Here is a 288,358-nt window from a genome sequence, read left to right on the forward strand (position 1 = left end):
TCATCGATGTCCAAAGTGCACAATTAAAGCTAGAAACCTAAAAACTAGGGAGCGTGGTGAGGAGGGGTTACTTTGCAATTTTTTTTTACTGAAGAACCATCATTACATGTTATGTATAGCCCAAAATGAAGTGTTTTTAAAATAGGAAAAACATTTTAATATGACCCCTTTAAGTTATTTTATGTCCAAGGCCCCGTGATACGTGGGGGGCCCCGTTTTCGTGCGAATAACCTGAATGACAGGGTGCTTCATATTAACCGTTTTCTGTCACTTATAAGTATATAAAGGCACATTTCCCCTGCCATTTACTAGGTCCCATGCGGTGTGCCGTGTTAGTGCTAGTCATGAAAGCAGAAGTTCTGGCTTCGAACCTGGCCCAATATTTTTCAGGTAGATATGTAAATGTATTATTTAATTACATACAATTATTGAACAATGTAGTTCCTATGAATTCGTTTTAGTACGAAACATGCATCAAATTGAATTAACGTTTGATTAAAAAAGTATAGAAGTAGTTTTGAAAAAAAAAAAAAGTTTTTTGAAAAATCCTGTCATTTCAAATAACAAAATATGCTGCAGAAAATCAGTTTTTGTGTAATATATGCAAGACTCCGGCCGTCTTATGTCCTCATTTAGGCTCACTTTCCACATTAAAAAACATCTGATTGAAAATGTCTGATGTTTGTCCAGTACAGAATGAAATTAATTCCGCATCTTATTGATTGTGAAGGTAGTGGCTCTATTCACGTGACCAAAAAAGTATTTTTTAGGCTACTTTTACAGCAGTCATGCATAACCCTCACCTTAATCTTTTCAACACTGCTGAAAAGAGCCTTAAACTTATAATATCATGTGCCTTTCTTCGACTGTTCCATGTCATTTATTGTAAATACAGTCACTGTTTTTAGAATTAGTGTTAAAAAATGCTATGACAAAATCGATAACCGATAACACACATGTCCTTTGTAGTGGACATTTGTTTTGGGGCTATTTGTTTTTGGAGGAAATAGCACTCTTATGCAAAACACAAATGTCCACTGCAGAGGACTCTCAGGAGGATATACAGTTTAAAATGGGCTATACTGTGAAACAGACTTTTTATGGAACTCCTGTATCACATCCTTAAGGTTGACTTAAACTAACTTTTAATAGTGTAGAGTCTGTGCACTACCTCAAAAGTATCTCCGTCTTAATGAATGTGTGCGCTGGGACCTAATTGTTTATAGAGTATTCTGGACAAATATGGCGCTTCATTCACTTTGATATGTGAGGCATGAATGTGTCGTTAAATGATATGTTTTGTACTGTATTACTTCTCTCAATAAAAATAATGTTTCTTTAACAAGGGGGTGTGAATTCATCGGGATTTTACTGCAAAGTGAATACTGACACTGGTCTTGATGAGACTATTTTGGGCCCACAAATACCTCTAATGCCAGGTAATCCTTTCTGTTTCCCTTTTCCTGCTCTCTCTTTCTAAGAAGACGAAGTAGACAAAGGTGACGAGAGGTAAGAAGAGACACAGGAGAGTAAGACTTGGAAGGACACAGCCACACCTTTTGATTTGATCAACATTTTGGGTCAGTCTGTGATAGAAATGAGTGCCTTTGACATTTGCACCAATACGGTACCAACTCTCGATACCTGGCAATTTGTATCGGTACTTAGTCAACAGTATTTGATTTTTATTTATATGTTATCTATATTATTCCTAATAAAAAAAAATTAATTTTTTTTGCAATGTATATTATTTTTATTTTTAACTTAAAAGTCAACAGTATCAACTTTTCTGTGTATTCATGTGATAATGTTCATTTGTTCCACCATCTAGGGACATTTGATTTTAATGATCTTTAAAGTTGAAATGAAGTGAATTATATTTATATAGCGCTTTTCTTTAGTGACTCAAAGCGCTTTACATGGTGAAACCCAATATCTAAGTTACATTTAAACCAGTGTTGATGGCACTGGGAGAAGGTGGGTAAAGGGTCTTGCCCAAGGACACAACGGCAGTGACTCGGATGGCGGAAGCGGGGATCGAACCTGGAACCCTCAAGTTGCTGGCACGGCCACTCTTCCAACAGAGCTATACCGTTGAACAAGAAATAAAAATCCTTAAGTTTTTGAAGGGCATAAAAACATTATGGATTCATATATAGGTTTTATTTTAGTCCAAATTTTCAAACTTAAATCCTAAAAAAAAATCATGTAATATTTTTTTAAATTATTATTTTTAACCTTCTGAAGGTCTTTTGATCAGATAATGTTAAAGGTTTAAAATAGTTGAATAATGACATTTTATGCAAATCTATATTATAATTTAAAATTGTGACATCATTTGATCAAATGCCTTCAAAGGAACTTGAGATAATAACAAAAAAGAGTAAAAAAAAATAATTTGAAAGATGAATGCCCTGTTTGGTATTGTCAAACAACTGCCAGTGTATAGTAAACCTGTGAACGAATTGGACATTTATGTTTTAAAGTGTAACAAGATAATTATGGCCAAACACAATGAGCAAAATGAACAATTTCCCTTGTAGATCATTAAAGTTTGCCTAAGTCTAGGTATAAAATACAGCAAAAAAATTATTGAAAGGATAAAAAGTCAGCCTTTATCCCCGAGGGGTAATAATGGAATCACATTTTTTAACATGGAGTGATAATTATAACTATGCTGTGCAGTCGTTTCAATGTATTTTGGGTTCTTACACATTTGCAAGTATGCATAAGATACCTTCAAGTTTGTCCTAGATGAGCTGCCATAGTCAGGAAGTATATACCATTGCCACTCGACTTTTGTTAAGCCCTACAAAATGTTTACGTTGTAACTTGTAAGTATTGTACTTGTTAATCATCAGCTGTTAGATTGTAACGTGCAACTTAGTTGAAGTTTGTATTACCAAATTTGGAGACGGTAAAATCGCCGTGTAAAATCGTTAATGCTAATCATTATCATGTTTATGACATATCCAATATAAATTAGCATCGAGCTAACCGTCCTTGTTTGAAGTGACGTCACATACTACAACCCAGGTCAGGTTGGTAATGTTTCGATGAAATAACTTATAATATGCAGTATTGGCCCACATTGGATTGGTTTAAGCATATTTAACGCACAAAATGTATAAAAAATGTGGACAAGTTTGGAGTTCATTGTAATCCACTAATACATGGATTACATTAGCTCACCAATGCTAGCTCACCCCATGCTAGCTCACACCAGGAAGTGCACATGTTTATAGACACTTAAAAAGCAGAGGCTTAAACCTGTTGGTTCCCTTAAATGACATTTATTTATTTCTCTATCTTGTTTTGCAGTAAACATGAGCAAAAATATACATACAGTAAGAGCGTAAAATAAAGATCCAGAGTAGATTCATCATCCATTTGGGCAACAAACTGATCTGATTCCTCTCCTTTCACCACATTCATGATTAGGATGAAATATAAGGAAGGTGTAGGGTAGGTTGTTTTGTTTCTTTTCTTTTTGTTTTAGACATACTTCCATCATTTTTGGTCAGAACACACTGTGGCGTTGTTTGGGAAAAGTTTACACACAACCTGAAAAGCATTTTTAAGGGGAAAAAGTGAAAATGTCACCAAATAAAAACGACAACCGAGCAGGTTACTTCTCTTGAAATAATGATTTAAAAAAAACCTGCCACGTAAATCATCTGACGTGATACAATCCCAGCTGATACATTCTCTAACCTTTACCACAAAATTGCAATGAAAAATAATCAGTCGAAAACAATACTTGACTTCTTTTCATCCTTAAAAAAACGTCTCTGCACAACCTTTTTCCATAAATACGTCACACAGCCACACAAGATGGAAATATATTGCTTTCCGAGGACATCTCCTAATGATCAGGGAGTATTGATAAATTGAGACACTCTTAGAGGGAAAAATTATTCCTGGGCACTGGCAATAACATTTTCTGTCCACCAGGAGGCACTGTTATGTATTTGAGAAGCATGCTCCTTTTGTTACTGTTATATAAGAGTAAGCCTTTTTATAACACTGCTTTATGCAGCCTGCATTGTTTATGCATCTCTCTGCTCTCATACGGTGTGTGTTGGTGGACATTTTTATCTTTGGTTCAAGACTTCACATGCAGAAAGGCTGAAGCAAGAATTCGGAGATGAATTTGAATCTAATATTTGGGATTGAACGCGGTGCCAACACGTGGAAACAAATTAATGATCTTTCTTTGGAGTCTGGTTGGACAATTCGGAGAGGGCCAAGGAGGAGAAGCGGCAAAGTGGGGCCAAAGAAGTTCAGCGTGCAGGGCTAGTGGATTAGCCCACCAGATTAAGAGATTAGAGTGAAATTAAGCAAGTGTTGCAGCAACGCAAGCAGAGGGCCGTGCATGTGAATAGAGTGGAAAAAAAGATGCTCTGAAATGTCTGAGTTTGAATGACTTTTTAACCAATCAGTCAAAGCACGTCCTCATTAGCACCAAACACTTTGTTAGCGGTTGTGTTGTCTGACTGTCTTTAGCATAAATGGAGGAAAATGTGCCACAAAAATAAAATTGTGGGTAAAATAAGTTTTATAACAAGGTACTTCTAGTCTGGTTTGATTCATTTGAGTCTAAGTAGTAACAGCTAGCTGATACAAGATGTAAATAAAATAGGCTCGAACGAAAAGTATCGCCACTGTACGATAATAATTCTTACTATTATTTGACCCCTTCGACACACGGCAAACACAAACAGGTTGCGCTCTGCATCCTGCATCTCATGTTGAGCATTGTGTCGCCTGCCTCTTTACAGCAAGGTGGGGGCGCTGTTCTGACAGTTTTTATTTCCCAACAATGCTTTTAGTTTATTTAAAGGTAAAATGACAAGATAGGGGTTTTCCGCCGAGGCCCCCATACTGAAAAATGAAAGAATGTAACTTTGATACATTTTGTGCATTAAAAAGGCTAAAACCAATACTCTATATGGTAATCTTAGCTTTTGGTTTATAAGTGTTATTAGGGGTGCTCAAAAAATCGATTCACATCCGTATGACAATTGTTATTTATTCCATTTCTAAATCGATCCATCATTTTCAAAAATTGATTTTTAATTTTTTTTAAGAATCCCATTTTTCGGCCATCTCCATGCTTACACGCTGTGCATATACCTTAGCAACCTAAAAGAGGTTTTGTAAGCTGTTTTGAAAAGGTTGTATTATAATTATTATACCAAATAATACATTGTGAGGATCAGTTTGAATCAACAATCGTGTTGACTCCAGTATCGATTCTGAATCAAATTGTCACCGGATCGAATTGTGACATCCCCAAAGATTCCCACCTCTAGTTGTTAATATTGTATATCAGGGGTCGGCAACCTTCAGCATACAAATAGCCTTTTGAGCTCATTTCCCACCAAATAAAACCCACCTCCAGACGCAAACTTTGTTTGATCCCTAAAACGACAATAGCACCACTTATAGTTTTATTACGCTTATGCTATAGCATTTTTTAAATCAAATCAAGTATTTTTGCTCTGATCAGCTTTCTGCGCGCAGGACTTCCGAAACTGCTCTTTTTTGGTCTCCAGCTGGGTATTCCACCGCGAATGCTGTGTGTTTGTCCAGGAAATGTCTTTCAACATGTTTTGTTGTTTGCTATTTTCACCTCACATATTAAGCACACAGGTGAACCAGCCTTGTCAACATTGAACTAAATGATTCTGTCCATGAAGCGTTAAATGTTCTACTTTCATCATAAATTGTTTTCTCTTTTGATCGGTCTATTGTTAGCTTACCAGGGGTTGAAGGCTAAAAACAATACAATTGCTTGCCAGCTAAAGATGACATACAGGGGGATGTGACGTACATTTCGATCGAGAAAATATTAAAATATGTTTTATTTTTACATTACAAGATGACCGAATTCTACAAAATAACAACGGTTTCATCAAAATAAAATAACTAAATCAAATTAAATACATTGAAATGACTGATGAATGAATTTTGTTTTAAAGCCAAAGGCAGCCACGGCGGACTCATGAAAGAGCCGCATGCACCTCCGAGAGCTGCGGGTTGCAGACCCCTGTTATATATTATCCATCCATCCGTCCATCCATCCATTTTCTATACACCCCATTAATAATAAATTATTTTAATTTTCAGAAAGTGACAAGGGCGTACAGAAAACCAACTGCACGCCAAAAATGACTCCCGGGCCGCACTTTGGACACCCCTGCTATACATGGTCAAATTAGGTATGTACAATCATTTGTCATTTCCCATCTGGCAACACAAATTAGTCGCCTCTATAGTAACCTTCTGTGTATGAATTCAAGCCATCTTCACACACACAAAGCACAGCGAGTGCAAATCAATACAAAATATTAATTGCCATCCATTTCTGAAGTCAGATATATCAATGCAATACAAACAAACACAACTAAATATGTCACTATTAACAAAAATGCCTCCCGTGATGATTTCATTGATTGTTTGAGCTCTTTGTCAACTCTATTGGGACAAAAACAAGACCTCTCACGCAATAAAAAACGCACAACTTTCAGTAGGTGGAGGTGAAATAATGCGCGGAAGACCATATAGCATGTAGATTATATGCAGGGATTAGCCTGCAGACGTCCCACAATAGGATCAAGCATTCATAATGTTTAGTTTGAATAAGTATTGCACAAAGTATGCAACTTCCCGACCTATGATATGAAAAGTGTCAATAAATGGATCAAACACGCTAACATCCAAGCCACAAACTATCATTGTGTTTATAAAACAAGTGTATAATTTTTTTTGTAGCGTACATGGCGGTCCCTCCTGGTGGTCAGGGCTTTCACAGAACTGTTTTTTTTCTGAGAGGTGGGACATTTGGGGCGGGGCCTCGTAACACGCTAAGGACAACACACACATGCAAAAGGGCTTCATCTCGGCATCCATCCTTTAAGATATATACTGTTGGATTAATTTTTTTGTGTGTAATTAGTTAAATGGATTAGGGATGAGCATATGATTTGTAGGAATTCTGCGCAAAGTGGTTAATAATAGAGTGCCATACTCGGCCGCAACCAGCAGAGGCACTGTTGAGTCAGTCTCAAGAAGCATGGTGAAGAAAAGGGACGTTATAGATAGACCTCATACATCCATGCAGACACTTTTCTTAGTATTATCTACCATCTCAAGTAAATAAAAGGACGGATTAATTCAGTTGTGGAGGATAATGGAATGTTTTAAATGCCCATCCCTACTATGGTTATATTATATTGTAGGAACAAAAACTGCAGATATACACATTTTGTATTGGTGTGTAATCACATATGGAGAAAGGCTCTATATTGAGGCAGCAGGACAGCAGCAGCAATAGAGTTAATGTTACTGGTCCTAAACACACGTTTATATCCTTCACATCCCCTAGTTTGTTTGTCATGCAGTATAAATAGACGTCACCTCAAATTAATTTACAGAAACAAATTTGTCCCCAAGCTCACTGACAGAAATAATTACAGGATTATCACCCTTTATTCTTGCCTGATCTCATCACACACCTGGACACACAATGTCTGCACCCGCCAATTGATTGGTTTTGGGGAGGGATTGGTTGTAAACAAAAGCCACAAAGGGTGGGAATGCCGCAATGTGTTTCTGTGCATGTGTCCATGTTGCAGAGCGTTAGGTTTTCAGAGGAGGAAGGGGAGGAAAAAAAGGCTTTAAAACCTAGTTAATGGTGTTGATCCTCAGCTTGAAAGACACCCGTCCGGCAAACTTGTCTCTTTCGTTTCCGTTGGGAATGTTGTTGGCGTTGATCCTGCACTCGATGTTGACGTCGGCGTTGGCGGTGAGGTTGAGGAACTTGACGGCAACCAAAGGCTGCGAGTAATTCACCTGGAAAGGACAGCACATGACGTTTTAACATAGGAATACATTCCCTTTCTATTCAAAGAAAGCGATGTTACCTGAGCTTTCTTGCCATAGTAAGGGTAGTACATCAGGTTGAATGTGCCATTGGAAGGAAAGTACATCAACTCTCCAATTTTGTCAGTGTCTTCTCTCTGTGGGTGTGAAACAATTTCATCGGTTATGGCCTAAAAATGCCTCGTTTATGTAGGCAAGGGAGGAGGTGAGCCTCATTAATCTCCTTCCTTTCTGCAAATCTCATTATCCAACATGCCCACCATCTATTTCAATACTCCATTAAACACCCAAAACTATAATGATGCATGATTATATCTATCAGCTACAACAGTGATTCTCTCCTATATTCAAAGACAGTGTTACTGTTCAAATTGTGTGTAATGTCAAAGTATCCAAAAATATTAAACATAGTTGTTAAATAAAAACTCTGCTATGTTTTTAATTAGGGATGTCCAATAATGGCTTTTTGCCGATATCCGATATTCCGATATTGTCCAACTCTTTAATTACCGATACCGATATCAACCGATACCGATATCAACCGATATATACAGTCGTGGAATTAACACATTATTATGCCTAATTTGGACAACCAGGTATAGTGAAGATAATGTACTTTAAAAAAAAAAAAATAAAATAAAATAAGTTAAATAAATTAAAAACATTTTCTTGAATAAAAAATAAAGTAAAACAATATAAAAACAGTTACATTGAAACTAGTAATTAATGAAAATTAGTAACATTAACTGTTAAAGGTTAGTACTATTAGTGGACCAGCAGCACACACAATCATGTCTGCTTACGGATTGTATCCCTTGCAGACTGTATTGATATATATTAACTTATAATGTAGGAACCAGAATATTAATAACAGAAAGAAACAACCCTTTTGTGTGAATGAGTGGAATGGGGGAGGAAGTTTTTTTGGGTTGGTGCACTAATTGTAAGTGTATCTTGTGTTTTTTATGTTGATTTATTAAAAAAAAAAAAAAAAAAAAAATAAAATTAAAAAAAACGATACCGATAATAAAAAAAACGATACCGATCATTTCCAATATTACATTTTAACGCATTTATCGGCCGATAATATCGGCAGGCCGATATTATCGGACATCTCTATTTTTAATGAATACTTAGTTCTACCACTCTATTGTATTTTAATGTTGGTTATTATGGTGGTACTTGGAGAGTCAAGTGTTTTGGTACACCTCGGTGAAAAAAGTTTGAGAACCACTGATCTACAACATTCAGCTCTGGGTCGTCAATAGTAAATAAAAATATGTTCATTTTATAAATAAAAAACACATTTATTATGAATAAAATACAAATTATATGCATATATTTGCATAACTTTCTGTAAATTTGAGTTGTTTATCAAATGTTTTCTACTGTACTGTCAAAATTAGGGATGTCCCAATACAGCTTTTTTACTTCCGATACGATACTGATAATAAAGCCTTGTATAATGGCCGATTCCGATAACCGATCAAATCTTACATACTTTTACTATTTTATAGTGTGGATTGTTTGAAAATTACTCAAACAGAGAACAACGGTAGATATGAAAACACTAACCAATTTATTATTAACCATCTGGAATGGACTTACACTGCCTTAAATTAAGCTCAAATTGTTGTTTGGATACTTGTTACGCTTGTTAATGGATACTTTCTAATACATGTCTGCCTTGGAGACTTTATATTTGTAAGTAATATACAACTGTAACTATTTGATATTGATTTATTTTGACAAATGTGGGGTTTTAAATATTCAATTAAGGACACTAACTCTGTAGTACAATACATATGTCAAGCTACGTGCTGTTGTGTGTGCTATTGGGTGCTTAGCAGGTGGGTAGCTGCTAGCGCCTATTGCCTACCATGTTTACCTTTTGTAAATGACTTTACTAAAATACAAGAAATGCTCAAAGGTGTGTGCTTATTGGAGGACATTTAGATGTTAACTGGTGAACAGTAAACACGCTGCAGGACTGCTCATATCGGGGCGCCTACATTGTCTCCAGACTTCCCCCCACATTCGACCCATACCAGTTTGCTTATCGCCCTAACCGCTCCACATAGGACGCCATCTCCTCTGCACTCCACCTAAGCTTAGAACATCTGGAAGGAAAGGACACACACGTGCGGATGTTGTTTCTGGACTTCAGCTCGGCATTCAACACCATCATCCCACAGCATTTGGTGAGCAAACTGGCCCCCCTTGGATTCAGTACCCCCCTATGCAACTGGCTGCTTGACCTCCTCACAGACAGACTCAAGTCTGTGAGAGTGGGCAACAACACCTCCAGTGCCATCTCCCTGAGCACCGGCTCCCCCCAGGGCTGTGTCCTGAGTCCGCTGCTGTTCACGTTGATGATCCATGACTGCTGCGCTAGGTCCACTACTAACCACATTGTGAAGTATGCGGACGACACGACAGTAGTGGGCTTCATCCGTGACAACAACGATATGGACTACAGGGAGGAGGTGAAACATCTGGTTGACTGGTGCAGAACCAACAACCTGGTCCTGAACGTCGACAAGACCAAGGAGATCATCGTTGACTTCAGGAAGCACCAGTCAGGCCACGCTCCACTCTTCATCAACGGCACAGCAAAGGAGATGTTAAGCAGCACCAAGTTCCTGGGGGTGCAGATGACCGACAATATAACCTGGTCCCTACACACCGGAGCTCTTGTAAAAAGAGCTCAGCAGCGCATGTACTTTTTGCATCGGATGAAAAGAGCACAGCTCCCTCCCCCCATTCTCACCACATTCTACAGAGGCACTATAGAGAGCCTGTTGACCAACAGCATCTCTGTCTGGACTGGAGCCTGCAGTGCCTCAGACTGGAAGTCTCTCCAGAGAGTGGTGAGGACGGCGGGAAAGCTCATCAGGACTCCTCTTTCTACTATCCAGGAGATCGCAAAAAGCCGATGCCTGACCAGGGCTCAGAAAATCTGCAGAGACTCCTCCCACCCCCACCAAGGACTGTTTTCACTGCTGGACTCTAGAAAGAGGTTCCGCAGCCTCCGTAGCAGAACCTCCAGGTTCTGTAACAGCTTTTTACCTCAGGCCGTAAGACTCTTGAACGCATCATAATTATCCCCTCAATCCATCCATCCATCCCATCCATTTTCTACCGATTATTCCCTTCAATTCCACCCAAAAATGGATTAACTCGCTGGAATATAAAGAAAATATAACATACATCCATAAACCTAGATGTATATGCAAAAGTGCAATATATTTATCTTTACAGTAATCTATTTATTTATATCTGCACCTCATAGCTTTTTTATCCTGCACTACCATGAGTCCGTTCTTATCTGTACTGTAAAGTTCAAATTTGAATGACAATAAAAAGGAAGTCTAGGTCTACGTCTAAGTCTACGTCAGAGATTTTAGATGCAAGCTGTTGTAATCCGACTTTTTGCTGATATTGGACAGATATTTAATTTAAAAATATGTTGCTGCTCGCCGTCGCTTTTTTGCCGCTTAAAACCTAAGTGCTATCGTTGTATCTGTGTGCTTCTAATTGTTTTACAGCTTTCTTTATTCTTTCTCCAACATATGTAGTAGTCTTATCAAACTTACAAAGCACCCACTCTCTGTTTCACAGCCTCACTCTCAGTGAGCTAGCTGCTAAGCTAGCGAAGCTAAGCTAGTCCCACTCCAAAGCTATTGTGCTGTTCGCTGCTCAAAAGCTAAGTGCTATCTTTCTATCTGTGTGCTTCTAATTGTTTTACAGCTTTCTTTATTCCTTCTGCAACATATTAAGCTGTCTTATTAAACTTAACAAAGTACCCACTTTCTGTTTCACCGATGCACTTTCAGCTAGCCAGCTGCTAAGCTATCAAAGCTAAGGTAGTCCCGGTCCAAAGCTACTGTGCTCCGAAGGCAGCAAGCACTCGACTCGGTGAAAGAAACAACAGAGTCCGGTTACCCCCCTGCTGCTACTTGCTCCTGCTGCTGCGGTTCGCTGTTCAAAGCTAAGTGCTATCTTTCTATCTGTGTGCTTCTAATTGTTTTTGGGACGGCGTGGCGCAGTGGGAGAGTGGCCGTGCGCAACCCAAGGGTCCCTGGTTCAATCCCCACCTAGTACCAACCTTGTCATGTCCGTTGTGTCCTGAGCAAGACACTTCACCCTTGCTCCTGATGGGTGCTGGTTAGCGCCTTGCATGGCAGCTCCCTCCATCAGTGTGTGAATGTGTGTGTGAATGGGTAAATGTGGAAGTAGTGTCAAAGCGCTTTGAGTACCTTGAAGGTAGAAAAGCGCTATACAAGTACAACCCATTTATTTTAGAGCTTTCTTTAATCCTTCTCCAACACATTTAGTAGTCTTATCAAACTTACCAAGCACCCACTCTCTGTTTCACCGCCTCACTTTCAGCTAGCTAGTTGCTAAGCTAGCAAAGCTAAGCTAGTCCTGTTCCAAAGCCACTGCGCTCTGAAGACAGCAAGAACTTGACTTGTAGAAAGAAACAAGGTGAGCATGGCTCCCTGTTCTTTGTGCACCTTATTCATGGATAGATGGGCTCTACTAGAGGGCCGTGTCCGCCAGTGACAGCAGTATAACTTCGTAACTTTAGGCGCTGCGTACACGTTTGCTAGCCTTAGCTGTAGCGAGCTGATTAGCCCAGCTTGTAGCAGCCCTAAGCGGCCTACAAGCCACGGTGAACCGCTTAAGGCACATTAAAGATTTAGCAATTTAACTAGTCCTACACTCCAGTCTACCGGACACCACACCTTAGTCATAGGGGACTCCCATCACCCGGAACATACAGCTTAGTAAACCAGCCATATTTAGGTGTATTCTCAGGGCCTGAGCACCAGACATTGAAGCTAGTCTTAGGGAGCTGACTCGCAACAGGCCTAGTAAACATGTACAACAGGCAAATCGCACCACTAGCTACGCGAACATAGTTGTACATGTCGGCTCCAATGACACTAGGATGAGACAGCCAGAGATTACAAAGAGGAACAGAGCTCGGACTTGTAATCTTGCTAGAAAGATGTCTCGGCATCGAGTACTTGTCTCTGGCCCCCTGCCTGCATGACAGATTGGTCTCGCTTAACAAAGGGCTGGCTAGTTTTTGTAGAGAACAGGGACTTACGTTTATTGATAATTGGCCCTCTTTCCGGGGCAAACCGGGCTTGCTGAGGAGGGATGGCCTTCATCCTAAACCGGAAAGCGCAATCACTCTATCTAGAAACATAGATTACTAGTTAAGTCACACTTGACTTACTACACTAGAGTAAGCTCGGACAAAAGCAATTACAGTCCCTATCAGCCCGGGTGAGGAGCCCGTAAAGCTAGAACTAACCAGCGGCAGGCTGGAAAATTCCTGCACACATAGCATTTCTCGTAGAATAATACATGACTCACATAATGTTTTTTCTGTAGTGACTGTGCCAGACGTGGACATGCATTCTACTGAAGTGGCAAATTATGAAGCATTAAATCTATCGCAGACCAAGCAAATAATCTCAAGATCCCCAACATATCAATTCCTAGATATGATTAAAATTATTTAAGACGCACCATGCAAAATAGACGTAACGTTATCAATATCAGTACTATGGATACCATTAACAAAAATGCCTCAAAACAGTCCACTACCTATAATATGGGCCTTTTAAACATCTGATCATTGTCTCCCAAAGCGCTATTACTTAATGAGGTCATTAGAGACAACAATCTTAACGTCATTGATCTCAGTGAAAGGAACAAGGCATCTCCTCCAAACTTTCCGAATGCACATATTGCCCGTCCCCTTAAAAGGGGTGGAGGGGTGGCACTAATATTTGATGAAAACCTTAACATTAGCCCTAACCTAAGTAATAAATATAAATAATTTGAGGTGCTTACTATGAGGTCTATCACACCGCTACCTCCCCATCTAGCTGTTATGTATCGCCCCCCTGGGTCCTATTCGGACTTTATCAGTAAATATTCATAGTTTGTTGCTGATCTAGTGACGCACGCAGATAATATAATGGGGAATTTTAATATCCATATGAATACCCCGTCAGACCCTCTGTGCGTGGCGCTCCAGACTTTAATTGATAGCTGTGGTCTTACACAAATATTAAATATTAAATGAACCCATGCATCGCAACGGTAATATGATACATCTAGTCCTGCAATGGTAATACGATAGATCTAGTCGTTGTCCGGGGTGTCACCACCTCCAAAGTTGTTGTACTGCCTTACACAGTGGCGGGCCGTGCGTTTCCCACCTAGGCCTTCAGTGATCTCCGACTTCAATGATTATCTCTCAAAATACCATAATTCATGTCACGACATGATCATTGCTGGATAAATACTATACAGGAACACATTTACATCACACTGGGCTTTGAATCACATCAACAGTATACAAAACAGGTTATTTTCTGGCGCATTTAAAAATCAATTAAAACGCATCAGCAATTAAAACATATACCGTAAATTTCTCTGCTTGGCTTATGCAACTTCCGGTCAATAAAGTTTGATTCAAAGTACACACTTGTAAAATATATATTAACTGCCCTAACCACATGATGGCGACAAATATACATGGAACAATGTTAATTAAATGACAAGCATGACACACTTTAACAACAAGAGTTTACAACTTCTAGTTGTAACAGAACAGCTACTGTCTACAACTTGTGATCTGATTGGCTATCGCAACTGTCTCTCAACTCTATGTGTTCTCAAATTAATCCGCTAACGATCCCGGTAAGTATCCAATCACAGGACGCGTAAATGTCACGTTCAACGTGAGGCCATCTAGAAGATTTTACTGACAACAACTCGTGATCTGATTGGCTATGGCAACTGTCTATTGTCAGAATAATTGTATATAAGTTATCACACAACTTGTTTGCTTGCAGCTCAGGTTGCCCTGCGGCCTGTGGTTACTATCCATTTGTGCTCACAAAGCTGTCTTTGATCTTATCAAGCAAAAGGCGGACAGTTGTGAATCTCCACTGTGTGCGATGGAATGCGCCGTAGAGGTGTCGGTTTCTCAGATCTGGACAGCCACGGGAAGGGCCTTATCAGGACCCGAAATCTATGAGCAGAGAGGGGGCAAACCTGACAGCGCTCCAAGCATCTTTTGTTTTAACTGTTTATGACCCAGTGCAGCTGCTGCATAATGAGACCCCTCCCCTTAGAAGCAGCTGCAGCTATGTAATCAGGGAATGCCCAAATAAATAGGGAGGCGTGGAACTTTTTCCTCAGAGCGTGGGGTGACACTATACAAGGGTGCAGGTCCACGCGCTCTCCTCATGAGCTAAATTGAATCCTGTCTCTGTTTGATTCCTTGCTTCTTGTCCTGTTTAATAGATAGTTCGGTGTTTGAACCTGACATCTGTCACTGTATGTTCTCGTTCACTTACAGTGCACGGACGCCTGTATTGTTGATTTTGAAGGCGTCGGGCAGATTTCGTACAGCATGGCAACATAAGATAGCTGAGTTCTGATTGGATACAAACTAAAACTAAAAACAACAGCACTGGAACGAGCATAATATGACATGGAGAGAATATGAATACTTTTAGATATTTAGGGAAAGTCAATAAAAAAATAATTGTATCTTTAATTATGATCATGATTTCTGGTTATGTTAGGCCAGCAGAGAAGGCCTTGCTGGCCCTGACGGCACACCACTGGCCTTACACTAAAGTAATGTCAACAAACTACTAATAACAAATGCTTCAGCAGCCGCCAAATTAATGCTGTCACAACTATTACTCTTGCTTGCCTGTTGCCCTCGGTATTGGCACCATTCCCAAATGATTGTGGGCTCTATCGGTAACCTGACTAACAACTTTAACGAGGCCCTGCGCAACGCCATTGATAGTATAGCGCCGCTAAAGCTAAAAAAAGGCCCCTAAAAGACATATCTCCTAGTTCACAGAAGAAACCGGAGCTCCTACGCAAATACGGCGTTAGCTTTCACTGTTATGCTGATGACATTCAACTTTACATTCCCCTAAAGCTGACCAACACGCCAGATTGTGGTCACCTCAGGGCGTGTCCAAATTAAATCAAACAATGGATGTCCAGCAACGTTTTGCATCTTAACAATAAGAAAAAGGAAATGTTGATTATCGGTCCTGCTAGACACCGGCGCTTATTTAATAATACCACCTTAACATTTGACAACAAAACAATTATACAAAGCGACTTGGTAAAGAATGTATGTGTTATCTTCGACCCAACTCTCTCGTTTGAGTCACACATTAAGTGTGTTACTAAAACAGCCTTCTTTAATCTCCATTATATCACAAAAATGTGTCCAATTTTGTCCACTTCAGACACCGAGATCATTCTTCATGCATCCGTTACGTCTCGTCTCCATTACTGTAACGTATTATTTCCGATGGTACAAAATGCGGCTGCTAGACCTCTGACAAGAACAAGAAAATTTAATCATATTACGCGTATACTGGCTCACCTGCACTGGTTTCCTATACACTTAGGATGCAACTTTAACAGGTTTTACTACTTACGCATAAAATAATAAACGGTCTAGCTCCATCTTATCTTGCTGATTGTATTGTACCATATGTCCCGGCCAGAAATCTGCATTTTAACATCTCCGGCTTCTTAGTGATTCCCAAAAAAAGTCTGCGGGTTATGGAGTGTTTTCTATTCGGGCTCCAATACTCTGTAATGTCCTACCTGTAACAGTTAGAGATTCTACCTCAGTAGAAGCATTTAAGTCCCATCTTAAAACTCATTTGTAAACTCTAAACCTTTTTAGACCAGTTGATCTGCCGTCAGTAATGCGGACACTGTATCGATCCGTTGTGGTAAAGAAGGAGCTGAGCCGGAAGGCAAAGCTCTCAATTTACCGGTCGATCTTCGTTCCCATCCTTACCAATGGTCATGAGGTTTGGGTTTTGATTGAAAGGACAAGATCACGGGTACAAGCGGCCGAAATGAGTTTCCTCTGTCGGGTGGCGGGACTCTCCCTTAGAGATAGGGTGAGAAGCTCTGTCATCCGGGAGGAGCTCAAAGTAAAGCCGCTGCTCCTGCACATCGAGAGGAGCCAGATGAGGTTGTTTGGGCATCTGGTCAGGATGCCACCCGGACGCGTCCCTGGCGAGGTGTTTAGGGCACGTCCGACCGGTAGGAGGCCACAGGGAAGACCCAGGACACGTTGGGAAGACTATGTCTTCCAGCTGACCTGGGAATGCCTCGGGATCCCCCGGGAGGAGCTGGACAGAGTGGCCGGGGAGAGGGAAGTCTGGGCCTCTCTGCTCAGGCTGCTGCCGCCGCGACCCGACCTCGGATAAGCGGAAGAAAATGGATGGATCCGCCATCTCGCTTTTCTGCTCTGCTCCCCTCTCAGGTGGCCACAGATCAGCTTCCATGGAGGAGCTGTTCCAAGTTGGGACCCGGGATGGACCACTCCTCTGTGCATCATTTGGTGACGTCTCGGCGTTGTCTTCTTGTCTACATACGAGAGGATCCAGTACTGGCCTCACTATGAACTGGACTCTCACCTTATTGACTGCATCCACTTAGCATCCATTCCACCGGTCACCCAAGGAGGTGTCCCCACATCTGCGGTACCTTGCAAGGTTTCTCGTTTTTCCCATCGGGTTGAGTTTTTTCTTGCCCTGATGTGGGATCTGAGCCAAGGAGGTCGTTGTGGCTTGTGCAGCCCTTTGAGACATTTGGGATAATGGCTATATAAGTCAACTTTGATTGATATTGGATTGGGTCACCCCTAGTCAAAATGTAACAATAATTTGTCTTATTAGCTACAGTATAAACACAGAATATACTGATCAGTGATCTGAATAATACATAAAAATAATATATAATGTGTTTTAATATAATATATACAATACTATATGACCTAATTTTTAACTTAGATTGTTCATGTTTTTTGTTTTGCATAGGCTCCAGCACCCCCGCGACCTTGAAAGGGACAAGCGGTAGAAAATAGATGGATGGATTTATAAAAAAAAATGTTTTTCTATTATACTGTTCTAATACATAATCCTGGATGTTATCACTGTGTGCAGCTGTACCTCAAACTGAAATTAAAATCGTAAATCTAATAAAATGATTTAATTTGATGATAATTGTTATTATATAAATAAATATTGAAAAAACAAATAGAAATTAAATATATAAATAATAAATAAATACATTGAAAAAAAAAATCATTGTTATACAGTGTAAATAAAACCCTACAATGAAGTACAGTGGTGGGGTTGTCATATGCTACTGCGATAGGATGACAAAGCTAGAGAGCTACCGTCTACTTGTACAGTATGTACTATAGGACTCTACACTACAAAACAGCCAGTCTTACCCATTCATTTTTGCCAACCTTATACCTCTGAGAGTGAAGATGTTTGGGCAAACAAAGAAATGCATGAAGTTGAAACAGTGTGATGACGATGAGCAATAAAATGGTTGTTTTGGGCTCCTTTTTTGATTACCTTTGCACCACAGGTGACATAAGGAGCCTGGCCATCCTTTCCTGGCAGCAGTCCAATCACCTACAGGGAAAGAAAGACAACATTCCTGTTTTTACTGTGAATTCAACAACCCTTTTGTAACTGGGAACCCCCCCAGTCCTGTTTTCTGTATCGCAGGCACTGACTCTCATGTCTCCTAGCAACAGCATCCCTTTCCTTCCCCTCCTCGTTCATACCCGATTCATCTTGATAATGATGCATGGCTTGCCCTCCTGGTATCCATAGTAACGGTCATTCATTCCCGAGCAGTCCTCCAGAAGGGCACGTTGGAATTGACAGGAGCGCTTGGGGTTGTTCTTCACGTCACCGCTGTCCTCCTGCATGAAGTATTGGTCCGGTTTGCATTCGTCGTTTTTCTGGGCCTGGACTGTGCTGTTGTAGGCTGCTCGGAAAAGAAGTGAGGGCGTGGCTTAAAATGTGTTTGTAGGGGCTTATAGTGCAAAGCAATGTCCTTCACACTGACAAAATGAATTATTAAAGACTGTGGGATGATCTGCAATAGTAAGCAAATCTGAGACATACGTTCCAGGAACTTGTCCAGGGCCTGAGCGTACATGTCCCAGCTCTCAGTTTTGTGGATGTCATACACAATCTCAAAGGTCTCGTCGGCCTTGGGTCTAATCACCATGCCTGTGAGTGCCAGAGGAAATTGAGGGATATCACAACACTGCGCCACAGACTGTGCCAGTGTGGCTCTCCTGTGACGGTTACAACACTGCACCTGGTGTGGAGAGCCGGTCCTGCCAGGTAGGCTTGTGGTCATCCAGCGTCTGCAGCATGACGTACATGGTGAGAGCAAACAGGCCGGCCAGGAAGATGTAGAAAACTAAATAGAAGAGAAGGATGAGACCTGTGGATGAAGAAAGAGGGTGGTCACAATCAGTGGGACTACGGACACAGAAGCCAGATTATATAAAAACAAAAATATTGATCTAGCTCAATTCAGACTAATGTCAGGTAGTCTGAAAGGTATTACCAACGTGACCCGAACCTAAGACGACCCCTCTTTTTTCAACAATTGACTGCTTCATAGGTCACCAAGCTCTTAAAAATAACATCATAATACCTCTTGTTGCTTTTTCTAGTATCGTGGCTGAGTCTCTCAAGGTAACTAGTGTGCGTGAGTGGCCGGGTGAAAAGCTCTCTTTGAAAAGAAGTAATTTAGCACCAACTGTTTGTCTTTTGGACATTTCTTTCATTGGTAGAAAATAGAGATTGAAGGATATGCCTTTTTCAGGGCCTATACCAATACCGATTCTTAGTAGTCAAGAAGGCCTATAACCGATATTTGGAGACGATATTAATTTGCAGTAGACATTATTTAAACCTAAATAGTATATGTCAGCAAACAGCTGGACAAAGTTTTAAGTTGTTTTTTAACATTATTTTTTAGGAAATGTTGAACCGGTAGCGACATAATGTTTTATGTGGCGTTAATGTTGTGGTTAATTTAGCACCAAAAAATATCAGAGGATTTAACAAACATCTGTATTACATGTGTCTAAGAGGAGCATCAACATTTGTATCTCAAAATATGGGAAATCCCCTGAAAATTGGTAAATATATGGGATTTTTCTACATCACAATAACTTGCAAACTAATCAATAACTTTTCAGTTTATGGATTTATTAGATTGTAAGGTTTCCTCGTGAGAAACCCTGAAATATTGATTGGCTTGTAGGTGAAAGTTTATTTTGAACAGTTTTACAGTTTCAATGATACATCACATATTTCACATATTTCATTTTCTTTACAACATGTCCTCAAAAGGAGTAGAAAGAAGCAAAGCTTATGTATTTCTACCCCTTTTCCACTTCATAGCAATTACTAACACATAGGTTCACTTCCTGTTCTCAATTTGTAATGCAATAGTCCTCAATGATATCTAAATGGTATGATTGATATGAAGTATATGATTTCTAAATATGGCAAACCTTTAAGGAAAACTCATTTTGGGATGCTTCATGTAGCTTATAGGTGAGATATTTTTCAAGCTGGCTGACGATTTCTTCATCAATGTTACAGCAATTAGCTGCTGCCTGCTCTTCCTTACATATTATATGGGTCCCCTGCAATTTACACAAAGTGTGAATTTTTGGTGGATATATATTTTCTATCATCTTCATGTCCATCTGTCTCTGTCGGGTAATTGAATTGAATCACCTAACATAAAAACTCGCCTCGCTCCTTTAATGATCCCATGCACGCTGCGAGTGTTACGAACAGAAGCCTGCTGTACGATTGTTGCAGTAGCGAAAACACACATAACGGGTGGAGGAAGGAAAGAAGGAACGCCAAGAAAGAGCGCTAAAAACATCATATGTGTATATATTGTATCTGCTGATGTATTCCTGTTGTAGTTACCGATGAAAGAAGGCCGAATATCAATATATATCAAAATGCCAAATATTGATCATGGTGGAAAATATTGTCTTATATTTGGGTCAATATCTTTCTTAAGTAAGTCCTAAGCAGTGTTGGGCAAATTACTTTTTTAAAAGTTACTAGTTACTTTCCCCCCCAAAAATAATGAATTAGTAACTGAATTACGCTTTCATAAATTGATCTAGTTACCAGGGAAACTAATTAAATATTTTTTGGAAAATAAAAACATCAAATATGTGGAGTGTGTCATTGAGAGCTGTTGTGTTTTGTGTTGATATTCGGACTTCTGATGTCGGTGAATGTGATTGGTGGAGAATGAGGTAGTTTTGTGTGAATGAGCAGCGCGCAATTTGTCGATGCACGGTGTTGGAACTGTGCACTGATGGTGACGTGTTAAGGTCAGAATAAAGTAAAAATAATATAATTAATAATTAAGAGCGTAACTCTGTGACTATGATTGTAACGATCACATTCAATAATGGGAACGGCATTGTAACATTTGAAATAGTAATTCATTAGATTATCCAGAGTGGCGTTAGGTACTCTTAACACTGGTCCTTAGAAAAAAGTAGTCACACATTTTTCTAGCTAGCATTGAATTCCTTTTATAGCACATTATTTTAAGAAAGGAAATCAGGACATTCAAAAACATACAGGTAAAACAAACGTTAGTTTATCACCTCTATCGCTAGCGCCCAATCAGATTGCCCTATGGTGCGCAAAGCCACTAGAAGTTCTGTTTACACAGTTCTTGATGTACTGGGTTGTAGTATCATGCGCGAACAATACACAGGCATCCAGTTAGGTGGCAGCAGTGTTCGAACTAATCAACAAGCTGACCAGGAAATATGATGAAGTACACCTATTTCTTGGGTTTACTCCTAGGTGATGAAGACATAATATTCTCAAGCAGTATAAGGTCTTGATTTGGAGCAAGTGCGAGTCAACAACTACCTTGACACATAATGATGGATAAATACATATGATCAGGTTCTAAATAGTAGGGGCAGGCAGGGAGAAACATATTATAATATAATAAAACGACAATACATTTTCTTGCTTTTCAGCTAAATGACATGCATGGTTTTCCTCTATTGTTAGCCTTTTGTCTACCAACTTTAAAGTGTCCACTTATTGAGCTTCTTATGCATTGGAGTGCATGCTTAATGCACAAGAGATGCAATAGGCCAATCTCTCTTAGTTGATATAAAATCTGTACACGCCATCTTCACTGTCATGCACTCTGCTAGTTGGAATAAATAAATCTGCGTGCCGTGAAGTCATCATAAAAAAATATATTTATATGTTGCCTTCACAGTAAATCCTCTTTCTATTTGCAACATCTCTCTGGTTTATCATATATATCACTAATCACTCAAATCGGCAAATTGAAAGGCACGTTGTTGGTCCTGTGGCGCTAAACAGCGTTAATTAAACAGCCAAGCAATGGCCGCTATCCAACCACTTTCATTATAGGCTAGCACTGACTACAGGGGGTGAGGCAGGAGGTCCGTTCATTAATTAAACACTACAAGGGAGACTATAGTGATACTGTTACATCATGCTATATAAATATATAACTGTCTAACTATCTTTTAGCATCACTGGGGGGAATACTTGCATGGTGTCTGGAGATTGAAGTGATATGCTGTGATGAATTAACCCAATTGCAAGTGCATGTTGGCATGGGAACTGCGTCTCTGCAGTAAGCATTGTCATGCTGTTTCTGTAGAATGTTCGGTTTTGACTGTTGAATATGTTTATTATTTCTGGCGTTGAGTCTTCAAAGTCCGCTAATTTTCGGCCTGCACCTAATTTTTTTATTAGCCTGAGGAGTATTCTAAAAAAAATACAAATAATTCATTGATTTACATTTGCACTGTTATACAATACCCTAATTATTATTACTCGGGATGTTAATCTTACAACAACTCACGATTCGATTCCGATTCTTGGGGTGACGATTCGATTTCGAACGGATTCTTTAGTCAACACGATTCTTAATTAAAAGCGATTTTTGCAATATATTCTTTGATATTAAAAAGTATAATAAAACCTTTTCAAAACAGGTCGCAGTGAGTAAGCACAGATATCCATCCATTTTCTACCGCTTGTCCCTCTCGGTGCCTATCCCAGCTGCATTTGGGCGGAAGGCGGTGTACACCCTGGACAAGTCGCCATCTCATCACAGGGCCAACACAGATAGACAGACAACATTCACACTCACATTCACACACTAGGGCCAATTTAGTGTTGCCAATCAACCTATCCCCAGGTGCATGTCTTTGGAGGTGGGAGGAAGCCGGAGTACCAGGAAGGATCCCACGCAGTCAAGGGAAGAACAAACTCCACACGAGCCCGGGGATTGAAGACTTATGATTTCAAAGCCATTTAGTTATCCATCAACATTTAATGATAATAGATTGTACGGCTAAAAAAAAAACCTGGCAGCTTATTTTCCAGAATTTTACTGTAAAAAAACAGTGGTACTGTTTTTAAATTTTACAGTAATATGCCCGAATGCAGCTGAGATAGGCTCCAGCACCCCCCGCGACCCCGAAAGGTATAAGCGGAAGAAAATGGATGGATGCAGGAAAAAACCTATATTATATTTTACGGTAAAAATCTGGCGACTGAGGTGCCAGGTTTTTTTTTAGCCGTACAATCTATTATCATTAAATGTAAAAATAAACTGGAAAAAAAAAAAAAAATGTATTTTTAAATCGATTCTTAAAAATTAGGAATCAATTTAGAATTGAAATAAATATGCATTGAGATTTGGATTTAGATTTTTTTAGCACCCCTAATTATTACTTACAACTATATTATTGATATCATATTATTATTATTATCATCACTTTTTTTCAGCATTCCTTTTTTTATTTACTTTTTTGTAGATTTTGTTTTATTTTTCACTATGCAGTGCCAAACAGGTTTTAGGGGGTTCAGCTGAGTTCCCGTTGAAGTTCTTGCACAAGCAGTACAGTTTTTTTGTACATTATTATATATTATATACAGTGCATTCGACGCTTCACTTTTTCCACATTTTGTTATGGTACAGCCTTATTCCAAAATGGAACTAATTAAGTTTTGTCCTCAAAATTCTGAAGACAATACCACATAATAACGTGAAAGTTTTGTTTTTTTCCAAAGCAAATAAAAACAAAAACAAAAAAACATCACATTTACATAAGTATTCGCAGCCTTTGCTCAATAGATTGTTGAGGCACCTTTGGTAGCAAATACAGCCTCAAGACTTTTTGAATATGACGCCACAAGCGTGGCACACCTATCTTTGGGCAGTTTCATCCAATCCTCTTTGCCCATTCCTCTTTGCAGCACCTCTTAAGCTCCATCAGGTTGTATGAGAAGTGTTGGTTTTCATCCAGGATGTCTCTGTATTCATCTTAGTCTAGTCCGAGAGATGACCAAGAACCCGATGGTCACCCCGTCAGAGCTACAGCTTTCCTCTGTGGAGAGAGGAGAACCTTCTAGAAGGACAACCATCTCGGCAGCAATCCTGGATGATATAGTGGTCAGGCGGAAGCCATTTATTTGAAAAACGTTTGCCAACTTGCTCCTGAAAGACTCTCAGAACATGAGAAACAAAATTATCTGGTCTGACGAGACTAGGATTGAACTATTTGGCGTGAATGCCTGGCATCATGTTTGGAGGAAACCAGGCACCACTCATCACCAGGCCAATACCATCCCTACAGTGAAGCATGGTGGTGGCAGCATCATGCTGTGGGGTTGTTTTTCAACGGCAGCAACTGGGAGACTAGTCAGATTGAGGGAAATATGAATGCAGCAATGTACAGAGACACCCTGTATGAAAACCAACGCTTTTCATTCAACCTAATGGAGCTTGAGAAGTGCTGCAAAGAACAATGGGCAAAACTGCCCAAAGATTGGTGTGCAAAGTTTGTGGCATTATATTTAAAAACAACTTGAAGTTTTTAGTGCTGCCAAAGGCACATCAACAAAGTATTGAGCCAAGAGTCTAAATACTTATGTACATGTATTTTTATTTTTATTTTTTTACTTTTATGGAGTAATGTGTGTAGAATTTTGAAGACACAAATGAATGTATCCCATTTTGGAATAAGGCTGTAACATAACAAAATGTGAAGCGCTGTGAATACTGACTGGATATCTATGTATCCTGCCTCATGCCTGAAGTCAGCTGGGATAGGATCCAGCTCACCAGTGACTTAATAATGATGCGTGATAGAAAATGGGTGGATTGATGGATTATTATTACATAACTTGCTTTCTCACCTACGGTATAACACAAAGTTAAGATGCTAATGTTTTGTTCAGATAGCTTGATGTTGACCCACATTGCATTGTTTTTGGCATCTTCAAAAGCCCAAACTATCAAAGTGGCCCACTCATTCTTAAATTTTTTATATGCGACCTCACTGGACAAAGTTTCATTCAATGTAATCCAATCTCAACAATCTACCATTATATGCTATATGTGTTTCTACCTTATTAGAGGTAAGAGAAGTCTCATTAAGGTGCTATAACCACAACATCCTAACCTATCCATCTATCCATCTTTCCTATTCTAGCTTAACCGTGACATTCCTGCTGAGAGTAATAAATATAGCATCTTCAATGACACATCCCCCATTTTTGGCATCAACACCTGGGGCCTGTGCAGGGTAGCAGCTGAGCGCCCTGACCCTTGTGCCTCTGCTGTATGGCCTCCCAGCGTGAAGGCTGCATCTGCATCGCTTCACTGGAATCCACAACAAGACAATGTCGAGCGGAAGACGCTCCACGGGGCTATGTATTGTGTGTATATAAATATATATATATATATATATATATATATATGTATATATATCAGATTGCACGTTGAATAATTTGCGTGGGGGCAGTTCATGTATTGAGTTCATGTATTGAATGGCACGTGCATATTGGCACAGACAACTGACTCATTAAATATAAACAAGGAGCGAGACAAAGTATTTAAGTGATTTGCTGTCATTCAGTGGTGATAAACACAAATATGACACCACCCCAGGGAGACTGCATGTGTGGCTCAAGTGTCTGCCCCCAGTAGAGAGGGTGTTGGGTTTACAGTCAATAAAAAGAGGTCTACTTTTCAGTCGACGATTGAAAGCAAACAACACAGGGTTGGTTTCGCTTTTTTGTTCGGGTTCTTTCGGATGAAACAGCGGCTATTGAATTTGGTGATCAAAGACAGTGAAAGCTTTGAGGTGCGTTTAGGAACAACTGCATCATTTTTTTTTAGTCCTCACCTGCTCTGTTATGTGTAGTGAGGAGCAACACAACACAGAAGAAAATAATAAAACCTAAAACAAAATTCTTAATTAGGTCCATATAGCAATTTTGCAGTTTCTTATTGAGTGTTTTAGTGTTGCATGCAATACAATATCTATAAGGATTGGGGTTAAATTAGCTATGTTGAGTTGTGCATATTCCTTAATGTAACCTGTTAAGTATGTTCCAAACTAAAAACATTACATCATTTTCAGCTTTTAGGGCGCACTGGGCAGAACACCTTTGACGTCAAGGCATGCTGGGTAGCAGCAACTCTTGCCGACCATACAATATTGTATACAAAACCCAAAACCACTGAAGTTGGCACGTTGTGTAAATCCTAAATAAAAACAGAATACAATGATTTGCAAATCCTTTTCAACCTATATTCAATTGAATACACTGCAAAGACAAGATATTTAATGTTCGAACTGAGAAACTAAATTTACTTCTTGCAAATAATCATTAACTTAGAATTTAATGGCAGCAACACATTGCAAAAAAGTTGGCACAGGGGCATTTTTACCACTGTGTCACATCGCCTTTCCTTTTAACAACACACAGTAAACGTTTGGGAAATGAGGAGACCAATTTTGGAAGCTGTTCAGGTGGAATTCTTTCCCATTCAACAGTCTGGGGTCTCCGTTGTTGTATTTTAGGCTTCATAATGCGCCACACATTTTCAATGGGAGACAGGTCTGGACTACAGGCTGGCTGTTGTAACACGTGCAGAATGTGACTTGGCATTGTCTTCCTGAAATAAGCAGGGGCGTCCATGGAAAAAACCTTGCTTGGATGGCAACATCCAAAACCTGTATGTACATTTCAGCATTAATGGTGCCTTCACAGATGTGTAAGTTACTCATGCCTTGGGCACTAATACACCCCCATACCATCACAGATGCTGGCTTTTGAACTTTGCGCCTATAACAGTCCGGATGGTTCTTTTCCTCTTTGGTTCGGAGGACACAAAGTCCACAGTTTCCAAAAACAATTTGAAATGTGGACTCGTCAGACCACAGAACACTTTTACACTTTGCATCAGTCCATCTTAGATGGGTGTTGTTGATAAATGGCTTTCGCTTTGCATAGTAGGGTTTTAACTTGCACTTACAGATGTAGTCACGAACTGTAGTTCCAGACAGTGGTTTTCTGAAGTGTTCCTGAGCCCATGTGGTGATATCCTTTACACACTGATGTCGGTTTTTGATGCAGTACTGCCTGAGGGATCGAAGGTCACGGGCATTCAATGTTGGTTTTCGGCCGTGCAATGATTTCTCCAGATTCTCTGAACCTTTTGATGATATTACGGACCGTGGATGGTGAAATCCCTAAATTCCTTGCAATAGCTCGTCGAGAAATGTTGTTCTTAAACTGTTGAACAATTTTCTCACGCATTTGTTCACAAAGTGGTGACCCTCACCCCATCCTTGTTTGTGAATGACTGAGCATTTCATGGAGAATGCTTTTATACCCAATAATGACACCCACCTGTTCCCAATTAGCCTGCACACCTGTGGGATGTTCCAAATAAGTGTTTGATGAGCATTCCTCAACGTTCTCAGTCTGTTTTGCCACTTGTGCCAGCTTTTTTAAAACATGTTGCAGGCAACAAATTCCAAATGAACTAATATTTGCAAAAAACATTAAATATCTTGTATTTGCAGTCTATTCAATTGAATATAGGTTGAAAAGAATTTGCAAATCATTGTATTCTGTTTTTATTTTCAATTTACACAACGTGCCAACTTCACTGGTTTTGGGTTTTGTACAAAAAGTGATGACATAGGCACAAACTAGTTTTTGTTAAAAAAAAAATGTTTTAACATTGTCGTAGTGCAGGCGTGTCAAACTTTTATTGAGTGCCACATCGCAATTATGACTGCCCTCAGAAGGCCTCTCGTAACTGAATATACATAAATAATTGTACACAGTAATAGCCTTGTTACAAAATTAACTGTTTTCATTATTATATTTTTTACTAACAGATTGTTGGATAACTTTGTCCACATAAAATGATGTGGCGGGCCAGATTAAATGACACGGCGGATCACACTAAATGATGTGGCGGGCCGATTTTAATGACGTGATGGGCCAAATTAAACGATGTGGTGGACCACATTAGACGACATGGTGGAACAAATAAAATTATGTGGTGGATTGCACTAAATTATGTTGCAGGCTGCATTCAATGAAATGGCGGGCCTCTTTAAATGTTATTGTGGACCACATTAATCGACGTGATGGACCACTATAAACGACATGGCGGACAAAATACAATGATTTGGCAGGCAAGTTTAAATGACGTAGTGGACCACATTAACCGACGTGGCAGATCAAACAAAAAGTGATGTGGCGGGCCAGTTGAAATGAGGTGGCAGATCGCACTAAAAGATGTGTTGGGCTGCATTTAACGACATGGCGGGCCAAATTAAACGAATTGGCGGACCACTATTAAACCACATGGCGGACCACATAGACGAATTGATGGACCAAATTAAACGATGTGGCGGACCACTTAAACGACGTGGCGCGCCAAATTAAATGAATTGGTGGGCCAAATTAAACAATGTTGCGGACCACGTTAAATTATGTGGCGGACCAGATCTGGCCTCTGAGCCTTAAATTTGACACGTGTCATATTGGAATAACATAACATGCCATTTGCAAGGGCTTCCCAGCATGCCTTGCATTAGTGCTGATCAGATCGTGAGTGACATATCAATCAATGTCAATCAATCAATGTTTATTTATATAGCCCTAAATCACAAGTGTCTCAAAGGGCTGCACAAGCCACAACGACATACTCGGTACAGAGCCCACATAAGGGCAAGGAAAAACTCACCCCAGTGGGACGTCGATGTGAATGACTATGAGAAACCTTGGAGAGGACCGCATATGTGGGTAACCCTCCCCCTCTAGGGGAGACCGAATGCAATGGATGTCGAGTGGGTCTGACATAATATTGTGAGAGTCCAGTCCATAGTGGATCCAGCATAATAGTAAGAGTCCAGTCCATAGTGGGGCCAGCAGTACACCATCCGGAGGGAAGACGAGTCAGCAGCGCAGAGATGTTCCCAACCAATGCACAGGCGAGCGGTCCACCCCGGGTGCCGACTCTGGACAGCCAGCACTTCATCCACACATAGTGATCTATGTTGAAACTAGCAATATTAAGGGTACCACCTGTATATTCAAATGAGCGCCAAATATAAATGAATATTAATCTGAAAAGAAATTGCACCTTCATGGCTCATATCTAAAAGCACCACTGTTTGTCCTGTAAAGAACAGACACAGTGGAGAATGCACATTTGGTTAGGAGCGTGCAATAAGCTGGAAAGTCTTGCTGTGCGCCATGTACAGTATAGTAGCTTGTTACAGAAATAGCCCAATTAGGCGGCCTTAAGAGAGCACGGCTTAAAAAGGCCACCAGACCTTAAAAGCGCCTGGGACACACTGAGCTGGATTAACTAGCACAGCGCCGGAGGATTGTGACAGAACAGAAGCTAACGTCCATCATTCCTGAAAGAATAGTAGTGCTCCTAGTGGCTTCTTCACAAGGAATCACCACAGCTGTCAATGTGGGACCTCAAATGTTTTGAAAGAAACCCTGAAATGCTGCTTTTACAGGAGCCAATGAAGTCATTAGATTAGGGTTGAAATCCCTCATTATTCACAGTGGGCTGGGCCAGGGTTGAGGTGATACAAATAGCATTTGACCCTCGGCTTTACCAGATTATAACATTCTGGTGTCATCGTGGTGCAGCAGTACAGTACCGGGACTTCTTATTGTTACAGAAATGAATGACATCAGTGTGTCCAACATGCCGGAGTCTTCCCTCAATGGAGGATGACTCTTTGCATCAAGCCTCACTTGATGAATATTGTAACATGTAGCGCCATGGGCCTCCACCCTTATGCTGAGCGCATTGCGCAATGGAAGCGGTGCCATGAATTCATAAATAAATAAATAAAGCCGGAGAGGGAGGGATAATATCTGCAAGGCGAGGTGTCGCATTGAGGCAATGACAGAGAAGATGTTCAAATGCTCGATTGTTACAGCAGGCATACAGTAGACAGATACTGTACTCACCCCAGCTGCTGGCCGTCCTGCCCAGAAACTCCCTCGTCCTGGGGTTCCATATAAACTCCTTCCACTCGCTTTTTTCTCCATCCTTTGCCATTTTGTCATACAAGATAAGCCTCCCTGAGAAAAAAAAAACCTGGAATAAATGCACCCTAAGGCGGATGAGAAAGAGAGAGAGAGAAGGGAGTCCTTTTTTTCTAGCAGTGATGGAACATAAAAGAGAAGCCTATCTAAGGATGGAGAAAGACAGACTAAAAGTAAGAGGTAGCCCGGTCCGAGTGAGTGCCCTCCCCCTCGGCTCTTGTCTTCATGCCGCAGAGTTTTGATGAGTGCTGCAGAAATGTAGTGATACTGCGGTAAAGCGCACCCCCGCCCTCTCGCAACCTCCATCCGCTCTCATCAGGCTGTTCCCTCCCTCCCTCGCTGACTCCCTCCCTCTGCTGCAGCCACAGCCAATCGTCTGCCCCCCACTCCCTCCACCCCTTAACTTCCCCCACCCCTCCTCTTCCTCCTACTCCTCTTCACCGGCCCGCAGCGTCAACCACAGGCCTGGAATCGCAGGGTGTTCTGTAACAGCCTCATTGATTGGCTCGCACGTCATCATGTTAAAAGAAGGGAAATTATCTCATGTAACACCGAATCGCTTCATTTTGCTTGTTAAAACTCTAAAAATAAATTCAAAATGTGTTTTTTTCCCCACTGTAAATATGACAATACACACATTGAACTACTCAAAATGTGTATTGTATACATTTTGAATACAGCTCTGTGTGCATGTTTTATATTTCATACAGAGTGCAAAGTTAATGTTAAATAATCTTTATATATTCATTTCTATTGTCTATGGTGTTTCTTTACATTAGGGCCAATGTTCTGCTTCCATTCCAATATGAAATGTATATTTATTACAGAATAAAGACTCCATTATATAAATTAACTTATTCCTAACTGCACTTTTTTATTTATTTTGCCCATCGTTCACAATCATTATGAGAGACAAAAAGACAAAATGTTTTTTTTTTTGCATTCTAACATGTACAAATCAGCTCGTTCTTGGTAGCTCGCAATGCAGGTAATGGCAGGAATCGATTCTACCTCTAAATCACTTTAAAAATGTCACAGATACTTCATTTACCTTCCGTAACCTGTGTAATAACCAAGCTGTAGCAACATTGTTATTGTAAGAGTGAACACTGAGGAACTCTTTTTCTATCGTAGTAACACATCGGCGTAAAAGCTAACTACGGCAAGAGATAAGCTAGCTTTTACGTCAGCACGAAACGCGATTGAGTTTGTAATGCACAACACAATGCGATATGACACCAATTTGTACTGATTGAAAAACATGAACAATCATATTACAGTATCTGTAAAGTATTAGCCCACATTTTATGTTTAGTTTTTACACAGCTAGCCAGACAGCGTATGTACTGTAGTTGTAATAACATGTAATGACATGCATGATGTGCTGTGTGTATCATGATCAATATAAAGTGTGACTCACTCGACGGACAGTTGTCTCTCAGGTCCAGCTTCAAAAATATAAGGTTGTAAATCCTCATCTGTCCAAAAATAGTCGTCTTTGTTGTTTGTTACCAAGTCTGCCATGATCAGAACACACACAAGCGGTTTGTAACGGGAAGTAGGAACACACATTTGTTGCTGGAAGTCAGACTGTCTGCTGCTATGGAAACGGAAATAAAATGCACCGAAGAAGTCAGTCCCGGTATTGATTAAAATGATCAAAATATGGTAAATATTGAACATATTACATATTATTATGAACGTGTCTGTTACTAAATTATATATAGACTTACAGTGTGTGTATAAAACGTTGAAGGGTTTTGATGTTTTTTTAGAGGGCTTTGAAGGTTACAACGGTGACTCCCATTAGCCGCATCTTCCAAGCGTTGTTTTTTATCATCTTTAAAATCCTAATATAAAAAAAAAAGACATGGGTTCTTTACTTTCATGATGATTGTGAACGATAGGCAAAATTCCCCAAAAAGTGCAGTTCCCTTTTAAGTCACTGGTGCCTATTTTTCCATATGTACCGTATTTTTCGGACTATAAGTCGCAGTTTTTTTCATAGTTTACTTATACTCAGGAGCGACTTATGTGTGAAATTATTAACACATTAACAAATAATATTATTTAGCTCATTCACGTAAGAGACTAGACGTATAAGATTTCATGGGATTTAGCGATTAGGAGTGACAGATTGTTTGGTAAACGTATAGCATGTTCTATATGTTATAGTTATTTGAATGACTCTTACCATAATATGTTACGTTAACATACCAGGCACGTTCTCAGTTGGTTATTTATGCCTCATATAACGTACACTTATTCAGCCTGTTGTTCACTATTCTTTATTTATTTTAAATTGCCTTTCAAATATCTATTCTTGGTGTTGGGTTATATCAAATAAATTTCCCCAAAAAATGCGACTTATACTCCAGTGCGACTTATATGTTTTTTTCCTTCTTTATTATGCATTTTCGGCAGGTGCGACTTATACTCCGAAAAATACGGTATTTCGTATTTTATACAGAGTAAATATTTCTAAATAAATCGATAGATTATGTTTTATATTATGTGTTCAGGCATGTCATTTATATTTAATACAAATATAAATGACAAGATAATTTCCAAACTATTGTTTCTCATGTTTCTTAAGCTCACTGATGACTGTATATGGGGCAAGTATAGCAGTGCCCCTCCACATTCAAGAGTAGCCACTCTTTCATTTTTGCCAGTGGTGACATTCCATCAATTATACTTTTTGCATCGTGTAATTTATATTTAATACAGACTGAAATTATACATAATTTTCTCATATTTTGGGGGGTCATTGATGACCGATATAGCAGCATAGCAATGCCCCACTAAATTTAGCAGTCCAGCTTTAGTTTCATTTTTTCAATGTGTAATTCAAGTTTAATACAGAGCAAAGCATACCATTTCTAAACTAACTGCAATATATAAACTTTCTTATGACACTGCCCCCACCACACGCAGCAATTATGGAATTTGTATTTAATACAGAGTGAAGATTTTCAAACTAATGTTTACTGATGACTACATAATACAGAGCAAAGCATGCCATTTTCAAACTAAGTTTAGTATATAAACTTGCCTCGTGATTGTTTTTTGCTAGTTGTGACAGTACCCCCCGACCCCTACCACCACATGTAGCAGTTTCCCGAGCTGTATTTTATACAGGTGAAACTCAAAAAATGTGAATATTGTGCAAAAGTTCATTCATGTCAGCAATTCACCTTCAAATGTGAAACTACTATGTAATATAAACTCATGCAAACATGCAAAGTGAAATATGTCACGCCTTCATTTGTTATCATTTTGATGATCATGGCTTACACCAGTTATTGAAAACCGCAAATATTTGAAGGTTTTCATAAATTAAACCATCTAATCATTAAAATTATATCAAGTGAAAGCTTGAAATATATTGAGTTGCGTGTGAAGAAAATATGTCATATTAGTTTTACCTTGTAAATCTAATTGTTGGAATAAACAACCCTTTGCACAATATTTTTTAATTTCACCTATAATTATTGAAGATTTCCAAACTAATGTTTACAAACTTCTCATATTTCTTAAGGTCATCGAGAACTAATAACTGCATTAGAGGCATGTATAAAAATGGCCCACCATAGTCAGCAGTCGCCGCTGATTTTCATTTTTTAATACGCCATTTATATCAAATACTGAGCAAAGCATTCATTACCAAATTACTTTTTATTGATAAACTTGCCCTGTGATGGTGATCATGAGTGATTGAATGCCCGTAGAGTGACCTCGTGGTCATTTTTGCCAGTAGTGATGGGTAAGTGATGCCTTAGTGAGCGTATGGCACACTCACTACCTGTATTTACACTATACTAATAATGTACCTTTCACCTGCAAATTATTTTTTTAGTTCCATTTCTTCAACAAATAGTTGCACAGATAGGAATAAGAAACGTGCAGCTCATTACCTTATTTGGCGCTGTAAGATCAAAATTATCCCGTATGTAGGATTTTTTTCTTTTTCTTAGTTCCATTTCGATGGATAAAGCCCCTCTTCTGACTTCTTGCAGTACGAGCTGTAACTTGTGAGCCAAAAGAAGCGCTTCCTGATAAACAGTTTGGCCTTCATGTTTAAATGAAACAGCAACTGTATCATTCACGTGTTTTTTTTCTTAAAGTGGTACACACACCAAGGGACACAGTATCACTCCTTAAGTTTCATGAGGCATCGATGCTTCAGTTTTGTTTGACTCATCACTCAGTGACAATACGCCACCGCATCCAGCATTTTAATCCCGATAGTGTGATTTCTATTTAATACAGAATAAACAGCTCCCATTAAAACAGCTTATTGGTTTGGTGGTTGATGTCTATATATGGGCATAAGTGGGCTAATGGACAGTCTTGAATGAGTCCTGTGAAGTCTGCCTGGCAACAAATTATCTTGTAAGTAAAAAAAAAAGTAAAAATCCTGATTGAAAATGAATTCAGTTTAGAAATTGTATAATAGATAATGAGATGAGAAGAGAGAATACTGTAGTTTTCCTACAGAACACCACTGGATAATCAATTATCACCGTGTAAATGATCCCTTTTTTGAGTTTCACTTGAAATAGGAGATTTAACTGTCAAAAGCATATTTCCAGTGTTCATCCTCAGATAATGACTGGATTATTCAAGGCTGGAAGAAGGGGGAGGATGGAGCTCAATAGGAGCCTAAATTTGTAACTGCAGGGATTTGTTGGCATTTATACTCGGGCTACTAGTGGGGGAATAAAGCAGCCATTGTACATTTTTTGGGGGGTTATTTATCAGAAAATAACTAAGAAAGAAACTATTATATTGTTGGAGGAAGTGTTCAATTGATGGAGCGCTGCATGTAGAGTGAACAGTGTGCCCTCATTTGGACGCTTTGAGTGTTGCAACATGTGCTGCAGCATTGCAGGGGAACATCATGTCCACTGCACACACACACACACACACACACACACACGCACACACAGCAAAAGATGTAAAAAAATCCTGTTTGTTTTGTAAAGTTCATATATAAAATTTATTTGAATGACAATATCAATGCAAATAGAGCACTACAGTGATTTCCAAGGTACACCGTATCTTACCATATCAATATATTATGGCACTCATATAACGGCCACTGTTTTTAGTAGACACACAAAACCCACAGCTTCTGTAAACTATTTTTGGAAACGATCCCTATAGGGTTTGTTATCAGTCGGTGGAAAAGGAGCCATAGTAAGGTGATTCATTGGTGTTTGAAATAAAACGGGGCACAATATTGAGGATCATTTTTTGAGTGTAAAGAGTCTCTGCATGCATTGCACTTGCCCATTTCCTTCAACCTGGCTTGTGTTTGTTTGAAGATGGCCGCCCATTAGTCAAATAACAAGAAAACATGCGCAGGTGAAACGCAAACAAAAAAGGCCGAGCAGTGACTCTCCAACACTTAGGTAGGTCTATTTCTCACCGTGTGTACATTTTGGTGCTATCTATCATAGAACAACAACGACCAAGAGACATTCAAGCGCCTTAATACTTGTGGGTTTTTTTTTTTCTTTGTTTTTTGTTTTTATAGTAGGGCTCACTCTTCAAAAGTACAAACTCCAGTGCACGTGGCTTTCAGAGATTAAAAGAAAAAAGTGACAATAAGCACTAGAATATAAACCTTGTTACCTACATGTACAGTTGAATGAACAACATCAGTAGTTCAAGATAGCAGCAACGAGACGACAAGCTGTTCAAATCTGTCCACAAATAAACAGTATTGTGAAAAAAAACAACTGATCTTAAAGGGAATCTTGCATAAATAAACGTTTGGACTGTATCTTTCTTTTCGAGGACGTTTACGGTTTTTCGGAACTCTAAGTAACGCGAGCACTGGCTGCAGCAGAAGATAAAATACTCCTAGAAAAAACAAACAATTTTGTACAGTATTATGCTACATCATATGTATCGAGTACAAGTATGAAAATGGAAATAATTGCTACATTTTCAATACAACTGTACATAACTATTTACAGTACATTAGGGTTTGATTTCTCCCAAGTGTTGTGCAGATTGTTCCAGCATTCTGTTTGAGGTGATCAACACTCACGGCCCTTTTAAGTCGTACCTTCAGTGAGGACCTTTATCTACCCTTTTGTACCTAAAATGTGTCACAACATCTTTATACACGCACAGCGACATTTGTACAGCACTGTATGTCTATTGTGACATGCAGAGAATGACGCAGTAAATATGACTCATTCAAGTCTTAAGATATGTATGTTTATAGGCTAGGAGTTATGTCGCCCCCCCGGCGCTGGGAGCATATTGCTATAAAATTGAAAAAAAAAAAGGATGATTTTACAAAGATTATGCGAACATACAGTAGGTAGCTTTTACACCTCGGCAATGATTATTTGCATCCACGACAACAATCTATTGACACCGAGACATCTGGGAAAAACACTTTCACGATGAGTCCAAACCTGTACTCGCCCACAGAGCAGCTCTTTCTCTGCCTGGTTCCTTTCTGGGAGTTGGAGAGACAAAAATAAGAACTCTATGTGTCAAGTAGTCAGGAGGACATTTGGCAATTCTCACCTCACTCATTACTAATAGTGGTAACAATATTGGCAATCAGAACCCACGGAAAGGGACTTTATAGCAAGTTTAACATTGAAATTGTCCGACTGGCTCCACAATTTGTGGAGGTGATGCAAGCAGCCACCATCTTGTCTAACAGCACAAGCACATTCAGCTGGTCTGCATCAGATAGCAGTGTCCCAAACGACGGCCTGCGGCCTCTGGCAAGGTGGCGTGCCGGTCTTGCGCGGCTCGGGTGTCCGTCTCCAGCTAGGGAGGATGGGCATGCTGTCCTGCTTGCACAGGCTTTTGTCAGGGCGCCGGTGGGCCTTGATCTCCTTGCAGAGGCAGCGTTTGCGCTCGATGACTTCCAGGAGCTTGCCGTCTCTCTGGGTCTGCATGGCGGACGGGGTGGAGCCGGCGCCGGCCGAGGCGGGCTGACCCTGAGCCAGCTGGGCCAGCTGCTGGAACTGCAGCTGCAGGTGGTGCTGTTGCTGGAGCTGCTGGAGCTGCTGCTTCAACTGCAACTGCTGCTGGTGGAGCTGAAGCTGCTGCTGCTGGCGGGACATGCTGGGGCTGCTGGGCTTGCAGGATGCTTGAGACTGCGCCAGACCGTGCAGCTAATGACACAATGAAAGGGGTTTCATCAGTGAACACAGTCTACAGCACTGATTCCCAACCACTTGGCACTGCCTCTGCAATTATCCCATTTCACTTAATTAGTAGGCAGAGCAATGAAATGCCCTCCCACTAGATGGCAGAAGGTACATAATCAACCTGATGTCTGTTGTCATTCAACACAAGTGCTGTGAGATTATCCATAGATATTTGCCTTGGCTCAATTAACACTGGTCTACAGAGTAGGTCTTCTATGGACAGAATGTGCTCTGGATCTAGGCCCAGATGACATACTCTGAACTAGGGCTGGACAATTGATGAACTTTTGATTTCGATCATGGCTTCTCACAGTCATAAAAATATTATCCATCCATTCATCCATTTTCTATCGCTTGTCCCTTTTAATAATAAAAAAACAAACATCATGGGCCCGCACAAGTTGCACGCAAAAACCTGCGCTTGTGACAGTGAAACGAATGAGACCAAAAATAGATCACTCAGTCTGGGATCTCACCATGGTTGCTACTTTTGATTTGACACAGCGCTAGTATGCCTAATTAATAATCACTAAAGTCAACAAAAAAAGTAAGGTCATATGATTTCTGTGTTAACATAGCCATGGACGCCGTCACAGATCAAACCAAAATTCGCTGTTAAACGCTGAATATCAGAGGAATTTACATAAATTTGAGTGAAATGTTGTCATTGTGTGGACAAGAAACATCGCTCATTTATCCCCAAAACATTCAACCGCCCTCTCTTGAGCTAAACAAAGTGGAGACGACCACTTGAAACTACCAAGCTAAAGCTAACAAGAACAATCCATACACCCACTACACATATCATCTGCTTATATTGTTGTGAACGACATCATCGATGTAAGACAGGGTTCTCAAACTCCATTTACTTGGGGACCGCTGGAGGCAGAGTCTGTGAGAATGGGCCGCATCAGGCATTCCACAAGAAAAGCTTTTTCTTAAATGTTATTATTTTTACTTTTAAACACAAAGTAAGATAAAAAAAAAAAAAAAAAAAGTAAATACTTTACTACTCTAATAGTTTTTGGGGTGTGGAATATATTTTAGATCCACTTGGTGTCACTGTCGTGCTTAGCCGAGGCAAGGAGAACTTAATTTTCGCTTCTTTTTTCTGTAACAGCAGCACGGTGGTCGGCAGATAATAGCCCGGTAGGAGTCTTCTTTGTTTTTTGCTCGATGCTCATGTCTTTCATGATGACATGAACACCGTGGCATCTGTAGATGCTACAAAGTACCGGGATAGTGAGTGCAAAAAGGCGATTATCTGCCGTGTGAAAAGAAGCGGAAATGACACTGTGCTTTTCTAAATGTAGTCATAGAAACAGAAAAAAAAACAACTAATGACATCAAATAGAAATATATGTAGTGTTCATGGCGCGAGACAATGCAAATACAATGCAAAATAATGCAAATAATGACCCACAAATAACGGTCGTGACCCTATAATTGATCCGGGTTATCGGGGACTGTTATTGCCGACGGACAGGTGTCGCTATGTGACTGCAGACTACATTAGGCTACATTGAGTTCCTTACTTTTTTGTCAGACAGAGACATATACAGTACATGTGTAAAGACCCCCGGGCAAAAACTTCAAACATTTGTTTTTTTTCAAGTGTTGTTAACACAGCATGCTCGCATGAATGTGTGCCCAATAGAAACGAAGCAGCCAGCTGGGCACGGAAAAAAAAACTTTCCACGGCAATGCTGCTGTAACTTTTACTCAATGACTAATGTTTCTCTGCTTGCATCGAGCCCGGTCAATGTCCCGCCCGGAGAGACATATGCCCCATCGTGATTGGTAGGTTCGTGCAACCCTGCACACAACACTGTAACGTGCCATTCATATAAAACTTGCAACCCCAACTAACAATAAACGTTCATAATAAGGTGGGGGGCCACACAATATTGTCTTGGGGGCCACAATTGGCCCACGGGCCGCAAGTTTGAGACCACTGATGTAAGATCAATGTACATACAGGACAGCAGGTTTTGTCTCTTTTTTTATGAGCCTCACATAGTCTCCCCCAACAACTCACTTCCCCACTTCACAATAACAGCACTTTGTGCAACATCCGGTCTGACTGTTCTAACAAAATAAAGGTTTCAAAAAAAGTACCTTACACAAGTATAATGTATAATGCTTAAAGCAAGTATTATAACATTTATCAAATGATTATGCTTTGACTTAAAATATTGGTCAAACGTGTCCAAAGATGGATTGCACCAATAAATGTGAGGATTTTTGCATTTGTTTAGTTTTTTTCTTTTTGCATTAGGAAACACTCTATAAAGTTATATTTGACATAAAAAGTGCACACTCTATGGTGGTAAAATAAGTGTGAAAGGTAAAAACGGAATAAAAAAACGAAAAAACTGTTTTTTTTTTTTATATTACTATTGTTTTTTTAATTTATTACTGTTACTAATATTATTTTACTTGTTGTTTATTTGTTTGTCATTTATATCCATTGTTCTTTTGAATTATATTTAAAGTTGCGTTTTTGCAGTGCAATAAATATTTATGTTTTCAATTTAATGAATGTTGTTGTTAATTGTGATTCCAATATCAGTCAAAAAAATATGATTATTATTTTTGCCATAGTCATCCAGCCCTACCCTGAACTATTATTTGGTCATTGTGACTTAGAGGTGGCACTTCATGGTTACGAAAGGAGGCTTCCATGAATGTTATGGTTAAGTAAACCCGTATATCGCTGGAGAAGTACTTACAGCAGGTGTGGCAGAAGAACCAGTAGCTTGTGTGTGTGCAGTGTGTTCCTTGCATGTGGAAGAACCACTTTGCTTATTCCTTAACTTTTTTCTCTTCATTGTGTCTCTTAAGAGTAAGACAGACCCTTCTGATGGCTGTGTCATGAATGATTAAAAAGTGATGTGTTTATGGCCAGTAAGTGGCTGAGTTTTTCTCACTCTCTTTTATGTGCTTTGTGTGAAGCACATACAGAGTGAGAGACTTAAGTGGTCATTTAGGTATGGATTCCGACTTGTATTGTGTTGTGGATGCGGAACCTGAGGACCACCTATACCAGGGGTAGGGAACCTATGGCTCTGGAGCCAGATGTGGCTCTTTTGATGACTGCATCTGGCTCTCAGATAAATCTTAGCTGACATTGCTTAACACGATAAGTAATGAATAATTACGCTGGTAATCACAGTGTTAAAAATAACGTTCAAAATATAAAACATTCTCACGCATTTTAATCCATTCATCCGTTTTCTACCGCACATGTTCAAGAAGTCGCATTAATGGTAAGAAGTATTTTATTTATTATTGGTTAGCTTCAGAATAACAATGTTATTAAAAAGAATAAGAGACATATTATATTCTAAAAATGTTGGTCTTACTTAAAAATGCACGCATTTGTTGTATTCAGTGTTAAAAAATATTAAATGGCTCTCACGGAAATACATTTTAAAATATTTGGCTTTCATGGCTCTCTCAGCCAAAAAGGTTCCCGACCCCTGACCTATACACTTAAATCGCTTGGCAGAACTGTTCACAAAATTTAAAAATATATATATTTTTACATGGCTTATGTGTCAACCATCTACAAGGTTTGGTGGAAATGTGTTTTGTGTTTCTAGTGTAATCCTGCTAATTGTCTCTAGTCTTTTACTTACTGCACTGTTAGAAGAAGTTGTTAAACAACAACAAAAAGGTCATTAAAACTATTAAATTGGGCACAGGCTTAGACGTTTGCTCAGTACTGTACCTCTTCATCAACATGACTACATAGGACTTGTTACTTCAATCGTAATTTGGGAAGGGCCTTTCTGTTCCAGCATGCCTTTAAAAGGGTTTGCCTTTTTAACATTTGAAGGGGTCCACAAAGCCATGGTTAGATGAGTATGGTGTGTATTGGCCCCACCCCCACAGCATGTTGAATTGGAATTACAGGAAGTGGAATTCAATTTGTTGCATTTCAGAGAAATTCCTTATCGTAGGCACCATAGAACTTGGCGCCTGTGTTGGCCACTAGGCTGCGTCAAGGCGGCCGACATCTTGCAACAGTCACACTGGCCCAGTCTACTAGTACAAGTCAGAGTGACAGCGGTTATTTTATTTAGGTATACCTGTCAAGAATCGTAGTATTTATAGCGTAGCACACTCATAGTAGCAATCATCAAGAGAGAAGAGGAAAAATATTTTTATTAAATGGTGACACAGTAGCATCACCTTTTAGAGCAGTTATATTACAGTATGCACTTAATTGAAAAAAAAAAAAAAAAAGATACGGTATTGCTGATAATAGTAAGTCTTGGCAAATGACTGCCGCAAGATGGCCGGCAGCTTGACGCATGATCCGGCCAATCTGTGTGTCTGTTGGTTACGTTCCATTTGTACTGGCAAGTCAGAATTTTCCAGTTCCTAGTCATAAATTTAACACCCCCAAGGTCGGATTTCCTACTCTGAAAGTTGTAGAGTCTCCCCACCCCTGAGTTGGCTTCAAAGATGGCGGCTCTGAGTGTGAACAATAATAGAAGTTTCTGTAATGCCCATTATTAGCACTTCTTGCAGCACTATTTATTGTCGCACTAAATCCGCCATATACATATGTTGGATTTTTATACACGGTAATGTCATTGTGGTGTCGATTATTTTTTATTAAAGTGTTTTATACATTCTACATTGCTAGAAATAAAGTCTTTGTGTTTCCTCGCCATCCACCGTGTTTGATGGTTGCAGACGTAGTGCATATTTTTCCATAAGTTGTTTGCATTCAGATAAGGCAAGCACAAAAATAGCTTTCGTGGATGTAACTGTAAGTTAACTGTAAATTCCCAAATTCCGAGGTTAATGGAATGCACCATATGTTCCTTACAGCCAAGGAACAGGAAGAATTGTCATGTTTAACAAAACATACTTAATAAAAAGTAAAATGAAACACAAATTCTCTTGAATTTGACTTATTCTTTTTTACCATTTTCCATAATTTGAAAGTAACAATATCCATGACATTGACTTTTATACTTACACATTGGCTCAGATGCTAGCATGCAAAATAGCACCAAGTATCAATATCCATGACTTTGAGTTCTATGCCAAAAAAAATTGCTAAAATGCTATCATTCTAACAGTTAGTATGATCAGCTCCTCTCTCATGTCCAACATTAGTGACGTTTCATATTATTTTCTATTTTAATCTTGTAGTTTTATACTAGGGCTCTAACTATATAAACATTTCATATCAAGGTTATTGTCACCAAAATGATCACAGTTAACATTATTATCATGGTATTGTTGAATGTGCTCAAAAAGTAATTATACACACTTATAACCATGTTTTATCTAAATAAAAAAATAAATAGCACACAAAATTATTTCTTGGCAGACGAAATATATGTTATATATTAAAATTGTTCTGGCTACTTAAGAGCCATGTTATTTTATTGGAGTGGATAAATATGTTTATTCTGTTTTAATTTGTAAAGTTTGTGGAGTTTTTTTAATGATGAAAAAAAAAACATGAGTTGGGCGCGTCTCGTTGGTTTCAGAGTCGAATATAAAGAGAGTATGACCAACTGAACAAGAGGCACCATCTTTGCCACCAAGAATGTGTGCAGCTGTGCCCAGAAGGATGCATTGTGGTCGTTCTGCCATTAGTTTTCCTGACAAGATAAACTATAATAATACGTTAAAATGTAGTTTTAAACATACTGCAGCTCATAAACTTACAATAAAATCAATTTATATTCATCTTGTTAATATTGGCAAAAAACTCTTCAATTAAAAAAGATGTCCAATAAGGAAGTGCAGAGTACGCATAGCTCCAGCTGTGGCCAGCTCAAAGTTGGAAGCAAACATGGCGCCCTGGAGTCACGCGCGTGCGTTTTGACCAATCATTTATGACAGTGGTTCTCAAATGGGGGTACGTGTACCCCTGGGGGTACTTGAAGGTATGCCAAGGGGTACTTGAGATTTTTTTTAAATATTCTAAAAATAGCAACAATTCAAAAATCCTTTATAAATATATTTATTGAATAATACTTCAACAAAATATGAATGTAAGTTCATAAACTGAACATCAAATCAAGTAGGATATTCCATTCATTACAATGCAACAATGCAATATTAAGTGTTGACAGCTAGATTTTTTTGTGGACATGTTCCATAAATATTGATGTTAAAGATTTCTTCTTTTGTGAAGAAATGTTTAGAATGAAGTTCATGAATCCAGATGGATCTCTATTACAATCCCCAAAGAGGGCACTTTAAGTTGATGATTATTTCTATGTGTAGAAATCTTTATTTATAATTGAATCACTTGTTTATTTTTCAACAAGTTTTTAGTTATTTTTATATCTTTTTTTTCCAAATAGTTCAAGAAAGACCACTACAAATGAGCAATATTTTGCACTGTTATACAATTTAATAAATCAGAAACTGATGACTTAGTGCTGTATTTTACTTCTTTATCTCTTTTTTTCAACCAAAAATGCTTTGCTCTGATTAGGGGGTACTTGAATTAAAAAAATGTTCACAGAGGATACATCACTGAAAAAAGGTTGAGAACCACTGATTTATGAGATGGTCTGAAACCAAGTTGGCCATTCTCTCTTTATACACGATTATTTATGTGACTTCACGCAAATTCACTTCCGGTTTTCACATTCCTTGGAGTATCGATCCGTCTAGCTGACCAAGAGAGCACATGTAGGTTTAACGTGCACAGTGGAAGTTCTGGGTTGCTCAGACAGCAATGTGTTTACACAAGTTTAGATTTGGGTATGTCATTTTTAATGGGGGAAGAGGTTAATGTCTCTTGTACTCGTGCTAGCATTTAAGCTTGCTTCTCCAATAAATTAGCATTGTCACTGGTCCGTGAGTTCATCAAAGTGTTAAAATCACGGTTTTAAGATCATTTTAATTTAAAACGGTAATACTAACCGTGGGGAGTTTCATCGTGGTTTATTATGTTAGCGTTTAGCATTACATCCCTATTATATTCTGTAGGCCATATTGGCAGCTTTGAACAGGACAAGCCACTGTGAAACCTTATTGACCACAACTGCAGTTCCTGCTTCCATCCACCAGGATGTAGCACCACTTCATCTGTTCCACAAGGAAGCAGAGCCAAGCAGACGCATGCAGACGTCTCTGCAGCACACTCAACGTGCGTCAGCAATTGCCACGCCGCCAGAATCCAGCTATATATGCTGCAAGACAACTGCAGCCCACCACACTGAAACAGCGTGTTCTCGCCACCACTATTCTCACACATTTGAGCGCTTACGCGGCAGCCTGCGTCATACACCTGCTCTTATTCTCTTGCAACCAGGCTAGAACATTATTCTGCTCAGTGGGCATATCTAGCAGCTATAAATAGACCTGCAGGAGCACTGTCTCCAAAAGGAGGGGAGGCAATAATGAGGACAATATTAATGTTCTCTCGGAATAAACTTAATAGAGTCTGGAGTTATAAGGCACTCATATATTCACCTGGTTCAAGGCTTCTCGTGCTGGTAGACTGCTCTGCCTCTGGACGTCTCCTCCGCCTACCTGTCTCATTCCAGCAGCAGAGGAGGAACGGCCCAGCCGCCCCACTTCTGTAACAGACAACCATGTTACACTGCGTGCCTGCTAATGAAAACACTGGAATATTATTATTCTCTTTAACACATGAGAGTGTGATTGTTTGGCTATACACCCATGTGGGCTGTGTTCGTGTTATAGATGTTATATTAGACCATAATACATTTGCACAATGCGTACATTGTCATTGCGATTTGATTGTATGACAATGTAGTATCAACTCTCCTTTAGTTAGCCTTTCATGTACAATAGTTACAGTGGAAAGGAAAGGCTAAATGCACCTGAAGTCAAGTACAATGTAGGACAAAATGTGCCCCCTCAGTAGACCTCAGGAATAATTGCAGTCATCTTCGAAGTGAGACTCCTGCCTGGGATACATAATAAACATTTGACAACATGGATATTTTGTAAATTAGTGGAATCTAGGGATGTCGTTGTGGTTTGTGCAGCCCTTTGAGACACTTGTGATTAAGTGCTATATAAATAAACTTTCATTGATGGTTGATTAGTAACTCATTTTACACAGTTTATTTTTTGTAGTAAATTAGTTCAAATAACAAACCCAACCGGTCTAATATGAAAGAATATGAAAAAAATATGGAAAGAGCTCTTTTTAGTAAACCGAACCATAAGAGTTGGACTTTCCATAGTTAAAAATCGGAGGAGTTTGGCATTTTTATTTCTTGTTTTTTGGCTTTTTATTACATATAGTTTGGGGGTGTCCTGATACAAGTTTTTCACTTCCGATAAAATACTCACATTGGAGTCTTGAGTATTGGCCGATACTGATATTAATCTGATAGAAATCATAGCATATACTTGTATTATTTTGCGGTTTAGAATGTTAGAAAAAGCCTGATCAAGAGTAATTATTTAGAGAACAATAGTAGGTATAAATACACTAACCTTATGTCATATTGATTCTTTTGTGTGTGTGTGTGTGTGTGTGTGTGTGTGTGTGTGTGTGTGTGTGTGTGTGTGTGTGTGTGTGTGTGTGTGTGTGTGTGCGTGTTATAATTTGTTTTTGCCGCAAATTGTTTGTTTTGGTCACAATAATTAATTTAATTAAAAGTATGACGCAGTAAGTTGAATGATGCGGTCACGTTTGTTACTGGACACTTTTTAATATGCTTTGTATGTGTAAATAATATGCAACAATAATTATTTGAAACTTGTTTATGTTAACAAACGTGGTGTTTTAGACTGCAATATTGTTTAATTAAGGACGCTTATTATGTATGTTGAGCTTGTGTGCTAGTGTGTGCTTAGCTGGTGTGTAGCTGCTAGCTCGTAGTAGCCTACAGCCTACCATGTTTACCTTTTTTAAATGACTTCACTAAAATACAATAAAAGACCAGCTATGTGTGGTTATAGGAGGACATTTAGATGTTAATTGGCTGTCCAGCTTTGCACAAGTAAACACTGCAGGACTGCTTGTATCAGAGCTTATATCAAAGATTGTGGATGCAAGCTGATATCATTTGATATTTTTTTTTTTTTTTTTTTACTGGTATCACACCAATATCAACATCGGATCGGGACACTTCTAACATATTTCAAAGGAAACAAATGGAAGGTAAGATAGGAAACAAGTCAAAACAGAAGAAGAAATCAAAACAAACACCATAATGGCAGGAAAAAAGTGAGTAAGTACGTTTTTTCCACGTCTTTTGGAGTTGTTCAAACTCTGTTAGGCAAACAAGGAGCCAACAAAGACTAATTTGGTAGAAATTATGTTCCAGAACGTTATATTTTTAAGTGTAAATATAAGGAGGATGAGCTACAAGTTTTAGAAGCTAAGTGACAAACAGATCCAGCAAGTAGCACTATTGCTAAGTGATAAACTAGAAATACAAACTACAAACATAATAAAACCTTTCTCTTACTGTACAATGTCGGCTCTCACTCGGATGTAGACTTACGGGATGTTTATAACTTCCTCTTTAGATGAAGAACTAATCATCATCCCAACAGAGGTTGAAAAAAAAAGGTGGTCCAAACAAGTGTTTGACAACTTTTACCAACTCAGAAGCGATGCAGCAGCTCAGTATGTTAATAGCTGCATAAGTTCTCTATGATCGCGGCGCTGCTAAAAGTAGTTCCCCAGTGTTTGTGCTTATAATAACAATATTGCTAATACTTAATATAGAATAATCTCGCCACACCTAGTGTGTGTGTGACAATCATTGGTACTTTAACTTTAACTTTAACTATATTAAGATATCTATTTACATATTAAGTAATTTAGTTGATATTCAGATCACGACATGTAAATGGAGTATTTTTGGAAGTTTTTTTTAGAGGGTGTAACGGGTGCAATAGATCTGTCACATTCGCTACATTGGTAGCAACCTTGCACTTGCTGTACATAACAAAATAGGATGCATTAAAAAAAAAGAAAGAAAGATATGTGTTCTTGTCACACATAGGGATTGTGAATGATAAACAAAATTCCAAAAAAAGTGCAGTTTCCCTTTAAGCTAGAAGCCAGCAAAAAAATCCCCATTAAAATCCCTGGAACAACAGATTCCGTCTGTGTAGTGAACATCAAGTATAGAATATAACACGTTCTCTATTGTGTATCTCATTATCTGTTTTTATGGCTTCTTATTTTTGTTTAATAAAGGTGAGGTGGACCAATGTGTTATGACTGCAGCAACTAAAAATGGAAGCTAAATACTCAGCTATTAGTCATTTATATCAGAAAACAAATGTGAAATTAAATTGTTGCTCCTATGCTAAAATTAAGCAAGTTATTGTATTTACAGGGAGAAAGAGGGCACTATTGGATCCACTAAACACTGTAGGACCACGTTAACTAATAAGGTAGTTGTATATGTCAGAAATAGTATACTGTAGATACTATAGTTATGGCCGGCATAAAAGACGTAAAAAGCATACTGGATACACAGAATAATAAAAGTTGGACACGTTTCAAAAATCAAGTTTTGTGTTGTATTGTTTGATATCTGTGTTATTAAAATGTATAGCAAACTCTGAAGGCTTGAAGTAGACACTGGTATTCGATTTAGCTGCAGCTTCTCCTGCCAACATGGCGGTGTAAACAAAAGTAGTCGCTTGACGTCCGTTTTCCATCGTCTGTCCATACACAAGATGTTGGCAGACTTCATTCAAAGCAGTACACAATGTTTTACTTTTAACAGCGGTTTACTTTTATTTACACTTTTATGGCTAGTAAGAATGTTTCAAAAATTAAATGCAAGATGTTCTTCTGCAACAGAAATCACATTACACCTTCGTCCTTTACAGTTTTTTGTTTTTGTTTTACTATTAACACCGGTTAACTTATTTTTACACTTTTATTCTGCTTAAAATGTGATGATCAGTTTTAGCCAGATTATTATAGGGGTACCCAAAGTGGGACCTGCTGAGTCGTTTGGCTTGGCCTGCCAAATGTGTTGATGCATATTCATTCTGACCTACATCAGACTCACACAATTGACAGCATGTCTGCAAGACTAACTCGTCCCTATTTATTTAATAACATTTCATGTTATGTGGCCCCTAAAAATCTGAAAATAATGTGTCAATAAAGCACTTCATCTTTCTGGCTAAATGTATTGTTTCTTTCAATTTTGATAAGAAGAATATATTTTGAGTGGTTATCAAAAATACTTGATATCTGCTCATCTTCTTGACTTAGATTTCAAAGCAAGCAAAAATATGTTAGTAAAAAATATAATAATCAAATGCATAAGCAGTTGTGTATAATGAGCTGTTGCGTAGCACTAAGTTCTGGGTCCCAATACACAAGACTCCTAAAGGACCCCCTATCTCACCCTAATCAAAACATTGCTGCCCCATACATATAAACATGGTATGTTTACATGCACTAAAAAACAATTATTGCATTGATTTGGTTAAAAATTTAGTTTTTAACTTTCTAAAGGTGGGATTAGCATGTCTAGAACATATCTTGATATACAGTACATTCGAAATGATTTGGATTTGTTTTTTAAAAAAAGGTTGTTTATACAAAAAGGGCAACAATTCAATTTAAAATGGCCAGATTGTGAATTTAAATAATCATATAACCTGTCATTATTAATTTAAATATGATTATACATCTGTCAAGTTTTCCGTTACTTCAGAAAAAATATATACCTTTCATTAAAAATTAGTGACGACTCTGTGTTTAACTTTTATCAAGGGTCTTTGAATGCACCACAGTTATGGGCAATGAGATGCAAAAGTGAAACTTCTACATACATTTCTCCTATGCTGCCACACATAGATGTATTGTATGTTTACCTTTCTTCTATCATCTCATTATTGTTCCAAAATTCTGGAGCTGTGTTGGAATGTTTAAAGGGGGATCTTTGATGACGTCGTGACGTCTGTGTTGAGTGAAGTGTTCAAAATTAGGGTTGCTGCTATCCAGATGGAACAAATAATTTCATATTTTTTTATAGGGGGTGTAGGTAGACTTAGACATTCTTAATTTCGATTAACTTATTATTGAACTTTTTATATTTCTTCTATATCAACATTTATGACTGTTTTTTTTTTTTTTAATAATTTATAACTTACATATTTAAATGGCAGAAAACAGATCTTCAAACTTTTTACTTAGGACCCCACTTCGACAACCTGATAATGAAGCTATTATTTGTGTAATAAATTAATATACATTTACTTCACTGTTACTAGTGGCCCTCTAAAGGCAGCCATGATTGCGTTGTGGCCTTCAATGAAAATGAGTTTAACAGCCCTAATCTAATTTCATAATCTCTACTACCTTACAGTATGGGGCTAAAGCTCTCACTCATGCTGTTGCTGTGCGCTTAAAATCACTGTGTTTGTCCCGCGGCCCATTGGCACATTTTCACTTCGGTTTTTTGCGGACTCAGAAATGTGTCCTTTCCTGGCTCTGCGTGAAGAAAAGCATTGCTCTCATTGTCAAGGTACAGTAAGTAGCGTGTCGATATGAGGAGGATATAGAAAGATGTGCAGAATGACAAAGAGACTCGGAGGATTTAGAGTTGTTCGACTTTTATGACGGAAGAAAGACTTGCTGCTTGTTAAATGCTCCTTTAAATCAAGTTGAGTTTCATATGATCTCAAATAAAAGCAGACCAAAAAAACTGCGTATAAAAGAGCGTAAGTAAACGCTGATTTGAGTTTTTTGGGATTTAATGACTAGGAACACGACTCACCTCCATTGCGACAGGCAGGAAACGTCTGGCAGGGAAGAGGCATCCCAGCTCTGGGCAAGGCTCTAAATCCAGAGTTGCTGTCTGCGCCCGCCAACCACTCACTGTGACCAAGAGTCCTGCTGGTGGCGCCACTGAAGTGCACTGGGATGCTTGAAGGCCCCCTACGCAGCCCCACTGCAAACTCTTCCTTATCCATCCTCAATAAGGCATCAGCGCTGCCATTCCAAGTCCGTGCTTCTTCTTCTGGCATAGAGAGGACAAGAGTGAGCACGGAAATAATCTTTTACGGATACTGCATCAAAAGAAAATGACCTCTGACTTACTTTCACTTTCTCTGCTTCCATGGCTGAAGGATAATTTCCTCTGCATGGGCCAGTAAGCGCCTTCATCAGCAGCTAAGCTAGCGCTGCTGTCCCATGGCATGAAGCCAGATTTGGACTCGTTACCCTTGGATAGCCCCTCGCTAGCGCCGGTGAGACTGGAGGGCTGCTGCAGAGACGGCGTGTGGGAGCTTCCTCTCAAGCTCTCGTAAGCCGGCGGTCTCCGAAAGCCTCCGGAGGGGTAAGTCCACAGCAGGGGGCTGTCGGAGGATGGCGGCTTGTAAGCTGGAAGGCTGTGAGGTGTGTGAGAGCGCAGATGAGGACGGGAATGAGGACGCTGGGATGAGGACAGGGGTGTTGGGGTCGAGCTGGTGCTGCCTTGAGAGGTTTGACTACTTGAGGACAGATCCAGCTGCAAAGAATGCGGACCTCCGTCCCGGTCCCTGTCCTTATCTCTCTCCCTGTCCTTGTCTCTACCCCGATCCCTATCCTTGTCTCTGTCCTTGTCCTTCTCTCCTTTGTCCATCTTGAGAAGAAAGCTGACAGACTTCCCTTCCTTACACGTACTTGAAGTTTGGGTCTGCACGGTGGCCTGTGAGGAAGTCTGACAGCCGCTTTTGGTTGGGGCGGGAGAATCTCCCCGCTCTGGCTTGCGATAGTGATGGTAGTGTGACGGCCGATGGTGAGGGTGGTGGTGGTGATGTGAGAAAGGTGACGTCGACTTGGAAGAAGGAGGCAGGGGCGTTGAGTGACTCCTTGCTCTGAGTCCGGGAGCGGGTCCCAACTGGGAATCTCTACTATGTTTTTCCTGGGGTGTTACACTTCCTCCCGATGGCTCTTTGGAGCCTGATGCTGGAACGTTGGAGGAAGTTGAAGACGAGGAGCCGGCTTGAGTGGTCACGCTGGATGTTTGAGTTCCCATTTTAGAGGATCCAGAACCCTTGTTCTGCACGCTAACGCCACTGGACGCTGCAGCTGGTTGAGGGAAAGCCAGCAGCGGGGGCCGATGTTGGAGAAGATTCGGGAAAGGGGCTGGGATCTTTGTGTTGGACTCTGAATCGCATTTGCTTCCTTGCAGCAGGTAGGGTGTAGGAGCTCGTGGGGTGTGGGGACTGGTGGACATGGCCTGTGGAACAGGGGTAGAGGAAGCCGAGGAAGGCAAAGGGGACGAATGGGAAATGGAGACGGTAGCTTTGGGTTTGGAATAGGACGGAGAGGAAGAGGAGGGCCTTGGCAGTGAGGAGGAGCTACTAGAGGGCGAGGGGGCAACGTGGTAATGTTTCGAACTTTTCATTTTCTCATGTTTGTTAGGCAGGTGTCTATGTGACTCTCGGTTCTCTTGCATTGGGTATTTCATCTCTTCATAGATGGCCTCACTTTGGTCCGAGTCTGAATCGGGCGTGGTGGCTACGGGGGTGACAGGGTGGGGTGTGGCCGTCTGGCTCTCTCTGGTAAACACTTGACCCACCATCTCGATGTAGACGGGCTCTTCTTCCCCATCCCTCATTTGGATCTGAGAGTCGGCTCCCTGAAAAGGGAGGGAGGCGGCAGAAGGAGGCACGCGTGAAGGAAGGGTGTCAAAGGTGAGCTGGGTGCTGGGACTTCTCTTGGGTTTTAAAGGAGGTACCTTTTTTGAACCAATATCTCCAGAGTCAGACTTCTTCATGGCTGCGGGAGTAGAGAAAAAGTGTTAAGACAAGGGATCATTTTGTGAGTACATGGGAACACACTTCTAACCATTTTTCTTCTCTGAGTGTTTGGACTGTGAGTGGGAGGGCGGGGGAGGCGGCGGCGTCTCGGGAGGTCCTCGGCTGTCAGCAGATGAGGAGCTGAGGCGAGTGCTGGGGTGACGCTTGGGTTTGGCCGGCGGGCATCGGCCACCATGTTGAGATTGGCTGTCAGAGTAATCTCCGTTCTCAAGACTTGCGTCTCCGGCACCGACCGCATGGCAGGATTGCGACCGCGGCGCCATGGCTGAGGCACACGAGTGAGGAGAAAGGTCCTGGGAGGCCGGCATGGTCATGAAGCCCATTCTGAAGTGGCGACGGAACGAGGCCAAGTCTCGGACTTTGCCGACCGTCGCCGAGGGATCGTTTTGAGAGGAGCTGTGGTTTAAGCAGAGAAAAAAAACAAATCAAGGCGTGAAAGAAGCATAGAAAACATGAATTTACTCCACATTACGTCGGTTTCTGTTCTTTAAACGACATCTCTGCCTGGAGGGCTTTCTAGCGCTAAAAGGAGTACCCTAGAGTCACCTCCATCCTTCACATTCACGTCTTCTTCCATCTACACCGCTCTCAAACGCACTTAATTAGGAAATCAATTCCCCTGTCAAAACAGAGTACTCGTACTCCACACTATGCTGATGGAGTCCACGCACTCTTTATACTCTCAACCCACATCTGTTTTCTGCTCTCAGCCGCTACCATGGAAACGTGCCATTGTTGTGCGTTTGATGCCGTCTCTCTGAAATCGAGGAATCATTGCTGGCACAGGCTCCCAAAACAATAAATACAAGTGAGCAAGATCTGACAAAGTGAGCAATGGCGTCTGTTTTTTTTACACTTTTGACTGACAGCCTTGTCTTCCTTTAAACACTAATTTCCCATTGATAACTTGATTATGAATGCACACAACTTTGTGAGGCTTACAAACTGACCTAACTATATAGCTTTTTTTTTTTTTTTTACCAACAATTGATTCTTATCAGACCTAAACTACTGAATTAGTCCACAGTGGACTAATAGCATGGTTGTAAACAAAAGAATATACAGTGCATCCAGAAAATATTCACAGACTTCACTTTTTCCGCATTTTGTGATGTCAAAGCCTTATTCCAAAATGGAATGAATGTATTTTGTCCTCAAAATTCAACAGACAATTCCTCATAATGACAATGTGATTTTTTTATTTTTTTTTATTTTGAGGACAAAAATGGCTTTATTCCATTTTGAAATAATGCTGTAATATAAAAAAAATTTGGGGAAAAAATTAAGTGCCTGAAATACTTTCCTGGTGCACTGTAAATGCCTGCAAGACAATCTGGTTATGATCAACAATTGTATTGATCAAATGTTCTGTTTAAAGCACACATAAATTCAACCGCACTCCAACCTGCGTTGTGTGCACATATAAAATCTCCGCAGCATCCTATCCACCTTACTACAATTATGGTATGAGTTAGGGTTGTGCAATATAGACGATATACAATATAAATTAGGGATGTCCGATAATGGCTTTTTGCCGATATCCGATATTGTCCAACTCTTTAATTACCGATACCGATTTCAACCAATACCGATATCAACCGATACTGATATATACAGTCGTGGAATTAACACATTATTATGCCTAATTTGGACAACCAGGTATGGTGAAGATAAGGTCCTTTTTAAAAAAATAAAATAAAATAAAATAAGATAAATAAATTAAAAACATTTTCTTGAATAAAAAAGAAAGTAAAACAATATAAAAACAGTTACATAGAAACTAGTAATGAATGAAAATGAGTCAAATTAACTGTTAAAGGTTAGTACTATTAGTGGACCAGCAGCACGCACAATCATGTGTGCTTACGGACTGTATCCCTTGCAGACTGTATTGATATATATTGACATATAATGTAGGAACCAGAAATAGTAATAACAGAAAGAAACAACCCTTTTGTGATTGGGGGGATTGGGGGAGGGAGGTTTTTTGGGTTGGTGCACAAATTGTAAGTGTATCTTGTGTTTTTCGTAATAATAATAATACATTTTATTTACAAGGCGCCTTTCTGGGCACTCAAGGACACCGTACAAAATCACAACAATAAAATCAAATTGGATAAAAACAACAACAACATGTTGATTTAATAAAAAATAAAAAAAATAAAAAAACATACCGATAAGTTCCGAAATTACATTTTAAAGCATTTATCGTCTAATATCTCTAATATAAATGATATCAATTTGGCCGAAAATAGAGATTTTAATATTATTATCATATCGTGACAATGCATGCAAATTTGACTGCAACAAGCTGCAACGAACTCGTCATCGACTCAATGTCCTCGCTAGCAAACTCCCAGCTAATGTCCCTCCTACGTTTCTCACAGGTATCTTTATCACTGGAGAACCAGGATTAGCTAAACATGCTACATTACACACCGAAAGAGGATACAAGAAGCCATACTAACTTCTAAGCTGGGGCTCTTGAATGTAAACAGGGGTGAGTTGATTAGTACAAATACCAACAGTAGTAGTCTTTGTATACGGTCGATACTACAGTGATTAGATCGATATTTTTTACTCTTACAAAATATTTTGTCGTTTTTGTTTTTAAAACTCAGGAAATAAGTTCCTGGACTTAAGGCAAAAACGAAATTATTTATATATCCATCCATCCATTTTCTACCGCTTATTCCCTTTTGGAGTCGCGGGGGGCGCTGGAGCCTATCTCAGCTAACATCCAATAATAGTTATTTTTTTGTTTAGTTATTCTTGATATTTTGACTTTATTTAAAAATAAAAAGGAAATAAGGAAATTATGTTAATATTTAAATGATATTGTTACACTGTCATTCTGTGTTTTTGTCTAATTATAATTTTGATCAAAAATGTAATCATTCAAAGAGATTGAAAATGTTAAAGTATCAGTATCAACAATACTGCCTCTTTAACTACTTGGTATTGGATCAATACCCACAATTCGTAGTATCACCTCCAAACTACAGAATAATAAATGTTTATTACATTTTACCCAAAGTATTAATTTTTCCAACAGAAAGTAACCAGTTATTGGCAGCAAATGAAGAAGATTAGTAATATTTTGGGGAAAATATTACAGCTGGAAATGATGCAATATCTTAGCGCATCCGCCAGCAGCTAAATTAGGAGCCTTTTTTAACCCATTTTGAAGTATTATTATCATTTATGTAGTGCATCCGAAAAGTATTCACAGCTCTTTGCTTTTTCCACATTTTGTTATATTACAGCCTTTTCCAATATTGAAATAATTCATTTTTGTTCTCAAAATTCCACACACAATACCCCACCATAACCACAATGTGAAAAGGGTTGCTTTTTTGCAAACGTATTAATACAGCATTTGCTCACTACTTTGTTGATGCACCTTTGTCAGTAATTATAGCCTGAAGCATTTTTGAATATCAATCATCAATCAATCAAAGTTCACTTATATAGCCCTTAATCACAAATGTTTCAAAGGGCTGCACAAGCCACGACATCCTTGACTCAGATCCCACATCAGGGCAAGAAAAAACTCAACCCGATGGGAACACCAAGAAATCTTGGAAGGGACCCTTGGGTGACCGGTGCAATTGATGCCGAGTGGATACGGTTAATAATGTGAGAGTCCAGTCCATAGTGGGGACAGCAGAGGATCCCCTTGCATGGAGACACGTCGGGGCGCCGAGACATCACCGACTGATGCATAAGGAGTGATCCACCCCGGGTCCCGACTTCATGTGAAAGTCCAGTCCATTGGGAGACCAGCAAGGGATCATATTGAATGGAGACAAGAAGACAGCGCAGAGACATCACCAACTGTCCACTTTGGGTCCCGACTTGGAACAGCTAGCGCTTCCTCCGTGTAGGCTGATCTGTGGTCACCTGATAACCTCTCTACGCAGGGGATAGGGGCAGAGCAGAAAAGAGAGACAGCAGATCAACTGGTCTAAAAAACCAAAAAGAGGTCTATTTAAAGGCTAGAGTATACAAATGAGTTTTAAGATGGGACTTAAATACTTCTACTGAGGTAAAATCTCTAACTGTTACCGGGAGGGCATTCCAGAGTACTGGAGCTCGAATAGAAAACGCTCTAAAGCCTGCATACTTTTTTGGGGCTCTGGAAATCACTAATAAGCTGGAGTTCTTAGATGTGTGGCCGGGACATATGGTACAATACAATCAGCAAGATGGGATGGAGCTAGACCGTTAAGTTTTTTTGTTTTTTTTAACGATTATCCTCACCTGCACAAGAAGCCAGTGCAGGTGAGCCAGTATAGGCGTAAGATGATCAAACTTTCTTGTTCTTGACAAAAGTCTAGCAGCCGCATTTTGTACCAACTGTAGTCTTTCAATGCTAGATATAGGGACACCCAAAAATAATACGTTACAGTAATGGAGACGAGACGTAACGAACGCATGAATAATGATCTCTGTGTCGTGATGGACAAAATAGGACACATTTTTGCGATATTATGGAGATTAAAGAAGGCTGTTTGAGTAACACTCTTAATGTGTGACTCAAACGAGAGTTGGGTCGAATATTATGCCCAGATTCTATACCTAGTTGCTTTGTACAAAGAGTATAATTGTTTTGTTGTCAAAGGTTTGTGGTATTATTAAATAAGTGCCGGTGTCCAGCAGGACCGATAAATCAACATTTCTCTTTTCTTAGCGTTAAGATGCAAAAAGTTGCTCGACATCCATTGTTTGATTTAATTTAGACACGCCTCCAGATGACCACAATCTGGCGTGTTGGTCAGCTTTAGGGGAATGTAAAGTTGGGTGTTGTCAGCATAACAGTGAAAGCTAACGCCGTATTTGCGTATGATGTCACCTAGTGGGAGCATGTAGATGCTGAAGAGTGCAGGGCCAAGAATTGAACCCTGTGGAACTCCACATGTTACTTTAACATACTCTGAGGTCACATTGTTATGGGAGACGCACTGCATCCTGTCAGTAAGATAGCAGTTAAACCAAGAAAAGGCTAAATTTAACATACCAATACGTGTTTTGATGCATTCCAATAAAATGTTATGATCGACCTATCCATGAGAACGGTGCACGAAGAGCAGGGAGCCATGCTCACTTTGTTTCTTTCACCGAGTCGAATTCTTGCTGTTTTCGGAGCTCTAGGCGAAGACTAGCAGCAGCCTAAGGGAGCAGACGCCTTCGTAGTTGCTTCATAGTTGCTTTGGATCGTGACTAGCTTAGCAGCTCGCTAGCCATGAGCGAGGCGGTGAGACAGAGAGTATGTGCTTTGTAAGTTTGATAAGACTACTAAATATGTTTGAGAAGGAGTAAAGAAAGCTGCAAAACAATACGATGCCACAAGCTTGGCACACCTATCTTTGGGCAGTTTTGCCCTTTCCTCTTTGCAGCACCTCTCAAGCTCCATCAAGTTGGATGGTAAGCGTTGGTTTTCATCCAGGGTGTCTCTGTTCATTGCTGCATTCATCTTTCTCTCTATCTAATCTCCCAGTTCCTGCCACTGAAAAACATGCCCAGAGTAGGGATGATATTGGCCTGGTGATGAACGGTGCTTATTTTCCTCCAAACATGATGCCTGGCATTCACGCCAAAGAGTTCAATCTTTTGTCTCATCAGACCAGAAACCAGAAACTTTTTTTAACTAAGAAATGGCTTCCGTCCGGCCACTATAGTATACTGGTCTGATTGGTGGATTGCTGCAGAGATGATTGTCCTTCTGGAAGTGAAGCAAATACTTTCCGAATGCACTGTATAATACTGTACATATGATATATATTGTTATGGCAAGAGGCTGCAATATATATCGCAATGTACCTTTTAGGCCATTTTAGCCCATCCCTAGTACCAATTGTCCACTAACCAATCTCTCAGAGATGGCTGCTGATGACGTCTTCTCTCGGGATGTGATGGTGCCACACCTTACAAAAACACCACTTGTTTAAAGAATCCAATTTCAGTCGTGATGCAAAACATCTCTCAACAAAATCATGCGGCTATAAAATTCACACACCCACATATTCCATTTTGTTTTGATCACATCTCAGTGATGGCACGGGGGGACACATCTGCATAGCAACATATGTGCCTACAGTAGAAACAGTTAGACGCATGTGAAGTGTGCAGTTAAACATCTGAAATGAGCAATTATTACACAGCGTTGTGTATGACTCCGGGTCATGCATATCGGTCCCTGCGATGCAGTGAAGCACAGAGGAAGACAACTGGAGCTTGCAATATGCAGTCAACATTGTAGCTCCAGCTCAGGTTGATCATCATGGAGAGCACAGCACTCCTGTTTGTCATCCTCGTCACATCACCCTGTGTGTTTATAACATTGCATTCCTAAGGAGACACACTCTTCACATTGGACACGCACACACTTCAGGGACAAATTTAGACCAGAACAGAGGCTGAGCGATCCCTTCAGGCATCTTCAAGTGCATTTTTTTCTCCTACTCTACAGGCGAAAAAAGCTCATCTTGGAACCCTCTTGTGTTTTTTTTTTTTTTCTCTAGCTATTCTTATACTACTTTACTTTAGGCTAATTTATAGTAACAACCACTCCTCATAAATATTATATAGCAGGAAAAAATACCCATTGTTGCTCCATTGTGTTGTGTTTTTGACCTGGAGGAGTAGTACTTTATCCATATGAAACCATACATCTCACTAAATACTAGGGGTGTAACGGTACGTGTTTTGTATTGAACCGTTTCGGTACGGGGTTTTCGGTTCGGTACGGGGGTGTACCGAACAAGTTTCTAAGCTAAAGTCTTAACAAGCTGCTTTGCTTCTTCTGCCTCTGTCTCAGCACCCAGCATTGTCCCACCCACACAACCATCTGATTGGTTACACAAAAAGCGGCAACAGCCAATCAGCAGTGCGTATTCAGAGCGCATGGATTCAGTGCTTCAGCGTCGAGCAGATAGGTGTTTAGCAGGTGAGCATCAGGCAGCGTACTCTCCCCAAATTAAAATAAACACCTCCCAGTCAACTACTAGTAACATCACTATGAGCCCGTTGACCCTCTAGAAACTTAAACTGCAGCTCAGCTCGCTCACAGTCCTGGCTTGAAGTGAAGGCTAATTCGCTTTTAGCGTAACGTTAGCTCATTTTGCAGTGTGTGTGCGTGTGCGTGTGTGTGGTCTCTCCTATTACTATTGTACTATTTTTTCAGCTATAGTTACATTAATCATTACTAATGGAGCAGCCTAGTTTTGAATGGCAGGGTCCCTGCTATCACATGTTGATACAAATACAACATTTACATAATAAAAATCAACTACAGGCTTCCCAAATGCTGTAATAAATTAAGCATGATGAGTTGACTTGAAACTGTTTAATGTTGCACTTTTTATATGTTGAAGAAAAGTTTTGTCATTTTATTTAATCTGAGCAACAACTTGAGGCAGTTTAATGTTGATTAACGTGGGCAGAATTATTATAGTGTTCCCAATGTTAAAAGGATAAAGCCATTGTTTACACATTTGGTAAATAAATAGCCAAAAAATTCATATTTTGTTGTTTTCTTACTGTACCGAAAATGAACCGAACCGTGACCTCTAAACCGAGGTACGTACCGAACTGAAATTTTTGTGTACCGTTACACCCTTACTAATTATGCATTGAGATTATTAAGTGTGTTTCATCTGACTAGTCGAACAAACTCATTGATAGATTATCCTAAAATAATCAATAGCTGCAGCATTAAAAAATAATATGATAATAGTTATTTGAAATTTAATGATAATTTAGCATTTCTTTAAATACTTTAAAAGGCTTGTAATGTATTACAACAATTTTTGGGAGTATTTTTGTTCAGTACAAGGCAACTTAATTTTAGGTGGCCCACAAAAGGTTGAAAATAATGTGTGTTAATAAAGCACTTTCAGGCTAAATGTCTTTGTTCTTTCAATTTTGACTGTAAAAAATGTTAATATTATCTGACAATCCAACAAGTCTTTAAAAATAATCCAAGCATTTTTTTGGGGGGGAATCCAAGACCAATACCTAAATAAACTGTGTGCTTGTCACCTTGACTTGTGATTTCAAAGCAAGTTATCCATCGATCTGTTAGTATATAATATGATAAATCACACAAATTTGCATAAGCTAATTGTGTAACAATACTGTTATATTTGTACATTCATATACAGTAAGGAAGGGATTGATATGGCCCTCTTCCTGGGTGGATCTCGGGTGAGAGGAAGAGGAGAGGTTAATCGTTTTGCAATACGGTCTGTTCAAAATGATGGAAAGCACCACACTACATTGCAACTGACACTGTAATCAAAGTTGGAATTGCCACAAAACACATTTTAAGATATTCAACACTATACTGCCCTCTGGTGGCTAAAGTGCATAGCACATGCACCAAATTTGTTATGTTTCATGTGTCAGGTAAACCGTGACAAATGGGGCCATATGAATCCCCTTCTTAGTGTATATCCACCATTACAAGCAGCATTCTGATTGCAGCCATAATTGCAACATAGCCCTCAATAAAAAACAGTTTGACACCCCTGCTTTGGTGAGTGCATATAATGCAGAATATTGATTACATATTACATATAACAGCGCTGACGATGAGCCAAACCACACTGTAAATCCAAATCAACCACAAAAAAAAAAAAAGATGTTTTATGAAAGGCCCAGTCAGAACCCAGAACTAAATCTAACTAAAAAGAAGAGGGGAAGACTGGAAGAGCTTTTGTGAGGAAAAAGCGTCATTTTGTGTTGAAATAAATAGATACTTCAATAATGTATTACTTACAGACTGTACTTAAGCAACCTCAATTGTTTACCAGTTATCAGTTCAGTACAAGTATTCTCACTCCTCTCAATACTCAAGCAGTTATTTAGCAATGTAAACATATATTCTGTGCATAATTTTGAAATAACCTATCTTATTTCTGCAGCCATTTAACCCTCATGCTGTATATACAGTTGCTAGCGGTTGGTGAGTTAAAGCTGGCTATTACACATTCATTACCGAGGAGCTATTTAACAAGCAAGTGATAACTCATCTGATCTCACCGCCAGGCAAATTATATGATGTGGGCTCTTTTTATCACAAAGACATCTTCATCAGTAGCAATTTATCATAAACATTTATTGTATTAATGCTCTAGCTGATGGTCCAAATGAGTATTCCCCCCACATTAATGTCCCATTAGGCCTACGGTGCAAATAAAACACTGAAGAAAAGACGGTGCTTTTGCCACCTTTGACCCAATCATGCGGAAAGAAGCAGGAGGGAAATAAGACAAGATGAGGTCATCAGCTGCTTCCAACAACATTTCTTGAGGGATTCGGTCTCCTGATTAGGACCACGCTGACGGAGATGTTGCCGGGGAGATACAGTGTCAGTGATGGCGCCTCTAGCAGCTTATTTATTGTCTACAATTTTGGGCTAATGTTCACGAGTGGTTTGCGCTCTAACAACCGAATGTGCGCAAAGAGATGAGAACATGCAACGTGGTGTCAGAGCAATCCGTCATGTCTTGTGGAAAGTTGTAGGTTAAGGTTGAGCGCTGACATTGAGTGTGCGAGTGTCCTCATTGTGACGGACCTCACTGACACGTTTGACACAACACACGACACTTTAATTGATGGCCTTAAGTTATGGCTCGTCTCCAACGTAGCGCTACACTTGTGATTCATCTTCTGCCACTACTGGTGAAAATGCACGGTGATACTACTCTAATACGCTCTTTAGGTATTGGTGGGGTAAAAGTGTAGACAGCTGTCTGCATGTGACACTTTGTTTAATGTGCTGTCTTTACCCACCAATGAAAATATGGGTTATTACTTTGGGTTTGACCAGTTTGTTTTAATAAATTGAATGTAGGGCTGCAACAACTAATCGATTAAATCGATTATCAAAATAGTTGGCGATTAATTTAGTCATCGATTTGTTGGAACTATGCTATGCGCATGCGCGAAAGCTTTTTTTTATTTTTTTTAGTTTTTTTTTATAAACTGCAACATTTACAAACAGCTGAGAAACAATAATCAAAATAAGTACAAAAACAGTACAAAACAGCGCTGAGGCTACGTCTCATGAGGTGGAGGTAAGCTAGCCAATGATGTGTCATGTACAGCTCACGTGACGATGTCGTCTCCTTTGCTGGAAACATTTAAAAAATGGCACAGGAAAACAGTATGGATAGTTTAGCGGAGAAACATCTTGAAGTTATTGCTTCAATGGAGAAAAGTGTACGACCTAAGTCATCAAAAGTGTGGGAACACTTCACTTTAAAGACTTCAAAGAAGAGCGTTTCCTGCAAAATGGCACAGAAGTACAACATTGCTTCAGGAGCACCTGAAAGGGAAACATGTTGGAGCCATGGATGAAGGGAAGAGCTCACAGTACGTAACTTTTTAAGTCCATAGTGGCAACAGACATTCATGAGTTCAGCTTTTTTGTGAGTAACGTTAACGTTATGCCTTTGTTGCAAGGCGGGGCTGATAATGTGTCTCTGGCACATTTGACTCCGTTTTGAGAGAGAAAACGCACGGTTACCAATTTGGAAATAAACGTAACGGACAGAAATATCTCAGGTTGGTTTCATAATGGATCAATGTAGCCGGGGCCGATAAAGCTATATAAATATATTTAGATTTGAGTGACGCTTTAGTATAACTAAACGTTATGAAGGTGCTGGAATATTTCATGCTACTATTCAGAAGCAGCCTAAAATGAATCCTTTATTATTCACAACAGAAACGTGTACAATATCTGATTCAGTTCTGATCTGATGAGTTACATTTCCGTGTTATTATTGGTGTATGCTGCATCCCCAATGTCCAGAACATGGTGCCAGTATGCCAGATTTTTCAATAAAATACTGGAAAGGATAGAAATGTAGTTTGTCTCTTTTATCCGATTATTAATCGATTAATCGAAGTAATAATCGACAGATTAATCGATTATCAATTTAATAGTTAGTTGCAGCCCTAATTGAATGACAACATCCTTCGAAAATAAACGTTGTGTACTGCGATTTTGTATAAATGAGTCTACTTAATGCATGTGACTCGAAATAAGAGTGAGAAATTAGCCATTCAACTCAAATTCTGAGGAATTTATATTAAAATATGAAGCCAATGTTTTGTGAGCTTTGTGTTCACAGTGTTTCTCATATATTAATTTACAGTGCATTCGGAAAGTATAAACAGCACTTCACTTTTTCACATTTTGTTATTTTACAGCCTTATTTTGAAAAAAAAAAAAATCATTTCTGTCCTCAAAATTCTACACACAATACCCCATAATGACAATGTGAAAACTAAAAAAATCACATGTACATAAGTATTCACACAGCCTTTGCTCAATGCTTTGTTGATGCACCTTTGGCAGCAATTACAGCCTCATGTCTTTTTGAATAGGATGCCACACCTATCTTTGGGCAGTTTTGTCCATTCCTCTTTGCAGCACCTCTCAAGCTCCATCAGGTTGCATGGCAAGTGTTGGTTTTCATCCAGGATGTCTCTGTTCATTGTTGCATTCATCTTTCCCTCTATCTTGACTGGGCTCCCAGTTCCTGCCGCCTCAGAAAAACATCCCCACAGTAGGGATGTTATTGGCCTGGTGATGAACGGTGCTTATTTTCCTCCAAACATGATGCCTGGCATTCACGCCAAAGAGTTCAATCTGTGCATCATCAGACCAGAGAATTTTGTTTCTCATGGTCTGAGAGCATTTCAGGGTCCTTTTTAGCAAACTTTTTACAAAGGAATGGCTTCCATCTGGCCACGACCATACATGCCTGATTGGTGGATTTCTGCAAAGATGGTTGTCCTTCTGGAAGGTTCTCCTCTCTCAACATAGAAATGTTGTAGCTGTGACAGAGTGACCATTGGGTTCTTGGTCACCTCACTGACTAGACTAAATAAGATAAATGCAGCAATGTACAGAGACATCCTGGATGAAAACCAATGCTTCCCATTCAACCCGATGGAGCTTGAGAGGTGCTGCAAAGAGGAATGGGCAAAACTGCCCAAAGATAGGTGTGCCAAGCTTGTGGCATCGTATTCAAAAAGACTTGAGCAAATGCAGTGAATACTTATGTACATGTGTATTTTTTGTTTTTGTTTTTGTTTTAATAAATTAGCAAAATTTAAAAAAAAATTCACATTGTCATTTTAGGGTACTGTGTGTAGAATTTTGAGCACAACGTATTCCATTTTGGAATAAATCTGTAACATAACAAAATGTGGAAAAAGTGAAGCGCTGTAAATACTTTCTTGATGCACTGTATTTAATGAGTATTCAGACCCCTCCTGACAGGGGTGTCACTGTAAATGTATTTCGTTTTTTTTGCTTCGGGGCAGAGGCACACTGAATTTTCACGCGGTACGCATTAAAAGTGAAAAACAGGAAGTGTTTATTGAGGTAATAGAATAAAGGCAGTCACAGAAGGCAAAGTATTTGCCCCAGGAATGAAAGACAAGACAAGGTGTCGACATGTGCAGAACACCAAATTTGCCAAATAAGTCTGTAATAATTAATTTAAAAAAATGTTTGCTCCCAAAGGTTTAATTGAATGAAGATCATTGGGCACACCTGCCCCATATAATACAGATCCAGTCCTTGCCTTTTAAGTTCAAACAATTCTGGATGTAAACAAGTTTTATTACGTGCAGTAAGTAGTATAGTGACACGTGTTTCTAGTCTTTTGGTTACCCTATTTAGCTACATGAAAAGGTCAAAATATTTGAACATTGATCATATATCTGAAAGTTTAGATAAAAAGTGAGCATACTGTGAGCATATTTTGATACATGTCTTATATTGGATCTTATTAAAGGTTGCATACACTTAATGGCCGACGAAAGTATGAAGTGGCTTCACATGTCACTCTGCATCCATGATTTATACGATTTAGTGGCAGATCAAATAAACATAGCCAAAAATCGTCCTTGACATCCTTCCATGAGCACAATGGAGTGCATCTTTAAATGTTATATTCTCCAATACCTTGCAACTGTTTATTTCATCAAACAACCTATCCATCCATCCAAGCATCATCCATGCCACTTATTCTGTGCAGAGGCATGGAAGGGGTGAAGTGGAACTTGGTTGACCTCAGGCCAGGGGTGTCCAAAATGTGGCCCGGGGGCCATTTGAGGCCTGCAGCTAATATCTTAATGGCTATTACAAAAACCACATAAAAAGTGGAATAAACGAGCAAATAAGTGTAAAGTAACGGGAAAAAGTTGGACTGTTGATGCTAAAAACTAGGCATTCACTATCAAACCGACACAGATAACGTCCTGCTTCTCAAGAACGATACTGATAACCGATTGACTTATTTGTATTTATTATTTTTTTAAAGTGTAGTTTGTGCGAACCTTTTTTTGTGGCTGGCTTTGAGACAGTTTCTTCAGCAACTTTGTTGGCTTTCAAAACGCCGTCGGAACGATGCTGACGTTTCAGGGGGCTGATATGCTTTGACGTGTTGAAGTGTTGTGGTTTTTGATGCAAAAAGCATGCTCCATGTTTTGCAAGGTTTTAAAAAACGGAAAAAGTATTACAAATGTCATATAAGCTGAAGAAAATACCCATGACAGGCAGACACCGAAAATAGGGAAACACAGGCTACGCTGTCTAATATTATCATATTTATATTTATCTCATAATGTTAACCATATCAGTTTTTAAGTAATCAATTAATGATCAAAATAATAGTTTTATATGTCTTTATCAATGTGGGGAAATGGGCTCCAGAAGGGGGCGTCAGATCAAGTCTGGCGATGGAAAGGGGATGTACCAAGTGCAGTTAGTTATCTGATGATTCGGGAGAAGATGCTACCAAAACACATGTTACGCAACATGAAATGTCTTCCTCTGGGACTTCTTCACTGTTTCAAAGGATCAACGCCATGTTTGTTTACAATGAGCTATGGGGGACGTTTACAACACGAGTAAGAGAAAAGGAGCACTGGATTTGCTCACCCTAGCCCACCTATCTCACTTCATTGTATTGTTTGTTTTTTTTTTTTGTACGGGTTATCGCAGCTATTTTTTTTTTATGTTAACAGATTTATTGGTGTGATGTCATAATTATTTATATATCGGCACAATAATTATCTATCCCATGTTTATCATGCACTCCTACTAATAACACAAATCTGACATTAAAAAAAAATTATAAAAGCGCTATACAAGTATAACCCATTTATCATTTATTATTGTTATATATTGTCGGGATTTGAAAATTAAATATATAAAATGGCCCTCGTATCCTTTGATTTGTCATTGTGCGGCACTAAGTCGAAAAAGTTTGGACACCCCCCTTTAGACAAACGCTGGTCTGCCGATTAAAGAAGAATAAAAACAATTTATTACATGGAATTCAACACTAATTGCTGCTTTTCAAAGGCATATTGTCTCCAAGAATGCACAAAAAACACAAAAGCACTTTGCGCGATTATTTCTGGGTCCCACTGCTGGGAATAGTCTGCTTTTTCTCAAATTCGCCTGTTTACCATTCTTTATCTTCACAGCCGTCTCTGCCTCATAAATGGAATTTGTCTCCCGAGGCCCTCCTGTTCTCAAACTGTCCCCCTTCGCCCTTCATGTCGCCTCTTTTGTCCCCCCTCTCGCAGCTTGGTCTGAGTTCCATATTTTTGCCCCGGTGCAACTTTATCCTTATACTCGCCCTCATGTCCTACACGCTGTCCTTAGCTGGATGGCGTCAGGAAGACCTCCCTCCCCGTGGAAAATACTTATAAAAAATCTACAAGGAACCTTAAAGAACGCGTGGAATTGGGTGGAACAAAACCTCTTTCTGAAACACTTGCTGGAAGCACGTTCTGCACAATTTCTCCCCACACCCCTGAGCTCAGGTGCATTGTCGCCAGCAAAGTGGGACTCAAAGTGGGATGGCGTCGCCTTGCTGTCACCTGATTCAAAGTGTGTGTGTACTTCCTCTGCTGTGATCTCATGAGCCTGCTTTGATGCTGGCATGTCGGACAGCTTGTTCGTGCCCATGCAACTTAAGAGTGGAAAAACAAGTTGACATGATATGCCTAATTGTGTTTCATTGTATCCATTAAACCATATCCAATTGTAATTACAATCCGCCAAATATGTGAAAATAACGTTTAAAAATCACAAAATGCCACAAATCAAGTCAGCCATTTTGAATATTCCGCTCCGAATATCTTTGGCTATTTCCGGAGATTGACTTCACTGTAGTAACGCTTCTGCACTCTGACCATGTTACAAGATCAGTCATACTGGAAATACGCAAACATTTGAAAAAGATGTGGTGTTTATCATTTACAATACTTATGTAAGACATTAACACGTTTTTCTTTTTTCATGCATTTTAAATCGAGAAAAAAAAAGGCAGCTAACACTGGACTCTATAGGGGCTCTCTATTTTGCCCACAAAACTCTCTAAATAATCACCCAAAACCTGCAAACAATACTCTATTTACATCTCGTGACCTGAATATTAACCAAATATTAATAATATTGTCATTATAAGTGCTAACACAGACAAAGTATTTTTAGCATTGACACCCGAGAGTTTACTATAGTTACGCTGCACTGGACTCTAGAAGAGACTTTATAAATTATAAAGTCTATATTATAAAATTAAACTAAAGATGGCAGTAATGCAGTAAAATTGTAAAGAAGAAGAAGAAGCTTATGCAGCACTGGCCGGCAGCATATTGAGCCGGTGTGCTGCTTCTGCTACCACTGCATCACGTTCGGCTCGTCAAAGTTATTCTAGATGATAAATCATGCCTCTCATGATGGGTAATAAGAGGATTGGTCGTCAGCCGCTTGCAGGACACACAAACACCCAATCACACTCACGCTTGTGCACAATTCAGTCTCCAGTTACCTAATATGCATATTATTTGGAATGTGGCAGAAACAAATGCAACACAAGGATGCCCAAACCAAGATTTTAACGCATTATCAGACTATGAGGCAATCATGCTAACCACTCTCCGCCCCCATGTGGCCATGATTACATATACTCTAGTTTCCTACAAAGCTTTTTTTCCCCCACAGTTCTACCCGCTGGATCTGGTGGGTAACTGCAACACATGGCCACAATGCACGCCATCTTTAACAGCTAAAAGTGAAAACAAACTCCTCCAATGTTCTTCTTTGGCTTAGTGAACAAACAAACACACGTAATGTAGTTACTTTGCAGGATTATGCAAAAACTACAAAGGGCCAGATTTCAGAGGTGGGACCAAGTCATTGTTTTGCAAGTCACAAGTAAGTCTCAAGTCTTTGCCCTCAAGTCCGAGTCAAGTCCCGAGTCAAGACAGGCAAGCCCCGAGTCAAGTCCAAAGTCAAGACTGGAAAGTCTCAAGTCAAGTCCTAAGTCCTGCATTTTGAGTTTCGAGTCCTTTCAAGTCCTTTTAACCACAGACTAATATATTAACACAGATTGTGTATGCTTTTCAAACGCTGTATTTATTTATTAAAACAAGTGCATTTTAAATTGCAGGAAATAAAATTGTGCTGACATTGCACTTTATAATAGCACTATATTAACCAGTCATTTTAAACATTAACTCATTCCTTTACAGAACAAACACATTGAAAAATAAAGTGCAAATGTACTTACTTGTACAAAAGTGTTAACATTGAAAAAACATGACATATACATGAACATAACAAAAAAGTGGTACTTTTTATATGTCAGGGCCCTATGCTGCATTGCATCTGCAAAAGACCAAATTAGCCAAGAGTCTGTCAGTCATTTGTGCACGATGGGGGCGTAGTATGATGCCACCATGGCTGAAAACTCGCTCCACTGGAGCACTGGAGGCAGGCACTGCCAAGACTCTCATGGCCACTCGGAACAGTGAAGGAAGAGTCTTCATGTTCAATGCCCAGAACAAAAGGGGGGAGAGAGTTGTTTTGGGTTGGTGCACTACTTGTAAGTGTATCTTGTGTTTTTTATGTTGATTTAATTAAAAAAAGAAAAAAAAAAAAATGTCTTGTGCGGCCCGATACCAATCAATCCACGGACCAGTACCGGGCCGCGGCCCGGTGGTTGGGGACCACTGAGGTAAACAACCAACAGTATGTCAGAAAGCTAGCTAAAACGGTACACATATTCATAATATAGTATACATTTTAACTGACCTTTATTTTACTATTTTTGTCTTTTTTTAGGTGGCTAAAATACGCGGTGCTGCTGACCGCCGTCTAACGTTACGTGTGATATATTGACTAACGTAACCCTGCTTAAAAAAATCACTGAACAAAAAGTATGAATAAGGTAGTGAACTGCAACAGATTCCCGTGTTTGCAATAACGTTATAACGTTAGCAGTGAGTTTACAGCCTCACTGATTTAACTACACAGCAAATAAAAGTCACGTTACTTAGCCAATAAACGTTATCTTACATTCAAAACTTACCGTTCTTTGTGCAACTTCAAATGCCGGACGAAGTTGGAAGTTGTTGCCTCTCCATCAATAATTTTCGAACCGCATGTGTTGCATACTGCAAACCGTTTTGTGTTGACCACCTCGTAATTTTTATACCCAAACAAAATTATTTTAGGTATCATTTTTTGTTCACTGGCGTGTGGTTTGGACATGTCTTCTTCGTTGGTTGTCCTGCAATTTGATTGGATGAATGCTGTGTGATGAAAACAAAGTAGATCTAATTTGATTGGCTGTTGTACTGAGACCACACCAGCTGACACACGCAACGCTGATAGACAAGTACACAATGAAAAAGACGGAGCGCTCCCGAATAACTTTTTCATCTTTGGGTTTTGGGGAAAGTAGCAAGTCATGTCAAGTCATGTCAATTCAAAAGGCTCAAGTCCAAGTGAAGTCACAAGTCATTGATGTTAAAGTCTAAGTCGAGTTGCAAGTCTTTTTACATTTTGTCAAGTCGAGTCTAAAGTCATCAAATTCATGACTCGAGTCCAAGTCATGTGACTCGAGTCCACACCTCTGCCTGATTTACTAAGATCCAAATACCTTGCGCTAAACAGCGTGTGCAATTTATAAAACAGCGTGAACTATTAGTGGGCGTGTTGCGTGCGATCTACTAAGACTGCACGTACAATTGAAAAGTGGTGCAGACCGCCTGATTTAAATGAGGATTTTGCGTGTATTACACTCTCATGTACTGCACATTTATTTTATCATGGTCGCACCTGTGGCGTTTTTATGTTTTCAAACAAGCAGGAGACATCTACCACTTTTTATGGGCATTTTAGTAGCAGCCGTGCAGAGCATCTACTGTACATTAAGACCATCTTTTCTTTTTTACCGCTGAAGGCGCATGGGGGGAGGCTGCACTACTGTCTTCTAGATGCAAAAAATGCACCCTTCTAGAAGTTTTTTTTATCATATAGGATATATCTTAACGATATATTCTATGTGATAAAACAAATGATACCAAAACCAATCAAATTAACTTGCTGTAATAAAATTATAAAATGATCTTGCTGAATAGATGATGTGTCTACTGTCTAATATTTATTTCATTTCTGCCCTTTCAAATATATCGAAACGTACACGTAGGACGTAGGGTTCTCTGTCCATTGTCTCTTTGCAGAGTGAGCACTCCTCGCTCACAGGGAACTGTCAGTTTGCGCGTCCTTTTCAAGCGTGCTAAATACAATGCAAAGTAGTGCCCCCAGGGCGATGATGAGTGTTGATAAATCACATCGCGTGTGCTGTATAATATATTTGCATTTTCTCCTCCCAGTATCGTGGGCTTTTTGATGACAAGCATATACTTTGCATATTAATGAAGACACAGACGCAAAATGGATTGCACACCTTATTCTGCTCACTTTACTTTGCACACATTTAGTCGATTAACTTCGCTCGGCCATTAAGTTTTAGTACACGTAAACCTTTACTAAATCAGGCCTTAAGTGTATAACCTCATCATTTGAAAATAGCAGTTGCACCGAGCGTTGCCATAATTCCATATTCATATTTTGTTTTCCTGACCTCTGCCATGCTGCTTTTTGGCCTCCTTCTGCCTCCTGACATTTGGCTGACTTTATAGAAGTTTGTCTCATCTACTCTACATATTAAGTAAGAAATGCTGCTATGCAAATTTGTTCAGGACTTTTCCAGCTAACAAGTTGTGTTCAGAATCCAAATTTGGGAATGAAACCCACTGAATCTTCCCGAAGAGTTGTGTATCCCTCGCTGATCTAATCTCCTATATAAATTCTGCCTCACTCACCTTTTCTTGCTGCCATCTTGGTCCCTCTGCCTCCAGTCCAAACGGCTCTTGCGATACAGCAGGTTCATGTCGCTGCGAGGTCGCTCCACCTCGCAGCCAATCACAGCGCAGTGTAGCCGCTTGCTCCGCCTTTCTATGTCCCGCAGGAAATGCTCGACTGCCACATCCTGGGCAGAGCCAGAGCTCATGGTACTCAGGGAGGCCAGAGATGTGTTGTCACAAGTTCACCTGAATGAGAATAAAACAATGGCAGATTTTATTGACAGTTACTGATTTACACAACATATCAAGTCAAACTATTGCGAGTTTGACCAACATTTTTAGGGCAATACACAAAAACTCAACACATTTCACTAGAAAAATCAACAAGTGCCTTAAAAATTCAGCTCAGTAATTGTGTGTGCGCTTTTGCCTGGCCTTTTTTGTGTGATTATAACCGTAGAACCAGAAATGGAGTTCATTATAAGTAGCACCAAAGTCTCCTCGACACAAAAACAGTATTAATTAAACACGTACAACAGAATTGACAGTTAACTGAGCTGTGCTTTAGTGAGATTTCAATGTACCGTATTTTTCGGAGTATAAGTCGTACCTGCCGAAAATGCATAATAAAAAAGTAAAAAAAGATATATAAGTCGCACTATGAAAAAAACTGCGACTTATAGTCCGAAAAATACGGTACTGTTTTTACATTTTACTAACCAATTTGTACTGTGATCATTTTTCTCATGTAACTGCTCATTTTAAAATACAGCATTGCAGGTGGTGCACAATGAAGTGACTTTTGTATCCAGTTTGACCCTTGAACAGATGTATTCTATTCCCGTTTGACATTGAAATTGTTTGACAAAAAGATTGTTTTTGACCTTAGAGCAGGAGTGTCTCAAGTACGACTCAGGGGCCATTTTTGTCCTACAGCTGTTTTTTTATTGGCTCTTGACACATTCTCAAAATTAACTGCATTAATTATTAATGAAGTGTTTGATTGCAGTTGTGCCCGTTTCCCTATATTGCGGAATTTAAATTTTTGTAAGTACCGTATTTTTCGGAGTATAAGTCACACCGGAGTATAAGTCGCACCTGGCGAAAATGCATAATAAAGAAGGAAAAAAACATATATAAATCGCACTGGAGCCCGGCCAAACTATGAAAAAAACTGCGACTTATAGTCCGAAAAATACAGTATATACTGAAAAATGTTTGCCCTAGATTTAAAAAAAAATCAAGTATAAAAATGGCTAAATAAACTAAAAATATTAATACTACAGTTGTATTGTCCATTGGAAGAAACCAAACCAATCAGATCACGGCGTTCAGTATCGTGGCCACTGATTGGCTCAGCCTCAGGCAGCATTACTATATTGGATAAAGAGTGTAACTTAAGTGTGTTATTTGTGTGTTATGTAGAATGGCTCTCATAATGTTGACAAATGTTTTTAGACAGTAGCAAACCCTTTTTTATGTTCTAGCTATGAAATCCATCCATCCATCTTCTTCCGCCCATCCAAGGTCGGGTCGCAGGGGCAGCAGCCTAAGCAGGGAAGCCCAGACTTTCCTCTCCCCAGCCACTTCGTCCAGCTCCTCCCGGGGGATCCCGAGGCGTTCCCAGGCCAGCCGGGAGACATAGTCTTCCCAACGTGTCCTGGGATGGCTATGAAATCTTAGATTTATAATTAATAATTCCTACTTTGTAGTAATTCATTCAGCGCAGTCATGCCTGGAATTATTTAATAGCTATAAACTCGGGTGTGAATGTGAGTGTGAATGTTGTCTGTCTATCTGTGTTGGCCCTGCGATGAGGTGGCGACTTGTCCAGGGTGTACCCCGCCTTCCGCCTCAATGCAGCTGATATAGGCTCCAGCACCCCCCGCGACCCCAAAAAGGGACAAGCGGTAGAAGATGGATGGATCGATGGAAACTCTGGATTACTGTATCCCCAGTTTGACCCTAGAACAGATGATTATATTCCCATAATTGGATTGTTTTTTTTACCTTAGAGCAGGGGTGTTCAAAGCGCATCCCGGGGGCCAGTTGTGTCTCACAATTAGTTGTTTTTTGTATTGGCCTTCAGCATGTTCTTAAGAATAAATGAATAATTTATTCATGAGACATATGAGATTCAACAAATATTTGTGTTGACACCTATAACGGGTGTCAAAATCATTTTTATTGAGGGCCATATGATATCACAGTTATAGCTGCCCTCATAGGGCCGCTTGTAACAGTAAATAGTATATAAATAAAAATGTATAAGAATTGGTCTCATGGCATTGTTACTGCCATGGATTTTATTATTATGTACAGTATTTTTTACATACACTGTTAAAAAAATGGTGGATTTTGCAGTCAAAAAAACTGGCAGCTCAGTCGCCAGATTTCTACTGTAAAATCTACGACAGTAAATGGAAACAATGAAGTCTGGCGACTGAGTGCCAGGTTTTTTTTTTACCGTAAAATGTGTGTTTACAGTGTATTACTGTAAATTTTAAAACAAACTATCCATTTTTTATGGTAAAATTCTAGGGACTGAGCTGCCAATTTTTTTAACGCATATTTACAGTGTACAATTTGATTGATACCTGGCTTTGAAATCATAAGTCAAACAATATTTTAGTTTTTGTTTTTTTAATTGTTTGGAATGTATGATAATACAATATTTGTTGCGTTATTAGATAATATCAACGTTTTAAATAACCCCAAAAAATAAATGAGTAAAACGAAAAATAAATAAATGAATAAAATAAACATGAATAAATAAAACATTTTTTCATCTAATATTAAAGTTTAAAAGATATGCAACGGCATGTAGTATGTGTATTTTTTTTTCTGTCAAAATGGAGATGGATGAAAAGATACTTTGACGCAGATTGACTTTCACGGCCATAAAAATGATGTGTCCTTGAGTTTGAGTAACACAAAAGCTTATAAAATCCTGTACTTTCCAAATATGTTAGCATATATTGATGTACATTAAATTGGTTTAGCATTTCTAATATACAAAATATATCAGAGTGGCTCCCTGCATACATTTCTCAGCACGTGGCTCTCAGTGGAAAAGGTTTGGACACCGATTCCTTTAAAGCTCTACTACGTTACGCCTATGGTAACAACGTAGCACAAGAGAATAGCGGTTGCCGTTTTGTTTACCTCTGGCCGAGCGTATCACGTGGAAACTATTTTTACTTTCATTATGCAGTTATGAATATTTGAGTAAGCACAGTAACTCAGCTGCAGCGCGTCTCTGGCTGCGGGCCCTGGGATGGCCTAGCCGAGGCTGGCTGCCAAGCAGACAGTAATGTGGAATGTCACATGTAGCGCATGCACAGCTTCCTCATCACGCTCGCTCTATGAGTAGTCAGCCTTGTTGTGGGGCAGATATGGGCGGGTTTCCACGCTGCTGCATGGGAATGCATCGTGCAACTGGCTAAGAAAAGCACAGCTGTCAGCTGATGCATGTTTGTTTTGCCTCGCGAACAGAAACAGAGACTTGGAAGGTTTCTGGTGCCTCTGGCTTTGCAACAACCCTTTGTTCGAGATATATTAACTCAATTACGGCGTGGCGAAGTTGGTAGAGTGGCCGTGCCAGCAATCGGAGGGTTGCTGGTTACTGGGGTTCAATCCCCACCTTCTACCATCCTAGTCACGTCCGTTGTGTCCTTGGGCAAGACACTTCACCCCTTGCTCCTGATGGCTGCTGGTTAGCGCCTTGCATGGCAGCTCCCACCATCAGTGTGGGACGGCGTGGCGCAGTGGAAGAATGGCCGTGCGCGACCCGAGGGTCCCTGGTTCTATCCCCACCTAGTACCAACCTCGTCATGTCCGTTGTGTCCTGAGCAAGACACTTCACCCTTGCTCCTGATGGGTGCCTTGCATGGCAGCTCCCTCCATCAGTGTGTGAATGTGTGTGTGAATGGGTAAATGTGGAAGTAGTGTCAAAGCGCTTTGAGTACCTTGAAGGTAGAAAAGCGCTATACAAGTACAACCCATTTATCATTTAATGTGTGTGTGAATGGGTGAATGTGGAAATACTGTCAAAGCGCTTTGAGTACCTTGAAGGTAGAAAAACGCTATACAAGTACAACCCACTTATTTAATTATGATCATTAATAGCTTTATTTGGTTTAAAATCATTTATCTTTACTCAGAATATCAAAGTTAATGCATGCGATTTAGCACAAAAATAATTGCATTAATGCAGTCTTTTTTCTCTCTCTCTCTCTTGGCCTGTGTTTATCGTGGCATCGTTTTTTTTTCTTGGCCCCAAACACTACTTGCCAACCCTCCTGATTTTCCCGGGAGACTCCCGAATTTTAGTGCCCCTTCCGAAAATCTCCCGGGGCAACCATTCTCCCGAATTTCTATCGATTTTCACCCAGACAACAATATTGGGGGCGTGCCTTAAAGTCACTGCCTTTGCGTGCCAACCCTGTCACATGATGTCTATGGCTCTCTACACACGCAAGCGAATGCAAGGCATAGTTAAAGTTAAAGTTAAAGTACCAATGATTGTCACACACACACTAGGTGTGGCGAGATTATTCTCTGCATTTGACCCATCACCCTTGATCACCCCCTGGGAGGTGAGGGGAGCAGTGGGCAGCAGCGGTGGCCGCGCCCGGGAATCATTTTGGTGATTTAACCCCCAATTCCAACCCTTGATGCTGAGTGCCAAGCAGGGAGGTTATGGGTCCCATTTTTATAGTCTTTGGTATGACTCGGCCGGGGTTTGAACTCACAACCTACCGATCTCAGGGCGGACACTCTAACCACTAGGCCACTTAGTCAACAGCCATACAGGTCAGACTGAGGGTGGCCGTATAAACAACTTTAACACTGTTACAAATATGTGCCACACTGTGAACCCACACCAAACAAGAATGACAAACACATTTCGGGAGAACATCCGCACCGTAACACAACAGAACAAATACCCAGAACCCCTTGCAACACTAACTCTTCCGGGACGCTACAATATACACCCCCGCTACCCCCCCACCCCCCACCTCAACCCCGCCCCCCCAACCCTGCCCACCTCAACCTCTCTCTCCCCCCCATCTCCCGAATTCCTCAAGGTTGCCAAGTATGCCCCAAACTGAACCCCCTACCCATAGGAGCCTAGTCTGAAAATAACTTTTTGAAAAAACTCCTCCTCTTCCACTCACATCCACTCTTTCCCACCTTTTACGGGGCGGCGCCCTTGTGGCGACATGTCAGTATTCCTGTACATTGTATGTCTGCTCTTAAACAGGTCTGGGCTTAAAATATAACTTTGTTGTACTTTTTAAGTGCAATGACAACAAAGTGCTATCCTATCCTAATCACACAATTCATTTTGACTGCACTTGCTGAAAGATAGTGCAGGTTGTTATATGGTTAGTGTTTAGGTCAATACGCACGTCAGTGCAAAAATAGTGTGCTCTGTGGCAAATTTCACTTTAAAACTCACCCTGAAGTGGCTTAAGATACAATTTTTGAGCAAATAAATGATGTACATTCAAGTAAAACATTTTAAAAAATAACATTCTGACGATAAAAATGCATTTGTGACAAAATATTGGGGTCTTTTTAAAAGTTTGAATGCAATTTACTGTGATTAATCAAGATTCAAAAGTGTGATAAATCAGATTTTTTTTAATTAAGTGGATCATTCGACAGCACTAATTTTAACCTTGGCAGATAAATTACTTTTGTGCATTGCGAGCAAAGGCTATGCCTTTGCATGTGAATCCACTGGTGAAGGTGCTCTGCACGCAAGAAGCATGAAACAAACATGAAACATTCATCATCTTTACATTTTACTGCCATGATAAGTCTCTCTTGTGTGCACGATCCATTTGCAATTTTTATCTTGGGAAATGAGCTCGATTTTTTTTCAAGAAATCAAAGCTGACTGTCATGCAGCTGGAGCAGGCTCCGTTCAAATTCACCCTGTAATTGCCTTGTGATAGGTTGAGGGCAGCGGGTCCAAACATTTTTTACCGAATACTGAAAGATACGGGGCCCACTTTGATAAAGTATTTACATCAAAGACGAAAAAAAATATTTAATGTAGATCAGTATATGCTATCCATCCATTTTGTACCGCTTGTCCCTCTTGAGGTTGCGGGGGGTGGCTGGAGCCTATCCCAGCTGGGGTACACCCCGGACAATTCGCCACCTCATCACAGTGCCTATGCTAAACTATTAGAACAAAATATCTACAGTACATCTTAGCTATAGGTGCAGATCTTAACCTCAACCTATAGTTGACAAAGTCAATTAATGTTAATATCCTACAATTTCATTCATTTTATTTTTAAAATACCTAGAGGGGCAACAGAAAATGTAGCCCACCCTTCACCGAGTCACTTTGTTCAGGCCAGGGGTTTTACAGTACAGTATAGTGTTGTCCCGATACCAATATTTTGGTACAGGTACCAAAATTATTTCAATACTTTTCGATACTTTTGTAAATAAAGGGGACCACAAAAACTGCATTATTGGCTTTATTTTAACAAAAAATATTCTGGTACATTAAACATATGTTTATTATTGCAAGTTTATCCTTAAATAAAATAGTGAACACACAAGACAACTTGTATTTTAGTAGTAAGTAAACAAACCAAGGCTCCAAAATGTAGCTGCTGACGTATGCAGTAACATATTGTGTCATTTTCCATTCTATTATTTTGTCAACATTATTAAGGACAAGTGGTAGAAAATTAATTATTAATCTACTTGTTCATTTACTGTTAATATCTGCTTATTTTCTGTTTTAACATGTTCTAGTTACACTACTTTTAAAATGTAATAATCACTTATTCTTCTCTTGTTTGGATGCCTTACATTAGTTTTGGATGATACCACAAATTTAGGTATCAATCCGATACAAAGTAGTTACAGGATCATACATTGGTCATATTCAAAGTCCTCATGTGTCCAGAGACACAAAAAATAAAAAAAACGGTACTTTTTAGAGGAGGTATAGTATCGAATATGATTCATTAGTATCACAGTACTATACCAATACCGGTATACCGTACAACCCTAGTACAGTAAATAAAGAATGGGCCAAAAATGTGTACAACTTGGAGCTCAACCAATAAGTGGTACCTCAATTTAAAAGTGTTTTGAGATAAGAGCTGTCTCTGGGCTAACTGTTATGCTTTAAATTGCAAGCAAAAATGTGAGTTACAAGCATTAGTTGGCATAGCAAATGTCACAGTAGACCCCGAAAGATCCGACCAAAACATTGGGTCTCACGCGCTAGCATTAGCTTATAATAGCTAGAGATGGACATAACTTTGTTCTTCCAACCATGGGAAGGAAGAAAGTGAGTGTGATGGACAGTGCTGAGAAAAGAAATGGATGATATTTGTTGAATTAAAAAAAAATAAATCATCAAAAAGATGACAGAGTGTGTAGCCAAACAATTTAAGCGGGTCACTGCTAGTCTGCACCATACTGAAGCAGCATGAATCTAAGGATGTTGAAATAATATCTAAACGGCGGACATTCATCAATGCAAGTTGAAAAAAATGCTGATGATGTGTTCGACGAAAAGCAGCTGGAAGGAGATACCATAGAAGTCCACGCTCCAAGGTCAATGCTGTACATTACTTCATAAAACGACTGTAGTTGTTAGTACTACATTTTAGTGTATACTTTTTATACAATATTTATTTTCTAAAAGTTAGTTCTTATATTTTAAAAGGCATGTTACATGTTAAAATTGTGTTGATTTGAGATACAAGTGTTTTGAGTTAAGAGCTAGATCACAGAACCAATTAAGCTTGTGAGTTGAGGTACTACTATATAACCAAATATGCCTCAAAATTCAAACCTAATCAATGCATGCCAGCAAATCTCATGAGGCTCCAGCTCAGTGAGATGGATCCCATGGGAGATTTTTGCATTTTCTTTGGATTCATATGGCTCATCACAAGAGTACCAACTAGTGGAAATGTAGATTTATTTTTATTTGATTGGTGAACCTATGATTACACTTGTACGACATAGTTTGACGTTGAACAATATCTGAAAATGTTGTCTAACCCAGGGATTCTCACACTGTGGTATGCGTACCACTAGTGGCACATGGGCTCTATCTACTGGTACGCTCGAGAAGTCTGAAAATGTGAACTGTATATGGAGTATCATTGTTGATGATGGTTGTACACTATGTGTAATGTTACAATGGCCAAAAATATTAAATATATTTGTTAAATAAAACCTCTGCCTTGTTTTAATGAATACTTAGGCATACTACGCTACTGTATTTTAATGTTGATCATTATGACGGAACTACGGTGTTTTCTGAGATGGTAATTGGTGAAAAAAGTTTGAGAACCACTGGCCTAAACAGTTAATTGTTTTTGTTACTGACCGTTTGAGCTTGGGAATCACTTTACTTTTTGTTAAACAAAGCTTTATAAGGAGCATTTCAGTAACGAGGACACACAACCCCAAAGTGGGAGCATCAGGCTGTGTTACCTGGGCCAGGTTACACGCACAGTTGTGTAGTGATGTGTAATTCTTTTGTCAGGTCCCAGTGTGTCATGCAGTGTGTCAGCACGGCGTCTGCTATTCCTGTATCCCCTGGCCCTGACCGCAACCCCGACCACTGCCGCCGCCATGCTTGCTGACTCAATGTTAATTAGGTTAGAGAACTGCGAGTGTAGTTTGGTCTTTTTAAATGGGTGGGGGGTGGGGGGTGGGGGGGAGGCAGCTGAGCAGGCAGCCTTCAAATGGTGCAAGTTGGTGTGCAATTAGTCCAAGTAGAGAACCACCAGAAGGACATCAATCCTTACAATCACTTCAAATGACAGCATTTTGAAATTTTTAGGGGCATCTGCAGGGTCAGGAGACGCTCGAGTTCCTCTGATTAGAACCAGGAGGCAGATGGCACCATGATTCATAGAACTGGGGCTGCATGGAATTCAGCTGACGACTCATTCATGCACATAAGCAATCAGATCACTCACACACACAAACCACACAAATTGCCAATATTTGCTATAAGCACACGTGCTCACGGGCTTGCAACTGCTTTGGATTTAATTGTAAGATTTTCTTACATGCTGATCAAATAATAGCAACATAACACCAGAAATATTGAAGAATTTGATTGCCTGAGTGGTCCATGTTTGTGGAGAAAGCCTGTCAGCAAGTGATTTGTATTTGTATTGACTAGCATTATATTGATTGGAATATCATAAATCTATGCGATTGTTTAAATTAGGGCTGTCAAAAATGTAATTACTCATGTGATGAATTACAAAAATATACTGCATCATTCACGCAATTTATTTTGACTGTACAAGCAAAACCAACTTTTCTTACCTAGATGTACCAGTTTTTGTGTATTTGAGATCTGCATAAATCCTGAAAATGTGAAATTCAAACCTTAGAGGTATGGCAGAGCTATTTATAAAACAATCTTGTCTTCCTTCATACTTCCTCCCAACGATCCGTTTGGAATTTGTGATGTTTTTCCTAGTAGTGATGTGAATGGATATCTCCACATATAGTAAGAGTTTTACCTGAAGAGCTTTGCGCGAGTGCACCATTGTAGTCAATAAGTTCCTTCTTTTTGTCTATCGTCTTGTTGAGGGGCAGACTGGCTCGTACATGCACATGCACCCGCCACTGTTGCCATTTCCAATACAAAGTAGAGTATAGTTCTAACTTATATCTGTCAGCACACTCCACATAGCAGCACTAAAAACTACCACATGGCTGACGGGGAGAAGACGCAGTCGAAGTGGAGGCACGTAAATAGGACCGCCCACAAAACGGCAAATCCTTAAGAGACGGTCAGAAAGCGCCTTGAAAATGGTCTGTAAAACATAATCTCTGCAACATTACATGTTATATGGACCACAAGGACGTGTTTTAAATGTAGAAAATAAATCACAATATGACCCCTTTAATCGCAGATGGTTACCTTAAAGGCTAAGGGTTGCAAACGTCACTTCAAAGTACACCCAGGTTTGAGCAAACATGTTGTGAATTCAATACATTTTGACAGTAAATTTGATTTGTGTCCCAAAATCTTTATTCATTATTATTATTATGCAAGCATGTAACAACTTGTGATCCATAATGATGAATCAAATTCGAAAGTGCGATTAATCTGATTTGTAAAAATCAATCATTTAGTTTAAATTAAGGCTGTGCCGATTAACATCGGTCGAATATCGTGAAAAAATACATAATCGGCAAGCGCCAATTAATGCTTTTCAATACCGATCACTTTTGGCCAATACTTTATGTGTGGTCACTCGACAGAGGCTATAGCAGATAAGTATGTGTCTCCATACACAGTGTGTAGCTGCTCCCCTAAGCTAATAATAATCTCCTCCATTACAGAAAATAAACTGCATTTCTTAGTATCTTAAGTAACATTATCACTGGAGGATGAGGTTAAACATGTTACACACAAAGTAAGAGCAAGAGGGGCATGCATGCTAATCGCTAAACTGGCCGATATGCTAGCTTAAAACTGGAGATGTCCGATAATGGCTATTTTGCCGATATCCGATATTCCGATATTGTCCAACTCTTAATTACTGATTCCAATATCAACCGATACCGATATATACAGTCATGGAATTAACACATTAGTATGCCTAATGTTGTTGTGATGCCCCGCTGGATGCATTAAACAATGTAACTTTACCATGAATTGATTAACGTGGACCCCGACTTAAACAAGTTGAAAAACTTAATGGGGTGTTACCATTTAGTGGTCAATTGTACGGAATATGTACTGTACTGTGCAATCTACTAATACAAGTTTCAATCAATCAATCAAAAACAAGGTTTTCCAAAATAAGAGAACAACTTCAACTCCAGTTATGGAAAAAAGTGCCAACATGGCACTGCCATATTTGTTATTGAAGTCACAAAGTGCATTATTTTTTTTAACATGCCTCAAATCAGCAGCTTGGAATTTGGGACATGCTCTCCCTGAGATAATCCTGATACCCACTACAACTATGGGAAATACTATACTTTGACTTTCACAAAGTGCATTATTTTATTACTTTTTTTTAAATCATGCCTCAAAACAACAGCTACAAAAACAACAGCTTCAGTCCAGAGTCTACGTCCATGTTTTACCAGATATGTACCGCTCTGTACAGCGGCGTTTTAAAAAGTCATTAATTTTACTTTTTGAAACCGATGCCGATAATTTCCGATATTACAATTTAAAGCATTTATCGGACATCTCTACTTAAAACCCATCCATCCATTTTCTACCGATTGTCCCTTTTGGGGTCACGGGGGGTGCTGGAGCCCATCCCAGCTGCAGTCACGGGGAGAACATGCAAACTCCACACAGAAAGATCCCGAGCCCAGGATCAAACCCCTGTTCCACCGTGCTGCCCTTGCTTAAAACAACACAATAAATAAGTGTTTTAAGAAGTCTAGATTCTCATTTGAAAATCTTCGTTTTTGTTAATGTTTACAAACTAAGGGTATTCATTTCTTGAACACAGGAGGACATTTTTTTGGCAAAAAGAAAATATTTAAATGAGTTTTTGTTTTTGTTTAGCTATAGTGTACTATTGACTTTGTTTTGCTCAAACAATTGTATGTAATACAATACATCAGTGTGTGAATGTGTGTGTGAATGGGTAAATGTGGAAGTAGAGTCAAAGCGCTTTGAGTACCTTGAAGGTAGAAAAGCGCTATACAAGTACAACCCATTTATCATTTATCATTTATCATTTAATACAAGAGAATAAGGAAATAGCTCAAATATCGTGTTGATATTTTTAAACTTTTAAGAATAAAGTATCAGCCGATCTCACTCAAGGTTGGTATCGGAATCGGCATTATAAATCCATAGTTTAAATATTGCAGTATACGTTTAAGCACATAAATAATTTCTTTTTGGGAGATTATTTGATTGACACTATTTTAGATTTGAAATACAGTGAAGTGGATGCTGACACCCTCGGAGCCAATAAAGTGATGATTACAAGCCTAGCGGAAGAATTTACCATCAGCTGGGTATAAAAGTTAATGAGGAGAAGAATATTTGGAAATGTAAAACATTTACAATGTTATGTCAGACAACGGTAATAAAATAACAATACATCTCCGCCCACGTATTTCTGCCTTGCCCTGTGTGGATTCAAGCTCTCCAGCAATGGTTCTAGCCAAGGTGCAAGACTTGCAGCGTTGCACAAGAAGCAGCTGTCTGCAGTGCAACAACACCACACTCCAACATGTCCTGGCAAGGAGTCAGAACTATATTTATGCAAATTCTAAATTAAATTACTCTAAGACCTGCAATACCTTTGTGTGTTTTCCCCAGAGCTCATTTTATTAGCGAATGCCTTTTTCTTGCGAGGCAGGGAAATAGCAGCCATGGTTTTATTGCATTCAAATGTTTATTACTTTGCTAGGCTCCTTCCAGTCATTTAATGTTCACATTTCCATTTCAGTCCTTAAATTAATTAGCAAAACGCAGCAATTAAACTTGAGAACTTTGAAGAACTTTGCAATTCTGTTAATATTGGGCTTGTATGTTTTGTTGCCGGATGCGTTTATTCACCAGGTATTTATTATTTACCTTTCACAATTTGTACCACTAATACATAATGACAGCTCATTTCAAAATGTGTATTCCAATATAAGATTTGTCTTCAATGCGAGCTCTTCAATGCACGTCCTCCTTGAACTGCACAGGATGTCTGTGTTGTTTCAAACGGAGCAAAAATAGCTAGGGGTTTTATGCTGCCGATTCTGATACCCATCGTCCATGAGTGAGATCGGCTGATACCAACACCAATCCCATGTATTAATTGTACATTTTTCTATTTATTTATGGTGAGTTCTATTTCTTGTATTTTGTCACGTGACTTCTTCCCGGAAGTGAAAAGCAGTGGTGGTCAACTAAGCCAAGATGGCTGTTGTACAGCAAGCAGGGCGCAAACTATCTGAGTATGTAAGGGGCCGAGATCTTCCTGCAAAAAGCAGACACGAGCAAAAAAACTCAAACTATGCAATTGAATAGATTCCTGTAATTTATTCACACACAAAAAAGATTTCTCGAGTGATATTTAAGGATTATCCGTTGGTGGACTTCCCAGACATATTGAAGTATCTTGTGCTCCAGACACCATTCTACACGACCAAACAGATGAAAACTTGGAAAAGCATGGAGGTCTACAACTTCTTTGTGTGTGGCTGGGTCAAGGACTTTGGTATCAAGACTGTCCCGCATAAATATGCATCGTATTTGCTCGGGTAAAGTTGCATTTCCTGATTTAACTTAGTGTCTACAGCCATGTTTGTAGTTGTTGTTGCTGCACGCGTCATCAAGAGTACGCTTGTTTTTTCCTGTTTTCATCAAAATATAACTATAGATGTCAACATTGTGTATGTGCTGAAAGCTTCATTTATGATTGCTGCCTTTAGTAAAAGCTTAACTCTTTTAGGTTTTGCTCACTTTTGCTTTCTTTGCTTTCTTTTATTTAGACTTGCCGAGGTGGCAGCACGGTGTTAGAGGGGTTAGTGAAGTGGTTCTCAACCTTTTTTCAGTGATGTACCCCCTGTGAATTTTTTTTAAATTCAAGTACCCCCTAATCAGAGCAAGGCATTTTTGGTTGAAAAAAAGGGATAAAGAAGTAAAATACAGCACTATGTCACCAGGTTCTGATTTATTAAATTGTATAACAGTGCAAAATATTGCTCATTTGTAGTGGTCTTTCTTGAACTATTTGGAAAAAAAGATAGGTTTTTATTTATATTTATAAAGGATTTTTGAATTGTTGCTATTTTTAGAATATTTAAAAAAAAATCTCACGTACCCCTTGGCATACCTTCAAGTACCCCCAGGGGTACGCGTACCCCCATTTGAGAACCACTGGGTTAGTGCGTCTGCCTCACAATACGAAGGGTCTTGGGTTCGATCCTGCGCTCGGGATATTTCTGTGTGGAGTTTGCATGTTCTCCCCGTGACTGCGTGGGTTCCCTCCGGGTACTCCGGCTTTCTCCCACCTCCAAAGACATGCACCTGGGGATAGGTTGATTGGCAACACTAAATTGGCCCTAGTGTGTGAACGTGAGTGTGAATGTTGTCTGTCTATCTGTGTTGGCCCTCGGATGAGGTGGCGACTTGTCCAGGGTGTACCCCGCCTTCCGCCCGATTGTAGCTGAGATAGGCTCCAGCGCCCCCCGTGACCCCGAAGGGAATAAGCGGTAGAAAATGGATGGATGGATGGAAAATGGATGGATGGATGGAGGTGGTGCTTTACGAAACACTCATATCAAAAATGTGTTTCAAGAACTCACTACAAGATGAATAATTCAATTAATAATATCAAGGTAATACTTAAATTGAAAATACTGAACCTTAAAAATATATCAATCAATAATATCAGTGATCACTGCAAAATTGTGCATTCTTCGACTCTGCTCCCTTGGACGGGAGTGCGTGACACTTATCTCGTCGTCTTACGTAAAATATTGCATTCTTCCGCCCTCTTTTCGATTACTTCTCAAGGAGCTCTGAAGAAACGTTTACCCTTTTCAAACAGCCGAAATCAACGCAAGCATAGGGGATTATTCTTCCAGAAAGGCTAAATGGCGCTTAGTACCCATTGAGAGCAGACGCTGGCTTGACCACCCCGCATATTTAATGCGCCGGACGTGACGTCATGTAAATTCAAGCAACGCACAGTTTAACAAGATTAACACAATATTTAAACTAGTTCCTTATTCTCTTTTATAGAGCTTGAAAGTGTGACGTGGAAAGGCAATGCATCATGGGTCTGACTGCATCGGAATAGCATCTTTACATTGGCTTGAATGCAAGACCCCGTCCAAAAGTTGTATTTTTTTCTTTAACAAGTTCCAAACATGTGGCGAATGTGCGGCAAAATTAACTGCCACAGTGGTTGTCATGATTGCTTCAGCAAAATGAAAAGATTTGGCGAGATTTGTCACATTTCCAGCGTAGAAGCAAAGCCAAGGACGTTGGGTTAGTGAGCTAATAAATAGACGATGAATGGCCTGTATCGCAGCCGTGAGACGATCAAGCATCACTTAACACCATCACCTGGTACATGTTGGTGTGTTCACAGCATTTTCACACTGGTGAGTTCGAATCATAGCATTATTTATTCTGTTTCACATGTAGCATTTAGTAGGATGTTAGCGTTAGTTAAGCTAAGCTAAGTTAGCTGCGGGTTATAAACAACGTACAGTGTTTGGGAAAAAAAATTAAAAAATCCTATTCATAGATCAATACCTGATAAGACTTTAAATATTTCGCACATTAAGGCACACTGAATTTCAGACTTAAAATACATCTAGTTTGAAACAGATTTCTCCAGGAGACACCACACAGTGTCAAGTCCTGTTGACTTCCTCTGAAAGGACGACAGTCTTTTTTTCCTGAAAATCCGGGGTCTTGCACACACCCACAGTTGGTTTGTCCATGAGACTTTACCAACTTATCATTCTGAAATGTTCGGCCTGTCTAAAAACTGACTTCATTGATGACCGACACGTTCGGCAGCTTGCTCAAATCTCGTCTCGTGGACGTGCTCATATGGATCAATTCCATTAATTGTACTTATTTTTGAAGGTGGCAAGCCTTTGGAACAGGATCCAGTTTGTTTTAAATACAGTCCCTTGATTTTTTTTTCTTTCGTACGATCCATTTTAATCCAGTTTGTTGCTCTCTCTCACAATACCGCTGGTTTAGTACACAGCCATGGAAACAAAACCGATGTCCAGCAACAATGGCTACCCAGCCCCCACTATGCATTGCAAAATCACGTGCCCTTTTGAGCCCTATTACATGCAATTGTTTGAGCAAAACAAAGTCAATAGCACACAATGACTAAACAAAATCCAAAACTGCTATCTACTACTCAATTAAATCTTTATTATTTTGCCCTTGAAGTCCTCTTGTGTTCAGGGAATTTGTTTGTAAACATTAACAAAAACAACAACAAAAATTATTATGCAAAAAAACAAAACAAAAATATCGACCTAATCCCTGTAGCATCGATCATATATATTACCCTTAAAATTAACACCAGCAATTCATGAATGGATCCACCCTCCTCTTTCACGTAGTGTACTGACTGTGACAATGCTGACACATCAACAGTTGTTACAATATCCTCTCTCTAGACCAGTGGTGTCCAAACGTTTTGACTGGGGGGCCGCATTGGGCTAAACAAATTTGGACGAAGGCCAATAACCGACTGCATGCAAAGTAACTATATATACACATACATACATACACATATATATATACATATACATATATATATATATATATATATATATATATATATATATATATATATATATATATATATATATACAGTATAGATATCCTATTATAGCCTATACATATATAAATATATGTACATATATTAATAATATAATTGAACATTGATTATTAAGAGTATGTAAAAGTTCAACTTCCACCTTCTTTACTTCTGTGATGACCTTCTTTAAGCTTTGTAATTAATCAGAAATATAATACAAGCAGCGAAAAGTCAAACATGGATAACTGTGGAGAGTGTTTTGCCTTGTTCCCATCATGCCTTGCAATGTATTTAAATGGACATAATTTCAAATGTTTATGCTGATTGGACATGTTTTATAACATCCACAAAGTTCAGGGAGCAGGTTGTGTTATGTGTGACCGTGTTTGTTGACTTTTTGTGCTGGTTGAATTTTTTTTCTGCGTCATGACTAAGGACGCTTGTTTGGATTGGGTCATATAAGTAAATGTTGTGCACACAATTTCAATAAAGCACACTCCAAACTGAGTTGTTATTGTTATCCACAGGATGGTGTCAAGTAGTTACCTTTTAGACTGCCGAATCCGCACATTTATTACGAGAACACCCTGCCCATCCATATTGTTATGTGATCAAACTGAAGGCGGGCTTTGTCCACGGGCCATAATTTGGACACCCCCTGCTCTAGACTATTATTAATCTAATGGCTCATTTCCCGTTAATATCTGCTTACTTTCTGCTGTAATGTTTTTCCATTACACTTCTTAAACTTTACTAAGCAATTCCTGGTGTTGTTTCAAGATGGCTTAGCGGCTAGCTTAGCTATTAACATGCTTGCTCCTGGCTTTCTCACAATGTGTAACATGTTTAGCCTTAAAGGAAATTATTCTTATTAGCTTAGGGGAGCGGCTCCACACTGTGTATGGAGACATATAATTAGCTGCTAGTTGCTTGTCAGGAGACAAAATATATAAAACATATATAAAATTATCTTTAGAACCAAAAAAAGAATATATGATTGTAAACTAAAGGTAAAATAAAAAAAATAAAAAGTGCAGTTCCCCTTTAGCTGAGGCTGGATCTTTTTTTTGTGCTTTGTACCTTGAAGTGTGCATTTCCATGCTGCACTAAATTTGTTTTGCACTACGTGTGTTTTCAAATCAAATGGACTTCTTGCCTGTACTTCGCCTTCCTTGCTCTGCATCCTGGGGTCCAAACCAATAATGCCAACATAAGAACGTAAAGCAGGCTTTGTCAATGAGGTTGTACGCTAAAATGCAATGCTTTTGTACCTGACTCTTAGGAATAACATACCTGTGCATTTTTATCCGAAGAGAGAATGCAAAATATAACACTTGAGTCCAATAATTAGACCTATTAAGAGTAGACTGTACCTAGAATTTCCTACACTCCTACCATACTCTGCAACGCGCTGCAATTTAATTTTGCTAATCTCTGGAATTCGACATCACAGCCTCACTGCAAAACTCACAGAAGCCAGACAGAACGCTGCGGCTCAGTCTAGAGTATTAGCCAAAGGGGGGAGAAGGCGGAGGCAGAGCAGCAGGGAGAGAAGCGTTCGGGAGAAGACTGAGCTGCTTAAAACCCACACCCGAAAAGAGGAAAGCAGCAGAGAGGAGACAGGAGCGGTAAAATGGGGGGAAAGCCAATAAACATGGAGCCACGGGGTAAAGACCGGGCTAAACAATGCAGATTAGCTTAAAACCAAGTGTATATTGAGAGCAGGAACATACAAAAGGTTAGGAATAAGCAAATGAGAGGAAAAGATGGAGAATATAGCGAGTAGCCAGCCTACAAGAATGGGGGAGGGAGGTGCAATCAAGCCTCTCACACTAGTCGCTGTGTGTGGTCTCTTAGCAACACTGTCTGCCATGCATCTCCTTCCTGGCTACTGAATATGCACAAAGCTGCGGCTGCCGCCATCCCCGTCATACACTATGATGCCGGCGTAAAAAACTTCACTTCGCTCCATCATTTGCATGCGATCATCCGGCGAGAGGAAAGCCGGAGACACACTTTAACCTCAGAGATAGCATCTGTAACCCATAGCAACCGCTCCAGTGACTACTCGGATAAACCGTCTGGAGGCGCACCACCTGTGCGTAAGAGATATATTCAAATCAGGAAGTGACAGTAAATCCTTCTATTTACTGCCTCCCTTGCAAGTGCGCCAACATGACACATTTTCAGGTGTAAATCCTGGCAATATAACGTTTGATGGCCTTCTAAAGATAGACAAAATATATTATGTGATTTGAAGAGAGGCATCAATGCCCCCATGAGAGGGCCGTCTAAGCAGGCTCCTCTCAAGTGTTTTACGGCAATCTGGTGACAAATATTAAAAAGCCCACATAGGCTCGTAAAACAAAAAAAAAACTATCACAGACAGCCTGTTGTGTCTTAACAAAATGATACACACTAGATAATAAAACAGCAGCAATATACGAATGGGCAGACATTCTTTTCTTTTTTTACACTGTCTGACGTTCAGCGTGTAGCATTTGTACATCGGTTATGCTGCTGCTTCCATGAACATTTGACTTAAATGTGGAAAACACGGTCTTGTTCGTGCTGACATGACAGCCACAGCACCGCTAGTAGTGTGCGGGAATTTAAAACTCAATCCAATGAGAACAAACACAAGAGATTCCCCTTTTTAAGACTAATATGCAGAATAAATATGATTTTTCTCTGCGAGCCACAATGTATACATAGCGGATCCTGGTATGAAAGTGAAGGAGATACAGTACTTATGTTGTTACTGTGTGGGAAAACGTACATATCATGGTACCACAACATAAGAGTGATTTTGGTCGCTCGGCTTTAAGTTGCAAGCCAAAATTTGAGTTACAACCATCTCCGCCATTAGATGGCGTAGCAAATGTCGGAGTTAACCCCGTAAGATCTGACCAAAACATCTGGTCTTACTCGTTCACGTTAGCCTATCATTAGAGATGGACATAACTTTGCTTTCCAACCACGGGAAGGAAGAAAGTGACTGTGAAGGACAGTGCTGAGAAAAAGTGGATATTATTCATTGAATTATATGAATGCTTCACAGCATTCACACAATTAAAGAAATAAATCTTCAAAAACATGACTGAGCAGGTCATCAATTTGAGCATATCAGAGCTAGTCTGCGCAATACTGAAGCAGAATGAGTCTAATGCCAGCCAAGGGCGTTAAAAAATATCGAAATGACAGACATGTATCCATGAAAATATAGAGAAGCTGCGATGGTGTGTTTGACGGAGAAGTAGCTGAAAGGAGATTCCGTAGAAGTCCACTCTTCAAGGTAAATGCTTAACATTAATATTACAATTACTTCATACAACTGCTGTACTACATTATGTTGTATTGTTTTTCTTCAATATTTCTTATGTTCTAAAAGTTTGTTCTTATTCTTAAAAGGCGTGACGTTACATGTTAAAATTGTGCTGCTTTTGGGGTGCCGAGCACCAATTAAATTGATTTCAGTTCATTTCAATGGAAGATGTTGATTTGAGACACAAGAGCTTTGAGTTACGAGTTTCATCTCTGTAAATTGAGGTGCTACTGTGCTACTGTGCAAGAGTAAATGAAGGCTCGCACGGTTTTAAGAGTAAAAGTTAAGTCTGTAGCAGGCTCCAAATGTAGTTAAAGAGATTTAACAAATACATATCAGTTTTTCACAATTACAGTCAAAGTTACATTTTCAAAACTTGCCACTCTGCCCAAATACAATGATTGGCGATCATAGCTGTGTCTTGCTAAACTGCGTGCCTGTCACGCGTGCACATACACAAGTTTCCAAACACTGCTTTTGCAATAAAACGTTAACTTTTTGCTGCACAGCTGTGTATTAGTAGAGCGTAGCTTACATGCTGTGACCAGGGAGACGACAGGTTCTAATACTTGGAGTTGGTTGGAACGCAAGCACCTTATTGGCTGAAAACAGAACCTTGAACATTATGTATATTATTGTGATTGTAGTTTGCAGTGGATTACAGTTGGTCTACACAAAGTGCTGCTGTGAGGCTTGTCAAAGTTAACGCTTAAACTCATGCGATTAATCACAAAATAATATTGCATTAATCATGTATAAAAGCAGATTAATTGCACAATTTATTTAGGCTGCACATGTTCCTTTACCTTAATTGATTACCTAAAATATTGTTATGCGGTCAGTGATTATATGTACACATGTTATTCTGACGATTATATTGCAATTGTGTCAAAATACTGGGGTGTTTTTTTTAAGTCAATTTAAATAATGCACACAAGTAATTTATCGGGACTAATCAAAATGCACAAGTGTAATTAATCCCATCAAGAAATGTTATCATTTGACAGCACTAGTTATTGGTCACTTATCAATGAAAACATTAATTTCCTTGTTATTATAGCATATTTTGTTTTGGACACTTTGTTTGCTTCTTAATAACATGTTCACTTAATGTCCCACACATCAGTTGCACTGTGGCATTAGCACATTGGTGCATGAAAACAGTCAAATATTAAGTCAAGTCACTTTTTCATATTTCGTAAATTCTCTCATTCAAACTCAAATGATCAATTTATAGAATTAATGGAATAAACAAACATGTGTCACATTCTATAAAAGGTAGTATTTATATACCCGTATATGTCTTAACCTTTTTTTTCTTCTGAGAGATACTAATTTTTGTAATTTATTTTCAAAGCTTATTTCAACCGAAACAAAGGGAATAACACATTAACAGAATGTTGCTATTCACAAAAACTATTTGTATGAATAAATCAACAAACATATGTTTTCATCTCCATCGAATATTTTAATATGCATTTCTTTCTAGTTCAGTTTTTTTTTTGTTTTTTTTATCACTAATCGAGCTACATTGACAACAATTAAGGACTTTTTGTTAAATTTATACGACGAGCAACATTTAAATTGTACTTTAATTAGAAGGCAGATCTACACTCAAAACAGTGCGGCCATTGTCTTTATGCTATTTTGTGGTCATTTGTCACTAAATAGAAGGATAATGTCTGGATTGAACACTAATAAAAATACTGAGAGTTTAAACAAATGTTCTTGGACCCTCTGTTGAGCTACTCAAAATCAGCTGGTTGGAGACATCTGCCCTTAGAGCTTGAAAATGATGACAAATGTGATTTTTTTTTTTGTATTTAGATTTACATATTTTTACCATTTGTGAGTTGCAGCAAGACTTCATTTTCAACAATAAAGGATGACTGTGTGTTGAGTTGATTTCAGTGACTATACAAGCGGTACACTGACTACTTCAAAGTATATCAAGTTTCAGTTCCAAAGTATTGTCCCTTCTGGAAGAATGTTTTATAGTCCATTTCAGTGTGAAACAAGGACATTTTGATTGTAATGTAATTTCTGCAACTAAGGTGTTGCTGTAGTATGTGTACATCACATGCAGACAGTAGTCATCTGTTTAACTTATTTAGTTATACTAGTGGTGTTCCTCAATGTTCCATTTGAGGTCCTCTCTGTTTTTTATCATTTGGCCTTTTCAACTCACGCCACAGTCACACATTGGTGGTGATGAACTACATCTGTAGCCACAGCTGCCTTGAGGTGGACTGACTGATCGCCACAAAGCGATCAGTCAGTCATTTCACATATTTGCACCAGTGTGCACTGGAGGCAAAGTCGGTGAAGTGCCTTGCCCAAGGACACAACAGCAGTGACTGGGATAGAGGAAGCTTGGTTTGAACCGCCAATCATCTGGTGTCTGGACAACCTGGTCCGTTTGAGGAATTGTTTTTAAGAGAACGTCTTAAAAGGGTTATAGTATGACTTTTTTCTGTATTTAAAACACTTCCTTGTGGTCTACATAAAATGTAATCATGGTTCTTTGGTGAAATTGTTTGCATGGAATTTGTTTTAGAGACCTATTTTCAAACCACGTTTTGGCTCCCTCTGAAAACAATCTGTGTTGAAAGGGGGAGTTGTTAGATGCAAATGAACCCCTCCTCACGTTGCCCCTTCACGCTGATTGATCTGTCATCCCAGCCATGTGTTGTAGTTTTTTGCTTTCGTTGCTTTTATCGGATCTATAAACACCAGCAACACCCATCAGGACCTTATGGACTACAGTGCCACCAGCCATCTCTTTTGAGTGACTTTTACCGCACGCATGACATCATAGATGATATAGCGTGATGAGCAGGCTCACTGTGGTTTGTTGTGGGCACAAGTAGATGATGCAGGCAGAGGAGAGAAAACATGCGAGGCTGCAGGTCTGGTACTATACGCTATTTGGCAAAACCTCCAGAGTATCTGTGTCCAAACCCCGGCCCACAGGACAAATGCAGCCCTCTGGCATTCTCAATTTGGCCCTCGAGACGACGGCACAAGTTCAATTTCAATAAGTAACCTGGCTGCGCGGGGTGTTTTCATATCAAATTTAAATACCAAGGGCTCGGACAAGTGGCAAATTGTCAACATCTTGTGGACAATGTGGAAACTCAGGTCAGTGATCATGATGTATACTATCCTGTTGTAACAAGCACAGCATTCACTTCAATGACCCAATCCAAATAACCTTTCCTATTCATGGTGCAAAAACATTTTTAACCAGCACAAAATTTAACACACATGGTCACACAACCTGCTCACTGAACTTTGTGGATATTATTAAAAAAAACGTCGTATCACCATACAATTCGAAATTACACCTACAAACCCCGTTTCCATATGAGTTGGGAAATTGTGTTAGATGTAAATATAAACGATATATACAATGACTTGCAAATCATTTTCAACCCATATTCAGTTGAATATACTACAAAGACAACATATTTGATGTTCAAAATGATAAACTTTTTTTTTTGCAAATAATCATTAACTTTAGAATTTGATGCCAGCAACACGTGACAAAGAAGTTGGGAAAGGTGGCAATAAATACTGATAAAGTTGAGGAATGCTCATCAAACACTTATTTGGAACATCCCACAGGTGTGCAGGGTAATTGGGAACAGGTGGGTGCCATGATTGGGTAAAAAAACAGCTTCCCAAAAAATGCTCAGTCTTTCACAGGAAAGGATGGGGCGAAGTACACCTGTTTGTCCACAACTGCGTGAGCAAATAGTCAAACAGTTTAAGAACAACGTTTCTCAAAACGCAATTGCAAGAAATTTAGGGATTTCAACATCTACGATCCATAATATCATCAAAAGGTTCAGAGAATCTGGAGAAATCACTCCACATAAGCGGCATGGCCGGAAACCAGCATTGAATGACCGTGACCTTCGATCCCTCAGACGGCACTGTATCAAAAACCGACATCAATCTCTAAAGGATATCACCACATGGGCTCAGGAACACTTCAGAAAACCACTGTCACTAAATACAGTTTGTCGCTACATCTGTAAGTGCAAGTTAAAGCTCTACTATGCAAAGCGAAAGCCATTTATCAACAACATCCAGAAACGCCGCCGGCTTCTCTGGGCCCGAGATCATCTAAGATGGACTCATGCAAAGTGGAAAAGTGTTCTGTGGTCTGACGAGTCGACATTTCAAATTGTTTTTGGAAATATTCGACATCGTGTCATTCGGACAAAAGGTGAAGCGAACCATCCAGACTGTTATCGACGCAAAGTTCAAAAGCCAGCATCTGTGATGGTATGGGGGTGCATTAGTGCCCAAGGTATGGGTAACTTACACATCTGTGAAGGCACCATTAATGCTGAAAGGTATATACAGGTTTTGGAACAACATATGCTGCCATCTAAGCGCCGTTTTTTCATGGACGCCCCTGCTTATTTCAGCAAGACAATGCCAAGCCACATTCAGCACGTGTTACAACAGCGTGGCTTCGTAAAAAAAGAGTGCGGGTACTTTCCTGGCCCGCTTGCATTCCAGACCTGTCTCCCATCGAAAATGTGTGGCGCATTTTTAAGCGTAAAATACGACAGCGGCGACCCCGGACTGTTGAACGACTGAAGCTCTACATAAAACAAGAATGGGAAAGAATTCCACTTTCAAAGCTTCAACAATTAATTTCCTCAGTTCCCAATCGTTTATTGAGTGTTGTTAAAAGAAAAGGTGATGTAACACAGTGGTGAACATGCCCTTTCCCAACTACTTTGGCACGTGTTGCAGCCATGAAATTCTAAGTTAATTATTATTTGCAAAATAAAAATAAAGTTTATCAGTTTGAACATCAACTATCTTGTCTTTGTAGTGCATTCAATTGAATATGGGTTGAAAAGGAGTAGGAAATCATTGTATTCCGTTTATATTTACATCTAACACAATTTCCCAACTCATATGGAAACGGGGTTTGTATTTAAATCCATTGCAAGGGATGATGCGAAAAATGCAAAACACTCTCTCCACACTTATCCATGTTTGACTTTTAGCTGATTTATGTTTCTGATTGATTAAACAACTTTAAAGAGGCCGTCACGGAAGTAAACAAGGTAGGAGTTTAACTTTCACATACTATATTAATATTCAATTGTGATCATTATCATTATATATTATTACAATAATGTAAACACATACATACACATACAATATTGTTCAGCCCCCGGCCAAATTTTTTTAGCCCAATGCGGCCCCCGAGTCAAAAAGTTTGGACATCCTTGCTCTAGAGTCTGTATCTCTTCAATGCTAGATCCTAGACAAATACATGTGTATAGTGCAGTGGTTCATTACCTTGTTGGAGGTACCGAACCCCACCAGTTTCATATGCGCATTCACCGAACCCTTCTTTAGTGAAAAATAAAATGTTTTTTTTTTTTCAAATTCAAGGCAAAGTTATATGTTTTTGGTAACACTTTAGTATGGGGAACATATTCTAAGTAACAAAGACTTAATTTAGAGTTATTTGGTTATGGTTAGGGTTAGAGCCAGGGTTAGAGGGTTAGGGTTGTAATAAGACCATGCCAAATAAGGCATTAATAAGTACTTAATAATGACTAGTTAAGAGCCAATATGTTACTAATTTGCATGTTAATAAGCAACTAGTTAATGGTGAATATGTTCCCCATACTAAAGTGTTACCATGTTTTTTTTACTGGTGCACAAAATGAACCGTGCATGAACATCACCTTGTTCAAAGAACAAAACCAACACAGTGCATAAACTCACAACAAATTACACACCTGCAAATCAGTGTGACTTCTGCTGTTGTCGTATCCGTAATACGCCGATAGGGAGAAGTTTTTATTTACACGATGAGTCGGGTGTGTTTCGACCTCCACCGAACCCCTGAGCCCGACTCACCGAACCCCTAGGGTTCGATCGAACCCAGGTTAAGAACCACTGGTATAGTGTCAATAAAAGGATGTTCTATTCTATATAATGTCAAAAACTCCACTGCACTGCTGCTTCGACTCCTTGTAAACAATAGGCTTAAGGCTATAAGCTATGCTACGAGCTACATTGCGAACGTAATAACGGATTATATTACATACTGATTACATACTATATTATTACATACTGATCTAATTAAAAGTAGTTTTTTGAGGAAAATCATTCTTTTATATTACTGGAGGACGATGAAGCTGTTGTCTTACATTAGAAGGCTAAGCTAGCTACACTACAAATGCAGCTAACGTAACATTCACACATTTCTAACCTACTTTTATGACTTACCGTAACATTGTCTCCTCCATTGTCATAAATTGTAGACACCAAGCCCACCATAAAAATACTTTGTTTTTGTTTTTCAGAAAATCCATCTTTATAAAGGCGAATGTTTGTGAAGCAGGATTCTTCAAAGTGGTTTGCACACACAGAGAACGACTTCCTCACAGTTAGGAGCACATTGCCACGGATCATAAAAGTTCAATGTAAGGCACTTATTACTTCAGATGAGGCTGGATATTTGTGTAGTGACTTGTGCTGGTTAAAGCAACCAAAAACAGAGCCTTTTCGTTCATCGGATTTCATCGTGGAGATGTGGACTACAAACGCTGCAAAATCTATTAAAAATAGCGGACTCACGCAAAGCTCTCTGGGTAAAATTTTACCGTTCATGGAGATATCCGCAGTCATCACAGGTAAGAAAAGGTCACAGGACAGAGCAAATTCCAATTGGCTCATTTGGAAGAAATATGAAGGAAGGCAAGATTATTTTATAAATATTTCCGCAATTCTTCCGCAGTCTGATTTCAAATTTATGCAGATCGCAAATACACCCCCTTTAAAATTAATCTTTCCTTCATAAATATATATTGTTTTATAGACGATGGTTTCAGTTTGATATTAATGAAACGTAAAGCACATTCACTTCTGCTCTTCCATTCATCTGCCATCCACTTAGTTTATTGTGAGCTTGAACAAAATAACCAACGAAGGCCTTCTATGTCGTTTCATAGTAACAACTTGGATTCCCCTCCTCACCGTTGTACAAACCGAAAGGAAAATATATAATTCATGGACTGCAACAAAAAATATCCCACAAAAAGCTTTTCCTGTCAAACATCATATCCCCCATCCCCTGCACAGTGCGTCAGGGACGCCTTTGTAAAAACTACAACCAATTTCCTTCGTGTTTCTATCAACTTTGGCCTCTTACGGTAAACATCAACACAACGTTTTAGTCTCAACACTTTGTTGGCCTGCCACAGTTGCATCATACAAAACATTATATCACAAGCGAAGAACGGCGTTGGTTGTCACACTCGTTATACCTCGCCACCAGAAGGCACTGTCTCTCAAATTGTCCCATCCATCCATTTTCTACCGCTTTGTCCTTTTTGGGGTCGCGGGGGGTTCTGGAGCCTATCTCAGCTGCATTCGGGCGAAAGGCGGGGTACACCCTGGACAAGTGATGTGGAAAATCACGGAACTGAGATCATGAACCACCAAAGTCTTGTCGCTAGTAAGACGGCTGAACTTGAGGTGACAGCGTGGTTTTTTTGTTTTTTTTACAATATACAATTGTAAATAATCAGCTCCTCAGTATTTGTCTTTTAGTTTTTTTACACAATGGATTTATAAGCAAACAATTGATACTAGGGCTGTGAATCTTTGGGTGTCCCATGATTCGATTCAATATTGATTCTTGGGGTCACGATTCGATTCAAAATGGATTGTTTTTTCAATTCAACACGATTCTCGATTCAAAATCGATTTTTTTCCCGATTCAAAAGGATTCTCTATTCATTCAATACATAGGATTTCAGCAGGATCTACCCCAGTCTGCTGACATGCAAGCAGAGTAGTAGATTTTTGTAAAAAGCTTTTATAATTGTAAAGGACAATGTTTTATCAACTGATTGCAATAATGTAAATTTGTTTTAACTATTAAATGAACCAAAAATATGACTTATTTTATCTTTGTGAAAATATTGGACACAGTGTGTTGTCAAGCTTATGAGATGCGATGCAAGTCTATTGTTAAATTTTTTTTTTTTTATAAATGTCTAATGATAATGTCAATGAGGGATTTTTAATCACTGCTGTGTTGAAATTGTAACTAGTATTGATACTGTTGATAATATTCATTTTTGTTTCACTACTTTTGGTTTGTTCTGTGTCGTGTTTGTGTCTCCTCTCAATTGCTCTGTTTATTGCAGTTCTGAGTGTTGCTGGGTCGGGTTTGGTTTTGGAATTGGATTGCATTGTTATGGTATTGCTGTGTATTGTTTTGTTGGATTGATTACTTAAAAAAAAAAAAAATTAAAAAAATTAAAAAATTAAAATTAAAAAATCGATTTTTAAAAAATGAGAATCGATTCTGAATCGCACAACGTGAGAATCGCGATACAAATTCGAATCTATTTTTTCCCCCACCCCTAATTGATACCCTTAAAAAGTGTGACAGGGAAGCTCACGAGTGGCATTGTTAGCCTTGATGCAAGCAAGAAATTGCATGTGGGGTTGGTTGTCCCGTAGACATACAGTATATACATATACATATCCCATTTACACATATGCATACCTCATATACAGTAGCCTGGCCTAATGATGTGTTTCCTGTGCATGTTCCGAGTTAATTTGGTTTTAGGTTATGTATTTATCAAATTGTCAATGCAATTTATATTTTAAATGTACTTCTGTTTAGTACATGTCTTTTATTTCCCCCACTATAATAACATTGTGTTCCCATGATATGTTAGTGTGTCACATGTTTAATGAGTGTATTTGATAGTTTACAGTCGTCCCTCCCTACTTGCCCTTCAAAAAATATTTTGCCTTTTTTAAACCATTGTTTTTTTGTTGTTGGTTTTTTTGTGGTAGCAACTTGTCCAGGGTGTACACCGCCTTCCGCCCAAATGCAGCTGAAATTGGCTCCAGGACCCCCCGCGACCCCGAACGGGACAATCGGTAGAAAATGGATGGATGGATGTATTATAATACAGAATTTGCCTTAATTTCAATGACTATGTTGCGGCGATCACAATAGATGTTCACCAACGAGGACTTTGTGTTAAAGGGAACTTCCGTTTCCATGCAGACAGCACCATTGTTTACATGACTGTTCTTCATGTTAAATGTGGAGTAAAACTTGATATTGCACATCATCTTTGACTCCTGTCTCATCAATAACAAATCTTTGACGTGAGCAATGCAAAACTACAAAAGCGACTTACGACACTCACTGCTAACAACATGGCTAACGTCGGCGCTATTTTCGCCTCAACGATAAAACAGAACCAACAAACTTTGAATAAATCTGTTGAATTTAATGTTTCTCCTATTCTTTTTCAAGGTATACAAGTTGACATTGTGCATTAACCATTGTAACAATAGTCTTCCTCAACATGCTTTAATCAACCAAGGAAAATACATCTTCATGGAGGTCTTTTTGTCCAAATAATCATACACTGTAGTACTTGCAATTTTTCAGAGCACGTTTTGGTTCCATCATCAAAAAGCAGAATTTTTGACTGGTTCAGAGGTTTAGAGATTATAAAACTGTGCAAAATCCTAATTCTATACTCCCAAAGGGGAAAGAAAGTGTTTGAGTAATTGAGAATTTTGCACGATGTATGCAAGTTTGCCTCCAATACTGGTGTGGAGCATATTTAGGAAAGAATATGACCTTTATGCAAAGCGACCAAGATAACAGAAACTTTGGGGAATAATCGTACGCAGTCTGAAGTTCCATCCATCCATTTCCTACTGCTTGTCCTTTTTGGGGTCTAAGGTCCATAAAAATTCAACAACATTTTCTTGGATTTAATAAAAGGTCACCCTGCATATTGCCAGAGAGCCGTAATGATGCTACAACTGTTGTGAGAAAGACATAAACAAGGTTTTTTATGCACTAAAAACATTTGATTCATTAATAAGAATCTTACTTCGCGAAAATGTATTTATTGCGGTCAAATCTGGAACCAATCAGACATGATAAATGAGGGAAAATATTACCTCCTTCTTACACTGAGTTGGGAAATGCAAGATACAAATTTAAAGCCATCACCTTAAAGGAGACATACTTTATCCATCCATCCATCCATTTTCTACCGCTTATTCCCTTTGGGGTCGCGGGGGGCGCTGGAGCCTATCTCAGCTACAATCGGGCGGAAGGCGGGGTACACCCTGGACAAGTCGCCACCTCATCGCAGGACATACTTTATGATGATGTTAATTTTTTTCTGACTTATAAATGTTCTTACAATGTTGGATATATAAGGCAAAGGTCCTACAATGCCAACAAGCATATGATAAGGTTCATGCATTTGAGAGTGAGCTTACACGCAGTTCTGGATGCCTCTGAACGCTGCTGTGTTTTGCAGTCTGGCCTCGTTGTGACATCACAGTGAGGTGGACGTACTTATTTGGGCATCAAGTCAAGCTGTCAGCCAGAGAGGGGGAGCTCTATTTGAGGCCAGATGAGTTTTACAGAAGTAGAGAATTATTTTCATCTAATCGTTGCATGTGCATAACAATACCGACATGCAGTTAGTGATATAAATGTTGCTAAAAGCTGAGTTGATTAGAGAGCATGCAAGTGTACCTAATGTTGTGACCGGGTGAATCTATATGTTGATAAAGTTTATTTTGGACCGTGTCTGGAAAAAACATAGCAGGGACGACTTCAAGATATATATTTAAAGAGAGCATATTTTAAAAAGATGAATTATGACACTTTTGTAGAGGATGGGCCGTGGTTTTATTTGTACTCTGGGAACGCGTCCAGAATCGAACGTTTTGCAGGCAGACTCAAAAAAACGGTTTATAAATGTGACTGTGAAACAAAATCTATGCAAAATTTACACCAAAGCATATCCAATAGACCAGTGGTTTTCAAACTTTTTTCACCAAGTTGCACCTCAGAAAACACTTGGCTCTCCAAGTACCACCATAATGACCAACATTAAAATACAGTAGCATAGTAGGTCTACGTATATATTTAAAACAAGGCGGATGTTTAAGTTAACATGTATATTAAGTATGTTTGGATACACACAATGCACAAACATCCACAATGATACTCCATATACAGTACATTTTGTGGCGTGCCACTAGATGGAGCCCGCGTACCACAGTTTGAGAATCACTGAGCTAGACAACAAAGAAGTGTTTTAAAGTGTACATTATAATCATCATAGGTCCTCTGCAATGTCCTAAGAAGTACATCCACCCCACTGTGACATCACAACATAGCCAGAATGTAAAACCGTAGCAACAGAGGCATCTAAAACTGTGTGCAAGCTCACGGCCAAATGCATGAACCTTATGTTTTCACGCTTTGGCATTGTTAAACACGAGTATCCAACATTGTAACAACATTAAAGGCCTACTGAAACCCACCACTACCGACCACGCAGTCTGATAGTTTATATATCAATGATGAAATCTTAACATTACAACACATGCCAATACGGCCGGGTTAGTTTACTAAATTGCAATTTTTAATTTTGCGCGAAATATCCTGCTGAAAACGTCTCGGTATGATGATGTCAGCGCGTGACGTCGCGGATTGTAGAGGACATTTTGGGACAGCATGGTGGCCAGCTATTAAGTCGTCTGTTTTCATCGCAAAATTCCACAGTATTCTGGACATCTGTGTTGGTGAATCTTTTGCAATTTGTTCAATGAACAATGGAGACAGCAAAGAAGAAAGCTGTAGGTGGGAAGCGGTGTATTGCGGCCGACTTCAGCAACACAAACACGGCCGGTGTTTCATTGTTTACATTCCCGAAAGATGACAGTCAAGCTTTAGCTTTACCATTGGCCTGTGGAGAACTGGGACAACAGAGACTCTTACCAGGAGGACTTTGAGTTGGATACGCAGACACGGTACCGTGAGTACGCATGCAGCCGCGGCTTCCAAACATTTGATCGCTTGCCCGTACGTGCGTGCCGCTATGTGCATGTCACGTACGTAACTTTGGGGACTTTGGGGAAATATATGTGCTGTATGAACTTTGGGGAGGTGAACGGTACTTTGGGCTGTGGGATTGAGTGTGTTGTGCAGGTGTTTGAGTTGTATTGGCGGGTTATATGGACGGGAGGGGGGAGGTGTTTGTTATGCGGTATTAATTTGTGGCATATTAAATATAAGCCTGATTGTGTTGTGGCTAATAGAGTATATATATGTCTTGTGTTTATTTACTGTTTTAGTCATCCCCAGCTGAATATCAGGTCCCACCCGCCTCTCACAGCATCTTCCCTATCTGAATCGCTCCCACTGCCCTCTAGTCCTTCACTCTCACTTTCCTCATCCACGAATCTTTCATCCTCGCTCAAATTAATGGGGAAATCGTCGCTTTCTCGGTCCAAATCGCTCTTGCTGCTGGTGGCCATGATTGTAAACAATGTGCGGATGTGAGGAGCTCCTGAACTTGTGACGTCACGCTACTCGTCTGCTACTTCCGGTACAGGCAAGGCTTTTTTATCAGCGACCAAAAGTTGCGAACTTTATCGTCGATGTTCTCTACTAAATCCTTTCAGCAAAAATATGGCAATATCGCGAAATGATCAAGTATGACACATAGAATGAACCTGCTATCCCCGTTTAAATAAGAAAATTGCATTTCAGTAGGCCTTTAATAAGTCACTAAAGATGAAAATCATCATAGGTCCCCTCTACACTCCACTCCAATATAATGCAGGAATGACTTCTGAAAGATGTTTTGACGATGAGCAATTCACACTAGAGTACAAAAAGTGTGACACCCAACCCTGCTCTCCCCTCCCATGTCGTCAGCATCTCCTGGCAGATTCCAGATATGCTGCACTTAGCATATAGCGCACGACGCCAACTGCCAAAGTCTTACACAACATTCTGGGGCACTCCATGCTGTTTACTTTGTGTGTCGCACGCGCCAGTGTTGTTGAAATGTCACATCGTATCACAGCGAAGGCAAGGCACTCAGGGCAGACCTTGCCATGGGAGAGCGGTGTCAGCGGAGGCGGAGTGAAGGAAACAAGGCGATGAATGTGAAAGAAAATACATTTATAGGGCCTCGGAATGCGTCGCGGCGGTCTGTGTTGATTTTTTTCTGTCAAGCTTTCCTAAACTGACCGTATGTTTGGATGGGGGCGGCAAAGAGCAGATCGCGGTCACATGACAAGGTAGCTCTGCAGAGGGTATGAGGTGCACTCATGCGCCACTGAGTCGTGTATGTGGATTACGAAACGATATTGCCTGCCTTCCTGTTCGCTTGTAACAAATCAAGTTGCATCCGGCTGAATTTGGGAGAATTAACTGATGATTCCACTTCTTTTCTTGTACTCGCTGCCCCTCCAAGTGTACGAGAGTGCTCTGCGCCGCCGCCCCGCCATCAAACCTCATCAACTATTCAGCCACAATTAAGCAAATCCCAACAGCCTGAAGCAAAACACGGATCAGCTGAGCATCTTTGCAAACTTGATTTTCTCCCTCACATAGCAGCTTTCATTCATCTTATTTCTACTGTGGAGCATCAAGCTGTGATTTAACTGACACTCTTGAACAACAAACTATGTATAAATATTTCATATCTATCTCTAAAAACAGTTACTTCTAATATAATAAATCACCAAAATAGCAAATACACCTGGCTGCGCTCGCAGACACTAAGTCTCGCCCACTTTAAGTCTAAATTGCGCCCACTTTAAGTCTAAGTCCCGCCCACTCTAAGTCGGATCCACTTAAAGACGTGCCCACAGAGGTGACGACAACGGAAGTGAAGCTGGAGAGACAAAACAAAACACGGAAGTCTAATTTAAAAAAATCAAGGTTACGGTTAGGGTTAGGATTGGGTTTTGGTCAGGGTTAGGGTTGGGGTTGTGATAATGCGAGGACACTTGACTCAAATAAGGAGCCAGACTACAATATGGGGGGAGTTGCCATACAATTTATACTGAGCTCGGATCATTTCTGCTTTTACATTAAACGTGACATCACACAGATTTTAAACAAAGATAGTACGACATGGAAAGACGGACATGGCAGGAAAGACATTGCTGTCTGTTCCCGGCACCCTAATATACTGCAGTCACTGTCAAAACACCTGCCAGACTTGACTGATGTGTACCTATCTTGGACTGGAAGCACTACATGGTCAGATATAAATTTTGACCATATATGTGCGGCAGAATATTTATGGTCGAGTCTTCTTGGCTGTGAGAGGTCTATGTTACTTGGCCATGTGTTTGTCCTATATGTAGCTTTAGCTATTTGCACTATTTTTGGTCAATATTATTGACCGGTAGATAGAAATGTATCCTATCAGGTTGTATATAATCCGCCAAAAAAGAAATACATTTAACAACTGAAATATAACTACCAATGGTGCATCTTGGATCACGTTACAAAAATAAGTGGGGTACTCTTGTGTTGTCACCACCACTGTGGCCATGTCTTTCCTTTGTGTCGACACCCTTGTGGGTGACCCTCGTTAGTGGCCCAACAAGTGGGCCTAACACTAAATGCACACCAAATCTGCTTATTTCGCCCAGATCTGATTTTTTTTGCCTGTCTAAACTCTCCAAAGTGCTTCAAATCTAAACTTTTGGCATCATATTCAGGCCACACCAAGAGGTAGTCCTGAATCCGTTTGTAATCTGACCTTTTTAAAATGTGACCGCAGTCTAAACGCAATGTGACCTGAATGTGATTTTTTCCGTCAGTTTTGGGCGAGCTATGTCACCCGTGTGAGCCAGAAAGACACAGTCCCCAGCGGAAGTGGATATTTCATCAAAACGTCCGGTTTCAGTTTTTATTCAAGATGACCAAATTTTCGGTGCATTACTTGTCAATAGTGCGCAAATAGGCTATGTGAAATATATGAATATATGTTTTGATTCCAAAGAAATAGCGATTTTTGAAAGACTGGAATTGACGCGGTGGCGCATTTGCTTACATGCGAGTTGAAAAATAAAGCTCCCGTAGATCTACACTAATGTCCGTGTCTCCTCTACTTAACAGCCATTAAAAGATTACAACCCTCCCAAATATATTACACTATATACACCCATTCATACATTATATTACTTTAATTTACTTTCTTAATTTACACATTCTTAAGGTGTTGCGACTTTTAATTTATTTTGTAGTGGTTGCAACTTCCTGCCTGTACGCATGCAAATGACGTCGAGGCCACATTGGGGCCTGTATGTGTTTACACTGGAGTCTGATAGAAATCACATTTTACTTTCAGTGTAAACAGTAAGCTGGAAGAAATCAGATCTCCAAAAAATATGATTTGGGCCACTTTGCCCTGCAATGTAAACATAGTCTAAGAGTAGTGTCTGCGGCCGCAGCTAGGCCCTTCTCCAAAATAAAATATATTTCTGATTATATTGATTATGAGCTAATGTGTTCATCGCTTATCTAATTGTTTATGTAGAACTTCCTAGTATATTTCACTTTTAATCAACCAAAAACGACATTACAACAATTTCCAATAATTTTAAAAGTGTTACCAAGGAAGAAAACATAACGTTTTGTCATAATCAAGAAAAATCTAGCTAAATAAAAAAGCAGACCTGTTTTTTTTTTTTAGTTGTTTGGCAACCACTTTGTAAAGACACATTACTGCCACTTGCAGGGCTGGAGTGGAACAGCATCAACTTTAACTTACAAATATGCAACAGGATTCCATGTTATTCCTTTCCTAACCTATTAATACATTAAGTTATCAGCTGAATGAGTCCTTAGGCAACCACATACAGTATTACTCTAGCCGCTTAGCTAGTATACACATGTACTCTGGTATTATTATTTGGGAATATAAGGTGTTCACAGAGGGTGGAACTCCACAAATAGTTGCTTTAACTCTGAAGAATGGCACAGACTAACGACAAAAATTCTACTTCAACACGCATCACAAATGTAGATTTTTTAATAATTTGGTAACACCAGAGTTATGTTTAATACTATTGGACATAATGTTATTGTGTTGTCATGTTATTGCTAATTTGTATGCGCTTTTGGTGCAGAAAGGCACTCACGGGGGGTGGGAGCATGTCATCAACCAATCAAAGCATTATAGAGACAAGGATAAACCAACACTGCCGTCGGGCAGACAACTGAAACGAAAAAACACAACTTTCTGGACGTCAATGATGTTATATACAGCTTTCTTCATTCGGATATTATAATGGGACACATGGTTTGTTGTGTACATAGCAATCAAATTGTTACTGGTTTGGAAGGTAAATGATTGCTACATGGCTTTTTCTGATCAGGGTTTTATGCTGCCGATTGTGATACGGATCATCTATGAGTGATATGAGAACTGTACATTTGCATGTATATGTATTTATAAAGAGCTGGTTTAATACCAACACAATATTAAAACTAGTACCTTATTTTCTTTCTGTTTAGCCTTGTCCTCCAGTGATACAAGATAATGAAAAGGTCATATTATGTTGTTTTTTTCTACATTTAAAACACTTCCATGTGGTCTCCATAACATGATCTTAGGGTAAAACTTTACCATTTTAGTGTCAGGCTTGCTACTGACAGTTTGGTTATGTTTGGGTTTTCCTGTGTTTAGAATCACTTCCTGTCCCGGTGCTCTTGTTTTGTCAGTGTTTCCTGTTTGGTCTCTGTGTTTTGCAGCACCTTTACTTTCTGTTCCATGTTCTGTCAGCACACCTGTTCCTCGTTTAATTAGTTCTACTTAGTTCCACCTGGGTCCCTCCTTCAGTGTCGGATCATTCTTCCTCTTCCTTTCGAGACCGATGCTTCCTGTGCTGTTTTGGGTTCCATGTCTCTTTGTAGCTAATAAATTATGTTTTACTTGCATTCCGCCTGCCGTTCTCTGACCTTGACAATATGGAGATATCCGCTGATGTCACAAATAGGAAAAACGTCACAAATTGGACAAATTCCAAACAGCTTGTTTGGAGGAAATATAAAGGAAGACAAGATTGTTTTATAAATATCTCCGTCATTCCTTCATAGTTTCATTTAAAAAATTTCCGGACGTATGCAGATCCCAAATACACAAAAACAGGTACCAAGAGGTAAGAAACGTTGGTTTTGCAATATATGACCCCTTTAAGATACTAAGAAATGCAGTTTATTTTCCGTAAGGGAGGTGAATAATTTTGGAGAGCAGCTCCACACTGTGTATAGACACATAATTAGCTGCTATTGCCTCTTTCGAGTGACCAAACATTCAAAATAACAGTGAAGTCACACACGTAAGGCTGTGCTGTAAAAAAGGAAACCAATCGAGACAAGATGAAGATTTTTTTTAAGGTGAGTTATGAAGGTTAACATAAAAATATGTAAACACTCCTACATTGGATTCCTAAAGCTTAAGTACTTCTGTTTTCGTTTGTAGTCCGTTTCAAAAGCTCTGATTAATACAGAATCGAACCAAAACCGAAGCAATTTTTCCCATAGGAAAATAATTTAAACCCAATAATTTTGTTCCAGACACACCAAATATTAACACACAACACATTTTATATAACCGTACGCACTTGGCAACCATTGCATCTATCACCTGGTTTTTCGTTGTTCCCATTCGGTTTTTGATTGATTGAGACTTTTATTAGTAGGTTGCACAGTGAAGTACATATTCCGTACAATTGACCACTAAATGGTAACACCCGAACAAGTTTTTCAACTTGTTTAAGTCGTGGTCCACTTAAATTGATTCATGATACAGATATATACTATCGGATATATACTATCATCATAATACAGTCATCACACAAGATAATCATCAGGGTATATACATTGAATTATTTACATTATTTACAATCCGGGGTTTGGGGGGGGGGGGGGGGGGGGTTAGGTTTGGTTGTTATCATCAGTCATCAACAATTGAGAACAGAGAAATGGATATTGAAACAGTGTAGGTCTGACTTGGTAGGATATGTACAGCAAGTAGTGGACATAGAGAGAGTGAGAGAGAGAGAGAGAGAGAGAGAGAGAGAGAGAGAGAGAGAGAGAGAGAGAGAGAGAGAGAGAGAGATCAGAAGGCATAAGAAAAAGTATCTACATTTGATTATTTACATTTGATTATTAACAATCCGGGGAGGGTGTTAGTTTAGGGTTGAAGTTGCCTGGAGGTGTTCTTTTATTGCGGTTTTGAAGGAGGATAGAGATGCCCTTTCGTTTACACCTGTTGGGAGTGCATTTATCATTGAGTTGGCATAGAAAGAGAATGAGTTAAGACCTTTGTTAGATCGGAATCTAGGTTTAACGCGGTTGAGGTTTTGTTTGTCCTGATGTGGGATCTGAGCCAAGGATGTCGTTGTGGTTTGTGCAGCCCTTTGAGACATTTGTGATTAAGGGCTATATAAGTCAACTTTGATTGATAGAGAATATTTGTATTTTACATGCATAAAACAATGTGAAATATATAAATGATGAATGAAATGGATAAATACATAATTAACATAATGTTTGCATTTAAAATGGGCCCCTAATCAGAATGATTTTTAGTGTTTCTCACCATTTTTGTCAAAGTGCTGCTACATGCAACTTTCTTTGGCTTCGCCGTTGCTTATTTTGCGGTCATACTCAATCAAAAAAGCACAGGCACTCAGTCACCAATTCTTTGGCCCAATCATATCCGTATGAAAACCAGGTCAAACTTCTGGTGAAAATGTTTGTACAAAAAGTGCAGCATGTGAAAACAGGGGGAAAGACCTCCTATATCTATCACAATATACTACTAAGAAAGCAGCAAAAGTGTTGGTGTGATTACCTCACCCTGTAGGCCACAAGTGGACATCCAACATCCCACTCCTCGTGCTCAAAAGCCCCCACATTTACGAGTCAGAGCGTTGCTAGCCCCCACACACACACACACTCCTACACACACAGCTCTCCCACTCATTCATCTGTACACATACTGTACACGTCACGTCTCTGAAGACCTAAGCCCCCGGACATAACACGAACACTAGTGCGAGGAAATAAAGACGTCCATTAACAGAGCTACACTTTGTCACATGCATGAGGACATTTTCCATCAGGTGACTGCATCATAACCTTATTAAGATGCTTTTAAGGGCTATGCTGCAGGTGTTGAGACAACAAATCCTGCACGTTTGTTGGACATGTACCGTAGGTATGACTGGCAGCTTCTCAGCTCAGGGGTCTCACTTGGCCGATTCCCGCCGCTCCCTGCGCAATCAAAATGTACTAACTAACTGTGACGGATGACAGGTGACAAGAATACCCTCAAGCCTACTTAGCATTGTGCTCTTGTGTACACCTTAGTGGAGATTACTATTTCCCTTTGAGGACCTAATAATTTTACGACATGGTCCCTTAATTTTAACAATGTAACACAGGGCAACCTTCATATAAGAACCCTTCACTGTACGGACTTACCACACACACAATAAAAATATGCTTTGTTGTACGAACGTTTTATCCACCCGGTTTGTGTCCGGCAGCACATCCATTGTGATTGATCTCCGGTGCTCATTTAGTCAGCACAGCAGTGCTGTCGTTACCTACTATGCTACTTGGTGTGCTTTTTAGGTGTTTGACCTTTTTTCAATATTTTTTTGTTATTCTAGCTCAACATAAGTCCAAATAAAGCAATTGACAAGCGATGTGTGGTTTAAACATTTAGGAAGTATCTACAGCGTTGACGACACTGACTCCTCCTACTTTCTTCCGCTGCACACCAAGAAGGTTAACCATCAAGGTAAAAGGAATTGTATTTGTTATTCCTTTTCATTGTAGCGACCGGGTTGTTACAATTAAGAAGTTTAGTTATTTCAAACTGTGAGTGCACCACAGAGCTAGTGACAGCCTGTGTGCGTGTCGGCTGGGTGGCTAAATATGAGGACAGTTGTTGTTTATTCTTTGCTTTTAATTATAAAGTTGAGCTCTGCCCCTTATTATGATTGTTTGATATACAGTAATGTATAGTGCTTAATATTGTTTTCAAAGTGTACAAACTTTTTCTGAAATATGGATTTGTCGAGGCTGGAACCCCATTTTTTTATGTTTACATTGTTTCTTTCTGAGAAATTTGCTTCAATATACAAACCTCACTATTTACAAAGCCTGCTCCAATTAAGAATAAAGAATTAGGAACCAATTAAGTTTCTAAATGGAGGTTCCACCGTACTATAATGTGTCTTTCCTGCAAACGGTGCAGTTTGGATTCCCGACGTGTGTTCAGTGCCGGTCCCAAGCCTGGATAAATGAGAGGGTTGCATAAGTAAGGGCAAAAAGGGAACATGGAACATGCGATTGTCTCACTGTGGCGTACACTGATGGGAAAAGCTGAAAAATAAAACACTCAAGCCGTCTTAATAATAATAATAATGGATTAGATCTGTGCAGCGCAGCACTTTTCTAGACACCCAAATCACTTTACAGTGAGAACTGAGAACCCTCACATTATCATGGTAGTAAGTTACATTTGGAGCCTCAGTTGCACTGGGGTGGACTGACAGCCTCTCCCACCACCACCAAACATTCATGCGCATTCATAAACCAGTGTGTGTGGCACTGGGAGCAGGGTGGGTGAAGTTACTTGCCCAAGGACACAGGGGCAGCGAAGCTGTACTCAGACCAGGAACCCTCAGCTTTCTGGACGACTGTTCTGCCATCGGAGCCCCCCTGTCCCACTTCTTGCCATTAACCCTGAAAGTGTGCCAACATGTTCATGCATACAGTGTAAAAAAGAGGAAAAAACACTCCTAGAAAAGTACTACTCCACAAGCAACAAGATGAGAGATAACTAACATTAAAGAAACGTGACACCACAATTTACTTTGAACCGCTACATGGAGGTGAATCAGGGTAATGGAGATAAAAACCTGCAAAAAGCTTTCAAAGCCTTCACTTCGGATGTAAAAAAAATAAATAAATAACATTTTAGCAAATACACAAGAGAGCATGGGCCTAAAGCTTGAGGGGTGGGGGGGTCTGCACGTCAGAGCTTTTAAAGAAGAGACGGTTCAAAGAAAGTTGAAGCTGCACTCCAAGGATCTTGCAGCAACAAGTAACAACCGGCAGCGTATGTACACCCTACAAGATGATGCTGTTCATGTATTGGAGATAAACGTGGATTTTTGCATCACTTTACTCAAAGAGGACGATTTGCATGTGCAATTGCTTGTTCGGGTGAATGGTTTGTGACTTTTCAGTCCAAATGAAGATTACTGTGACATTTGCAGCCCATTTTCTACCATCACATTGGCATTTGTGTTTTAAAGCATGCAAAAGTCACAGTGTAAAATTACCTGTTTCACACACTCTTGCATAAAGCTGATACTTCTCTGCTTTACTGTGACCTTTTAGGAAGGCTACACACACACACACACACACACACACACACACACACACACACACACCCCCCAGTGAATTAACACTTTGGGACGGCCAAACCATACATACACTAGGATGTTCTTTTAGCTCCAGGCAGGTTAGAATTTGAACTTTGATGGGCAACAAAAAGGAAATGTTTCCCATACAATCATTTGGACCGCCACAGAAAGATTTATTGCTAACAAAATACATCTTAATGAGACTGCGTGTGTCGCTTGCCGTATGAACTCCTTACAGTAGATGACGTCTCACATTCTCTACACAGCTCATATGCACACACCATAGCTGACATGGTTATGCACAACAATAATGATTCTGTTCATCAGATGTACGATGACGACCAACATTATCTTTACAATCTGTGCACACTAAACGGAGCGCAGGAAACATGATCGTTACACGTAGGCCTTGGCCGATGGATTATTGCCAAATCAAGCACTAATGTACTCAGAACATATAATAATAATAATGCAAGTAACCCTTTTGAATGCAATAAACTTATTTCTCAGTATTTTTTTTACAATTTTAAATCGAAGGTCAATGACTTTTAATATCCTAAATATGTAAACAAACAAAGAAAATTAACTCTCAATCTGTGTTGACAAACATTTTTACTTCACTTAAAATTGAACAAAAATTGGCTCGTGTTTTTTTTTAATTATGTTTTTTGTTGCCATAACTTTCCAACAAATTGGGCATACTGGCTCATTCGTCCATATTGATGGGCTTGTCTTAGTTTGAAGCCAAAATATTTCCACACCAGGCATTTGGCTTTGCAATTGTATTTTTTTCCAACCTAATTGTTACGTTGCAGTGCTTCTAACTAGCAAAGCTCTCTCGGTGCTCCCTAGCAGTCCCGCCTCCACCCACTGATACAAAGATTGGAGATGACGGTCAAGAGGATTCACTGCGTTCATGTAATACTCCTGATGAATAAACACTCTCACGGGCTAACAGTGATGCATAGAGTGAACCGTCTTGCACCCTGTTTGAAAGTGAAAGACGAAAAAAACAAACATGACAATTTATCGATGCCGGCCGGCTAAGTTATCAAGTTCATTATCATTCATCGTTTGATGAATTGATTTATCAGCCCAAGCCTAGTTACTAGGTTTGTATTGTATACTGGTACTAATAAAGTACCGCTGTACTAATGAATTAAAATAGGTACTATAGGACCTCTGAAAAATACCGGTGCTTTTTATTAAACTTTGTACGGACATGACGCGCCATCGTCACATTGTCACATTGCTGGTAATATGAGCAGAGGTGCATGTTGGTCAACACACACACATAGAGCACTTCAAGCAGACACAGTGTGGAGAAAGAACAGGTTGAATGGATGCTTTTTCACTAACCCTTGCCTCCATTGCGACAAATAAACTGTGGTTCTTACAAATATCAACCCTGCAGGACGAGGAATAGCTAAAGATGCTTCACCACACACCGTAGGACAGGTCTATTCAACTGGCGGCTTGCGGGCCACATCCAGCCCGCCAGAGCTTTACATTTGGCTCGCCAAACATCACTCAAATAGGTTCCTTGATTTAAACCTTTCAAACTAGGGTTGGTCATGTATGCAGTACTCCTGCCACCCCGCCGGGGGCAACATCGAGGCATATGTGTCACAGTGAAGCAGCAGTGGGGTGAGTAGAAAAAGGCTATTCATTCAACCCTGAAAAATTTTTTAATAAATTGCAAAAATCTGACTTTTAACAACGACTGGACAACAAAGTATGAAAGTTCTGCCCCGAGCAAGTGCTTAGGTCAATGTTTCCTGGCGGACATTTTAAGCAACAAGCAGCAACAGCGGTAAAAATCCACACGTGTAAGCTTCATCACGAAACTTGGTCAAACATTTGTAAGTAGATGCATGAAGATATTTATTTTGTTATGTATTGAAATTGCTGACTTTGTGATGTCTTTGTATTCGTGATCGTGTTGTTTTTTTAATCTGAGAGTAACTCTGGCGGTTAAAAATTGTTTATTCCATGTAGCGCTAAATTTGAACATTAGAAGGCAATAACGTTACACCTTAGTTTTAATTGTGTTGAGCCATCCATTGTGTGCAATGTTTATGTGGATGGTGTCTACATTCTATATGGGTAAACATCTCCAGTTTATTGTGTGGCTGTATTAATATTCTATATTATTTATGTAAAATAAAGAATGGACCTTGTACTTTTGTAATGTTTATTTTATGTTTATATTTTCAGTCTCACAAACTTCAATGAAGGAAGAAGTGTAAAGAAATAAAACTGAAGAAGGAAAAGATTTCTAAAGAAGGAACATCTACCCTTCACAAAACTTCTGGAGCTTCTGTTTCTTCATCCTGTTAACTAGCTGTACACGCTAGAAACAAGTAGCGAGGACAGACTAATGAATTTATTGACAGTGCAGTGTGAAAGTCGATGTGTTTACTTTGTAATTAAGTCAACGCAGTCTCAAAGAAATCTAACCTACGAAGGCACTTTCTGACAAAACATCCACATTCCGATGTCGGGGCCCCTGAGCCCTGAGGCCCTCTTCATTATGTAGTTGAACAGTAGGAACATACAATAGCTAACAGCAAGCTAGTGCTCCTGAATGTAAATAAATGGGTGGATCGACACAAATATTGACTGTAACGATACCGAGTGCAAGAGCCGTTAATAATCGATACTACAATGACTACATCAATATTTCTTAATTTTTTTGATTGTTTATAAACTCAGGAAATACTTACCAAGACACAGGAGAACTTTAATTATGATCGATGTATGACCTTGTAACTAATTGGTATTGGCTCGATACCCAAATCAGTAGTATCAGCCAAAACTGATGTAAAGTATAAGTGTAAGAGTAAGGGCTTGTTACATTTTAATAGAAGTGTAGATAGAACATGTTACAATACAAAGTTACCTTATTAACAGTAAATGAACAAGTAGACTAATAATCCATCCATTTCCTACCGCTTGTCTCTCATAATTTTGACAAAATAATAGAATGAGAAATGACACAATATGTTACTGCATATGTCAGCAGCCAAATTAGGAGCGATTGTAACCCATTTGCTTATTTACGACTAAAAGAGAAGTTGTCTTGTATGTTCACTATGGTATTTCATGCCAAAATTGTTCTTTAATTGCAATAAGAATCATACTGTATCATAAGATTTTCTGTTAAAATAAAGCCAACAATGACATTTTTGTGGTCCCCTTATTTTGAAAAGTATTGAAATACATTTGGTACCTGTACCAAAATACTGGTATCGGTACAACTCTGATAGTCACAAACTTTATTGCTGCACAAAATGAAACAAATTCCCTTAAATTCAAGTTCAATTGAATGCGTTGACGCAACAAACATCGATTTTATTGTAAATCATTCGACTAAATCATCCACTTAGGAATTAGTAAAAGAGCCTGTTTGCAACCTTTATGCAGTTACCTGGAGGGCGCTAACTTTCCAAAGTGTTGTAAGCATTATAGCTGTCCCTCTTCCAGGTTTGGGCATGTAACCTTCTTCCCATGTAAGACACACGCTTTAGCTTAGTTTGTTGTTAGCCAATGATTGCGATTTAGTAACGTTTCCGCCCGATTGTAGCTGAGATAGGCTCCAGCACCGCGCGCGACCCCGAAAGGGATAAGCGGTAGAAAATGGATGGATGGATAGCTACTAATGTTGGCTATCATTGAATGTATATTCGATCAAAACAACAACATGACCACGCTCTCTGTGTGTGCGTGTTGACGAGATTCAACTTTTTTTTATTCAGTATAATTGGTAATTGTGAAAAATATGCACACTTAAAAAAATACAAATTCCGTTAAAGCACTAATGGTAACATAAGCTAAACGTCCTGGTTTGATAAATGTAACTTTGAGCAAGTTGCAAACAGCCTCTTTAAATACACAAAGCGAGATAACGTGCTCAAACAAAGCACCTTCTTGAAAAGGGAGCACCCTTTTCATCTCACGTTCTGGGACATCACCGCCAACGAGACTGGGAAAAGTGTGTCCGTGTTATTCATTTTGCGAGGCGCCATGCAAATGACTTTGAAAACAATAATAAGAGGAAAACAGAGGGGAAATGAACAAAGATGAGCCGCCTCAAGGAAATCATTAGCACACATCATTACTCTTGCCTCGCGACTGACGCGAGGCTTGGATGCTGAGAGATGCTTACTGTCCAGACAGGGAGCGTTTCAAAGAAATATTTCAGTGGGTTTGCATAGCTGGATGGAGGACAACACACATACTATGTACTGTACGGTAAACAATAATGTGCTTGGTCATCTGTTCCGTGCATGCAGGATTGTAATAATTGTTTATCTTCTCCTTAATTGCAACATGCTCAGTTAGAGTTTTCAACCCCAGGATTAGTGGTTTATGAGAACATGTTTTTTTTTAAAGTGTTTTAAAAGTATTTTTCACAATTACTAATTATATACAGAATAAAAATTGGTCATCGGTCCACGGAATTTGTTTACCATTCAGGCTTGTCACTCACCGCTGTCTCTCTCTCTCACACACACACACACACACACACACACACACACACACACACACACACACACACACACACACACACACACACACACACACACACACACACACACACACACACACACACACACACACACAGAGAGAGAGAGAGAGCATGTGCACTTACACAAAAACAGTCCCAGAGAAGCAACAATTTGCAATCATGTTGTTGTTATGATAGAATATACATTCAATATCTAATGTTAGCTCGCCAAATCGCTAATGCTCGTGCACGTGTTACGTACGGGCGTAGTTGTGTCATTACGTGTTGAAAACTGTAAGAGGGCGGCATCTACTACTTAAAACACATTGCAAAGTTAGCGCTCACTAGGCAGCCATGTAAAAGTTGCAAAGTGCCCCTTCCATGGACACACCTTCACAATTTAAAGACATCCAATACAACATCTGTCTCAAAAATTGTATAATTCTAAAGAGGCAACATAAAAATATATTAATTGATTAATATGTTAATTATTAGGGTTGAAAAATTTGAGATTTTATTTATTTATTATAAATTAGCATTAGGACACAAAAGTAATGACAATTGGTATCGTTAAGTACAGTACTGGTATCAATTCCCAGGTACTTTATTTAACCTAATAACTTTCATTAGCAAACAAAACAAAACAAAACAAAACATCTGAATCGCAATTCTCACTTATTCCAATAATCAAATCATAATTGTAAAAAAATATATATATATTTTTGGTTTGTTCGCTTTTTTTAAGTTTTGATTTTTAAAAAGATGTTTTAGGCGATGTCTGGCTTACTCGCGGAAGGCATAAGTCATACCTCTGCAGCCAATAGTAATAAAATAAAATCCAAATTAAAAAAACGAATTGAGAAATGTTATGAATCAAGAATGTGAAGATTATTAACTTTATAAATCAGACTTCACATACAGTGCATCCAGAAAGTATTCACAGCACTTCACTTTTTCCAAATGTTCTTATGTTACAGCCGTATTCCAAAAGGGAATAAATACATTTGTATCCTCAAAATTCTACACATAATACACCAAAATGACAGTGACTTTTTTTTTTTTACTTTTGCAAATTTGTTAAAAAAAAACAACAACACAATATCACATGCATATACAGTAAGTATTCACAGCCCTTGCTTGATTCTTTGTTGATGTACCTTTCGCAGCAATTACAGCCTCAAGTGTCTTTGAATACGATGCCACAAGCTTGGCACAGTTTTGCCCATTCTTCTTTGCAGCACCTCTCAAGCTCCATCAAATTGAATGGAAAGCATTGAGCAAAGGCTGCGAGTACTTATGGGCATGTGATTTTTTTAGTTTTAATACATTTGCAAATCTAACAAAAAATAACTTTTCACATTGTCATTACGTGGTATTGTCTCTAGAGTTTTGAGGACTAAACTGGGTGTATTCCATTACAACTCTTCTTGTCAGGTTTGTCACTGACAGTTTAGTTATGTTTTGAGTTTTTCCTCTGTCTGTCTTTATTTCCTGTAAGCGCTCTTATTTTGTCTTTATTTCCTGCTTGTATCCCTGAGTGCTTTTTCCCCTCAGCTGTGGCTGATTGGCACCTGGCCACACCTGGTGCCAACTACTATTTAGTCCTGCTTTGCCCTCCAGTCAGGGCTGGAGTATTGTCATTATGATTGTCGCTACTACCTGTCATTTATACTTGTCGTATATACGTGTCTACTTCTGTTCACTCTGCTCATGTCATAGTTCATTCGTGTCACAGTAAGTGTTTTTGTTTCTTGTCCACAGTTAGCCTTTGTGCTAGTTTTTGTTCAGAGCCAAGTTTGTTCTCCGCTTTGTGTGCGCCTTTTGTTTGTACCCTTTTGTTTGTTTTTGGTTATAGTGTTAAATTAAATCATGTTTTCCTGCTCAAAGCCTGCCGCCATGTCTCCATCTTGGGGTTCGTCACCTACACACTCTGACACTTCTATTAGATTGTTCACGTGTACTTAACATTGTAGCCAATAAGTCAACATATTATGGCAAGCCCTTAACAAAATGGTGTCTATACATTTATCGTGTGCCACTTTTGTTTTATTTCATGTATTTGCTATACATTAGTGACATTCAATATAGCCATGAATAAAAAGGACAGGTGACAAATCTCCATCATGAAAGTGCTTTACATTTTGCATACGAGGAATCTGACTATAGAGATAGTCCACTAAAACATGTTTCATCAGCTCGATATCAATCAAAGAAGGCATATGTTTCAGGATTCACTGTGGCATCTTAACAAGAGTTAAACAGATTGACAGATAATAGATGATTAAAACAGTTATTAACTGCAAAGGTCATTTTTTTTGTACTGGTCAGTCAAGAGTAAAAGCTGTTCTTAAAATGTCAGCATCTTCCATATGTGTCTTACATCCATCAGTAGCTCGCCGCATTGCATCGTCTGTAGCCCTCCCAGCTATATCAATTGATGTTGTTAGGCGTACAATGTGAGTCTCATCCTTTTGCACGAGCAGACATGATGTGAAAAGGCTAACATTGGAAACCCGCTGCGCACCAGGTCTTCTTGGTCACATGAGAGGATTTGTGGACCTGTTTAGCGTCTGGTTACAATCTCTCATACTACGGTGCCCCACCACCACTACCATAAACACACACACACACACCCATTCAGGTAGTACAATTCAGAAAATGAACGAAAAATAAGCTTTCAAACAATTCAAATTGTGAATAACCTGATTTAAACATGTCATTGTCTGACAGCACTAATAATTACATTTGACTATGAACAGTGGTTAGCTTCCTTCCAAACTTGTGTGACTTGATATTAAAAAAATTGACTTATAATGCACCGCATTTGCAACCCCCATGACGTCTGATGAGTGTTTTACTGCCATTACAGTTGACTATTAACAGTGGTTAGCTTCTTTCCACACTTGCGTGGTATTCAACAGTGTTAGAAAAGGACATGCATGAGGTGTAGCCATAGATCGATTTATATTCCAAGAGTCCAGTATATCGATCTGTGCTCTGCAAGTTGGTCTTCCAGAAGATATACAGTACAGGCCAAAAGTTTGGACACACCTTCTCTCATTCAATGTGTTTTCTGTATTTTCATGACTATTTACATTGCAGATAGTCACTGAAGGCATCAAAACTATGAATGAACACATGTGGAGTTATGTACTTAACAAAAAAAGGTGAAATAACTGAAAACATGTTTTATATTCTAGTTTCTTCAAAATAGCCACCCTATGCACTGATTACTGCTTTGCACACTCTTGGCATTCTCTTGATGAGCTTCAAGCAAACCTGTGAAGTGAAAACCATTTCAGGTGACTACCTCTTGAAGCTCATCGAGAGAATGCCAAGAGTGTGTGAAAAAGTAATCAGAGCAAAGGGTGGCTATTTTGAAGAAACTAGAATATAAAGCATGTTTTCAGTTATTTCACCTTTTTTTGTTAAGTACATAACTCCACATGTGTTCATTCATAGTTTTGATGCCTTCAGTGACAATCTACAATGTAAATAGTCATGAAAATAAAAAAAAGGCATTGAATGAGAAGGTGTGTATAAACTTTTAGCCTGTACTGTATATTGGTATATATTAAGGTAATTAATCAATTTGATCGATTCTAGGAAGAAAAACATTGGCTTTAAGAACAGCCGATTTTATATAAAGTTGTTTTTATCACTTTTAAGTAAATTACCCAAGTCTTTCCCCCATCTGTAACATCATCACCGTAGCGCCATCAAAACACTTTGGCGGGTACCGGAAGAGAAGCAGGCAAACGAGAAATGAACAAGCCGCCATTCCGGTCAGAGTGTGAAAACACTTAGGCTTTTGCAAAACCCCCAAAAAAACGTTGCTCACTGTTTTTGTAAAATACGATGGCAGCACCACAAATCTCTCGAACCCCCCATGGCGCCATTGGACACACGCCCAGGCAAAGCAGCGTTGATGGAACAGCAGCACAAAGTAGGAGTTGGGTACACTTGCTCTGACTATTGTCAAATATTTACTGCATTGCTGTCTATTAAAGTGAAAGTAGTGTAATAGTTTGAATATTTGCTGACTTGACATGTCTCAGAGTGTTGATGCAAGATGAGGTCAAATGTGTTTGAATACACCAATTCAGCGCACTCTCCTCAGAAGACTACACGTTCCTTGGTTTTTGTCTCTCAAACAAGTGCTTTAACGTCCTGCGCCTCCAGTGCTAGTTGGAGCAGGTCAAACCACCGCTCATTTAAACAGAAGAGATTTGGTGGCACTTAATTCAGCGTTGGGACTCGGAGAGCGAACGGAGGCGACAACAAGTAAGATAGCTAGATGGTTAGCTAACTTGCGAGCTTGTTTCGGTGCTTCTGGTGGTGTTCCCGCCCTGCAACTCAGTGCAGCGTTTAGGCAAGAGGAACAGCGAGTGCACCTGCGGCTGAGTTGAGCGTTCAACCTACTCAGTGGCCTAGTGGTTAGAGCAGTGTTTTTCAACCTTTTTTGAGCCAAGGCACATTTTTTTTATTGAAAAAAATGCGGAGGCACACCACCAGCAGAAAACATTAAAAAATGAAACTCAGTCGCCGATATTGACAGTAAAAAGTCATTCTCGCAATTGTTGGATATGACTTTAAAGCATAACCAACCATGCATCACTATAGCTCTTGTCTTAATGTAGGTGTACTGTCACGACCTGTCACATCACGCCGTGACTTATTTTGAGTTTTTTGTTGTCTTTCTGTGTGCAGTGTTTTAGTTCTTGTCTTGCGCTCCTATTTTGGTGGCTTTTTCTCTTTTTTTGGTATTTTTCTGCAGCAGTTTAATGTCTTCCTTTGAGCGATATTTCCCGCATCTACTTTGTTTTAGCAATCAAGAATATTTCAGTTGTCGCTATCCTTCTTTGTGGGGACATTGTTGATTGTCATGTCATGTTCGGATGTACATTGTGGACGCCATCTTTGCTCCACAGTGACCTTTGCTGTCGTCCAGCATTCAGTTTTTTTCCCTTTGTAGCCAGTTCAGTTTTAGTTTGGTTCTGCATAGTTTCCCCAAGATTCAATGCCTTTTCTTAGGGGCACTCACCTTTTGTTTATTTTTGGTTTAAGCATTAGACACCTTTTTACCTGCACGCTGCCTCCCGCTGTTTCCGACATCTACAAAGTAATTAGCTACCGGCTGCCACCTACTGATATGGAAGACTATTACACGGGTACTCTGCCGAGCTCTAGACAACACCGACACTCAACAACAACACATAATTTGCAGACTGTAATTACTGGTTTGCAAAAAATATTTTTAACCCAAATATGTGAAATTAGATAATCTCCCACGGCACAACAGACTGTATCTCACGGCACACTAGTGTGCCGCGGCACAGTGGTTGAAAAACAATGGGTTAGCGTGTCCGCCCTGAGATCGGTAGGTCGTGAGTTCAAACCCCGGCCGAGTCATACCAAAGACTATAAAAATGGGACCCATTACCTCCCTGCTTGGCACTCAGCATCAAGGGTTGGAATTGGGGGTTAAATCACCAAAAATTATTCCTGGGCGCGGCCACCGCTGCTGCTCACTGCGCCTCTCACCTCCCAGGGGGTGATCAAGGGTGATGGGTCAAATGCAGAGAATAATTTCGCCACACCTAGTGTGTGTGTGACAATCATGGGTACTTTAACTTTAACAAATTTTGTTTATACCGTATTTTTATATGTTTTTGTTTTTGTTTTTGCAGACATGTTACATGCCTGAATATCAGTGTAGCTGTTGCTGAGAGAGTTTGCATGCTTTAAATGTGTCATAAATTAATAAATATTAATAAATAAGATCACGATGCAGATTTAAAATCTTATTACATAATCTGTGATTGTAAAATCTCCTGGGGAAAATGTATATTTATTGTGTTAATTGTGTTGCAAAGCGGAAGGAGTGTTGTGATGTCGCGACCCCACGGACCATAAACAAGGAAGAATATGCAAAAGGGGAGAGGGCTTGAACATGTTATCTTCAGCTCCTTGAAAGATTTAAGTGTATTTTTTGATTTGTGCAAAACTTCAAGCAAGTCTTTATTAGAACCTCCTTTCGCTACAAGCAGCCAACGAGGTATTGTATTTTTGTCATTTAATTTATTTTCGAGTGTTTATTGATGCAAAATCGAAGTCTGATATACTGTATTCTACTGTATGTTCTAAGTTCTCACGGCATGGATGGTGTGTACAGCAAGAAGGAGTCATCAATAAACGCCCGTTTTACAAAAACAAACTTTTCTCTGTTGCCGTGTATCGAAAGGAGCTACAATCAGTATGTATGTGGTCGCTACTATTATTTTATTACCACATAACCTTTTTTAAAAGTGGTTAGCTCCTTTTTACACGTACGTGAGCATATGAGTCATTCATTGATATATGTTTTTTGTTCATAAATATAAGACTGAGCACTGTTTACTGGTTAACTTCTTTTTACACTTGTACTACGGATGATGTTAAACCGTGACTTAAAACAGTGTTTTTGAATCACTGTGCCGCGGTACACTAGTGTGCTGTGAGATACAGTCTGTTGTGCCGTGGAAGATTATCTAATTTCACCTATTTGGGTTAAAAATATTTTGATTAGCAACACTAAATTGACCCTAGTGTGTGAATGTGAGTGTGAATGTTGTCTGTCTATCTGTGTTGGCCCTGCGATGAGGTGGCGACTTGTCCAGGGTGCACCCTGCCTTCCGCCCGATTGTAGCTGAGATAGGCTCCAGCGCCCCCCGCGACCCCGAAGGGAATAAGCGGTAGAAAATTGATGGATGGGATGGAAACCAGTAATTATAGTCTGCAAATTATGTGTTGTTGTTGAGTGTCTGTGTTGTCTAGAGCTCGGCAGAGTAACCGTGTAATAGTCTTCCATATCAGTAGGTGGCAGCCAGTAGCTAATTGCTTTGTAGATGTCAGAAACAGCGGGAGGCAGCGTGCGGGTGAAAAGGTGTCTAATGCTTAAACCAAAAATAAACAAAAAGGTGAGTGCCCCTATGAAAAGGCATTGAAGCTTAGGGATGGCTATGCAGAACGAAACTAAAACTGAACTGGCTACAAAGTAAACAAAAACAGAATTCTGGACGACAGCAAAGACTTACTGTGCAGCGTCCACAATGTACATCCGAACATGACATGACAATCAACAATGTCCCCACAAAGAAGGATAGCGACAACTGAAATATTCTTGATTGCTAAAACAAAGCAGATGTGGGAAATATCGCTCAAAGGAAGACATTAAACTGCTACAGGAAAATACCAAAAAAAAAGAAAAATCCACCAAAATAGGTGTACAAGACAAGAACTAAAACACTACACACAGGAAAACAGCAAAAAACTCAAAATAAGTCACGGTGTGATGTGACAGGTGGTGACAGTACACCTACTTTGAGACAAGCGCTATAGTGATGCATGGTTGGTTATGCTTTAAAGTCATATCCAACAATTGCGACAACAATTTTTTGTCAACTGAGTTTCGTTTTTTAATGATTTCTGCTGGTGGTGTGCCTGCGGATTTTTTCAACACAAAAAAATGTGCTTTGCTCAAAAAAGGTTGAAAAACACTGCATTAAAACATTGGTTGTGTGGTAAATGGAAGATGTTCTCTTTCTTATATCCCCCTCTATGGGGGACAAACTAGAGGTTTGTGTTCGACCTTAAAGCTTTCTTATAGTTTGTCTTTGAAATGTGAATTTAACAGGGTGAATCCTCAAAGGAGCGGAGGTTTACTACACCTCAGTCTTCATTGACTCCTTCACACACATCCATAAGTGGGTTCAGCAGGCAGACGTCCGTCCGCATTGGGATCCCTAAAACCAACCTGCACTCATTGACCCCTCCTTTGCAAAGCCCGTCCTCTCTTCCTGCAAGCAGCCGCAAACATTTCTCCTGCTTATCTCAGCCTAATTATATTCGTATTCCTCAATCCAGCCTTCAAGGTCAGAGTGAGAGTGAACAATCCAACATCACATTCTGATGCACATATCTTCAGTGTGTCATGTGAATGTGCAATCAACATATCCCCGGGGAGGGGACTTCTCTGAACTGTCACGCCCGAGGAAAAAAACATTAATTACGCGTTAAATCCACAAGCAAAATAAGTATCCTGCCGCAGTAAATGCTTATCAATCATCCTGTGTGTGTTTTGTTTTTTTGCACACACCACGCACTCTCCACGATGTGATCCCGCCATGCTTTTTATCATGCGTAAACATGCAGATGTTCTCCATCAGGGGGCTTTGCAGAATGCTCAGAGCGCGCGCGCACGCGCATGCACGCGCACTGCCCGCCTGCTGTTTGATGCGTGGCGGCGCGCATATTCGGGCATCAGCGCTCAGCTGACGGAGGAGCTTGTTTTGGGGTGAAATATTCATAAGTGGGGCCTTCGTCACGACTTGGGTGCTATTTTGCTACGTTACAAAAACAATAAAGGATGCACTGCAGGTGCTTCAAGGTTGAACGGTGCGTGTTACGCGCGGAAAAACACCCCGCTGTCACGCTGATGAGTGTGGCAAAAACACTTAAAATAATACCAAAAAAAAAAATACAATAAAAAAAATAAAATTAAAAAAAGGGCCCCTGCTGCGACGCTTTACTCCGCAGCAGCCATGCGAGCGAGGCGGTGCATGTGTGCACCTAACCCTCTTAATCAGCCGCATTTACGGCGACGACATGCACGCACGCGATGTCATTTGTGGCGCCAACAGTACAAAAAAAAAAAAAAGGACGTGACAATCGAAGGTGAGACCTACCTTGGTGGTGTTTATACGCCGAGGCGGGCTGCAGCCTCCCGGATGAGACAACAACAAAACCACGCCGGTTGTTGATGACACAGCTGTCCTGTTAAAGCACCACGCACACACACAGAGGGAGAGAGAGAGAGAGAGAGAGAGAGAGGGCGTAAGAGGAGGGAGGGGGGGAAAAATCCCTCCCCAGATGTGTCAACGTACACTAGGTTGAAAAATCAGCGATTCGGACGTCTTTCCTGCGATTGACACCTTTCCCTTCCATTTTTGTGAGGATAAACCGCGCAGCCTCCGGATTGAGAAGCATCGTGGAAGTCGACGCGACGTTGGCGGGAGAGGGGAAATGTGCAAAACACTCAGTGTATATACTGTATATATGTTTTGTTTTTTTAAACGTGCATTGCATGCAGGCAATTAAGAAGAAAGACGATGACGTCAAAACACCAACAAATGTTCAGATGTAAGTGATGGTTTTAGAGCTGCATGGCATCGTCACCATGTACTCCATATTCACATCAACATCATCATCACCACCATCATCATCACCATCATCAGCGTGCTTCCTGAGAGCTCACTCACCGGTTAGCATCCATCCATCCACTGATACTGGAGAAAACATTCCCACACTGGATGATGCATGGACTCGCCTAAACCTAAAAACACCAAACAGAAGGATCATATTGGATGGGAGCACCAGTGCAAGATGCAAACATGCTTGGTGTGCAAACTTTTTCCACCTGAGCCACATACTGATGAATCCAAATTGATGTGGGCGGCCACCTATATATTTTTATGTAAGGAAACAATGTGTAATGATATATAATCAACTGTATAGTACAGTGGTGGCTCAACTTAAAGAGTGTTTTGAGATAAGAGCTGTCTGAATGCTTTAAGTCAGTGGTGCCCAACCACCGGTCCAGGGGCCGGTACCGGTCCGTGACGCATTTGCTACCGGGCTGCGGAGAAAAATGAAAATATTTATAAACGACTGCATTTTTTCCGAGTTAACTTTCGTCTGTCCCGCTAGACCAGTGTTTCTTAACCTTGTTGGAGGTGCCGAACCCCACCAGTATCATATGCACATTCACCGAACCCTTCTTTAGTGAAAAAAAAAAAAACACATTTCTTTTTCTTTTCAAATTCAAGACAAAGTTATATGTTTTTTTTACTAGTGCACAAAATGAACCGTGCATGAACATCATCTTGTTCAAAGAACAAAACCAACACAGCGCATGAACTCACAACAAATTACACTCTTGCAAATCAGATGGAAAATTAGAGGGAACATTGTTTGAGGGTATCCATAATACTTAGACTTAGACTTCCTTGACCTTTTTATTGTCATTCAAATGTTGACTTTACAGTACAGATACGCCGATAGGGAGAAGTTTTTATTTACACGATTGATTGATCGATTGAATGAAACTTTTACTCGTAAATTGCACAGTACAGTGCATATTATGTACAATTGACCACTTACAATTGACCACTAACTAAATGGTAACACCCAAATAAGTTTTTCAACTTGTTTAATTAAGTCGGGGTCCACGTTAATCAATTCATGAGTCTGGTGTGTCTTGACCGCTGTGGCGGAGGCTCTGCCGAACCCCTGAGCCCAACTCACCGAACTCCTAGGGTTCGATCGAACCCAGGTTAAGAACCACTGCGCTAGACACACCAATAAGCTTGTTTATAGATGTACAATAAAACTACTCATAGGAAGTTGACATTTGTTACATTTGTTATAACTTTGTGACATGATACAATGCACATTAATGAACATATAAAATATAAATGTGACAAATTGTAGCCAAAGGCTGATTTTCATCTGCAGTCCCCAGCAGGTTGATGCATGGTAACCTGCTGGGGATCTCTTTGCAAAGAAACAAGCCCAGGTCTCCCACTAATTCAGCGTTAGTGAGTTGTATTTTTCATGCACATTTTTGCTGTATTTATCTGGCACAAGTGGAAAGCCGGTCCCTGAAAATAATGCCTACGTTAAGGTTGGGGACCCCTGCTTTAAGTTACAAGCATCCCTGCCATTTATTCGTGTAGCAAATGTCACAGTAAATCCCATAAGAGCCGTCCAAAACATCCGGTCTTACTCGCTGTAGCATCAGCTTATAGCTTGAGATGGAAATGTAAAGTGTTTGGTTTTTCCAACCAAGGAAGAAAGTGAGTGTGAAGGACAGTGCTGATTTCTCCAGATTCTCTGAACCCTTTGATGATATTACGGACCGTAGATGGTGAAATCCCTAATTTCCTTGCAATAGCTGGTTGAGAAAGGTTTTTCTTAAACTGTTCAACAATTTGCTAACGCATTTGTTGACAAAGAGGTGACCCTCGCCCCATCCTTGTTTGTGAATGACTGAGCATTTCATGGAATCTACTTTTATACCCAATCATGGCACCCACCTGTTCCCAATTTGCCTGTTCCCCTGTGGGATGTTCCAAATAAGTGTTTGATGAGCATTCCTCAACTTTATCAGTATTTATTGCCACCTTTCCCAACTTCTTTGTCACGTGTTGCTGGCATCAAATTCTAAAGTTAATGATTTGCAAAAAAAAAAAAAATGTTTATCAGTTTGAACATCAAATATGTTGTCTTTGTAGCATATTCAACTGAATATGGGTTGAAAATTATTTGCAAATCATTGTATTCCGTTTATATTTACATCTAACACAATTTCCCAACTCATATGGAAACGGGGTTTGTAAAAGAAACAGAATGTAAAATAACAGAAAAAATACGATTAGGCAATCAGCAACCACTCTGACCCCCACAGGTTATGTGTCCTTGAGGCTCACAAATGAGTCCTTTAAAAGAAAAAAAGAACTCCTAATCTCAGTTTCCTATTTCAGGGCTACTTCAACTGGCAGCCCAGGGATGACAACATAGAGTTGAGTTCAAAACTGAAACACACATTTTTGCAGCAAATTCCTAAAACACGAGCGTTGTAAAGATGATACTGCACCAGTGGAAGGTTGCAGTTAAATCTTAACTCCCCATTGGCCAGCATCCATTTATATTTTGCATAACAGGGCTATTTTCTTTAGGAATTTGTAACTGATAAATTAGAGTGGAATTACGAACTGGTTTTTGATCAGGGTTTGTAGATAGAAAAGTTTGTATATTAAGTAGAGATGTTCGATAATATCGGCAGGCCGATATTGTCGGCCGATAAATACGTTAAAATGTAATATCGGAAAGTATCGGTATCGGGTTTTTGTTTTTTTATCGGTATCGTTTTTGTTTTTTTTATTAAATCAACATTAAAAACACAAGATACACTTACAATTAGTGCACCAACCCAAAAAAAAAAACCTCCCCCATTTACACTCATTCACACAAAAGTGTTGTTTCGTTCTGTTATTAATATTCTGGTTCCTACATTATAAATCAATATATATCAATACAGTCTGCAAGGGATACAGTCCGTAAGCACACATGATTGTGCGTGCTGCTGGTCCACTAATAGTACTAACCTTTAACAGTTAATTTAACTAATTTTCATTAATTACTAGTTTCTATGTAAATGTTTTTATATTGTTTTACTTTCTTTTTTATTCAAGAAAATGTTTTTATTTATTTATTTATCTTATTTTGTTAATTTTTTTAAAAAGTACCTTATCTTCACCATACATGGTTGTCCAAATTAGGCATAATAATGTGTTAATTCCACGACTGCATATATCGGTTGATATCGGTATTGGTTGATATCGGTATCGGTAATTAAAGAGTTGGACAATATCGGAATATCGGATATCGGCAAAAAGCCATTATCGGACATCCCTAATATTAAGGCAAATTCCTCCACGAGAAACAATTTAAACGTGAATAATGGCTTCCAGGCTTGACAAAAGTTCATATTTTAGTAGAAGTTTGTACACTTTGAACACAATATAAGACAATACACAACACTCCCTCTGTCACGAGCTCTGGTGAGTATTCAGCTCGAATTTACAAACTCCTTAACTTTACCAGCCAGGTCGCTACAATGATTAGAAATAAAAAATACAATCTGCGTTATCTGCTTGGAAGGGGAGGGCAGTGTCGACAACGCTGTGAATGTCTCGAACCAAACATTGCTTTTCCACTGCTTTTTTTTTTTACTCATATTGAGCTAGCAAACTTGGAAAAATGTTGTAATAAAGGTTAAAAACACAAAAAACACACAAAATATAGATTAACACAGTAGCTAATGAGCACGGTCAGTCCGCCCTCAATGGATAAAATGGCTGCACTGCTGGCAATCAGTGGGTGGATGAAACATTCATACACTGGGACAAGGTTGGTACAACAAAGCATATTTTTATTCGGCCTGCAGTTCATAAATCGAAAAGTTTGTACAAAGAGGGGTTCGTAAACTGAGGTTCCACTGGAGACCAAAAACTAAAAAATGTTTTTTTAGTCTAACCTGTAACCTGTTTTGAAAGGGTTTTATTATACCAAAATATATATCAGGAGAATCGTGTTGAGTTGAGGATCTATTCTGAATCGAATAATCACCCCGAGAATCTAAATCAAATGGAATCATGAAGTGCCTAAAGATTCCCACCTCTAGAAGACACACTAACTGGACACAACATTAGGTACAACTGCACAATCTCTTGAGAACTGTTTTGACTGGCACTGCCAACCAAAGAGGTCCCAATATTTTTGTGGTTGTGTGCGTCACACTGAGAGTTGGTTATAATATTTCAACTTCCTCATGGACTTAAATCAGGCAATAAAAATACAATCAAAAGTGAGCATTATTATTTTTGCAGATTTGATTGAAGTCGTATATTAGCTGTGCCTAATGTTGTGGCTGGGGGTGTACTGCAGCCCAACCAAACCAAAAGGAAAAGACTACAGCGCCTATTTTCTTTGCGATCTTTGGACTTGACTGCAACAAAGATGAAAGTCCATAAAAACATGGAACTGACCCCTACACAACACATTATTAGGCACACATTGGATATCACACTGCTTATATTTTACACCTCTTTTGCTCCAAGTATAGACCAATGCAACCTACAACTACAGTTAAATCAATACCTGAAGCTTAAATCTTAAAGATAACATTTACTTCCTACAAGCACTTAACACATATTTATCATGCTTGGTCGATATTTAGCATTTTAGCTGCAGGCCATAGACCAAAATATAAATACTGCGCTGAACTGAAAAGAATAAAACGTCCGTTACTTAGTTGGCAGATGGCAAATCCGCCCCAAAGGCTCCTGTGAGATGGGATTTTAAAAGCTGCTACACGCCCACCGTCCGCTCGCACAGGTGTTTTCACGGCAACAAAAGCACCAACAGGATTAATTACTGGATGATGACTGCATATTAATGAGGTGAGGCATGCTGCCATATATTATGGTACTATAGAGGAATGGTCATTTACTAGTTTTTTGTGCTAACAAAGCACACTAACGTCCCAGCTAAAGTGACCGCATAGAAATCCAAAGATAAACTACTTTATATGACGGGAAAGTATTGGACCACCTTGTTATTACACATGCAACATGGAAGAAGGCAATCACGATATTCTACAATTATGGTGTTTTATTCGTCCATTCATTCAAAAGAACATTTGTGAGGTCAGAGGTGTTAATGTCTATTGAAATTAGGAGTATATATTTGTCCCAAAAAGGCTAAGTGTATCCCTTGTTTAGTTATTAATATATTTTGAATTGTCCTCAAATTAGGCTAAAGCGACACCAGTACAACAGCAAAACAAAAATCCTATCAAAATCAATAAAAATGAAATTTCTTATCTATTAATTTGATGTATCTTAACATAAACTAATGCAATCCTTTACATGAACTAACAATTTGGACTACTAGCTACCAATACTGTCTCAATTCTTTCTTGTTTTTTGTTTTATCCACCAGATGACAATACATTTTACGATTCAGCGCATGCAGTAAAACATCAAACATATTTTTTTTTCAGTTTTTCATGTTGGATAAACAGTTAATAGTGTTTGGGGGGGATTGATTAGAAAACAAAACAAAATACTTATGTTGTTACTTACTGTATGTAAACATATTGGCTTTTAAAGGTTTAAAATGCCGAAATATAATCAATATTTGACATGTATATTTTAAATTGAAGTAGTTTTAAAACTTAGTTAAATGGAAATTATAGTAATATATTGTACAGTGTTCAGTTATTTGGAGTGCATGTGTTTCTTTTAAAACTGACACTGTTGGGGAAAAATACATCCATCCATCCATCCATTTTCAGAATCAGATTCAGACATACTTTATTAATATCCCAAGGGGAAATTAAAATTTTCAGCACAATCCCATTCAAGATCAGACAAACATTACAGGGAGACAGAACAGGATGGCTGACGGGTCTGCCAACTTCCGGCGCCCCTTACAAAAAAGGTGAGATACAGGTAAACAATGGGGAGGTTTGGGGGGGTGAGAAAAAAAAAAATCGGTCTAAGCCTGGGCCCTATTTTCTACCGCTTGTCCCTTTCAGCGTCACGGGGTTGCTGGAGCTTATCTCAGCTGCATTCTGGCGGAAGGCCGGGTACACCCTGGACAAGTCGCCACCTCATCGCAGAGCCAACACAGATAGACAACATTCACAATGCATGAAAATCAATACATCTGCCAATAATTGGGCCTCATTATTATTATCATTATTGTTGTTCTTACAATAATAAATAAGCAGATTTATAGCTCCTAAATAATTGTTTAAACATTATGAGAGCCCTCTAGACATGAAATAACATCGTTAAGTCACATTTACACTTTGTTAATCCAATTTCAGTAGCTGTGTGAGGCTTCGCCAGTCAGTTGCCACAACAATGAAAAGCGTACTCTGATTGGTTTGGTCTCTCATCTGGGGGCCAACACTACTGCAGTATTGATATTTTTGGTTAATTTGGCCATTTTTTATGCTTGAACATGCTTAATTTATAGTTCGAAAATAGTGTAGAGTATGTTTAAAAAATACACAAAGCGGTAAAGCCGCTATATTTGAAACGCGATATGGCAAGGGACGACTGTAGTTTTAGCACATTAACTTATTTAAGGTGGTGGGGAAAAAATCCACATACAAAAAGTAATTATAATGTAGAGGGTCAATAATTACAGTAAGCGGTGTGTCTCAATTATTTGGTTGATGTAGTGGAGAAACTGCTGTGTTCCAAGGAGTGTGCATGTTTAGGGTGCAAAGAGCTGTCCCTGGTGCTGAAATTGGGGTCACACATTCTACAGACGGATTATTTTACAATTTTCCGTTCCGTTTATTTATGCAAATACAGGACCTCATGACAGTCACATATTTTTCCCAGAATTTGTTTACACTAACAATAAGTGCATGTCATTGAATTATTTTGTATAGGGCTTGTATTGTGAAAGTCTTACAGGAAGTGATCCGTTTGACTGATGTTAGTTCACCCTCGGGCAAGCATGAGGAATATTACTTCCTCATATGTTTCTGCAGCGCTCAGAGGCAAACAAGACGTGCTCTGATTATGTGTGTGAGGACTGGAAAAAAGGCCGCAAAGAAGTGTTCCATTCATGTAGATCAATAGAGCATGTATTACAACGTAGCCATAGCTGGAATGCTGCTTTGAAGAATGACAGATGAACGTGTAATTTAGTGACTAAGACTCAGACTGGACCGCGAAATCCTATCTTTTCTATACAAGATACATCCTGGACTTAAAATGTGTCATTGTAAGACTTTGCAACTTTTTATCTTGAATGCCGATTGCCCGTGTGCCAAAGTGTGGAGGGAGTGGATAAGTTATCAGGATGTGGTGGTCAAAGTGCATGCTGTATGATGAGCACTGCTTCATTTGAGTCGGTTCAAAAAGACGACAGAAGCCGCCGTCAGGTAAACTTGTATGTTGAGCTTGTTGGCTGTCACATGTGCTGCAAATTCCTGAGAAAATATATGAACAGTGTGCTTTGTTCTTAGCCCTACAGACTCTCTACTTGTGTGAGCAAGTTACTTTTGCCTGTAAGCATATTTAGTCATTTGATGCTGTCTTAGTATGACCAATACTGATCACTGTTGAATATGGCTCAGTCACAGCTACATTTTTGCATTTAAAAATAGCTTTTTTTTTACAGTCACATTGTGTTGTCATCAGTCTGTACTCATTTAGCCCAACACAGGCTGTCTGATGACCCGAGGGTTGCTGTAAGGATTAATGGCTGGATTGATTTATTCAAAAGTAGTTTAGACAAGGCTCTATTATAAGCATGGCTGTCAAAAATAAGTGAACTCATGAACTCACAAAAAAATTAATAATTATTTGAATAGAACTGTTAACACATTTTGGACAAATACAGGAAGTGCATTGAAGTAAAAATATGTTTTCAATGTTCCTGAATGACACTGACAATAAAATTGCATGTGCCCAAATATTGGGCTGTGTTTTAAAGTGAAGTTCAATTATGCAAGTGAGCGATAACCTGTGATTAATCATGATTAATTCAAATTAAAACGTGTGATTAATCTTAAAAAAATAACTATTTGACAGCACTAATTATAAGTATAATTATTTAGCAAGATAAAAGATTCTACACCAAGAAACGATCTATTTATTATTATTCCGCCGCACAACTTTGGCGCACTCCACAGCCCACAGTTTTCATCCGATCTGAATTGTTCAGGTATCAAAATGTTTGGTTTCACCGGGAATTGTGAGCTCTACAAAAAAGATTTTTAAAAATATCCTAGATAACTCAGAATTCCGTTTTTTTCGGGTCATTTTTCCCATTGAAAATGACTGGGCCATTTTTCGAACTTGCATTTCTCAACCGATTTGAACCGTTCCACCATCCACACACCCGCCTCACCTTGGACAATCAAACTACCATTTTACAAGCTCAAAAAATTCTCAGGGATTTCCACAATTCCCGGTTTTCCAAAGCCCTATATTCACATCTTCCTGGAAAGTTTTCACAGTCCACATTTTTTCATCGTTTTTGACCATTGCACCTTCAAAACAGTCTTCTTAATTGGGACAACAAAACTACTATTTTTCTTTTCGTAAAAAAATGTGGTTTTCCCGAAATTCCGCAATACCCATTTAAATTCAAACTGTTACTACGTCAACATTTTTCAACTGTTTTGAAAATTTCCAACACCAACCCATTCAAATAATCTAGGACAATTGTTGTATTACCTATATTTTAAAAAAATCCCATCTTTCCCGAAATTGATATGAAATTCCCATTCAAATGAAAGGGTGTATGCAAAGTTATACAATGCCCAAAATTCTCAAAATTTTTCACCATTTTTTACCCGATTTCGACCTTTCAACCATCAACCTCCTGCCGAGTCATACCAAAGACTACAAAAAAATGGGACCCATTGCCTCCCTGCTTGGCACTCAGCATTAAGGGTTGGAATTGGGGGTTAAATTGCCAAATGATTCCAGAGCGCGGCGCACGCTGCTGCTCAGTGTTCCCCTCGCCTCCCAGGGGGTGAACATGGGGATGGGTCAAATGCAGAGGACAAATTTCACAGTGTGTGTGTGAGACAATCCTTGGTACTTTAACTTTGTAACTTTTAACCCACCTTGCTCTTGACATATGTTGAACGCATATGTTTCCCAGAATTTCCAGTACCGGTAATTTTCTCCCCATTGACAATGAAGGGGAAATATACAATCGACTGCAGATCCCACATTTCTCATCCGATTTGAACCGTTCCAACATCCACATACTCAACTAACCCTAGACATTCAAGCCTGCATGTTTCCCGGTTCCGAAAATTCCCTGATTACCCGGAACTACCAGGGATTTCCCCTCATTAAAAATAAATAGGCAATATACAAACCTCTCCATATCCCACATTTTTCAACCGATTCAAACCAGTCCAACATCCACACGCTCCACTCATCCTGGACATTAAAGCATTTCAGTTCCGCTCACGCACATAACATTCACACGCAATTCCTTCCGGAATTGCAAATTCTAGTTGTGAGAATGCTTGGATTCTACATCAAAAAAAGATAAATGATAAATGATAAATGGGTTATACTTGTATAGCGCTTTTCTACCTTCAAAGTACTCAAAGCGCTTTGACAGTATTTCCACATTCACCCATACATTCACACACTGATGGCGGGAGCTGCCATGCAAGGCGCTAACCAGCAGCCATCAGGAGCAAGGGCCCAAGGACACAACGGACGTGACTAGGATGGTAGAAGGTGGGGATTGAACCCCAGTAACCAGCAACCCTCTGATTGCTGGCACGGCCACTCTACCAACTTCGCCACAAGATCTATTTATTATTATTCCGCCGCAAAGTTTTGGCGCGTTCCACAGCCCCAGCTTTTATCTGATCGGAACAGTTCAAGTATCAAAACGTTCGGCTCAACCGGGAATTGTGAGCCCCCCAAAACATTTCAAAAAAATATCCCAGCTTACATAGAATTCGCATTTTTCCCCATTGAAAATTAATGGGCCATTTTTCGAACTTGCACAATGAAAAACTACCATTTTTATTTTCGTACAAATTCCCGGTTTTCCTGAATTTCCAGGAATTACAAAATACTCATTTAAATTCAGACTGTTACTACATCAACAGTATTCAACCGATTCAAAAAATTCCAACACCAACCTATTCATATCATCTGGGACAATAGTTCTAGTAACAATATTTTCGAAAATTCACGGTTTTACCGAAATTCACGCATTTTTTTCAACCCGGTTCCGACATTTCAATCATCCACCCACAGTGCTATTCCCATATATCGAACGCAAAACATGTTTTACCTTTGCCAAAATTCCCGGTTTTCCGATAATTTTCTTCCCATTGACAATGAATGGGAAATATACAATCGACTCCATATCCCACATTTCTCATCCGATTTCAACCGTTGCAACATCCGCATAATTCACTCACCCTGAACATTCAAGCCCGCATGTTTCCTGGTTCTCAAAATTCCCTGATTACTCGAAATGACAAGGCACTGCTATGCTAGCTTTTTTTTGCTAATTGTGCATAAGCACGTTAACTGTTAGCATACTTGTGAGAACGTTAGCATGCTAACGTTTTATTCTAGCTTTTTTTTTCTAATTTTGTATGTTTAAAACCGAAAATCATGGTTTTTGATACTCGGTGCTGTCATGCAGGTATGGTAATTGTTAACGTGCTAAGGCATGTTAATTGTTAGCAAACTTGTGAGAACATTAGGATGCTGACATTTTACACTAGTTTTTTTTTTTTAATTTTTGTATGATTAAACTGAAAAATCATGGTTTGTGATACTCAGTTTCAGGTCAGCGCCAGCTCTTCAACATTCAAACACTGTCAACATTCAAAGGATTCCAACAGTCATTCTACATCCAATCAGCTTCAGCATCGGAATTGCAAATTGTAGTTACCGGTACTGATATTTATTTAATTATTTCTATTCATGTCATCACATGTTTTAGTAAAGCTTCTGGCTAAAAGCTTTTAGGGATTCTCTGTGTTGAACAGGTTTGGATTTTTTTTATGAAGTCATTTTAAATTGTTTTAGTGTAATTTAAACTTTTTTTTAAACCTCTTATCTATGTTGTTACTTAGTAACTTAGTAATAATCGAGTACTAGATTTACTTAAGTTTTTTTTTTTTAACTTAAATTTACTGCTACTAATTTCCACCCAATAATAATGGTGCTTTCTTGATTTAGTTTCAGTTCAGTTTCAGTTTAGTAACCGGTTTGAAACCTGTTTGTCTTCCAGTCCTCCCTTTGTGTGTGCTCGTGCGTGCAGATCTAATGATAGTGTAGATAGGTGTGGGGAGCTGGATGTATGTCAATAATAGAGATAGGATTAATGGCTCTTTGAAGACAGCCGGATCTTAAAGGAGCTATTCCTTTCAAATGACTGGCCCGGTAATATAGTTATTTCTTGTTATACTGTTTTTTTTAATGTAAAATAAATATTCACTCGTAGTGGTTGTTAGATAAAATGTGGATCAAAATAATTTGGTAGAACTTATTCTAAAATATTGATCAAAATTAAAATTTGTGGTAACCTAAAAAAGCATTTCATGATTTGAACTCAAAAATATAAAAGTTTTACTATATATACAAAAGACCTATTCCTCTCAAATATTGTTCACAAATCTGTCTAAACCTGTGTTAGTGAGTATTTCTCCTTTGCCAAGGTAATCCATCACACCTCACAGTTGTGGCATATCAAGATGCTGATTAAAAAGCATGATTATTGCACAGGTGTGCCTTGGGCTGCCCACAATAAAAGGGCACTGTGAAATGTGCAGTCGTATCACACAGCACAATGCCGCAAGTTTTGAGGGAGCGTGCAGTTGGCATGCTGACTGCAGGAATGTCCACCAGAGCTGTTGCCTGGGAATTGAATGTTCATTTCTCTACCATAAGCCATCTCCAAAGGCGTTTCAGAGAATTTGGCAGTACACCCAATCGGCCTCACAACTGCAGACCACGTGTAACGACACCAGCCCAGGACCTCCACATCCAGCAGGTGCACCTCCAAGATCGTCTGAGACCAGCCACCCGGACAGCTGCTGCAAAAATTGGTTCGCGTTACCAAAGAGTTTTTGCACAAACTTTGAGAAAACGTCTCAGGGAAGCTCATCTGCAAGCTCGGCCTCCGCATCGGGGTCTCGATCGGACTGCAGTTTGTCATCATAACCGACTTGAGTGGGAAAATGCTCACATTCGATGGCATTGGAGAGATAGTCTCTTCACAGAGGAATCTCGGTTTTCACTGTTCAAAGCAGATGGCAGACAGTGTGTGTGGCGTCGTGTGGGAGAGCGGTTTGCTGATGTCAACGTTGAGAATCAAGTGGCCCATGGTGGGGATGGGTTTATGCTATGGGCAGGGGTATATTATGGACAACGAACGCAAGTGCATTTTATTGATGCCATTTTGAATGCGCAGAGATATTGTGACGAGATCCTGAGGCCCATTGTTGTGCCATTCACCGGAGACCATCATCTCATGTTGCAGCATGACAATGCACGGCCCCATGTTGCAAGGATCTGTACACAATTCCTGGAAGCAGAAAACATCCCAGTTCTTGCATGGCTAGCATACTTACCGGACATGTCACCCATTGAGCATGTTTGGGATGCTGTGGATCAGTGTAAAAGACGGCGTGTTCTTGTTCCTGCCAATATCCAGCAACCATGCTCCGCTATTGAAGATGGGTGGACTAACATTCCACAGGCCACAATCAACAATCTACATCAACAAAACTACACATTTCAGCATTGCCTTTTATTGTGGGCAGCCTAAGGCACGCCTGTGCAATAATCATGCTGATTAATCAGAATCTTGATATGCCACACCTGTGAGGTGGGATTGATTATCTTAGCAAAGAAGTGCTCACTCACACAAATTTAGACAGATTTGTGAACAATATTTGAGAGCAATAGGTCTTTTGTGTATATAAAAAAAGTTTTTGATCTTTGAGTTCAACTCATGAAAAATGGGAGCCTAGACAAAAGTATATATATATATATATATATATATATATATATATATATATATATATATATATATAGATAGATAGATGGATAGATAGATAGATAGAGAGAGAGAGAAAAATACGATAGTAAAAGTGTTTGATTTGATTTAAAGTTTTTTTTGTGTTTTTTTTTTTTTTTAAATAAGTCACTTATGGCCCCGCAGGTCGCCGACATGACGAATGCAAAAACTCCAAGGAAGGAGTTTTTAGAAGACTTAAGTGTTCTACAGTGGATACTGACCTTTCTATTTCTGGGTACATTTACATCACTTGCGCTTTGAGGTTACTTTTAAAATGCCCGCATCTTTTGTAACCTTTCACTCGCATCCCACCACAGGAGTGACGTGTATCATCCTGATGGTGGGTCTATTGTTTACATCTCTGTGGCTGTTTCCCACCATGTGCTTCATATGGCTTGTGATCGACTGGAAGACCCCTGAGAGAGGTACAAAAAATGAGTGTTGACACAATGGAGGCAAATCTTGACACAATATATGTTAATTGATATAACAACATCCATCCATCCATCCATCTTCTTCCGCTTATCCGAGGTCGGGTCGCGGGGGCAGTAGCCTAAGCAGGGAAGCCCAGACTTCCCTCTCCCCAGCCACTTCGTCCAGCTCTTCCTGTGGGACCCCGAGGCGTTCCCAGGCCAGCCGGGAGACATAGTCTTCCCAACGTGTCCTGGGTCTTCCCCGTGGCCTCCTACCGGTCGGACGTGCCCTAAACACCTCCCTAGGGAGGCGTTCGGGTGGCATCCTGACCAGATACCCGAACCACCTCATCTGGCTCCTCTCGATGTGGAGGAGCAGCGTCTTTACTTTGAGCTCCCCCCGGATGGCAGAGCTTCTCACCCTATCTCTAAGGGAGAGCCCTGCCACCCGGCGGAGGAAACTCATTTCGGCCGCTTGTACCCGTGGTCTTGTCCTTTCGGTCATAACCCAAAGCTCATGACCATAGGTGAGGATGGGAACGTAGATCGACCGGTAAATTGAGAGCTTTGCCTTCCGGCTCAGCTCCTTCTTCACCACAACAGATCGATACAGCGTCCGCATTACTGAAGACGCCGCACCGATCCGTCTGTCGATCTCACGATCCACTCTTCCCTCACTCGTGAACAAGACTCCGAGGTACTTGAACTCCTCCACTTGGGGCAAGATCTCCTCCCCAACCCGGAGATGGCACTCCTCCCTTTTCCGGGCGAGAACCATGGACTCGGACTTGGAGGTGCTGATTCTCATCCCAGTCGCTTCACACTCGGCTGCGAACCGATCCAGTGAGAGCTGAAGATCCTGGCCAGATGAAGCCATCAGGACCACATCATCTGCAAAAAGCAGAGACCTAATCCTGCAGCCACCAAACCAGATCCCCTCAACGCCTTGACTGCGCCTAGAAATTCTGTCCATAAAAGTTATGAACAGAATCGGTGACAAAGGGCAGCCTTGGCGGAGTCCAACCCTCACTGGAAACGTGTCCGACTTACTGCCGGCAATGCGGACCAAGCTCTGGCACTGAGCATACAGGGAGCGGACTGCCACAATCAGACAGTCCGATACCCCATACTCTCTGAGCACTCCCCACAGGACTTCCCGAGGGACACGGTCGAATGCCTTCTCCAAGTCCACAAAACACATGTAGACTGGTTGGGCAAACTCCCATGCACCCTCAAGGACCCTGCCGAGAGTATAGAGCTGGTCCACAGTTCCACGACCAGGACGAAAACCACACTGTTCCTCCTGAATCCGAGGTTCGACTATCCGGCGTAGCCTCCTCTCCAGTACACCTGAATATACCTTACCGGGAAGGCTGAGGAGTGTGATCCCACGATAGTTAGAGCACACCCTCCGGTTCCCCTTCTTAAAGAGAGGAACCACCATCCCCGTCTGCCAATCCAGAGGTACCGCCCCCGATGTCCACGCGATGCTGCAGAGTCTTGTCAACCAAGACAGCCCCACAGCATCCAGAGCCTTAAGGAACTACGGGCGGATCTCATCTACCCCTGGGGCCTTGCCACCGAGGAGCTTTTTAACTACCTCAGCCCCAGAAATAGGAGAGCCCACCACAGACTCCCCAGGCACTGCTTCCTCATAGGAAGGCGTGTTGGTGGGATTGAGGAGGTCTTCGAAGTATTCCCTCCACCGATCTACAACATCCGCAGTCGAGGTCAGCAGAACACCATCGTTACCATACACGGTGTTGATAGTGCACTGCTTCCCCTTCCTGAGGCGGCGGATGGTGGTCCAGAATTGCTTCGAAGCCGTCCGGAAGTCGTTTTCCATGGCTTCCCCGAACTCCTCCCATGTCCGAGTTTTTGCCTCTGCGACCGCTGAAGCCGCACACCGCTTGGCCTGTCGGTACTTGTCCGCTGCCTCAGGAGTCCTATGAGCCAAAAGAACCCGATAGGACTCCTTCTTCAGCTTGACGGCATCCCTCACCGCCGGTGTCCACCAGCGGGTTCTAGGATTACCGCCACGACAAGCACCAACTACCTTGCGGCCACAGCTCCAATCAGCTGCCTCGACAATAGAGGCGCGGAACATGGTCCATTCGGACTCAATGTCCAGCACCTCCCTCGTGACATGTTCAAAGTTCTTACGGAGGTGGGAATTGAAACTCTCTCTGACAGGAGACTCTGCCAGACGTTCCCAGCAAACCCTCACAATGCGTTTGGGCCTGCCAGGTCTGTCCGGCATCCTCCCCCACCATCGCAGCCAAGGTGGTGATCGGTAGAAAGCTCCGCCCCTCTCTTCACCCGAGTGTCCAAAACATGAGGCCGCAAATCCGATGACACAACTACAAAGTCGATCATGGAACTGCGGCCTAGGGTGTCCTGGTGCCAAGTGCACATATGGACACCCTTATGTTTGAACATGGTGTTCGTTATGGACAATCTGTGACGGGCACAAAAGTCCAATAACAAAACACCGCTCGGGTTCAGATCCGGGCAGCCATTCTTCCCAGTCACGCCTCTCCAGGTTTCACTGTCGTTGCCAACATGAGCATTGAAGTCCCCCAGTAGAACGAGGGAATCACCCGGGGGAGCACTCTCAAGTACTCCCTCGAGTGAATCCAAAAAGGGTGGGTACTCTGAGCTGCGGTTTGGCGCGTAAGCTCAAACCACAGTCAGGACCCGTTCCCCCACCCGAAGGCGGAGGGAAGCTACCCTCTCGTCCACCGGGTTGAACTCCAACGTACAGGCTCTGAGCCGGGGAGAAACAAGAATTGCCACCCCATCCCGTCGCCTCTCACTGCCGGCAACGCCAGAGTGGAAGAGAGTCCAGCCCCTCTCGAGAGAACTGGTTCCAGAGCCCTTGCTGTGCGTCGAAGTGAGTCCGACTATATCTAGCTGGAACTTCTCCACCTCGCGCACTAGCTCAGGCTCCTTCCCCCCCAGCGAGGTGACGTTCCACGTCCCAAGAGATAGCTTCTGTAGCCGAGGATCGGACCGCCAAGTGCCCTGCCTTCGGCTGCCGCCCAGCTCACATCGCACCCGACCTCTATGACCCCTGCTATGGGTGGTGAGCCCATTGGAGGGGGGACCCACGTTGCCTCTTCGGGCTGTGCCCGGCCGGGCCCCATGGGGACAGGCCCGGCCACCAGGCGCTCGCCATCGTGCCCCACCTCCGGGCCTGGCTCCAGAGGGGGGCCCCGGTGACCCGCGTCCGGGCGAGGGAAATCTGGATCCTTGGTTTTTATTTTTCATGGAGGTCTTCGAGCTGCTCTTTGTCTGATCCCTCACCTAGGACCAGTTTGTCTTGGGAGACCCTACCAGGGGGCATAAAGCCCCCGGACAACATAGCTCCTAGGATCATTGGGACATGCAAACTCCTCTACCACGTTAAGGTGGCAGCTCAGAGAGGAGATATATAACAACATACTTTAGATATATGTAATAACTTTTGCACAGTACTGTACATTATCCTATTTAGTTAATATATTGTATATGCAGCGATGGGCAGTAACAAGCTACATGTAGTTAAACTACGTACCTTAACTACCTTTTCCAGTAGCTTGACGGTAGCTTAGCTACTTTTTTAACGAGTAGCTTTTTGTGTAGCTTAGCTACATTTAGACCCATGTAGCTAGGTATCTTAAATCAGAGCTACAAGCTACAAAGAGAGAAAATGGACTTCGAATCCAGGCAGAAAAAAAAATATGGAGAAAACACAATGACCTGGATGAATGAGAACATCCATACATACTGTACGTAGAAAATCCATGATGATTGTTTGGTGTTTATATGATGAGTCACAATTGGCTAAGTTTAGGGCGAAACATTACGGACAGGCTAATCAGAGGCAAGATAAGGTGGGTCATCGAAACTCGTAAGAAAAATCATGACTTACACGCACTCATGTCACATGACGACGAGGGAGTCAGAGACAGAGGGACGTTTCAAGCTGACCACTCAAAAGATAAAAAGAGACATAATTAAAAATGGCAGAGGAATTCTCTCCCGCAGATTAGATTTTTCCTTTAGTGATGAAGACAACGTCAAGGACACCCACAATAATGCATGTCCTTGGCCATATTTAGACAAATGTATGCGTTTAAAGAAAAACAATGCCCAAAACCTTAGTTTTTTGTTGTTTACTCTGTAAGTCAAAATCATAACTGCTCTCTTCATCTAAGACATCAAACACAAATTTAGGAACACACATTAAGGTGAGTTTAGTTCATGAAAGGTTTTACTGCATATACCGTAACCTTTACCAACTCTTCCCACACAACACACAAGTCATTGTTGTTTTTTTTGTCAAGATGTAGACAGAAGCTGTTTTTTACTGTAGGCAGAGAATAATGAGCAACATTATAGGGGTGGGCCAAAGAAAAGGCTAACTAAATAAATACATACAGTGCGGTGCGGGGACCCCTCGACGTAGTTGTAAGGTGTCCCCAGCTAAATGACGGAGAGTTAATAGTAAACGACTCTTATTGGGTCCATTTGTGCACTCTCAGTTACAATAACATAAATATAAATGTCGTTAAATGTATCTTTGATGTAGCAAGCTACTTTTGCCGTGTAGCATGTAGTGTAGCTTGCTACATTTCTCCGGGGATAGCTTCCCTGTTGCTTAACTACATTTAATCGAGAGTAACGTGTACCTTAGCTTACCACATATTCCAAGTAACTTGCCCATCACTGTGTATATGTACTATTTACACATAAATGATTTCCCTGTGATAACACCTGTGTCTCAATGGAATAACAATAATAATCAATGAATTAAAGCTCATTGAAGGTGGGTGGCCATTTTTCTCTCAGTACTAACAAGTAGTAATTCAGGAAGATTGGAGGGAGGATCAAACTGTAAGATTAAAGAAAGAAAAGTAACTAAATAACAATGGGTTTACCCTGCCTTCCGCCCCGCGACCTCGAGAGGGACAAGCGGTAGAAAATGCATGGATGGATGGATGATTTACAGAAATTGCAATAACATTGTTGCGCTAGTAATACCACTAAGCCACTAGGGGGCATGTGTGTGCAGTATCTGGGGATATTTCATATGCTGCAATCTATATACGTGCATTTTTTTGTTTTTATTTTTATACTGTACCTCCTATTGACTCACAAATAAAATCACAGCATAAGAATTATATATATTTTCATCATCTGTTGAAAGTTGCACTTATGCATCAAATTGGTTGATTTCCACACACCCCGAGTTTTATTTTTCATACATTTAACACATACTTTAAATAATATTGTCCATCAGGCAGCAGAAGAAAACCATCTATGAAGAAGTGGAAGGTTTGGGAACACCTCCGAGACTATTTTCCAATCAAGGTAAAACTTAGCTGTGCATCATTTCATGCACACCAGGCTTGTGATTAATGACGTGCTCATTTTCTTGTTCAGTTGGTGAAGACAGCTGAACTGAACCCAAACAAAAACTACATTTTGGGCTGTCACCCACACGGTATAATGAGTATTGGAGCCTTCAGCTGCTTCACCACAGGCTTCTGCGGCTTTGCGGAGGCTTTTCCCGGAATGCGGGCCACTTTGGCCATTTTGGCTGGGCTCTTTCGGATACCGCTTTTTAGGGAGTACATCATGGGTGCAGGTATTTTTAACAAGCTAATGGCGGTGTGAATAACACATAATGATGCTTTTAATGTATCTTACAGGCCTGGTTCCAGTCAGCAAGCCAAGCCTTGCCCACCTTCTGTCCAAGAGCGGCACAGGAAACGCAGTGGTAATTGTGATAGGGGGCGCTGCAGAGTCCTTGGCCTCCCATCCTGGAGAACATACTGTGCTAGTGAAGCAGAGAAAAGGCTTTGTTAGGGTGGCGCTTGAGTTTGGGTGAGGAACTCCTGTGATCCAGATACTCACTCATAGGCAGCTTCTGATGACATCATTGTAATGTTACTTTACTGTCGTCAGGGCTGATCTGGTGCCCGTTTACTCCTTTGGAGAAACTGAGCTCTTCCAGCAAATCACCTTCTCTGAGGGTACACTGGGTCGAACGTTACAGGACCTGTTTAAAAAGATCACGGGATTTGCACCCTGCCTTTTTATTGGCGAGCGCTGGGTACTGCTGCCCTCCAGAATTCCCATCACCACAGTGGGTAAGTCGTCATTCCCACAAATGAAGATCACGATGCTGCTCTATTCTAACACTTGCCCTCCTTCCCAGTGGGAAGTCCTATCTCTGTACCCCAACGGCTCACACCCACACAGGAGGAGGTGGACCACTATCATCAACTGTACATGGACGGCCTGTCAAAGTTATTCCATGAACACAAAGTCAGCTGTGGCCTTTCAGAGACTCACAAGCTGTGTTTTATTTAGGTTTTACTTCCTTGTGACATCTTTGTTATTTGGGGCCTCAATGGACAATAACGGGTCATCATGCGAGTGTGAGCTAGGCCTCCTTGAAGTGCCTCAGAGAAATGTGTAGATTTAACGATGACTACATTAGGTGGGTAACTTTATTACTCAGGGAATTTATGCAAGTGTTTTTCAACTTACTGGATTTGTCAGCCATAATGATTAGATTGCTAATAATAAACTTGATGCTCAGAATGTATTTCAGTGTTTAAAAGAAATGTTTGCTTGTAGCCTATTTTTACAAAAATGTTTAATGGCTAGAAGAACCATGTTTATGTAATTCAATGCTTTACACAGTAGAGGGCAACCTGTCTTCACATACACATCCTTTCATTGCTGGTGCATTATAGCACAGTATTAAGATACAGTACATCCCAGTTGCGTCCAGGCGGAAAGCGGGGTACACCCTGGACCCCGAGAGGGACAAGTGGTAGAAAATAGATGGATGGATGGATTAAAGTACATGTGAAAACATTAATTGTCTAATGACTTATTGTCGTAGTGGCGCTCAACTTGACAAAGTATCTGTGCAGGATAAACATTATGGTTTGACAGCTTTATTGAGTAATGGGTGTACACACAATGCAATGTAATTACAAGATGAAAAGCTAAGAAAAAAAAAAGAGATTGGGGTAAGAAATAACTAACAGGGCTGTGTGAACCTTCTAAAAGAAGTCCATATCATCCGGTGCATCCAAATCCCGGTATTCAATTATGTTTCGCGGATCCCCGCGTGACATTCTGAAACAGAGATGGTTTGAACCCAATATTTAGGATTCAATTATATTGTGCCTTACTAAAGTGCTGGTCGTACCTGATGTTGCGTGGCTTTCCAAGGTATCCGCCTTGTCCACGAAAGTTGTCGTAGTTGCCTCGCCCGGCTCCAAAATGGTTAGGTGGGTAAAGGGGTCCACCTGCAATTTGAGAAGCATTTAGGTGTCACTTTAAAAGAAAAATTGGGAAAAATCCCAACCACCGTACACCTAAAGAACATACCACCATAGCCCATCAGCGGGGGGCGGGGCTGTGCAAAGGCCATTAGGCCCTGAGGACCTTGAGGAGGGAATGGCATGGCAGGCGAAAGCAAACCTGTAGAATTGAGGAAAAAAAGCAGCTCATATTATTGGAAGATGAACATTGATTGTAATCGAAAGTGATCGGTGAATTATTGACAAGCCCACCTTGACCGGGAGTTGGAAGAGGAGGAAGTTTAATCTCTGGCAGAGATGGCCTCTTGGCATCCATCAGGAAATTGTTGAAGAAAACCACCTCCTTCTTCACCTCTTCAATTTTGTCCCCGTGTTTATTCAGGATGTGCTTTCGTACAAACTCAGGACCCTTGAATGAGTCGGACAAGAGTGTGATCTAAGCGACCATAGTCTCTGCTAGAAGACAGTTGTTTCAACATCATAAATCACGTACCTTAAACTTCTTGCCACTGAGAGGACAGAGCCACTTGTCTTTTGCGAGCTCCTGCGTGTTGGCAGAAACAAACTTTTCAACCTCCTCAGTGGGGTCCTTGCGACCCATCTTCTCAGCCTCTTCCTCAGACAGGGTTTCTTTTGAACTATACAAAGAACTCAGCTTCTCCTCCATTACTTTCTGCCATTGTTGAACTATTTGAGACAAAAGTCGCATTATTAACAAAACATTACAACTTTAACGGTAATAAAGAAAGGGGTCCTACTAAGAACACATGCCTTGTATTCATTTTTTTTCTTTAATTTAATCTATTAGTCAAAATAAATACAGAACACTGCTTTAGATGACCACAAAGTATCTAGATTTGTGTATTTGGAAACCTCATAAGTCTCGAAAATTTGCACGAGCCGGCCCATTTTATCCAGTTGGAGGCAATAAGTTTCTTCATTTTCTCTATCCTCTTGTTGTGGGGCAGACGGACTCTTACATTCACACGCATGCTAAAATCCTCCACGAATGCCACTTCTATTTAAAAGTAACGTATAGTTCTAACTTATACCTGTCAGTAGACTCGATATGGTACTAATAAGTACCAAACAACAAGTACGAGGCGCAAACACAGTCGAAGGGGGCTTGTCCTGGAGGAAGACTTTGGCATGTAATTTAAGACAGCCCACAAAACATTGCCTTCTGAAGAGACAGTCAAAGTGGTTTGAAGATGGTTTGTAAAACAAAATCTTTGCAATATTTTGACCAAAGCGTGAACATTAGATGTTATGTAGACCAGTGGTCCCCAACCACCGGGCCACGGCCCGGTACCGGTCCGTGGATCGATTGGTACCGGGCCGCACAAGAAATGTTTTTTTTTTTTTATTAAATCAACATAAAAAAACACAAGATACACTTACCGGTACAATTAGTGCACCAACCCAAAAAACCTCCCTCCCCCATTTATAGTCATTCACACTCAAAAGGGTTGTTTCTTTCTGTTATTAATATTTCTGGTTCCTACATTATATATAAATATAGATCAATACAGTTTGCAGGGATACAGTCCGTAAGCACACATGATTGTATTTTTTTATGACAAAAAAAAAATAAAATAAAAATGAGAACACCATACCACATACCATTTTCAAGCGTTGACCGGTACGCAGTTACAAAAAGGTTGGGGACCACTGATGTAGACGACTATTAAGTGTTTTAAATGTAGAAAAAATTAATGATAAATATGACCCATTTAACAGAAGTGTAGGTAGTACCATGTTACAACAGAAAGTAACCAGCGATTACCAATACATCAGCAGGTAGATTAATAATAGTTTTGTCAAAGTAACCAGAATAGGCACAGTATGTTACTTAGAGCTGCAACAATTAGTCGACATTGTGGACAAACATCAACAATAAAATTTGTCCCCGACAATTAAATTTGTCGACAATAGTTGTGACATCGTCACTCATGTTTGGGGTCACTCGCAAAAACATTGCCAGTGATAACATGTAATGTGTGAGGATATTTCCTCTTATTCTTGTTAAAACATGAATACCTTGCTAATTTTGCAAAGTAGACCTTATTTTTATGGCAGTACATCTGTGATATGCAAGCATTTAAAGCGAAGACATGATGTAGGACATTTGGAGGGAGGATGCGGACACAGCCTCGGTAAGAGTGTTAGCTTCTACCTTTCTAGCTAGCTAACAAAAGTGAGACGAAGTTGTGTGAAAAATAATAATATTAGCCCAAGTAATTGCCTAAATCAATTAGAGTACACGCACACACACAATTCTGGCATTAAAGTTACAGTTTTACGACAGTAAAACAACCTTCTGAAAATAGTTTTCTGTGCAGTATTAGTAACTGACCTTCTCCGTTTGAGATACGGTTCGGCGGGACAGGTCCACGGACGTGAACCATGCCACAGCGGTTCGGCATCTCATCTTCACTCGGGTATTCACAAGCATTGTAGTAATCGATGGAATGCACAATGCGTAAATACAAGGCCAGGCGGTCAAGTACCTGAGTAAAAAAGAAGGTAAATGACATTTCAAAACACAAAGTAAAAGAGAAACAAGTAGTGAGTTGTTCTCCAAACCTTGGCAAGCTTCTCATCTTTCTCCACCGTCATCTCTGCTGAGTGTCCCTCCTTGGTGTTTTCTTCTTGATCCATCCCTCCAGTGGAGCCAAGGAGCTCCTCCTCCTCAGCACTCACCTCCTCTATCAGGTAATCAGTTATATTCTTCAAGATGGGATTCTGTGTCTTCTGCAATATGAAATATTTATAAAAAGATTAATGAGGCAATTTGGTATAAGTTGCTCTATATTTTGTGTGTAAAAAAACAAACATTATGCACTACCTCTGTGCTTTGGCTCTCATCCGGGGCCAGGCTGCACCACAGCTCTCCTTTCTCGTCCAGGGAGCGTATGAGCTTGGCAGCCAACTTGATGTCATTCCGAAGTATCTGCTTGTGCTGAGTGATGCCGTTCACGTTGCGCACCCTTCGCGCCAGATCCCTGTTGACGCCTGGTGCCAGCTCACAGTCCCGTAGCTGCAGCAGGGTGGGGTCCAACACGCAAGCCAATGCAAAACTTAAGGCTGTGCTCTGTTCCAGCCTTGTTGATCATATTGTATCACTTACACGAATGTTCTGAAGATTCCAGCAGACTTCTTTGATGTTGACACTGCGGTCAAATGTCACCCAGCAGCGCCTGTAAAACCTACAACAGCACCACATTTAATTTCCAAGTATGTCCGTAATAAGGAACGATAACAACCTAATAAACACTGTAAATGGAGCCAAATGTTAGTTGTATGTGATTAACCTGCGATCTGGATGAGGATCAGCCAGGCAGACGCGCAGGAAGCCAGGGTACCTGCGACACAACTGACAGAGGAAAAAATATGTGACGAGGTTATAATTACACAAAACAAACAGCACAGAAAAGGAAAGATTATTGAGCGATTAACTCACAGCTATAATCTCAGCCTTGGAAATGGTGGGGGCAATGCTCCTCATGAAGAGAGAGCACGTCTTGTGGAGAGGCCGTGGTCTAGGAGAGTCATCCTTAACTTTTTTCTCCACTTTCTCCTCCTCTTCAGCATTCAATTTTGGTTTATCGTCTTAAAAAGCAGATTGGTATTGGTGTGTAAGTTTTTCAGCTGCTATGTATTAAAAATAAAATGCTCTTCTCAAAGGATTTTCTCACCTCCACCTTTCTCTTTCTCCTCCTCCTCCTCCTCCTCGTTGTCTTCTACCTCTTTTTTCTTAACCGATTTTTCAGAACAAACTGAGTTAGAGTCGGATTCAGAGTCAGAATCGCTCTCAGAGGCGCTGGCTTCATCGTCACTGTCTGCGCTGCGCTTCCTCTTCCTCCTTGGCTAGAAATCAACATACCATTGAGAGGAATGTTTCTTGTTCCTGCTGGAAAAAAAATGCTTGCGACAACACAAACCTTTTTGGGTTCAGGTATTATTTCCTCGGCCGCTATCTTTGCCTCTTCTTTGACATCCTCGCCTCCTGCAGCAGTCCTTTCATTGACAGCAGAATCAATCGCCGCCTGAAAGGCATGTCAAAATTGGCAACCATAAATCATGAAGCATTTAATACAATGTCAATAAAGCTTTCTATTCTATTATAACCTAATTCTAGATTATGACAGGCTTTATCTAATATGTAAAATACTTGTAAACTGTTATTTGATTGCAATAAGAAAAGCCCATGTGTTTGATGCACCTTTTAATTCTAATTATATATTGTCATTTGGGTGCAGTAAGAAACATAAGTTTAAATCTTAAGGTTTATCATAAATGTTCTGTTAAAATTAGGCCAATAATGAAATGCTTTGTGTTCTGCTTTATTTTGAAAATTATCAAAAAGTATCGAAATACATGATATACATTTTGGTACCAAAACATTGGTGTCGGTACAAAATTGGCAACCATAAATCATGAAGCTGCTGAAATAGGCTCAAGCACCCCCGCGACTCCGAACAGAACAAGCGGTAGAAAATAGATGGATGGAAATCATGAAGCATTTATTACAATGTCAAAGCTTTCTATTCTATTTTAACCTAATTCTAGATTATGGCAGGCTTTATCTAATATGTAAAACAATTGCAAACTGTTATTTGTGTGCAATAAGAAAAGCCCATGTGTTTAATGCGCATTTTAATTTTAATTCTAATATTGTTTCTTTGCGTGCAATAAGAAACATGTTTAATCATAAGTTTGATCATAAATGATCTGTGAAAATGAAGCCTATGACATTGTTGTGTTCTCTTTCATTTTGAAAAGTATCAAAAGTATTGAAATAAATAACGATACACATTTTGGTACCAAAATATTGGTGTCGGTGCAACTCCTGGTGGGAGGTATGTGCAAATGTAACGATGTAATCGCTTACATGCCCGAACGTATACTATGCAGTGACATAGCAAGTGGTGTCCCAATTCCTAGGGAATATTACAAAGCTCTACCCCTTTTTACTTCATTTCGGGGGTGTAGAGGTAGGCGTGAGGGCTAGTGGTAGTGAGTGAGGGGGTGTATTAGGATTGGGCTTTAGAGTTAGACTTGTTACAAAACATTTCTTTTTTTCACTTCTGTACTTTACATTCAAGTTAGCTTAGCGCCACGGGTAGCATACTTGTCCTCTCCTTCTCCCACCGTGTGTGTCCACCCTAGATCGCCAATTAAGGACCGTCTGTATTATATTTCAAACAAATAATCGATATTCGGAAATGATCCACATTCCAGTCATTATGCATTTTTTCCCCACATCTACTGACACAGTAAAAGTCTATTCGGCTTCAAGATCAGTGGTTCTGCGACCACATTAGGTGGGTGCATAAGTGTTGGAATTCCTATTTATTATGCCAATAACCAACACATGAACTGTTCTCTGGTGGCCAAGCATACCTTTTCATCCTTGTCTTTGACCACTGCAGGTTTGCAGTCCCCATCCATGTTCTTGTGGCTGTCGCTCTTTTGAGTTTCTGCTCCACCAGATACTAACTTTTCCCTTTCCTCCTGCTCCTCAATTGGCAATTCTAAGATGCGAAGATCATGATCCGTCCCTCCTTCCATCTTTATCACAGCTGAAAGAGCGGGGATCTTGCCACTTATGCATCCTCACAAAATACTGGTATGTTTGACCGAATCCTGACCTGCATCTAGGACCTTGATGATGGCTGGCGTCTGTTCGATGTCCAAGGAAACGTTGTCAAACCAGCCATTTTCCATCAGAAACATGAAGACATTCAAACGGTTGTTTAGAGCCGTCAGTCCCTCCAACTTGAGCCGATTGGCCTCATCTGGGTGGTACTTAGACCTGAACCTGTGTCCAGAGTTGGGGATCCACAAAACAGTGGGGGAGGGAATGGCAAGGCACAGGATGAACGAGATGTACAAGTTAGAAAGCATAAAATTAATAAAAAATTTGAGACAATTGAAAATAATTTTTTATGAAGATGATATTTTGCTGAAGATTTATAAGAAAGCAAACATTTAATCACTGTAATAATGAAAGTTAAATATACAGAAAAATCAATTAGTCATTTACATCCTTATTTTAGGTATTCTATTACATGATGGTTCATTGTTAAACATTAGTAAAGTTTGAAATCAACTCACCACAACATGAAAAAAGTTACAGCAGAATTGAAAAAGCAACATTCACATATGGAAATGTTCATTGAGTGAACTACAGTTACCTTGTGTTCTCCACTTTAATAACAAATAAATACAGAGAGGTCTCCTCTGTAAAAATGGGCTCCACTTCACCCGAATGGTGTTTCTGTATACACATTTTGAGTTTAGGGATTCGATTTGATCCAAATGTAAAAAGAAAATGGTGAAGGAAAAAGGCGAAAACAAGAAAACTCCAAGCACGGGAGGAAGATTACGTGTCCTATCTGTCTAAAAGCCCTGTTACTGTGTGTCTAAGTGCAACTGCATTGTGCGCAGTGCGTGCCCTTGCTGTCTAAATCCGACTGTTGCAGAGTTCCACTTTTTCTTGAGGAAAAAAAACACGCCGTCAGCGTAGTAGTGGGGGATGAAGGGAGGAAAAATGGTTATGTCAAAACAGAACAATTTTTCATGATGCCTGTGAAATAAGTATAGTAAGCATTAACAGGCAGGACACAACTTCAGATATTACAAATCAACCCAATTGAAAACTCGCTGCTTTCTCTTAAATGATAGTGGTTCTAATTTGGAGAAGCTTGTTTCAGTCATGATCTCATGGGGGTCACTTAACACGGGATGAATTTTGTCAGGTTTAATTGACAAATGTGCAACTGTTTTCAAACATTAGGGCCAGAACTGCAGCTGGATGAAGAACTTGGGTTGATTTTCTATGCACACAACAAGCTATTAGAAAGAAAAACTGCGGGCCTGTTCCTACTTAATGGGTGCAACAGCACTTGACAAATTAGACAGGTGCTTTATACGCACTGTTAGCATCAATTCTTCATTTATTAGCACACAAAAGATCATTAACATTACATCACAATGTAACGTTACAATGCACGCACTACAGGACCAGGCCCAACCTAAATTACATAAATCTTATCTGCAATAATTTATAGAGTGGTCGCAATGAACAAAATTTTAAGAATGGATGCATTAAAAATCTACTAACTAGATAAATGAAGATATAACTAAGAAACGAGTTCAGACCATACCACTCTTCATCTTTGTGAGCCAAGAAGAAATCCTGCATCTGTTGCCGGCGGTAGTCGAGCTTGTACTCATTGTAGCGGTTCACCGCTTCGGTCTCGTCCACAGAATCATCCAGAGACACCAGGAACTCCTTAAAGCTCTTCATTATTGGAGGGGGTGGACCCAAATCCATGTCGTGGATGTTCCCCAGTCTGATGAATGAAAGAGAAGAGATTACATTTCAGTGATTACATGACAAAAGATCTTCAACAAAGATGTTATATATAACAGCATTTTATGGTTATTTGATGCCCTACCTAATTACTCATATTTTATAGGGACGGCGTGGCGAAGTTGGTAGAGTGGCCGTGCCAGCAATCGGAGGGTTGCTGGTTACTGGGGTTCAATCCCCACCTTCTACCATCCTAGTCACGTCCGTTGTGTCCTTGGGCAAGACACTTCACCCCTTGCTCCTGATGGCTGCTGGTTAGCGCCTTGCATCCCGCCATCAGTGTGTGAATGTGTGTGTGAATGGGTAAATGTGAAAATACTGTCAAAGCACTTTGAGTACCTTGAAGGTAGAAAAGCGCTATACAAGTATAACCCATTTATCATTTATATTTTCGGATAATGTATGCAACTAAAATAAATCCAACTATAGTTGGAATGGTGTATTTACTGTTAGCACTATGAAAAAAAGTAAATTGTATTGCATCACAATATTTATACAGTGTTTCCCATTCTTTTATTCATTTGTGTCGACCTGCCACAAAAAGATTTGGACACATTCTATTGTCTGTGAAAGTAGCTTGTCGTTACAACTCCACACAGTGGATGGAATCGTAACTCTGCTACTTAGCACACTTCATACGCACCAGATCTGCCAGGGAATGACAAGATGTAGCAGGAGATATCTGTGTTGCCAAACTAGAAACTTTGTCACTATATTTAGCAAGTATTCAGATCATGCTAGACTTAAAGAAACTTTTATTTTTAAAAAAAGCAACAAATCTATTGAACTTTTTTTGATCTTATCGGACACTTTTAGAACCGCGAACATGAAAGCACCAATCAAACCTCTCAACGAGCAGTTAGTCTTGCAGTGGTCAACCACAAAAAGAGGGACAGAAGAAAGTTGATTTGTACTTCTACATATTTGAGTCTCATATTTTTTGCTAACATTGTGTCTCTTGCACAGCATCCACAGGGTATCTCTGCACATTTTTAAGATCAAATTTTAAATATTTTCAAGACCTCTAAATGTAAAAATTAAGACTATATTTAATTAAAAAAGACAAAATATGACAACTTAAAACTGTTTAAGTACTAGGTTTTAGTTACTATGAATGCACACATTTAGGTGTGTTTTGGGTCTGAAGTTGCGACCCGCACCTCCAATTACCTTGTTTTGTCCAAATGGTGTCTGGGAAAAAAACCGGACCAACAAAGTATGTAAAAAGATGATAAAAGAAAAATGCCAGACATAAAAATAAGACCGATAGGTCAAGGCATATTAAGTATTTAATAACCGAATAAAACACAATGATTGACGTATGACACATGATGTTAGCAAGTGGCAATTTTTAGCTCATTAATTTGTTTCATTGTGTTTTGTGGCTGTAAAGTCCATAGTATCTTCATAACAAAAAAAGGTGCACAGGCATGCCCTATTTTTAGTTTAGTTTGATATATTTTGTTCTGTACATTTTACTGTCATTATTTTCAATATTGTTTCTGTACTGTTAGATATTACTGTTGTTTTAAGTGCATCAACTGTTCCATTTTAAGCTTTTGTATAAAGCTTCTGACTGAGCAGCTAATGGATCATCAGGCATCTAAGGAGTAATTTGGAAGCAGTGATTTACATGTTGCTTCATTATGCTACAAGTAATAAAACTGTGTTTAAAAATACAGGCAAACAGATGGAAACATTTCACTAGATCAGTCCAATATAAAATTCAATACCTCCCTTTCGAAAATTACTGACAATCTAATTAACGCTTTTTATGGCCTCAAAAACAGAAAGTTGTCAGGGTTTCCCCTAGATTGCCACTGGTGGTTGGGGCGTGGTCAATATGACATCATTTAAATGATGTCATGATAATCTTAATTTGCAATGATGCATATATTTTCTTTAAAAAGGCTTAACAAATGTGTTATGTATATTTAAAAACAAATGTGTTATTAGTTATTAATAATGACATAACATTTTTATTATATTATCAGAACCAGATTCAGCTTTATTGGCCAAGTATGTATAACACAAAAGAGATTTGACTTGGCAGACTGCGCTCTCTTTGTTCAATGCAATTTTAATTGTTGCTGCTCATTGTAAAAACTAACACCGGCTACATTATATTCTGCCGCTACAACATATTCTGCCCTTCCTGAATGTTGCAATTCACTTTGCCGAATATGTAAACAGTGGTTTGAATTACAGATTTTAAAAAATATGAAGTGTTTCTTTGATATTCTCCACAATGAAGTCACTGTAAAACAAGTGCAAGTAAAGTACTACCGTACCGGTATATATATACAAATGAAGCGCACAGAAATGTAGGAACCACGTTAAATGAATAATGTAGTTTGGGAGTAAACTGAAAAAAAGCAATTCAGTCATGCAGGATGAAGGTTGAGCTCTCTCTAATGTAATATATATGTCAACATATATGTAAATATTACATATATGATACATTTTTAGTCTACCTTATACATTTTGTTTTCACCCTCTTTTTGTGCCCTTGTGTACATTATCCCTTCCATCCTTTGTAACTGAGCTACTGTGTGGAACAATTTCCCTTGTGGATCAATAAAGTTTGTCTAAGTCTAATGACGCTAGCTTAATGTTAACATACAATAGACAAGATTATTGACAGGCTAACCAAAATTAGCATGGCCGATCACATGGTACATATATAGACAAACAATCATTCACGCTTATATTAATATCAATAGACAATTTACAGTCTCCAATGAACCTAACATACATATTTTTGGATTGTTGGAGGATACTGGAGTACCTGGAGAAAAACCCAACACAAGCACGGGGACAATATGCATGTCCAAACAACTCCCTGCCACAAATAGATTATAGTCCTGTGGGGAACACTGTTAAAAAAATAACCACACAAGTGTGAACCAACTACAATTCATTTTCATTAGGTGCTCATGTACGTCTCTCACCTGGCTTGAATGGGGATGCCATGATGAGGCTGCATGAGGTGCAGGTCAGGGTGGCCCCACTGCTGTGGCGGGCCGTAACTTGGCCCTCCTCCACCTCCGTAGCCCATGTCGTACCCACCACGGTAAGGATCACCACCATGATCATCCCTACCAGGGTAGCATAATAGAATTGTAATGAATGCAAACGAGTTGAGAATTGTAGAACAGGACTGCGGTTGAACTCACCAATCTCTTCTCATGCGTTTCTGCTGGGGGCTCATGTCATGTCTGGGAGGGGTGAATCTCTCTCTTCGCCCTCGGTCGTAATCCCGGTATTCTCCTCGGCTTCTCCGTTCCCTGCCTCTGTCCCACTCCCTGGCAAATGGAACTCAATTAATAACCAACTCAAGGATGAAGGAGCCAAAAAACTCTGGTGGCTATGTAGAATTGAATTGTTCTAGTGACTCTGAGATAGGCTCCAGCACCCCCCGTGAACCCAAAAAGGGACAAGCGCTAGAAAATGGATGGGTGGATGTTTAACTTACCGATCATTCCAATCATCTCTGTGCCGGTCTTCTCTCTCCCTGGAACGGTCATAGTCACTTCTTTCACGTCTGAATTTGTCCCTTCTTCTGCGATCGTACTCGTCGTCACTGTCGCCCATCTGCAGGAAGATAAATCAATATGACTTTTTATCAGGAAACGTATGTAAGATAGGACTGCAAATAAACAACACAAAACAAACGAAAAGCAGGTAGCACAGCAAGCTAGGTTAGCATGCTGTGCTAACATTGTATCATTAACAACGGTTTAAGTACGGTACTTGTCAGACTCGGGGTAAGTATTCGTGGTATTTCGGATACGGGATAAACAAAACAAAAATAAACATATTTTAAAGACTATAGAAGCGTGCTCAAATCTAGTCCTAGCATTTAATTCATTTAGTTACGCTCCGATGCTCATGGTTATCATTACATTCATTGTTCGCTCTCGGGCTACTTTAGCTAGAAGTCGAATATAACCTTCCTTTGTGGGCGAGCCTTTGGACTTCATCTTTTGTCATTGTAACAAAACAATGGAGTGGAAACAAACACATACATACCTTAAATACCTAAATTGTGTGCGTTGGTGCGCTTACAAGACCTCGACCTCCTCGTCTTCTTCAGTGGATGATGTTAAGCTGCAGAAGAGCGCCACCAGCTGGCCTGGAGTGTAATTCAACTTCTGATTTATATTTACAGAAGTACATAATGTGTATTTGCATTATCGAGAAACTTTATGTACATGCTAAAAAAATATTTTTGTTTTAACCCGGTAATTTTTCAATACAATTTCGAAATAAAAACGACAAAAGAGTCACATTTTTTAAATTAATTTTCAATTTAATACTCCATAGATCAGACATTAAATTGCAGCTACCCATAGGCTGCAACATTCTTGGAATCGTCACATTTTCAGCATATACTGCAGCGTCTGTGATTTTAAAATCATTTTTTTTTTCAATCGATTTTTTTATTATATTATAAGTTATATTGCTAAAATAAACTAACAAGCATTGTGTATGTGCTAATAATGCAGTCCATGACATTTAATTTTAACAGATTTTCTAATTTAGTCTATTAATGATTTTTCAATGTGGAGAATTAAACAAAAATAACATACAGTTCCACATAATCATTTGACAATTTCAATAATCGGAAATTTCCCTCATTCTAACTTTTCCAGCTGACCTTAGAATTTAAGATAAAGTGAAACAGTGTATTTAAACTAAGCAGGGGAACAGACTAAAACAGTGTTTACAATTTTTTTGGGAAATTTGCAGCAATTTTTATAACAGAGCCAAGCCTGATCGATGCACAGGAACATTGTAAACATGTTCTAGTGGCAACTCAACACTTGCTACCCATTAATCACACTAATTAATCTCATTAATGATTACAGTACAAATAAAAAACAGTGAAGACAAGGACTTAAAAGACCTGCAGCTTTTTAGTTTTTGAACACAAGGTATCCCACATAAAATGTACATAATGTACAATATAAGGCAATCCCATATTTGTTCAGTCCAAAAGACGTGGCAGAATATGTACTGTACTTGTTTTGTTTGTGTGATGCATTAAGTCAGTACAGCGACTACTGCCTGCACCCACAGAAACAACGTTGTCAAACTAGTGTTTGTTATCTGACATCACAACATTTTTCTTGGTGCGCAACAAAAAGCAACATATGTGACAACCAATGTACCAACTTCATGAGGGTTGAAAAATGATGTGGCATGCAGTTTTTACATAGATAGGCACACCAGAAACAGTAGGTGGAAAAATGGAAACGTGTTTATAACAAACCCATTCATCTTAAGATCATGGTCATCTGAAGCTAAGATATGCATTGATCCAATAGCAAAATATTGTTAAAGCTGCAGATATTTTAGTAGTGCGTAATTTAGTGTGCAAGATAAGCAAAACTAAAACATTAACACACAGTAAAGAAGTGAAAGACAATGTCACACATAAAATTATTAGAATTGAAGCATGAGAAACCTTTAACATCCTAAAGTGTGAGTTTTGCGTGTTTGCCCTTCAACATTTACTGACGTGTGGCATTCATTCGTAAGTCTAACGGATCAACGCAACATGTGTGTTAAGTTGAGCTGTGTGTGGTTACAATACAACAAAAGGTTCAACTGAGTACACAGTGATCAATAGGAGAACAGCAAAGGCCCTTTTCTTGTTGAGTCATGTTGACGATTCAGCCATCAGATGCGCACTGTATCCCTGTCGATAAGCTGAGCGGTGTCGTCGTCACCGGGGTGCCGCTCATCTTCTGTCTCATAGCTTTCCGAGTCTGTATCCTCCTGAGGGGAATAGTAGCCTTCGTATCCCAGCACGGGGGAGTTGTCGTGAGCCGGCGAGGAGATGCACTGGGCGGTGGTCACTGTGGTGTTGTTGGTGGCTGAATAGGCCCCCGGACTCCCAGAGGGAGAACCTGGGTTTGACGGGCGGAGAAGAGGGGTGCGCTCGGAGTCAGCGTCTGTTCCTTCTTCTCCTCCTCCTCCTCCTCCTCCTCCTCCTCCTCCTCCTCCTCCTCCTCGTCCTGCGCTCTCCTCGTCCGACTCTGACTCTGAGTGCTCTGTGTTGCTCTGGGTGACCCTCTGTTTGCACACGGGGCACGTCTTCTTAGTCTTGGTTAGCCACGGGTCCACACACTTGCTGTGGTAGGCTAAAGAGAAAAAGCATTTTAAAGGAGGGTCACACAACATAAAATAAAGTACTAACTAAAACAAAAGGTTTAAATTGTTATTACAGTATTATAGCTGAGGTATGGTGGACAACCAGGCAATGATGCAGAAGTGCGGCACGTATTGGATGTAGGGCCGGACAATTGCGTGTATGATTTTAATTAATTTCAAGTCAATCAGCTGTGAGCACATTAACTCAATCAACCTTCTCCTGCTCCACTTTCATTTGTAAGTTGCACATGAAGTAAACAGTATGACTGAACTTGGAGCTAAATAAGCAAAATAAATGTCAGCCGTGACTTGGAATTATCTTTCGAAGATGTAGCTATTTTTGAGAAAAAAGCGTCAATGTCCTTGTGTGGTGGTGGTTTGGATCGCCAATGTGATGTGCAGCAAATCAAGCCGATGTACAAAGTACATATGTTGGTGGACTCAAAAACAGCCAACACAACTAGTTTGTTTATTGAAGAAGTACAATCCAAGTGATTAAACGGAAAGTGTGAATATACAAGCAGCTTGCCCCTGCTGTCAGCACATGTAGCATTAGCAATTTAGTCGCTCCGAGCGGTACAGCCAACAGACCCATATCTTGACTTGAAACTAACTGTATTGCACATTCACAAGTGGCATTGATGTTTGCTGCATATGTGGCATCCATCCATCCATCCATCCATTTTCTACCGCTCATCCCTTTCGGGGTCGCGGGGGTGCTGGAGCCTATCTCAGCTGCATTCGGGCGGAAGGCGGCGTACACCCTGGACAAGTCGCCATCTCATCACAGGGCCAACACAGATAGACAGACAACATTCACACTCACATTTACACACTAGGGCCAATTTTAGTGCATCATGTTTGAAAATTATAGTGTTTTCATTAGGGCTGCAACTACCGATTATCTCAGTAATCGAGTAATCTATCAATTAGTTTGTTTGATTGATCACATAATCGGCTCGAACACATTTTATAGCCTCAATGCGTATTTTAGGTAAAACAGTTGAAAAACAGTAGGGCTGCACGATTTTGAGAACAAACCTAATTGCGATGTCTTCCTCCAAAATGGTGATTGGATTTGCGATTTCTATATTTTATACATAAAAATGTGAAAATAACAAGTGAAGGAAGATATGGTACTTTTAGTCTTTCAATCAACATGTTATTGTCCCAAGGGGGCGCACTTTAGAACATTATGCAATAATTTACTTTAAAAAAGATTTGGCTTTATTGCAGACAGACTCAGAGTTTTTGTCTACATCATGCTCATAAACTGAAGAAGTGACCAGAGGTGGGTAGTAACGCGCTACATTTACTCCGTTACATCTACTTGAGTAACTTTTGGGATAAATTGTACTTCTAAGAGTAGTTTTAATGCAACATACTTTTACTTTTACTTGAGTATATTTATAAGAAACGCTACTTTTACTCCGCTACTTTTATCTACATTCAGCTCGCTACTCGCTACTAATTTTTATCGATCTGTTAATGCACGCTTTGTTTGTTTTGGTCCGTCAGACAGACCTTCATAGTGCCTGCGTTTCAACAAATACAGTCACTGGTGACGTTCACTCCGTTCCACCAATCAGATGCAGTCACTGGTGACGTTGGACCAATCAAACAGAGCCAGGGGTCACATGACCTGACTTAAACAAGTTGAAAAACGTATTGGGGTGTTACCATTTAGTGGTCAATTGTACGGAATATGTACTGTACTGTGCAATCTACTAATACAAGTTCCAATCAATCAATCAAAAGTGTGAAGGAAAAAAGACCATTTTTTATTTCAACCGTACACCCCGTCAAAAGCCTAAAGACTGACTGCACAGTTCCTGTCTTCACAATAAAAGTGCCGCTCCATCGCGCCTGCGCTTTCAAAATAAGAGTCTCCGAAAGCCTGCGCAAACAAGCTAGCAAGCTACGGAGTTTGCCGCCAATGTATTTCTTGTAAAGTGTATAAAAATGAATATGTAAGCTGGACATATAAGATGCCAAAAACCAACCACTTTCATGTGGTATTAGACAGAAAGGAGGAACTTTTTTTCTCCTCCATTTGAAAACGTGGACGTTTGTCATCACTACTGTCTGATTCCAATCAATGCAAGTCATCAGAATCAGGTAATACACCAACTTATATTCTTGTCTTCATGAAAGAAAGGAATCTATATGTGTTAAACATGCATGTATATTCATTAAAACACTATTAACATGTAAACAAAAACGGCAAAAAAAATAAATATAAATTATATACTGTATATATCAATGTACCGGTATGTATATATATATATATATATATATATATGCATGTATATGTATGTATATATATATATATATATATATATATATATATATATGTATATATGTGTGTGTGTGTATATATATATATATATATATATATATATATATATATATATATATATATATATATATATATATATATATATATATATGATATGTGTGTGTATGTTACTCATCAGTTACTCAGTACTTGAGTAGTTTTTTTACAACATACTTTTTACTTTTACTCAAGTAAATATTTGGGTGACTACTCCTTACTTTTACTTGAGTAATAAATCTCTAAAGTAACAGTACTCTTACTTGAGTACAATTTCTGGCTACTCTACCCACCTCTGGAAGTAACCAATACAAACTGAACAGTGTTTATAATGTGATGTCCTCATAATATATCACCAGAATGCAAGTAACCATTTAAAAGAATATAGGCTCTGATTTCTCATTACTGTAGAATTGTTTACTATTGTACTGTAATTGAAAGGTAAATAACTTTCTTATCTTAAATAAACACACAGAAATATAAAATGGACTCATTTCTGTGTGCAAGAAGTTAACTTAAATAAATATTGAACATCTTAAAGTGCATTTTTTTTCCCCAGTTGAAAAAACAAGGTCGGATGTTGTATTTTTGTTTGTTGACATCACGTGATCACAACATTCTTGCTTGTTCGTCCGTGTTTGAAGCTGAAATATTACCACAACGGACATTTTGCTTTGTAATCACATTTTTTTTCCTCCTAGTTTTTGTTACCTTGCAGAACTTCTCTAATGGCGGGAATGATTGGAAATGGAATTTTTGCTTGCAGCTTAAAGCATAGCAATTAGTTGAGACAGTTTTTATCTCAAAACAATCTTAAGAGGAATACCAAGGTATTGTGATATTTTTTTTGCCAAATCGCCCAACCCAAATGGAAATCACACAGCCCTTACCAGTCACACTGTCCTGACATCACCCATTACTATTAAACAGCATCATAGCTAAATGAAAGCATATCTCTATATTTTTTACACAATTTGACAACAATTTTATTTGAAGTTCAAATTATATCAATTGATTGAGGACTTGTCAGTAACCTAAAGCATCATCCGTGAGGATACAAGCATAAATGCAGCATCGGACAGTTATCATAAACAAGAACCAACAAGTGTATTTAAATAAGATTTACCATGTGAACAGGGTAAAACCCGCAACTTGTCTCCTTCTTCATAGTCGTCCAAGCATATGGCACACACATCATAGTCATCCCCTGAAAGACAAGAAAGAAGAACATCTGATGTATATGCTCAACAAGATATAACTACTTTTTACCTTTAGTGAACTTGTGAATAGGAATGCGCTTCAGCTGTTCCTTTGACAAGCGATTTTTTCTGAGCCTCTTTCTGTACTGCACACAGCGTATGCCCTGAAAAACATACAAAAAAAACAACAATTTTACAGATGTTGCAACAAGAAATGTAAATAAATGAATATGTGAGGATTAAGGAGCCACAGAGTTAGCGGTACACCATGTTAATACAAACTACAGTTGAACCTCGGTTTACAAACCCCTCATTGTACAATCTTTTCGATTTACGAACCACAAACCAAATGAAAATATGCTTTGGTGTACAAACCGTGTCTCAGTGTACCAACATTTCATCCACACATTGTTTCCAGTGCAGTCATTTTGTGCATGGCAGCACTGTTGATTGATGATCTCTTGTGCTTATTCAGTGCTGTCGTTAGCTACTGTGCTTTTTAACAACATTTTTCTACAAACCCTGTTTCCATATGAGTTGGGAAATTGTGTTAGATGTAAATATAAACGGAATACAATGATTTGCAAATCCCTTTCAACGCATATTCAATTGAATGCAGTACAAAGACAAGATATTTGATGTTCAAACTCATAAACTTTATTTTTTTTTTGCAAATAATAATTAACTTAGAATTTCATGGCTGCAACACGTGCCAAAGTAGTTGGGAAAGGACATGTTCACCACTGTGTTACATGGCCTTTCCTTTTAACAATACTCAGTAAACGTTTGGGAACTGAGGAGACACATTTTTTAAGCTTCTCAGGTGGAATTCTTTCCCATTCTTGCTTGATGTACAGCTTAAGTTGTTCAACAGTCAGGGGGTCTCCGTTGTGGTATTTTAGGCTTCATAATGCGCCACACATTTTCAATGGGAGACAGGACTGGACTACAGGCAGGCCAGTCTAGTACCCGCACTTTTTTACTATGAAGCCACATTGATGTAACACGTGGCTTGGCATTGTCTTGCTGAAATAAGCAGGGGCGTCCATGGTAACGTTGCTTGGATGGCAACATATGTTGCTCCAAAACCTGTATGTACCTTTCAGCATTAATGGCGCCTTCACAGATGTGTAAGTTACCCCCATACCATCACAGATGCTGGCTTTTCAACTTTGCGCCTATAACAATCCGGATGGTTCTTTTCCTCTTTGGTCCGGAGGACATGACGTGCACAGTTTCCAAAAACAATTTGAAATGTGGACTCGTCAGACCACAGAACACTTTTCCACTTTGTTTCAGTCTATCTTAGATGAGCTCAAAGCCGATGGCGTTTCTGGGTGTTGTTGATAAACGGTTTTCGCCTTGCATAGGAGAGTTTTAACTTGCACTTACAGATGTAGCGACCAACTGTAGTTACTGACAGTGGGTTTCTGAAGTGTTCCTGAGCCCACGTGGTGATATCCTTTACACACTGATGTCGCTTGTTGATGCAGTACAGCCTGAGGGATCGAAGGTCACGGGCTCAGCTGCTTACGTGCAGTGATTTCTCCAGATTCTCTGAACCCTTTGATGATATTACGGACCGTAGATGGTGAAATCCCTAAATTCCTTGCAATAGCTGCTTGAGAAAGGTTTTTCTTAAACTGTTCAACAATTTTTTTCACGCATTTGTTGACAAAGTGGTGACCCTCGCCCCATCCTTGTTTGTGAATGACTGAGCATTTCATGGAATCTACTTTTATACCCAATCATGACACCCACCTGTTCCAAATGTGCCTGTTCACCTGTGGGATGTTCCAAATAAGTGTTTGATGAGCATTCCTCAACTTTATCAGTATTTATTGCTACCTTTCCCAACTTCTTTGTCACGTGTTGCTGGCATCAAATTCTAAAGTTAATGATTATTTGTAAAAAAAAAAAAAAAAAAGTTTATCAGTTTGAACATCAAATATGTTGTCTTTGTAGCATATTCAACTGAATATGGGTTGAAAATGATTTGGAAATCATTGTATTCCGTTTATATTTACATCTAACACAATTTCCCAACTCATATGGAAACGGGGTTTGTAGTTTTAGCTAGCTCAATGCTTTACAATGTGTTGAAAGTGTACGTTTCTATATACGAATCTTGTTCCAGAATCACTTAAGTTGGTTATTTGTGGTTCCAGTGTAATGTTAATTACTACATATTAAATATACAAAACAAAAATATAAACGTAACACTTTTGTCTAGGCTCCCATTTTCTTGAGTTGAACTAAAAGATCTAAAACTTTTACTATACACTCTCAAATATTGTTCATGAATATGTCTAAATCTGTGTTAGTGAGCACTTTTTTTGCCAAGATAGTTCATCCCACCTCACAGGCGTGGCATATCAAGATGCTGATTAATCAGCATGATTATTGCACAGGTGTGCCTTGGGCTGCCCACAATAAAAAGCCATTCTGAAATGTGCAGTTTGCTTTATTGGCGTCTGGGGCAGGGAGTCAGAAAAGCAGTCAGTATCTGGTGTCACCACCATATGCCTCACGCAGAGCTACACATTTCCTTCACATAGAGTTGATCAGATTGTTGATTGTGGCCTGTAGAATGTTAGTCCAATCATCTTCAATGGTGGTGCATAGTTGTTGGATATTGGCAGGAACTGGAACACGCTGTCCTTTACACTGATCCACAGCATCCCAAACATGCTCAATGGGTGACATGTCCGGTAAGTACCATGCAAGAACTGGGATGTTTTCAGCTTCCAGGAATTGTGTACAGACCCTTGCAACATCGGGCCGTAACTTGTCATGCTGCAACATGAGGCGATGGTCTCCGGTGAATGGCACAACAATAGGCCTCAGGATCTTATCACGATATCTCTGTGCATTCAAAATGCCATCAATAAAATGCACTCGCGTTCGTTGTCCATAATATACCCCTGCCCATAGCATAAACCCACCCCCACCATGGGCCACTCGATTCACAACGTTGACATCAGCAAACCGTTCTCAAACACGACGCCACACACGCTGTCTGCCGTCTGCTCTGAACAATGAAAACCGGGATTCATCCGGGAAGGGAACACCTTTCCATTGTGCCAGACGCCATTAAAATTGAGCATTTGCACACTCAAGTCGGTTACGAGACAAACTTCAGTTAGGTTGAGACCGCGATGAGGACGACAAGCATGCATATGAGCTTCCCTGAGACGGTTTCTCAAGGTTTGTGCAAAAATTAATTGGTTATGCAAACAAATTGTTGCAGCAGCTGTCCGTGTGGCCAAACCTGAGATGTGGGATAGATTATCTTGGCAAAGAACAAAATTCTCACTAACACAGATTTTAACAGATTTGTGAACAATATTTAAGAGGAAAAGGTATTTTGTGTTTAAAGTAAAAGTTTTATATCTTTGAGTTCAACTCATGAAAAGATGGAGCAAAAACAAGTGTTGCGTTTATATTTTTGTTCAGGGTACAAAACGACATCATGTCACTGCTAATGATGTACGAATTGATACTGATATATCGATACCACCGATACCAGATCTTTATGCTCTAATATTGATTCTCAAATCAAAATATCGATACTTATGATACTATAGTTATTTGAGATCATGTGTATCAGTAACAGAAACACAGTGTAAAAAGTAAGTAGACTTGTGAATGAGGCAATGTTTTAATTTAGAACGCTTTTGTTGCGCGTTATTTACATGTTCAGTAGTTAACATTCATGTTTACCTTCATTGTGAATTACTTTTTATTTTAATAGTAGTTCTTATGAATTACTGTATATGAATGCTTTTATTAGTTTACTTTAATTTGTTTTACTTAATTACCATTTTATGGTTTGAAACACCATTTTAGTATACTTTGTATGATTTTGTATTCTTTATGCTCTGAAATATGGTATATTTGAAATACACAACTTTTTCAATTTTACAACATTAGATATATTTGCACAAAGTATCGGATCAGTATCACCGATACCAGCATGAATTTTACTCTGTATTGGATTGGTAAATAAAATCATTGGTATTGTACATCCCTCGCCATTACAGCTTGGTTTGCTTTGTCTTACAATGTATGCAAGAGTAAAATAATTCACGATACTTACCAAGATAACAAACATCACAATAATGATCATGCCAACCACTCCAGTGAAAGGAATAAGGTAGTATGAGAGTGGGAACGCAAACTCTGGCTTTAATATCACATAGGCTCTGCAATTGAAGCGAAAAATAAATTAGACCCTATATATTCTGACTACAGGCAAATATATCTACAGCTATGTCATATTGCATTATGTACCCTTCATCTGGAATGATAAAATTCTTAAGAGCTTCCGAGGCATAGAAGCTGGTGAAGACTGAGGGGATCACAATCTCCCCTGCAATGGTATCTGGTAAAAACAAGCAAAATAGAAAATATTAAGAAAAAGCTAAGCCTTTTTACAGTGATGGGTCATTTGCAGCTCTTTGAAATGAACAAGACTGTTTATTTTCCCTGTTTTTCTGTTTAAGATGCACGTGATTGGTCAAAATGTATGGTGGTGTATGTGTCGATAGAAGAGGGTAGGAGGGGTTATTATGCACACAGCATCAGCAATGAGAACACAAAGAGGGGGGGAGGAGACATTGCTACAAGACGTCAAAGTTAAAAAAAAAAAAAGCAGAATTCCCATCCCGACTTCTTTAGTTAGACATGCCAATGACTGTGTTGACTGCCTTACCGTTACTGGCGTTCATATTGAGCAGAGAGTCGGAGTACATGTTGTGGATGATGGCAGCGCTGTATCCAGCTTGCTGCGCATGTAAGACCTATGGGGGAAAAAATCATTGCATTAGATTTGGCGCTAGAAAGGGTTCCATACATTGAAGACTTTTAAACTTCACTGACCTTTCGATCAAAACTGCACTCATAGCGTTTGATGAGAGCTATGAATTTGGTGGTGTTGGCCTCCAAAACTGGCAGGAGTGAAGGAGGGGGGGCGATCGGTGCACAGCCATTGAGAGGGTGGGAAACCACTAAAACACCCTTTAAGGTCAAGACAAACCTGTTATTACATTGAACTATGAATGAGATTTTTCCACTATTACCGGTAAACACATTCCTCGCCATATACCCTCACCATGAGTCCATCCTTGGGAAGGGGGGATCCAAACAGGGCTGGCAGGTCCTCAAACAACAAGGTCACATTGCTGTAATGCTGGCCAATTGTGAGGAACAAACAAGCACATTTGATGCATTTTCAACAGTAATCAGTGTGCTGATGCAGTGTTACTTACAGCATAGATGTATGCATGTGTGGGCGAGGGTGATATGCTGCATAAAATGACGGAAAGGACTGTCAGAGGTGCTCCTGCCCACCACCCACCCGGTTGAAGCATCCTTCAATGGTTTTGGTGTACTAAAATGAAAAAATAAAAAGATTATTAGAATACTGCACATAAACAACCATGTGATTAAAAAAAGACTATACCTATGCTGCTAACTGTACATTAGAATACTAATATTTAAACAGTGATCAAACACACGATGAGAACACGTAACATCTATTTTTACTCATGCATTATTATTTTGTTTTCAAAAATACAAATGAATATCCTGACTGAATGGGCAGCACGGTGACACAGGGGTTGGTGCGTGTGCCTCACAATACGTAGGTCTGGGTTCAATCCCATTTGATTTTTCTGTGTGGAGTTTGCATGTTCACCCCGTTTTCCTCCGGGTACTCTGGCTTCCTCCCACCTCCAAAGACATGCACCTATGGATAGGTTGATTGACAACACTAAATTGGCCCTAGTGTGTGAATGTGAGTGTGAATGTTGTCTATCTATCTGTGTTGGCCCTGCGATGAGGTGGCGACTTGTCCAGTGTGTACCCCACCTTCCGCCCGAATGCAGCTGGGATAGCCCGCCCACGCGACCCCGAAAGGGACAAGCTGTAAAAAATGGATGGATGGATGGATGGATCCTGACTGAATGACATTAGTACAAACAAACATTTGGTAATGCGGCTGCGTAGTGGTACAATACACACTTGATCTGTGTGATAGGGTAGAATTAGTACACATTAAAGACATTTGTGTGTCTTCCGCCAATACCAGACGCGCAGCAGGGGAGTGGCGAGCAAGTTAGCTGCTTACCTTGTCGGCCTCTTTTATGTCACCGCAGCGTTAAAAATAGGTCCAAAATGTCCTCCCGTCTCACATGTCACCGCATCAAACCAATATAGTTGACTTTCTACTGTTTATATACTGGCCACCTTATGTTGCGTGTACGAGAACAAACTCGCCAGGGAAGGATTAGCGCTTGTTAGCTGGTTTGGCTCGTTTTTGGCAAATGTTGGATAACAGTTAAATCATTTACGTGACAGAGCACTCAGTATGTACGATGCAGCACTTACGCACACGGTAAGCAGAATATAGAAATGGCTTAAAGTGTCCTTATGGACAAAAATTATCTATCTGTTCAGCTGTAAACGTGTGTTCGCTAATGGCTGCTTGTGTTTGTTATTGCTTGCTGGGTCCCCCTGACTCGTGTGTGTTGAGACTGCATGGCGACTCAGCAGCACGCTGCACCACAGCGCTACTAGCGGCTGGATGTACACACAGCAGGTAATCACTGACTGGCGTACTGTGCCTACATGTGTGAATTGATTGATTGATTGAAACTTTTATTATTAGATTGCACAGTACAGTACATATTCCGTACAATTGACCACTAAATGGTAACACCCGAATACGTTTTTCAACTTGTTTAAGTCGGGGTCCACGTAAATCAATTCATGTCCTTGTCCAAATCATCCAACCAATCATGTTCTATTCGTTTGTGCTGCAAAAATGTTTGTTCGAACTATTATAGTTTTGAAGTTACTACCGTTTTATGGTTTCATTTTAAGAACGTGTTATTATTCATAACCAAACTCCAACTATGTCAACATCTCCCCAAACTTCACACACCTTCAAATCTCCCTAAACACTGGCTGATTGATTGATTGATTGATTTAAACTTGTATTAGTAGATTGCACAGTGCAGTAAATATTCCGTACAATTGACCACTAAATGGTAACACCCGGATACGTATTATAACTTGTTTAAGTCGGGGTCCACGTAAATCAATTCATGGCTGCAGGCTTGTGCTGCAAAAATGTTGGTCTAACTATAATAGTTTTTTAAGGTATTGATGTTTTATGATTCCTATCCTTTTCCATGAAACGTTAATAACTTAAAAACTGTAATAATTAATCCCAAATCTCTTCCAGCACAAATCCGCACAAACGTAACAGCAATTATTGGGACACATTTGAGGAGATTTTGACATGATTGGAGTGCTGGTTAAGAATAATATAATGTTAATACCATAAAAACCATAAAACCTTAATAACTTAAAAACCGTAAGGATACAAACAAAAATGTTCATAGTACAAACCAACAAAAACGTATTACAAGCGAATAGGACACGTTTGGGCCTGAGGAGATGTTGACATATAGTTGGGGGGGCGTCTAGTTACTCTTAATAATATATTATTTACACGTTAATAACATAAAACATACAAACATTAATAACTTGGAAACTATAATAGTCAGACAAAACATGTTTGCAGCACAAGCATAGCACAAACAAAGGGAACAAGTTTGGGGAGATTTGAATGAGTTGGGGGGCTGGGCTAGTCAGTACATGTATTTTAGAATGGATTAAAAACCGTAATGTCAAAAACGAAAGTTTTTGCAGCACAAACCAGAACAGACAAAGCGCAAACGATTGGGACAAGTTTGGGGAGATTTGTACAAGGTGAGGAGAGGGTGGGGTGGGGTGGGGGGGAAGGGGGGTACGGGGGCAACTTCACACAGGTCTCTAACCATACTTCAATTGTCGTGGCATGTTTACTTTAAACTGTTATCACTTGCATCATTTTATTTTGAATTGTGACAATACGTCCCACCTGGTGATATTTTTTTTTATTTCGAATCCATCTTTTCGAACTCCTTCTCATGGTATGCAGCTAAAATGCTAAGTGCTATATTTAATTAAAAGAGGTTTTTGTATCTAAATATGTCTTTCCTAGTTAGATAAAGGTTTATATATATACATACATATATATATACCGTGTATAAATATATATATATATATATATATATATATATATATATATATATATATATATATATATATATATATATATATATATATATATATATATATATATATACACACACATATTAAATATGTCACTCAGCAACCATATATATATATATATATATATATATATATATACACACACATATTAAATATGTCACTCAGCAACCATATATATATATATATATATATATATATATATATATATATATATATATATATATATATATATATATACACACACATACTACGGCCGGCCAGAGTCCACCATATATATATATATATATATATATATATATATATATATATATATATATATATATATATATATATATATATCTGCGGGTTAGATTGTGGACTCTGGCCGGCCGTAGTTTAAGGAGCCCTGCACTAAACCATGAAATGAAGTAGAGGGCCACACGTGTAAGACCCCTGCTGCAGAGAATGTTGTCATTTTTAAAGAGCTAAACCATTTCTGTCAATCCAAAAATAAAAGAATCAGAGCCAGTCGGGATATTTAATGTACTATTTTACTTCAATTCTACAGTTAAACCCAGCAACATTTGTTAAAAGTTGATGAGGTTACATCAGAGCAAACACTACTAGTGTAATTTAATAAGCCATCACACAATATCAGCAATCTCTTATCGCATCTGCCCTTCATGGACTGCATATAGGTTGACATTCCATCCCACAGATCCCTCTTATAGCGCTCATAGAAAATGAGACACGCAGCATCTAGAAATGAAAATAAAAATACACAATATTACTGCACTACAAAAAAACTACAGAAAAACAGACTGAAACTCACAGGAAGCCTTTTCCGCAGCCCAGAGGGCCAAAGAATAGTTCAGTTGGTAGGCAAACTTTTCTGCAACTGCCTTTCAGACTGGGGCAAGACCACGGGAAAGAGGCGGCCTCATTCTGAACAACTGAAATCAAATGTTACATCGAGAGAACATAGTACATACACACTGCCAAATAATGTGAATATGCTTACCATTCAACAGCAACACCACCAAGAGGGTGCAAACTAATGCACGATGATACCAAGACATTCTTCTTTCTGCGCCTGTCGCTCCAAAATGAGGACCTGTCAAGATTTGTTCGTATTTTTGGTGCAAGAGGTGGAGCGACCCTAATAAGAAGCAGCAAACTGATGATTGGGCGATGTTTGATAGAATAACAGGCATCCCTTTAGAACATGCTTTTCTTAATCTAATTTAGAGAAACTGGATCACTGTGCCCAACATGTGACCTAAATATGTCATGAGACCAACATTGCCAAGACATCACTTGTTTTCTTCTTTTTACTGCTGATTTAAAAAGAAATGATTGTTAATCGTCTTGTTATCCAAGGCAAGGATCAGGAGTTTGTCAGGGAGTTATTTTGGCCAATTTCCCCCTCCAAAAGCAAATGCATTTAAACATCTCCATCTACTTAAGTCCTCAATCCACTTGAAGTCATTTTACTTTCACACATATCACAAGGTTGCATTTTTACAGTGTTATAATCCAATAAATTAGGTTGCAAGTTGACACTCAAGTTGGATTAGGAACCTCCTCTTACCACCATTAGAACAAGTAAGTAAGTAAAAACTGAGGCCTTGTGAAATTATGCGAAATACCAAGCAAGGTCACATATTACTCTCTTGTATAATCTACTACAATATAATACTCATGTTGTCAAGCAATGGTTATGGATATGGTTTAGTTTATTTTGAACATGTGTAACAGTGTTACAATAGAGTTCCTAGGAAAAAACTGGGCTTATTTAATCCTACCCCTTCTCCTTGTCTCAGCAATTAATGATAGTTTGTCCACTTCTGTTGTTTAACTTGTTCACATACTTGTATATTCTAATAGAGAAAGAAAATAAATAAATAAATAAAGGAGTAAAATTAAACAGAAACAATAAATAAGTAAATATAAAATGTGTGACCAATGTAGTACACCTTAGTTGGATAATAAAACCGCTAAATAATAAATACAGAAATAAAAATGGACAAAAACATTGTAAAATTAAAAACAAATACAGAATATGGGATGAATAGAACCTGAATTAGATCATACAAATTGACCTAAAAATGAACATAATCTAAAAAAAATATATAACAAATATTTTTTTAAATATATATAAAAATAAAATAAAATATGAATAATATATCAATGAAAATATGTAAATAGTAAAAATAATAGTCAAGTAATAATACAAATAAAATAGTAATAATAATAAAAAAAATAGTAGCAAATAATAGAAAATGACAGGATATTTTTTGTGTTTGTATTTAGTCTATTTCTTTTGTCGGTTACACATTTCTGAAGAAATAGCCACTATATGCAAACTGTCAGTGCAAGGGTTTGCCGATGTTTACACTGGTCCAAGCTCCTCTATACAACAAGTGTGTCTCCCAAATTTTCAACTGAACTCGGGGTGTCATTCTGGGACCGATTTTGGCCCACCGGCCACCAGTTAAATAGCATGCTGTAATAGCGAGCATGTACAGCACTGTACACGATTGTTTATTGAATCATAATTAATGAATGAATTCAGAATAAAGTCTGTATCTGAAGACATTATGGATCATAACTTCAAGTTACCCTGGAAACACCATATAATGTCACGTGGGGGTTAATGCAGCTTGCTGCGGTTCGTTCTCTCAATGCAACAATGGACGGCTCCGGACGACAGCGTGAAGGTAGGCTTTGGTTTATTAACATAAATAATACAAACTACCAACAGTACAGGCAACACAACAAAAAAGAAAGGCAGGCGTGCCTAAAACACGAGAGGCTAATCACATAAACCGATGCTATGACATGGAACTAAAAAACTTACTTGGTAACAGGTGTGATACAAACAATGAAGCCAGGACGAGTGATTAACAAAGGCGGACTTAAATAGTTATCTCATGATTAGCGACAGGTGTGTCCCAAACAACAGAAGCAGGTGAAAATCATAAGTAACCATGGTGACGAAACAAACTCACAGGTGCACAAGCAATAACAAAAGGAGTCCAAAACTAACAGAAAACACAAAAACATGATCCGGACCACGGATCATGACATATAATGTAGAATAGAACATAACTTTATTGTCATTGGACTTAAAAAGTACAACAAAATGAGTGTGCTTATTCTCTTAAATGTTCTGGTCACACGACTCTGTTTCTGGTCACACGACTCTGTTTCACCAAACCAACGTAAACACTAATGACGTTTTCACCAATCAAACAGAGCCTGGCAGTCACATGACCCCATTCATACTCCACACTTTAAAAAAGTAACATGACGTCACACCTCTGCAATGTAAAAACTATGAAAAAAAACATTTATATCATGCACTGTCATCTGTGTCAGTAGAAATGTTCACATTTCACCCTACAAGTATTCTACTTCCCACTCGAGAAAACATGTAAGTTGTAGATGTTTTTTATGTTTTAGCTGCACATATGTTGTTACTAGCCCTGTTATAACATCAAAAGTGACTGTAAAATACATCTTTTGTAGCACATGCTAGGGTCTCTATAGCTGTGTCCCAATTCAGGGTCTGCATCCTTCGAAGGGCGAATTTGAAGGCCGCTTACGACGTCACAACGCTGCGCGAAGTCTGTCCCTATTCATTCAAATTCGAAGGCTCCTCCAAATGCAGCCGACGAATGCGCCCTCCTTTTCCCTGTATTCGGAGGATGCACTGCGACTATCCTTCGTGGCCTCCTATATCCCAAGATGCTTTGCGCACCTTTGTTCAAACCGGATCTTTTTGACGTTGGCGGGAAATACAAGCAGCGGCAGCGGCAGCAACAGCGAATACACTTTCAAATGTAAGTATCCTGCGCAGGCTAGACTGTCCCATTTAACAACGGGTGACGCATCCTTCAGAGGTGCCTCCGAAAGTCCAGCCTTCTGAGGCTGCGTAGGCCCGGTCCTCCGAAGGATGCAGACCCTGAATTGGGACACAGCTTATGTCTCACACACACCCCAACTACGGTTGTAGTGCAAGTACTATTAAAAATAGCAACTAAATAATGATAAGTTGCTCACCAGTCACTCAGTACATGAGTAGTTTTTTTCACTGATTACTTACTCACTCAAATAATCATTTGGATGACTACGTTTTACTTTTACTCAAGTCATATTACGCTAAAGCACAGATAATAATCAAATGCAAACTCTACCCACCTCTGTTTGTTACCAATCCCCGGTTCCAAGCTACCAAACCGCATTCGAAGAGAAGCGTCGTCAAGCCTATCAAAAAGTGAGTGTAAATAAAACTATGAGCGCTCCAGTAAATGTGATTCACCAGAATAAAGTATATATATTTGGTGCATCACATTGAAATAAAAGCTTTAATGACTGCCGTTGTTATCCTTGGTTCAAAGGTCATTGGCCTTGGGAGACACTTTCCTCAGTGTTACATCATGATCTCCAAAGGGAACCCAGCTCTTGTTTTCTGTCTATTGTCTTTACTCAAAGGACACTGTCCAAAGCACTGGAGGCTAGTTGCCTTGAAGACGAATGGAAACACAGAGTGGACTAATGGCCTCTAGTGAGTACGCTAGAATTGCATCATGTTTGTCAGCAAACACATGTTGTGTATTACAGCAATGCTTGCAAACACTAATTTCATACTTCAAGGTTCAATTAATCTTCTTTCATTGTGGTTGGCTGCTACAAAAAAAGCACCTTTTACCAAATTCCATGCTTCCATGTGATCATGTTTCCACTTTATAACGTGAATAAACTGATTTTTCACACAAGCTATTGTTGCCTGAACAGCTGTGTCCTTCAACTCCCTTTCATGCATACAGCTGACAAAATACATCTCACATGTTCCTCTTTTGTTCAAATAGTTTCAAAAACTTTATATCAGTAATATTTTTATTTGAAAAACGTATTTACAGTCAGTTTGTTAACCACTTGTTTATATAAAAAAATGTTTTTGATTAACTGCAAAAGTCTAACAAAAGTTGAATTCCAAAGCAGTGGTTCTCAAACTTTATTCACCAAGTACCACCTCAGAAAATACTTGGCTCTCCATGCACCACCATAAAGACCAATATTAAAATACAGTAGAGTAGTAGGCCTAAGTATTCATTAAAACAAGGCAGAAGTTTTGTTTAACGAGTATATTTAATATTTTTGGCCACTCTCATATTACACACAGTTTGAACAGTAACACTGTGTTTGAATATAAGAAAATAAGACACTGTACTTTAAAGTGGAACTGCACTTTTGGGGAATTTTGACTAACGTTCACAATCATGAGAGACAAGAAACCACATGTCTTTTTTTGGGGGGGAGGGAAGGATTTTAAAGATGAGAAAAAACGCTTGGAAGATGGGGTTAATGGGAGTCACCGTTGTAGCCTTCAAAGCCCTCTAAACCAACTTTAAAACCCTCCATCAACGTTTTGTATACACACTGCAAGTCTATATATAATGTAGTAACAGACATGTTCATAATAATATGTAATATGTTCAATATTTACTTAATTTTGATCATTTTAATCATGTCCGGGACTATTTCCTTCCACGCATTGATTTCTGTTTCCATAGCAGCTCATGTCGGAATTCCAGCAACAAATGTGTGCACGTCCGACCGGCAGGAGACCACGGGGAAGACCCAGGACACGTTGGGAAGACTATGTCTCCCGGCTGGCCTGGGAACGCTTCGGGATCCCCTGGGAAGAGCTGGACGAAGTGACTGGGGAGAGGGAAGTCTGGGCTTCCCTGCTTTGGCTGCTGTACCCGCGACCCGGCCTCGGATAAGCGGAAGAAGATGGATGTATGTATGGATGGATGGATGGTCTAAAGGATTAACTCATATAGTTTCAACGTTAGAGTACGGAGAAATGTAATGTATTATTCTTAGGTTATGGAATGGATTGCAACTGGACTGTTCAGATTGTCTTATAAAAGACACTTCGCAACTTCCCTGAGCAGACCTCATCAGTTCCTGCTCACAGATTTAGATAGGACAGCTCCGGTCTGAGGGCCTGGTGCAGGATCTAAATTATTTCTTTTCTACATGTCCAGAAAAAGCGGTCATTGTGAAGATACAAAGAAGTGAGACCTCTGCCAGCACAACAGCTGTTGTTATCTTCCCATTCAGTTGCATCAACTGTCAAGGGAGCACCAGGTTCTCAGACCAGACTCACAGAGCTGTCCTATCTAAGTCTATGAGCATGAGAGACAACATGTCTTCTCAGACAATCTGAACAGTACAGTTCTGATCAATTCAATGCTCTGGGAATACAATGACCTGGATAAATGACAATGTTCACAGGCATAAAGTCTTATGGTTATTATTATAATACTGTAAGTAAGTTAAGGTTAGCTGTGATGATAACAAAAGAAACAGAAATGTAACCCATTTTCACACAGGACAATGTCTGCGTGTTTAGTAGAATACAGCATGTACAATCCATACATACATATTGATGACACATTCTAGCTATGTGTCGCAAATTAAAGTTAAGTTAAAGTACCAATGATTGTCACACACACACTAGGTGTGGTGAAATGTGTCCTGTGCATTTGACCCATCCTCTTGTTCACCCCCTGGGAGGTGAGGGGAGCAGTGAGCAGCAGCTGTGGCCACGCCCAGGAATAATTTTTGGTGATTTAACACCCAATGGGTAATGGGTCCCATTTTTATAGTCTTTGGTATTTGACATTGACAAACACACGAAGGCATTCATAATGCAATGTAGCGTCCTGGCTAGCTGGCGAGAGGCTTATGTCACTCCAGCTTCAAAATCACTAATCCTCGCCTCCATGGCGGCAAATAAAGTATGTTTTACATGTAACATTATCACTGGAGGACTAGAGGTCAAGGAATAGCTAAACATGCTACACTACACACTATATGAAGATACAAGAAGCCATGCTAATCGCTAAGCTGGAGCACTTGTATTTAAAAGGGGTGGGCAGATCGAAACAAATATCGACAGTAAAGATACCAATTATAGTAGTGTATCAGTATATTGTCGATAGCACAGTGTTTAAGTCAATATTTTTGATTATCAAAAAATAATTTGTTATTGTTTGCAAACTTAGAAAATAACAGCCAAAAGTTGTTTTTGATTTTGTTTAATATTTTTTTACTATTGACTTCCTTAATTTTGTATGTAATAAAGGGTGGTAAGGAATGTACTGGTATTGGAGGGCTTGATACCCAAGTTTGTAGTATCGCCCAAAACTAATGTAAAGTATTGAAACAACAGAAGAATAATTGCTTATTACATTTGTAGATATAGCCATGTTACAACAAAAAAGTACCCAGATATTAACAGTAGCTTAGCAAGTAGATAAACGATAGTTTTCAGAAAATAATACAACGAGAAATGATGCAACATCAATCAATCAATCAATCAATCAATCAATGTTGATTTATATAGCCCTAAATCACAAGTGTCTCAAAGGGCTGCACAAGCCACAACGACATCCTCGGTACAGAGTCCACTTAAGGGCAAGGAAAAACTCACCCCACTGGGACGTCGATGTGAATGACTATGAGAAACCTCGGAGAGGACCCCCCCCCCCGAATGCAATGGATGTCGAGTGGGTCTGACATAATATTGTGAGAGTCCAGTCCATAGTGGATCCAACATAATAGTAAGAGTCCAGTCCATAGTGGGGCCAACATCTTACCGCATACATCAGCTGCTGAATTAGGGAATGCTGTGACTCGTTTTGAAATTGTGCTGTTATCATTTCAATGTCAAATAATATACTTGTGAATGTTGTCTGTCTATCTGTGTTGGCCCTGCGATGTGGGGGTGACTTGTCCAGGACTTCTCCAAAACCTTTTACTGAATTTCCATGACCAAAATGAATGACTTTATCCCAAAGGGACCACTGAAAACAAATGACCATAACACTAATACAACATTATCATGTACATACTTTTTTGTGTGGTACTCATTAGGCTAAATCTGGGACCACGGGGACTAAATTTGATGCCATCTCATGTGTCTCATGTGTGCTGCTAGGACAAGAAACATTCTTAAATCTGAGCTAAAATTAGGTTCATATTTTTAAAATGTATGGTGCATCTCGAAAAAAAACAAAAAAACCACCAGACAGACACACTTATAGAGACATCTTCTCATATTTCAGTTCCAACATGTTTAGGGCCTGGTCCTAATACCACGTGCTATACAGCATGTGCAAACTATAAAATAGTGTGTACTAGTAGTGGGCGTGTGATCTACAAAGACTATGTTTACAATTGAAAACTGGTGCAGACCTTATTTAAATGAGATTTTTGCGTGTACTACACTGTAAAAAAAAATTATGTAAAAAAAACGGTCATCTACTGGCAGCTACGGCTGCCAAACGAAAACCATAAATTAAAGTAAAACATTGTAAACCAAATAATGATCAAAAACATTATATTTACAGAAATTTTCATGAAACGTTTTGCGGAAAAATATCGTAATTTTACAGATTTTTACTAAATTATTAAGATCAATCACCTTTAATAAAGTGACGATGCAAACAGTTCTGCAGAAAAATACCTTTATTCTACAGAGTTTTTCCAAAATATTACGATCAAACACCTTTAATGAAGTGACAATGCTGGCAGTTCCACAGAAAAATACCATTATTTTACAGATTTTTTCTGAATTGTTAAGATTAACCACCTTTAATAAAGTGACGATGCAAACAGTTCTGCAGAAAAATACCTTTATTCTACAGCATGGGTGTCAAACTCTGGCCCGCCGTGTAATTTCACTTGGCCCTTGAGGCGATATCAAATTAACACTACAGCTGGCCCGCCACCGCATTCACCGCTAATTCTAATACTTGCCAACCCTCCCGGGAGTCTTCCAAACTTCAGCCAGCCAGTCACTGATGGTAGCCGAATAAAAACTTTAACACTGTTAGAAATATACACCACACTGTGAACCCACACCAAACAAGAATGACAAACACATTTCGGGAGAACATCCGCACCGTAACACAACATAAACACAACAGAACAAATACCCAGAAATCTTTACAGCACTAACTCTTCTGGGACGCTACAAGATGTGTGTATGGGGGTTGGGGGTTTGGTGGTAGCGCGGGTGTATTTTCATTATTGTTATTTTATTTTCAAATTTATCATTAGCCTGTGGAAAAAGTTAATTTTGATATTTACCTAAAAGGCTGCACATAGAAAAGAGGCATTCAATTTTTATTTACATTTTATTTGATATGCCATTGATATTTTTTAATTATTATTATTATTATTTGAAACTCGATTTTGCATGTCACTATAAAGTTATGGAAGCCTTGCTTGTTTAATATTCAATGCAAAACTTGTTTGGGTCCCTATTAAAAGGTTAATTTGTTCAACCTTGGCCCGCGGCTTTGTTCAGTTTTAAATTTTGGCCCACTCTGTATTTGAGTTTGACACCCCTGCCTTAGATTGTTAGTATGGACATAGACTTTTATATAACAAGCTACATATTAAATGAAAGATAATTACTGTAATTTTACATGAATTTGAAAGTAATTTAAGAAAACAGAAAATGCTATGTATAATTAATTTGGTATTTTTCTGTAAAAAAATAGAAGTATACATAGTTTGTCATTACTGGCATATTAATTAAAATAATAGGCGGATTGTTTATTTACAGATAATGTTTTCAATTCTACAGTTGTATAAACTATTTTTAAAAAAATAGAAAAATTACAGTAGAAATTTAGAGTAAATTAAGCATAAAAATTTGATTTTTTTTTTACAGTGTACCTGCTCTCACACTCGACCCTTCATTGTACATTTTGTTATTATGCTCCAACCTCTGCCGTTTTGCTATGCTTTGAAACATGCAGCAGACATTTATGCACTACTTTTTCTCTGCATTTTAGGGACAGGATATATAGGATGCACTTGCAGTGCAGATTCAAAAACTCCACAAAAAATAAGGTACAAACACGCTGATGCAACCAGCTGCCACCTCAGCGCTGCAATTTCTTCGTACAAAAATAAATAACACAACGAAACACCAAAAAATGTGCAATAAATAATACATATTGTGCACATACCATTGCACCACGCATAGACAAACAACAAAACAAAAACACCATCTCAACACCCACGTACACCGCGGTGGCCTGTGTGGTGCGCCAGAGACAGAAACAGACCCAACAAAGAAACCAAGAGAGCCGAGTCAATTTCATGCTGCCCACCACTGCACTTCGCTGGCATTTTTTCAGCTTTGTCACTTGGCTTGCAGAAGGTACACCCACTAGTCAGTGGGTGTACCTGCAGTTTGTAGGTGCTTGCATGCCGCATACCTGTACAGACTGGACTGTATACATTTTTCACACTAGTAAATTATCATTAGTCCATAGAAATTTCAATTTCATCAAAACAATTTTTTTAATTAAGGAAACTTAAAGGGGAACTGCACTTTTTTGGGGAATTGTGCCTTTTGTTCACAATCATTACAAGAGACAAGAATGAAGGTGTGTGTGTTGCTGAGCCTGACCTGGACATAATCTGGATTGGACCTGGTTTTAAGAACCCTTTAAACAATCTAATTTCATTGACAACCTGATCTGGTGAAGATAATGTCCTTTATCCAAAAAAACAACAACAACAAAAACATTTTCTTGAACAAAAAAACCTAAAATAAAATAAAAACAGTTACATAGAAACATGTAATTAATGAAAATGAGTAAAATTAACTGTTAAAGGTTAGTACTATTTGTCAATATGTGGTCCTTTGGGTGTTGTGCTTTCCCGCAATGCAAAGGAAAGTTGGCGCGGGCAAGGCGTGAATGTAAGTAAATATTTTATTTTAACACTATAACTACAAAAAAAAGAAGCAAACAAAAGGCGCGCACAATGGCGGAGAACAAACTTGGCTAATGAAAACAAAAGACTAGCACAAAGGCAAGTAACTATGAACACGAAACAAAAACACTTACTGTGGCATGGCATGAAGCATGAACTATAATAAACAGGAATCTCATGGATAGCAGAGGTAGTATGGATGGATAGGATAGATCAGGGGTCACCAACGCGGTGCCCGCTGGGCACCAGGTAGCCCGTAAGGACCAGATGAGTAGCCCGCTGGCCTGTTCTAAAAATAGCTCAAATAGCAGCACTTACAAGTGAGCTGCCTCTATTTTTTAAATTGTATTTATTTACTAGCAAGCTGGTCTCGCTTTGCCCGACATTTTTAATTCTAAGAGAGACAAAACTCAAATAGAATTTGAAAATCCAAGAAAATATTTTAAATAACTTGGTCTTCACTAACTGACAAAGAAACAGATAACAGATTTGGTGTCCAGTTCAAAGTGTGACATGATTTATTTAAACATTTGAGAGTTGACTTTTGTATTTTACATGAGTTATTATTTGTACAAACATGGTGCAAAGTAATTCATGATTTGTTAAAAAATGTTAGTGGCTAGCTAGTTAAAATGGGATATTGTGATTTCACAAGACTGTCTTAGAAGTGATCATTTGAAAATGTTCAATTTGAAAAATGTGCACTTAGGGAAAATATAAAAATAAAGTGTTGCATATTGATATTTATCTGTTTCTATATATATTTATTGTGAGAAATCATTAAGATGATCAGTGTTTCCACAAAGATAAATATCATTAGTTATTAATAATAACATAGAATTAAAGGTAAATTGAGCAAATTGGCTATTTCTGGCAATTTATTTAAGTGTGTATCAAACTGGTAGCCCCTGCGATGAGGTGGCGACTTGTCCAGGGTGTACCCCGCCTTCTGCCCGATTGTAGCTGAGATAGGCTCCAGCGCCCCCCGCGACCCCAAAGGGAATAAGCGGTAAAAATGGATGGATGGAAACTGGTAGCCCTTCGCATTAATCAGTACCCAAGAAGTAGCTCTTGGTTTCAAAAAGGTTAGTGACCCCTGGGATAGATAATGTCACCAGGCCGTTTAGCAGAAACAGACAGTCTTAAATAGCAGGGACATGATTAGTGACAGGTGTGCGAGTGCAAAGCGTGAGACAGGTGCGTGACATGACAGGTGAAAACTAATGGGTTACTATGGTGACAAAACAAAAAAGAGTGCACAAAGAGTGTAAAAACAAAACCGAACATGACTAAAACAAAAACATGATCAACAGACATGACACTATTAGCACGTTGGACATCTCTGCTGTATATCTTTATCGCAAAAGTACCAATACATATTGCAATATAGATTTTAGGCCTACCCCAAAAAAGTGCCCGGTGACATGCAGTGTCACCAAGTCAGTGTGCCTTGTTTTTTCTGCAACCATGGAAACAAAAATCCAACCATGTACCACACAGGCGTCCAAACAGCAAACAAAGCCCACCTGGAGCAAGCATAAAAGGACAGCCACACGTTGGAGGCACACTCAGCTGCATGGAGAGATAGCTGACACCACTACAGGTATGTGGAACACGCCGTAGAGCTCGAATACGTTGAATTGTATATTTATGTACCCTAACCAGTGTCTCCTAAATCCCTTTCAGAATTCTCCGGAAGCATGGACAACACCACAGCACTCACGTTCACCTTGACCGTGTACGCCATCATGGAGAACCACAGAAACGGCTTCTTTTTCCTTTTCCTCCTGTTGTACGTCGTCAGTGTGTTCCTAAACGGGCTGCTGATTAGCCTCATCCTGCAAAACAAGACGCTGCAGCAGCCCATGAACGTGTTTGTGACCATGTTATGCTTCAACGAGATCTACGGCAGCAGCTCCTTGCTGCCGTCAGTCATGAGCGTGCTGCTGACCCACAGACATGAGATCAGTGTCAAGTGGTGCGCGGCTCAGGTGTTCTTGCTGCACACCTACGCCTCGGCGCAGTTTTGCATATTGGCTCTCATGGGCTACGACCGCTTTGTCGCCATCTGTTACCCGCTCCATTATAACACCATCATGTCCCATCCCAAGATGATGAAGCTGGTGGTGTGCGGGGGTCTTTATCCGTTCATTGTATTTGGCTCTTTATTCTCTCTGACCATAAAGCTGCGCTTCTGTGGGAAAACCATTCCAAAGTTGTACTGCGTCAACATGGAACTGGTGAAAAACGCCTGTTCAAACGCGTCACACATAAGTATTGTGGGACTTGTGTTCATTTTGTTTCTTGTTGCCCCTCAGGTTTCCATGATCGCTTTCTCTTACGGTCACATCGCGAGAGTGTGTAAGAAATTACCGAAACAATCTCAAAGCAACGCTCTAAAAACATGCATACCACATTTATTATCTTTGCTCAATTACACCATCGGGGCCTTGGTTGAAATTATCCAGACCAGGTTGAATATGAGTCGCGTTTCCGTGCAAGTACGCATCTTTTTGTCGCTATATTTTGTCATCATCCCCTCGGTTGCTAACCCGGTGCTGTATGGAATGGGATCTCATATTATTCGAGTCCACATCATGAAGCTGTTGATTAAACACAGGATGTTGCCGTCAAAGGTGGTGAAGAAGGTGATAACAGCTTAGCCCTTTTCAGTCGCATACTAAAAAAGGAAAGTATTCGGGGGCAGTTTTAATATTTTGTTAAATTTTGTTTTAAAGCGTGTGAAGGGCCGTGCCCCTCCTCGCTACTGTGCATGCTTACGTTTTTACCCTCAAGCCATAACCACGGTGAACTCTCATAGGCACTGATTTTATAGTTTAGCACCTCTCTGTGTGCAATTTTTACTTTCCACCCACAGTCTGAATCTTTCTGTATATATGTATATATTATAATATTTAAACAACACATTCAGAACATTCGTTCTCAGGACTGGACTGTGCACTTTACCTCCTTTTGCACAATTTTTCTTTTTCTTTCCTTCCTATGTTTTGCATATTTGTAGACTGTCGCACTGATTCTGGAGTTGCTTTTAATCTCATTGTACCTGTGTGTAGTGACAATAAAAGGCATTCTATTATAACACGCTTTTAAATGTTTTCAATGTCAAACTGTGCATCCCTATGAGGAAATGTTTCACAGAAGTAGAATCTTTACAGTAAATATGTGTATTTAGTCATTAGTATACATGTTTAGGTTATCATATTCAACTTATACAGCAACTATACAACTACTTGGACATGAGGTAAAAAGCTGCATAGCCAGGTGAAATCCACACTATTTTAAAATAGATTTCCGTGTTATGCGCATGCGCAGCAGCGACTGGATACACAACTTGATTCCTCATATCACAGATACTGTGTGCTGCAAAGTTATATGCATTTTAAGAAAAAAACATTGTTACGACAAGTCAGAAAAAATAGGTACGGTATAAGGCCCAATGTGATTGTTTTTAATAAAGCCTAGAATTCTTGGTTAAATATGACAAAACCTATTAATGTCATTATTATTAGTATAAACACTTTTCCTTGCTACATTATTCCTTTCCACTCTTTTTCAACATTTTTTGTTGTAGTTTTGTGTAGCTTTCTCATTGAATTTTAGAATGCACTCCAAATGACACCCTCGACCCTTTTTCTGATGCCATGTGTCAAATTTACATCATATGCAAAGCAAAAAAAAAAGGACAAAACTGACACTTATTAGTGAAATCTATATGCTGAAATCTTTATGCAAGGAAATGTGCTTTTGTTTACCTTTAAGAAAGAATTGAATTGACTTACTGTAATAAAGGCTGCAGATTGAAACTGTATGTAAAGGCCTCCACTCCCCTCGCCACTGCTGCCCCCCTGTGGCCAAAACAAGTATTTCAATGCCTGCAGATACAATAATCAACACAGATAAATAAATAAAACAATAAGGGGGTCAAAGAAAATAAAACCAACAATTATGATACACTGTACACAATAATCCCAAAATCCCCATTATTGTCTATAGCTGATTGTCACACCTCCCAATATCTGTCTGCATGTTTAAATGAAAGTATGAATAAACATTGAATTAAACCTGCATTTTGTCTGAGTACTTAAGTAAATGAATTATAGAGAAATGTGGCAGTTTTGTCAGCAGCTTATTCCTACTTTCATTATTATGATATTAAGACATGTATTTACTAGCTAAAAAGTGTAGAGTCTGCAGTGTTTATATACTCTAAATCAGGGGTCACCAACCTTTTTGAAACCAAGAGCTACTTCTTGGGTACTGATTAATGCGAAGGGCTACCAGTTTCCATCCATCCATTTTCTACCTCTTATTCCCTTTGGGGTCGCGGGGGGCGCTGGAGCCTATCTCAGCTACAATCGGGCGGAAGGCAGGGTACACCCTGGACAAGTCGCCACCTCATCGCAGGGGCTACCAGTTTGATACACACTTAAATAAATTGCCAGAAATAGCCAATTTGCTCAATTTACCTTTAACCCTGTTATTATTAATAATTAATGATATTTATCTTTGTGGAAACACTGATCATCTTAATGATTTCTCACAATAAATATATATAGAAACAGATAAATATCAATATGCAACACTTTATTTTTATATTTTCTCTAAGTGCACATTTTTCAAATTGAACATTTTCAAATGGTCACTTCTAAGACAGTCTTGTGAAATCACAATATCCCATTTTAACTAGCTAGCCACTAACATTTTTTAACAAATCATGAATTAATTTGCACCATGTTTGTACAAATAATAACTCATGTAAAATACAACAGCCAACTCTCAATTTTTAAATAAATCATGTCACACTTTGAACTGGACACCAAATCTGTTATCTGTTTCTTTGTCAGTTAGTGAAGACCAAGTCTTTAAAATATTTTCTTGGATTTTCAAATTCTATTTGAGTTTTGTCTCTCTTAGAATTAAAAATGTCGAGCAAAGCGAGACCAGCTTGCTAGTAAATAAATAACATTAAAAAAATAGAGGCAGCTCACTGGTAAGTGCTGCTATTTGACGTTTTTTTAGAACAGGCCAGCGGGCTACTCATCTGGTCCTTACGGGCTACCTGGTGCCCAGCGGGCACCGCGTTGGTGACCCCTGCTCTAAATTATCAAGATGTGATAAAAAAAAAAAAAAAAGGGTAGAAAATTGTCAAATGTCATTGAAATAATTGTAAACTCAATTTAATTGACAGCTTTTTTTAAACTTTGATAACCTTTTCAAAGTTGTTTTTTTTCATCATTATGATTACATTTATACGGTAATGTCACTTGATACTTATGATTACAATGATTATAGAGTATACTGTAATAATCATTTTGACTTTTTCATGATTATCATGACCTTTCTTTGCTGATTGGCTCTTTCAAGCGAGGCATGGGTCGTCTATTTGGACTTCCATGACCAAATATGGTACAGCTGACACCTGGTTTATTGTCAAATGAGTGCCAACCTTTACAGTAATAACTTTCATAACCAAACTAGCTAGTTGTAATAGGTATGCATGTCTAATGTAAGCACATGTAATATGTAATTACAATAGACCAGTGATCCTCAGACTGTGGTTAACGGGCTTCATCTAGTGCAGAGGTGTCAAACGTACGGCCCGAGGGCCGGATCAGGCGCGCGAACAGGTTTTATCCGGCCCGAGGGATGAGTTTATAAAAATGAGCCGACATTTTTGAATGAAAGCAACTGCTGTTCTAAATGTGTCCACTTGATGTTGCAATAGTAGAATATGCTACATGTGTAAAAAAAAAAAAAAAAAAAACACATATTAGTGCACCAGTCAAGGAAAATGAGCAAACTACATAAATAACATCCTGTAATTTGATTTTTATATAATTTTTTTATCTCGATAGATTGAAAATTAACACCAATGAGTTGCACCTGGGGATAGGTTGATTGGCAACACTAAATTGGCCCTAGTGTGTGAATGTTGTCTGTCTATCTGTGTTGGCCCTGTGATGAGGTGGTGACTTGTCCAGGGTGTACCCCGCCTTCCGCCCGATTGTAGCTGAGATAGGCTCCAGCGCCCCCCGCGACCCCAAAGGGAATAAGCGGTAGAAAATGGATGGATGGATGGAGGTGACTGATGAACATTATCACATAACATAACAACAAATAAAGATGTGAATTATATAGCGCTTTTTCTCTAGTGACTCAAAGCGCTTTTACATAGTGAAACCCAATATCTAAGTTACATTTAAACCAGTGTGGGTGGCACTAGGAGCAGGTGGGTAAAGTGTCTTGCCCAAGGACACAACGGCAGTGACGAGGATGTCAGAAGCGGGGATTGAACCTGGAACCCTCAAGTTGCTGGCACGGCCACTCTACCAACCGAGCTATACCGCCCCAGATAGAATACTATTAACCGCAAGTAAGTGAAAAAAAAACCCAATGACATCATGATTTGTACATTTTCAGAATGTGCTTGTTCTATTTTTTAACAAAGAAAACAATCGGAAGTTGTCTTTATTTTTATTTTAAGTTATAGTAATTTTACCAGTCCGGCCCACTTGGAAGTAGATTTTTCTCCATGTGGCCCCCCATCTGAAATGAGTTTGACACCCCTGATCTAGTGGTACACCAAAGAATCACTTGATTGATCCATCCATCCATATTGTCCCTTTTTGGGGTGGCGGGGGGTGCTGGAGCCTATCTCAGCTGCATTCGGGCGGAAGGCGGGGTACACCCTGGACAAGTCGCCACCTCATCGCAGAGCCAACACAGATAGACAGACAACATTCACACTCACATTCACACACTAGGGCCAATTTAGTGTTGCCAATCAACTTATCCCCAGGTGCATGTCTTTGGAGGTGGGAGGAAGCCGGAGTACCCGGAGGGAACCCACGCAGTCACGGGGAGAACATGCAAACTCCACACAGAAAGATCCCGAGCCCGGGATTGAACCCAGGACTGCTCTGGACCTTCGTATTGTGAGGCACATGCACTAACCCCTGCTCCACCGTGCTGCCCACTTGATTGATGTACAATATTATATTTTCCTATATCAAAACACAGTGTTACTGTTCAAACTGTGTGTATTGTTACAGTGGCCAAAAATATTCAATAAACTAGTTAAACCAAACCTCTGCCTTGTTTTTAATGAATACTTAGGCCTAGTATGTTACTGTATTTTAATGTTGTTCCTTATGGTGATACTCTCAGTGAAAATGAGTTTGACACCGCTGATCTATAACTATAATGCACTTTATATCAACTCTGTTTCCGTCAGTTTTTACCGTACAATTAGTATCTTTTTTAATCATTTTATTAAGGTAATGCTTACCATACTATGTATCCTGTACTTATTTATTACTGTAATATGTTCATTCAACTTTTACTCAATTTTTTGCTTTTGAATACTCTTAATTGTACTTTTACACATATCCTTTTATTTTCTTATTAGAACACACTTATTCTTCTTCTTACTCCTTTTCAAACATGTAATGGACTTTGTTCAGGATGTTAGAAAAACAACAATCTTTTTTTTTTAATTCTGATGTTTTTCAGTTTTTGTTGTATTATTGAAGAGAGAATCATCCATGGCCACACAATGATGCTCATTAGTGTGTTTTCTATCCCCATGGAAGCAATTAGTAGCAGTTTAATGAGGAAAATGAGCCTGACAGACCAGTTGGACAACACCTGGAGAGTAATAATGGTGATGTAACAAGTGTTTTATACAAGGTAATCGTAAATAATTCCAACGTCACAAAGGAAATTAAGCACTAAAAATGTTTACTACCTCCATCACTACTGCACGTGTCCTAGAAGCGAAAATAATACATCATGAACCAGGAAGAAGCCTGCTAACAAAACACACTACAAACAAAACATGTGACGATTTAAAAAAAATATTGCCTTAACCTGGTAAAAAGTACCCTCCTGGCCCAAAAACCACACAGACCGTGTATAGTACGTGATCATGATGCAGTTGAACCTTTAGTGAATAAGATAACAACACTGTTGGAAAAAGTTGCCAATGGCAGAACGACGCTTCCACCTGGCTGTAAAGAGGCTTGTGCGTGATGATGGTGAGGTACCGTATACAATTTTCCTATATGAATGTCAAATAGCATGTATTTGTATTTGGTCGCAGAATCCTTTAGAGGATTATTCTACTAAGGTCAAAAGTGCACACGTCCATCACAAGCACTCCAGAGAGTGGGGGCCTTTTCCCCCAGGACATTGAGGAACTTAAAGGACAGCAGCAGTTGGATTTTAGGAGAGATAATTGAAACATTAGCAACATCTGGTAGGAAGCCCCACAGATAGGAGTAGACGATAGGGGTCGGAGGTCGTCCAACTCAAACTGGCCAAACAACAAACTGGGCTTTTGTCCGGATGGGCCGGCTCCAAGGCTAGAGTCACAAAGAGTGGGGGTCTTCGTGTAAAAGGTATTTATTCAAGCACAGTGGTCTGAGAATACAGCAGAAGAGAAATCAGGCCTTCTCTTTCTCCTGGAGCTGCAGCTCCAGTCGGAGGTTCGCTGAAACAAATAAAGCTTTTTGTTCGACGATTCCTCCTCGTTGGCGTCTCCTTGGCTCATCATCCATTACACGACCATTAAATATACAACAATGGAAAACTTGATTCCTTTCCTGACTGGAGTTGATATGAGTCCCTCGCTAGGTGAATCGGGTACTCGATTAATCGAGTTACTTGCACAAAGCGGCTTGTCCCACATGTAATCAAGCCCTGACATGTTACCTGGTTTCTTTTTTTAATCTAGCTACAAATTCAGTAATAGTTAGTGAACGACTTAAAGGAGATGAGTAAAAAAAAAAAAGGAATGTTTTGGACGATTCGTTCATGACTCGCACATGTGAGGCACTATGACAAATGCAGTGCAGGATGTATCATGTTGGTGTTTGCTAATTGGTGGGGTTGAATTGTACATGGTGGGACTTTTGGAATTATTGATTGTGCAAAGGGTGAAATTATAGTACAAATACGATAATCATCATGTGTTAGTTTTCTATTTACAGTAACATGAGCAAGATGCCCAGAAAAAAGTGGTCGAAAAATGTAGTTTTTCTCAAAGTCTGTGTAACTCTTGCAGTCGCTCTACAATTGCTGGGATGTTACTGACATATGGGCGTGGCTTCGGTTAAACTTGGGTGCACTGTTAAGGCGCGTTGTGGTTTGTATTCCGACTTCTCATGTTGGCAGTTTCGTAATGAAGACCTGAGAGAGACAGCAGCCTTGTGTTTCCTGCATTTGCCACATTGGATCACGTCTGGGTCACTATACCAGCTGGGTTTGAGCACGGTCCAAGTGCCCGCCACAAAAGTCTATTCCAGGGGTCTCCAAACTACGGCCCGAGGGTCAGATACGGCCCGCCAGCGTCCAAAAACCTGCCCGCGGGTAGTCCCGAGTAAAAATAATATATATATATGTATATTTTTTTTTTAATCTGTCCTTTTGAGCCCATCCATCAATCCATTGTCTAACACTTGTTACTCTCGGGGTCTCCTAGCCCCTCAGGCAAATCATATTGTCGAAAAATGCATTTTCCCATCGATAACATGACATCATCACGTGCACGCTCTCTCAGTCAATTAGTGCATGAGGGAAAAAATGGCGAAATCGTTGGGGAAACGTGAAATAGACTCCGATTGTAGAGTTTTTAAACATCAGTGGACAGTGTAAGGAAAAGTCAGTTTGTCTAATCTGCAATGAGACAGATCATATATATATATATATATATATATATATATATATATATATATATATATATATACAGTATACATATATATATATATATATATACACACAGGTAAAAGCCAGTAAATTAGAATATTTTGAAAAACTTGATTTATTTCAGTAATTGCATTCAAAAGGTGTAACTTGTACATTATATTTATTCATTGCACACAGACTGATGCATTCAAATGTTTATTTCATTTAATTTTGATGATTTGAAGTGGCAACAAATGAAAATCCAAAATTCCGTGTGTCACAAAATTAGAATATTACTTAAGGCTAATACAAAAAAGGGATTTTTAGAAATGTTGGCCAACTGAAAAGTATGAAAATGAAAAATATGAGCATGTACAATACTCAATACTTGGTTGGAGCTCCTTTTGCCTCAATTACTGCGTTAATGCGGCGTGGCATGGAGTCGATGAGTTTCTGGCACTGCTCAGGTGTTATGAGAGCCCAGGTTGCTCTGATAGTGGCCTTCAACTCTTCTGCGTTTTTGGGTCTGGCATTCTGCATCTTCCTTTTCATAATACCCCACAGATTTTCTATGGGGCTAAGGTCAGGGGAGTTGGCGGGCCAATTTAGAACAGAAATACCATGGTCCGTAAACCAGGCACGGGTAGATTTTGCGCTGTGTGCAGGCGCCAAGTCCTGTTGGAACTTGAAATCTCCATCTCCATAGAGCAGGTCAGCAGCAGGAAGCATGAAGTGCTCTAAAACTTGCTGGTAGACGGCTGCGTTGACCCTGGATCTCAGGAAACAGAGTGGACCGACACCAGCAGATGACATGGCACCCCAAACCATCACTGATGGTGGAAACTTTACACTAGACTTCAGGCAACGTGGATCCTGTGCCTCTCCTGTCTTCCTCCAGACTCTGGGACCTCGATTTCCAAAGGAAATGCAAAATTTGCATGGTTGGGTGATGGTTTGGGGTGCCATGTCATCTGCTGGTGTCGGTCCACTCTGTTTCCTGAGATCCAGGGTCAACGCAGCCGTCTACCAGCAAGTTTTAGAGCACTTCATGCTTCCTGCTGCTGACCTGCTCTATGGAGATGGAGATTTCAAGTTCCAACAGGACTTGGCGCCTGCACACAGCGCAAAATCTACCCGTGCCTGGTTTACGGACCATGGTATTTCTGTTCTAAATTGGCCCGCCAACTCCCCTGACCTTAGCCCCATAGAAAATCTGTGGGGTATTGTGAAAAGGAAGATGCAGAATGCCAGACCCAAAAACGCAGAAGAGTTGAAGGCCACTATCAGAGCAACCTGGGCTCTCATAACACCTGAGCAGTGCCAGAAACTCATCGACTCCATGCCACGCCGCATTAACGCAGTAATTGAGGCAAAAGGAGCTCCAACCAAGTATTGAGTATTGTACATGCTCATATTTTTCATTTTCATACTTTTCAGTTGGCCAACATTTCTAAAAATCCCTTTTTTGTATTAGCCTTAAGTAATATTCTAATTTTGTGACACACGGAATTTTGGATTTTCATTTGTTGCCACTTCAAATCATCAAAATTAAATGAAATAAACATTTGAATGCATCAGTCTGTGTGCAATGAATAAATATAATGTACAAGTTACACCTTTTGAATGCAATTACTGAAATAAATCAAGTTTTTCAAAATATTCTAATTTACTGGCTTTTACCTGTATATATATATATATATATATATATATATATATATATATATATATATATATATATATAGTCAAGGTTATACAGTGCGCAATACCGGGGTAGAGCGGAATATACGTTAGGTCAGGAAAAAACACAGAGGCTATTTCATCCCTACAAGCCTGTTTCGCAGGTTTCCCTGTTTTAAATAATTTAAAACAGGCTTGTAAACAGGCTTGTAGGGATGAAATAGCCTCTAAGTTTTTTCCTGACCTAACATATATATATATATATATATAGCCCAGCCCCTGGCCAATATTTTTTAACCCAATGCGGCCCCCGGGTCAATAAGTTTGGGCACCCCCGATCTATTCAGTGTATTGTTAAATCACATTTGCACAATCCACATTTCAACATGCATTAGCAGGCTGCTCTGCAAGTGTAGTAATGACTTCTAGTGTGTTGCTTTTAACAAAACAGCTCTACAAATAAAGATTAGATGAGGTTAAAAACGATGTTTGAAGCCCAGCAATAAATTCATGCAGTCGCAGTCATTATATGCATATTGTTGATATCTACTGGCAACCTTGCATGTAAACATGACAAAACATGTCTGTGCGCCCACGCCATACTTTATTTCCATTTTTAAATAAAAGTATTGCAGCTACAATATGGCAATATGGCACACGAGTGCAGCTAAACAGCATGGTAATGTGTTTTAGTATTACGAAACATGCGTGTACATTGAACACTTAATAATAAATACAGTTAGTCCTCTTTTTGTAGTGTAATTAGCTTCTTCTTTTTTTTAAATAAATATTGTGGCTGAGGCTGGTGAGACCAGCAAAACTCTGAATTTACTGCACCTAGAAATAAAAATAAAAAAAACAATGTTTTTGTCACCATTGGAAAGACTGCATGCATACAAAAATAGACAACTATTTTGACAATTATTTTTGTATTTTACAATGCGATTTCCTTATTGCCAAATGTTACATCCCCCCACTGCGTGAAGGGACAACGTGGTGTTCTCCTCTTGCTGTTGAAAAAAGTACAATGTACATTCACAATCACTGAGGCACAGCACTTGTTAACAATTTGTATCCCAGCAAATATCCTCAAGACGTTGTGTAGCAATGTCATAATATAGATTGTTAATAATCATACACATAACAAAAATGGCGTGTACACCCAAAATAGTAATTCCTCTGTATGATCAGCTGCACAGAGCGCCAGCAAAAAGTGACGGGAAACAACCATGCATGTGGAACTCTCCGTCAAGTCCATGACAGGGACACAAAGTGCTTTTTTTCCCAACCACTTCAAACTAGGGCTTGGCCTTTTGGAAAAGTTCTCCGTCTCAAAAACACAGAAAAGATGTGAGAGAGGTACCATGAAAGAAAAGGGAAGAAGAACAAATCTGGTGCCTTTTCACCTCCAGCGATGAGACGGCAGCTGAGGCTTCGCACATTAGCCTAAAAATCCCATGGAGCGGTTTGTGTCTTGAAGAGGGACATTCTGAAAGAAGACGAGACCTGGTGTTAGTGTTGCGAACCGTGCCGACGTATTGAGAGAAATGTGGCCGTACGTTGAGAGAATTGTGGAGGATGCGCAGGCGGTGAAGCTTGTCGTTGAGCAGTGGGTCGTTAATCCGGCGAACAAACGAACGCTTGTACTCCAGGCGGCTGGAGGATCTGTGGTCAGCTGAAGTGGACAGACTGGTCTGCTCCAGAGCTCGGTACAAATCCCCCACGGAGTCCGACTGTAGCCTCAAGTCTCGTCCGCGCCCTTACCAAAAAGAAAGAAGAGTTTTCATATACAAAAACACTTTCTCACAGATATTTAATAATTAATATAGAGCTGTGTTTGTATGGCAAATGAACTTGATTAGGGCACAATTACAAGTTCTGCCTGGCAACAGGAGCGCGGGTAGGTTTGTGATGTAAACAGGAAAAAGGGTTGACAATTTGTTTGTAGTTTCACCACTTCTGCTTAGCAGCCAGGGGCAAAATCTTTTTATGTAACCAGGAAAAATTATTGAAGGGCCTCTCTAATGCTGACAACATTAGAACGTATTATATAGTTTGGGGCCTAAAATTATGTCTAAAAGTAAAATTCCCCCCAAAATAGACACACTAGTGATTTTAGGCTTCTTTTCTTCTTCTTTTCACCTTGGAAGGCTGCATCAGCCTGTCGACGTCACCTACAAAACACTGGAGGCAATTTTATATAGCATAGTATGTGTTTTGGTAGCATCTTCATACCAAATCACGTTATTTTTGAAGGAATGATCAAATATGTCTGCCAGATGCATTGTTGTGGGTTGTATCAATAGGACTAAAGCAGAGGTTAGCCATTCTCAAATTAAGGCAATAAGTATGGACCTGTCCAGTCAAATTGATTGCAAAATGGGACAGATCAAGCAAGTGTAGTTTGTAGAAATCATTTTAGAGATTCTGACTTCAAAGAGTTTTGTTTGGACTTAGGACGGAAAAGAAATTTAAAGACTCAAGTCAAATGTGTTCCCGAATATCAGGAGCATCTTCAAGAGGAGAAAGATTGAGTGAGAACATGTGGAAAACCAGAGAAGGAAGAACCGACTCGGTGTTCGGTAAAAATTTGCTTCTCAATGCTACTGAGCATGCTCACTCATGCGCATCAACGCTAAATATATAGCAAAAATATATTTTCCGAAAATGTCATTAAAATACGTCAATTAATTATGTCGGAATACGCAACTAGTTGCATTTTTTATGAAGCAGCATTATTCTTCATCATTTTTTCCGAACACCGGCACTCAAAAACGAGACAAAAAGTATTCACAAGTATTTTTCTTTGCGTCCTCTTCTACTGATGTTTTTCTCAAGATACTTGAGCATGAGGAAACACAGGCTATGGTGTCTATGGAAGAGCAGGGAAATACGGAAATAGTGATTCATTTATATTTATATTTTCTGCTCATTATATTGACCATACCAGTTTTGAAGTAATCATGGACCAGGGCGACAAAAACATAACTTTAAGTGGTTAAAATAATAGTTTAACATTAGTTTATCCCCCCTGTATATCCTTGGAAATGGATTTCAGTTCTGTAGATGACCTCACACCAAGAGGGGGCGGCATATCGAGTCTAGCAATGGAAGGGGGTGCTAGCTACCCATTTCTCAAAATGAATTGATATTAAGGGGAATGCCTGACAGATTCATTTCAGGAAGAAAAATGCATGAAGTGAACTTGTTTGGTCACTTGGTTAATGCATCTGCCAGGTAGTTTATTCACTATACTTTGTAGTTTACGAAATGACAAATAGTGTGTAATGGCTAACATTCCTGGGATATTCTACATTTTCAAGTGACATCGTAACACATTTGGTGCCTATACATGTAGGAGTTGTATCAAAAATTTTGCTTGCGAGAGATGCATTGTTGTTGACAACTGTTACGTATCTCACCAGACTTTTTCTGAATTAGTTTTTGCATCTTAGTGCTTTGTGTTAAGATCACTTAACACAAAGCACTAGGATGCAAACAAGAATCTGTCAAAAGTGAAGACAATACAGTGGTAACTCAATTTAAAGTTAAAGTACCCATGATTGTCACACACACACACTCTAGGTGTGGCGAAATTATTCTTTGAATTTGATCCATCACTTTTGATCACTCTTGGGGGGTGAGGGGAGCAGTGAGCAGAAGCGGTGGTCACGCCCGGGACTCATTTTTGGTGATTTAACCCCCAATTCCAACCCTTGATGCTGAGTGCCAAGCAGGGAGGTAATGGGTCCCATTTTTATAGTCTTTGGTATGACTCGGCCGGGGTCTGAACTCACGACCTACCGATCTCAGGGCGGACACTCTAACCACTAGGCCACTGAGCACCTTAAGAGTGCCCCAACTTAAGAGTGTTTTGAGGTAAGAGCTGTCTGTTATGCTTTAAGTTGCAAGCAAAAATGTAAGTTACCCGCTGTTTGTTGGTGTAGCAAATGTCACAGTGAACTCTGTAAGATCTGCCCAAAACATCCGGTCTTACTTGCTAGCGTTAGCTTATGGCTAGAGATGGATATTACTTTGTATTTCCAACCATGGGAAGGAAGAAAGTGAGTGTGAAGGAAAGTGCTGAGAAGACTAAGTGGATAATATTCATTGAATTAAAGAAAAACTAATTATCAATAACATGACCGAGTGTCTAAGTTGGTATCACTGCAAGTCTGGACTATACTGAAGTCAAGAACACAGTCGAGAGTGTTAAAATAATTAGACTTAAGACAAACTTTATTAATCCCCAAGGGAAATTGTTTGCAATGTCTAAACGGCAGGCATTTATGCATGAAAATATTGAGAAGCTGCTGATGGTGTGTTCGATGAAGGAGCAGCTGGAAGGAAATGCTATAGAAGTCCACTCTGAGGTAAACAAATACTGTACACTATTATTACTTCATACAACTACTGTAGTTGTTAGCAGTACATTAGGTTGCATTGTTTTATACAATATGTATTATCTAGAAGTTAGGTTTTCTTCTTAAAAGTCATATTTCTGGTTAAAATTGTGTTTTAGGGGAGCTGGCACTAATTTAATTGATTTCAAATTATCACGAGGAGATGACATGTTGACTTGAGATACAAGTGTTTTGAGTAAAGAGCTCAATCATAAACCAATTAAGCTCAAAAATTTTGAGATTATATAAACACATACTGTGACCTTTCATGAATTTCCAAACCACACCTATCCTGTTCAGGGCCAGGGGCGCTGCCTACAAAATATGTCAACCTGTTCCAGTTAAAATGATGACCTATTTTCTGCACTCAAAAGAAGCCCAGAAAACTATGAATATTCCAGTCACAGTGTATTTGAACAATATTGACAAAGGGGTGTTTCTAATAAACGGATACTACACTCATCTTAGAAGCTTTGCAATGTAGTTACAGTATGATGCTTTGTTTGCTGCTTCTCCAAAGCCTGCACAAAGACTGCTGAGCAAAGCGAACATATAGAGCAGCATACATAAACGACATGCAGAAAGAAGCTTCGAGCATGCTTGTTTTTGATGTTCAGTGAGAGGATGAATCCGAGCTGTAGCATCCAAACACTGCCAGAAGGCAGTGTGACATCTCAAATGAGGAGGAGCCAGAGGAAGAGTGGGGAGTAAAAAAAAAAAGGAGAAGACAATGAGATGGAATGGACTAAGACACTAAATTTCCTCACACAGAAGAGTGCCCCAGAGCTCTGCTGCCTTCAAGTCCAATTCAATAAAGACCACAAACACACACCATGATAGAATGAGATTTTTTCAAAAGATGTAAAACATGCTCCTTGAGTCATCATCGGGTATCTAACCTATTTCTCTGGGCCGCTCCAGCTGGTAGTGTCGAGGTGTTCTGTCATCTGACACACTGGCGGCCAGGATGGCGTGAAGGCCGCTGTCTCTGGGTAGCGTGAAGCTGCGAGGCTTCCCTCCCGCCTCTGAATCCACACTGGACCTGATGGGTAGGGGCAAGGCTCGGTACTGTTCCTGCAGCAGGCTGCGCTGTGCAGGCAGCGTGGACTGCCTGCGGTACTCCATGGCCAGTTGGTCCCTGTCCCCCGATAGCAGAGGGTCCTCCACAGGATACGTCTGGAGGAAGTGCATTCTGGCGTTGCTCTCCATCTGGTCTTGCCAGGAGTTGCGGTGATTGCTCGCCTTCTGCCCAGGGGAGATGCCGCCATTGTTGCTGCTGCCGCCTTCCTGAGGCTCCGAATGGTAATCCTCATGAGAGGAACGAGACTGGAAGGTGTCCGATGAGGAGAAATGGCCACGTTTGGGTTCCAGGAAGGGGCTCACCTAAATACAATCAAATGTTAAGCAATCTGTTCTGAGGATTCTGAACTACGGGTTTTAGGAGCACTGTGTGTGTCTTAAGATTTAGGGGTTGCAGGCCACGTGGGTGTGTGTAATAAGATATTTAAAGACAGCACATACACCCATACGGAAAGGAAAGACAAAACAGGAAATAGGAAATAGGATAGAGGAAAGAGGACAGGAGGAGAAGATACGTTTGGGTGCCATGCACACTTTTTGTTTACAGCTTCGCTTCGCTTGATTTGGCGACCAAGCAGGCACAAGACACTAATCCAACGTTGATTATACATACATGTCCTTTAAAACTGACTTTGAAACAACGTTGCAAAATAGTTGGTGTCTAACGCTGGATTCACGTTGTTGGTTGGGAAATGACCAAAATTCAAAGGTCAAATCAACGTCAGAACCCAACATTGATTAAACGCCGTCAAAACGTATGTTGTTTCAACATTAGGTTACATTGTTTTAATTTCTTGTGCCTGCTGGGTATATACAGTATTTAATTTTGTTCATCATTAGTCATCTTATTTTGTAAAACAATTAAAAACACTTCAAATTCACTCAGGGGTCAAGAGCGTCATTCAAGAGACAAAACCCATTCTTATCCGCTACACTGTATTTTTCATACACTTTACTGAATAAAAAGATCAACGCTGAAGTCAAGTTCAAGTACTTTCAAGATGCATTTTTAAGTTTTGCCAGCACCTTACATGTATAAAAAATGCATACTCAAAATTGTTACCTTGGTGTTTTGCATCTTTTTTAGTTTCTTCCAAACATGCTTAGCCAAGTTTCATTTACTTACATCACATGTAGTGGTGATCTAGCTTCAATGGCGCCCTGGACAGGACCCTCTTTCTTCCCTCCCCCAATGTTATAGTAGGCAGAACATGATCGCCAGTAGAGGGCAGCATATATACTACCACTGCAGAGTCGTGTGTAAAGAGAGTATATGGCCAACTCGGTTTCAGGCAATCTCCTCAATGATTGGTCAAAAGGCATTCAGTCACCACTATGGGGTGCCATGCTTTGAGCTAAAGCTGTGTGATTGCGGCCTTTCGTTGTTAGTTTTTCGACGTGTAAAAATGCCCTGTTGTGCAGCACGGGGCTGCTCTACCCACAATAAATGTGGAAGGATTTTATTAATCTTGCAGCAAAACTAAAATATTGCAATTCGGTAGCAGCAAAAGTAAAAAACAAATTCAAATAGACAAACATTGAAAGAGTAAAATAATCCAGATTTTCGGTGTAATAATAGATGAGAAAAGGAACTGGAAATATCATAAACAATATACAACATAAAGTGACAAAAATAAGTCAATCATGAATAAAGCAAAATATGTTGTGGACCAAAAATCACTCCATATTTTCGACTGCTTGCCAGTGTTACAATTTCTGAGTTATTGTTCAGAAATATGGGGAAATAAGTACAAAAGTACACTTATTCACTTAGCATGTTACAAAACAGGAAAATCAGTTAGAATAATACATAATGAGTGATACATAAATAAGCGGTAGAAAATGGATGGATGGATGGAGTGATACATAAAGTGATTACAAATACATTGGAGGCAGCCACCAAACTTGACAAATTTCACACACAAGTAACAATTCTGAATGTTGGTCCAGAGTCAATGAAGATTTTGGCAAAATGAAAGTAAAAGGTAATTTTTTTGGTCGTTCCATGTATTTGTTTACGTTTATTGCGTCGTCGAGTGCGTGTTAAGAGTGCCTGCTGGTCTCTAAACAGGAATGTAGCAGCAGAGTGTGTCAAATATGGCTGCAAAATAAATGAATGTTTTATTGTAAGTTTATGACCTGGATTAGAGCTATGAGACGTATTATTTCAGTTTATTTCGTCAAAATCCTTGGTAGCAGTCGTGGCACCTGTAGTCTAGTAGGCCATACTCTCTTTAAACGTGACTCTGTACCACTGATTGACAAAACACATAAGAACATTTGCAATGTGGTTTTTTTTCTGCATGGCACCCCCTTCAGAATGCCGCCCTGGGTAAATTGCCCACGTCACACAATTGAACATGTCCAAATACGAGAAGACTTTATTTAATCCTTCAAATATAAACAAATGAACAATATTCAATTTAATAGAACAGTTTTATGTAAAGATCTGTAATCTTAACGTTTCTTTTATTCTATATATCCTTTTAAATTCCAAGTACTTTTAAGCAATATTTTTCAAATGTAATTCTAAAGCCTTAAGTTCTAAAAATTATTTTAAACATTTTTAATAACTTTTAAACCCTTATGGTAATAAATGCTTATTCACTATAAAATCCCCCACTAGGTGGTGCTGATTTTCTTCTCTTTTTTATGTAATACAGTACATATTTTAATGTAATACAGAACTGTAATGCAATTGCAAAATTACTGAGGATAAGGATTGAGCAGAAATATTTTATTTTTATATAATTTTAATTTTTCTTGATTTTTTTCATTTAATACAGAAATTACTGTGCTTCAGGAATTCTGCCTAGTAACAAATGCTCAGGTATCTGAAAGTATTAAACCCTAATAGAAATAATGTATTTAATGATTAATAATTGCAAATGGGGTGGTAAAAATCCCCCACTAGGTGTTGCTGACTCTTTAAACTAATGGATATTTTATATTTAATACAGCAATTGCAAAATTACTAAGAATAAATTACCATGATTAAAGCCCAAATATTTTGTTTATGTAATTTCAATTCTCTTTTGCTTTTTGAAACTTAATACATTAATTATTTTCAGGAGTGCTGCTTAGCAACAAATGCTCAGATATCTGAGAATATTAAACCCTTCAGGAAATAATGTATTAAATGCTATTAATTGCATAAGGGGTGGTACAAATCCCCCACTAGATAATGCTCTTATTCTTTTTTTATACAATATTTTATATTCAATACATAGTGTAGCTGTAATGGAATTGCAAAATTACTGAGGATACATTAACAGAATTGGAGCACAAATATATTTTTTTTATATAATTAGAATTTTACTTTTGAAATTTGATACATAAATGATTGCACTTCATGGATTCTGCCTAGCAACAAATGCTCAGATGTCTGACAATTTCTGTTTATCTTGGTCGCTGTGTTTGTTGATAGGTAAAGAGATTTCATCAAAAGTGATTTATGTTATCTGTGCTGTGAATAATAAGTGTCGGAAGACAAATCCTTATTTAAAAACAACTTCAAATTTAAGTAAAAGAGTACTATTTTTAATCATCTAAAAATAACACTGCTGGTACTTACTGATGAAGCCCTGGGATATGTGTCATAAGGTGGTGGTGGACTGTCCTGTTTGCTCATGGAGGACATGTCCATGTCCTCATGGTCACTCTCACTCCAATAATCTATTCAGGGACAAACACAGAAGATATTTGAAAGGCAGGTGATATTGCTATCATACAAAATGTTCTTGCATAGATACCAGTTGTGCCTCTGAAGTGCTGTTTAGGTCAGATCGAGCAGCATTGTAGGTGTGATTTTGAGGTGTACTTTGAGTGTGAAGATGCGAGAACGCCCTGTGAAGTTCTCCGGAGGCGTTATGCGTCTTCATTTTTTTTTATTATGTAAGAGCCCCCCACCACCCCTTCATACATCAAATGACAGGCCAGTTTTCACCCACACACCGCCACCGCGTAGGTTCTTAGCCAGGTTCCTCGAAATAGAACCATGATCTGCTACAAGATTTCCTGCCCATTTGGGATAATGTGACGTCTTGCACTCTTAAAATGGGCATTGTGTCCTTAGCTTTTTTGTGTCTAATGTGAAATTGATAAGAAAACATGCTAAAAAAAAAAGTGATTCCATGTTTCCAGCTCAATATCCTGCATGAGTCAGATCCTTTCAACTTTGACAGTGACATGTGAGTGGGAGGCGGTAAAAATTATGCCTCACGTTGGCGAGAGCTTTACTGAAACACACACTGTTTAAAAAGTGAATACAGGTGTGTCGAAAAACAGACTCGGTGGGATAGCAGAGGTTTATTTATCACAATAGAAAATATGAGCTTAGAAATATTAATAATACTGTTCTGTACGGTGATAAAGTAAGACATATCTAAGATGGTGGCGCTAACAGCAAAAATAATTTGAGTGCTTCAGGATGTTCACAACTTGTATCCAATTAAAAGATGGGGTTCACCCTTCACTACAGCCACCCCCGCGACCCCGAGAGGGACAAGCGGTAGAAAATGGATGGATGGATGGATTTATGGGTACACCCTTCACATTTCAGTAACTAATTCATTACTTAAATAACAAAATGACATAAATACAATTTGGTTATAATTTATAGTCTGTGCACAGCAGGGATATTCAACTAAATTGTTTTGGGGGCCACTTATCCATAAAGCTATAAGGACTGGGCTGGACTTCTTCCTTTACTGTTAGTCTTATTTTGTATTTTCTGGAGAGCCAGTGTCCTCTACAGTAGACATTTGATTTTGGTCGATTTATTTTGTGTCAGAGTTACAGGAGCGCTCTGCTGCTTTTCTATGTAAACCGTAATCAAAGATCATCTCTGTGAGAGCACTCTTGTGTTTTTAAGAATGTGCTGCAAAAATGTGAGTTTCACAAGTTTTTTTGAACTGAACTCACGGGCTACCAAAAGAGAGGACCTAAAATGGAACTTTGAGGAACGCTACTAGTATACAGTGGGGAGGGGATTCATATGGCCCCATTCGTTGCGGTTTACCTGACACATGGATCGTGACCAATTAGGGGGTTGCACTATCCACTTTAGTCGCCAGATGGCATTAGAGTGTTGAATACCTTAAAATGTGTTTTGTGGAAATTCCAACTTTGACCACAGCATCAGTTGCTGTGTAGAGTGGCACTCCGATCATTTTAAGCAGACTGCCTTTCAAAATGATTAACCCCCCACCCTTTTCCACTCACGGGAGAACCACCCAAGAATGGGGCCATATAAATTTCTTCCGTACTGTAACTTAAGAAGTTGAACAAATGACAGCTGACTGCATCTGAAGTAACCAAGCTACATCAATGCCTTAGTTAAGAGAATCATATTACCAAAAAATGTGTAACTGCCAAAAAAAGGAGGATTTAAAAAGGGTGCCTTGAGGAACGCCTCAGTTGTGCAACTCACATGTTGAGACCCCAGTGTTCTATGTTTGCTAGCAAGGTTAAAATGTCAATATAAGTATCTGTCCATGTTATAACAGTGTTCCAAGTTCATCTTTACAACAGGAGCGCTCTGGTGTTTTTAGGAATTTGCTTCAAAGATGTTTGTCTCCAAAGTTTTTGAACTGAGCTCGGGGCTGGTATAGTGTCTTTCCCGGGCCGGATTAAAAAAAAAAAAAAAGTTAAAGTACCAAAGATTGTCATACACACACTAGGTGTGGCGAATTTATTCTCTGCATTTGACCCATCACCCTTGATCACCCCCTGAGGTGAGGGGAGCAGTGAGCAGCAGCGGTGGCCGCGCCCGGGAATCACTTTTGGTGATTAGCCCCCGGGCCACCATTTGAAAGGCCTGGATTACAGATTTACTGTCACAGTGTAACAGTGGTCATCCTGTACACACTAGTCTTAAACTAGGGTGCACAGACAGTGAAACCTCGATTTACGAACTCAATTGGTTCTTGAACAGGGTTTGTAAATATAAAAGTTCATACATTGAAAATAATTTTTACATAAGAAACAATGTACAAATTAACAGAGGGCAGGGCAAAAGTCCATATTATAGTAAGAGTTTGTACACTTTGAAAGCAATATAAGCGTTATACAGTAATGTACAGTATATTAAACAAACATCAACTTTCTATTTAATAACAAAGCCAAAACAAGAGCTGATTTGTAGACACCCTGCCAACAGGCACACACACTGTCACTAGCCCAGTGGTGCGCTCAGTTTGAAATCACAAAACTCCTTAACTTTGACAGCCAGGTTGCTACAATGATTACACTGTAAAAAAAACGAACGTAAACACTACGACAAGCAATTGTTAAACAGCAACAGTAAAACTCTGTAAAATCGAAAATAGTTTATAACAGTAGTTAATGCAGTGGATTTACCGCAAACCAAGAAACAGTAGATAACCTAAATGACAATGGTTGGTAGTACGGAGAAAACACATGACTTTATTGTGAAAATAATGAAAAAATTGTACAATGCAAAATACTGTAATGTAACAAGCATGCAAATACTCTAACATTTACGGTATTGTTATGTATAAATTAAAACTTTGTAGGTTGTACATTTAAATTTACATCATACCTTCATTGTTCTAGGGGTTTGTGTTAAAGCATTAGTTAACTAGATAACTTTTGGCTCACAACATGTTTTCTTGTATTTTTGTGGCAAGTGGTTTATGTCCATGTGCTTCATTGCAAACTGCATCGAAATGAACCATGCTGTGTGTTTGAGTGTGTTGGAACTGGTTGCAAGTAGCTGTTTAACTTTTAATAGCTCACTTGGAGGATATTGTTGCGGAAGGCCATGTTGTGATTTATCCAGTGAAAAGTTTGTACAAATACTTACAAGTTCAAATCCTCATGTACCACTCACATGTCTCGGAAACACAGGCATTTTGCAAATACTAGTGTTGGTGAAAGGGCAGCACAGTTGAGAAATGGTTAACGTTCATGGCTCACAGTGAGGAGGTTTTGGGTTCGATTCCCGGGCTAGGGGTCTTTCTGTGTGGAGTTTGTATGTTCCCCTCCCACCTCCAATTACATGCACCTGGGGATAGGCTGATTGGCAATACTAAATTTGCCCCTAGTTTGTAGTTGCCATTATTTTACCGTAACTTCTATATATTTTTTTTGAACAGGTTAACAGAATATCCGTTTTTTTAATAGTAATTTACTGTAAGCAAAAAAATTTATCTACTGTAAAATTTACGCATTCAACATCAACATACCGTAATGTCCCATGCATCGTGTATGTATTTCTTACAGTGAATTCCTGCCGGTATTTTACCGTAAATTGTGCAGATTTTTTTTTTACAGTGGAGAATCGGGAAAAAAAAATCGGGTTCGCCTTGTTGGTTAATCTTCTCTGTAGAGATCGACCGATATGTTTTTTTCACGGTTGATACCGATACGGATTATTCATACTTGTTAGGTGGAAAATAACCAGTATTTGGAGCTGATATTCATTTGCAGTAAAAGTTATTTAAACATGAATAGTATACGTGAGTAAACAGCTGGACACGGCTTTAAGTTGTTTTTTAACATTATTTTTAGGAAACGTCAGACCAGTAGCGACCTAATGTTTTATAAGGCGCTAATGTTGCGGTTAATTTAGCAGCAAACAACATCGGAGTATATCACAAACATCTTTATTACGTGTGTCTAAGAGGCGCATCAACATTTGCATTTTAAAATATGGTAAACCTCCTGGGAACATTGGTAAATATATGGGTTTTCTTATAGGTGAGACATTTGTCTTCCTGGATGTTACAGAAAGAATGAGAATGTTTGAGCTGCTCCTCTTTACTTATATGATAAGTTTCCAATTCATCCATCCATCCATTTTCTATCGCTTATTCCCTTCGTCGCGGGGGGCGCTGGAGCCTATCTCAGCTACAATCACCAAGTATGTTTAACACATAAAGAATTTGATTTAGTAGATTGTGCTCTCTTTTTTTAATGCAAGAAACAAAAACAAAACAAAAAAACGCAACAAGTACGAGAGAGCACAGTACTGTGGCGGCCATCTGCGGCATCATTATATTTAAACAAAGTTTGGATTTTTGGCAGAAATATATTTTCTGTCGTCTTTATGTCCATCAAATCTTCTACCGCTCTGTCGCGTTATTATTTGATTGAATTACGAAACATGAAACTCTGCACGCTCTATTGATGAGCCCACGCTGAGAGTGCTGCGGACAGAGGACGAAAACAAACAGAACGGAACGGCCGGGAAAGAATGACGAAAACTGGATTTCCCGGCAAAAATATGGAAGTTTTGAAAGTTAAGCAGAAGAGATATACCACGCACAAGCGACCGACATTGCAGGAGAAATAGAAAGGGAGAGGGTGAGGGGGCGTGGCTGCAAGAGGGCTGCGGTAAAAGAAAAGGCAAATCTTCACCTGCAGGACAAACGGGCTGGTGAAAAGTGGTAATAACTTATCTACCGTACTTCACTTAATATATTTTTTATATACTAAATACTGGTATCATACCCATCCATCCATCCATCCATCCATCTTCTTCCGCTTATCCGAGGTCGGGTCGCGGGGGCAGCAGCTTAAGCAGGGAAGCCCAGACTTCCCTCTCCCCAGCCACTTCGTCCAGCTCCTCCCGGGGGATCCCGAGGCGTTCCCAGGCCAGCCGGGAGAGATAGTCTTCCCAGCGTGTCCTGGGTCTTCCCCGTGGCCTCCTACCGGTCGGACGTGCCCGAAACACCTTCCTAGGGAGGCGTTCGGGTGGCATCCTGACCAGATGCCCGAACCACCTCATCTGGCTCCTCTCGATGTGGAGGAGCAGCGGCTTTACTTTGAGCTCCCCCCAAATGACAGAGCTTCTCACCCTATCTCTAAGGGAGAGCCCCGCCACTCGGCGGAGGAAACTCATTTCGGCCGCTTGTACCCGTGATCTTGTCCTTTCGGTCATGACCCAAAGCTCATGACCATAGGTGAGGATGGGAACGTAGATCGACCGGTAAATCGAGAGCTTTGCCTTCCGGCTCAGCTCCTTCTTCACCACAACGGATCGATACAGCGTCCGCATTACTGAAGACGCCGCACCAATCCGCCTGTCGATCTCACGATCCACTCTTCCCCCACTCGTGAACAAGACTCCGAGGTACTTGAACTCCTCCACTTGGGGCAAGATCTCCTCCCCAACCCGGAGATGGCACTCCACCCTTTTCCGGGAGAGAACCATGGACTCGGACTTGGAGGTGCTGATTCCCATCCCAGTCGCTTCACACTCGGCTGCGAACCGATCCAGTGAGAGCTGAAGATCTTGGCCGGAGGAAGCCATCAGGACCACATCATCTGCAAATAGCAGTGACCTAATCCTGCAGCCACCAAACCAGATCCCCTCAACGCCCTGACTGCGCCTAGAAATTCTGTCCATAAAGGTTATGAACAGAATCGGTGACAAAGGGCAGCCTTGGCGGAGTCCAACCCTCACTGGAAACGTGTCCGACTTACTGCCGGCAATGCGGACCAAGCTCTGACACTGATCATACAGGGAGCGAACTGCCACAATAAGACAGTCCGTTACCCCATACTCTCTGAGCACTCCCCACAGGACTTCTCCAAGTCCACAAAGCACATGTAGACTGGTTGGGCAAACTCCCATGCACCCTCAAGGACCCTGCCGAGAGTATAGAGCTGGTCCACAGTTCCACGACCAGGACGAAAACCACACTGTTCCTCCTGAATCCGAGGTTTGACTATCCGGCGTAGCCTCCTCTCCAGTACACCTGAATAGACCTTACCGGGAAGGCTGAGGAGTGTGATCCCACGATAGTTGGAACACACCCTCCGGTTCCCCTTCTTAAAGAGAGGAACCACCACCCCGGTCTGCCAATCCAGAGGTAACGCCCCCGATGTCCACGCGATGTTGCAGAGTCTTGTCAACCAAGACAGCCCCACAACATCCAGAGCCTTAAGGAACTCCGGGCGGGTCTCATCCACCCCCGGGGCCTTGCCACCGAGGAGCTTTTTAACTCCCTTGGCAACCTCAGCCCCAGAAATAGGAGAGCCCACCACAGATTCCCCAGGCCCTGCTTCCTTATAGGAAGACGTGCTGGTAGGATTGAGGAGGTCTTCGAAGTATTCCCTCCACCGATCCACAACATCCGCAGTCGAGGTCAGCAGAGCACCATCCCCACCATACACGGTGTTGACACTGCACTGCTTCCCCTTCCTGAGGCGGCGGATGGTGGTCCAGAATTGCTTCGAAGCCGTCCGGAAGTCTTTTTCCATGGCCTCCCCGAATTCCTCCCATGTCCGAGTTTTTGCCTCCGCGACCGCTGAAGCCGCACACCGCTTGGCCTGTCGGTACCTGTCTGCTGCCTCAGGAGTCCCATGAGCCAAAAGAACCCGATAGGACTCCTTCTTCAGCCTGACGGCATCCCTCACCGCCGGCGTCCACCAACGGGTTCTAGGATTACCGCCACGACAGGCACCAACTACCTTGCGGCCACAGCTCCAATCGGCCGCCTCGACAATAGAGGTACGGAACATTGTCCACTCGGACTCAATGTCCAGCACCTCCCTCGTGACATGTTCAAAGTTCTTCCGGAGGTGGGAATCGAAACACTCTCTGACAGGAGACTCTGCCAGACGTTCCCAGCAAACCCTCACAATGCGTTTGGGCCTGCCAGGTCTGTCCGGCATCCTCCCCCACCATCGCAGCCAACTCACCACCAGGTGGTGATCGGTAGAAAGCTCCGCCCCTCTCTTCACCCGAGTGTCCAAAACATGAGGCCGCAAATCCGATGACACAACTACAAAGTCGATCATGGAACTGCGGCCTAGGGTGTCCTGGTGCCAAGTGCACATATGGACACCCTTATGTTTGAACATGGTGTTTGTTATCGACAATCTGTGACGAGCACAAAAGTCCAATAACAGAACACCACTCGGGTTCAGATCCGGGCGGCCATTCTTCCCAATCACACCTCTCCAGGTTTCACTGTTGCTGCCAACATGAGCGTTGAAGTCCCCCAGTAGAATGAGGGAATCACCCGGGGGAGCACTCTCCAGTACTCCCTCGAGTGAATCCAAAAAGGGTGGGTACTCTGAGCTGCTGTTTGGCGCGTAAATGCAAACAACAGTCAGGACCCGTCCCCCCACCCGAAGGCGGAGGGAAGCTACCCTCTCGTCCACTGGGTTGAACTCCAACGTGCAGGCTTTGAGCCGAGGGGCAACAAGAATTGCCACCCCAGCCCGTCGCCTCTCACTGCCGGCAACGCCAGAGTGGAAGAGAGTCCAGCCCCTCTCAAGAGAAGTGGTTCCAGAGCCCTTGCTGTGCGTCGAAGTGAGTCAGACTATATCTAGCCGGAACTTCTCCACCTCACGCACTAGCTCAGGCTCCTTCCCCCCCAGCGAAGTGACGTTCCACGTCCCGAGAGCCAGCTTATGTAGCCGAGGATCGGACCGCCAAGTGCCCTGCCCTCGGCTGCCGCCCAGCTCACACTGCACCCGACCTCTATGGCCCCTGCTATGGGTGGTGAGCCCATTGGAGGGGGGACCCACGTTGCCTCTTCGGGCTGTGCCCGGCCGGGCCCCATGGGGACAGGCCCGGCCACCAGGCGCTCGCCATCGTGCCCCACCTCCGGGCCTGGCTCCAGAGGGGGGCCCCGGTGACCCGCGTCCGGGCGAGGGAAATCTGGGTCCTTGGTTTGTGTTCTTCATCGAGGTCTTCGAGCTGCTCTTTGTCTGATCCCTCACCTAGGACCAGTTTGCCTTGGGAGACCCTACCAGGGGGCATAGAAACCCCCGGACAACATAGCTCCTAGGATCATTGGGACACGCAAACTCCTCTACCACGGTAAGGTGGCAGCTCAGAGAGGAGTGGTATCATACTGTATGTGTATATATTGTATCTGCTGATATAGTTCTGTTGTAGTTGTAAAAAAAAGATGGATATCAATAAAAAAGACGCTGATTACGGTGTACGTCAAAATGCCAAATATCGGTGCCGATAATTGGCCCAGGCGATCGATCTCTACTTCTTTGCATTCAGCGGAAGAAAGGGGGAAGGGGAAAACAGTGTTGGCAACACTGTGCATACTTCTTGAATGTTTCAAACCACACATTGCTTGTCCATAGCTTTCTTTGGACTCATATTAAACTAGCAAAACTACAAAATGTTGCAAGCGGAAAAAAACCTAAAAAGCATACAAAGTATCTAACAGCAGCACTGCACTACTGAGATCGATCAGCCCGCCCACCATGGATGTGCTGCCGGGCACAAAATGGCTGCGCTGCAGTCACACAATGGGTGGATGAAACGTTTGTACACGGAGACAGGGTTTGTATAACAAATCATATTTTTATTCGGCCTGTGCCTGGTACATTGAAGTGTTCGTTCACACAGGGGTTTGTAAATTGAGGTTCCACTGTATCTCCACTGACAGTCATTCGAGCAGTGCTAGCCAGGCCTGGAATTTCGGCATTTTAGGGGCAGGGCCACTTGGCCTTTGGTGTCGTCAACCTTTTGAGGGCACAAAGGCCAAATGTCAGGGCAGAAAGTCCATCAAATAAAACAATGATTTTAAGTCCTCAGTCATAATTAATTTAGCTTAAATGTTAAGATTATATTTTTAATATGCATTACGTTAAATTAAATGAATGAAGCTGGTTTTTGTTTTTTTTCTGAATAAATAACGTCAATATCATAAGAAATAATCTTAAGAGATAACATCCGATTTTTTAGACTGGATGAAAAACAGTAAATAAACACAACAGCTCAAATAGGACAATGCGACTCGGTGGATTAGAGAAAACTGCGAAACCCGCACACATCGTTGCGTAAATCTGAAAAGTGTGTTACATATTATATTATACCCACACATACACTAGTAGACATTGGAATTCATGTTTCTGTCAATAAACTGCAGCTCCTTTGTGCCAAGAGCATTCGTGTGGCCCCAAATCATGACATTAGCACCACTATACTCGACTGTAAATAAGACACAATTATTGTGGTACTCACTTGTGTTGTCAGTTCTTGAAACAATAATGGATATCATGTCATTTTCAGTAGATAGTAAATCTGCTGTACAAGCTATACTCTGACTTCTCTAAAGTATTTCCAAGTGTTATCACTATACTGTAATAAGAATAGTTGCCGAAATATAAGGGGTGTACTTTGTATTAATCACTAGTTCATTTATAATTAATTGGATTGTGTTTTTGTGTGCCGTATTTAAAAATGTTATTTAATGTATGTAATAATATGTCGTAAATAGCGTGTCATCAACTACCTGTATACCCACCTTGGTCCCGCATTTTGTCCTGCTCCGAGTATCCTGCCACGGCCATGCTTAGGCGACTCAACCACCTGTGGGAAGAACAAGGACCATATTACAATGAACGCATTGCGAGGGTTAAATAGTACAACTCTGTCAGGCTCATTAACTCACCGAGACATGTCGTCTACATTTTCCGCTGCAAAGTAGAAAGTCTTTATCTTGGGGTGGCAAGCCTTGAACGCACTGAAACAGAGCCAAACGTCTATTTAAAAACAGGAGCGCTGCTAAAGAACAGGGACATATAGAATACATTAGCATGTGAATGGGATAGAAACCTGGCAGATGATCTCAAACACTTGCTTTTGTCAGATTAAGTGGGCGCAACGGGGGACTGTCGGTGAATATTTCAGGGCCCAACTATTATTGTGGTTGTGCATATGTACTGCATCAAAGTGAGAGCTAATTCCAATATTTTGACAACCTTATAATTAAGTAACAGCTCTCAGTATGCTGTGTAGGGCACCCCTGCTATACAACCACACTAATAGGCTGAGACATGTTTTATATATGCAAAAAAGCAAAGCAGACCTCTGCCATGTTTGAACTAATAACAATAAGGAAAAACTAGAATGCCGTGTTTGTGTTTGTTTACTTCCTGGCTCTATGACGACTACATAAAAGCCTAGGGCTCACTAGGGCATACTAAGGTAAAGAGAGCAGTTATATCATTATAAAAAATACATAAAAGAAAATCAATTATTATAATAATAGTGAAAAATTTATGGGATTTGTTCACCAGTAGGAAGGAAAGGGTACACAGGACATTACCATTTGCGTTTTGGGGTAGGATGAATGTTTCTACTATGCAAAATAATAATAATTTGATACAAAAGAGAAAGTGAATGCCTCCTTATTTAGTAACATCCAGTTTGGTACCAGACCCTAATTGATTCCACCACAACATTTGTATAGTTTGTACTAAATACTGTAACGATTTAATGAACACACACAAATCAAAACAATAATATACAAAAATTGCCCTAGAAAAGGCTATGACATTGAAAAGTGGTAGGATTAAATAAGCTCTGTTGCTTCCTACTCCTTTTCAGACATGTTCTGATGAGAAACTGTAAATGTGAGATGTACTTGTAACTGTATGCATGTTCTTAATAAACTAAAATCATGAATCACAAACCAGGGATATTCAACTAAGACTGTGTTAACACTGAAGGCCAAAGTGGCCCAAAATCGGATCTTTTTGAAATCTGATTTTTTTCCAGCTGAAGATTTACACTGCTAGTACAATTTCATCTTTATCAGACTCCAGAATAAACGCACACAGGCCCCAATGTGGTCTCAATGTCACTTGCATGTGCAGTTCAAAAAAGGGAAAACAAAAGAAGTTGACCGTATTCAGTAAATGTACAAGGAAGGCGCTACTACTAATACAAAATAAAATAAAAGTCGCCACGCCTTAAAAATGTGTGGGGTTTTTTTACGTGAAAATAAATTAAAGTAATATAATGTATGAATGAATGAACATACATATACATACATACATACATACACACATATATATATATATATATATATATATATGTATATGTATGTATATATATATACACATATATATACAGTACACATGTACATACAGTATATATATATATATATATATATATATATATATATACACAGTATACATGTACATACAGTATATATATACATATATATATATATATATATATATATATATATATATATATATATATATATATATATATATATATATATATACACATATATATATATGTGTGTGAGTGCTCGCGCACAGGGTGCGTGTGATGCGTCAGTGCGCTAGATATGTGGCAGAAGTGCTTGTAGTTAGTGCATGCTGCATGCTGCCCCTGCTTGCTACTCTCTGCTTACAGCTATCGCCGCCAGCTAGCCCCTGGGTGGGTAAAAAGAGGAGCCGAGTGCGTAAGCCTCCTCCTGCTGGTACACAGCCTCTCCACCACCAAGACCCATACAGTGCCTCCTCGCGGCCACACACGGTAACTGGGACCTTGCGGTCTCAGGCTAAACTGTAGGGGATCTCGGAGCAGCAGTGGGCCCCAGAGGCGAGGTGTGCAGGCCCACCGGTGTGTGGACACGCCCTGGCATCCGCCAACCACTGCCCCATCTATGGGTCAAATAGTCGTCATTCCCCCTGCCCCCCCCACCCGCTGCCTTGTGGTACCTTTGGGAGAAGGAAAGGCTATGGGAGTAAACCCAGACAGAAAATCAGGAGTGGAGCCCCTGAGGCGGCTGGGTGTCATTGCTGACCCCCTGCCGGCAGCTCCTGCAGCCAAGCCGATGCCAGATGTATTGCCTTGCTTTCCTCTGGGCCACATCGTCACGGCCGAGAGGGGGATCTTGATGTCTGGGCAACCCAAGATCTCCATACTTTCTGCCCAGGCTTGCGCCACGGAGAGGTCACTCCAGCCTCCCCCCTAAAGGGAGGAAACAACACGGAAGCTGGCAGTCTTAAGTTCCACCCGATTGGCGCCAGCTTCGACGGTGGGAGGAATCATTCATCAACTCCCCCAGGCGCAACCCATCGTCACTGCTGACGGACGGATGCCTATGATGATATATATATATATATATATATATATATACATATACATACATATATGTATATATATAGTGTAATATACTTGGGAGAGTTCTAATCTTTTTATAGCTGTTAAGCAGAGACGTCACCAACATCAGCGTGGATCTAAACTTGTTTAATTTTTCAGCTCACTTATGTAAACAACGTTCGCAATGTACATAACATGTAAGCAAATATGAGACAGCGTCCACGTCAATTTCGGTCCTTCAACAATCAATATTTCTTTGGAATCAAAGCATATAATATATATACGGTATCTTCATATACTATATATAGCCTATTACTTACGCACTATTGACTAGTGATGCACAAAAATTTGGCCACTGAAAAAATACCTTGTTCACCGAAACCAGATGTTGTGATGACGTACCCACTTCCGCTGGTGGGCTGCATCTTTCCCCGCGCATATGAATGACATAGCTTGCCCAAAAATGACGCAAAAGTCGCATTCAAATGGCATTTCCGTTTATACTGAAGTCACATTTGAAAAGATCAGATTCCAATCAGATTCGGACTACCTCTTGGTGTTGCCTCAATCTGATAAAAAAAAGATCAGATTTGAAGCACTTTGGAGCATTAAGACTGACAAAAAATATCTGATCTGTATCACATGAGGGCAAAAAAATCAGATTCGGTGTGCAGTGTGAACAGGGCCTAAATTGTTTTTGGGGCCACATTTCCAGAAAGCTAAAGACCAGGGGGCGGGACTTCTCCCTTCTTAATTATTTTCATTTTGCATATCCTGGAAAACCAGCGTCTTCCACAGTAAAGTTTTGATTTTGGTCTATTTATTTTGCCAGAGTTACAGGACGCTCTGCTGTTTTTAAGGACCTTCTGCAAAAAAAGTTAGTCAAAGATCATATCTATGACAACACTTCAGTGTTATTGAGAATCTGATGCAAAAGTGTGAGTCTCTCAAAAGTTTTTGAACCAGTTGAATAGCCCAAATGATGAAAAAGAGAGGACCTAACATGGAATTTTGAGGAACACTCTAGTATAACTGAAGAAACTGAACAAATGACTAGACAAGCTAAAGCAATACTTTAGTTACATAAATCCCATTACGAAAAAAAAATGTAACTGCCAAAAAGAATAGGACTTAAAGGGGCGCCCTAAGAAATGTCTCAGTTATCTAAATCCCAAGTTTGGACTTTTGTTTGCTAGCAAGGGTAAATGCCAATGCAAGGATCTACCAATGTGGTTACAGTGGTCCAAGTTCCTCTATCCAACAGGAACACTGAGTTCAGAATCAGCTTTATTGTCATTACGCAGGGTAACGAGATTGAGGGCAGGGTAACGAGATTGAGTTATAGGAATTTGCTGCAAAAATATTTGTCTTCCAAGTTTTGAATTGAACTTGAGGGTGGAATTTGGCCCCCGGACCGCCAGTTGTATAGCTCTGCCAAAAAACAACTAGTCTTCGCACTTGGTGGAGGTATGCAACAGTCTGATTAGCATCAAAAATTAGTCTCATTAGACTATGCAAGTGTCACTAGGCTACTTACTGAGTGTGTGTCGGGACAACATGAAAATTAACAACATTAGTATTATGTTTTAGATTAAAAGCAATGGCGAATAAAAAAAAAAGCTTGACTCACAACTTTCTCCTGCATTCAGTGGCACGATCAATCTTAAACTCGGGAAGATTGACAAAGCCTTCTGCCTTCTCATCCTGTGGTGAAATAAATTAAAAAGTGTCCTTTAAATAAATTCATACAGAAAATACAATCTCTTCAAGTCCTTCCATTTACCTCTTCGTTCATGTACCAGTACAGACACGTATCTTTCAGGATGAACCAATACTTCTTCCATTTCTGAGAAAAATAAGTTTTAGCATCCTTCTTCTTCCACAGCCAGCCTTCGCAGTCGCCTTGACCCAAGTCTCTGCAGGAAATCCGTCGCTTGCTGATGGAGGCCATGGGGCTTCCGCCTGCAGTAGAGTACAACAGATAAGAGTGGTTAAAATCTTTTTTTTTAAATTGGATGATGAAGTAAACTCAACTTACCTTTACTCTTCTTTGACCTTGACAGCAGCGAGGATCGCTCAAATACCTGCAAAGTCAAGCAAACATGTAAAGCTACCTGCTATGCTTCTTCATCACACAGGTACCAAAGGAAAGGTAGGGGAAACTAACATGGTAGAGCGAGGCAGAGTCAGAGCTGGATGTGGACAGGGAGACTTCCATCTGGAGGGCTGGGATGAGTGTGTAATGTGTGGGGCTGCTTCCCCTCTCCATCTTCCTTCTATTGTGACTCAGGCTGCGGCCTAGCAAGAAATCTCCGCCTGGGCCTTTGTCTTCACTTGTGAAACGCAGCAGTGAATTTTCTGCAGAAGACAGATAAAAGAAGACACAAATCATAAAATGAAGGCTCACTTTAAAAAAATTCCCCAAAATATATTGTTCTGTAGATGTGTATCACAATTCACTAACACACTGGAGCACATTGAACCTAAAAGACACATGGATTATATATAACGTGAACTTTTAAACCAGAAGTCTATTTGACACACACTAAAACTAAAAATTTGTTGAAGCACTTTTTCATTTCAGTCAGGAGTCGTGGCACGTATTTCACAAGGTACAGTGTTACCCCAACTTAAGAGTGTTTTGAGATAAGAGCAGTCTCTCGGCTAATTGTGTAGCAAAAATTTGAGTTACAAGCCTGCCCGCCATTAGTTGGGTTGAAAACAACATGACTTTATTTTTCTAAGCATGGGAAAGAAGAAAGTGAGTGTGAAGGTCAGTGTTGAGAAGAAGTGAATGATATTTATTGAGTTAAATACAGAAATCATTAAAAACATGACAGAGTGTGTCGCCAACTTGGCGAGGCAATTTGAGCGTATCACTGCTAGCCTGCACCATACTGAAGCAGCATGAGTCTTACCCCAGCCAATGATACTAATATCTAAACGGTGAACATTTATCTGTGAAAATATGGAAAAGCTGCTGATGGTGTGTTTGACGGAGAAGCAGCTGGAATGAAGTACCGTAGATGTCCACGATCCAAGGTAAATACTGTACATTATTATTACATTACTTCATAAAACTACTGTAGTTGTTTATACTACATTTTATTTTTTTCATACAATATTGCTGATCTAAAAGTTAGTTTTTCTTTTTAAAAGGCATGTTACATGTTAAAATGGTGGGGGAGAGCAGCACTAATTGTATTGATTTAAATCTATTTCAATAGGAGACGCGGTTTTAGATACAAGTGTTTTGAGTTGAGAGCTCTGTCACAGAACCAATTGAGCTCTTAAGTTGAGGTACTACTATTTAAGGAAGAAGAAGCTGAAAATGATATTATCTACAAAACCCATAACCAGTGATGTTGGCACGTTTTGTAAATCGTAAATAAAAACATAATTTAATGATTTGCAAATCCTTTTCAACTTATATTCAATTGCATAAACTGCAAATACAAGATATTTAATGTTCGAACTGAGAAACTTCATTTTTTTGGGAAAATAATCATTAACTTAGAATTTATTGGCAGCAGCACATTGCAAAAAAGTTGGCACAGGGGCGTTTTTACCACTGTGTTACATGGCCTTTCCTTTTAACAACACTCAGTAAACGCTTGGGAACTGAGGAGAGCAATTTTTGAAGCTTTTCAGGTGGAATTATTTCCCATTCTTGCTTTATGTACAGCTTAAGTTGTTCAACAGGCCGGGGTCTCCGTTTTCGTATTTTAGGCTTCATAATGTGCCACACATTTTCAATGGGAGACAGGTCTGGACTACAGGCAGGCCAGTCTAGTACCCGCACTCTTTTACTACGAAGCCACGCTATTGTAACATGTGCAGAATGTGGGTTGGCATTGTCTTGCTGAAATAAGCAGGGGCGTCCATGAAAAAGACGTTGCTTGGGTGACAACATATGTTGCTCCAAAACCTGTATGCACCTTTAAGCATTAATGGTGCCTTCACAGATGCATAAGTTACCCATGCCTTGGGCAATATTACATCCCCATACCATCACAGACGCTGGCTTTTGAACTTTGCGCCTATAACAATCCGGATGGTTCTTTTCCTCTTTGGTCCACAGTTTCCAAAAACATTTTGAAATGTGGACTCTTCAGAAAGTTTGCACTTTGCATCAGTCCATCTTAGATGAGCTTGGGCCCAACGAAACCGGTGGTGTTTCTGGGTGTTGTTGATAAATGGCTTTCGCTTTGCATAGTAGAGTTTTAACTTGCACTTACAGATGTAGCGACCAACTGTAGTTACTGACAGTGGTTTTCTGAAGTGTTCCTGAGCCCAAGTGGTGATATCCTTTACACACTGATGTCGGTTTTTGATGCAGTACCGCCTGAGGGATCGAAAGTCACGGGCATCTAATGTTACGTGCAGTGATTTCTCCAAATTCTCTGAACCTTTTGATGATATAACGGGCTGTAGATGGTGAAATCCCTAAATTCCTTGCAATAGCTGGTTGAGAAATGTTGTTGTTAAACAATTCGACAATTTGCTCTTTCATTTGTTCACAAAGTGTTAACCCTCGCCCCATCCTTGTTTGTGAATGACTGAGCATTTCATGGAAGCTGCTTTTATACCCAATCATGGCACCCACATGTTCCAAATTAGCCTGTTCACTTGTGGGATGTTCCAAATAAGTGTTTGATGAGCATTCCTCAACTTTCTTAGTCTTTTTTGCCACTGGTGCCAGCTTTTTTGAAACATGTTGCAGGCATCAAATTCCAAATTAGCTAATATTTGCAAAAAAAAAATTAAGCTTCTCAGTTCCAACATTAAATATATTGTCTTTAAAGGGAATTCAATTGAATATAGGTTGAAAAGGATTTGCAAATCATTGTATTCTGTTTTTATTTCCAATTTACACATCAAGCATGATAGGTCAAATGCAGAGGATAATTTCACCACACCTAGTGTGTGTGTGACAATCATGGGCAACTTCACTGGTTTTGGGTTTTGTAATTTATCCTATCCTTTACTTTGTAATATAATAATAATAATAATAATAATGTATTAACGTTTTGGCTTAACTTACATCAGGCATTGCTTATACATTATACAATATTTCAGTTTCTTACCCCTGTCATATTAATGTATGTATGCACTTGAATGTTTCTGTAATCTTTTTATTTGATTTAATGTAATTCATCTTTTGTTATTTTTTATCATAATAAATTTGGTATTTTCCTTTATTCATTCAAATATTATTTTGCATCAATATCACTATCCCAGCTGCACTCGGGCTGAAGACAAGTCAGCACCTCGTCGTAGGGCCCTTATTTAAGTATTATATTTCATTATTGTATTTATTGCCAATAAATGACTTTATTTGATGTTTTTTGCATTGGCATGGGTAAAGAAAATCTTCAGTTTAAGAATGTATTTGGATCTGCACCAAAATGTAGTTTCGTTCCAAAGTACAAAGTATTACGTCTTTACAAAGTTAATTCATGTTTCTAAACAATTAATTGTCGTTTTTGTATATTCTTTCTGTTTATCATTTTCCTGACTTTAAGCCGTTTTTCCTGAAGGCGTAGAAATTAGTAAATTATCATTTTCTATTGGGTTTCCAGCAAAATGCAATTTTTTATTAAGTGTCAAGCAAAGTGAATATAGGTACATAAATCACTGTAAAAAAAAAAAGGAAAAGCTACAGTTTGCATTGATTCTCATTAGATAAAGCTAATATTGTGACCTGTGAGCGCACATGTATTTGTTTCAAAGGAACATTGTTGTCAGGCAAAGCTGGTAATAGCGTCTCTTAGAGATAAATATAACACTATCACTTTTTCTGAGAAGCCTGAAGGGAAACCAGACGTCAGCATCATCCCCAGAGGACACAAAGTTTGTCTTTGAGACTAAAATAAAGCACATCAGTCTCTTTGCCACTTTGCTACTGACAAAATGTGAATATAATGTGATAATATGTAACAGATGCCAGAGCAACAGCAAAACTGAGAGCGAGGAAGATAGCAAAGTAGGGGAGAGCGGGCAGCGATGGATGGTGAACATACGGAGAGGATAGAGGCAGGAGATGATATCCGGCGAGTTAGCGCATCTGACAAGCCAGCTCATCCTTCTGCTGTGAGATGTGAAAATGGGTGATGATATCAAGAGATCTCCTCCCACTCACATCAGCTCCTCGCTGTCACCCCCGCCTTCCCCTTTATTCCCACCCACCTCCTCTCCTGCTTGCTCTCTTCAGCTTGGCCACATCCTCCTCCTCTTCTCCGGCCCAGTTGTATTCCAGCGGCATGGAGATGGGCCGCAGCCTGTCTGGGGTCACGAAACAAGACAGATCAATACATCGCAGCAGACATCCCCAAAACATGATGCCATGTCGATTATCAGTCTTACTGTAGGTGGGCGTGCTCCCCCTGCGGACAGGCGGCACCTCCTGATTCTGGTCGTACTCGTAACAATACAGTATGGAATCATCCTCCACCAGAGGGAATTGACGCCGACACTCTTGGTCCAGGTAGGAGTTGGGCGACTCGGAGCGCTTGGCGACGTGGATGTGGTCGGACTGAGATTCATCGCCCTGCAGACTCCCTTTGTCATCTCTGTGGCGGAAAAAGCAGCATCATTGGACAACAAATCAACAATAAAGGATGTTTAAACAGAAAAACATTTTGGTATATAAGGGTTCAATGTAAAAAAACACATGTAAAGTATATTACTGTAAGTATAAAAGTATTGTAAAAATTTCAAAAATTCTAAATATATTTTACTTATATTTTGCCACCTTGAGGGACTAATTAAAACACATGCAAATTCAAAATGTTAATGATATTTACTTTGGTGATTTGTTTTATTTTACAATACAAAACATTTACGATATAAAAACAGGCATAGTACTAAGGGTGCTAAAAAAAATAGATTCACATCTGAATTGTGATTCTTATTTATTCAGATTCTAAATCGATTCATAATTTTCAACAATCAATTTTTAAAAATATGTGTTTTAGGCAGACTCTGTGGTTACTCCCTGGAAGTACGTCTTGCATAAAAGAGAAGATGTTGTCATCTGTAACCTGTTTTAAAAAAGTTTTTTTTATCATTTTTATTTAAAAAATTATATATCCCAAGAATCGGTTTGAATTGGAAAACATGTTGAATCAAGAATCGATTCTGAATCAAATCGTCACTGCAAGAATCGGAATCAAATCGTGAATTGTATCCCTACGAATACCATTAATTCTGGACGCTACTTTTTTCCCACGTTACGAACCGTGCGCTTCGTACAATGCTGCGGCAAATTTATGGATTTGTATGGGTTCACAAGCTTAACATTTTGCCAATAATTTTAACCTTGCCACATCAAACCAACAAAATTGCCAAACGGGTCAAGGTGTACAAATGAAAAGGTTAACATTAAATCAAACACATTCACACAATCATTCAGTCAGCCATTGAGTGTGTTAAGGACTCTCCCTCATCATGGAGAAGACATAACAAAATGCTAAACAACCCAGCACCAAAGCCAAAGGCGATCGACCCCGCCATCGAAAAAGGAAACAGAGCTGTCGCACAAAACGGAACTCTGCCACCAGTAATGGGGCCCCGAAAGGCTGCACCGCCGCGCCTAAAAAGACGACTTCAGCGGTATCAGGAGTTGGAGAAGGACAAAGACCGCGCTCAACGACCTCTCCGGTAGGCTACTGTATGCCGTGTTACAGGCTCTGTTTTTTTTTTTAATGTTTTGAATGAACACAATGTGTGCACCTGTCTGTGGCTTGTAGACGTGTGCGACCAATATCTATATACTGTATATGTACATGTGTGCAAAAAATAGATTGGTGCGGCCTATACATTATTTGAGTGTGCTCTATAGCCTTTGAATTACAGTATAATATTAGTATTGTAAATATCTCAATAATTCAAAACATATTTTACTTAAATTTTGCCTCTTTGAGGGACTAATTCAAGCACATACAAATTCGACGATATTCACTTTGGTAATTTTTCAAAAGTTAAAAAACAATAACATACTTATGATACTGTCATTATTATTAACTTTTACATTAAAAAACAAAAACACTACATGTCTGTCTAAAAATGGTGAGATTTTCCCCTCCTGTGCAGTAGGTTGCAGTAAAGAGAATTACAAAGTGGCTGGCAAATGCCACTCACAGAAAGACATTTTTTTTTCACAACAGCGGCCTCTTGTGGATGACAATCCCCAATAGCTGGTTTGTCGACCAAGATGGCTGTTGTACAGCAAGCAACGCGCAAACTATCTACAAAAGAGGCTTAAATCTTCCTGCAAAAAGCCGATATGAGCAAAATATCAAACTATGCAATGGAATACATCCCTATACTTTATCAAAAAAAGTTTTGTAGAGTGATATCAAGGATTATACGTCGGTCACTTTCCCAGACATATCAAAAGATTGTGCTCCAGACACCATTCTACACGACAAAACAGATGAAAACTTGGAAAAGCATGGAGGTCTAAAACTTCTTTGTGTGTGGCTGGCTCAAGGAAATTGGTACCGAGACTCTCCCTTAGACTTTGACTTAGACAAACTTTATTGATCCACAAGGGAAATTGTTCCACACAGTAGCTCAGTTACAAAGGATGGAAAGGATAATGCAGGTATAAAGTAGTCTAAAAATGTACCATAGATAAATATGCATCGTTTTTGTTCAGGTAAGGTTGCATTTCATGATATAACTTCACGTCTACTGCCATGTTTGCAGCTGTTGCACGCACCGTTTACGAGAAGTGTGTTTCCCCCCGTCTTTATCAAAATATAACTACAGATTTCAACATTGTGTATGTGCTGAAAGCTTCATTTATGATATGACATGTGTTTAACAAATACAAATAATATCAAGATAATAATTACATGGGAAATAATAACCCATCCATCCATCCATTTTCTACCGCTTGTCCCTTTCGGGTTTGCAGGGGTTGCTGGAGCCTATCTAAGCTGCATTCGGGCGGAAGGCGGGGTACACCCTGGACAAGTCGCCACCTCATCACAGGGCCAACACAGATCGACAGTCAACAATCACACACTAGGGCCAATTAAGTGTTGCCAATCAACCTATCCCCAGGTGCAATAACCGTTAAAAGTATATCAAACAAACCTTCAACAAAGTGATCACTGCATTCTTCGACTCTGCTCCCTTGGATTGGAGTGTGTGCTGCATGCTTTTCTCGTTGTTGTTTACACAAATCTTACACTTTTCTGCATTTTTTGACAACCTCTCAAGGAACTCTGAATAAACGTTTATTCTTTCTGCGATTTGAACGGTTAGTACAGCCAAAAACAACACAAGCATAGGGCTTTTTTTTGGGGGGGAAAGGCTAAATGGCACCTAGTACCCATTGAAAACAGAGCTCGCTTGACCACCACCAGTATTCATTGGGCGGGACGTGAGCCGGACGTGACGTGACGTCAGTAACATCCCCTGCAATTGGCACCAATGCAAGGTTACGGTAACAGGGAAATTGAAAATAAATGAGTCAATCCACAATGCCTTGCTTTTTGCACTTGGCAGAGGTAATAAATCCACGAAAATAAGAATGTCAGTAAGCCCACCGTGAACTGTTGTCATAACAATGTTATCCTAATAATGCCAAACGTTATGACAAATATTTCCTATTTTTTGATTGTTTTCACTAGTAGACTTAAGTCAAGTTTTCACAAAGTAGTTATGTGTGAGAAAGACACCATAAATGAGCATTCATTTCCAAATTATCACCACACATTACACACATGCACACTCAGCAAAAGGCTTTGTTTATTGCTGAAAACTCTGCTCCCCTGCACACGTGTCACATGTATCACCTCCCTCGCTACTAACACGCAGGCCAGTCTCGTAGTGTCACCACTGAGTAAATAGTGTCAATATTCATGGCCATGACGGAACATGTCACCTGCTGCAAATGACTGTTGTTGCATTACTGTTACTGTAACATACACTCACTGACCACAACATTAGGTACACCAACACAACTGGAAAATAACTTTACCTGGGGGTGTAGGGTTCTGCAGGAGGAGGGGGGATGTAGAGGTCCTGGAGGGCGCAGCTTCCCCTCCTGGATGGGGTGCTTAAAGTGCTGGTTGGTGTTGCCACGCTGCTGCTGGGGCTCTGAGGGAACAGTGGCTGTGTGTGAGTGAATGTATGCATATGTGTGTGTGGAGGACAAGGAGAAAAGGGGGAGTCACAGTTACATGGAGTGAGTGACTGAGGAGATATGAGCAGCACTGTATATTTTAGATACTGCTGTTCTCACTGGTGTGTACAACTCTGCTGGTTTATTCATCCTCAATAAAAATCTGGACAAACAACATGGACTTTGTAAATAATAATTCTAACATAATTGATGCCAAGCATATGACTTGATTAGAAATTCACCCCAATATGTTTTTTTCTTGGTAGCATTGCAAAGACACAAGCTGCTTTTAGAAGGTGCTGAAATGTCAGCTCAATTGGTAGATCATTTTTTTATATTTTTCATAAAGAATTTTTGTTAGGACCGTCGCAACCGGGTAGGCAAATTAGGCAATTACCTATGGACCCCAGCTAAAAAAGGGGCCCCCTGACAAAGACTAGCTATGGATTCAAATTTAACAGCATCAACAAATGTGTGATTCTATGACCAAAAATTACACTGAAAATGCCAAAATAATGTCAAAGACACCGTCGGAATCTCCCCGAAAGACCCCCATCCTCGCACACTGCAACAGTGTCAATTCAATGACACTGTTATAAGAATCCCCCCCAAGGGGGCCCCTCCCAGTAGCCAACAAGTCCATGTGCAGCCACTCATCGTGACGTTAATGTTATGGTGTCTGAACTTTTGCTGAGTCTGCTTGTCGAACTAAAGTTCAATTATGGAGCGAAATTACCCTTCAGGAAGCCAGAAGCCAAAGAAGAACAATGAAGACAGCCGTAAGACTTTGCTATTTTGGGGCCCTTATGGCCACTTGCTATTATGACACTGAAACTACTGCATGAACTGCAACCTACCTTAATGCTCATGTAACAACCATTGTGAACGCCAAAAGAGATGCGCTTAATGCTTTCAATTTGCTTTGTTAGCCCCATGGTCTGTGTACAAAATGTAAGAATAAGCTAGGATTACTTTTAAAGCAAGTAAAAATATATGAATAGATAAAAAGTAGCTCAACATTTTGCTAAAATTCTATGCCCTCCCCCTCCTCTTGAAACAGGCCTGATTCTTGTGCACTCTAACAATATATTAATGTTGGTTTGATGGTACCTTTAAAATAGTGCAATATACAGTACCTATGTCATTGTTTGATATAGCACCGATCATGGCAAATGATAATATGCGAGTGACTGTAAATTCAGCATACACTGTACCAAACGTTACGTTGGCTTACAGGGGCAAACAAACAGGAATGCCCACATGCTTAAAAAACTGAAATTATCCAAAACCACACACCCAATGTTGGATCAAAAACACAATGCAAAAGAAAAGGCTAAAAATGCCAAAAGGACTTGAAACCCCCACAGTAACTACAGTACATGAGAGAAATGCTGCAAGTTCAAAGAACAGCCAGGCTACCAGGGGCACCAAACCTGAGGGATACCTGCCTTTCAATAAAGTTGGCAAAATTTAAAGGTATTTTTTTATGTCATTACTAAACACGTAAAAATCAGTTGATCAATAATACTGTAAATTATTAGGTCATGCCTGCATGTTTGCCTTTGTCGACCACTGCAAAAGTGTACAATATAGTATAAACTGTAGCATATGTGTTGCATAACTCACAGCTGATTATTGGGAGTAGGGTTGTCAAAAGTATCGATACTGGTTTGCCACAAGACATACAGTAGAATGAATGAACTGTAATGCACTTCAGCAACTTTGTTGCTGAAATTAGCAAGTAGTGGTACATATTAAAAGTGTAAGAGAGGTGTATCTTGCATCGTAGATTTATTCAGTAATCAAATACAAGCGGTCACGAACCAATACATCCGCTACCACAAGCCAGTTTGCAATATTACAGCGTGCAGAAAACCTCAGGAAGAGTGCAAAGTGCTGATAAAGCACAACGTAATGACAAAAGACGGAATTACTGATATTAATAACGAGTAAAGAAACACATATTTGTCTTTCAATTAATTGTATCCTTTTTATTAGCCTATTTAATTACTAATTACTCGATGATGTCACACTACCAAAATATTCAAAGAATATTAACAACAATATTGTTTGTTTTATATACTTGAAGGCTCCATCCCACTGCTGTTCTATTTAGAATGCAAAATAGTTTAATATTATAATATGTTGTTGTTATTTATGAGCATATTAAAGCACAGTATTGTTTGTTTTGATATACTGGTAGGTTATAGGCCACTCCTGTTATTTTTGAATGTACGTTTGTATATTTACCTCTTGGCAGTTGACACTGTAATTTAAATTACCATATTTTTCGGACTATAAGTCGCAGTTTTTTTCATAGTTTGGCCGGGCTCCAGTGCGACTTATATATGTTTTTTTCCTTCTTTATTATGCATTTTCGGCAGGTGCGACTTATACTCCGGTGCGACTTATACTCCGAAAAATACGGTATGTGTAAAAAAAAGATAATCTTAAATACTTGACAGTTTTAAATGAAGTAGGTCATTTAAAAGAAAATGGGTACAATTTTGTTTACCATGGTATCAAATAAGTATTGAGACTAGTGGAAATTCATAGGTATTGGTATCGACTATTGAAATTCTGGTATCGTGACAACCCTAATTAGAAGATGTTATATTGCTAAAAATAGGTTTCATTAGTCCATTTCTGTATGTTCGCGTGAAAGTATTCAACTCCTATGTGTCTATATGTAGGTTTTCAGTCAAACAAAAGCACAAAAGCAGTGACAAGATGCAATAGTGTACTTTTTTGTGTGTCAGAGCTTCAGCAGCAATTGCTAATATTGGCAACATTGCAGAAATTAATACATTACATTTTCATTTTCTGATTATCCGTCTTCCAAAATGCCAGCAGGGGAGCAGATGGGGTTTAAGTGGAGAAGGGACACGTGATGCAGAGGAACGTAGCACTTTCGTTGCCTTGAGGGGGCAGAATTGAAGCTTTTTCTCTGGTCTGGTGCTCAAAGAATGACTGGACCACACTAACACACATTTCACCCTCATTTGTACCCATTGTGGCTCTGGCACATTTTCCTATTTGGATAAAGTAGGACAGCAGATGCAGTGTCAGTGTTGCAGGAACCTTCAACCAATCAGTGGCGTGTTGTGCTTCAGGCAGGTAGTGGAGGTAAGTATTCTCAAGCACGGCCATTAGCTGCTTGATATGGCATATTTTTGTCTTTGCACACTTATTTTTGACATCAAACCAACATGACGCACACTTGTAGTCAAGAAGGAGGCACACCCAACAGATCCAGTACAGTATGTGGAGGATGAAAGTATTGTAGTAGTCATACTTGCAAAGCCAAAGGTTTCCACCGCATGTTCTTGAGCAGAGCCGGAGTGGAGGTGAGCGTACTCTGTGGGCGTTTCTTCAGCGTCAGGGTGACACCCGCTGGGTCCCCACGCAGTAAGTTTACCAAGTTCTTCAGCTGCCAGCCCACCTAACGAACAACAATAGCAGGACTAGGAACGGGAATCAAAAAACAGTTCTTATTCAGAACTGGTACCCAGTGTATCAATTCCTTGGAATCGCTTGCCATTGTTTCACACAATTCCCTTAACAATTACTGCGGGCGGAAATTAAGTCCGGTTGCTACTCCATCAAAAGGAGGACATACGAGCAATATGCTAAAACATTTAAACACACAGCATGCAGTAACTATGAATGAAAGTCGTGTTTTTTTACTCCAACCTCATTAATAAATCTCTCGTAGGCTCAACAGCACACTGAATCTTGATATCACTAAATATTGTTGGAAACCAAACATTGCTGAACAACAGGGAAATTTAACTAAACAATGAGACAAAATATGAACTTCACACCGTTAAAACAACTGTGGATATTAATTGTAGATGACAGCAAAATATTTGAACCAGGAAATCAACTGGAAAAACTAAATGTTTTATTTTTCTCATTCTCGTAACGATCACAGCAATACGGAACTTGTTATTGTCATTCAAATACGTTACTCATCAATGCACAAATAAGTCCAACATTGTTTTTCACGGATTAATACTTTATTTGTGGGCCCCTCCATATGTAAAGACATGATGTGCCTCCAATCTTTTTTACTTTACATCTAGGTGAGTGTAAAATAAGTGCTGTCGAGCAGTGACTTGAACAGTTGACTTTGGCGATGATGAATGGTTAAAATCTCTAGGAAATAATTTTTCTAAAGAGTGTATAATTCACTCCATTCCAAATCATTATTTTTTCATGATAGCTTGTAAACTTGCCTCTAAAGTTCAGACTGTCTATCTAAACCTTTCAAATACACGTAAATATGCACTGATGCATGTAAATAAACAGTAGCCTAATGGGACTCTTGCCTTCCACCTGAAACCCAAAAGTGCCTCGAGGTCAAATGATTGCAACCCAGAAATACCATGACGCTACCACTGCCATGCTTGAAAGTATGTCTTTCACATTGTTCTATTGATGTAAAAATGTAATCATTATCTATAAAATGTGTTTTGTGTTTATATTTGAAGGTGTGTGGGACAGGTTAGTTAGATTTATATTATTTTTTGTGGAAAAAAACTTGGGTTATGTACGTTCCGATTTTCAACAGATCTATTGGACTGAGGTACCACTGTATACAAAATATATACTGGAACTAAAACCATTTTCACCACATTGTCATCAGCTGGATAGAACGTGGCACAGTCTCACCCGATGCAGATTTTGCGCAATTGGAACTTCATTTTACTTAGATGTAAATCAGGGTTTTACTTGGCATGCTGTGTGCTGATTGTTGTAATATTGGATTATGATGGTAAGAAGTGCAGTAGAGCTGCAGCCTTAAATGCAACACTCGAGGCCATGGAGCAGCTTACACGGCTCCTGTGACATCATTGTGAAGGTTCTGTCAAGTCGCACTAAACCCCGAAGTTAAGAACAGCTGCACGCCTTGTAAACACACTTTAACCCCCTTTGATGATGTTTGGCATTAAAAAAAACAATGCTGCCCATTGAAATGATCTTTCTTAGTGTGCCAAATGTGCCAGCTGGAGTTTATGGTGAAATATTCTTCCTTGTGTATGTTCGGTCTGTTGTGTATTTTCAGCAGCCTGGGAAAGTGTGCACTTTTTCAGGCACTAACCAAGCAATTACTTTGTCACTTTCCCAGCCATTTTTCATCTTGACAGTCACTGCAGAGAAGTCCTTTCACTGAACGAGTGTTAAAGAGACACATACAGAACACAAAGCTTGCACAAATACTTTGCTGTGCTTGCCCATAACGTCAAATGCCTAATGCTCAAGATGCCCAATTTTCTTGTTTCCTGTCCTATTTTTGCAGAACAACTAATGCATTTGTCAAATGTCACACAATTCCCCTTGTGCTACAATTTACATCAGTATGTTTGAAGCCATTTATGTGCCAACCATTATCACCGCTTATTTATTTCACACAGTTGCCCTAATTTTTTTTGCCAAGCATAGACAAATATTTGACAGTTTCATGTTGTGTGATCACAATTTTCAAAGTCAATCACAAAACACTTTGGAGGATTACTTATTTTTAGTTTGTTTAGATTGACATGTCTGGCTTACAAAAAATACACACTTAATTCTTGTTGTTTCATGCTGCTGCATGCTTCCTGCTTGCCTTCACTATACATTAATTACTGTATATATATATATATATATATATATATATATATATATCAACGATTACCTCTCAAAATACCATAATTGATGTCACCACATGACCATTGCTGGAGACATACTATACAGGAACATATTTGCGCCCTACTGGGCATAGAAACACACCAACAGTGTACAAAACGGGTTATTTTCTGCCACATTTAAAAATCAATTAAAACGCATCAGCAATTAAAACATATCTTATGTGGTAGTGTCAAAATTAAAATTGCAAAAAACATTAAAAGTGAAAAAAAAAAATTTGATCCCACAATTTGTAGCACCTATTTGACGCCGTATAAGCCAGTGGTACCCCTCGTCGTCGGCTTATTCGAGTGGAAATGACAAGCATTTCCCCATTTCATCGCCAGAACAGCTGAGCTAGCTTCCGGGGTTGGCGGACATCGTCTCACAAGATGTAGTTTCTCTTTAAATATCCTTCTTGAAAAGGGCCTTGCAAATATATATCTGCCAACTAATCAACGTTTTGTTCTCCTTCTCTGCTATGCCGGTCTGGCTACGGCGCAACACTTCCCGCTTCCTGCTATATTGCAACTTGTGAATGGATACTCACTTTGGAATGACAAGTGAGTATCCAATCACAGTCTCGTTAACATCAGGCTACTTATATAGGCTACTGTCAACAACTTGTGATCTGATTGGCTATCGCAACTGTCTATAACTGTACGTCCCCGTTCGCTTACAGTGCACGGACGCCCGCATTGTTGATTCTGAAGGCCTCGAGCAGATTTCGTACAGCATGGCAACATAAGCTAGCTGAATTTTGATTGGATAAAAAACTGAAAAAAAAAAAAACAGCACTGGAAGGAGCATAATATGACATGAAGAGAATATGAATACTTTTAGACATTTAGGGAAAGTAAATTAAAAAATAATTGTATCTTTAATTATGATCATGATTTCTGGTTATGTTACGCCAGCAGAGAAGGCCTTGCTGGCCCTGATGGCACACCACTGATGTATACACATACGTATATACTGTATATACAGTATATGGTCACTTTATCTACAGTCTCCAATTTGCGCTTCAAATATTCACATCGCTGCTTTTTTAAAACTTTTAAAAGTTTTTTTAAAGCATATTCGGAAAAAAAAATTGGTTCTAAATTAAGCATTCTCTAGCATAAAAATGGCTAAATAAACTAAAAATACAAAAATCACACTAGTATTGGCCACTAGAGAAAACAAAACCAATCCGAACATGCAGTTCAGTATCGATGCCACTGATTGGCTTAGCCTCAGGTAGCATTATTATTGGATTCAAAGAGTGTAAAGAGTGTTATTTCATGTCTAGAGGGTTCTTATAACGTTGAAAATTGTATTTAAAAGGTTGTAAACAAGTTTTAATGCTCTCACTATGAAAATATTTCATTTATAATTACTAATTCCTACTTCGCGGAAATTATTTAATTGCAGTCATTTTTGGAACCATTACACAGCGATAAAAGAGGGTCGACTCTTTGTACAAAATTGTAAAATAGTTCTCGGTATGATGTAGTGAAGTCCAACATCATCGTAAACTTCAACCACAATAATGAGCATATGGTTGAATGAATACCTCTCTGGTATAACTGAGCATTTTAATTAAAATATTTGACACAAAAAAGACCTAATAAAAAAATCAGTAGTTTAAATTTTAGTGTAATTTCCCAGAGAGCAAGTGCCTGTAACAACACTTAGTTATAGTCACTGATGGCTCAATCGACACACAATCGCTACTTGAGACCTTTTAAAAATGTGGAGGACACAGCTTCGCCTTTTGAGAGCCTTCCAAACACACACACAAATACAACAGCAAAAAGACTTTTGGTGAAGGCAATCATAAATATAAAACATGGCTCAAGTTCAGTTTTAATCGCTGAAAAACCATGATGGATGTTAGTAATTACACCTGCATGGTCCTGCTTTGCTCTAAGAATAACTGCCATGGATGAGGTGGGTTGGTTGCTATTAGCTTGCTTTTGTTGTTGTTTTCCAAAAGGAGTAAGCACATATTTTTGCTCTTACATCGGCACATGAAAATATTCTTGATACAAAAAACTGACTCCAGCCGCATAATTAGTGTACATTTTGTTGTAGCACCCACACACATACGAACAGCAATTATTTTAGAAAATGTTTCCTACATAAAAAACATAGTCTGAGTTCTTTTGTTTGGACATTTCTACACACACTTAGTTTAACCTGAAGGAAACAGAAATGGAGATATAAAGAACAAGGAAAATGACTTCCGTGATGGCGGTTAATGAGTAGTACACATTTAGGGCCTGATTTACTAAAGGTTTACATGTACTAAAGCAAGTGCAAACTTGATAGCAAATATGATCTACTAAACGTGTGCAAAGTGGAGTGTGTCTGTTAAAGGGGAACTGCACTTTTTTTGGAATTTTGCCCATCGTTCACGATCACTATGAAAGACATGACGGCAGATGGATTTTTTTTAATGCATTCTAAATATTAAATAAACATAAATAAAAGTCTGTTTATAGCGAAGCCAATGGGAGCGCCACTATTCCACCCATAAAATCCAATACATAACCATTCAAAAAGCGCCAACAATACCCAATTTATATTTTATGATTTGAATATTAACTATAATGATAGTTATTATAAGCGCTAACGCAGACAATCTATTCATAGAGGCGCCATAATCGCTCCCGTTTGTCCCTATGTTTACATCATCAAGTAATCTGCTGTTTCCTCGCTTCCCTGCTCCCTGTGTGTTTTTTGTAGATCATAAATCATGCATCTCGCCTGAAAAGTAGATGGCTGAGGATATAATCCAAAAAGTTGAGATACTTTGACAGCCCTTTATGACCTGGAATTGGCGAGAACGTCGCGAAAAGTGCTTGTTCCGCCCCCCGCACCCCCACTCTGTTTCTCTACAAGGATTTTTATCTAAATGGAAATATATGAATATCCCAGCAGTCGGCATCCTAGTGACAGCAGACCTTTCACAGTAAGTGATGATTTATTATGTTTGTTGGCTCTCATAAAGTCTGCAGTGAGCAGAAATCTGTGATAAAGAAAAAATAGCAAACGTGATGCCATCCATCCATCCATTTTCTACCCCTTGTCCCTTTTTGGGGTCGCAGGGGGTCACTGGAGCCTATCTCAGCTGCATTCGGGCGGTGATGCGTTTTTTTAAATTAATGGACCACATATGCTTAAAATGATCAATATACCTAAATATTAAATGTTACTATAAATGCTTGCTACTACATTACATATATACTTACATCATGTATATAAAACCCTAATGGGGGTGTTTGGATGTTTTTTTAAGGGATTTATAGGCTGAATTGAACGGCTCCCATAGGCTCCATTGTAAGCGGACTTTTGATCGAATTTATTTAATATTTAGAATGTATTAAAAAAATCCATTCGTCGTCATGTCTTTCATATTGATTGTGAACGATAATCAAAATTCCCCCCAAAAAAGTGCAGTTCCCCTTAAAGTGAAAAGAATAAAGCATGCAATCCATTTTGTCTCTGTCTTTAATAATATGCAGTATATATGCTGATCATCAAAACGCCCACAATACTGGGAGGAGAAGATATATATAAATATATATTACAGCATGCGCAATGTGATTTATTAACACTTATCACCATTTTGCAGGCACCATTTAGCGTTTTATTTAGCACCTCTGAAAAGTGAGTGCAAACTGACAGTTACATACACGGCAGCAGGATTGGTGCTGTTGTTGTGCCGCAAAGACAGAGGACGAACAGAGAACGTGTGTATATGACTATTTGCATGGTCTGTAAGAAATAAAAAATATTAGACATATCGTCTATACAGCAACATCCTTTTATAACTGTATACTGCATGCTGGGTGATTCAACGGGAAGATAAAAACAAATTCAATTGATGCGTTTTGGTGTCTGCTGGCGTTTTTTTCATGACGTTCGTTTTTTTCATTTAGAATATAAGAAAAATCCTGAAAGTATGCATTTTTTGTGTATTGAGTAAAATAAGTACAGCTTTTCTCTAATGATGAGCTCATCTGCAGTGCATAAAAAAGTGGGTTTTATTGTGGATGCACGTGACTGCTTCTAAATTGCCCATAAAAAGGGGAACATATCTGCTGATTTTTCGACACAAAATGCTACAAGTAGGAGCATGATAACATAAATGTGCAGTAAATGATCAAGTGTCTCCATGGTGAAAGATGTGTAGTACACACAAAATCCTCATGTAAATAAGGCAGCCTGCACTAGTTATGAATAGCACGTGCAATGGTAGTAGATCGCACACAACACTCCCACTAATAGTACACGCAATTTTATAGATTGCACACGCTGTTTAATGTGTGGTATTTGGATCTTAGTAAATCAGGCCCTTGATGTATTAGTGCAATGTATATACCGGTAATATGACAACAAACATAATGCTTGTTTTTGTTGTCACTGAGTTTAGTATTGCAGTGGCTCTCAATATATTGAAAGGTGTACCTAATGAATTGTCTAGTATTATAAAAATGGCAATTATTAAGTATATTTTTTAATTTATCCATCCATTTTAAAAAAGTTAATGTTTTGTCAAAACATTTTTTTTTTTAATCTTAGATTTAGATTACATTGTTTGCAGTTTCAGAAATGTGTATTGGTCCTCATTAGATTGGCAAGTGTACCTAATGAATAATGTTTTTGAACTGGCAAAATATATATATATACAGCATTTATAATTTTATTTTAGTTAAAAATATTTTAAAAACTTGTTTTGAAAGTTTTCGCAGTTTTTTCAAAATTGTCCTCATAACATACTGTCTGCGGTAACTCATGAATTGGCTGTTTTAATGGAACATCATTATCTATTTACAGGTATTTAAAGAAAAATACAGAAAATTGTGTTGAACTGACGAAAAACACTTATTTTTTATTGTTAAGGTTTTTTTTAAATTAATTTCCGTGTTTTAATAAATGTAGTCAAAATAAAAAAGTTTTAAAACATAATTTTTTTTATTGTTTTATGTATTTTTCTTTCTTACCATATGTCATTTCTAAAAATTGTTTTGGTGGTCATGGAATAGTCTGGTGTACCTCGTGAGCTGCCAATGAAACAAGTTTTATTTGTTTATTTGGGAAAAAATGCAGTAAAAATATTTTTGTTTTTAATAAAAAGAGGGTTATTGGTCCTAATAAATTGTCCAGTGAGTGAGCATACATGTGTTATTATTACACATCACACTCTGTGTACAAAATATTAATAACACAAGACCTACATGCAAATGCAAAAAGATACCCGCAGGTTACTTGATTTGGGCAAAACATGCAATAAAACTCAAAGTCATACCTACCACTGTCTGATGATTGACCTGAATGACTTCATCTCCAGCATGGATTTTCTTACAGCGGTCAGCTGGAGACTGAAAACACAAACAGAGGCATTCATTAAATGCAGCTCACTTACAGTACAATCAATTTCCCCTTACATGTTGCATAAGCTACAATAAGGATTTTTCACTTACTCCCTCTGTTGTGCCCGTGATAACATGCAATCCATCGTATGTTGACTTGATATACATGCCCTGTGGTAAAACGGAAAAAAACAAGCTGACTTGAGTAACAACACATATTTTTATTGTATTTTAGCAGATGTTATTTGCTTGTAAAGCAAAAATGTTTGGCATTTAGAAACATTTCAGCATGAAAAAATGTGGTCCAAGAAGGCCAGGCGGATATCAAATTGTGTACATGTCCTGTTGGGATTCCGTTCAGATCGAATCAAACATGGAGGATTATCCATCTTGTTGTAGATACAGATAAAACTGCTTTCACTAAAAGGGGGTAGGAGTGCATGACAAACATCCAAAACACACACACAGATGTGCAAGGGTGCACGTGAACACACTAACAGATAAACAGTGGCAGCATGCTAATCTTGCAGATGACAGTAAGAGGTTTATTTTTAGGCCACTGGGCCCAGTGTTCTGTGAACGGATGAGAGAACTTCTATTGGCCCTTTCTAGTATTTGTGTGGGGGGTGGGCAGTTGTTGTGGCCCCAAGCTGGGACAACTGTGCTGCAGAGTGGGTCAGTGCCAAGAGGCTGTCCCGTTAGTCTTAATGGTTCTGGTGTGTTTTACTTCTGACATAACCCAGTTTTTTTTCATTTATTTTCCCCAATATTAACATGGGGGACCATTCTTATCATACGTCAGCTGACTCATTTGCCCGCTAGCTCAGCAAAACCTAGTTTTGGGACTACTGTGAGGTCAGCGCCGCAGTGCATAGTGTTCACAGTCTCGCTGGTGAAATGGGAACTCATGCCACATCCGATATTTAAAGTACCATCTTAAAAATGGAGCAGCGACCCGTCCTTCCAGAAACATTGTCCCAATTACTCTGAATAAGTCGCTGGAAATAAGGAACACAGGTTCTGGTGTGATTCTGCGATGTTCAATAACATTTCTGCAAGAAATTATACCTAAGCATTTTTTGGTAGAATGTGAGTTGCATGCCGACAGAACATTCATACATGCTGTTTTTGAGTCAAACACGACTCAGTATGGCCCTGCGATGAGGTGGCGACTTGTCCAGGGTGTACCCCGCCTTCCGCCCGTGTGTAGCTGGGATAGGCTCCAGCACCCCCGCGACCCCATAAGGCAGTGGTCCCCAACGACCGGGCCGCGGACCGATTGGTACCGGGCCGCACAAGAAATAAAAAATAAAAAAATAAAAAAATAAAAAAATAAATATATATTTTTTTTATTTATTAAATCAACATAAAAAACACAATATATACATTATATACCAATATAGATCAATACAGTCTGCAGGGATACAGTCCGTAAGCACACATGATTGTATTTCAGTCCGTGGGACAAATTTTCAAGCGTTGACCGGTCCGCAGCTACAAAAAGGTTGGGGACCACTGCCGTAAGGGACAAGCGGTAGAAAATGGATGGACGGATGGACGACTGTGGCATTGTGTGTTATTATAAGTCATTGAGATCTATAAATAGGTTTCCAGTTTTTTTTTCAGTTGCTTGTTGTGTTTATTTCAACAAACTTGGGAACAGAGTCTTGATGTTGGGTCACAAGTATTTTTTGTGTGCAAAAAAGAGTAAAGGGCTATTTCTTTTAGAACAAGTACAACAGTCCAGGGGTTGCTAACCCATCCATCCATCCATTTTCTACCGCTTGTTCCTTTCGGGGTCGCGGGGGGCGCTGGAGCCTATCCCAGCTGCATTCGGGCGGAAGGCGGGGTCCACCCTGGACAAGTCGCCACCTCATCGCAGGGCCAACACAGATAGACAGACAACATTCACACTCACATTCACACACTAGGGCCAATTTAGTGTTGCCAATCAAGGGTCGCTAACCTTAACTATCAAAAGAGCCATTTGTCCCTTTTTCCAATAAAGAAAAAAGGTCTGGAGCCGCAAAACATAACACACCTTATAAAACTTTACACATTTTAATTGTTTTTTTAATTCTACCTTTTACCTGACTACTTTGAAATAAATTGTTTGCGTTCATCTCGTCTTCTTAAATAATTATGTTTAAAATCCTTGTGTTTAACAAATATTTTTTGTGTGTGTAAGAAAGTATTCTTACACACAAAAAAGAGATGTGTCTTAACAGAAGAATTTTAAACATAATACTTTGAAATAAAATATGAATATAGAATGTGCTAAAAAAAATGTTTTAAATGCCTTTCAACAATATATATATATATATATATATATATATATATATATATATATATATATACAGTATATATACAGTATATATACTGTGTATATATATATATATATATATATATATATATATATATATATATATATATTATTTTTTTTCTTTTCTTCAGAGATTAATTTTTTCCGAGATGTATTTATGGCTATCATACAGCGGCGCTTGCACACTCAAGAAGCTGATATATCCAAGTCCTTTTTCCTTGCCTTATTCGCGTTCATCTATTTACCAGTCAGGACTCAGCCTATACACATTCATAGCCTCACAGAGCGTCGGAAATTGTACAAATCTTTCTTATGTAACGATATACATCGCAAAATATTATTTGATATGTAAATGATAATAGAACAATTTCAAAACTGGTTACAAAGGCTGCTGACGTATGCAGTAACATATTGCGTCATTTCCAGTTGTATCATTTCAGTTGTCCATCTAATCACTGTCGTATCGACCATTTACTCATACTATACCTGGCTGGTATTTTGTCTATGAAGGTTCTCATTCATCCAGGTCATTGTCATCTCAGGGCATTCAATCGATCGCAAATGGACTGATGAAGCCTACTTGGATGAGCAGCAAACATCTTCCAAGACAAACCAAGCAGTCCAGTTGCGATCGATTGAATGCCCTGAACTGGCTGGTATCGTTACTGTCAGTATTTTTTTCGATCTGCCCTCCTTAGTTTGTATTCAAAAGCTTTAGCTCAGCAGTTAGCATGGGTTATTGTATCCTCATACGGTGTGTAGTGTGGTATGCTTAGCTATTCCTCGTCTTCCAGTGATAATAATATCTGTAAGAAACTAAGTTTATTTGCCGCCATGGAGGTGAGGATTGCTGACCTAGAAGTGGCTTTACACTGGAGGGACGTTAGCCGCCGGTTTGCTAGCAAAAACGCCACAGTGCATTGAGAACGAGCTTGTTTGCGTGTCACAGTCAAATTTGGGGAACACAGCTAGAATTTTTCATCAAAATGCATTATCACGATATGACTATAGTATTAAAAGCCAGATTTAAATATAATTTATATTGTATATTGTCTATATCGCGCAACATTACCTGGTAGAGAAGTGACATTCCTAAAAGATTTAAGTCGTTTAAACGGCTCTTTTAAGTGAACAATGAGAAGCAATTTGCAGTTGCACAAAGTTCGTTTGTCAGCCGTTCTTACTCACGCATCTCAATAAATCACACTGCAAAGGTTATTTGATTTCAGAAGTTCAATTAAGACAAAAAGACCAATTAAAGGCTCAGGAAGTTTTTGTAGATCATTTTTTCAAACAGTAATTTACAACATTGAATTTTTTGACAATTTTCTAATTCTATGAGATACTGAATTTGGGACTTTTATCAGCTGTAAATTATAATCATCCAAATGATTAAGAATTACATTCTTGAAATATTTAACTTTCTAGTGATGATCAATTTTGTTCCCCGCTTGACATAACAGGGTGATGGTGGGTCCCACAGCTAAACAACTTGAAAAATACTGCTCTATATGACACGAGGACCACTCGTGCAAAAATGCTTGTCAAAAATTCTCTATATGCCAGCGTCATCTCCCAGAATGAGGGTTTACACTCCAAGTTTTTGTTTGGCTTTTGAAGCATTTTGGTTGAGAACTTACCAGTCCCTCAGTGGATTTGATGTTGGCCAGCTGTACCACCTCCAGATGTGCAGCCTGCGACACCATAGGGTCCGAGGACAGAGAGATAATGTGGTCGCACACATCAGATAGAGTTTTACACTGTGGGAGGACAAAGTGGGGTTAAAACAATTACCTTAGAGAGTGCGTGTGGGGGAGATACTTGTATTCATCTGAATGTATAAAATGAACTCAGCCACTCACCACATGCAGGATCTTGTTCTCCGTTTCAAATACAGAGCAATCCTGGGGGAACATACAGAGAGCAGCAGCGTTATCACCAGAGAATGTGTCCAAATCCAGTTATTATTGGCATTTTTTTTTAGCTGTAGGAGGATATAAGCAAAAAAGCAAGCAGCTTGGCACCTCTAACCTCCAACACTCCCACACAGACATGCACCAACACAAAACAAATGAATCACCACCAGTGCGGGGGCACTTCTCTCCCACTTTCTCACTTATTCTCAGAAAGATCCTCCACCTAATCAGCATACTCAGACTAATAAGAAAGTGCCAATGATATCTATGCAAGCCACAAAGCGTAATAGTATTTTTACTTCAGATAATCATCTGTCTTAGTTATTGTGACTCAGGATTGATTACATTTATGAATACTGGCGTACACAACATATAACGTTAATTTCAAAACAATGAAATGTGTTGGTGGTGTTAAGCATTTTGCATCTATATTTACCGCAATGACTTAAAGAAAATGACAGCCCACAACATAAAAGGAAGCCCCGGAGCACATAACACGATTGTTCCTACAGTCTTGAAATTGTAAAAGTCAAAATATAGAAACAATGATTTTGTTAGCATAGTGTGCAACCAGCAACAACAATGCAAAGTATTTGCCAGCTGCCAAGATTTAAAATTGTATTTACCATTAACTTATTTTTAGTTTTGACTAATCTTTATTTTAGCATGAGTAATTGTATTTTTCTATTCCAGTTTAAAAATGGGACAATTGAGAAAATATAATATTTAAATTTATATACAATATTTAAATAAGATATTTTGGTTTACCTCACATAGAAAATCATGTTTAAAGATTCTGCAACATCCCAAGGATGCTTTATTGAAGAATTGCAAGTTAAATAATGCTTGTTTTCAGAATAAAATACTTATTTCTAGTTTAAAAGTAGAGATGTCCGATAATGGCTTTTTTGCCGATATCCGATATTCCGATATTGTCCAACTCTTAATTACCGAGCCTCCTCTTCTGTTCTCTTTCCATCGTTGCCATCTTCCTTTCGTCAATCAATTTCCAGGTCTTTTCCGTTATCCATCTCTCCTTGTTGGTGCCCCTTCTTCTGCCTAAAACTGTTTCCGCAGTCTCAGTGATGGCATGGGAGAACAGACTCCACTGCTCCTCAATGGAAGGATGTGGTGGTACCTCAAGCTTCTTCCTCAACTCCTCACGGTAGCTTCTCGACAGGTTGGTGTTCTTAAGCTTTTCCACTGCGTGGGGTCTCTTGGGCTACATTTTTTGCACCTTTTTCAGCTTCAGCCTGATTTTACCCACCACAAGAAAGTGATCTGAGCCTACATCTGCACCCCTGTGTGCACGAACGTCTAGCAGTGACGAACGCCATCTTGTGTTTATGCATATGTAGTCCAGCTCATTTCGGGTTACGCCCCCAGGTGAAACCCATGTCATCTTATGGATCTGTTTGTGCAAACAGATAATCCTGACACCTACTACAACTATGGGAAATACTATACTTTGACTTCCACAAAGTGCATTATTTTTTTTAAACATGCCTCAAAACAACAGCTACAAAAACAATGAAGGCACACAGCTTCAGTCCAGAGTATACTAGAGTAATAAAGTAAACAATAACATAGTCCTCATTTAGTGCAAGACTGTGTGGTACTACTTTTTTTCGGTGTTTGCTTTTCATCCATCTTCCGCTTGTATTCATCGTGTATCTACTTATGATTCTTGAAGAGGTGGGGGGTCAACTTGCTCGTATTAAAGGAAGACGTCTTGGTTCCTCCTCGCATAACCAACTTTTTGCAGTCATTGCAAATTGCAAGTTTTTTATCTGTCAGACACACTTTAAAATAATCCCAAACCATAGACATGGTGTCGTTAGTCAGTCACCGGGCGAGCTCGCTTGTTAGCCAAGGCTACAGCACCGGCAACAACACACTCTTGTTGTTGTTATGCTCCGCTCACCGCGGGTTGATGAGGTCATCAAGCGTCGCCAGTAAACCTCTCATGCTGCAGTCGTGCTGCAACTCCTGTGTTGTGTGTGGGAGAGGGGACAGGGGAGGGGCTGCTGACTGGGAGACGCAACTGCCTACGTCCGTGTACCACTCCGTACAGCGCCGTTATAAAAAGTCATTAATTTTACTTTTTGAAACCGATACCGATAATTTCCGATATTACATTTTACAGAATTTATCGGCCGATAATATCGGACATCTCTACTTAAAAGTCTTGCTAATTTCTAGGTATACCCATTTTAATTTAGGATGTCTTATCAAGTATAATTAACTAGCCGCATGGAGAAATAATTTCACTAGTTTTTAGTATATTTTCCTAACATCTAGTCTTTTTATCTTATATTTTGTCAGCTCTTTCTTACAGTGCATAAACCGATGTTGTAGTGCCGGTAAGTAACAAACGGCTCAGTCGGCATTAATACCAGTGATGAATTCATGGTAAACAGCAGTGCGGCTATTGTAACACATAAACAGCTGAGTGGAATAACAAACATTTTATCGCACAGGCAGAGGAAGCTGCTGGATGTGGACCACCTCTGATACTTCAAATGCAGCAACTCTCGAATTGAGTTCAATTTAAGACTACATCAGTTGCCTACAGCCACAGCTGTTCATGCTACTGTTTTTGACTCAGTGCTCATTAGAGCACTTGTCAATCATTTGCTTATGTTGACCACTATAGGTGACTTAGCATTAAAATGAATGGAGCGTTTTAAAAATCTGATGCAGCACTTCTGAAATAGTGGGGCGCAGTGAAATGTCAGGGGGGGGGGGGGGGGGCATTAGAGACAAGGGGACTTTCAGTATTTGTGTCTTTATTCCTGCTTGAACGATAACCAAACTTCCAGCTAGGTGGCAGCAGTGCTCTAACTAATCAATCTGGTTTTAAATATTACCAAACGAATCAATAAACTTAACTTGGAAATTATTTTAAGTTGTTGCAGATGTCATCAAGTGATTGTATGCATGATAATAATACATTTGACCAAGTCCTCAATAGCATTTCAATTTGGGGAAGGAGCGTGAAATAATTATCTCCCCTTGGGGACATGACAGAAAGTAATAGAGAAGTATATTTGTTGTCTTTCCGATTGACTATTTGTATTGGTATTAATGGAAATAAATAATAAATAAAACTACATCTACAACCAAATTGAGTCTCACTTATCTGATTGATTTCAACATTTGTGAGATCAGAGGTCACAGATGTTGGGCCTAAAAAACACAAACTCATTCAAGCATGTCTATATGGACTTTTTCTGTGTACCAGTTTGTATGATAGAAGTGTCACAAACATACAAAATGTAAAAAAATAAATTTTCTCAGATAATCTACCTGCTGTACAATAGTGGTGAGTTCAAGACACAGCTGGATCACGTTGTTTCTGGTCACACTGTAATCTGCCACAGAAGCAAATGGGGACCTGGTGAAGAAAGAACACCTGGAATTAACCATTAGATTGTCCTCGCCTTTGAGATGGGGTTTGTATTTTGAACGTTATCACACGTGGAACTGTTCATGTCTCACCTGTCCAGCCACGCCAGAAGGCTTTTGGCAGCAGCAATGAGGTCCACCACAGAGGTAAGGAAGTCGTTGGGTAGTTTGCGAGTGGCACGGCCGTCGTAATGGCCGCTGCGTCGCCTGCCTGTGATGAAGTTCTGCAGGTTCTTGGCTGACGCGTTCAGCTTATGAGAAAGAGTCTTCAGATTTTCTGTTTCCAGTCCGTAATTCTAGCAAGCAGAGATGATTGTTTGATCAGCTTTAGACTGCAGAACTTTTTTTTTATCACACTTGAAAAATCGGGGCGTTGTGTGGCTGAAGATGCTGCTTGTGGGTGAGGGCCCATTCCTTGTTCTTGCACTGTACCTACAGGCCTCGGGGAGTCTGTTGCGCCCACTTGGACGAGTACAACGCGCCAGGAGGGCCACTAATCATATCTAATACAGCAGTGCCTGAGAGACTTAAAAGTAAATCCCAGTTATGTAAGAAGCTTTGCAGCTGAAGTAAGGCCCCTCTGCAGGATGAGGGGATTTTACATTCAGATTGCATCTGCGACCTCAGTCCACTAAACCTCCATTCTGTCTCTTTGGGGGGGCAGCACAGAGCCATCTAAATTTGTCCAAATTTCTCATTAGTCTATTGACAATATTATCTTTAATATTGCAACCATTTTTCAACATTGTCTTTGTTGTGCATATGTGCCAAGGACCAATAAAGCTTTTACTGGAAAAAAAACAGCTGAAACAACCAATTATAAACTATTACAATTAAGATTTAAAGGTGCCCGATTATGCCAAATGTACTTATTTTGTAATTTAACAATAATATGTGTCTCCACGGCCTGTTAATGAGCACCAAATGTGAGAAAAGTTTATTATCTTCCATTCCCTCCACTTTTCAAAATGAAAACAGTCGCTTTTGAACTGACATCATAAACAAGATCCCTCCTTCCTCATGAACATGACCCTCTGACCTGCCCTATTGCTAGTTGAGCCACCACTTCATGAAATATACGTTAGTTAAAAAAAAAAATTAAAAACAGGCCTCACTATACATCTTAAAAAGAAAACCTTGAGTTCTGCCAAATATCCACCGGTCAAAACGTGTAAGCTGTAAGTTTGATTATTTTGTTTTTCTTCAGGCTAACCTACTTTTACAACATGACTAATGTTATTGTAGCACTGTCATAGCTATTTTAGTGTTGCTAACATGTATTTGTTCCCCCAGCCCCAAGGGCCCATTTTTTTATTGGTCCTGGGCATATGAATAAACATAAAATGAATTACTCAGGGGACGCCTTGCCGCAGTTGGGAGAGTGGCCGTGCCAGCAACCTGAGGGTTCCTGGTTCAATCCCCACCTTCTACCAACCTCGTCACGTCCGTTGTGTCCTTGAGCAAGACACTTCACCCTTGCTCCTGATGAGTTGTGGTTAGGGCCTTGCATGGCAGCTCCCGCCATCAGTGTGTGAATGTGTGTGTGAATGGGTGAATGTGGAAATAGTGTCAAAGCGCTTTGAGTACCTTGAAGGTAGAAAAGCGCTATACAAGTATAACCCATTTACCATTTACTCAAGTACTACATTATTAGATACTACATCGATTTTCTTAGTCACCTATAACACAAAGCTGTGATGTGGAGGTTTTGTTCAGATAGCTTAGCATATATTGACCAACTTTGGAGTGGTTTAGCATCTTTAATGTAGTACAAATAGGGTTGCCAACAGTCCCTTGAAAAACAAAATTGTCCCATATTTAGAAACAAATGTACACAATCCATATTGAGCTGTCAAGGGATTTGTTTTGTCCTGTTTTTATCACTGGGAGAATAAAAAAATATGTGTAAAATATGAATTGATTCAATCGAATGACAAAAGCTTTTTGCCACAGACTAAGCCAATCAACTATTGCAGTTACACCCTCCCGCCATTTTTTAGTATTAGCTTAGTCCTGGCTGCCTCTCTGTCTTTGCCTTGGCCACAGCTAGCCACCCATCTTCTGTCAATCGGATTCCACAGTGCCATTTTTTTCTTGAAAGCAAGGAGCATACAGGGAAGTTTGGAGATCGTTTTTGAGAAGCTACATACTGTATGTGGCTACCACATCCGCGAGCTATGTGATAGTTCACTTTTTTAGAAGTGTCATTTAGCAACTTTACTCTCTTGTTTTCATTATTATAATGATGTCTTGGCCTTCAAATACTAGTTATGAATCTAACTTGTGGAACATAAACATAATGGGCCTGATCTACTATGATTCAAATACCACACGCTGAACAGCGTGTGCAAACTACAAAATTGAATGTTCTATTAGTTGCGTGTGAGCTACAAAGACTGTGTGTACAACTTATAACAAGTGCTAAGATGGCGCAGACCGCTCTATTTAAATGAGGATTTTGCGTGCACTACTGGCATTATGTGTCCATGGAAACACTTATTTCCTGTCAAATTAATTATTGTTAATATGATCTCCAACCTGTGTGCAATGTTGAACAAGCAGCACACTCTAACACATTTTCTGCAATATATAATCGCAATCTAGACAACAAAAACTGTTTTAGGCACGCTGTGACGGCGCACTCTGCAGGGAGGCGGTGGACCATCACCACGTCGCAGCGCATTGATGTGTCTTAAATGATCTAAACGCATATGGGAATAGATTTCCTGTAAGAAAAAAAGAATGCCATTAAAAATAAGACTAGAAGACACAAAATGCATCAATTAAATTTGTTTTAATAAGTTCCATAAAAGGGTCATTTTTTTTTTCTACATTTAAAACATTTCCTTGTGGTCTACATAACATGTAATGGTGGTTCTTTGGTAAAAGTTTGCATAGATTATGTTTTACAGACCATCTTAAAACCGCTTTCTGACCGGTCTTATTTACGTGCCTCCACTTCTACTGTGTCTTCTCCCCGTCAACTATGTTATAGATTTTAGCGCTTCCATATGGAGTCTACTTACAAATATAAGTTAGAACTATATGCTACTTTGTATTAGAAATGGCAACAGTGGAGGATGCATGTGCATGTACGAGACAGTCTGCCCCACAACAAGAGGATAGCGAACAAGAAGGAACTTACTAACAGCAATGTCTGACTACATTGGCAGACTCACGCAAAGTTCTTTGGGTAAACCTTTATCATATATGGAGATATCGACTGAGGTCGCATGTTGCAAAAACGTCACAAATTGTGCAAATTCCAAATGGCTTGTTTGAAAGAAGTATGAAGGATATATATCTCCGCAATCTAAAATTTTCGGAAGTTATGCAGATCCCAAACCCACAAAAACAGGTACCAATAGGTAAGAAAAGTTGCTTTTGCATAATAGGGCCTTTAAGTCATCCAGCAGCTATAAAATTATAAAATGATATTGCTGAATAGAATATGTTGACATACACACATAAGTCGAAGGAGTCTCTGTCCAATGGACCCTGCAGCGCAATCCCCTCCTTTTTCACAGTGCGTAACTACGTCAGTTTGCACGTAACTTTCAAACGTGCTAAATATAGATCCAAAATAACGCCCGCGGAACAGTTTCAGCATTGATAAATCACATTGCACATGCGACTGCTGAATAATTATACATGTTATGAAGACAGACACACTTTGCAGGGGTCTTCAATTTAGCCCACAAGACGTTATGAGTTTATTAAAAAATATAGCCCAAGTGTTTACCTTTTTCTCCCGATTGTCCCTATTAATCTTAAATATCTGACGATCTTAACGCTACAACTTAGCGGCCATCTTGTTGTTAACGTGTGTGATTCAGGTCAATGACCATGAATTGTGCTTGAAGTGATTACCACAGCAGAGCATTAATTATATGACCCAATCCAGACAACCTTCCCGAGTCATGGCGCAAAGAAATGCAACATAAATGATAAATGATAAATGGGTTGTACTTGTATAGCGCTTTTCTACCTTCAAGGTACTCAAAGCGCTTTGACACTACTTCCACATTTACCCATTCACACACATTCACACACTGATGGAGGGAGCTGCCATGCAAGGCGCTAACCAGCACCCATCAGGAGCAAGGGTGAAGTGTCTTGCTCAGGACACAACGAGGTTGGTACTAGGTGGGGATTGAACCAGTGACCCTCGGGTTGCGCACGGCCACTCTTCCACTGCGCCACGCCATCTCTACACAAAACATACACAAAAAGTCAACACACATGGTCACACATAACACAACCATTGTGGATAATATAAAAAAACGTCCATGCACCATAAAAAAATTCAAAATTACACTTATTCAAATCCATTACAATGCAGAATGGGAAAAAGCCAAACACTCTACACTTATCCATGTTTGGCTCATTTTAGCTGCTTGATATTTCTGACTGATTACAAAACTTTGAGGAGGTCATCACGGAATTACACAAGGTTGGAGTCGAACTTTTATGTACTCTTAATATCCAATTATATTAATTTTATAACCATTATATCAATATAGTATTAACACATGTATATGTATAGGCTATACATATATATATATATATATATATATATATATATATATATATATATATATATATATATATATATATATATATATATATATATATATATATATATATATATATATATATATGTCTTAATAAGGTTATCCAAAAAATAGTGCTCGATACCGTAGTAGAGCGCAATATATGTATGTGTGGGAAAAAAATCACAAGACTACTTCATCTCTACAGGCCTGTTTCATGAGGGGGTTCCCTCAATCATCAGGAGATTTTATATATATATATATATATATATATATATATATATATATATATATATATATATATATATATATATATATATATATATATATATATATATTGTGTGTGTGTATATGTATGCATATATGCATATATATATAAATAAATAGCTAAATCAGCTGTGCTCCCTATTTTGCTAATTTAAGAGACGCAATGCTGTGCGCAGGGGCTTAATAAATCAGCTTTGTGTGCACTATCAATTTGCACGCAAACCTTTAGAAGATCAGGCCCAATGTGTAGAGCTTTAGTATCATGACACTACACCTTAGAATAGTGACACCAATCTTTATGGTAGTGACATTACAGAGGTCTGCAAATTAAACATTATGCTTCTATTTAAGGTTAATTAACATTTTACCACAATATAGCACGAAGACAATTACCATACTGTTTGAGTAGAGATTTGCTTCATAAATAAAACACAAATCAAATATTGATTTGTGTTTTATGGACAAAAAAATTATTATTAAACAACTTGTTCCCCATGTATTTGTATTACACCAAAGCCAACATATCTAATTAAATTCTGCTTGGAGTCAAATAGCATGATATGTTTGCTTACATAGTCAGTCAATCGGCTCATTTAATTCACAAATGTTGAATGGATGCAACTCTAAAACATCTTCAACAGACGAGAAGATAGTCCAGTTGCCCCCATTCAACCTTTGGGGATACCATAAAACTCTTTTCACGCAAAAATTGGGTCGACCAGCACAAGGTGTCCTTTGAGGCCACTGTGATTAAGGCCTATACAAATAAATTGTGATTTATTTTTTTCCAGTGAGTTGGCAACCATAACTACAAAATGTTTCAGTGTGGCCCTTACATCCTTCAATTTTTGCGGCCTTTGCTGGAAAAAGATTGGACACCCCTGCCTGTTGCATTGTTGTATGGGATATATAATATACATCATATTGGACAAGTGCAGAGTTATAGTGTATATGTTAAAAGTAGATTAAGTGTACAATATCACTTCTTAGAGCCAAGCACTCTGTGCACAGTTCATTAGTATTGAAGCTACAGACTCACAATACACTATACTGGGTCGTCTGAGACAAGTATGGGACTCTAAAGGCATGTATTAGTGATGTTCATGATCAGTGAGAAGCATACACAGGCTATTTTCTTTAAATCATACAGTATTACTAGACAATACGTCGGTTGAATAACATGAATATGTTTCTTTTGGACAATATTTGCACTTGTGTGCTTCCTACAATGCATCATAAAGGTCAGGGCCTGCATTTCTAGCCATTGAGAATTAATGAATTCATTAAATTCATGGTTTTATTTGCTGACTTCAGCTGTACAGTCAGTCATACAGTTATGCAGTCTATTATCAACAATAAAACCAATTGTGTCAAGACTGAGTTAAACATTGTTTGAATTCTGTTCATTAAAGCAATGCTAAGGAATAGTTATTTCTTCTATAAATATTAATTTCCGCATGAGCTATTGGAAAGTATATTTTTTACAAAATGTGTATTTTATAAATAAAATATAAATGCCATTTTGGTAAGGTTGTATTTGTCTACCTAGATAGACATGGTCAGAAGCTAATTATGCTATGCTAATGAAGCTAATCATGCAAGTGTAATGAATGCAAATGCTAACAGAATTGCATCACCTATGCTATAACATTATGTCTTAAAATACAAAAAGACAAGTTATTTGTCTGTAATCAAACACTCACACATGGTTTAACAATAATGTTAGCATTCATGCTAGTAGCAACATAGCCGTGCTTTCAATATCATACACAGTAAATAATTGTTATAGTCACCATATAATAAGGTTGCCTCTGCTGTCAATCATTAAAAATAATATAATAAATAATAATATATCATCTAATGATGTAGAGCAGGGGTGCTCATTACGTCGATCGCGATCTACCGGTCGATCTCGGAGGGTGTGTCAGTCGATCACCAGCCAGGCATTAAAAAAATAGTCCTAAAAATGAGCGATCATAAATCTTCACTATGACGTCACTTTTGTCACTTGATTGACATTCACGGCACCCGAGGGTCTTCTGAGATGACGCTGGCTGCTGCCAGCTCATTAAAATTACCGGCTGGAAGGCGAGAAACACTTTATTTCAACAGACTCTGGCGCCGTACCTGTCGTCAAAACTCCAAAGACCGACTGCACAGTTGCACAATAAAAGCTCTGCTTCATCCTGCCTGCGCTACCAAAATAAGAGTCTCAGAAAGCTGGTGTGCACAAGCTAGCAAGCTACGGAGTTTGCCGACAATGTATTTCTTGTAAAGTGTATACAAAGGAGTACGGAAGCTGGACAAATAAGATGCCAAAAACCAACCACTTTCATGTGGTATTAGACAGAGAGGAGGACTTTTTTTCTCCTCCATTCGAAAATGCGGACGTTATCATCACCACTGTCTGATTCCAATCAATGCAAGTCATCAGAATCAGGTAATACACCAACTTATATTCTTGTCTTCATGAAAGAAAGGAATCTATATGTGTTAAACATGCTTGTATTATCTTTAACCACCTTTAACTTGTTAACAAGATTAACTATATGTGTTAAACATGCTTGTATTATCTTTAACCACGTTTAAGTTGTTAACAATATTAACTATATGTGTTAAACATGCTTGTATTATCATTAAACACCTTTAAGTTGTTAACAATATTAACTATGTGTTAAACATGCTTGTATTATCTTTAACCACCTTTAAGTTGTTAACAATATTAACTATATGTGTTAAACATGCTTGTTTTATCTTTAACCACCTTTAAGTTGTTAACAATATTAATTATTTGTGTTAAACATGCTTGCATTATCTTTAAACACCTTTAACTTGTTAACAATATTAACTATATGTATTAAACATACTTGTATTATCAATAAACACCTTTAATGTATTAACAATATTAACTATATGTGTTAAACATGCTTGCATTATCATTAAACACCTTTAACTTGTTAACAAAAACATATATTTCATAAATAAGTAAATATAAATTATATATATGAATGAGGTAGATCCCCACGACTTGATCAATTGAAAAGTAGCTCGCCTGCAGAAAAAGTGTGAGCACCCCTGATGAAGAGTATGTTATTTTAATGTGATATTTTAACATAGCATAACTTTAACTTGGGTAGTGTGTGTTGTAATGTTAGCTGTAGTAGAGTTTAATATATTAGGCTACATTCAACACCCCTTTTGGAGGTCACTGCAGTCAAACAAAAACACGACCAAAAACCACTAAACTGGTATTTTTTCGAATTGTGAATTCATTATTAGAATGCAGCTGAGATAGGCTCCAAAAGGGACAAGCGGTAGAAAATGGATGGATAGATGGATGGATTATTAGACTGCCTGCAGCCTCGAAAACAAACCTAATCTTTTCCACAGCTTTAAATAATTTTTCACTGCAATTTACCAAATAACTCCATTGCAGAGGGCCTTTAACAATGTATCAATAACCCAATTGCTTTGCTAATGTCAAAGGAAAACTGTGCTTTTTTGGGGGAATTTAGCCTATCGCCCACAATTCTTATGTGAGACAAGAACATACATGTCTTTCCCTTTTCTATGCATTTTAAATCATGTAAAAACTGGCAGTAAGAGAGGTGGATAACAACACAGGTAATGGGAATTAATTTATTCCACCTTTACCATCTATACTTAATACTATAAGGCGCTAAACTTGGCTCTCAACTATTGGAACGCAAAATAAAACAAGTGTAACATTGCTAGGAAGTATTTTTTATCTGAGGATTAAGGATTATTCTCAATCTACCAGCGCAAGGAAAGCACAAGGGCTGAAAGAATTAACCATCCCATCAGTCAAGTTAAAGTACTAATGAATGTCACACACACTAGGTGTGGTGAAATTTGTCCTCTGCATTTGACCCATCCCCTTGTTCACTCCCTGGGAGGTGAGGGGAGCAGTGGGCAGCAGCGGTGCCGCGCCCGGGAATCATTTTTAGTGATTTAACCCCCAATTCCAACCCTTGATGCTGAGTGCCAAGCAGGGAGGTAATGGGTCCCATTCTTATAGTCTTTGGTATGACTCGGCCGGGGTTTGAGCTCACAACCTACCGATCTCAGGGCGGACACTCTAACCACAAGGCCACTGAGTAGGTGTTTTTATTTGAAACGTTTAGCAATAGTGCTACATGATAATGCTCCAGGGCTCTCATGTTGCTGTCATAAGTGTCAGCAAACACAGAAACTGCTTTATATTTTGTTGTTGTTGACAGAAGTACAGCCCATTGCTGTGCACTCTGTGAAATCAAAGTGGTGAGGATAGAAGTTACCGTAATGCCTAAAATGAGAAAAGTACTGTAAATATTACTGTTATCTTAAATGTGCATTTTACTGCATTACAAGATACTCATTGCAGGGACTCAAAACCTATAATTTATAGGCAGAATCGATCGTATGACCATTGTTAGCCAACTCTTACTACCAGTGTTTCATTATTTAAAATACACAGAAAAGGGAAAGACGTCTGTTCTTGTCTCAAATAGGGATTGTGGCTGATGAGCAAACTTTAAAAAAGAAGTCCAGTGTTACGTTTTGGTGTTTGTCTGGATGCCGGGATGAGGAGACGTCAGGCAAGTGCAAAAAAAACCGTCATTTTTATTAGAAAAAACGCAGGTAACTTATAAACCAAAAATGTGCAAACTGGCGTTTGAAGCGCAAAGAAAATGATCCAGCCCTGTCTTCAAAGGAAGCAGCCTGATTGGCAACCAGGGACAGGTGTGTCCTGATTGCAACCAGGAACAGGTGTGTCCTGATCGCCAATCAGGGACAGCTGAAGGAGCCAGCTCTTATGCTGCTATCCATTTACCTGGGAAATGGGAAGTCGGAGCTGGGGATGACTGAGCGTGTTCCAGTCACGAAGTGGGAAATCAATATGGCCGCATTCACAAAAGCTATTTTTGCGCTTGCCTTGTCTGAATATAAACAACTAATGGGAGAAGATATTCTTCCTGCAACCTTCAAACACGGTAGATGAAGAGAAAACACAAGACACTATTGCTAACTAAGTAGAACGTATATACGACATGAAATAAATGTAGTTCACATTACAGTGGCGTTACCATATATAAACGTACAGCAATACACTGTATAAAGCCGATTTACTGCGACAAAAACTAATCAGAGGTACTAGTAACAGATATTATAGAAGCAGATATCATTGTTTACATCCAGAGCAGCAATCTTTGAAACAAACTCGGGAGTGAAGACAATGCTCTGACTTTCCGAGTTGGAAATCCGACCTCGAGGGGAGTTCCACTTGCAATATCCGACTAGGAACTTGGAAATTCCGAACTCCCAGTACAAATGAAACGCACCGATCGACCAGAGGAATTGTGGCAAATGGAGGCAAACAGGAAGTGAAAAGAAACAAGTGCCCTGGACAGGAAATATTACAAAATACAAGGAACTAATAACTGTCATGTGAGATCATTACATGCACTTCCCCTTTAAATAGAGATATATAGCATAACCAATACAAACATGTAAGTATAGTCTATATAATCTGTAATATTTTTTGTTGGACTTTTAATTTTAAGTATAGTTCCAATGCAGAAATGTCCCAGTCTTTTTGGAATGTACCCTTAGTTGACCACAAGTCTTTGATTGTGCTTAATGACATTTTGAGGATTATCCAATGAAATTGGCAAAAAGTCATCCTCATGCAATAATACAAGTGTGTGAAGACTGAACTTACCAGCGCACAAAGCAAGTCCACCGCCTCCAATATCAGCTCCTGATGGCCGATCCTGGACACTCCCAAATCCTCCAGCTCCTGGTGGGTGATTCGCAGCAGCTGGTCCCCCCCAACGTTCTCCCTCTCGAACGTCTTGATGTACTGCTGCAGGCAGTCGTCCAGTCCTGAGGGGAGCAAACAACTTCAACTGTTACGCTTGCCAATGGTTTGTTGCCTGGCAATGGCACATTTTTGCATGTATAAGTCAGTCAAACACGTCTTGGACCCAGGCTTCTCATTGAGTTGCTTCACAGAGTGTTTGCACAGGTTCTGAGATGTCTTGGGCCCTCGCATGGGAAATCATGATTCCCGTTAGTCAACAGACCTGGGGTCCATTTTGGGGACAGACTAAAAAAGCGATGAGACCGTCTGTGCTCAGCTTGTTTTTACATCTTTCTCTGAGGCAGCAGGTGTTAAATCCTTTGGTGGTGCAATTGTTGTTAAAAAGCAGCGTCTGCCTGCATCCATGCTTATGAAAGATTATTATGCAAGGTAAGAACACACACAAAAAACACATTTCAACTTAGAATGATTATAGGATTAAATACATTTTTGCCACAAATGTAAAATATGAGCATAATGTGTAATGATAAATGAAATGCAGTTCTGCATACTGTATATTGTTATATTGAATAATGTAAGGAATAATTTCAATTTTCAGAGCATCACCGATCCAAGAATTAAAGGTTATATGCTACATATATAGGATTTTATTGATTTTATAGGTTATTTTGATTTTAATTTGAACTATGATTATTTTTATGATTACCGGTACTGTATTTTCCTGACTATAAGCTTCTACTTTTTTCCTACGCTTTGCACCTTGTGGCTTATAAAACGATGCGGCTAATTTACGTATTTTTCTTCGCTAACGGTTATAATGTTTTGTAATCAACAAATAGTTTTCAACACCGACAGACGCTGAAAATGTGTGTTATTGTTTGTGCTATGGTGCTATCATTTGGAAAAATTTGCTCACTGCAGGTGCTGCAGGTAAAAGATTTACTTTTTGTTTCGTGCCTTGAACCGTAACTAAATACAGTTTTGAGTACTATTCGTTACGGTTCCTGTGCCATTGTTTGGTCAAAAAGGGATGCATAACAAAAAGAACAGACGCTATGGACTTGTTTGTTCTAATTAAACAGTTTAATTAACAAAGGATAGTAAATATAAATTACATAGTCGCACTAAAGCGAGGCTTGGCAGCATAGCGTTTCTGCTCGAAAGGATCCTTCATTCATCACGCCAAGCAACGTTTGTAAGTTTTACAATATAACTAAAACCATTCAGACTTACTAGACGGTCCCATGTGTAATATCAGTAGAAATGTTTTTGTGCATATTTGTATGTGCCATCAGAATGTAATTAAGGAAGCAAATATGCTAACACGTTTACAAGTGTCTGTGTTAGCTTTATTAACTTACAATAGCATTTTATTGGTATTGTTTCAGTTTCGTAAATTCACCAAAACGCCACCGTGGACTTATTGAGTCTGTTTAGCTGATTAGAGTGCTAGCTTCCACAGCCAGTGGGTCCATGACGATGACTTCCGTTTTGTTTGATCAGTCGTTTTACTGCCGTGTGACAGGCACCATTTGTTAACAACTAAGGTATGTACATAAACATTTACAAAATCGTTTGTATCGGTATATATCTGCAATTTATTGTCCGGTGCAGCTAATATATGTAAAAATAATAATTTCTTCTAAAATTTGGTGGGTGCGGCTTAAAAGAGAACTGCACTTTTTTGGGAATCGTTCACAATCATTATGAAAGACATGACGACGGATGGATTTTTTTAATGCATTCTAAATATTAAATAAACGTACAGTGTATAATAGTTTGCTTACAGCGGAGCCAATGGGAGCTCCACTATTCCGCCCATAAAATCCAATAACCATTCAAAAAGCACCAACAATATTTAATTAAAATTTTGTGACTGGAATATTAACCAAGTATTAGTAATATTAATATTATAAGCGCTAACTCAGACAAATTATTTATAGCGGCGACGTAATCACTTCCGTTGTTCCCTATGTTAACATCATTGAGTGGTTTGCTGTTTTCTCACTTCCCTGCTCCCTGCAAGTTTATTGTAGATCATAAATCATGCCTCTCACTTGGAAAGTAGATGGCTGGGAATATAATCCTACAAATTTGGACACTTTGACCGGCATTTAGGACCTGGAACTGGTGAGAACGACACAAAAAGCGCTTTTTTCACCTCAATGGGAATACATGAAATCCCAGCAGGAGGCATCCTAATGACAGCAGACCTTGCACAGTAAGTGATGTCTTATTATGTTTATTGGCTCTTATAAAGTCTGCAGTGAGCAGAAATCAATGATGAAAGGGGAAAAAAAGCAATTTTTTAAAATTAATGCACCGCGTATGCTTAAAATGATCAAAATACGTATATTAAATGTTATTAAAAATGTGCCCGTCACCACATTACATATATACTTACATCATTTGTATAAAACCTTAATGGAGGTGTTTGAATTTTTTTACGGGCTCTATAGGCAGGTTTGAATAACTCCCATAATATTTACAATGCAAAAAACATTTTTAAATCCATCCATCATCATGTCTTTCATAAAGATTGTGTACGATAGGCAAAATTCTAAAAAACAAAAACCAAAGAGCAGTTCCCATTTAAATACGGGTGTGCTCTATAGCCTGGAAAGTACTTAATTATTTTTTTTTCCTTCTTCTAATTTTCTGTGAAGCAGTTAGATATGCCTTGTGTACAGATTGTGTTCCATAAATAAACTTGCCTTGCTTAGCTTTTGATTTGATTTAATTCAATTACATTATTTTGCTTCCTGGATCTTTCACAGTTTCATTCACTCTCATGTTTATCAGACGATCTGCTCAAGCTAAAAATTATTATTCATCGCCCCAGGAAAATGTGTTATTGAATTAATAAAATGTTAATAGAAACCACAGTTAAATGTCACAGGAAAGTGCCCTGCATTTTAACAGGAAAGCAAGACTATCACCTTTTTGGGCCTTTTTTTATACACAGAAAGACTAACATTCTCTTTTCATTGCATTGAATCAATCAGACACATGTGATTCCGACGTGGGGCAATCAAGCATTCAGATCAGGTTGAGTTGGCAGCCAAACAGTGGAGAGGAACCATAAGAAGTTTCATGGTTTGCATAAAACGTAAAGGCTTAACTAATCAGCCTCTTAACCAAGTTAATTGAGACCTATTATGTCAGGGTAGTAAGTGTTGCCATAGGAACCCTGAAGTGGGCTATTGGCAGCAGATTCCCATGGGCAAAGTAAAAGACGTATATTAGTGTGAGACATATAGCGGATGTTGACGCTGCACTACAACACAATATTTAAAAACGCTGACATCAGATGTTTTGATCAACTATTTGCATCAAATACCAGTTCATGTCGGCAGGTGTTAAAATATCACCTAAAACACTACATGAACAGTTAGAAAAGGTTTCATGATAGTGACAGTTTGACCCTGGAACAGTTTAATTTAATTTCTATAATTTCCAATGGGAAAAATTGTGTTGCCATAAAAATGAATCAGAGGTCGACAACTGTGGTATTCACATTCTCATTATAAATGTTCAAAAGGCTTCAAAAACAACTTTTGTAGCCTTAGTTGGGTAAATTATTTTTATTAATAGTTGTATTAAAATGCATTATTTGTTGATTTTATTATATAAAAGTATTATTTATTTAATAATTTTATTATGTATTATTATTTATATTTTTCTATTTATTTTCCCATGTTTTATATTTCATAATTATTGTTTTTATTATTAAAGTAATGTTTTTTACGGATTATTATTTTTATTAGTAGTACAGTATGAGTAGGAGCAGTAGTCTGACAGCAAGCGGCATGTCGAGTTGACAACTGGTTTTTTTTTGTTTTTTGTTTCCAAATGTGTAGCTATAACAAAAGAAAGACCAAAAACAAATGTCCACTGCAGAGGACACAAAAAATTTAAAAATCAATCAATCAATCAATGTTTATTTATATAGCCCTAAATCACGAGTGTCTCAAAAACAAACAAATAGTCACAGCAGAGGATGCAAATTAAATAGACCAAACACAAATGTTCACTGAAAGGACACAAAAAATAGACCAAAAACAAAATAAATAGAACAAAAACACACGTCCACTGCAGAAGACACAAAAAAGGCAAAAACACATGTCCACTGCAACAAATGTCCCTTGCATAGGACACCAAAAAAGTAGACCAAAAACACATGCAAAGGACAATGGTTGTCAGGAAAATATTTAATAGGGTCTAACAACATAATATCGATTCTTATTGGCTTGTTTCGAAATATGATCGATAGGGCCGATTGTAACTCAAGGACAACTTCAGCACCTTCGCTCCTCAAAGTGCGGTGTACTGCTATCTCGCTGTACAGGCTCAGTGGTGAGCAACTTGAGCAACGCAGTGCAACAAGTCAACAGTTCAGAAGTCGAGGACATTTTTATTACAATTAAGTGGCAAAAAACCTGATGCACTTTCTGTACAATTGCAATAAATAGAAAAGTATTGCAATATTGCAACATATTGTGATGCTCTTCATAGTTCACTAAACAATGTTAATAATAATAATAATAATAATAATAATACCTGGGATTTGTATAGCGCTTTTCTAAGTACTCAAAGTCGCTTTACATGTAGAACCCATCAATCATTCACACCTGGTGGTGGTAAGCTACTTTCATAGCCACAGCTGCCCTGGGGTAGACTGTTAAATGTTAAAATTCATTTTAAAATACAGGAGATTATATATATATATATATATATATATATATATATATATATATATATATATATATATATATATATATATATATATACATTTTAAAATACAGGAGATTATATATATATATATATATATATATATATATATATATATATATATATATATATATATATATATATATATATCTCCTGTATTTTAAAATGCATTTTAACATTGTTTAGTGAACTATGAAGAACATCACAATATGTTGCAATACTGTATTGAATTGTGAGTCAAGTTTGTGATTAAGGATAAAGAGTGTCAGGTTTCAGTGCCTATCCTTAATCACCACACTTGAGTCACAATTCACCACACTTGAGTCACAATTCAATACAGTATTGAAATATTGTGATATTGCAACATAGTGATATTCTTCATAGTTCATATATATTGGTTTTTATATATATATAAATATATAAATATATATATATATATATATATATATATATATATATATATATATATATATATATACACACACACACACACACACAAATATATATCCTGTATTTTAAACTGCATTTAACATTGTTTATTGAACTATGAAGAATATCCCAAAGTTTCAATATCACAATATCTCAATACTGTATTGAATTGTGACTCAAGTGTCATGATTAAGGATAGGCACTGAAACCTGACACTCTTTATAAACTTTATTAAACATCATAGCACCGCTAGCGCCACAGAGCTAACCAGTAGCCACAACAACAACAACACAACACTTCCTTAATATGCACCAATGATGTTTATAACTAGTAAGGTTGCATTCATGAACTCGGAATTATGAGTATTGACAAGCAAGTTGATTTTTGACACATTCTCTATGTTCTGTATTTCTACATTAATTATGACATTGTTGTGGATTTTGTTTCCTATTTTTAAATGTAATATTTAGTTATTATTTCATTTATACATTGAAGTATTTAAATTACTAGTGATGGCACAAAATTCCATAAAAATAAAAAACTTTTTTATTTTTTATTGCATGATTTCATTTATTTCTTTTGTACCGGTTCAGGCACCAACACCTTTTTTACAAAACCGATTTGGTACTACTATCGGTTAAAATCCCTAATCAGGATACGTATCCTGAAGTCCTTGCAAATATCCAGCCCAAATATTCAACTTATGACTACTGTACACAACTGGATGTGTTCTAGTTCTATCAATCTATTAAAACAACTTTTGTATTCCTTTAGATTTTTTTGCCACTCCATGCCATTTTCTCCACTATGACACAAAACAGGATCATCACCCAGCCATCCATCTATGGAGCTATAAAATATATTTGTTTCTATTGCTCAGAAAAAAGCATCGGAACATCTTCTATTAAAAAAACATGCATTATTCACGTTATAATGGCAGTGTTTGTTTTCAGCACTGCATCATAACTAATAAATCGATCATCAATAAAATTGTATTTACAAAGTGCTTTTCATACATAAAAGAAATATGCAACAATGTACTTTACAGACTTAAAAACAATCACCCGATGACCCACACACACATTCATGTACAAATGAATGCATAGCGGAGTACAGAGAAGCCGAGTGAAAAAACACTATCACAGGAGCCATCTGCACCAGGAGGTCATCAGACCACGGCCACCAGAACGCGAATACAATGCGCCCCCACAGCCATGGCCGATAACCCCTGATACAGAGAGCTGCCTCTGGAACACTGGAAGGTGAATGTTACGATCCGCTGCCCGGATCAGAGTTTGTTTATGTTTGTGTCACGTGTTTTCAGCACCTTGAGTTTAGTTTGTTTCTGTTGCCATGACGGCAGATTGTACGCACCTGCCTCTGGTTAGTGTTCGGGACGCGCACCTGTTGCCCGGGCGCTAATCAGAGGGCTATTTAGTCTTTGCTCTGGCCTCACTCTGTCTGGCTTCGTAGTTTGTTCTCACACAACTGATGACGACGATTATTTACTGTTTCTTAGCTACTAGTTCTCACGCTAGGCTCTTTTGGTTTTCTAGCTCCCACGCTAGCCCTTTTGTTTATTCATCATATTATTTATATTTAAAATAAATCATTTTTCCTACCTGCAAGCTGTGTCCAAGCCGTCTGCATCCTTGGGAGAACCACACCCGCATCACTATGCGACCACGTCGTCACAGTACGAAGCCAGCAGAAAACAATTCTCCCGCACTGGCTAACGAGGAGTTGGACGAAGGTACGCTCATGGTGTTGCGAGCGATGGAAGCCGAGACGCTTCGCTATTCGACGGAGGATAGGTCGAATCTCATGTGGGGACCTGGAGGCTCTCTTATCCCCATCGATTCCCTCTGGTCGGAAGACATCGCCGCTACACCGCAGTACCGTGCGCGCCGTCAAAGACGGAAGCCGGCCAGGAGGTCTTTCCCTCGCCGCCAAGACGCGCCGCTCCTGCAAACTCCTCCCCCGGACCGAAGCAAGCTATATGCAGCTCAAACTTCCCCTCCTCAGATGTTTGGCAACCCCATCGACCACTTTGCCAAACAGTTCTCCGATTGGGCTGTAAGTCACATGGACAGTTGCAACAGTAATGTCATGTCATTGGCGCCTCCCGAAGAGGTAACTCCGCCCACTTCTGATGACATCATTGAACAAGAATTTTTTTTTCCATCTTCTAATTCTTTCTGTCAGCCAATACCAAATGACTTTCATTGTAAGATAAGACATTATCAGGACATTTTTATTAAGTGTAAGTCTAGTCAGTCACATTCTGATTTTCAGACTCCACCTCCAGTGACTTTGGTTCCGCCCCCAGTGACTATTGCTCCGCCCACTGCACATATTTTTTCCCCCTGTGCTCCCACCCAATCTCAAGTGGGGGATGATAATAGTCAATTTGGACAATTTGAAGAAGAGTATACCCCCCTCCATACCTTCCCCCACCCACCCTTGAAGACAGTTCCAAACCGCAAAGAGCGCGTCTGGTATCCGCGTCTTGAGGGGGGGGCTAGTACTGGGAACTGTGCTAGTGCGGTGGCACAACTTCGGCGTGCTAAGCCGCAACCTCCTGCACGGCCACCGCCACCAGTTTTTCGGCGTGCTAAGCCGCAACCTCCTGCACGGCCACCGCCACCAGTTTTTCGGCGTGCTAAGCCGCAACCCCCTGCACGGCCACCGCCACCAGTCTTTCGGCGTGCTAAACTGCAACCTCCTGCAAGGCCACCGCCACCAGTCTTCCGGCGTGCTAAACCGCAACCTCCTGCACGGCCACCGCCACCAGTCCTTCGTCCTGCTAAGCCACAACCGCCAGCTAGGCCACCTCCAGCTGCACCTCGGCTAGCACCTGTTCCTGCACCTCGGCTGACACACCAAGCTTCGTCTCCAGTACCTCCACCACGCCAAGCTCCACCATGCCAAGTTCCTCGGCTGGTTCCCACACCAGCGCCGGCTCCAAGGCTGGTTCCCACACCAGCGCCGGCTCCAAGGCTGGTTCTCACACCAGCGCCGGCTCCAAGGCTGGTTCTCACACCAGCGCCGGCTCCAAGGCTGGTTCTCACACCAGCACCGACTCAAAGACCAACCCCTGTCCCGGCTCCAAGGCTGGTTCCCACACCAGCGCCGGCTCCAAGGCTGGTTCCCACACCAGCGCCGGCTCCAAGGCTGGTTCCCACACCAGCGCCGGCTCCACGGCTGGTACCCACACCAGCGCCGGCTCCAAGGCTGGTTCCCACACCAGCGCCGGCTCCACGGCTGGTACCCACACCAGCGCCGGCTCCACGGCTGGTACCCACACCAGCGCCGGCTCCACGGCTGGTACCCACACCAGCGCCAGCTCCACGGCTGGTACCCACACCAGCGCCGGCTCCACGGCTGGTACCAGAACCTGCACCTGCTCCACGGCTGGTACCAGAACCTGCACCTGCTTCCACGGCGACGACGTCTCCTCCTGCCTCCACGGCGACGTCGGCTCCTCCTGCCTCCACGGCGACGTCGGCTCCTCCTGCCTCCACGGCGACGTCGGCTCCTCCTGCCTCCACGGCGACGTCGGCTCCTCCTGCTTCCACGGCGACGTCGGCTCCTCCTGTTTCCACGGCGACGTCTGCTCTCTCCTCGTCTTCGTCTCAGCGACCTCGAGTGGTCTGGCTGCGCAAGCGGCGCTCTCGGAGGTTTGTTTATGGACGCCAGTGGCGCAAACAGCAGCGACACCCGAGACGTAGTCGTAGAACTCTCCGGCTGCTGAACTTCTGGCGCCACTCACGCCCACCTTCTCGGCAGCCACGAATGTGGCCTTTCCGTGGTCGCCCGCCTCGCCTGCGGCAGCGGCGTTCCACTCGCCGCCGCCACCTGACTCTTCCCCGGTGGATTCGGGGACACGTGGCCTGGCGACCCACCACCAAATCCTCCCTCCACCCTCCCTTGACTCTCGAACTATTTCTTGTTTTTTGGGTTCTAGTTTTATTTAGTGTCAAGGGACATCTGGAATCTGTCCTTTAAGGGGGGGGTACTGTTACGATCCGCTGCCCGGATCAGAGTTTGTTTATGTTTGTGTCACGTGTTTTCAGCACCTTGAGTTTAGTTTGTTTCTGTTGCCATGACGGCAGATTGTACGCACCTGCCTCTGGTGTTCGGACGCGCACCTGTTGCCCGGGCGCTAATCAGAGGGCTATTTAGTCTTTGCTCTGGCCTCACTCTGTCTGGCTTCGTAGTTTGTTCTCACACAACTGATGACGACGATTATTTACTGTTTCTTAGCTACTAGTTCTCACGCTAGGCTCTTTTGGTTTGCTAGCTCCCACGCTAGCCCTTTTGTTTATTCATCATATTATTTATATTTAAAATAAATCATTTTTCCTACCTGCAAGCTGTGTCCAAGCCGTCTGCATCCTTGGGAGAACCACACCCGCATCACTATGCGACCACGTCGTCACAGTGAAAATAATAAAATATGTAAAATAGTAAGAATTATGAGCTAGAATAAAGGATAAAATACCATCCATCCATCCATTTTCTACCGCTTGTCCCGTTCGGGGTCGCGGGGGGTGCTGGAGCCTATCTCAGCTGCATTCGGCCGGAAGGCGGGGTACACCCTGGACAAGTCACCACCTCATCGCAGGGCCAACACAGATAGACAGACAACATTCACACTCACATGCACACACTAGGGCCAATTTAGTGACATGCACCTGGGGGGATAGGACAAAATACCAATAAAACATATTGAGATTTAAAAAATTGATATATACAAAACAAATATACAATGAATAACTAGAACTAAAAAAAATCTAACATAACTAATAAGATAAAAACCAAAGTATGAATTACTTCAATACAATTAATAAACATTAGGTACTATTAAGTATACAATATTAGGTACAAATAGGTGTACAATAAATATTAAAAAAATATTTTTAATGAAGGCCTAACTGTCTTGTTTGCCAGTATCACTCTGATGATGCTGTGCCGATTATACCAAAGTAATCTCTGCTACATCGGTTTTCTTGTCCATTTCATGACCAGGTCAGATTACCAGTCACGAGGAGAAGAAGCGCAGTATTCATTATAATAATCCAATGGTTGGGGGGTAATAAAACATTGTAAACATGAGCCAATTGGGTTCACCATTTATCATTGCACGCATGTAGGGATGAAAATGCAGAAATGCAAAAGACTTCGAGAAAGTAGATGCACTGTTTTTCCAAAAAGGAGTCAAAAGTGGAATTATTTTCTCTTCCCCTAATGAGAATCTCTCCTTTAAAGCGGCTTTGTCACAGCTGGGAATAAAGCGTCTTGCACACACAAAGCACTATGGTGGGGGGTGGAGAGTGGGATTGTGGGAAGGTCACAGGGCGCCCCTGTTTGGCCTCCAGTGACATCACAGAGCCCAATGCTAATAATGGAGACACTGAATGGTAACCGCAAAATGCAGCCAGGCCTAAGAAGTGCCCCTCCCGCCCCCCCCCCCCCCCCCCCCCTACGCCCCCTACCCCCACCCCCCGCTTCCCCTTCATCACCAACAACGACCATAGTCTTGCCCCATCCCCCCCCCCCTCCCTCACTTTGCATCACCATTGCTGGGCCCCGGGCGCTGTAACCGTCACTGCTCCACTTGTCACATGTGGGAAACTGAAGACTCTCTCTTCCCCTTCATTTCTTTACACATCATCTTGGTTTAACCGCTCCACACTCCACATAATTACATCATGCAACTACACGAGTGTGTGCCCTTTCATCTGAGCAGCCATAAACAGCAGACATCTGTTTGTACCATTAATATTGTGTGATCCTTGCAGTGAGAACGTGCATCGTTTGTGTGTGTGTGTGTGTGTGTGTGTGTGTGTGTGCGTGTGTGCGCGCGCGTCAGGAAAGGTATACATCATTTGAAGCATCCTCGAGGACCTGTGGCCAAACACGTGAGCACGTGGCACAGCACAACAGCACAACACCCTCAAACACCATTAGCATGGATAGCATCACAATCTGCTTGTGATGCTATCCATCCATCTTTATATCTCTATATGTCTATAGCGATCCATACATCTATCTGTGTGGTTATCCATCCATGTATTCACCTGTCCGTCCATCTATCTATTTATCCCTACTAAGGATCGACTGATTATGGACCCAGCCGATATTTGGCATTTTGACGTATGTCATATGTGTATATTGAGCTTATATATATATATATATATATATATATATATATATATATATATATGTGTATATATATATATATATATATATGTGTATATATATATATATATATATATATATATATTTTTTTTTTTTTTTTTTTTTTTTTTTACAACTTCAACAGAAATACATCAGCAGATATGATATATATACATATGATACTAGTATTTAGTATCAAAAATGTGATAAGTAGAGACTACGTTAGTAGTAATAACGAGTGCTCCTTTCTGCTAACTGCTCTGCCGTGCTCTGACAAATTGAGAACAGGTAGAGAACATATGTGTTAGTAATTGTTATGAAATGGAAAAGGGGTAAGATTAAATAAGATTAGGTTCTTGCTACTCCTTTTCCGACAGGTTTTAAAGAGAAATTAAAATATGTAAAATGTGTGATGTATTATATTGAAACTGTATACATGTTCAAAATAAGCCTCCACCTACCAACCAACCAATATTTCAGGGTTCCTCACAAGGAAATATCAAAATGTATTAAATGCATAAACTGCTATAAAATTGATTAGCTTGCAAGTTATTGTGATGTAGAAAAATCCAATTATAAATCATAAATTAGTATCCATCCATTCATCCATTTTCTACCGCTTGTCCCGTTCGGGGTCGCGGGAGTGCTGGAGCCTATCTCAGCTGCATTTGGGCGGAAGGCGGGGTACACCCTGGACCACCTCATCGCAGGGCCAACACCGATAGACAGACAACATTCACACTCACATTCACACACTAGGGCCAATTTAGTGGTGCCAATCAGCCTATCCCCAGGTGCATGTCTTTGGAGGTGGGAGAAAGCCGGAGTACCTGGAGGGAACCCACGCAGTCACGGGGAGAACATACAAACTCTCTAAAATAATATAATATAAATTATTATCCAATTATTATTATTAATATCAGGAAATGTTCCATATTTTTAAATGCAAATGTCAGTCCGCAGAGTTTCTCGAAGGATGTTTTTTGTATATAAAACACTTCTTGGTCTTGTCCGCCCTTATTTCTGTTCTTTTGTGTAGAGACTTTAGTCGCTAGAATTTTAAAAAGCCTTCAGATTTTCTGCTCCGTGGTCACGGAATGAATTACAAACGGATCTGAGGCTACCTGAACTGATCTTTTGGGGGAATTTCAATCCATTTGAAAGGATCGGAAAACTAGTTATATTGGGCACTGTACTTGTTTTTAAATTGTTTTCATTGAAACATTTTATTTTTTAACTATTGCGTGCTTTATATTTATGTTTTAAGTAATGTGTACTTTTAAGTATAGTGTGTGATTGCTCCTGTTTTTTGTTGTTGTTCTATTGATTTATGAAACCTGTTTTGCTGCTCTCCCCGGTCACTCTTGCAAAAGAGATTTTAATCTCAATAAGTTTTTTTTACCTGGTTAAATAAAGGAAAATGAAATGAATGCAAATGTTGATGCTCCTCTTAGACGCATGTAATAAAGATGATTGTGAAATGTTTTTTGTTGCTAAATTAACCACGACATGAGCGACGCATAAAACATTATGTCGCTAGTGGTTCAACAATTCCTAAAATGTTAAAAACATAAAACCTTGTCCAGCTCTTTACTGACCTATACTAGTGATGTTTAAATAACTTTTACTGCAAATGAATATCAGCTCCAAATATCGGTTATGGGCCTCCTTGACTACTAATAATCGGTATTGGTATCGGTCCTGAAATAAACATTTGGGTCGATCACTTATCCATTGATTGATTGATTGAAACTTTATTAGTAGATTGCACAGTGAAGTACATATTCCGTACAATTGACCACTAAATGGTAACACCCGAATAAGTTTTTCAACTTGTTTAAGTCGGGGTCCACTTAAATTGATTCATGATACAGATATATACTATTTTCAAAATACAGTCATCACACAAGATAATCATCACAGTATATAAATTGAATTATTTACATTATTTACAATCTGGGGTGTGGGATATGGAGGGGGGCGGGGGGTTAAGTTTGGTTGGAATCAACACTTCAGTCATCAACAATTGCATCATCAGAGAAATTGACATTGGAACAGTGTAGGTCTGACTTGGTACATATGTACAGCAAGTATTGGACACGGAGAGAGAGATCAGAAATTATAAGAAAAAGTGACTACATTTGATTGTTTACATTTGATTATTTACAATCCGAGGAGGTATGATGAGGAAGGGAGGGTGTTAGTTTAGGGTTGAAGTTGCCCGGAGGTGTTTTTTTAGTGCGGTTTTGAAGGAGGATAGAGATGCCCTTTCATCTATCTAGTAATCTGTTCTCTACAGTAAAATGGCTTTAAAGCAACAGGGTTATGAGTAACTTTAGCCAACGTATTAAAATTCAGAAATATTACCTTGATATACCATTGTCAGTGTTTAAAGTAACATTGTATATATACTTGCCATAAGTTAACTGTTGACAGTCAAACTTCACAACAAAAAATGTCAAGCTAGCAAGTCTTACCAATAATGAGAGTGCTCCCTTCCTTTTTGAGAATTACTCATCATGAAAAGGTTTATAACTAACAATGGTTGTCATTTTTTGTTTTCTATGCTATTGTACGAAGCATAATAATGTTTATTTTTTAGCATAGCTGGAGCTAATACTTTTCATAGCTAACATTATGTTCTTCTTCTTTAGACTAAAGATTAGTATAAACTGAATCAACAGCGCCACTGTTGGTTGAATCTGAGTACTGCACTCATTTTGTACACACATTCAACCAAATGTTTACCAATCAATTTGTCAATTATGCCCTTCCCCATCATACACCCACACACGCATACACACACACACACACACACACACACACACACACACACACACACACACACACACACACACACACACACACCTACCGCTTGTCCCTTTTGGGGTCACGGGGGTGCTGGAGCCTATCTCAAAAAGTAGCAATTACATATTAGGTACACCTGCTAAATGGTATAAATAATTGTTTTGGATAATGTTAAAAAAATGTTCAATACATCGGTACCTCAATTTAGAAGTGTCCCAACTTAAGAGTGTTTTGAAATAATTGTTATACTTTAAGTTGCAAGCAAAAATTTAAGTCATAAGCATCCTCGCCATTAGTTGGCATAGCAAATGTCACAGTGAAAATGCCTGTAAATGTAAACAAAACTACTCGCTAGCATTAGCTTGTAGCTAGAGATGGACATAACTTTGTTTTTCAACCACAGGAAGGAAGGAAGTGAGTGTGAAGGAGACTGATGAGGAAGACGTGGATGATATTCATTAAATTAGAGAAAGAAATCATCGCAGCAGGTGAAGTAATTTGAAATGTATCACTGCTAGTCTTCACTATACTGAGGCAGAATGAGTTGAACACCAGCCAAGGAGCTATAATATCTAAATGGCCAACATTTATCCATGAAAATATAGTGAAGCTGCTGACTGTGTGTTTGACGGAGTAGAAGCTGGAAGGAGATACTGTAGAAGTCCACTCTCCGAGGTAAATACTATTATTATTACATTACTAATACTTCATATTGCATTACTTCATAAAACTATTGTTGGTTTAGTACATCAGAAGTGTGAGCACTAGAACTGGATGTAGTATGTACAAATGGGGCCAATTATTTTTTAATGTGTTTAGATTTATTGTACTTGGCTTAATCCTTTTGTGTGTTTTTTTTTTTTACTTTTCTCAACCTTTTTTTAAAGCCTAACCAGGGACAAGGGTTGCAAATGAGCCTGTGGTTAGAAATCTTATGTATAGGTTACCTATGGGTAGCAATGTTTAATTGTACTGTCCCTGTCAAATAAATACATAAACAAAATACATGTTATTGTATTGTTTTTATCCTTATTTCTTATATAAGAGTTAGTTATTATTTTTAAAAGGTCTGTTACATGTACAATAATTGAGCTGTTTTGGAGGCAAAGCGTCAATTAATTTGGTTTAAATTAATTTAAATGGGGGCCATCACAAAACCAATTAAACTCGTAAATACTCTACTAATAATTATTAAAAAAACAAAAAACTGACAGTTTAGTTTGAGTGATGTTAAAGAAAAAAAGAATGTGTAAAAAAAAGATATAAACAAATTCAACAGTATTATTGTAATGTTTTCAAATAAAATGAACATTAAATAAAACAAGTCATATGACATATATCAATGATAAATTAGTACATACTGGAGTAAACTCTTCACAGAAATAATGTTGTAAATAAATAGCGGATAAATAGCAGTCATGGAGCCATTATGTATTATTAACCTTATAGACCTACATTAGAGGGCAAACATTTTTTAAATACAATGATAAAGATAACGCCTATTTCTAAATAAATAGACGCCAAATCAAAATGTTGCATTATTATGTTTGCTGGAAATGTGCAGGTGTACCTAATCAAGTGGTCTGTAGTCACTTCACAGAGCATCTGTGGATGAGTGACTTGCTGAGATGCTTTCATAAAGTCCCAATATTATAGCTCTTATTGGGTTTATGATGATATCCGGTTAGATTTGGGTGATTTAAAAAAAGGCTCCTTCTGGGAGGCACAAAAGGGCACAATGGAGGTTTGTTTACATGGTGTAACTGCTCTGCAGGTTTACCTCCAACAACAACAACAACAACAAATGGATCATCAGGTGCTTTGTGAGACGTGCACTGCACATTGAATAAACATTACCATATGCATATGAATGTGTGTGCAAATCTTACCTTTCATCCACTCCACCACTTGGCCGGAGCTCCACTTGCTGACGGGCTCCATGACCAGAGCCATGCACACAAGTTTGTCTTGGCAAAAAGAAAAAAAAAGAAAAAAGAAAAAAAAAAAAAACGACCTCCTCCGTGCAACAAAATACAAATAAAACACACACAAAAATGTGCAGGATGAATGTTTTTAGGAAAAAAGAGGAGGTAAATCTGCGAAATGTGACTTGACGACCTACACACTTATGGGCACATTCCTGTGTTGGCATCAAAGAGCTGCTTTACTTGTCATGCGTGTCAGGCTCCGAGGGATGAAGAGGATGAAGAAGAGGATGCTGCACGACCGCGCTGCTCGCAAAATACATCCGAGCGGCAGCGTTGAAGCCACCGGCTGCTTTGTGCGGGACTGTTGGAAGCTCAGGTTGCCTGGGAGCATCCTCCCCTCACATTGCACAGACATGGAGGAGGCACAGCCCACTGCGCGCACACTGCGTGGGTATGAGGAGGCTGATTCATGCCACCGAGCTCTGACAAGGAGGAGGGGGAGGAGGAGAGGGGGGGGGGGGGCAAGGGGGAGGGGCTTCTGAAGGAATTTCATGTAAGTGGCAATAAGGTTTGATTTAGGATGCCAACAATGCAAGGTATAGAGCAGATAAACAAATCCGCGCTTTCAGTGACATGGGGGAAAACTGCGCCAGATATGTCAATTAAAATCTACATGAGTGCCTCGATCGTTCCAAAGGGCGCATTGAAAACCGAATTGTATGAAAAGCCGAACAATGTTCCTTAAAGGAAACAACGTAAGACCAACAAATCCCTTCCAGAAACCTCAAATATCAGAATCATTTGAATTTTACAAGCAGGAAACAATGCAAAATCCATATAAAGTACCCTTTTTTCATTATTTTATTCATCCAGCTATCTATTTCCTACCGCTTGTCCCTTTCGGAGTCGCGGGGGGTGCTGGAGCCTATCCCAGCTGCATTCGGGCGGAAGGCGGGGTACACCGTGGACAAGTCGCCAATTCATCGCTGGGCCAACACAGATAGACAGACAACATTCACACACTATAGATTATTCAGAACAAACCAAAAATAGGGTAACACTTTAGTATGGGGAATATATTCACCATTAATTAGTTGCTTATTAAAATGCAAATTAGTAACATATTGGCTCTTAATTAGTCATGATTAAGTACTTATTAATGCCTTATTCTGCATGGCCTTATTATGGCCATATAACCCTAATCCTCTAACCCTAACCCTGACCAAATAACTCTAAATTAAGTCTTTGTTACTTACAATATGTTCCCCATACTAAAGTGTTACCAAAAATAGTCTCCATTTACAAAAAAAACATCCAAACAAAATCCCCAATATAGTCATCTGAAAACAGCATTAAAAGACAAAAAAGGAAAGAATAAAAGGAAAAAGCACAAACATGTTCTGTTGAATATTATAATGTATAATAATTTGATTCTTGATCAACAATACAATGCATAATGACCATACACATCAACATGTTGTATGTATGTGTGTATATATATATATATATATATATATATATATATATATATATATATATATATATATATATATATATATATATATATACATATACATATACATATACAGGTAAAAGCCAGTAAATTAGAATATTTTGAAAAACTTGATTTATTTCAGTAATTGCATTCAAAAGGTGTAACTTGTACATTATATTTATTCATTGCACACAGACTGATGCATTCAAATGTTTATTTCATTTAATTTTGATGATTTGAAGTGGCAACAAATGAAAATCCAAAATTCCGTGTGTCACAAAATTTGAATATTACTTAAGGCTAATACAAAAAAGGGATTTTTAGAAATGTTGGCCAACTGAAAAGTATGAAAATGAAAAATATGAGCATGTACAATACTCAATACTTGGTTGGAGCTCCTTTTGCCTCAATTACTGCGTTAATGCGGCGTGGCATGGAGTCGATGAGTTTCTGGCACTGCTCAGGTGTTATGAGAGCCCAGGTTGCTCTGATAGTGGCCTTCAACTCTTCTGCGTTTTTGGGTCTGGCATTCTGCATCTTCCTTTTCACAATACCCCACAGATTTTCTATGGGGCTAAGGTCAGGGGAGTTGGCGGGCCAATTTAGAACAATTTTGTGACACACGGAATTTTGGATTTTCATTTGTTGCCACTTCAAATCATCAAAATTAAATGAAATAAACATTTGAATGCATCAGTCTGTGTGCAATGAATAAATATAATGTACAAGTTACACCTTTTGAATGCAATTACTGAAATAAATCAAGTTTTTCAAAATATTCTAATTTACTGGCTTTTACCTGTATATATACAGTATATATATATATATATATATATATATATATATATATATATATATATATATATATATATATATATATATATATATATATATATACATATACATATACATATGTATATACAGTACAGGCCAAATGTTTGGACACACCTTTTCATTCAATGCGTTTTCTTTATTTTCATGACTATTTACATTGTAGGTTGTCACTGAAGGCATCAAAACTATGAATGAACACATGTGGAGTTATGTACTGAACAAGAAAAAGGTGAAATAACTGAAAACATGTTTTATATTCTAGTTTCTTCAAAATAGCTACCCTTTGCTCTGATTACTTTTTTGCACACCCTTGGCATTCTCTCAATGAGCTTGAAGAGGTAGTCACCTGAAATGGTTTTCAGTTCACAGGTGTGCTTGAAGCTCATCGAGAGAATGCCAAGAGTGTGCAAAGCCGTAATCAGAGCAAAGGGTGGCCATTTGGAAGAAACTAGAATACAAAACATGTTTTACAGTTATTTCACCTTTTTTTTGTTAAGTACATAATCACACATGTGTTAATTCATAGTTTTGATGCCTTCAGTGACAATCTACAATGTAAATAGTCATGAAAATGAAGAAAACGCATTGAATGAGGAGAAGATGTGTCGAAACGATTGGCCTGTACTGTATATGTATATATATACAGTATATATATATATATATATATATATATATATACATATATATATATATATACACACATATATATATATATATATATATACATACATATATATATATATATACTGTACATACATATATATATATATATATATATATATATATATATATATATATATATATATATATATATATATATATATTTCTATCTCAATGATATACCCACTTATCACTTCATCAAATGTTTTTAATGTAACTACACACTTATAAGATTTTATGTTTCCTCGTCCTTGTTGTCCCTGTCTAGACAGTGAGGAGTAGCTACGGAAGAGGGGACAGAGGGGCGAGCTCTACAGACACCATACCTGCGTACTTTGCCAAAACCTTTTTCTTGAATTGAATAGTGTTTCTCCCCTTCTTTATCAAAGTGCTTGGACTTGTGTTATATCCCAGAATGCACCGACAATTACTTTGTGCTCACACAACATTGTTGACATCAGCTGATGCAGCACAACACGTCACATTGTCGTGACTCTGCAGCCTTACTTGGTTGACGTGTTCTGGCAAACTGCCTGGTTGCCCCTCTTCGCCTTTCATCAGTAAGGAATATAAAATGGAAGTCATCTCCAAGGAAATCTGAACATGTTGGAGTTAATTATTGGAAAAAAATAGCACGTTTTTATACAAGTTGCGACAAAACCAGAGTGGAAGAAAATTCGACCAATCACAGCTCTGCGCCATTGACGCAAAGTTGGACATTTTTTGAGGGACGCATGTCGACATGTAACAATAAATGGTGTAATGAAATGCGGTAAAATTACCAACTCTTAGTATTATAGTTTCAAACTTTACATATCGTATAACCGATTACACGTTAAAAAAACGTACTGATTGTGCTCATTTAAAAAGTTAAAGTTAAAGTACCACTGATAGTCACACTGAAATTACCCTCTGAATTTGACCCATCCCCTTGTTCCACCTCTGAGGGGAGCAGTGAGCAGCAGCGGTGGCCGCGCTCGGGAATCATTTTGATGATTTAACCCCCAATGGGTCCCATTTTTATAGTCTTTGGTATGACTCGGCCGGGGTTCGAACTCACGACCTACTGATCTCACCACAAGGCCACAGGTTGGTTCCTAAAGAAATGGCATGCTAACTGCTTGCTTGGATAAATGCTAGCATGAAGACAAGACACATTGTTTAAAAAAGAAAACTTGAAAAAGTAGATTTCTGTGAGTGTATAAGTACTTTTTGAGCACATATTGTGATAATAATAATAACCGTGATATGAAATTTGCATATTGTTACATCCCTAAAGGCGCATGACACACTCCAAAGGGGATTACTTTCTGTCAAGAAACAAAAATGTAAATTCTGAATCTAGAGATCTAGACATGCAAAACCAGCAGGTGGCAGTGTTCTTCCACAGTGAGTCAGAGCTTTTCATCCCTTCACTCACCCACGCACGCATGCACACACACACACACACAACAGCGACCACGGCAGATAATACACAAGGATAGTACTGTGAAATAACTGTCTTAAAGAATTTTAGCGTGTTAGCAAACAACAGATAACAAGTGTTGTCTGACATTGACCCCTTTGTAACAAGCAAAAGTTTCTGCAATCAGCAGCGTCGCTCTTATTAGAACGAGGCACTTGACAGCATATACTGTAATTAAAATACAATGTACACTACCAAAATGTAGTTAGCATTTTTGGCACTCCTTTGGCACTGTTCCCCTAGCATTCAGAAAAGCGGTTATTCATCCTTTGCTCAAAAGACCTAACCACGATTCTGACCTCATGGTAAACTACGGTCCCACCTTCCCTTTATCTCGAAAAGCCTCTAAAAAAATATCACTCTACGGAGAAAGCCTTCTCTAAAGTGACTAATTATATATTGCTAACTATGGATGCTGATGTGTCATGCATGTTGCTGCTACTTGATCTTAGCGCTGCTTCCGATATCGTCGATCCTAACATTCTATTAGCACGTATTAAGTCACGTATTGGTATGTCAGACTTAGCCTTTTTTTGGTTTAACTCTTATCTTACTGACAGGATGCAGTGTGTCTCCCATAACAATGTGACCTCAGAGTATGTTAAAGTAGCGTGTAGAGTTCCACAGGGTTCGGTTCTTGGCCCTGCACTCTTCAGTATCTACATGCTGCCGCTAGGTGACATCATACGCAAATACGGCGTTAGCTTCACTGTTATGATGATGACATTCAACTCTACATGCCCCTAAAGCTGACCAACACGCCGGATTGTAGTCAGCTGGAGGCGTGTCTTAATGAAATTAAACAATGGATGTCCGCTAACTTCTTGCAACTCAACGCTAAGAAAATAGAAATGTTGATTTATCGGTCCTGCTAGACACCGGCACTTATTTAATAATACCACCTTAACATTTGACAACAAAACAATTATACAAAGCGACTTGGTAAAGAATCACGGTGTTATCTTCAACCCAACTCTCTCGTTTGAGTCACACATTAAGAGTGTCGCTAAAACGGCCTTCTTTCATCTCCATAATATCGCTAAAATTCGTCCCAATTTGTCCACCACCGACACGGAGATTCATGCATCCGTTACGTCTCGTCTCGATTACTGTAACGTATTATTTCTGGGTCTCCTCATGTTTGGCATTAAAAGATTACAGTTGGTACAAAATGCGACTGCTAGACTTCTGACAAGAAGAAGAAAGTTTGATCATAATACTCCTATACTGGCTCACCTGCACTGGCTTCCTGTGCACTTAGGATGCGACTTTAAGGTTTTACTACTTGCGTATAAAATACTAAACGGTCTAGCTCCATCTTATCTTGCGGATTATATTGTACCATATGTGCCGGCCAGAAATTTGCGTTCTAAGAACTCCGGCTTATTAGTCATTCCAAGAGCCCAAAAAAAGCCTATAGAGTGTTTTCTAATTGGGCTCCAGTACTCTGGAATGCCCTCCCGCTAACAGTCAAGAGATTCTACCTCAGTAGAAGCATTTAAGTCCCATCTTGAAACTAATTTGTACATCCTAGCCTTTAAATAGACCCAATTTTAAACGAGTTGATCTGCCATATCTCTCTTTTCTGCTCTGCAACTCTCTACTGCCTGGAGAGGTTATCAGGTGGCCACTCTTCTGTGCATCATTTGGTGACGTGTCTGTGCTGCTGTCTTGCCTACATACAAGAGGATCCCCTGCCGGCCTACCAATGGACTGGACTCTCACGTTATTAACTGTATCCACTCAGCATCCATTGAACCGATCACCCAGGGGAGAGGCCAGGAGGGCGGTCCCAGGTCCCCAAATCTGCGATCTTTCCAAAATGTATCGTTGTCCCACTGGATTAAGTGGGATCAGATGTGGGATCAGATCCGAGGATGTCGCTGTGGTTTGTGCAGCCCTTTGAGGCATTTGTGATTAACGGCTACATAAGTCAACTTTGATTGATTTTTCTGAATATTAACATAAATACCGGGGGGGTAAATCCTGTCTCATTTGGAGGATAATCAAATCTCAAGGCATAAATGGAAGTGGCCATGCGTGGCCAAAAATATGTTTCAAATATTAACATTCTGCATGTATGAGTTTTGTAACATTTATGGCATCTACCCACCATAGCTATATTTCAGCAGTGACGTGTGTGCCTGTCGCACTCCTGTGGGCACTAATCATCCCCCATACACACACTGTTACCTGCTGCTTTCTTTGTGGCTGCTCAGCTTCTAGCACACAAAGGGCAGTGTAGTGGAAAGATGCTCAGCAAGGAGACAAGGATGCTACTGGAAACAGCTTTAGGCTGGGTTTCAATATCTATTCAGTGCACTACATACCAAATATACTATAGCATTATAAAAGATGTGTCACTACGATTAATTATTTCAGCAGTTATTTGGCTTCAGCATGGCAGGCAGATTATTGAGAGGTTATTGGTATCAACATTATCACTGTGATGAGGTGGCGACTTGTCCAGGGTGTACCCCGCCTTCCGCCCGATTGTAGCTGAGATAGGCTCCAGCGCCCCCCGCGACCCCGAAGGGAATAAGCGGTAGAAAATGGATGGATAGATGGATTATCAACTAAGCCATACCCACTCTGTCAGCACTGACATTATATAAATAATCTATAATCATAAAAAAACAAAAAACAATTACAGGAAGCTGTTCCGTCAGGGAGACTAATATTGTGACTGTATTTCATATGGACCTAATAATATTTGAGGAAATAATTACAATAAGAAATTATGAAGGAATGATACACAACTCTTTTTTACATTCTAATAATTGATTGTTTTAGCAGTACAATGAAAGAAAAATAATAATTATAGGTTTTTAACAAAGCAATGTATTTTATTTTGCAACCTGTCATCTCAACTACTTGCTTGACTTTTCACATCCACCCTCTAGGTGGCAGCATATCACTTGTTATTTAAGGCGGGACTCCATTAGAAGAAGAACTTTTGGCTTCAAGAACAGTGGTTCTCAAACATTTTTCAGCAAGGAGCACCTAAGAAAAATCCTGGCTCACCAAGTATTACCTTAATGACCAACATCAAAATATAGTAGCATAGTAGGCCTAAGTATTCATTAAAAACAAGGCCGATGTTTTATTTAACAAGTATATTAAATAAGGGCAGCACGGTGGAACAGGGTTTATTGCCTGAGTTCAATCCCGGGCTCGGAATCTTTCTGTGTGGAGTTTGCATGTTCTCCCCGTGACTGTGTGGGTTCCCTCCGGGTACTCCGGCTTCCTCCCACCTCCAAACACATGCACCTGGGGATAGGTTGATTGGCAACACTAAAAAAATTGGCCCTAGTGTGTGAATGTGAGTGTGAATGTTGTCTGTGTTGGCCCTGCGATGAAGTGGCGACTTGTCCAGGGTATACCCTGCCTTCTGCCCGATAGTAGCTGAGATAGGCTCCAGCACCCCCCGCCACCCCAAAAGCGACAAGCGGTAGTGAATGGATGGATGAAATATTTTGGGCCACTGTAACATTGCACACAGTTTGAACAGGAAAATTGTGTATGGACATAGGAAAATAAATGACTGTACTTTAATCAAGAGATTCTTTGGAGTACCACTAGATGGAGACCATGTACCCTAAAATACATTTATAAATATATATATATATATACATATAATATATATATATATATATATATATATATATATATATATATATATATATATATGGGTTAGTGCATGTGCCTCACAATACGAAAGTCCTGAGTTCAATCCCGGGCTTGGGATCTTTCTGTGTGGAGTTTGCATGTTCTTCCCGTGACTGCGTGGGTTCCCTTGGGTACTCCGGCTTCCTCCCACTTCCAAAGACATGCACCTGGGGATAGGTTGATTGGCAACACTAAATTGGCCCTAGTGTGTGAATGTTGTCTGTCTATCTGTGTTGGCCCTGTGATGAGGTGGCGACTTGTCCAGGGTGTACCCCGCCTTCTGCCCGAATGCAGCTGAGATAGGCTCCAGCATCCCCCGCGACCTCAAAAGGGACAACCGGTAGTGGATGGATGGATGGATGGCGGATAGATAGATAAATATGTGTGTGTGTGTGTGTGTGTGTTTATATATATATATATATTTATTTATTTATTTTTTTCATATTAAATTATTTATTTATTTTGGTATTTATATATATTTTTCATACAGGTAATATTACAATTGAGTATTATATTGGTCATATATTTGCCACTCATGTTCCGAGGTGTACTTCATATTTCTCTGCAGGCTTTTTTAGGAAATGATTGACAACAGCGGCCATGGTCACGGCCTCAAGTAGTTCTTCCCCTGGGGATGTGACGATTGCTGGAGGTCAGAGTGCATCTCATAACGATGACAGCTTTGACTGCAGACCAGAGAGAACACAGTCTGGAACTGTGGACATAAACCAATTGTACTGTGAGGCTGCTTTTTCGCACATTTTGTTCTCACAGCCGGAGGGAGAGTAAATTTAAAAAATGGATCGTTCCTTTAATTGCTTTTGTTGTAGCAATTTAGGCACACTAATTGTACACTTTATGCCAGGCATCAAGAAGCTTCAGTATAGAAAGTAGGCACTCCTTTGTTTCTTAAAACTAGGGTGTGGACCCTTCAGCTTTCTAGGAATAGTCTGCCCCCTGCTGAGTGAATAATGAAATTGCACAGGTTGATGTACCATACAGCAAGTGTGTGACTGTATTACATTCTCCCTTCAGAGAATATAATATGACTGGGGCATCATCTACCGCTCCAGAAAAACTGATTTGCTGAGCATAAATAAAGTTAAAGTTAAAGTACCAATGATTGTCACACACACAATAGGTGTGGTGAAAGTTGTCCTCTGCATTGGACTGAATTGGTCTTTTGTCGCATTTAATAAAATACATACGTTTTAGCAGGTTTGATGAAGACGTTTTTCTTTATTTTTTCAAGATGCGGCACTTCCCACTTTGAATTCTGCACCTTGTTAGTGCATTCCATTGACATCAAATGTGTAGTATATTGTGATTACTGGTACACTTATTACTATTATTATTTCAGACATCATGGTGTGCAGCTACACGAAAGGGAAGATATTAGAAGCAGGTTTTAGTTGGATGTGTAATTCCGTAACATATTAAGTGTCAGACAGTCAAAAGTGTGCATTATTAATTTGTTTTTGCAGTGCATCCGGAAATACGTATTGAAGGCGCTTCACATTTTCCAGATCATTTTATGTTCCAGCCTTATTTGTAAAATACAATAAATTCATTTTTGTCCTCAAAATTATTTTATTTTTTAATTTTTTTTAATTTGCTAATTTATTAAAGTTAAAAAAATTGAAAATCACGTTTGGAGGAAACCAGGCACCGCTAATCACCAGGCCAATGCCATCCCCTCAGTGAAGCCCGGTGGTGGCACCATCATGCTGTGGGGATGTTTTTCAGTGGAAGGAACTGGGAAACTAGTCAGGATAGAGGGAAAGATGAATGCAGCAATGTACAGAGACATGAGATGGCACTTGAGAGGTGCAGCAAAAAGGAAATGGGCAAGACTGGCCCAAAGATAGGTGTGTCAAGTTTGTGGCATTGTATACAAAAATACTTGAGGCTGTAATTGCTGCCAAAGGTGCATCAACAAAGTGTTGAGCAGGAGCTGTGAATACTTATGTACATGTGCTTTTTGTTTTCTATTTTTAATACATTTGCAAAAAAAATTAGAAAATAACTTTTCACATTGTCATTGCAGAGGTACAAGCGGTATAAAATGGATGGTTGGATTATGGGGTATTGTCTGTAGAATTCTGAGGACAAAAATTAATTTATTGGAATAAGGCTGTAACATAACAATGTGGAAAAAGTGAAGCGTTGTGAATACTTTCCGGATGCGCTGTATATGTAACTAACTGGCAAGCAAATATTCCAAAGAGCATAATAAATATGTATATTTTTTATTATAAATAAAGTTATAGGTACTGTCAAGGTTACTGTGTTATTCATTTGTTTTATTATGAAAACAATATAAAAAATAATCTCTTGAATAATCTCTGCCGGAAGAAGCATTACATTTTTCCTAAACCCAGACATATCTGCACAATTCTTCATACGTAATTATCTGATTCATAAATTAACTACCAAATAGAGTTACACATTACATAATTCATTACATACAGTTTCAGTGTAGACAATAACATCCTCACATGATCATTTCATTTCCCCCTTATTGGTAGCTAGCAAAAGTATGTTTTTAAATTGTTTTTTTTTTTCACGCATAACAGTCACCAGTTTTTGCTGTGAGCGTTACATTCTTGTAAACCATACCAAAACTATTCATCACCACACAGGTGAAGGTGGCGCCGAGGTCCTCAAAGATAACATTCTTTAGCAGCAAACTCCGCTGCTCAATTGCACCATCCAAAAATGTTGCTCTATAAAACACACACACATAAATGTATACACTACCAAGAAAATATGCACTGAATGACACAAACATAATCCAATACTCACGTCTCCAATTCGGTTATTCTGTCATTGCTGGGAATGTCTTCAGGGAATGAGCCGTTGATGAGCCAGTAGAGGAGCGTCACATCGTGCTCACTGTTGGTCACGGCTTCACAATGTAGAATTAATGACTGCCCTGTAAAGGAAAAACACACATACAGACTGAGGCTTAAAAATTGTCATAAGTTTGCATTGAACTGTGATGTTTAATAGCTATCTGCAGAAAGAGATGGTCTCACCTGGTTGTGCCTTTATTTGAATGTGCTCAGGTCCAATGATGGCTGGTGAAAGATTCTCAGAAACTGCTGGACAGAGGTTTAAAATAATCATAAAACAATAAAAGCTGCTTTAGACAAGAAGCCATTGATAAAAACATACCTGGAGCTGAATTTGCCAGGAACAGACTTAAAGACCCCAGAGCTGTGGAGGGAAATTAGCAGTTAATAAAAGATACACTGAATGAAATGTGCTAAAATTAGAACAGGTTACCTTTAAGAACAGATGTAAGCGCCATGGCAACTCTTCTAGTGACAGATTCTCTACATGACTGTTCTCACCGTGCGTAGTGTGTCTTTATATAACACATGATCCACTTCCTTGTTGCCTTCCAAAACATTGTGCAAACATTACATTTTAAGGGGACTTCCTCACAGGGTACTTCCTTCTGTTGTAGCAACCGTAACTATCATGACACAAACAGTTTCCTTTATGAGAAACTGACTTTAACTAGAGGCGTCACTCAAGTCCCAGATCCACTTCTTGTGTGGCCACGGAAAGCCCATCTTCGAAACTTAATGACTATTTGACCATGCAACAAGATAATCCAAAGGTTTTTTTTTGTTATCAAAAATACTTAAATTAGAATGTGTCCCGATACAACTTTATACAGATATTGCAGCCTTGAGTATTGGCCAATACTAATAGTACCGTAATCCGATCTGATATCAGCAGGAATCATACATACATTTATTTTGTAGTGTTAAAAGGTTTGATCAATTAAAAATACTCCGAAAACAACGGCAGGCACGAAAGACACTGTTTGATAACCATTTGGAATGGACCTATACTGTCTTTAAATTTAAGTGGTGTGGTAATTGTTTATTGGCGACAACTTGTACCAAGAATAACGATGTTAAGATCATGACGAAGTAAATAAATCAACGATGCGAACACGTTTGTTACTAGGTACTTTCTAATAAGTTTCTGCCTTGGAAATGTATTTTTATGTAAAATGCAACTATAATTATTTTATACTTGTTTATATTGACAAATGTGCAACATATTACGGACACTTATGACATACTGTATGTCTAGCTTGTGTGCTATGGTGTGCTCAACTGTTGTGTAGCTGCTGGCTCCTAGTAGGCTACCATGTTCACCTGTTGTAAATACCTTGACTAAAATACACCACCAACCTTGTGTGCTTATTGGAGGATATTTAGATGCTAACGGATGACACAAGTAAACACGCTGCAGGACTAATTGTATCGTAGTTTGTCGTAAATTTTACATGCAAGTTAATAGGGGTGTGAATCTTTGTGCACCGAAAGATTTGATCGGATTACAATTCTTGAGGTGACGACTTGATTTAGAATCAATTCTTGATTCAAGCTGATTCCGACAATGTATTACTTAGTAGAATAATTACAATGAAACTTTTTTTAAAACAGGTTAGAGAAGCTTCTTCTGGTTGCATGGCGATGGCCTAAAATGTATTTTTAAAAAGTGGTTCTTCAAAATAATTATAAACTTTTTTTCCCCCAAATCGATTTTTGAATCCCGATTCGGATGTGAATTGATTTTTTGGGGCACCCCTGAGAAACATTGTATAAAAACAATGCAATAGAAAGTAGTAAAAACAAGTGCAATAGTTTTATGAAGTACAGAATTGTAAAAAATAATTCCTCCTTTCAGCTGCTTCACTGTCAAACAGACCATCAGCAGCTTCTCCATATTTTTATGGATAAACGTCCTTGGCTGGTTATCGACTCACACCGCTTCAGTATGGTGCAGACGAGCAGTGCTATACTTCAACTGCTTCACCAAGTTAGCTAACTAGACGCTCGCTCATGTTTTTGATGATTTCTTTCTTCAATTCCAATGAATATCATCCACTTCTTCTCAGCACTGTCCTTCACACTCACTTTCTTCTTTTCATGCTAGGAAAAATATTATGTCCATCTCCCTTTTTCAAAACAAGTTACAGGTTAGAAGAGCTCCTTCTGGTTGCATGGAGATAGCTTAAAAACATATTTTTAGAAATTGATTCTTACTAAAAAATAAAAAAAAATAATGTATATATATATATATATATATATATATATATATTTTATTTATTTATTTATTTTTTTTAATCAATTTTCAAAAATGATGAATCGGCATGAATAAGAATCACGATTTGGATGTGAATTCATTTTTTTGTGCACCCTTACATAATACGATCCCATACTTGTTTTTTTGCAGATATTGGATCGATATCCAGTATCAATATAAGATTGGGACCAGTCTGACCATATACAGGTATCTGTTTGTCAAATTGACTTACGATTTCAAAGAAAGTTATCCATCAGTAAAAAAAAACATAATATACTGTAATGAGGCAATTATACATTTCCATCCATTCACTGTTACAAACGGCCCTTTGAGGGCAGCCATAACTACAAGTTTGACAACCCTGAACTAGATCCAAATTACCTTGGAAATTAAATCAATGTTATTCAAGCAGAGTAGCAACATTAAATACAGTTATGTATAATCGAATGCTATTCAATATGAAATCTGATGAAGTCTGATGAAGTGCAGGAGTAATACAACATTTAAGAATGCAGCCACATACAGTAGGGATTATGAACATCTTTACTGAGCCATTCGATGCACAAACCAATTAAGATATGAAGAAAATGCTAAGAAATTGACATAAAATTCAGATTACTAATCAATTGAAACATTAGTATTGGTAATGTGTGCCTATAAATATATACAAAAAGTACAGAGACTTCTTTTAATTGACATTTGAGTTCATTGTTAAGGCTCCTGCTCATTAGAAATTGGAGCATTTTCTTCTGCGTGTGGTGCATATGTCTGTTTTCCTCACTCAGGTGGCTCACTCCAGACCGAGCACATAGTTGATGCCTTGCACAAAGCCGATAATAACAGGCTGCCAGGCCACCAAGTAGCGTAGCCAGTCTAAAAGTTGTCCATACATGACATGTGGCCGCTCCCAGCTACAACATGGTAAGTTAAGGAGAAGAAAAATGGCAACGTTCTACCTGAGTATTATACACTTCACAGGCCACAATATGAGGCACGCCTGCAGTTGCCATTATAAAAGGAATTGCATGCATGTACCTAATTATACAGCCTTGAGTAAAACAGGGTGGCAACACTCCACAATCTTGGTAGAAATATATTATGACTTTAAAGTATATCATTAAACAGTGGCTTCTGCTCGAATAGACACCTTGCCTCAATTATTCATTAGCTGTGTAATCTACTTGACTAACTAAAATACATTTTTTCCAATTTGCTGGCTTTAATTACTGAATTGACCCATACTGTATAGATTACACAATTTTACCCATTCAGAAAAAGAAAGGTTGTTCTAAATTTAGGTTCTGGAGAAACCAGAACAACCATGATCCAAGCAAGTTACAGCTTTTCGTCCTGTCACCCACACCCACACACACCAGTGACTTGGAGCGATGGAGTCACGAAACATTTGGCAAACAATTGATGTATATTATTTGTAGTAGGGCTGATGTACTTATTAAACTACAGTATTTGATTTGTAACACGAGAATAACTGGCATATATATATTGTGTACAAATTGTCACAAAGAAAAAAGGAACTTTGTGTATTTCAGATGAAAAACGTACTAAAAATTTACAAGCAAAGGTTCCTCTAAGAAAGGCGCACACTTAATTAGCTGTAGTAAACAGACAGGAATGGGTCAGGATTACTATTTTTTTAGGTGGTTATTGAGTATCTCAGAAGAACAAGCTGTCCACCTACTGTACCTTTGGAGACGATACATTAAAGTATACCTGACAAAAGGATACGGGTTACTGAACACCCTCTTCAGATCCACCTTCTCTTTGCAGTACGGACACATCTGCTTCTTTCCCACGATGCACCAACCTCTTATACAAAATTCATGAAACCTGGATGTGACGTTAAGGCATACCAAACCTATACAGGGAATGGGAATTAGAGTGAAAAGCCAAACGAAAGTAAAGCACAATCAGAAAACCTAATCATGGACAACTACCCAAAAGTACAATAAAATATAGTTGTACGAGCCTGCAATGCTCTGTTTTGTTTGACATTCAACCAACAATATCTTCGTAATTGCAGTTTTAGTTTGTAGTAGTCTGGAACTGCACTGCTGTAGCTGTTGTATTACACAGTACATCTTTACCAGGGGTGTCCATAGTACAGCCCCAAGGTAATTTTCTACCCACAGCTAATTTTTAAAATAACAAACATATAAAATGTGGAATAAAAAAGCAAATACGAGTAAATTAATACCAAAAAAAATAGGGATACATATTGTTTTCAAGCCGATACCGATACAGACAATTTCATGCTTCTCAAGACCAATACTGATAACCGACCAACTTATTTAAATGTATTATTTTTAAAATGTAGATTTATGGTAACTGTAATTTTTGCACACCTTCTTTGCGGCTGACTTTAGGGGATTTTGTGGGATTTCAAAACCCTATCGTAGCGACGTTGGCGTTTCAGGTTGCTGATGAGGTTTGATTTGTTGAGTGTGATGTTTATATTGTTTGCAGATCATTTGGTGCAAATAGCACACAAAGTCTTCCTCTGAAAAAGAAGTCCTACACGATCAACGCAATGTTTTGTTTATATTGACCTCATGGAACTTTTACGACAGGCGAGCAGGAGAAAAGGAGTACTTGATTTGCTCACTCTAACCCACCAGCAGCACAGCATGGGTAATTTCACCTCATTGGTGCATCTTTTTGGGAGCAATTTTTTATGTTATTGTATTTATCCGTATGGCATCATATTTCTTCATACCAGCTCAATAATTATTTGTCCGATATTTATCGTGCACCCCTAATAAAAACAAAGCAGACATGAGGGCTGTTTTTCCCCTTAAAATCTATAGTATGTTGGCTTTGAAAAATAAAAAGAAAAAAATGGCCGCCGCATCCTTTGATTTTCCAATGTGCAGCCCGAGGTGGCAAAAGTGTGGACACCCCTAATCTATATCAGTTACAACTTAGAAGCCATTGACATATTTCTTTGTTTCTGTGACCTCATTACTCATCATGTATGATTCCCAAAATGTTTTCCAGTAATTGTAACTGCAAACGACCACAACTAATCTTATGCAGGAACACAGTTCTGAAAGGCAGAAACAGCATTTATCAAATATATATTTGCTTTTTGTCATTTGTGGTTCAGGCAACAAAACGTAGAGGAAGTGAGCTGGTTTCAAATGAACCAATTTGCTTAATGTGTTTCCAGTTTACAGCCATGACAAAGCTGTTTTCTACTTCCTTTTCGCTGCTCAAAATTGGCAGTAGCATTCAGCGAGAATAAAGGATACACATGGTTGCAAGATAACCTGTACGTGTTCTCAATGATGCCCTCCTCACTGACATCAACAAGGATGGCCTGACCGCATACGGCACAGACATTATCAGACAGGTGCTTGGTTGGCATACCAGACGCACTGTAATACTACAAAAAGAAAGAAGACAGCACACGTTACTTTTTGGTTACCAGCTGTCACATCCATGAGGGGCAAGGCCAATCTGCTGCTTACCCCAACTGTTGATGCCATAAAGTCAGCACACATCTCTGCAAAGTCCCTGCCTAGGACACCGTAGTAGAGTCCGTAAAATAGGAGGGACACACCAAAGTCCATCGCATCTTCTGGCTTTATCCTGCACGGAGAGGCCACACCCTGATTAGTATTGTAGATTAAACTAATCTAACCAAACTCACTACTTTATCAAGCGGCTACAAAATTGCTGTCTTGTTGTGAAAATAAAGTTAAAATGTTAAAGTTAAGCTAGAAACCTTCACTCAACATTCAGACACTTCACAAATTCAATCTAATGGGACCTACCTAATAGAGATCTATATATGTTATTAATTTTATATTACTCTTTAAAAATATGTATTTTAACCTGCGTTTACAAAGCTAATAATGCTCAGTTTCGAGTGATACTATCTGAGAGATATTAATTTAAGAATACAGTACCACCTCAACATAATAGTGTTTTAAAATAAGAGCTTTCTCCCAGCTAATTGTTATGCCTTCATTTGCAAGCAAAATGTGAGTTACAAGCATCCCTGCCATTAGTTGGTGTAGCAAACGAGATCCCCCCAAAAGATTTTGGGCCTCATATATCAAGTGTAC

At 39.5% G+C, this 288,358-nt stretch overlaps 10 protein-coding genes across 20 annotated transcripts in view; 3 read left to right on the top strand and 7 right to left on the bottom strand.

The window, feature by feature from the left end:
• The window catches only part of gltpd2b (glycolipid transfer protein domain containing 2b), a 13,326-nt gene extending 12,013 nt beyond the window's left edge, over positions 1-1,313 (top strand). The window contains exon 4 of the mRNA XM_061962247.1: positions 1-1,313. This exon is cut by the window's left edge and continues 1,781 nt beyond it. The gene's annotated coding sequence lies outside the window, so the exon portion shown is untranslated.
• A 1,964-nt stretch (positions 1,314-3,277) lies between these two features.
• On the bottom strand, positions 3,278-30,521 carry atp1b2b (ATPase Na+/K+ transporting subunit beta 2b). Of its 2 annotated transcripts, XM_061962245.2 has the most exons (8): positions 30,156-30,521; positions 19,102-19,230; positions 18,903-19,010; positions 18,557-18,762; positions 18,342-18,401; positions 18,212-18,238; positions 7,929-8,024; positions 3,278-7,857 (listed from the first exon to the last, which is right to left on the bottom strand). In XM_061962245.2, the coding sequence occupies exons 1-8, from the start codon at positions 30,244-30,246 to the stop codon at positions 7,690-7,692; spliced, it is 885 nt and encodes a 294-aa protein (XP_061818229.1). In that variant the 5' UTR covers positions 30,247-30,521; the 3' UTR covers positions 3,278-7,689. The 2 variants fall into 2 exon arrangements, with proteins under 2 accessions (XP_061818229.1, XP_061818230.1); XM_061962246.2 differs by lacking the exon at positions 18,212-18,238 and having other exon boundaries at positions 30,156-30,519.
• Positions 30,522-35,227: 4,706 nt separating this feature from the next.
• Positions 35,228-125,822, bottom strand: LOC133607525 (neuronal tyrosine-phosphorylated phosphoinositide-3-kinase adapter 1). Its single transcript, XM_061962240.1, has 8 exons — positions 125,765-125,822; positions 125,567-125,654; positions 71,399-71,626; positions 52,212-52,579; positions 50,478-52,142; positions 50,155-50,397; positions 44,885-44,991; positions 35,228-37,387 (listed from the first exon to the last, which is right to left on the bottom strand). The coding sequence occupies exons 3-8, from the start codon at positions 71,584-71,586 to the stop codon at positions 36,953-36,955; spliced, it is 3,006 nt and encodes a 1,001-aa protein (XP_061818224.1). The 5' UTR covers positions 71,587-71,626; positions 125,567-125,654; positions 125,765-125,822; the 3' UTR covers positions 35,228-36,952.
• On the top strand, positions 62,438-146,257 carry mogat3b (monoacylglycerol O-acyltransferase 3b). 3 transcript variants are annotated; one of them, XM_072913809.1, is made up of 9 exons: positions 133,008-133,410; positions 133,495-133,515; positions 139,197-139,287; positions 139,370-139,477; positions 144,750-144,820; positions 144,893-145,097; positions 145,162-145,336; positions 145,418-145,602; positions 145,671-146,257. In XM_072913809.1, the coding sequence occupies exons 1-9, from the start codon at positions 133,354-133,356 to the stop codon at positions 145,823-145,825; spliced, it is 1,068 nt and encodes a 355-aa protein (XP_072769910.1). In that variant the 5' UTR covers positions 133,008-133,353; the 3' UTR covers positions 145,826-146,257. The 3 variants fall into 3 exon arrangements, with proteins under 3 accessions (XP_061818228.1, XP_072769910.1, XP_061818227.1); XM_061962244.2 differs by lacking the exons at positions 133,008-133,410; positions 133,495-133,515 and adding an exon at positions 62,438-62,563; XM_061962243.2 differs by lacking the exon at positions 133,495-133,515.
• Positions 146,258-146,405: 148 nt separating this feature from the next.
• srrt (serrate RNA effector molecule homolog (Arabidopsis)) lies at positions 146,406-158,321 on the bottom strand. Of its 2 annotated transcripts, none has more exons than XM_061962242.1 (20): positions 158,207-158,321; positions 157,650-157,768; positions 157,351-157,479; positions 157,126-157,272; positions 153,966-154,154; positions 152,448-152,617; positions 152,200-152,378; positions 150,738-150,842; positions 150,492-150,663; positions 150,257-150,405; positions 150,108-150,169; positions 149,924-150,002; positions 149,642-149,833; positions 149,380-149,547; positions 149,150-149,303; positions 147,287-147,480; positions 147,046-147,202; positions 146,861-146,953; positions 146,679-146,778; positions 146,406-146,605 (listed from the first exon to the last, which is right to left on the bottom strand). In XM_061962242.1, the coding sequence occupies exons 2-20, from the start codon at positions 157,766-157,768 to the stop codon at positions 146,530-146,532; spliced, it is 2,634 nt and encodes an 877-aa protein (XP_061818226.1). In that variant the 5' UTR covers positions 158,207-158,321; the 3' UTR covers positions 146,406-146,529. The 2 variants fall into 2 exon arrangements, with proteins under 2 accessions (XP_061818226.1, XP_072769909.1); XM_072913808.1 differs by lacking the exon at positions 158,207-158,321 and adding an exon at positions 158,131-158,188.
• Positions 158,322-159,074: 753 nt separating this feature from the next.
• rnf167 (ring finger protein 167) lies at positions 159,075-170,387 on the bottom strand. The gene is made up of 10 exons (XM_061962239.1): positions 169,998-170,387; positions 169,138-169,259; positions 168,981-169,058; positions 168,749-168,886; positions 168,582-168,669; positions 168,161-168,251; positions 167,967-168,072; positions 163,938-164,031; positions 163,795-163,875; positions 159,075-160,323 (listed from the first exon to the last, which is right to left on the bottom strand). Exons 2-10 carry the CDS (start codon positions 169,237-169,239, stop codon positions 159,860-159,862), a joined length of 1,242 nt encoding a protein of 413 aa, XP_061818223.1. The 5' UTR covers positions 169,240-169,259; positions 169,998-170,387; the 3' UTR covers positions 159,075-159,859.
• Positions 170,388-184,305: 13,918 nt separating this feature from the next.
• Positions 184,306-185,745, top strand: LOC133607119 (olfactory receptor 52D1-like). The gene is made up of 2 exons (XM_061961578.1): positions 184,306-184,388; positions 184,472-185,745. The coding sequence occupies exon 2, from the start codon at positions 184,486-184,488 to the stop codon at positions 185,446-185,448; it is 963 nt and encodes a 320-aa protein (XP_061817562.1). The 5' UTR covers positions 184,306-184,388; positions 184,472-184,485; the 3' UTR covers positions 185,449-185,745.
• Positions 185,746-194,750: 9,005 nt separating this feature from the next.
• Positions 194,751-271,460, bottom strand: LOC133607523 (connector enhancer of kinase suppressor of ras 2-like). Of its 6 annotated transcripts, none has more exons than XM_061962237.1 (22): positions 270,997-271,460; positions 254,855-255,018; positions 244,406-244,608; positions 244,214-244,301; positions 240,851-240,892; positions 240,629-240,748; positions 236,777-236,836; positions 236,606-236,674; positions 228,931-229,077; positions 225,492-225,610; positions 221,864-222,069; positions 221,687-221,782; positions 217,665-217,855; positions 217,536-217,581; positions 217,281-217,459; positions 217,128-217,201; positions 213,048-213,119; positions 212,889-212,965; positions 203,225-203,325; positions 199,470-199,953; positions 195,727-195,926; positions 194,751-195,656 (listed from the first exon to the last, which is right to left on the bottom strand). In XM_061962237.1, the coding sequence occupies exons 1-22, from the start codon at positions 271,058-271,060 to the stop codon at positions 195,609-195,611; spliced, it is 2,850 nt and encodes a 949-aa protein (XP_061818221.1). In that variant the 5' UTR covers positions 271,061-271,460; the 3' UTR covers positions 194,751-195,608. The 6 variants fall into 6 exon arrangements, with proteins under 6 accessions (XP_061818221.1, XP_061818222.1, XP_061818219.1 ...); XM_061962238.1 differs by having other exon boundaries at positions 212,901-212,965; positions 225,492-225,625; XM_061962235.1 differs by having other exon boundaries at positions 225,492-225,625.
• Positions 271,461-281,391: 9,931 nt separating this feature from the next.
• Positions 281,392-283,644, bottom strand: LOC133607521 (interleukin-1 receptor accessory protein-like). Of its 2 annotated transcripts, none has more exons than XM_061962230.2 (5): positions 282,447-283,644; positions 282,336-282,377; positions 282,197-282,262; positions 281,964-282,093; positions 281,392-281,884 (listed from the first exon to the last, which is right to left on the bottom strand). In XM_061962230.2, the coding sequence occupies exons 1-5, from the start codon at positions 282,469-282,471 to the stop codon at positions 281,722-281,724; spliced, it is 426 nt and encodes a 141-aa protein (XP_061818214.1). In that variant the 5' UTR covers positions 282,472-283,644; the 3' UTR covers positions 281,392-281,721. The 2 variants fall into 2 exon arrangements, with proteins under 2 accessions (XP_061818214.1, XP_061818215.1); XM_061962231.2 differs by having other exon boundaries at positions 282,197-282,259; positions 282,447-283,159.
• Positions 283,645-284,794: 1,150 nt separating this feature from the next.
• rnf121 (ring finger protein 121) overlaps positions 284,795-288,358 on the bottom strand; it is an 8,570-nt gene continuing 5,006 nt past the window's right edge. Inside the window, exons 6-9 of the mRNA XM_061962229.1 lie at positions 287,759-287,879; positions 287,540-287,673; positions 286,017-286,118; positions 284,795-285,181 (exon numbers count right to left, since the gene is read on the bottom strand). Of these exons, the coding sequence (XP_061818213.1) occupies positions 285,061-285,181; positions 286,017-286,118; positions 287,540-287,673; positions 287,759-287,879 (478 nt within the window). The 3' untranslated portion in view covers positions 284,795-285,060. The remainder of the gene's footprint in view (positions 285,182-286,016; positions 286,119-287,539; positions 287,674-287,758; positions 287,880-288,358) is intronic.

The sequence above is a fragment of the Nerophis lumbriciformis genome, linkage group LG09 (assembly GCF_033978685.3).
Source record: "Nerophis lumbriciformis linkage group LG09, RoL_Nlum_v2.1, whole genome shotgun sequence".
NCBI lineage: Eukaryota > Metazoa > Chordata > Actinopteri > Syngnathiformes > Syngnathidae > Nerophis > Nerophis lumbriciformis.

Bases quoted from the DNA above. Each gene is read 5' to 3' on its own strand.
- atp1b2b (XM_061962245.2), bottom strand. From the start codon at position 30,246: ATGGCAAAGGATGGAGAAAAAAGCGAGTGGAAGGAGTTTATATGGAAC. The intron at 19,231-30,155 runs GTGAGTACAGTA...CTTCATCCACAG, and splicing joins CAGGACGGCCAGCAGCTGGG to GTCTCATCCTTCTCTTCTAT. The intron at 7,858-7,928 runs GTAACATCGCTT...TGTCCTTTCCAG, and splicing joins ACTATGGCAAGAAAGCTCAG to GTGAATTACTCGCAGCCTTT.
- LOC133607525 (XM_061962240.1), bottom strand. From the start codon at position 71,586: ATGAGCTCTGGCTCTGCCCAGGATGTGGCAGTCGAGCATTTCCTGCGG. The intron at 50,398-50,477 runs GTAAGTCAGAGG...TCTCTATGCCAG, and splicing joins TGGAAGCAGAGAAAGTGAAA to AAGAAGAAGCACGGACTTGG. The intron at 37,388-44,884 runs GTGAATATATGA...TTGTGTCATTAG, and splicing joins CACGAGAAGCCTTGAACCAG to CTGCACGGTCTGGCGCAGTC.
- mogat3b (XM_072913809.1), top strand. From the start codon at position 133,354: ATGATGAGCACTGCTTCATTTGAGTCGGTTCAAAAAGACGACAGAAGC. The intron at 133,411-133,494 runs GTAAACTTGTAT...CTTTGTTCTTAG, and splicing joins ACGACAGAAGCCGCCGTCAG to CCCTACAGACTCTCTACTTG. The intron at 145,098-145,161 runs GTATTTTTAACA...TGTATCTTACAG, and splicing joins GGAGTACATCATGGGTGCAG to GCCTGGTTCCAGTCAGCAAG.
- srrt (XM_072913808.1), bottom strand. From the start codon at position 158,157: ATGAAGTCCAAAGGCTCGCCCACAAAG. The intron at 150,664-150,737 runs GTTTGTGTTGTC...GTTGATTTCTAG, and splicing joins TAATACCTGAACCCAAAAAG to CCAAGGAGGAAGAGGAAGCG. The intron at 149,304-149,379 runs GTTTGGAGAACA...TTTTTTACTCAG, and splicing joins AAGATGAGAAGCTTGCCAAG to GTACTTGACCGCCTGGCCTT.
- rnf167 (XM_061962239.1), bottom strand. From the start codon at position 169,239: ATGCTTCAACCGGGTGGGTGGTGGGCAGGAGCACCTCTGACAGTCCTT. The intron at 169,059-169,137 runs GTAAGTAACACT...ACAATTGGCCAG, and splicing joins CACATGCATACATCTATGCT to CATTACAGCAATGTGACCTT. The intron at 168,887-168,980 runs GTGAGGGTATAT...TTGACCTTAAAG, and splicing joins TTCCCAAGGATGGACTCATG to GGTGTTTTAGTGGTTTCCCA.
- LOC133607119 (XM_061961578.1), top strand. From the start codon at position 184,486: ATGGACAACACCACAGCACTCACGTTCACCTTGACCGTGTACGCCATC.
- LOC133607523 (XM_061962232.1), bottom strand. From the start codon at position 271,060: ATGGCTCTGGTCATGGAGCCCGTCAGCAAGTGGAGCTCCGGCCAAGTG. The intron at 236,675-236,776 runs GTAAGTGAAAAA...TTGTGTTTTCAG, and splicing joins TCACGGGCACAACAGAGGGA to TCTCCAGCTGACCGCTGTAA. The intron at 217,582-217,664 runs GTTAGTTTCCCC...TTGACTTTGCAG, and splicing joins ACTCTGCCTCGCTCTACCAT to GTATTTGAGCGATCCTCGCT.
- LOC133607521 (XM_061962230.2), bottom strand. From the start codon at position 282,471: ATGGCGCTTACATCTGTTCTTAAAG. The intron at 282,378-282,446 runs GTAACCTGTTCT...TTCCCTCCACAG, and splicing joins GCTTACATCTGTTCTTAAAG to CTCTGGGGTCTTTAAGTCTG. The intron at 281,885-281,963 runs GTGAGTATTGGA...TGTGTTTTATAG, and splicing joins AGAATAACCGAATTGGAGAC to AGCAACATTTTTGGATGGTG.